Source organism: Phyllobates terribilis, unplaced genomic scaffold (genome assembly GCF_046119375.1).
Source record: "Phyllobates terribilis strain yellow unplaced genomic scaffold, ASM4611937v1 Scaffold_6__1_contigs__length_29720123, whole genome shotgun sequence".
Classification (NCBI taxonomy): domain Eukaryota; kingdom Metazoa; phylum Chordata; class Amphibia; order Anura; family Dendrobatidae; genus Phyllobates; species Phyllobates terribilis.
In genome coordinates, this window is record NW_027362766.1 from 282,551 (window position 1) to 570,908 (window position 288,358).

A 288,358-nucleotide genomic window follows, 5' to 3' on the forward strand; every position below is an offset into this window, starting at 1 on the left:
TGGTGCCACAGAACCCAGAAGGGTGCATGGATGGACTTCTCCATAAGAGGCCCTCACACATTCACACACCTCCACCCTACCACCTCAGACCACCAGAGGGAGCCCGTTAGGGACATATAAAGGGAGGGTGGAGCCAGGCAGCTCAGTTCAGTCAGTGAGAAGTTAGTTGTCAGCTCAGACAGAAGTGAGTCTGTGAGCAGAGAGCGTGCCGACGCTCAGAGAGCGGTGAAGACGCAACACGCCAGCTGCCGAGTAGTGAGGGCCCCGTGTGTGGTCGACGGCGAGGAGAAAAAGAGAGTGGAGCTAAGGGGGCAGAGGAGCCTAGTAAGCTCACCCTGTTATACAAACCGGACTCCGGGTCTGAGCCTACAGGGACCCTTTACACCCAGTAGGGATAACCGGAATTCCAGGAGGACTACAAGTCCCTGGCAAACCTGAAGCTAGACACCTACAGGACCAGGAACCACGAAGGCCCCGACGTCCAGGCAAAGTGGTTACCAACCAGAGGTCCTACTTCTGAGCAACAGGTGAAGTAAAAGCAGGACACATAAGCTAGGCTCAGTTGCAGGCTGGCCAGGAACATACACAGAGACAGACACGGATCAGGAGGCCCTATACACGCTCACTGGGGAGAGTCCAAAAGTGCGCCCTTCACCTGGAGTACCCAGGACCGTACCTAACAACGGCACCAGTAAAGGTAATGAAGCAAATCCCCTGTCTATGTCCGTTACTTCTGCTGCGCCATCGCTCCCCCTGCACCACAACGCCCAGCGCAACCTGCATAATTTTCACTGGCCTGAGGCCTGCTCCACCTGTGGGGAGCCATTCCATCTCAAGCTGCCCTAACACCTGCCTCAGAGGACTGTCGCAGCGCTGGTGATCCTCACCAGACACCAGAGGTGGCGTCACGACAAATCCCCTATAAATATCCCCTTTTTGCACTGACCGCCCTGGGTCATGAACCGGGCCAGCCACCGTGATCTCCCCCAAAAGCATCCATAAGGCCCGGCTGCCGAGTACTCCACGGCCCTGGAGGCGAGTCAGTTGAACCCTCCAATGTAATTTCGATGTTAGGTAGAGTTAGGTTAGTAGAGGGGAGAAACACAAGAAGTTCAGTTTTGGAGAAATTCAGTTTAAGATAGAGGGAGGACATGTTGTTAGAGACAGCAGACAAACAATCCTTGGTATTTTGCATTAGGGTAGGGGTGATGTCAGGGGAAGAAGTGTATAATTGGGTGTCGTCAGCATGGAGATGATACTGGAACCCAAATCTGCTGATTGTTTGTCCAATAGGGGCAGTGTATAGAGAGAAGAGGAGGGGGGTTTAGGACTGAGCCCTGTGGAACCCCGATAGTAAGGGAACGAGGAGAGGAAGAGGAGCCGGCAAAAGATACAGTGAAGGAGCGGTCAGAGAGGTAGGAGGAGAACCAGGAGAGAACGGTTTCCTTGAGGCCTATAGAGCGGAGCATAGTGAGGAGGAGTTTGGAAAAAAAAATAAAAAAATTCTCCTTTTTCTCCTTTCTCTCTTTCCTTTCAGGGCTTAATATTATGCTTTTAATAATGTAACATAATTTCTCGTCTGAGATTAAGCCCTGATGGAGCATATGTGTTCAGAGTAAGTATCCAGAAAGCTTCTTTGTTGCGGACCGCATCAGTATGACGACCGCCTCTAACATGTTTCGGTATTTGTTCTATCGCGTATACACGCAGACCAATTACTGCGATTATGACATTCCACAAGATGTTGTGAGATATTAGAGATGTTCCTATCTGTGGGCTTGTCAATGTCATACAGGTGCTCCCTGATTACGGATAGTGGAACCAACATATTTGAGGTCACAGATTCCACAACATAAACCACATAATCACTGTTGCAGTTTAAGAAGCTTTTTATACTGAATTTTTCACTCTGATCGTAATTGTAAAGATGATTGGTTTTGAACGACACTGTGCGGGTTTTGCATGGAGTTTGTCCACACTTAAAATAACCCTTTAATGACAACCATGTTTGAGATGTGGGTTTTTTGTGATGGTGAACATGCAAACTAGGTGATAATACATTTCCTAGCGTTTTTGCTTTCCTTGGCACTATTCTCACTCCATCTTGCAAAATGTGTAGATTGCGTCGCACTATCTGGGAAATGGACCTAAAATACGGACTATGATTAAGAACCAAAACTGGCAAGCAGTTTTTTTTATTTGATTTCATCCTAGTTTTATTAATTAACCCCTTACCAACCCAGGGCGTATTAGTACACCCCAGGCCATCACCCCCGGTTCAGTGAGGGCTCCGGCGCTGAGCCCGCACTGAACCGGGCACATGTCAGCTGATTATTACAGCTGACATGTGCCCGCAACAGCCACGTGTGTAATTGCGATCCACCCGCGGCTGTTAACATGTTAAATGCCGCTGTCAATCTCTGACAGCGGCATTTAACATCGCCTCGCCGGAAGCGCGGCCTTAGCCCCGCCCATCGGTGACCCTGTCACGTGATCGCGGGTCACCGATGGGTGGTCATGACAACCCTGGGTCTGCAGCAGACCCTAGTGGTTGTCATGTAAAGATTACTATGAGCGCCGCCTAGTGGTCGGCGCTCATAGTACAGGAGCACTTCTGCTGCATACAGGGGAACTACTGGTCCCCTGTCTGTAGCAGAGGATTGGACAATTGCTGCTTCTAGTCTCCTATGGAGACTATAGAAGCAAGCAAAAGGTTTAAAAAAAATGTTTTCAAAAATATCAAAAAAATTAAAATATAAAAGTTTAAATCACCCCCCTTTTGCCCCATTCAAAATAAAATAAAAAATAAACCCTAAATACACATATTTGGTATCGCCGCGTTCAGAATCGCCCGATCTATCAATATAAAAAAAAGAATTAATCCGATTCGTAAACGGCGTAATGAGAAAAAAATTCTAAACGCCAGAATTACGTTTTTTTTGGTCGCCGCAACATTGCAATAAAATGCAATAACGGGCGATCAAAACATCGGATCTACCCCAAAATAGTATCAATAAAAACGTCAGCTCGGCGCGCAAAAAATAAGGAATTCCGTTTCTTTTTTTGTCAGTATACCCAAAGAAAAACCTTCATTAATTACTTTTTTAGTTTTTTCTGCAAAAAATAAAGTAGGGTCACTAACAAGTGGTAAATAAATTTTATTATCCTGTAAGTGCGACTCTATAGCAGCCACATAATCATTGTCATTCATGACCACTACAGAGCCGCCCTTATCGGACACTCTTATAACCAGATTTTTATTTTTCATAAGGTTTTTCAATGCAGTACTTTCATCTTTAGTTAAATTAGGTCTTTTCTAACCCTAATGTCACAATCTAGTTTTCTTTTTTTGTAGGAAATGATCTGATTTTCAAAATCGGCAATTTTGCCCTCATTTTCCTTACTCAAAGATTCAAACCTTTTAACAGAAACGGCATTTTTTATTAAATCCTTCTGTATAAAAATGTCACTTTGAATTTTTTTAAGTTCAATGTCCTCATATCGAACAATAAACTGGATTAATTTAGTGGAAAACTCTGATAGAATTGTATTCATTCCTGTACAAATTCATTAGAATAAATTGTAGTTGGGATTTTTTTAATTCGTAATCCACGCGGGATCAGGTTTTTTTGCAGATAGTTCTCCAGGGTAATATCGTCCCACCAAATACAAGTCTCCCTCAAAGACAGTTTCTCCAGGACACAAATCAAATTCTGTAATCCTGTGCCAGTTTCAGTTATAATGGCACTATTGGTACAAAATAGTTTAGCAGCACGCACCTGCCTGGAATTGGTAGTACTATTATCCATGATGAAAATCCGGATAAAAAAAAACAAAAAACAATATACAACAACACACCCCAAAACAATAGAAAAGTGTGCAGACAACTTGGTCTGTCAAAAAGTCTGGTGCTAAGTCGAAAAGGGGAGCACGAAAAAGCAAGTACAGTAATATGAATAAAGAGAAAGTTTCAGCTCACCCCTGAGATGTAATCCCAGTCTGGCATGGAGCACGGAGTCCTCACTGCTGCACAGCTCCTGGGTCAATGAGGAAGTGAAGATGGATCCAGCTCAACACACCAGGCAAATGATTAAAATTCAACAATCTTTATTGGCAAATCCTTTTTAAAATTTGTAGAAAAGACAAAAAATGGACATCTCAGACAACAAAGCATATATTATGGGGTGGTGTGTAAAAAATGCCATACGCATTTTTATTTATTTATTTTTTAATCCATACGCTCCATTAGGGCTTAATCTCAGATGACAAATTATGTTATAGTATCAAAGACGTAATGTTGAGTCCAAAAGGAAAGAGAGAAAGGAGAAAAGGATATATATATATATTTTTTTCGTTTATTCATTTTTCTCTTAACATATATGCTCCACCAGGGCTTAATCTCAGATGAGAAATTATGTTATACTATCAAAAACGTAATACTGAGTCCAAAAGGAAAAAGACAAAGAGAGGATAAAACAAAAATTGAAAAAAAAAAATGTTTATATATATATATATATATATATATATAATTTTTTTTTAGTTTTCTGCAGTTAATCTTTATTGAAAATTTATTCATGCACATATTTATCGTCTGCAGGTTGTGTGACCCCCTTTTTTTTTTTTTCTCCTCCTTTTTTCTTTTGGGATATTTTCTACTCTTACTTGTACAGGTTTTCTCAGGACTTTCTCATATGTACATATGTATACACACATAGTTGTTCACATGTATTACATTACATAGCTCTCATTCAGTTTTTCCAGGGTACATTTTTGTTTTGTTTCCACCTTTTTCTTTTCATATATTCAGTCTAGTCTTCTCTGTGATTGGTATTTTCTTGATTGTTTTCATGTGTTTTTTGTATCCATGATTATTTGTTCGTATACTTAAGTCCGGTTCAGAATATTCTTTTTCATAGCCAGTGTTCAAGAGTTTTTTTTTACTCCAAACGTGTTTTTTTTTAATTTTTTTACACACCACCCCATAACATATGCTTTGTCGTCTGAGATGTCCATGTTTTGTTTTTTCTACAAATTTTTAAAAGGATTTGCCAATAAAGATTGTTGAATTTGAATCAATTGCCTGGTGTGTTGAGCTGGATCCATCTTCACTTCCTCATTGACCCAGGCGCTGTGCAGCAGCGAGGACGCCGTGCTCCATGCCAGACTGGGCATCTCAGGCGTGAGCTGAAACTTTATTCATATTATTGTAGTGTGACAATGCTAAGTCTGGACAGGAAAGGGAGGAGATGGGGGCTAAAGATACGTGGAGATTGTCCATAAGCTGCTGGGTACTAATGGTATGTGACGTCCTCATTCTCGAAAGAGCCCTTTTAGTTTTGAGTTTACCCTGGGTGATGGGGGACTCGGTGTCGGGTCCTGTGATGAAGAGATGGGATGTAGCCGTGGCCCAGACCCGACCCGTGCTCAGGGCCATCACATGAAAAGGAAGAGATGTTGTGGGCTCGTCCGGGTTGAGTGGCTTTATTTAACGACTACGCCACCTGGGGTGCCTGGTGAAGGGTCACCAGCGCCGCTGCAGTCCGCCGAGGCCTGGTGTCATGGCGGCCAAAGTTCTCACTGCTCCCCACAGGCGGAGCAAGGCCTCAGGGCAGGCAGACAGGATGGAGGGGGTAGCAGTGCGGGGAGTACAGGCACCGCGTCGCATGGTATGGCGCATAATGAACAGTCCGGAGGCCATAGGGGTGAACTTCCAAGGCTTTACTCACTTAGAGATGACGGCGGGAAGGCGACTCCCTGCTCCCCGCGGAGTCCTGCGGCCACCAGGGATGGGGGTCCGACTACCTCCGAGGAAGTCCAGTGTTTGGTAGCGCCCCTACACCAGAGTGTTCCTGAACTACAGACCGAATCCTTTCCCGTCTGTGCATGTGTGGATAGGCCGGGTCTCCCTCTGAGCTCCTCTCACAACTAGGGCACGGGTGGCAATTCCTCTCCATCCGATGCCCGGTGGGATCCTCAGGGCCTACCGGGCTTTCCCAACCAGGACTTGGAGTGCAAGGCCGGGTGTCGTGGGCCGGTACCCCTCTTGCAGCCGGAATCCCTCTGAATAGATCAGGTAGGCGTGGACAGGTGGCGTACTCCGCTCAGTCTGCATCCTCCCCGGGACCCATTTGCTGGGGAGCCACACTCTAGAGCTCCCGGGCCTTCTTGATCCTGGTCCTTGGCCGGGTTGAGACATTCCTTGTCTACAACCTACCTCTCGTCCCAAGGCCAGGGTACGAGGGCTATGTCCCTTGCCGGTGCAGGCCCACACAGGATCTGCACTCCCGGGCGGGAGGTCACATTACACACAGTATTTTGACAGCCGACAGACTAGCAACGGCTAGACAGAGGATGGAAGGACCAAGATCAAAAATGGCTTTTAATTAAAATATCAAATTTAAAGTGTAACTAACTTGTAAGTCCTCCACCCTCACCCACTAACTGGTTCCTACTACTTTGTGTTCCCCAGTCTCCCTGTAACCAGGGGAGCAGCACCTAGTGCATACTAGCTCCCTCTGGTGGAGAAATGTGGTGTTGGATACAAAAGGTTAGGTCACAACTATCACACTGGCCTTACCTCGGAGGAGGAACACCACACTCCATTAAAGAAGTGCAGCATCCCTGTGGCGGTCAAACCCTCAGGGGCGCCATAGGTACGTGTATTCCTAGAAGTGTAGTAAGTGGGGGTGTCCCGGGTGAGGAGACAATTCTTAACAGAGAAGGAAAGAAGGTTGTGGTCCGAGAGCGAGAGAGGGGAGTTGGTAAAGTCATCCAGCGAGCAGAGCCTGGAAAAAAACAGGTCCAGAGTATTCCCGTCTTCATGGGTAGGAGAATTGGTAAACTGTGAGAGACGGAATGAAGAGGTTAGAGAAAGTAGATGCGGCAGATTGGGAGAGGGGATCATCGATGGGGATGTTAAAGTCGCCCATGATGAGGGTGGGGATGTCACAGGATAGAAAGTGAGGAACCCAGGTGGCAAAGTGATCCAGGAACTGATGGGAGGAGCCTGGAGGGCGATACACAACCGCTACTCGCAGGAAGAAGGGTTTAAAGAGTCTGATGGTGTGGACTTCAAAGGGAGGAAACATAAGTGAGGGAATCGGGGAGATGACCTGGAAAGCGCATTGTGATGAAAGAAGCAAACCAACACCTCCACAGTGTAATATTTCATTGACTAGTAAAAGGGATTATGTATGTTACAAATATAACTTTCTTCCCACCAGGCCCTCACTAGGTTTGTGACTAATGGATAGCATTTTGTCCCCATTGAAAATCTGTTTTTTGTTTTTTTTATAAAAAAAAGTTCTATGGAACATACAATAATTGTGGGTTAATGATAAAGTAGATATAATGAAAGTTTGATGTTTTAAAAGAAACAATAAAACTTTATGGATTAAAGCTAGATCCTTATACCTGTCAAGTATAATTGACATCTGACAGAGATGCAATCCTGTGCTTATGAAAGAGGGTGGTGGGCTGATGAAGACGTTGTGGCAACAAGTGGGTGAAGTGTGTTATGTCTTAGTGTGATAAAGTTTACTGTTTTATCCCTATGGCCGGTCAAAGGCAAAAGGAGGGCACCATCGACAATGCAGGGTATTGCTCAACCCGTCACATACCCGAAACAAGACTAGTAACACATAACAAGGAAAGAAGGTATGTATGAAAAGACAGGGAGCACTAAATATATACCAACATGATTTTATCATTCATCAAGACCGGACAGACATGCAAAAATAAAAGCTTAAATCCAACAGTATACCACATTGAAATATAATACGACATATGACCGCCAGATAAGAAGAGATTCTGACAATGTAAGGATAAAATACAGACAATTTGATTTCAAATAATGAATAAAAAATATAATAAAATAGACAAGGGAATAAACCTCCAAAAAAAGGGGGGATGTGATGGGGGTTGCGGTCTTCTTGGCCTCTCGGGTGTACATGGGTACACTGTCGCCTTTAGCCTACAGGTCTTATTTAAGGAGCCTATAATGCTGGTATTGGGATAATCATCTCCCTCCTATCTCCTTTTGGTAAATTGTGCATTTTGTCTATGATGAATACCGATAGCACTTTTTCTATCAAAGAAAAAGAAAAAGCATCTGACTATATAGTGCTTGCACCAACTATCGGTGCCTTAAATAGGAGAGTGGCTCATTTATTTATTTATATGGACCTATGTAGGTTTACACACATACATTGGGTGTGTTTATTGGTGGTGCGCATGTTTTCTTGAGGTCTTGACCACTATTATATTTCAATGTGGTATACTGTTGGATTTAAGCTTTGTGCTTTTTAAATGCTTTTAATTTTTGCTTGTCTGTCCAGTCTTGATGAATGATAAAATCATGTTGGTATATATTTAGTGCTCCCTGTCTTTTCATACATACCTTCTTTCCTTGTTGTGTGTTATTTATCCCTATGGCCGTTATTGTATGCTGGTTCTCCTACAGGCTCTGCCTAAGGCCGTCCCTGGGAATGCGGGAGGTCTGTCCACTAGGGGAAACATACAATAGGTAGGGATATAGTCACATTACATTGCTTAGACATTAGACAGTTAACTCAGGGATTAGCTCATCAGTTGGGAGGGGTTAGAGTAGTTTTTATAGAAAAGAATATCTGGGTTGCAGGTAGTTAGTCAGGGTGTGAGTCCATGACATGGACACCTTTACTGGTACAGTGCCTGTATAAGAGAGAGTAGAGTGGAGAAGGAAGGCTGAACAGACAGGGAGACAAGTTCCAGCAAGCAGATACAGTGGTGAAGAGAGTGTTTTATCAGCGCACGTTTTCTGACAGAATGAGGATACATTTGATGCTCGATTTGGATGCCAGCACAGTCCTGGGCTTAAAGCCAGCAAGAGGTACTGGGAAGCAGGCCTCTGTATCCTTCATGGGGAGAATTTCAGTTGGGTCACTGAGGAAGTGAAAGATGGTGGATCTCAGGACAGGATGAGGACGAACACTGAAAAGGCACATAACCAAGGGTACTTCACTAACTAAAGACCATGTCTTTATCTGTATGCTGCAGCCGTGTGTAGAAGAATTGCACAGTAAAAGTGAGCCTGTTAATCCAGATCTAAAATCTCCTGTCCTGTTTGAAGCTGGTTCCGGACCCATGCACAATGTAACAGTGAGTAAAGAAAATCCTCCATCACACAATACACTGCACTCTCAATCCTTTATACAACCCCTGGCAAAAATTATGGAATCACCGGGCTCGGAGGATGTTCATTCAGTTGTTTAATGTTGTTGAAAAAAAGCAGATCACAGACATGGCACAAAACTAAAGTCATTTCAAATGGCAACTTTAGGGCTTTAAGAAACGCTAAAAGAAATCAAGATAAAAAATGTGGTACTCAGTAAGGGTAATTTTTTTCAGACCAAGCAGAGGGAAACAATTATGGAATCACTCAATTCTGAGGAAACAATTATGGAATCACCCTGTAAATTTTAATTTCCAAAGCTAACACCTGCATCAAATTAGATCTGCTCGTTAGTCTGCATCTATAAAGGAGTGATCACACCTTGGAGAGCTGTTGCACCAAGTGGACTGACATGAATCATGGCTCAACACGAGATATGTCAATTGAAACAAAGAAGAGGATTATCAAACTCTTAAAAGAAGTTAATCATCACGCAATGTTGCAAAAGATGTTGGTTGTTCACAGTCAGCTGTGTCTAAAATCGGGACTAAATACAAACAATATGGGAAGGTTGTTAAAGGCAAACATACTGGTAGATCAAGGAAGACATCAAAGCGTCAAGACCGGAAACTTAAAGCAATATGTCTCCAAAACAGGAAATGCACAACAAAACAAATGAGGAACGAATGGGAGGAAACTCGAGTCAATGTCTGTGACCGAACTGTAAGAAACCGCCTAAAGGAAATGGGATTTACATACAGAAAAGCTAAACAAAAGCCATCATTAACACCTAAACAGAAAAAAACAAGGTTACAGTGGGCTAAGGAAAAGCAATCGTGGACTGTGGATGACTGGATGAAAGTTATATTCAGTGATGAATCGCGAATCTGCATTGTGCAAGGTGATGATGCTGGAACTTTTGTTTGGTGCCGTTCCAATGAGATTTATAAAAATGACTGCATGAAGAGAACATGCAAATCTCCACAGTCATTGATGATATGGGGCTGCATGTCAGGTAAAGGCACTGGGGAGATGGCTGTCATTACATCTTCAATAAATGCCCAAGTTTACATTGATATTTTGGACAGTTTTCTTATCCCATCAATTGAAAGGATGTTTGGGGATGATGACATCATTTTTCAAGATGATAATGCATCCTGCCATAGAGCAAAAACTGTGAAAACATTCCTTGAAAAAAGACACATAAGGTCAATGTCATGGCCTGCAAATAGTCCGGATCTCAATCCAATTGAAAATCTTTGGTGGAAGTTGAAGAAAATGGTCCATGACAAGGCTCCAACCTGCAAAGCTGATCTGGCAACAGCAATCAGAGAAAGTTGCAGCCAGATTGATGAAGAGTACTGTTTGTCACTAATTAAGTCCATGCCTCAGAGACTGAAAGCTGTTATTAAAGGCAGAGGTGGTGCAACAAAATACTAGTGATGTATTGGAGTGTTCTTTTGTGTCTTTGTTTTCCATGATTCCATAATTTTTTCCTCAGAATTGAGTGATTCCATAATTTTTTCCCTCTGCTTGGTCTGAAAAAAAATATCCTTACTGAGTACCACATTTTTTATCTTGATTTCTTTTAGTGTTACTTAAAGCCCTAAAGTTGCCATTTGAAATGACTTTAGTTTTGTGCCATGTCTGTGATCTGCTTTTTTACAACAACATTAAACAACTGAATGAACATTCTCCGAGCCCGGTGATTCCATAATTTTTGCCAAGGGTTGTAGAAGAGGGGACTCAGGGCGAAGAGAACTCAGTTCCAGCCCACAGCGTGTTGATACCGGCCCTGTGCCTCCCCCCTTCACTTACAACACTGAAATTCATAGGGAGTTTCCACCAAAAGTGAGCTAATATTACTTTTTTTGTAAATTGTGAAATTTGAAAGTTGCTTCTGAGAGGGTACTCTGCCCCATGCGCAGTTGGTGAAATTTGTAATTACTGCCGGTAACAAGCCTCGCTGTGGACCGCCAGTTCGACCCAAGATCATACTAACAACTTTTCATCAGCAGCATTTGTAACATACACTACTGGAGCAGACATTTTTAAGCTGTTGGGGGCAGTGTGTCCCATTGTCTTGGTGTTAAATTGTTTATCAGCTTTCACAGTTAAAGATGAAAACTTGCTCTGTGGGTGAAATTTATTATCAGCTTCTGTGGGGGAAATGTGAAAACATGCTCTGTGGGTGAAAATTTTAACTGGACAAGAAGTAGCAAGCCTCATTCTCTGTGAGGGCACTGTTAATTTTTTTTGTTATTCATTTACTTCCTATTTTACCATGATTGCTATGGTGAAAGAACCCTTTTAAATCATTTTCCTATCCACATTTGTTTTCAAGGCAATTGTCCTGCTCTTACCCCCATTTATCTTCCTTTTGTAGCCCCCTAGGCCTAACTATGACCATTTTACAGCCATTCTAAAGCAACGAAGTTCAGGTCCCCTTTGACTTGTATTGGGTGCAGGTTCGGGTCCAGGGTCAAGATCGAGGTCAAGTTCGGACCCAAGCCGAACTTTTTCTGTATGTTTGTCTAACCCAGCGAACCCGAACATCCACGGGTTCGCTCATCTTTAGACAATACTCCTTCCACTTTGCAATTTGTGTAAACACATGTACCCTTTTTATTGTCCACCTCTCTGAAAAAACTTCTCCTGTCTCAGTTACCTGTCTATTTTATAACTATTTGTCTACGCACAAAAGACATCCAGCGTTGGTACTGCAGTGGTCTTTTGTCCTAAAAGGAGCTGCTGTGTATTAATTTCCTACTTCTTTATGCCCATTATACAAGTCTAACTTTAAGACTATGTTCACACATTGCGTTTTTTCAATGTTTTTTGATGCAAATTTTCTGCTGCGTTTTACAGTACCAGGAAAGCCTATGAAATTCCAGAAATCTCATGCACATACCTTGGTTTTTGTTTCATCAGTATTTTGTGCTTTGGATGTTTTTTGCAGAATAGAGCATGTCACTTCTTTCAGCGTTTTTTCAGCTTTTTCACCCATTGGAAGTAATGGGTGGTGAAAAACGCTGAAAAAACACACCAAAAAACACAGATGTCAGTTTTGTCAGCGTTTTTTGTGCCAAAACCTGATGAAATAGAATGAGATTTTTTTTTTCACTGAACTTTATGTACATGCATAAAAAGACAAAACTGCAGTGAAAAAAACGCAGTGAAAAATGCAGCAAAAACACACCAACAACGCAGCAACAAAATAGCAAAATCATGAACAAACTTTCCTGGCAAGAGATTAGTTTTTGCTGCAGAAAAAAATGCTGAAAAAATGCAATGTGTGAACATAGCCTAAGAGTGTCAGCTATAATGCCAGCTCTTGTCCTACTGCAAAAAAGAAAGGGGAAGAGGAAGGTGGGGTGAATGCCCCCTCCCTGGTGCTGCACAGATTTTAATATTTTCTATGATTCTCAGCAGACAGGTGAGGAATATGGTGGTTTATTACTTTTCATTTTATAGTAATAAATGGGAAAAATAGGGACAGGGAGCATTTATTTAAAATAAAGGATTCTGTGTCTTTCTTTCAATTAAAGGACTTTATTCTGGCTGTGTATTTTTTACAATATGACTATGGAGTTAGTAATGGGGGTGTCTTAGAGACACCTCTCCATAACTAACCCCTGGGCTTGATGTCAGCGGTCATAAAACATCTGACATCAATCCCACAAATATAATCCCACTTGCCAGCACACCAGGGTAAGTGGGAAGAGCCGGGCAAAGCGCCAAAATTGGTGCATCTAATAGATATGCCTTTTCTGGGGCGGCTGCGGGCTGCTACTTTTAGGCGGGGGAGGGACAATCTCCATGGCCCCTTCCCAGTCTGAGAATACCAGCCCCTAGCTGTCTGCTTTAGCTTAACTGATTGTCAAAAATGAGGGGGGACCCCACGCATTTTTTTTTAATTATTTATTTAAATAATTTAAAAAAAAATCTTGAGACCCCTCTATTTTTGATAACCAGCAAACATAAAGCTGACAGCTGGGGGCTGCAGCCCGCAACTGTCGGCTTTACTTGCGCTAGTTAGCAAAAATAGAGGGGACTGCACATAATTTTTTTTTTATTGATGAATACACTCATCAGCCTGCTGAACACAAACACTAACATATACTTCCTGGAGAAGTCCGTGTTTGGGGTCTGTGCACAGACACTAGGTGTTCGGTATGGATCCCGAACTTTACTGTAGCAGTGGTGGTCGGTCTCCAAGGCAACAAGTTGTCAACAAAAGTGATAATATCACAAGAATGGCTTGCAATTTACCTTTTAATAACATTTACAAAGGGATTACTTATTACAAGCACTATCCAATAATAGAAATAACTCTTTAACTGCTTCACTCTTCAGCCATAATGGTGTCTGCTCGTCCCGAGAAACCATTTACACGCTTGTTGCACAGATGTTTGTTGAAGCAGAAACGTTTCTGGAGTCTCCATCAGTCGTCCGCAGATGATCTGTGGTTTCATCTTGCATCCGGTTAAGACCTAAACCTTTCAGCATTTTCCAAAAATGCTTTCTAAACTTTGTACCAACAAAAAAGTACAGGACAGGGTTGAGACAAGCGTGGAAGTAAGCTATAGCTTCCATTACAACGCTCGTGATTTTAAAGGAATCTGATGTGAATCCCTTATTGAGGACTTTAGCCAGGACAAGGGCATTATGAGGCAACTGTGTAGCTATAAATACAACCACTATGACCACAATTATCTTCATTGACTTCCTCTTCTGAACGCCTCTGGCATTAACCAAGGTCCGGAGAATAAAGCTGTAACAAAACACCATTGAGGCCAAGGGAATTAGAAATCCCACTGTCATCTGGAATGAAACCACCACGATCTCCATGATGGGAGGGGAGTATTCTTCAAAACATCCCTTCCGGTCACGGCTGTTGCTGTATATGAATTGGGGAATGGAAAGGAGCAGAGCCAGGGTCCAGAGGAGGACGCACACCCCGTACCGCCACTTGTGTTTAGTCACCTGGTATTTAGCTGCCTTAGTGACTTTAGTGATAGAAATAAACCTGTCAAATGTGATTGAGGTGAGCGTGAGCATGGACGTAAATAAATTCACCCTGTATATGATCCTTATGATCTTACACAGGAAGTCTCCAAAAACCCAGGCATGTGCCGATTCATATGCCAAGAATGGGAGGGTGAGCAGAAACAAGATGTCTGCAATGGCCAAATTCACCAAAAAGGTGTCAGTCAGAGTCTTTATCTTCTCGTAGAATACAAACACGAGTATAATGAGCACATTTCCAATAAGTCCGAGAACACAAGTCACGGAATAGGCAATGGGTGAGAACAAGCTGTGGAGCCAAGGGTGGTCATCGACTGTATGATTATCATCATTCATGTTATTGTAGTCTTGTGGGTAGTCTTCAGCGCCCATCTGTATGTAATTTGAAAGAGGTGATTAGTTGTTAGTAAGATCTGCAGTTATTCTCTCTGTCAGGAGAGCAGACTCACAAAGTCAGGTAAGACAAGCCTTCTTAAATATTAAAATGCCAAATATGAAATGAAAAATATATATATATTCGTCTCCTCGACCGATGTGATGTCTCCCATTGTTCTGTCATAGCACTGACGCCCTGTAACAATGTCATGTGAGTGCTGGTAGACACAGCACCAACATTTATGGTATGGTGCCAGTCCAGGAGGTGAGCATACGTTTTTATTATCTTACATGAGGTGCTATAACATTTAAGAAGGGGTTGTGCAGTAGTAGACAACCCCTTTAACACTATTGGGTCCTGCTGGGTTGCAGTTACAAGGCTGGACAAATAATAACCATGTAAACAATTCTTATGGGTAGTTTTCATTGCCTGAGCCCTAAAATCTCATATTGAATCAGTAAGTTCATTGAACTGCTCCTAAAACCTAGAAAATCTGACTGTGGCTGCTTCCCTAACCTGTCACTGACCTACCTCACCATGGAGATGCCAACCCTATATTATACCTGGTCACAGACCTAACCCTGGGCATAAATATCAGATCTGCTACTAATTGGAGCACTTAAATGTTTGGCCATCATGATGCACTGAGCAGCTGTACTTGGCTCATTCAGAGGTCTGGGAAACTCTGTCTGAGCATGGACCACCATCCGCGGACTGGGTGCGAGTCTCTCAACCTTAGTGTGACAGCCTTATAGAAACATATGAAGCTGTTATGCTTGGTTCTGTTTGCGGTGTATGTGTGGACTGAGCTTCACGGACGTGTGAATGAACCCTTGATTTGCTGTGTTAAATTGATGGATAACATTTATGGCACCTCTCAAGTTAAAAAGAGCAGGGAGATCATGCACAGATCCCACCACTGGCACCAATTATTCAAGGAGAACACCCAGAGAGATGACGCAGATCCCACAACGATGAACAACACACCGCCACCTCCAATCGTCAGGAGAATTACGCAATTGACTGGCGAGTGATGGACGAGGCCGCAGCTGTTTTCACTACTAGGCCAGTTATTGGGGATCTCACAGTGAGCATATAGTATATACACATAAGATTTCAGCCCATGGAATATATCTATATATACACCCTGGTACAGTCACTGCCAAACTCCACAATAATAAAAGGAACTAGCTGCTGCCACCACCTATTGTTTATATAGGCCAATTGGACACCCGTTACAGATAGTGTGTTGCTTCAGGGGTGTGGTACACCCCTGAGGAACTGAGCTATTCAATTTTATATACTTAATCTGAAAAGTAGGCAGTGTTTATAAAAATATATAAAGATGATACAAAATGGACAAAACAATGCAGTATATATCACATAAAATAAAAAGGGATAAACAGAACAAATATACTAAACCTCATGTCGGAGGGTTGGCTCTCATGAGGGGGAGCTTTTCTTTTTTGGGGGGTATCGATACACAACCACAGCGCATTGTGTCTCCCAGGACTGACAAAGATCATAGTTCAGCATTTGCTTTTATTAACACAAGTAACAGAGAACACAGAAAAAAGGGTGCACAACCTCCATGTAAATAAGGGTGCGTCATCTTGTACCAATATCTAAGTAACATAAGAAAAGAGAAAAGTCGGTACATATAAAAGAGAAACACCAGCTGAGAGCATCCTCCAGGGCTTCCAGTCTGGACCTTTCATATACATCCGTCCATTCTGGTGCCGGAGTTCCTCCCTCAGTTGGAGTTCCTCCTCCAGCTGCAGACGTGGGTGAGTGAGATTTAAGGGAAAAGGGGAAAAGTGAAGCTTCCGAATTGGTTACTGCCCTCAAGGCACTATTAGAGCAATTATCCGCTCCAGTAATGACAAGTAATAAAGTGATACTGCCTTTAGTTAGTATGCATAAGGATGCATTTTTCTGTTGGATTAGCCCTCTGGGGTCTCATTTACATGATAAGACAAGACATAAAATTTTGGAATAATGACTACATTACATGATAAAGCTTTAACCCAGGGGTGGGGAACCTCAGGCCCACCGACCATTTACGGCCCTCGATGACCTTTTATCCGGCCCCCAGGCAGATTCCCGGGAACCGCAGATCTTGGGCCAGCAGCTGTATTTTAAGGGTCACCGGCCTATTAAATTGTTCTTGTTCTGTGATCATGAGCACGCAGTATTCATTACTGAACGTTGAAGCACGTGCAATGAAACATTATGTCCTGACACCAGTGCCAGCATCAGGATGTACTTTGTAGGTGGGGTTAGAGTGCATACAAAGCCATCCACAACCTGTCTCCTTCATACATCTGTGACCTAGTCTCCCGGTACATACCTACACGCAACCTCCGATCTTCACAAGATCTCCTGCTCTACTCCCCTCTTATCTTCTCTTCCCACAATCACATGCAAGATTTCTCCCGTGTATCCCACCTACTCTGGAACTCTACCCCAACATATCAGACTCTCGCCTACCACGGAAACCTTCAAAAGAAACCTGAAGACCCACCTCTTCCGACAATCCTACAACCTGCAGTAACCACCGCTCCACCATACCGCTGCACGACCAGCTCTACCCCCACCCACTGTATCCTCACCCATCCCCTGTAGACTGTGAGCCCTCGCGAGCAGGGTCCTCGCCCCACCATACCGCTGCACGACCAGCTCTCCCCTCACCCACTGTATCCTCACCCATCCCTTGTAGACTGTGAGACCTCGCGGGCAGGGTCCTCGCTCCACCATACCGCTGCACGACCAGCTCTACCCCCACCCACTGTATCCTCACCCATTCCTTGTAGACTGTGAGCCCTCACGGGCAAGGTCCTCGCTCCACCATACCGCTGCATGACCAGCCCTACCCTCACCCACTGTATCCTCACCCATTCCTTGTAGATTGTGAGACCTCGCGGGCAGGGTCCTCTCTCCTCCTGTACCAGTCACCGACTTGTATTGTTAAAATTATTGTAAGTGTTTTTGCTATGTATACCCCCTTTTTTCATAATAATAGTAATAATACATTGACATCTGATCATTAATGTCTGTGGATCAACACACAGTTGACAAAGAAAGGACACCAGTAGATAGGCCATTTGATAGGTATAGGCAAAAGGTTGCAAAAACTATGAATAATTGGTTGCAAGTAGAGGTGAGCGAATCTTTGAAGGTTCGATTCAATTCAGATTGACGAACTTCCCAATGTTTGTCGAACAGTTCATCAAACATATCCGAACCCCATTGGATTCAAAGGGAAGCAAAACTAAACGCATACAGAACACCTTCAAAGGGGCCCAATAGCTGCCAAAACAGCTCAAATTAGAGGCAGACACCATGAAAAGTGGCATCAATTTACCCACAGTACACATTTTCCAATTGCACAGCAGCAATCAGCCATGGGCAGTGCATGAGGTATCAGGGCCTGGGCCAGCATTTACAGCTTTGAATTTAACTTCAAATTAAGACAAGGTGGGTGAAGGATTGGTGTAGGTCTGCTGTACTGGGAGCCCTGATACCTCATGCAACAGCTCAAGCTACTTTTCAGATCAGCCACACTCAGGTGGCACAAATATCATTTTCATGGACTACCATTGGTACAAAAATTTAAGCATAGTAACACAGGTAGTTGACTGAAAGTAAGTGGAGGCCTGACGATCTACTGCTACAGGCAACAGACATGAAGGAGACCCAATCAGGAATCTCCACATTTCTGAAAATTAGTGGCAGACACCACCAAAGTGGCATCAATTTCACTAGAGTAGAAGTAGTATAATGGAGATCAAAACCTCTTCCACTACAGCCAACCCAGCAGATTGAGACCCAATCATGATTCTCCACATTTCCAAAAATTAGTGGCAAACACCACCAAAGTGGCATCAATTTCACCAGTGTAGAAATAGTATAACGGGGACTGACACCTCTTACACTACAGCCAACCTAGCAGATGAAGGCCCAATCAAGAGTCTTCACATCTCCAAAAATTAGTTGGATGTACCCTTCTCCTTTCTAAACCAGCTGTTTAATAAGCCTATGCCCAGACCTGTGAGTCACCTGTCAGTAATTTACCAATCAGTATTTCTTTGCTCAGATAGTGTGTCTGGAGCACGCTATTAGCAACCAAAAATTTGATTTTATATTGTGGAGCCCTGGAAACAGCAGAATCTCAGTGCAAAGTATCATGGTACTAACAGAAGAAATTAGATTTTTGTTACTGTGGATGAGGACTGTAAACAGCATAATATCTGTGCAAAAAAATACAAGCTGAGATGTGGCCTGCTGTTTGTATCACGGTAGTAGCAGAAGAAATTAGATTTTTTTTACTGTGGACATGCCCTGTATACAGCTGAATCTCAGCACCAAAAAATTACAAGCTGAGATGTGACTTGCTGTATACATCACGGTAGTAACAGAAGAAATTCAATTTTTTTTTACTGTGGACGAACCCTGTTTACAGCTGAATCTCTGCACAAAAAAAATACAAGCTGAGATGTGGCTTGCTGTATGTATCACATTAGTAAAAAAATAAATTATTAGTGAAGAGTGAGCACTAATATGCTCGGATGCTCGTTGCTCTGGTCGAGCAAATCGTAATGCTCAGGTGCTCGACCCGAGCAACGAGCCCAATGTAAGTCATTTTTCAGTTGGCCCCCCAGTGGAAGTCTGCAGGGGACCTAAAAATTGTCCAACTCGATGGGAACAGTGCTGAAATGACATGGGAACAGCATGAGGAGGACCCCTGGAAGCATCTCTGACTCCCAAGCCACTGCTGTGAACAATGTTGTCAGCGAATTACGCCACTTTTACGGATTCACAATAAAACATACAAAAACAAAGCCAAAATGGATTATCCTGGAAAAAACGTTAAGGGACATTCTTTCCAGGGTAATGACTTGTATATAAGGCAAAAAAAAATGCTCTTCCACGCCTTGGGCTAAGTTTACACATAGCGTTTTTCATGCATTTTTGCACTTTTGCATTGCTTTCAATGGTGAAAAATACATTCACCAGTAAATGTCATTTTAACATTTTACCACCTTATCTGCCCATGTGGTGTGTGAGACATGATCAGACACATCCTGTTCTATTTATGAAGGAGGGACTCTGAAAGTAACAAAGCCTATTTTTACAGGGTCATCAGTCGGCCCTTACCATTGTTAAAGGCCCAGCAGTCGGCCCTCACTATTGTTAGAGGGCCATCAGCTGACTTTGCTTTGCTGTTTCCATTATTAAGGAGCGGGTCTCCTATACTGTTATTGGGTAAGCAGTGACTACAATGGCTGCCAAAAATCTGGACGCACCCCACAACTTGGGCTATGTTCACACGTAGCACTTTTGCATTGCTTTCAACCAAGACAAATGCATTCACCAGGATTTTTAACATTTTACAACCTTATCTGGCAATGTGAGTGTGTGACACATCATCAGACACATCCTGTTTCATTTATGATGAAGGGACTCTGAAAGTCACAAAGACTATTTTTATAGGGCCATCAGGCGGCCCTTACTATTCTTAATGAGCCAGCAGTCGGCTATGTTTTGTTGATCCCGTTATTAATGAATGGGTCTCCTATACTGTTATTGCGTATACAGTGACTGCAAGGGCTGCCAAAAGTTTGGACGCAACCCAATGCCCCTTTGAAGAGACATAGAGGAGGGTCTCAGTAAAAAAAATGTTCCCATCATAAAGGAGCGGGTCTCCTATATTGTTATTGCGTATGCAGTGACTGCAAGGGCTGCCAAAAATTTGGATGCACTCCAATACCCCTTTGAAGAGATGTAGAGGAGGTCCTCTTTCAAAACATTGTTAACATTGTTATGGAGTGTGTCTCCTATACTGATAATGCCCATGCACTAAGTGCATGGGCTGAAAAAACATTTACCCCTGGGGGGTACACATGAACATACTGTATAACACAGAATGGTAGAGGTAGAACTCTAAAATCTTTCCTACCGGGATCATAAACACTAGTGATGAGCGAGCACTAAAATGCTTGGATACTCGTTGTTCAAGTCGAGAAAATTGGAATGCTGTAGTGCTCAGACCGAGTAACAAGTCCAATGTAAGTCTATGGGAAACTCGAGCATTTTTCCGGCAACACCCCATGGCGGTCTGCAGAGGGCCTAAAAATTGCCAAAATCGATGGGAACAGTGCTCAAATGACATGGGAACAGCATGGGGAAGACCCCTGGAAGCATTTCTGACTCCCAGGTCACTGCGGTCAACATAAATCAGAGGCATTACGCCACTTTTACGGACTCACAATAAAAAATACAAAAACAAAATGGATTTTCCTGGGAAATATGTTAAGGAACATCCTTTCCAAGTAATGACTTGTATATAAGACAAAATAAATAACTAAAAACAAAAATGCTCCTCCACAACTTGGGCTATGTTCACACGTAGCACTTTTGCATTGCTTTCAACCAAGACAAATGCATTCACCAGGATTTTTAACATTTTACAACCTTATCTGGCAATGTGGTGTGTGACACATCATCAGACACATCCTGTTTCATTTATGATGGAGGGACTCTGAAAGTCACAAAGACTATTTTTATAGGGCCATCAGGCGGCCCTTACTATTCTTAATGAGCCAGCAGTCGGCTATGTTTTGTTGATCCCGTTATTAATGAATGGGTCTCCTATACTGTTATTGCGTATACAGTGACTGCAAGGGCTGCCAAAAGTTTGGACGCAACCCAATGCCCCTTTGAAGAGACATAGAGGAGGGTCTCAGTAAAAAAAATGTTCCCATTATAAAGGAGCGGGTCTCCTATAGTGGTAATACCCATGCTGTGACTGCAAGGGCTGCCAAAATTTGGGAAAAACCCCACTAACAATTTAAAGACATACAGCTGGGCCACAGTAAAGAGTACGACATGTTCCCATTAGAAAGGAGAGGGTCTGCTATTCAGTTATAGGGTATGCAGTGAGTCCAACGGCTGCCAAAATTTAGAAAAAAAAAACACGAACAATTTAAAGACACATAGAGGTGGGCCTAAGTAATGACATATTCCCATTAGAAAGGAGAGGGTACTACTCCCATACGTTTGCCTATGCAGTGAAGCAACCGCTGACAAAAATTGGAGGAACTCCAATGCCCCTTGCAAGAGACGTAGAGGTTGGAGGGCCTCCTGCATAAAATGCTCCCATTATTAGGAAGTGGGTCTCCCATACTGTTTGCCTATGCAGTGAAGCAACAGCTGCCAAAAATTTGGAGGAACTCCAATGCCCCTTGCAAGAGACATAGAGGTCAGAGAGCCTCCTGAAAACAATGTTCCTATTATTAGGAAGTGGGTCTCCCATACTATTTGTCTATGCAGTGAAGCAACGGCTGCCAAAAATTTGGAGGAACTCCAATGCCCCTTGCAAGAGACGTAGATATGTTGATATGGTACATATAGTGGTGATATGGTGGTGGAGGATGAGGATGCGGAGAAGGAGGAGGACAAGAGCAAATAGACAAAATCAGGAAGCATATATGTGGCACCCCAGGGGTCTGGTTTCCACAGTAACAGCAATGTTATGTCTGAGAGCAGGTGGGAGGTCTCTTGGTCAGGGATCCTGTGCATGCCACACCTCCTGCCCAGTCCTGGGAGGGGAAGAACTTCCCCTATATAAACCTAGGGCTGAGGCAGGGTTAGAGAGTAGAGAAGAAGTAGAGACAGAGAAGAGAAGCAGATCTAGGAAAAGAACATCAGGAGCTCTGTGGGAGCAGTGCTATAAGGAGTCAGGGGCTGGCAGCTGCAGAGCTCGCCCTGACTGAGAAGCTATCACCGGACCCGGAGTCCGAGGCTGTGGGGACTAATCTTTACCCAGCAGCAGAAACCGCCCGGCAGGGGATTTCAGGTCCTCTGGCCAAGAAACCCGAAGGCACGGTCACACGCGTGGGACCAGCACCGCCGTCGTGGAGCGGACGCCACTAGAAGGCCCCGAGTCACCGGCCATACGGGTGAGCACCACACGGTACACTCAGGGACGTGGGCTACTTATACCCGCCTCTAGCAAGGTAGCCAGAAGAGTACAGTCAGTTTGGGAGGCCTACAACTCCGCCTGGCCAGGGGAGATCCCATCTGCTCAAGGACTGACCAGGCCCCGATCGCTAGCCAGTACTCCGGGAGGGTCTATCTTTATCACCAGTAAAGACCCTGAATTACACCGCATCGTCTCTGAGTGATTCCTGCTACCCCCATCATCCACGTCGGATGCCCTGAGGCCATACCCCTCCCGTTGGGGGTGATACTATCACGCTGCACAATCCTACCACCGGCCTCAGCGGTCTGCCCTGCAGCGGCAGCTCCTTCGCTGTATTCAACGGGTGGCGTAGTCGTCCAACATCTACCGCTAATACATCGCCGCTCAGTTTGACTCCCTGGGCACGGACCGGGTCACCGCCACGAGACTACAACCCTCAACAGATCCGGCTCCGGGTAAGCTCCCGTGCGCGCGATGCCGCGCGACGAAGGCCCAGGGGTGCGTCAACTTTTGGCGTAGTCGGCAGGATCTCGTGCCCGCAACCACCGGGTACTGCGTGCCTGAAAAAGACTGTTCAGACTTACCAGTGGTGAAGATTCCCGCCATCCGGCGCCATCTTCTGTCTTCTTCCCGCCATCCGCGAAGTTTTCCCGCCATCCGGCGCCATCTTCTGCCTTCTTCCCGCCATCCGTGGAGTTTTCCCGCCGTTGGACGCCATCTTGAAGACGCCGCGCGGGAAGAAGAGGGGCGTGGACTCCGAAAGCGCGCGAGAACTGAAGCCCCGCCTCACGTCCGGACGTTGCGTAAGGTCCTGGAAGGAGCCCAGCAGACGCCGACGTCACAGGAGCGCGACGGAAGGTCCTCAACCCTGACGATCCACTGCGGAGCCGCGGCCTACGGAAGAGGATCATCGCAAGGTAGGCCACGGTCCACTAGGGGGGAGGAAGATGTCGGATACGGAGGAGAGCTTCACTGCCTCAACCCCCGCCAGCGCCACCGCTGCTGCAGTCATGCCTTTCACCATGCCCTATATCCCGGGAGCGGCCTGGCTACCCCAGTACTCAGGGGAGTCACATACCCTGCATGACTTTAGAGAAAAGCTGGATAGCCTCTTCCAGGTGTATCCCCTCACAGAAGAGCAAAAAGTGAGCATCCTGGTGGCCCAATTAACCGGGGCAGCCCAAAGGGAGGTAAAGTCCTGGTCACCTGGGGGAAGGACTGTTGCAGGGATACTAACCCGGCTGAGGGACACCTTTGATACCCGCACCTCAGCCGAGATCAAGCTTGGATTCTACGGGTGCAAGCAGCGAGCACACGAGAGTATAAGGGACTATGCTCTGAACCTACAAGAGGCCCTGAGAGCCATTAAGCAGACCGACCCTGACGGCGTGGGAGACGAGGACAGGCTGTTGACTGAACAATTTATAGAGGGTTTATATTGCAATGCCCACCGAACCCAGTTGCGGGCAATGGCCTTACAGGACCCTCATCTGGGATTTGCACAGTTCAAGGACAGAGCCATCCGGGTGCTCCGAGAACCGGCACCAGGTGGCGTTGTGACCCACAGACGCCCCACTACCACTTACCACCAGGAGGCGGCACCCTTGTCGGCAGGGCCTGTGGGAGCTGATGCGCAGGCTTTGAACAATGACCCGGCTCCAGACCTGCACCATCAGGTCCAAGAGCTAGCTAAAAGCGTTGCCGCGCTAACCCGAACTGTGCAGTCTTTACAGGTTTCCACTCCAGGGAAGATCCAGCTGGCATCCGGACCGGAGGACATCCCGTGGCGTCGACCAAGGAGGACCCCACCGGCCAGAGGAAGACCCAGCGACCGATACAACGAGGACGGACAACCCATCTGCCGTCGCTGCAATCAACCCGGACATATGGCAAGGTACTGTCCTTTAAACTGGCACAACCTGGGGTAGAGGGCCAAACCCCAGGAAAAAGATCATCAGGCCCATCGAACTGGCGCGACAAATATGTGGGAGGATGTCCAGTCTTGCCCGTGGTACTGGATGGCATCCCCATGAGTGCCCTACTGGACACCGGGTCACAGGTTACCACTATCCCGTACGTGCTCTTCAAGCAGTACTGGAATGACTCGGATATCACCCGCTACCCTGACGACGACTTGAGTATCATTGCCAGCAATGGTCAGCCCGTGCCACAGATTGGATTTAAAGAGGTGACCATTAAAATCGGTAGAGTCGAATTGGCGGCACAGGGACTGATCATTGTAGACATTGACAAGCGCGAGAGTCACCCAAAGATAACTCTAGGAACTAATGTAATTGAAAATTGTCTTGCAGAGGTGATTTTCCTTTTACAGCAGGTTGCCAAGAACGCCAGCTCCGGCCAGCAGCGAGTGCTCCAGAAAGAGATCCGGGCACTGATGCGACAGCAACAGATAGAACTCTCCGGTGGTGAGATTGGTAGCGTAAGAATGTGTGACCCTTTTCCTATTGCCATGCCCCCAAAAAGTGAAATGATGATTTGGTGCCGGGCAGCTATTGGTCTGAGAGGTAGAGATTACCAGGCAATGGTAGAACCAGTTTACTCAGACAGTAGGCCCACCATTTTGACAGCACGGGGGGTGGTCAATGTACGCCATGGGAGGGTGCCCGTTCGCATAATAAATATCGGGAAGAGGGAAGTGTACCTGCCCCGGTATGCCACGCTAGCCAAATTGTATACCATCAATCAAAATTCCATACAGTCCGTAGAACCCTTGCCTCCATCTTCCCCGGAGGAAAGTAACGGCTCTAAGGAAACAATGGAGGACTGGTGTCAGCAACTACATTTGGGTACTGACTCCACTCCCTCACACCAGAGACAGGGAGTCTATCGGGTGGTTCAAGAGTACGAGAGAGTGTTTAGTAAACACCCGTTAGACTTCGGGCGAGTCAAGGGGGTAGAACACCACATCCCCACGGGAGACCATCTTCCCATAAAAGAGAGGTATCGACCCGTACCCCCTGCACACTACCAACACGCCAAGGGGATGCTTAGGGACATGAAGGAGGCTGGGGTAATCAGGGATAGCTGTAGCCCCTGGGCAGCTCCACTAGTCTTAGTCAAAAAGAAAGACAACACCATGAGGATGTGTGTAGATTACCGGAAAATCAACCGCATCACACACAAGGATGCGTACCCCTTACCAAGGATAGAGGAGTCTTTGGCTGCTTTAAGATCTGCTAACTTCTTCTCTACCTTGGATCTCACTAGCGGGTACTGGCAGGTTCCTGTAGCAGAGGCGGACCGGGAGAAGACCGCATTCACCACCCCGATGGGACTTAGCGAGTTTACCTGCATGTCGTTCGGACTCTGTAACGCACCAGGAACAATTCAACGATTAATGGAGTGCTGTCTGGGCCACAGAAACTTCGAAACGGTCCTGTTGTACCTGGACGATGTCATCATATATTCCAAGACTTATGAGGACCACCTGAAACACCTGGCGGAAGTGTTCGAAGCTCTGGCAAACTACGGCCTAAAGGTAAAACCCTCCAAGTGTCTCCTCCTAAAACCAAAGGTGCAGTACCTGGGACACGTGGTGAGCGCTGACGGAGTGGCTCCCGACCCTGATAAGATCACCGCAATTAAGGAATGGCCAAGTCCCTCCAGTGTAAAGGAAGTGCGGCAGTTCCTCGGGTTGGTAGGCTATTACCGCAGATTCATCCCCGGTTTCACCAAAAAGGCAGCTCCTATGCAGGACCTCCTGATAGGCCAGTCCCGGAAGGCCAAGAACCAGAAGCCGCCCTTCAAATGGGAGAAGTTAGAAGAAGAGTCCTTCCGCCAGCTGAAGATGGCCCTCACGGGGGATGAAATCCTGGCGTACCCTGATTACAGCCAGCCCTTTATCCTCTACACTGACGCAAGTAACATCGGGCTAGGAGCCGTACTGTCCCAGATCCAGCAGGGGAAAGAACGAGTAATCGCTTACGCCAGTCGAAAACTGCGACCCACCGAAAGAAACCCTGAGAATTACAGCTCATTTAAGCTAGAGTTCCTGGCAGTGGTGTGGGCAGTCACCGAACGCTTTAAGCACTACCTCGCTTCTTCCCGGTTCACCGTGTACACGGATAACAACCCGTTGACACAACTGGACACGGCAAGACTCGGTGCCCTAGAGCAGAGATGGATGGACCGTCTGTCCAACTACGAGTTCACAATCAAATACCGGGCAGGACGCTCCAATACCAACGCGGACGCCCTGTCCAGGATGCCAAACCTACCGGACGTAGGAGAAGATCCAGAGGGATTGGAAGAAGTCGAACTCCCCGCGTTCCACCGTCATGGGACTATCCAGTATTCCCATCGGGTAAGGAGTAAGCAAGCCGCTACGTTTAACCCCTTGCCTCACTACAACTGGGAGGAAACGCAAGACAGTGACCCTGCCGTCCGACTGGTGAAGGAGATGCTCACTCAGCCAGATGCCCGCCTTGACCCAGACGCTCCGGAGGAAGCCAAACAACTGTGGGCTGAGAAGAGTCGACTGTTCCTTTACAAGGGGAAGTTGTAGAATCATAGAATCATAGAATCATAGAATGGTAGAGTTGGAAGGGACCTCCTGGGTCATCTGGTCCAACCCCCTGCTCAAAGCAGGATTCACTAGATCATCTCAGACAGATGTCTGTCCAGCCTCTGTTTGAAGACGTCCATTGAAGGGGAACTCACCACCTCTCGTGGCAGCCTGTTCCACTCATTAATCACCCTAACTGTCAAAAAGTTTTTTCTAATATCTAATCTGTGTCTCCTCCCATTTAGTTTCATCCCATTGCTTCTAGTCTTTCCTTGTGCAAATGAGAATAAAGATGATCCTTCTACAATGTGACAGCCCTTGACATATTTGTAGACAGCTATTAAGTCTCCTCTCAGTCTTCTTTTTTGCAAGCTAAACATTCCCAAATCCTGCAACCGTTCCTCATAGGACATGGTTTGCAGACCAGTCACCATTCTGGTCGCTCTTCTCTGAACTTGCTCCAGTTTGTCTATGTCTTTTTTAAAATGTGGTGCCCAAAACTGTACACAGTATTCCAGATGAGGTCTGACCAAAGAGGAGTAAAGACCGATAATGACTTCACGTGATCTAGACTGTATGCTTCTGTTAATACATCCCAGAATTGTATTTGCCTTTTTTGCTGCTGCATCACACTGTTGACTCATGATCAGTCTATGATCTATTAGTATATCTAAGTCTTTTTCACATGTACTGTTGCTTAGCTCTATTCCTCCCATTCTGTATATGCTTTTTTCATTTTTATTGCCCAGATGTAGTACTTTGCATTTTTCCCTGTTAAAAACCATTCTGTTGGTTGCTGCCCACTGCTCCAGTTTATTTAGGTCTTTTTGAATCCTCTCTCTCTCTTCTCTAGTATTAGCTATCCCTCCTAGCTTTGTGTCATCAGCAAATTTAATCAGTTTACCCTCAATTCCTTCATCTAAATCATTGATAAAGATGTTGAACAATACAGGTCCCAGGACGGAGCCCTGTGGTACCCCACTTGAGACATTCATCCAGCTGGATGTGAAGCCATTTACAACCACCCTTTGAGTCCGATCACTAAGCCAGTTATGAATCCACCTAACAGTTGCCTGGTCCATTGCATACTTGGTCATTTTTTCAATAAGGATGGTGTGAGATACTTTGTCAAATGCTTTGCTGAAGTCAAGATATACTATATCTACAGCATTTCCCTGATCCACCCAGTCAGTGATTCTGTCATAGAAGGAAATTAAGTTAGTCTGACATGACTTGTTAGTTACAAACCCATGCTGACTCTGGTTAATCACTTCATTCTTATCCATGTACTTACATACATGTTGTTTAATAATTTGTTCAAAGATCTTTCCTAGTATAGAAGTCAGACTCACCGGCCTATAGTTCCCTGGGTCCACCTTCTTCCCCTTTTTGAAGATAGGAACAACATTTGCTCTTCTCCAGTCTTCTGGGACTTCTCCTGTTCTCCAAGAATTTTCAAAGATTATGGAGAGTGGTTCTAAAATTTCTTCTACGATCTCCTTCAGTACTCTGGGGTGTAATTCATCTGGACCTGGAGACTTGAACTCATTTATGTTAGCTAAATATTCCCTCACAATCTTTCTGTTTACAGATAACTTGGATTCCTCTATTCCTTTAAAAGGACAGTGAAGATCAGTTGATGTTACATTTTCTTTCTGAGAGAAAACAGATGCAAAATAGGAATTAAAAAGTTCGGCCTTCTCAACATCCTCTCTTACCATTTCTCCATTTTCATCCTGTAAAAATCCTATAGCATCTTTGACTTTTCTTTTACTTTTGACATACCCCCAAAATCCTTTTCTATTGCTTTTGACATCTCTTGCAAGCCTTAATTCATTGTCAGCTTTAGCTAACCTGATACGTGCCCTGCAGGATCTGCAGACTGCATTATAATCTTTTTTAGATATGCCTCCCTCTTTCCATTTAATAAACATTTCTTTCTTTCTTTTTAGCATGTGTTTAAGTTCTGTGTTCATCCATCCTGGTTTCCTTAAATGCTTCCCATTCTTTCTACTTTTCGGGATTGTTAACGATTGTGCTTTGAGAATCTCATTTTTAAAAATTTCCCATCCTTCCTGGACATTTTTGTCCTTAAGGACATCCAGCCATTGGATCCCTCCTATTCTCTTTCTGAGTCTCTTAAAATCTGCCTTTCTAAAATCTAACCTTGAAGTTTGAGTCTTCACATGTCTTCCTCCTCTAGTTATCCAAAATTCTATAATAGCATGGTCACTGCCTCCTAGGGTCCCAGCCACTTTTACCTCCTCAACCATTTCCTCCCTGTTTATAAGGATTAGATCCAAAGTAGCAGATCCCCTTGTTTTCTCCCCTACCTTTTGGAAGATAAAGTTGTCAGCAAGAGAGGATAAGAATTTGCTTGACCTGTTAGTTTTACTTGAGAGAGATTCCCAACAAATGTCTGGATAGTTGAAATCTCCCATGACCACTACGTCATATTTTTTGGAGAACTTGGTCATTTGATACATAAAGAGTTCATCCATATCTTCAGCTTGCCCAGGTGGCCTGTAGTAAATGCCTACAATGGTGTCCTTTCCGTTGTTCTCTCCTTGTATTCTTACCCAAACAGTTTCCACAGAACTCCCAGTCTCTGAAGCTTCAATCTCTGTGCAGATATACGCTTTTCTAACATACAATGCAACACCTCCTCCTCGTTTATCAAGTCTGTTTCTTGCAAATAAGTTGTATCCTTTTAGCCTTTTATTCCAATCATGTGTATCGTCCCACCAAGTTTCAGTGATTCCAATGACATCATATTCCTTTTCCTGCATTAGTAGTTCCAATTCTCCTTGTTTGTTGCCCATGCTTTGTGCATTTGTATAAAAACATTTTAGTTTGGTTTCTCTTCCTCCCATATTTTTATTATTTAAATTGTTTTGTCTTTGTTCTTCCTTTCCACTTCCAGTAGCAGAGATCTCAATAGTATTTGTCAGCTGTATGGCTTTTTCAGGCCTTTTGCTTCCCTTCCCACATTGTTCTAGTTTAAAGCTCTTCTGATGAGTGTAGCAAGGCGACTTCCAAATACATGTTTTCCAGTCTTCGTAAGGTGCACCCCATCTCTAGCAAGTAGTCCATCGTATAGGTAATTCATTCCGTGATCCAGAAATCCAAATCCTTGTTGACGGCACCATCGATGTAGCCAGTTGTTCACCTGTAGAATCTTATTCCACCTCATTGTTCCATGGCCATCCACTGGGAGGATGGATGAGAAGACCACCTGCGCTCCCAATTCTTTCACTTTCTTGCCTAAGTCTTCAAAGTCACTGCAGATGGTTTCCAGGTCCTTTCTTGCGGTGTCATTTGTTCCCACATGTATTAGCAGGAATGGGTAGTGATCTGTAGGTCTGAAGAGTCTTGATATCCTGTCAGACACATCTTTAATTTTTGCTCCTGGAAGACAGCACATTTCTCTTGAGGTTATGTCTGGTCTGCAGATAGCGGCCTCTGTTCCTCTTAACAGGGAATCCACCATGACCACCACTCTCCGTTTTTTCTTCACAACATTCTTCTTTCTCCATCCAGGAGGATTCTGAGGGCTTACAAGGTTATTCATTGCTGGCAAAGTCTTATTTTGCTGTATTTCTTCCTGGTTCTCCTGCGTGAGAGCCTGGTACTGGTTCCTGAGCAGTATGGGTGCTGACTGCCTCTCGATCCTCCTGCTTCTGTGGGTCACAGGCTTCCATTCCTCTGTTTCGTCAGGTGCAGTTCGAATTTCTTCTCTTTCTGAATCATGAAGAGATAATTCTGCTCTGTCTAAGAACTCTTCACCTTCCTTAATGATTTTCAAGGTAGTTAACCTCTCTTCTAGATTTCGCAACTTTTCCTCCAACAGGGACACAAGCTTGCATTTCTGGCATGTGAAGTTTGGCTTTTCCACTGGCAAGTCTGTGAACATGTAGCAGGATATGCAGCTCACCAAATGGCTCCTGGACTCTTCCATGTTCTTATTGTTAATGTTCTGAAAACAGTGAAAAAAGCTTTAAAAAAAGCTTCAAAATGCGCGCGCCGGCAGGCGCGCAGTTTACCGATGTCCTCTTTTCAGCTCCAACAGCCAAAATCCAGTGTTCTTTGAGCTCGCGGAGACTCTTCACTTACCCCAAAATGCAGTGGGAATATGCAAATGATCTCCTCAGGACTCCTCCCCTGGTTTACCGATGTCCTCTTTTCAGCTCCAACAGCCAAAATCCAGTGTTCTTTGAGCTCGCGGAGACTCTTCACTTACCCCAAAATGCAGTGGGAATATGCAAATGATCTCCTCAGGACTCCTCCCCTGGTTTACCGATGTCCTCTTTTCAGCTCCAACAGCCAAAATCCAGTGTTCTTTGAGCTCGCGGAGACTCTTCACTTACCCCAAAATGCAGTGGGAATATGCAAATGATCTCCTCAGGACTCCTCCCCTGGTTTACCGATGTCCTCTTTTCAGCTCCAACAGCCAAAATCCAGTGTTCTTTGAGCTCGCGGAGACTCTTCACTTACCCCAAAATGCAGTGGGAATATGCAAATGATCTCCTCAGGACTCCTCCCCTGGTTTACCGATGTCCTCTTTTCAGCTCCAACAGCCAAAATCCAGTGTTCTTTGAGCTCGCGGAGACTCTTCACTTACCCCAAAATGCAGTGGGAATATGCAAATGATCTCCTCAGGACTCCTCCCCTGGTTTACCGATGTCCTCTTTTCAGCTCCAACAGCCAAAATCCAGTGTTCTTTGAGCTCGCGGAGACTCTTCACTTACCCCAAAATGCAGTGGGAATATGCAAATGATCTCCTCAGGACTCCTCCCCTGGTTTACCGATGTCCTCTTTTCAGCTCCAACAGCCAAAATCCAGTGTTCTTTGAGCTCGCGGAGACTCTTCACTTACCCCAAAATGCAGTGGGAATATGCAAATGATCTCCTCAGGACTCCTCCCCTGGTTTACCGATGTCCTCTTTTCAGCTCCAACAGCCAAAATCCAGTGTTCTTTGAGCTCGCGGAGACTCTTCACTTACCCCAAAATGCAGTGGGAATATGCAAATGATCTCCTCAGGACTCCTCCCCTGGTTTACCGATGTCCTCTTTTCAGCTCCAACAGCCAAAATCCAGTGTTCTTTGAGCTCGCGGAGACTCTTCACTTACCCCAAAATGCAGTGGGAATATGCAAATGATCTCCTCAGGACTCCTCCCCTGGTTTACCGATGTCCTCTTTTCAGCTCCAACAGCCAAAATCCAGTGTTCTTTGAGCTCGCGGAGACTCTTCACTTACCCCAAAATGCAGTGGGAATATGCAAATGATCTCCTCAGGACTCCTCCCCTGGTTTACCGATGTCCTCTTTTCAGCTCCAACAGCCAAAATCCAGTGTTCTTTGAGCTCGCGGAGACTCTTCACTTACCCCAAAATGCAGTGGGAATATGCAAATGATCTCCTCAGGACTCCTCCCCTGGTTTACCGATGTCCTCTTTTCAGTTCCAACAGCCAAAATCCAGTGTTCTTCGAGCTCGCGGAGACTCTTCACTTACCCCAAAATGCAGTGGGAATATGCAAATGATCTCCTCAGGACTCCTCCCCTGGTTTACCGATGTCCTCTTTTCAGCTCCAACAGCCAAAATCCAGTGTTCTTTGAGCTCGCGGAGACTCTTCACTTACCCCAAAATGCAGTGGGAATATGCAAATGATCTCCTCAGGACTCCTCCCCTGGTTTGTGCCGCAGAATGGTTAACTCCCGGACGCTTGAACTAATCTGGAAAGTAGTGGTGCCACGAAGAGACGCAGCCATGGTGATGGAGGCATACCACGACGGGGCTGGACACTTCGGATGGAAGAAGCTGGAGTTCCTGCTGCGCGGGCGGTTCCACTGGGTAGGCATGAGGGGAACCATCGAGAGGTGGTGCAGAGACTGTGGCCCGTGCAACCTAAGAAGGAAGGACCGTGCCAGCCAGAAGACCCCCCTTCAGTCCATTGTCACCAAGCAGCCGTTGGAACTGGTAGCCTTGGATCATGTAAAACTGACCCCAAGCAGAAGTGGCTACGTCTACGCGTTAACCATTGTGGATCATTACTCCCGGTTCTTGGTTGTCGTCCCCGTTAAGGACTTAACAGCTCAAACAGCAGCTAGAGCCTTCCAGCAGCACTTCTGCCGTCCACACGGGTACCCGGACCAAGTGCTGACGGACCAGGGACCTGCCTTTGAAGCGGAGGTCTTCCAGGAATTCTGCAATCTGTATGGCTGCCGGAAGATAAGGACGACACCCTATCATCCGCAAACTAATGGACTTTGTGAGAAAATGAACCAGGTGGTAATGGATCTTCTGAAAACGTTGCCCCTGGAAGAACGCAGTCTGTGGCCTGAGAAGCTGCCCGACCTGGTGGACCTATATAACTACATCCCTGTAGGTTCCACCAACTGTACCCCGGCTTACCTAATGAGGGCAAGGCCTGGTAAGCTACCTGTTGACCTGGAGATGGGAGTCCTGACACCCGAGGACACTTCACCGGAAGTAGACTGGGACACAGAGAGGCAGCAGCAGTACCGGAAAGTACAGGAGAGCGTGGAGCGAAGTCTCTGTCTCGCTAGGGAAAGACAAGAGAAAAATTACAACCAGTATGCTCCCGCTGTTCCCCTGGTACCCGGAGAGCAGGTCTTGAAGAGGAAGAGACGGCTCCACAAGTTGGACGACCAGTGGGAGAAGGACCCGTACACCGTACTGCCCTCAAGCCACGACAACCCAAAGGTTTGTACCATCAGTAAAGACGGAGGGGAAACCACAGCCATTGTATCCCGGGATCACCTGAAGAAGTGTCCCAAACAGCTACGGAACCCAGAAGGAGAGCAAGAAGACCCTCGACCCGTAGAGGAAAGGGAAGATATGGTTAGTACTGTGCTCGGAGACTTCCCTCGATCCTGGACTCAAGTCAATGGTGCAGTTGTGGTACCCGTCCTCCAACCAGCATCCCAAGTGCCTACGGAGCAACAGGTAGAGCTGGAAGAGCAGCCGGTCCAGGAGGCAGCAGACTCCACACAAGCAGAACAGGAGGATCAACCCTCTGCTCATAGTGAGCCTGCCGTACCCCTAGTGAGGCAAAGAGCCCGTAGACAGCTGCCCAGTTTACCCTTGACAGCTCCTACACCCTGTAGTTCAGGGCCAGACAGTCAACTCCGTAGGTCCACTAGGGCCACTAGAGGCCAGTTACCCGCACGTTGGAGGATTTGAAGTGTTTAAATTGTTTTATTTGTGGTCACCTGTCTGTTACTTGTAAATAATTATGTGTTTCTAGTTATTTTTAGGAGTCCTTGGTGGATTTATCGGGAATCCTTGTACAATTGGTTGGAGCGTAACCCAGGAATGGACTAAAAGACTGTTAAGGACTCGGGGCAGGACAGACCCCTACCTGGTTACGTCTCCCTGTTTTGGTGAAATGGACACCTTTGTTTTCTTCAAAGACTGCACCCGGTTGCGGACACGCCGTAACCATCTTTATGTGTTTTTCTTATTGTATTATTATTGTTTATACCTTGTTATGTTTTTCTAAAAATATGTTTAGTCCCGGAGTACTAAATTTCACTAGGGGGGAATGTGGCACCCCAGGGGTCTGGTTTCCACAGTAACAGCAATGTTATGTCTGAGAGCAGGTGGGAGGTCTCTTGGTCAGGGATCCTGTGCATGCCACACCTCCTGCCCAGTCCTGGGAGGGGAAGAACTTCCCCTATATAAACCTAGGGCTGAGGCAGGGTTAGAGAGTAGAGAAGAAGTAGAGACAGAGAAGAGAAGCAGATCTAGGAAAAGAACATCAGGAGCTCTGTGGGAGCAGTGCTATAAGGAGTCAGGGGCTGGCAGCTGCAGAGCTCGCCCTGACTGAGAAGCTATCACCGGACCCGGAGTCCGAGGCTGTGGGGACTAATCTTTACCCAGCAGCAGAAACCGCCCGGCAGGGGATTTCAGGTCCTCTGGCCAAGAAACCCGAAGGCACGGTCACACGCGTGGGACCAGCACCGCCGTCGTGGAGCGGACGCCACTAGAAGGCCCCGAGTCACCGGCCATACGGGTGAGCACCACACGGTACACTCAGGGACGTGGGCTACTTATACCCGCCTCTAGCAAGGTAGCCAGAAGAGTACAGTCAGTTTGGGAGGCCTACAACTCCGCCTGGCCAGGGGAGATCCCATCTGCTCAAGGACTGACCAGGCCCCGATCGCTAGCCAGTACTCCGGGAGGGTCTATCTTTATCACCAGTAAAGACCCTGAATTACACCGCATCGTCTCTGAGTGATTCCTGCTACCCCCATCATCCACGTCGGCTGCCCTGAGGCCATACCCCTCCCATTGGGGGTGATACTATCACGCTGCACAATCCTACCACCGGCCTCAGCGGTCTGCCCTGCAGCGGCAGCTCCTTCGCTGCATTCAACAGGTGGCGTAGTCGTCCAACATCTACCGCTAATACATCGCCGCTCAGTTTGACTCCCTGGGCACGGACCGGGTCACCGCCACGAGACTACAACCCTCAACAGATCCGGCTCCGGGTAAGCTCCCGTGCGCGCGATGCCGCGCGACGAAGGCCCAGGGGTGCGTCATATACCTATGTCTGGGTGTAACGACAGAGGTGCATGGGAATAGAGTTAGACCTCCCCCCAAAAAAGACGCTGTATTTGAGTTTATGTCACGCTGCTATCATTTGGTGATGTTGAGAAGTCAGGCCCAATTCAGCCCTTGTTCATTTTCATAAGAGTCAGCCTGTCAGCATTTTCAGTTGACAGGCGGATGCGCTTATCAGTTATAATTCCACCAGCGGCACTAAAAACCCACTGTGACAAAACGCTAGCTGCAGGGCAACCCAGGACCTCCAAGGCATAGAGAGCCAGTTCATGCCACATGTCCAGCTTGGATACCCAATAATTATAAGGCACAGAGGAATCATGGAGGACGTTGGTATGGTCGGAAAGGTACTCCCTCACCATCTTCCAAAACTTTACCTTCCTTGGGAGAATACCCCGCGCCTCAGGGCTTGTGCGATGGGAGGGTCTAAGAAAACTGTCCCAGAACTTTGACATTGTTCCCCTGCCTCTGCTGGATTGCATTTGTGTCTCTCTTGCCTGTACTCCTTGGTTGTCCAACAACTGTGACCTCTGTCGCCAGCGTTTTCAGATGGGAATTTGTTAAATAATTCTGCAACAAGGGCCTTCTGATACTGCCCCATTTTATTAAGCCTGTCCTGCAAGGGAATAAGAGACAGAAAGTTCTCCTTGTAGCGTGGGTCTAGAAGTGTCACCAACCAGTAATAAAAAAATGCAAGAGCGCAATAGAGTCTTATTCGATTAATAATTGTTGCAGAAGTATTACAAGCTGCTCACCTAGTAGGGTTGTGTTGGACACAATACCTATAAAGCCTGGACCCAGATGCTGCAGCTTCCTATGAATATGTCAGAGATAGATGCTGGGAATAGGAGATGTTTCTGCGTTCTCTGGAGTCACGACAAACCATTAGTATAGATAAAAATGTAGGTTTATTGTCTACGCGTTTCAGAGTCCACCGACTCCTTCCTCAGGACAACCATACATAACGAATGACAGTCACCCAAAATTTGGACAACGCGAGGGTCACAGGAAAGGCAGTGTAACATAAACTCAGCCATGTGTGCAAGACTGCAAAGAGGCAAGACTTCTGTGTCGTCACCAAGAGGATGACTGAGCATACTCTCCTCCTAATCCTCCTCCTCCCTATCCTCAGGCCATCTTCACTGAACCGACGGTATGACAGTTGTGCAGGTAGTACCGTCTATAGCGCATGAAACTAGCTCCTGTTCTTCCTCCTCCTCATTGTCACCCAATCCACATTGGGATGGGATGAGGCTGGGCTGTGTGTAATCACCCTGTATGGTTCCTTGCTCCATCTCATCGTGCTCTGCCAGCAATGCATCCACTTTAATTGTGAGCAGAGAGGGTTTCAGAAGACAGAGAAGCAGGATGGTGAGCGGCGATGATGCCATAATTAGCATCACCATCCTGCTTCTGGAGTCCTCAAAGTTTTGGAGGATGGTACAAATGTCTGACATCCATGTCCACTCCTGAGGTTTTATGTGTGGAGTCTGACCTGAATATCTATGGCCTTGTCGATGCTGGTAGTCAACAGCAGCCCTCTGTTAGAACCCTCCTGTTTCTTTTTTCCATCTTGTGTTTTGCGGTCACGTGACCATCTGCTTTTATATTCCAGCTCCGCCCCTGTGGCTGTGCTGGACTTCAGTGTTTGACTGTTTCTCTAGCCTGGCTGCTGGTCACATTAGACCTTCTAAGTCGCCTGTGGCCGTTGGATTTTTCTTTGTTAAAAAAAAGGATGTCCAAGTCTGGATTTTCGTGAAATTAATAAAATTACCGTACGCAATTCCTACCCATTGCCGTTAATTCCTGACTTGTTTAACCAGTTAGTGGGGGCCAAGTGGTTCTCCAAAATTGATCTCCGGGGGCATACAATTTGTTACGAGTGAAGGAGGGTGATGAATGGAAAACTGCTTTTAACACTCCGGTAGGTCATTTTGAGAATCTGGTGATGCCTTTTGGTCTTACCAATGCATCTGCATTTTTTCAGAACCTTATTAATGACATCCTGAGACCTTTGATTGGTAAGAATGTGATTGTGTATTTGGATGACATTTTGATTTACTCACCGGATCTAGAGTCCCATTGGCAGAGTGTGCGTGAAGTTTTGCAGTTATTGAGTGATAATTCACTCTTTGCTAAGCTGAAGAAATGTGAGTTCGCTGTGCAGAAAATTAGTTTTTGGGCTATATTGTCTCCAGCGAGGGCTTTGAGATGGACCCTGTGAAGGTTCAGGCTGTGCAGGAATGGCCTAGGCCTATTGGTTTGAAATCTATACAGAGATTTTTGGGTTTTGCCAATTATTACAGGAAATTCATTAAGAATTTTTCTGTAATTGTTAAACCTCTAACTGATCTCACCAGGAAAGGTGCGAATACGGCCCAGTGGACTACTGAGGCCATTGAAGTGTTTGAGTATCTCAAAGAGAGGTTCTGTTCTGCCCCTATCCTTATGCACCCTGATGAGACCAAGCCTTTTTTGGTCGAGGTCGATGCTTCATCGGTGGTGGTCGGAGCAGTTTTGTCTCAGGAGAACTAGGGTGGAGTACATCCTTGTGCCTTCTTTTCGAAAAAAAATTTCGGAAACCGAACTGAATTATGATGTTGGAAATCGGGAGTTGCTGGCTATTAAACTTGCGTTTGAACATTGCCGTCATTTTTTGGAAGGCGCTAGATTTCCTATTCAGGTTTTCACAGATCATAAGAATTTGATCTATCTGGATGCTGCCAAGCGCTTGAATGCCCGTCAAGCTAGGTGGGCACTTTTTTTTTCTCGGTTTCATTTTTCTGTTACCTATATCCCTGGTACTAAGAATGTTATAGCCGATGCTTTATGTCGCAGCTTCTCTCCTACGGTCAGTGCCGAGGAGGAGGAGAACATTTTACAGAAAGGAGTTGTGGTGGTGGCATTGGACTCCGTTTTGGAGAATGGGATTCTGAAAGCTCAAGATGATGCTACATCTAATACTCCCCATGGGAGGTTGTTCGTGCCTAGAACCTTTAGAAGAGATTTGTTTGTGGAGTGTCATGAGTCTCGGTTGGCAGGTCATCCAGGAATTTCGGCGACTAAGAGACTTATCAGTCGCAGTTTTTTGTGGCCTGGATGGCAGAAGGAAGTCATCAAGTGGGTGCATCAATGTACTGTGTGTGCTAGGTCAAAGTTGCTTTGCCCTCTGGAGGTTCCTAGTGCGCCTTGGACGCATCTCACAATGGATTTTATTACTGATCTTCCTGTGTCCGAGGGTTTTACTGTCATCTGGGTGGTCGTGGACTGTTTTAGTAAGATGTGTAATTTGGTTCCATTCATTAAGTTGCCCTGCGCCAAGACACTCGCTAAGGCGTTTGTTAAGGAGATTGTCAAGCTCCATGGCGTTCCCACGGATATTGTTTCTGATAGAGGACCTCAGCTTGTGGCTTGCTTTTGGCGTGATTTTTGTGACAGGTTGGGAGTCCATTTGTCATTTTCGTCTGGTTATCATCCTGAGTCTAATGGACAGACTGAAAGAAAGAACCAGGATGTTGAACAGTTTTGTGTTGTTTTGTGGCGGACAATCAAGAGGTGTGGTCTGAGTTTCTGCCTCTCGCAGAATTTGCTCTTAATAATCATACATCCTCCTGTGCTGGGTGTTCTCCTTTTTTTTGTTGTACTGGGAGACATCCGTCTTTTTGTTCGTTCTCCAAATTGGGGTCGGGGGTGCCGGAGGAGGAGAATTTTTCCGCTGATTTGGAGAGAGTTTGCACTAATGTATGTTGCAACCTTCAAGAGGCTAACAAGAAGTATTTTGACAGGAAACGTAAGGAGGTTTTGTTTACTGTGGGTGACATGGTTTGGTTGTCCTCGAAGAACCTGCGATTGAGGATTCCTTCTAAAAAACTGGGTCCTAAGTTTGTGGGTCCATTTAAAGTGCTTCAGGTTGTTAACCCGTCTGCTGTTAGGTTGGATGTCCCTACTTCCTGGAAGATTAATCCTGTGTTTCATGTTTCCTTGTTGAAAAAGGCTGATGTATCTGATAGGGACGCCACTGTCACAGTTCCTCCTGTTGTGAAAGACGGCGAATATGACATTTCTCGTATCTTGAATTCTAGAGGGAGATTACAGTATCTTGTCTCCTGGAAGGGTTTCGGTCCCGAAGACAACTCCTGGGTAAGGACGGATGATGTCTCTGCTCTTAGGCTTGTTAAAGCTTTCCACAGGAGGTTTCCAGATAGGCCTGGGCCTGGAGGATCCGGAGGATCCTCATAAAAGAGGGGGTACTGTTAGAACCCTCCTGTTTGTTTTATCCATCTTGTGTTTTGCGGTCACGTGACCATCTGCCTTTATATTCCAGCTCCGCCCTTGTGGCTGTGCTGGACTTCAGTGTTTGACTGTTTCTCTAGCCTGGTGCTTCGGTGCCTTTCTCTGTCAAGTTCGCTTGGTCCTCTGGGACCTCTAGTACATTTTTGTCAGTTTGTCTTTTTGTGTTCTGCAACAAATTCTCAGTTTAGGAGGTGTCCCATTTTTGTCCCAGTCCTTAGTTCTTTTAGGGACCCCTCCCTTCATTCTATAGGTCTTCGTTCAGACTAGCCGAGGACTAAGGCGGGTCTATTCACTAGGAACAGGCAGCCCACTACATCGTAGGGATTCACCTTAGTCTTACTGTATGGACAGCTTTTCCCTATCTTTCCTTGGTACATGTTGCAGATCATAACACCCTCTTTTGTTCACAAATCCTTCCCAACATCTACAATGTAGAGTTCCAATGTGTGGGGACATCGCAGATCAGTTGGTGAGCTGGAAGCTGCAAACGCTGCTGAAGCACGGAAAGGGAGGCGGAAGCTGTAGCTGACTTTCTAAAGTGGGCACACAGGTGGTGTACTTTGACAAGCAGATCCGACAGATCCGGGTAGGTTTTGAGAAACCACTGAACCACAAGGTTAAGCACATGGGCCAGGCATGGTACGTGTGTGAGCTCGACTCGCCTCAGAGCCGCCACTAGGTTCCGGCCATTGTCACACATGACCATGCCTGGCTGTAGGTGCAGCGGTGTGAGCCACAGATCTGCCTGCTCTTTCAGAGCTGTCCACAACTCTTCAGCGTTGTGCGGTTTGTCACCTAAGCATATTAGCTTCAGCACAGCCTGTTGCCGCTTGGCTGAGGCAGTGCTGCAGTGCTTCCAGCTTGCTACTGATGTGGTCATTTTGGAGATGGAGGCTGAAGAGGTGGAGGTGCAGGAGCTGTATAATGTGGAGGCAACCCAGGGCCCACAATCCTCGGCGTCGGGAGGATGTGTTCCGTCCCAAGGTCCGATTGGGTCCCAGCTTCCACTATATTAACCCAGTGTGCCATCAGCGAGATGTACCGTCCCTCCCCACAAGCACTTGTCCACGTGTCTGTGGTTAGGTGAACGAAAGCTTTCCAGAACTTAGAAACAAACTGGGTTCCCCAATCTGACACCACATCGGAGGGAACGCCGTGAAGCTTCACGATCTCATTTTTAAATACCTGAGCAAGAGTCTTGGTATTCGGAAGTGCCGGTAATGCGATGAAGTGAACCATTTTATGAACCTATCTACAACCATTAGGACCACAGCCTTACCTGCAGATACCGGTAGGTCAGTAATAAAATCCATGGACAAGTGTTTCCATGGCCTGCTAGGAATAGGCAGCGGAAGAAGGGGACCAGACGGATGGATATGTGATACTTTAGAAGGTGCACAAACACTACAAGCAGACACATGTTCAACCACATCCTGATGCAATCCCGGCCTTCAAAAACGATGAGAAAGGAGGTCCGCAGTTGCCTTACCACCTGGATGTCCAGCAAGCACCGAGTTATGATGTTCCCTGATTATTTTACGACGCAGATTAGATGGTACAAATAACGTCCCCAAAGCGCAGGAGGCAGGGGCGTCCCCCTGAGTCTCCAACACCTCACCCTCCAGGTCAGGGTATAATATCGAAATGACTGCCCCTTCTGCAAAATTGGAGCAGGATTCTCATGGTCACCATCACCAGGGAAGCTCCGGGACAAAGCATCAGCCTTGATGTTTTTAATCCCTGGATGGAAAGTGACAACAAAATTGAACCTAGTAAAATACTGGGACCATCTAGTTTGCCTAGGATTAAGACGTTTAGCAGACTGAAGATATGACAGGTTATAGGATGGGCTGCCCCCTCCAACCCATGTTGCCACTCTTCAAACGCCAATTTAATCGCCAAAAGTTCCCTATTACCCACGTCATAATTTCTCTCAGCCGAAGATATTTTTTTGGAAAAGAAAGCGCATGGACGCCATTTACCAGGGGACGGACCCTGAGACAACACAGCCCCAACCTCCACCTCTGACGCATCAACTTCTACAATAAAAGATTGGGAAACATTGGGTTAACAATAGTAATCTTTTTATTTACATAGCGCCAACATATTCCGCAGCGCTTTACAATTCAAACAATTTACAGATATTATGGGCACTGTCCCCATTGGGGCTCACAATCTAGATTCTCTATCAGTCTTTGGCGTGTGGGAGGAAACTGGAGAACCAGGAGGAAACCCACGCAAACACGGGGAGAACATACAAACTCCTTGCAGATGTTGTCCTTGGTGGGATTTGAACCCAGGACCCCAGCGCTGCAAGGCTGCCGTGCTGTTGACTCAGTATAGGTGCTGTGGCAACACATCTCTTTAACCCTCCGTCAGGAACAACTGATCTGACAAGCGCAGCTCTTTTAGTTTAATTTCTCCCTCCTCGTCAGATTGTCATAAAATCCCCCACCCCCCAATACCTTCCTGACTCTTGATGCTTTGTGAAACCTGATATCACAGTTGTACTGCAGAGACTCAGGAGTAGTGTTGAGCCACCCCCGTAGTGTTCGAGTTCGGTTCGGTTCGTCGAACACCCGTGTGTTCGCCGAACTGTTCGTCGAACTGTTCGTCGAACACCTTCGAACACCGTTAAAACCAATGGCAGGCAAACAAAAACACATAGAAACACATAGAAAACACCTTCAAAGGTGTCCAAAAGCTGACAAACTGCTCAGAAGACATAACTAACACATGGAAAAGTGACAAGTACATATAGTCATGCGAAAATAAAAGAGGTGGAGGAGTAAAAGGAGGGGGAGACACAGATATAGGCATGTCATGCCCTTCTAAAATCCAAAAAGTGAGAAGCCGACACGGCCAGTCCGCTCCTGCCCGTGCCACCTCCGTGTTGCCGGGTTTGTGCCAGAGCCGTGGTGAACCCTGACGGCCAGCCCCCCTCTCCCAATACTGGTGCCTGTCCGCTGGTGGGTCGAGCGAACCCCCCTGTGGTGGAGGCAGCTCTAAGCTTTTTAATTTAAATTGTCTCTCTAATTTGAATGAATACACTTTAAATCCATTTACAAGGATCTATTGGAGGGCAAGTCTCATGCCAGCAGCCGCGGTAATTCCAGCTCCAGTAGCGTCCACTAAAGCTGCTGCAGTTAAAAAGCTTTTATAAGGATCGAGCTCGGCTGTCCACCGCAAGGCATCCTACTGCCAGTCCCAGCCCCTATGCCTTGGGGTGCCTCCTGATGCTCTTCACTAAGTATCCCATGGTCCCGAAGCATTTCCTTTGAAAAAATTAAGTGTCTAAACTACAGGTGGTGCAGCTTGCTTAACAGCCGGGATAATCCGCTCACTAGCAGACACTGCTACTAGGCACAAAGTATTTCCTGGGCTAGATGCAGTTAAAAATTTGTAATTAGATACTCTCGTTGGATGCTGAGAAAGCATTCCATAGAGTCTCCTGGCACGCCATATATGATTCTCTTAAAAAGCTTGGGGTAGGGGTCTAGGGGACCCTTTTATAGCCAAAATCACGGCCCTGTATCGCAATACGTCACCTAGGCTGAAGATAAATGGAACTGTAGCACCCTGAGGGCTCGGTTGCTACAGACGTATTGCACCTCACCCAGAGGTGTGATATCTCACTCTCAGGTAAGGATGGAGTGTGGATCAGGACCCGACACCTGCATGCATTACACCACATTGCCGTGGGGCAGGGCGACCAATATGCCCCTGAGATGGGCACGACAGTCCCTGTCCCTGGCTGGAGTGGGGGGAGGGAACACTGAGGAAGGGGAACCCTGTAGTGCAGGAGCAGGGAGGAAGCAGTTCCTGGGTGCATTGAGAAGGGAGTATAAAAGGTGGGCACCATCTTAGTTCAGTGCAGAGAAGTCTGAGCAGAAGTGGCAGGGAGCAGGGGCTCTGCATGAGCTCTGCTCCGGAGGCGGGCCTAGTAACAGAGGCCCAGGCCTGGAAGAGGGAGAAGGAAGGAAGAGGAGCGGAGAAGGCTCCAGGAACGAGGAATGAAGGGATCCCAGGAGTGCGGACGGGCGAGTCGCCACCGCACGCCCGAATCCACCTGCGTGGAGGGGTCAGGCCAAAGGGGGAGACCGGTCCCCGAACTAGTGGAGGCAGGAAACGACCCTCAGCTAGAAACCGGAGGCTCTGACATTTTATGTGGCGCAGCCCCTCGCTACACCCGCTAGGAAGGCACCACATAGGGTCAGGGAAACTGGCGCCAAGTTTACCAAGAGGAGGCCCGAGGCAGCCGGACAGAAGTGTTGGTAAGAAAGGCCAGACAAAGGACACACAAAGGGGGTCCTGTGAAGTGCTCCAAAGTTATCTGGGAGTTGTCTGAGCCCCTCACCTGGTGAGCACAGTACGACGTGGGCAGCCGTTACCTGCAGACGTGGTCTGGATAATAAGAACTGTGAGTAAAGGCCCTGAACTGCATCACTGACTCCGTGTCGTTACTGCTGCTGCCCTGCACCATCACCCCCATCCTCCGCATACACTGCCCTGAGGCTATACTCCTCCCGTGGGGAGTTATGCTACGCTCTGCTGCACCCACAACACCAGCCTCAGTGGTCTGCCCTGTAGCGGCGGTTCACTCTGACCGCAATCCACGGGTGGCGTAGTCGGACATTTAAACATGAAAACCACATAAATAGTTCCGCCACTGGTTTGACCGCCCTGAGCCACGGAACTGGGTCGCCGCCACGAAGACTACAACCACCAGCATCCACCAAAAAGGGTCCGGCTCCGGGTGTCCCAAGGCCCAGGGGGTGCGTCAGAACATTTTCATCACCTTTCACAATCACCAATGGGACAAGGCAGTGATGTCCTCTGTCCCCTCTCTTATACATCCTAGTGACGGAGCACCTGCTCTCATCAATTCGCCATAACCCCAATATTAGGTGGATTGAGGTGGGAGGCACCGAGTACAAGTGCTCTCTATTTGCTGATGATGTCCTAGTATATATCACTCAATCACATATATCCATCCATGCTGTTATGGCTGAAATAGATCACTTTGTTACATGGTAATATTTTAAAATCAATGCAGCGAAGTCTGAGGCCCTCGATGTCTCCCTCCCCAAATCCATATAGGATTCCATCCAGTCCAACTTTCCCTTTGCCTGGCCCTCACAGGGTATCAAATACTTAGGAATTCCTATTCATAGAGACCTCTCCCATCTATGTTATCTTAATTTTGGGCCCTTTATTGAACAACTCCATACAGACCACGGTTGGCAAGTTAGAACTGTAAGATTCACTACGTGAACCACTGGTGTTTTGTGGAAAAGCACATGTACACTGCGTTCCAAATTATTATACAAAAAGTGTTTAGGAGTGATAAGGGAAGAATTTGTTTGTTTGTCAGTTAAACTCATTGATGGTGATGTGTGTCAGGGCTCTTTATATCACTGTAAGCAATTGCAGACACCTGTGCTAATTAGTTTGGCAGGTGTGTCCAATGAAAGGCAAGACTACTTAAGAAGGCTCTCTCACATTATTAAGCAGCCTACATTTTCTGCCAAAATGGGAAAGAAAAATGATGTGTCGGCTGCTGAGAAGCAACAAATTGTGGAGTGTTTAGGTCAAGGCATGACTACAATCAACATTGTGCGATGATCAGGATGAAGTGTCTTGGCAATCAAGAAGTATGTAGCTGATTCACAGTACACACGTGTGCGTGCTGATAAGGGCAAATTGAGGACTCTTTCCTACAGGCAATTACGTCAGGTTGAAAGAGCAGCGGCAAAAAAGCCTTGTCATAGCAGCAGACAAGTTTTTGAAGCTGCTTGTGCCTCCAACGTCCCCCGAACAACAAGATGCAGGGTCCTTCAGAGGTTTGCAGCTGTGCATGCGCCATCCTGTCGACCTCCTCTATCCACTTCACACAAGCAGAAACGGCTCCAGTGGGCCAAACATTACATGAAGACTGATTTCAAAACTGTTTTGTTCACGGATGAGTGCCGTGCAGCGCTCGATGGTCCAGATGGATGGAGTGGAGGATGGCTGGTTGATGGACACCCCACGCAAACACGGCTACAGCGCCAACAAGGAGGAGGTGGAGTAATGTTTTGGGCTGGAATCATGGGGAGAGAGATTGTCGGCCCCTTTAGGATCCCTGAAGGCGCTAAAGATGAACTCCATAATGTATGTGGATTTTCTCAAACAGCACTTCCTGCCATGGTTCAAGAAGAAGAACCGTGTATTTCACAGCAAGATCATTTTTCTGCATGATAATGCACCATCTCATGCTGCACATAAAACATCTGCATCTCTGGCTGATATGGGCATAAAAGGGGACAAACTTATGGTGTGACCCCCATGCTCCCCTGACCTCTACCCCATTCAGAACCTTTGGAGCATCATTAAAAGGAGTGTCTATGATGGCGGGAGGCAGTTCACATCTAAGCAACAGCTCTGGGAGGGTATTCTGTCCTCATGCAAAACAATTGAAGCAGAAACCATCCAAAACCTGACAAATTCAATGGACGAGAGAGTTCAGAAGCTCCTTTCGAACAAGGGGTCCTATGTGAAAATGTAACATCACCTAGAATAAAGTTTTGAGTTGAAAACTGTTTGATTTCAGTTTCTAACAACCTGCTAATGCTTATAATTTCAAAAATGACCATTTTTTTGGTCTTTATTAAAATGAAAAGGTTGATCGAAAAGTTTGGGGGATCTAAGAGTGTGGCAACCCAGTAGTCATGATTACTTCGAATTCTGACAATATGAGGGTCATGCTGCAGGTAGTGCAGCAAGAAGGCACTTATGTGCCTTGCGCATCTCGGAGCCCCAAAATTATTTTCCAGGCTAGATGCAGCTAAAAATTATTTTTAATTTTAAATCTGGTGAAGCTTTAGTATAGATGGCCTAATAGGATCAGTGCTGCACACTGCTACAAAGCCCAAATTATTTTCCAGTCAAGATACAGATAAACATGATTAGTAATTTGAAAGCTTAAAACGGTTGGTAGGGTGATTTTAACCAATCATCAAGCTTTTACTCTCCCCAGGATGACACAGGGGTAGAAAAGTCGTTTCGGATCCATGATTTGTTCATCTTTATGAACGTGAGTCTGTCTACATTATCAGTGGAGAGCCGCGTGCGCTTATCTGTCAGCACACCACCATCAGCGCTGAACACACGTTCAGACAGAACGCTGGCTGCGGGTCATGACAAGATCTCCAAGGAGTAAGTGGCTAGCTCCGGCCATTTATCCAGATTGGAAGCCCAAAAAGAGCAAGGGTCCAGTGACACAGTCGTGGCTTCAATGTTTACTTGGAGATACTCCTGTACCATCGTCTCTAGGCGTTGACTATGTGTCAGACTTCTTGTCTCCTGTGGCCTTGCAAAGGATGGGCTAAAAAAGTGGTGAAATGATTCCGCAAAATTGATGTTACCAGCAGATACTGTGGTTCTGTTACGGTTTGAGTGCTGAACACTTGACGGTCCCACGGTTGGCAAGTTGGAACTGTGAGATTCACTACGTGCACCACTGGTATTTTGTGGAAAAGCACATGTAAGATTCTGCAACAGTCTCTGCTGATACTCCTGCATGCGTGCATCCCTTTCTATGGCAGGAATAATTTCTGCAAATTTACTTTTGTACCGGGGATCTAACAGTGTGGCAACCCAGTAGTCAGGATTATTTCTAATTCTCACAATTCGAGGGTCATGTTGCAGGTAGTGTAGCAAGAAGGCACTCATGTGTGTTGCGCATCCAGGAGCACCAAGTCCCTGTTGTGTTGGTGGCGAGGTAACAATCATGCTTCCTTCCTCTGTCCTCTCCCCCCAACCTCGCACAACAGAAATGTGATCAAGGTCTCCCTCATCTGATGAGTCTTCCATCAGTTCGTCCTCCACTTCTTCCTGGGCTCCTACACCTTCCTCACTAGTTTGGCTGCTACCATGCGCCCTGGTAAAACCATCTCCCCCACCCTCACATGCCTGCCGCCTTGGTGCTGCCGACCGTCTGGACCTTGCAGATGTTAGCCCTTCCGCATACAACTCCTCCTCCTCTACTTCCTCCACCTCCTCTTGTGCCACCACCTGACTCCGAATTCTGTTTAACATGTGCTCCATCATGTAAATCACCGGAATAGTCATGCTGATAATGGCATCGTCAGCACTAAACATCTTCGTCGCCATTTCAAAACTGTGCAGAAGGGTGCATAGGTCCCTGATCTGAGACCACTCCTCCAGCGTGATTTGCCCCACCTCTGAATCTCGTTGGCCCAGGCTATACGTCAGAACGTATTGCACCAGGGCTTGTCGGTGCTGCCACAGTCGCTGCAACATGTGCAGAGTTGAATTCCACCGGGTAGGCACATCGCATTTTAGCCGGTGAAGTGGCAGGCCCAACGACTTCTGTAGAGATGTAAGTCGCTGAGCTGCGGGATGCGAACGGCGGAAGTGAGCACACAGCGACCGTGCCCTCTGCAGAAGGCCATCTAGTCTGGGATAGTGGGCTAAAAATTGCTGGACAACCAGGTTCAACACATGAGCCATACAAGGCACGTGTGTGACATTGCCCCGGTGAAGGGCCGCACCCAGGTTTGCAGCATTGTCGCACACGGCCTTCCCTGGTTTCAGGTCCAGTGGAGACAACCATTCATGAAATTGGTTCTCCAGAGCTGACCACAACTCCTCAGCTGTGTGACTCACATTTCCCAGACATTTCAATGTAAAAACCGCCTGATGACTTTGAGCCCTACTGCCAGCATAGTAAGGAGGTGTGCAGGATCCCTTCTGCGCAGTTAGAAAGCTTGTGGCATGACCAGACAGGCTTTGGGTGCAGGTGGAAGACCGAGAGGAGGTTGAGGAGGCAGAAGCAGTGGAGGAACTTTGACATAAAGAGGATTGACGCACAACTCGTGGGGACGGCAAGACTTGGACAGCAGCCCCTTGTCCTGCTGTCACCATAGTTACCCAGTGCCCAGTCAGCGACATGTAACGCCCCTGTCCATGCCTACTCGTCCAAGTGTCTGTGGTGAAATGCACCCTGTCACACACAGAGTTTCTCAAAGAAGCGGTGATGTTGTGTGCGACATGCTGGTGGAGCGCAGGCACACCTTTCTTTGAGAAGTAGTGCCGACTGGGCATCTGGTACTGGGGCACTGCGACGGACATAAGGTCTCGAAAATCCTCTGTGTCCACCAGGCGGAAAGGCAGCATTTCTGTAGCCAAGAGCTTGCAGATGGTGAAATTCAACCTCTTAGCTTTCTCATGGCTAGGAGGAAATGGTCTTTTACTTGTCCACATCTGAGGGACCGAGGGCTGGCTATTGTGCTTAGACGGGGTTGATAAGGGTGTCCCCGGCAAACTGCCGGTCTGTGAGGAAGATGCAGGCGGACATGTTAGGTTGCCTTGATCCAAAGGTGGTGCTATCGATGTCGGACAGCGCTCAACACCAGCTGGTGTTACCACCTCCAAAGAAAATGATGACCTGCCAATCACGCTGGCTGTTGCGGGTAAAGAGGTGGCAGGTCTGCGCCCCAAAACAGGTGTGACTGCTGTCCCCCCAGTCACAGAGGATGAAGAGGCCGCGGATGCACAAGATATGGCAGACGGTGATTGGCCCGGCCGGCTAGGCCGCATTGTAGCACACTGAGCTTCCCACTGCAACTTATGCTTCATGTCCATGTGCCGGTTCATGCATGAAGTACTCAAACTATGTATTTTTTGGCCTCTACTTAGCTTTTGCTGACAAATGTTACAGATAACACGAGTTGGGTCATCTTTATCGATCTGAAAAAATGCCCAGGCTATGCAAGGCTTAGCACCCATGCGACCTGAAGAGCCACCACGACTTGTGGTGAGAGGCAGAGTTGTGTTTGAGGATGCAGTTGTTGACGTGCTTCCAGTACTACGTCTCTGTCCAGGAAGGCGCAACCTGACCTCGTCGTCACTAGCACCTTCCTCCACCTCCTCTGCTGACCTCATCTCTTGGCTGACTGTGGGTTGACAGTAAGTGGGATCTCCGACCTCATCATCATCACCCTGTGCGTTATCACACCCGTCGTCCTCAGAGCCAACCTGTTCCTGCCCTGACAAAAAACTAAAGTTGTCGCTCCAATCAGGTATTTGAGTCTTATCATCGTCTTCCTCATTGTCTCCACCAACAGGAGTTACAGTTTGGGAATGAGGGTCTACATTATGGTCAGAACCTTCTGCGTCTGGTCCTGGATCCGACTCATAAAGATTCTGGGCATCAGTGCAGATCATTTCCTCGTCTGGATTCACAGAAGCGCTGGAGTCGACCTCTGATTCCCAGGCTATAGTATGAGTAAACAGCTCTGCAGACTCAACCATCTGTTCTACCTCATACTCAGACGGGCAGCTGGAGATTTGGGAGCTGTGAGGAAGCAAGTGCGATTTGGGTGACACCTTTGAGGACTGGAGTATTTGTGATGTTGAAGTTGATGTGGAGGAGAGCCCACTTAAAGGAGCACTTGATATCCGTTGAAGCACCTGCTGTTTTTGTGCCTCATCTGGAATTTGTAGCGATTGGCGTGGCCGTAAGAAAGGGATCTTATCACATTGTCCGCTAAAAGAAGTAGACATTTTAGTTTGGCTGGAAGATGGTCTTTCTTCTGCAGATGTTACTGTTGCTTTAACACCTACCCCACGGACACAACCTTTTTTCCCCTTCCCAACACGCCTATTCCCCTTTCCACCAGCAGCAGGCCTTTTTCCACTCATTTTGGTGGTTAACTAATTCACAACTCTGGAGTTGTTTGCACAAAAAAACAATGGATGGTAACCGAGCAGAGCTGAGTGGCCAAACTGTGGTATTAGGCCAAAACTATTGGCTGGGTTAGATGCAGAAAAAAAATATTTTGAATTTGCAACCTGATGAAGGTCAGTATAGATGGACTAATACAAATAGTCCCACACACTGCTAGAAGCCCAAATATTTTTTCAGAGGTACTGTAGATGCAGATAAAAATTATTTTTAATTTGCAACCTGATGGAGGTCAGTATAGATGGACTAATAGACCAAGTCCCACACACTGCTAGAAGCCCAAATATTTTTTCAGAGCTAGATGCAGAAAAAAATTATTTTTAATTTGCAACCTGATGGAGGTCAGTATAGATGGACTAATAGACCAAGTCCCACACACCGCTAGAAGCCCAACTATTTTTTCAGAGCTAGATGCAGAAAAAAATTATATTCAATTTGCAACCTGCTGGAGGTCAGTATAGAAGGACTAATAGAACAAGTCCCACACACTGCTAGAAGCCCAAATATTTTTTCAGAGCTAAATGAAGAAAAAAATTATTTTTAATTTGCAACCTGATGGAGGTCAGTATAGATGGACTAATAGACCAAGTCCCACACACTGCTAGAAGCCCAAATATTTTTTTCAGAGCTAGATGCAGAAAAAAATTATTTTTAATTTGCAACCTGATGGAGGTCAGTATAGATGGACTAATAGACCAAGTCCCACACACCGCTAGAAGCCCAAATATTTTTTCAGAGCTAGATGCAGAAAAAAATTATTTTTAATTTGCAACCTGATGGAGGTCAGTATAGATGGACTAATAGACCAAGTCCCACACACTGCTAGAAGCCCAAATATTTTTTCAGAGCTAGATGCAGAAAAAAATTATTTTTAATCTGCAACCTGATGGAGGTCAGTATAGATGGACTAATAGACCAAGTCCCACACACCGCTAGAAGCCCAAATATTTTTTCAGAGCTAGATGCAGAAAAAAATTATTTTTAATTTGCAACCTGATGGAGGTCAGTATAGATGGACTAATAGACCAAGTCCCACACACTGCTAGAAGCCCAAATATTTTTTCAGAGCTAGATGCAGAAAAAATTATTTTTAATTTGCAACCTGATGGAGGTCAGTATAGATGGACTAATAGACCAAGTCCCACACACCGCTAGAAGCCCAACTATTTTTTCAGAGCTAGATGCAGAAAAAAATTATATTCAATTTGCAACCTGCTGGAGGTCAGTATAGAAGGACTAATAGAACAAGTCCCACACACTGCTAGAAGCCCAAATATTTTTTCAGAGCTAAATGAAGAAAAAAATTATTTTTAATTTGCAACCTGATGGAGGTCAGTATAGATGGACTAATAGACCAAGTCCCACACACTGCTAGAAGCCCAAATATTTTTTCAGAGCTAGATGCAGAAAAAAATTATTTTTAATTTGCAACCTGATGGAGGTCAGTATAGATGGACTAATAGACCAAGTCCCACACACTGCTAGAAGCCCAAATATTTTTTCAGAGCTAGATGCAGAAAAAATTATTTTTAATTTGCAACCTGATGGAGGTCAGTATAGATGGACTAATAGACCAAGTCCCACACACTGCTAGAAGCCCGAATATTTTTTCAGAGCTAGATGCAGAAAAAAATTATTTTTAATTTGCAACCTGATGGAGGTCAGTATAGATGGACTAATAGACCAAGTCCCACACACCGCTAGAAGCCCAACTATTTTTTCAGAGCTAGATGCAGAAAAAAATTATATTCAATTTGCAACCTGCTGGAGGTCAGTATAGAAGGACTAATAGAACAAGTCCCACACACTGCTAGAAGCCCAAATATTTTTTCAGAGCTAAATGAAGAAAAAAATTATTTTTAATTTGCAACCTGATGGAGGTCAGTATAGATGGACTAATAGACCAAGTCCCACACACTGCTAGAAGCCCAAATATTTTTTCAGAGCTAGATGCAGAAAAAAATTATATTCAGTTTGCAACCTGATGGAGGTCAGTATAGATGGACTAATAGAATGATGCTATGCCCAAAAGATTTTACTTCACTAGGTGCAGTAAAAAAATTGGTATTCTATACACAGGTGTTATATCTTGCAACACAGATAGGCTACTCCACTGACTAACACACTCTGCAATAGGCCAAAAAGGATTAGCTTTGCTAGATTCAGCCAAATGCTGTGAAAAAAACTTGCACAGCACTGGCACAGACCTGCCTGGCAAAAACTGATAGGAACTCATGTAACCTAGTCCTGAAAAGGACTCCAATTACAATTAGTCTTTACTCCCACAACCTATCTATTTAAGAGCACAGACCTCCCTGATAAAAGTCGTAGGAAATGCTGTAACCTAGTCCTTAAAAGGACTGCAATCACAACTATTCCCTACTCCCAAGCTATCTGTAGATTTGTGCGAAAATTGGCTTGAAATTAACAAGGTATAGCGCACACAGCAACAGCGGTGCCGTCTAACACGCAGCTGCAGCAGTGAGAAAATGGTGGCGACGGGGAAAATGGCTTGGTCTTATAGGGCAAGGACATGTGACATACACTGCCAATGACACATGCCCTTGCTTGTGTGAAAAAAAGCACTTCGCTCCGTGTGTGCGCTGCTGATAGGCTGACAGATTGCACCTCCCCACTGCAAATGCGGGAAAGAGAAAAAAAAATGGAGATCTTCATTGTTCCTGCAGAGATCCATCCCCTGCCCCTCCCCCCACCCCGCTGTACACTAAAACTGCGTATTAACATTAATTTTCATCATTACTGAGAAAAAATCCAGTTATGATTTTGGTGCACGAACAGTTATCGAACATAACCTCGAACAGCCGAATTTTTCTCAAATTGTTCGTGTTCGCCGAACGGCTCGAACACCGCCCAAAACAGCTCGAATTTGAGATTGGCGAACAGTTCGAGTAGAACAACGCTCATCTCTACTCAGGAGCAGTGGCGTACCAGAAATGGGGGCAGGCCACGCGACTGCAATGGGGCCCGTGAGCCAGGGGGCCTGCCGCCCCTGCATCAGGCCCCCCTCTGGCTCCTGCCCCCCCAGGTCTGCCGTCACTGCAGGCTGCAGCTAGATTGCCGGCACTTCCCAAGACTCCCAGACATAGCAGCACGCAGTGCAATGCTTTGCGGCAGTGTCTGGTAGTAATGACATGGCAGGGGCGACACTGCACCTTTAATTGTGCTTGTGTGTCGACCCTGTCATGTCATTACTACCAGACACAGCCGCAGAGCATTGCACTGCGCGCGGCCATGTCTGAAGAAGTGCCCTCAAACAAGAGTGAGTACTGACAGTTTTCATCACTTATGTCTGTCTCTGATGTGACCTTGTGACCTGGGAATGAGACTTTCTTTCTGGGACTCACCGGCTGTGCATTCCTATGCAGATGGAGCAGAGTGGAGTGTGTCTTTCAGCATTGTAGTGTCGGTGCACTGAGGATGATGTTCTGCATTGGACATTGGGGGACTCTTGGGCTCAGATTATGCAGTCCTATGTAAAGCCAGATTGTGGTATTGGCATATGTTGTGCTAAATGACAAACTCAGCTCAGCCATGTCTGCACCGAGAGCTGCAGCTGGAGAAAACCTCAGACTTTACATCTGATTTAGTGATGGCTGCTGGGTCTTGGAGTCTTGGAGCATCCAATAAGACAAAGAGTAAGCATTTTTCTGGACGGTTGTGCTGGAACTTAGTCAGTCCTTAGAGCTGCTGTACTGTGGGTTATCAAGTTGTGCAGTGCGCTGTGCGGCTGTGTCTGGTAGTAATGACACGGCAAGGGCGACACTGCACCTTTAATTGTGCTTGTGTGTCGCCCCTGCCACGTGATTACTACCAGACACAGCCGCACACTGTGCACTGCCATATCTGAAGAAGTGGCGGCAAACAAGCTGCAGCTCCGGAGTGAGGTTCTGGCTGTACTGATCCTGGGGGAGCAACCTGGGCTCCGACGGCGAGGGGGCCCCCCTGATGGTCCAGGGCCCCGACGAAGAGGGTGCCCCCCTGATGATCCAGTGCTAACCCATAAGACATGCCGGCGGCCCTGCACAGCTGGACGGTACACAGGCTGCGGGCAGGTGAGTGAGGCTTGTCGCCAGATTGCCCAATTCCCATATTAAATATATTTCTAATGTATGTGTGTATGACTGAGTATATATATTTATGTCTGTTTTATGTGTTTTTAAGAATGTGTTCAAATATGTAAACATGTGCACGTATCTATGTACAGTACAGACCAAAAGTTTGGACATACCTTCTCATTTAAAGATTTGTCTGTATTTTTATGACTATGAAAATTGTACATTCACTCTGAAGGCATCAAAACTATGAATTAACACATGTGGAATTATATACTTAACAAAAAAGTGTGAAACAACTGAAAATATGTCTTATATTCTAGGTTCTTCAAAGTAGCCACCTTTTGCTTTGATGACTGCTTTGCACACTCTTGGCATTCTCTTGATGAGCTTCAAGAGGTAGTCACCGGAAATGGTCTTCCAACAATCTTGAAGGAGTTCCCAGAGATGCTTAGCACTTGTTGGCCCTTTTGGCTTCACTCTGCGGTCCAGCTCACCCCAAACCATCTCGATTGGGTTCAGGTCTGGTGACTGTGGAGGCCAGGTCATCTGGCGTAGCAACCCATCACTCTCCTCCTTGGTCAAATAGCCCTTACACAGCCTGGAGTTGTGTTTGGGGTCATTGTCCTGTTGAAAAATAAATGATGGTCCAACTAAACGCCAACCGGATGGAATAGCATGCCGCTGCAAGATGCTGTGGTAGCCATGCTGGTTCAGTATGCCTTCAATTTTGAATAAATCCCCGACAGTGTCACCAGCAAAGCAGCCCCACACCATCACACCTCCTCCTCCATGCTTCACGGTGGGAACCAGGCATGTAGAGTCCATCCGTTCACCTTTTCTGTGTTGCACAAAGACACTGTGTTTGGAACCAAAGATCTCAAATTTGGACTCATCAGACCAAAGCACAGATTTCCACTGGTTTAATGTCCATTCCTTGTGTTCTTTAGCCCAAACAAGTCTCTTCTGTTTGTTGCCTGTCCTTAGCAGTGGTTTCCTAGCAGCTATTTTACCATGAAGGCCTGCTGCACAAAGTCTCCTCTTAACAGTTGTTGTAGAGATGTGTCTGCTGCTAGACCTCTGTGTGGCATTGACCTGGTCTCTAATCTGAGCTGCTGTTAACCTGTGATTTCTGAGGCTCTCAAAAGCAGAGGTGACTCTTCATCTTCCTTTCCAGGGGCTGTCCTCATGTGAGCCAGTTTCTTTGTAGCGCTTGATGGTTTTTGCAACTGCACTTGGGGACACTTTCAAAGTTTGCCCAATTTTTCGTACTGACTGACCTTCATTTCTTAAAGTAATGATAGCCACTCGTTTTTCTTTACTTAGCTGCTTTTTTCTTGCCATAATACAAATTCTAACAGTCTATTCAGTAGGGCTATCAGCTGTGTATCCACCAGACTTCTGCACAACACAACTGATGGTCCCAACCCCATTTATAAGACAAGAAATCCCACTTATTAAACCAGACAGGGCACACCTGTGAAGTGAAAACCATTTCCGGTGACTACCTCTTGAAGCTCATCAAGAGAATGCCAAGAGTGTGCAAAGCAGTCATCAAAGCAAAAGGTGGCTACTTTGAAGAACCTAGAATATAAGATATATTTTCAGTTGTTTCACACTTTTTTGTTAAGTATATAATTCTACATGTGTTAATTCATAGTTTTGATGCCTTCAGTGTGAATGTACAATTTTCAAAGTCATGAAAATACAGAAAAATCATTTAATGACAAGGTGTGACCAAACTTTTGGTCTGTACTGTATCTTAAATATTAATTACGGATATTTATTTTTGTATTCTGAATTCTGTATCATACATTGCATAAGATTGCATCCGCCATCGTGCTACGGTTTCTAGATGACATGCGCTATTTGTGTATTTTTAGTTCAGTGTAAGTTAGTGCCATATGCAGAAGAACAGGTGTTGTAATGGTCCTATATAACCCCATGTTAGAGACAGGGTGGGCTCTTGCACTACACATGACACCAGAAGGAGGATCTACGTGTGAAGGAAGGAGATGACATATAGGCCCTGACACACGTGCTGGACACAGACAGATGCAACCTATCATCCAGGATCCCAGGAAACGATGGGTGAATCTATGGACATATGGACAATCACTTTGTAACTATTTCATCTATTTTATGTAACTATTGCAATTATTCTTTTTAATGGACAATCCAAGAATAAATCGATAAATTTTTTAATAAGAATATTGTGATATATATTCTTTACTCAATCGCATCTGATAAGAAGTCCATTTGGTGAGCATCCAGTCCTGATTTTTCAAGTGGAATTTCCCTCTTGAACAAAGGGGGGAGAGAAGAGGCTTGCAGCTGTTGTTCAAGTGTCAGGAAATCCACTAACTTCAAGAATCAGAAAGAACCTATAGATGGAGGACTGATATATTCTCCAGATGGATTGACAGGCACCAGAGGTACTACAAAGATCAGACGAGCTGAGGATAAGACGTGCTGATCAAAGCCCAGCGTAAAAGCGAAGCTGAAAAATGTAAGCAAAATATGGATATAATTTCTTCTTTTGCTAAACAAAGTAAGCTTAAATTCAAGGCTACTGATGAAACTGACTTAGATGTTTTATGGCTTAGCTTATATAGAGAATGTGAATTGCATAATTTACAGCTTGAATCTAAGCTAATGTCCTTTCAAAAAGACAACGAAAAATTTTAAAATATTATACAGTTGGTTGACGTATTTTATAGTCTTGTGTCAGAAAAGTCTAAGAAGGTCAATTGTGTAGAAATAGTGTCAAATGGTGATACTGATTCTGACTGTAATGTGGAAATTGAGCAAGATGTGAGACACGTGTCCGTGACAACTACTGAAGGTGACCTTGTGTCTGCCGAAGATACCGATATACAAAAAACTGACATGAGAGGAGACATGATTGACGCACGAGAAGCTTGCATATTAGGTGATTTGGAAGGAGACGTGAGTGACGTAGGAGGAGCTGACGTAAAAGGCCTACTAAAAATAGCAGAAAATTTAGAAGCTACAGAGGCCCAACTCTAAATTAAAGTTAGGAAAAATTTGCTAAAATTTTACAAAATCATGCCAAAATATGATGTCAAAATCTATGTCTGTAGAAATTTAGAGATATTTGAGAGCTTTTCTGATAAGTTTGATTTAACCAATGAGGAGAGGAATCAATTATTTAAAATGTGGATTCCTGTAACATTTTCCAGATGCCTAAATTTAATGTCCTCTGAACATGACTCTCCTAATGAATGGCATGATACTGACAGATTAAAATATTTGATTTACTGTGCCATTAAGGATTTTCCAGACATAGATGACCTACAAAATGTAAAAATTGGTAGGAAAGAATGTATATATACATTCATGTCCATATTTGAATGGTTGTACAAAATTCTCATCAAAAATGGAAAATTACAACAAATGATAACAACTTTTGTACAAAAATTCAAATTTTTAAATCCGGTATCTCGAGTTATTGCGTCACAAAAACATCCTTTATTTTAAATGTGAACAGTTGCTTGATTTTGCTAGAAAACATGAAAATCGTGAAAAGAAAATAAATCAAGTGTAATGCACACGCCCGGGCTGAGCGGCGTGTGCGTGTGATTCCACTGGACCGTGCCGGAGAGTGAATGCCTGGAGGGGCGTAACTAGGTATTCACCCGATCTGACCAGGGTCGCACGACGGCATACGACGCCAGTGCACCAAGGAGGAACAGAGCAGAGGGACCAGGTGCTACTCCAGGACAGACCCCGGACACGGCTGTTGACCCACACAGGGGAATACAGGAACAGACTGGTTAGGCTGGCACACAGACTGGTGGGTATAGGCAGGCACGACTGGTATGCAGGCAGGCGGGTATGCAGGCAGGGGGTTACAGGCAAGCACGGCTAGTGTGCAGACAGGGAGGCACTAGCAGGTAGGAACACAGGCGGGATAGGACCCAGTACACACTGGGACTCAGGAACAGAACCACAGATGTGGCGGACAACCACAGCAGAGTGAGGCCGCCCAGAGAGGTGAGCGAGAGCAGGGCAGGACGAGACCGCCTGGAGCGGTGAGCAAGAGTAGAGCAGGATGAGGCCTCCTGGAGCGATGAGCAAGAGTAGAGCAGGACGAGGCCGCCTGGAGCGGTGAGCAAGAGTAGAGCAGGACAAGGCCGCCTGGAGTGGTGAGCAAGAGTAGAGCAGGACAAGGCCGCCTGGAGCGGTGAGCAAAGGTTCAGAGCTGAGCGAGACTGCCGGAGCAGTGAGCAAGGAGTCAGAGCAGAGTGAGACTGCTGGGGCAGTGAGCAAAGGAGTCAGAGCAGAGCGAGACTGCCGGAGCAGTGAGCAAAGGAGTCAGAGCAGAGCGAGACTGCCGGAGCAGTGAGCAAAGGAGTCAGAGCAGAGCGAGACTGCCGGAGCAGTGAGCAAAGGAGTCAGAGCAGAGCGAGACTGCCGGAGCGGTGAGCAAAGGCAGAGCAGGCTAGAACCGCCGGAGCGGTGAGCAAAGGCAGAGCAGGCTAGAACCGCCGGAGGAGTGAGCAAAGGCAGAGCAGGCTAGAACCGCCGGAGCGGTGAGCAAAGGCAGAGCAGGCTAGAACCGCCGGAGCGGTGAGTAAAGGCAGAGCAGGCTAGAACCGCCAGAGCGGTGAGCAAAGGCAGAGCAGGCTAGAACCGCCGGAGCGGTGAGCAAAGGCAGAGCAGGCTAGAAGCGCCGGAGCGGTGAGCAAAGGCAGAGCAGGCTAGAACTGCCGGAGCGGTGAGCAAAGGCAGAGCAGGCTAGAACCGCCGGAGCGGTGAGCAAGGCAGAGCAGGGGGGACAGGGCTCTGTTCACACAGAACAGACAGGAAGGGAAAGGCAGAACCAGATACCCACAGGGTACTTGCAGTGAAGTAGCGAGTGGACCACAAACTCACAAACGGGAGTACAGTGACAACGAGCAGGAGTTAGGTATGAGTTCAGACTCTGCAGAAAAAGGAAAGGTACGGACATAGAGAAACACGGGAAACAGGCTAGAAGAGTATACAGACAAGAACAGACACAGTAGCAAGATACAGGAGCAGGTCTAGGTAGCAGCCCCTAGAAGGCGGAAGGAACAGGCTAGGAGCGTGTTCAGACTGGACAGACAAGATACAGGAGCAGGTCTAGGTAATCGGCCCCTAGAAGGCGGGAGGAACAGGCTAGGAGCGTGTTCAGACAGGCCTGGAAATACAGCCTCCAGGATAGGCAGACAAGAGAACACAGAAGGGACCTGGCACATTCAGAGTGCAAGAGCACACTAAATGAAACACAATGCTCAGGCAGGGATTGATTGGAGCAGCTGGGTTAAATACCAGGTGACAGACAGCAATAGGCTGAGGACGCACAAGGGGTGTGCCTGCAGCAGGTACAAAAAGCAGGAAGTGATCGGGCACCGCCCTTAAGCAGTAGAAACAGACACAAACAGACAGCATGGAGGGAAGCCAGAGAGACACTCTGGACTGGAGATCAAGTGCGCGCTCTTGCACAGTGGGAGATGGACCACTATGCAAAGACGCCGCCAGGTATGTTACATCAAGCTAAATTTGTAAAACCAGAAAAGGTAAAATTATATCAAAAGCCAATGAGTCATCCTCGAAATGAAATCTATGAAATACGCAGAAGATTTCATATATATTATAAGCCATATCAGATGATTCAAAAGTCAATTTCTTCACAGAAAGAGTTAAAAATTCAAAGCTGTGACCTCTCCCTAAAAAGAAAATGGCCGGAATTGACGGACAGAGGCAGGTGGGACCAGCTCACAGTGACATAATGCAATGTAAACTGAAGGCTCAGTCATCTGATCTGTTTAAGGATGAGAAAATGTAATTTCTAAATAGACCGTTTCTGGAAATTTTTGAGAAAGAGAAAAGATTTGGTTTAGGGAATGGCTAAGAAAAAACTGTAATTAGATGTTGTATCAAAGTGTTACAATGTATCATTATTTATATATAGTAACATAGTAACATAGTTTTTAAGGTTGAAGGAAAGCTAAATCCATCTAGTTCACCCCATAGCCTAACATGTTGATCCAGAGGAAGGCAAAAAAAACATGTGGCAAACACTAAGCTCCACATTGGGGAAAAAATTCCATCCCGACTCCATACGACAATCAGACTAGTTCCCTGGATCAACGCCCTATCAAGGACTCTAGTATATATAACCTGTAATATTATACTTTTCAGGAAAGGCATCCAGGCCCTTCTTAAATGTTAGTAGTGAATCCCTCATTACAACATCATGCGGCAGAGAGCTCCACAGTCTCACTGCTCTTACAGTAAAGAATCCGCGTCTGTGATTATGATTAAACCTTCTTTCCTCCAGACTTACAAGATGCCCCCTTGTCCCCATCTCTGGCCTCAGAGTAAAAAGATCAGTAGAAAGGTCTTTGTACTATCCCCTCATATACTTGTACATAGTAATAAGATCACCCCTAAGCCTTCGTTTTTCCACAGTAAATAACCCCAAGTGTAATAACATGTCTTGGTATTGCAGACCCCCCAGTCCTCTAATAACCTTGGTCGCTCTTCTCTGCACCCGCTCTAGTTCAACTATGTCTTTCTTACACACTGGAGACCAGAACTGTACACAGTATTCTAAGTGTGGTCGCACTAGTGACTTGTATAGAGGTAAAATTATCTTCTCCTCATGAGCATCTATGCCTCTTTTAATGCAACCCATTATTTTATTTGTCTTTGCAGCAGCTGCCTGACACTGGCCACCAAACGTGAGCCTGTCGTCCACGAATACATCCAGGTCTTTTTCAGTGACACTTTTGCCCAGTGTTTTACAATTAAGCATATAATTATACATTTTATTTCCTCTGCCCTAATGTATTATCTTACATTTATCCCCATTAAAGTTCATTTGCCATTTATCATCCCAAGCTTGTAGTTTACATAGATCCTCCTGTAATATAAAATTGTCCCCCTCTGTATTGAGTACCCTGCAGAGTTTAGTGTCATCTGCAAATATTGAAATACTACTCTGTATTTATTTATTTTACTCACTTATATAGCGCCATTAATTCGACAGCGCTTTACAGACATTATGGGCGCTGTCCTCATTGGGGCTCACAATCTACATTCCCTATCAGTATGTCTTTGGAGTGTGGGAGGAAAACGGAGAACCCGGAGGAAACCCACGCAAACACGGGGAGAACATACAAACTCCTTGCAGAGGTTGTCCTTGGTGGGATTTGAACCCATCGCTAACCACTGAGCCACCGTGCTGCCTCTGTATGCCCCCTACAAGGTCATTAATAAATATGGTAAAAAGAAGAGGGCCCAATACTGACCCCTGTGGTACCCCACTGTTAACTGTGACTCAGTCTGAGTGTGTTCCATTAATAACCACCCTTTGTTTCCTATCACTGAGCCAGTTCTTAACCCACATACATATATTTTCCCCTATCCCCATTGTTCTCATTTTATGTGTAACATCCCTGGTGGCGTGCTGGTATGGCTTACCACCTCCCACCATGCAAGACCGCCATCTTACCTATCAATCCAGGCTGCACACTTTGCTCCAGTACCTGCTGTGTCTCGTCTGATTGCTTAGGGCGGCAGCGCGGCTACCGCCAGATTCTTATAGTTACTGTGTGCGCACTCCTAATGCCTTCCCAGCCTATTGCTGTGAGTCACTGGATACTTAAACCCCCTCCACCCAGTAGGGGGTGCCTGAGCAACACTTTCATTCAGTGTGTTCTGTGCAACTGAGTTGCCAGGTCCTGTCCTGTATCTTGTCTGTTTCCGCCCCTGGGGGCTGTATACCCAGGCCTGTTACCTGTATCTGTGACTTCTAGTCTGTCTCCGCCACCATGGGGGATGAGTTCACAGGCTCGTTCCTGTATCTTATTCCTGGTTCAGTTCCTGTCTGAACTGTGTCCTAGCCCGTTATCTGTTTCTCTCTATGTCCGAACCTTCCCTTTTCCTGCAGTGTCTGAACCTCCACCTAACTCCAACTTGTTGTCTCTGAACTTCTAATTGTGAGTTTTGTGTACACTCGCTACTTCATTGTAAGCACCTTGTGTGTATCTGGTTCTGCTTGTTCACCGCACCTGTGGTTTTGCTCTGCCCTGCTTGTTCACCGCACCGGCAGTTTCGCTCTGCTCTACTTGTTCACCGCACTTGCGGTTTTGCTCCGCTCTGCTTGTCCACCGCACCGGCGGTTTCACTCTGCTCCGCTCTGCTTGTTCACTGCACTGGCGGTTTCGCTCTGCTCAGCTTGTTCACCGCACCTGCGGGTTTTGCTCTGCTCTGTTCGTTTACCGCACCTGCAGGTTTTGCTATGCTCTGCTTGTCTAACGCACCTGTGGGTTTTGCTCTGCTTTGGTTGTCTACCACACCTGCGGGTTTTGCTCTGCTCTGCTTGTCTTCCGCACCTGCGGGTTTTGCTCTGCACTGCTTGTCTACCACACCTGCGGGTTTTGCTCTGCTCTGCTTGTCTACCGCATCTGCGGGTTTTGCTCTGCTTGTCTACCGCACCTGCGGCTCCGTTCCTGTGTCCCAGTCTGTACTGGTCCCTATCCTGCTTGTGTTCCTACCTGCCAGTACCCGCCTGTCTGCATGCCAGCCGTGTCTACTAGTGCCCACCTGTCTGTATGCCAGCCTAACCTGCCTGTTCCTGCATTCCCCGGTGTGGGTCAACAGCTGTGACCGGGGTCTGACCTGGAGTAGCACCTGGTCCCTCTGCTCGGTTCCTCCCTGGTTCATGGAGTTGACTGAGCCGCCGTGTGACCTTGGTTGGACCGAGTTGATACTTAGTTATGCCCCTCCAGGCACTCCTCGGTTCATGGTCCAGTGGGATCACTAATCATGCTCACGCCAGTCAGTCCGGGCTTGAAGAAGTGGGGGCGTAAAGGGGGGGGCACTGTAAAATCCCTGGCGGCGTGCTGGCATGGCTTACCACCTCCCACCATGCAAGACCGCCATCTTACCTATCAATCCAGGCTGCACACTTTGCTCCAGTACCTGCTGTGTCTCTTGTCTGATTGCTTAGGGTGGCGGCGCGGCTACAGCCTGATTCTTATATTTACTGTGTGCGCACTCCTAATGCCTCCCCAGACTATTCCTGTGAGTCACTGGATACTTAAACCCCCTCCACCCAGTAGGGGGTGCCTGAGCAACACTTTCATTCAGTGTGTTCTGTGCAACTGAGTTGCCAGGTCCTGTCCTGTATCTTGTCTGTTTCTGCCACTGGGGGCTGTATACCCAGGCCTGTTACCTGTATCTGTGACTTCTAGTCTGTCTCCGCCACCCTGGGGGCTGAGTTCCCAGGCTCGTTCCTGTATCTTATTCCTGGTTCAGTTCCTGTCTGAGCTGCGTCCTAGCCCGTTATCTGTTTCTCTCTATGTCCGAACCTTCCCTTTTCCTGCAGTGTCTGAACCTGCACCTAACTCCAACTCGTTGTCTCTGAACTTCTGTTTGTGAGTTTTGTGTACACTCGCTACTTCATTGTAAGTACCTTGTGTGTATCAGGTTCTGCTTGTTCATCGCACCTGCGGTTTCGCTCTGCTCTGCTTGTCCACCGCACCTGCGGTTTCGCTCCGCTCTGCTTGTTCACCGGACCTGCGGTTTTGCTCTGCTCTGCTTGTCCACTGCACCTGTGGTTTTGCTCCGCTCTGCTTGTCCACCGCACTGGCGGTTTTGCTCTGCTCCACTCTGCTTGCTCACCGCACTGGCGGTTTCGCTCTGCTCAGCTTGTTCACTGCACCAGAGGTTTCGCTCTGCTCAACTTGTTCACCGCACCTGGAGGTTTCGCTCTGCTCTATTCGCTTACCGCACCTGCGGGTTTTGCTCTGCTCTGCTTGTCTACCGCACCTGCGGGTTTTGCTCTGCTCTGCTTGTCTACCGCATCTGCGGGTTTTGCTCTGCTCTGCTTGTCTACCGCATCTGCGGGTTTTGCTCTGCTCTGCTTGTCTACCGCACCTGCGGGTTTTGCTCTGCTCTGCTTGTCTACCGAACCTGCGGGTTTTTGCTCTGCTTGTCTACCGCATCTGCGGGTTTTGCTCTGCTTGTCTACCGCACCTGCGGCTCCGTTCCTGTGTCTGTACTGGTCCCTATCCTGCTTTTGTTCCTACCTGCCAGTACCCGCCTGTCTGCATGCCAGCCGTGCCTGCCAGTGCCCACCTGTCTGCATGCCAGCCGTGCCTGCCAGTGTCCACCTGTCTGCATACCAGTCGTGCCTGCCAATACCCACCTGTCTGCATACCAGCCGTGCCTGCCAGTTCCCACCTGTCTGTATGCCAGCCTAACCTGCCTGTTCCTGCATTCCCCGGTGTGGGTCAACAGCTGTGACCGGGGTCTGACCTGGAGTAGCACCTGGTCCCTCTGCTCGGTTCCTCCCTGGTTCATGGAGTCGACTGAGCCGCCGTGTGACCTTGGTCGGACCGAGTTGATACTTAGTTACGCCCCTCCAGGCACTCCTCGGTTCATGGTCCAGTGGGATCACTAATCATGCTCACGCCAGTCAGTCCGGGCGTGTGCGTAACATTATGTATCAACCTTTTGTGTGGAACCATATCAAAAGCTTTTGAAAAGTCCATATACACAACATCCATTGCATTTCCTTGGTCCAGTCCGGAACTTGCCTCCTCATAAAAGCTGATCAGATTAGTTTGACAGGAACGGTCCCTCATAAACCCATGCTGATATTGGGTCATGAGGTTCTTCTTCTTCAGATACTCTAGTATAGCATCTCTTAGGAAACCCTCCAGGATTTTACCCATGATAGAGGTTAAGCTTAATGGCCTATAATTTCCAAGTTCGGTTTTTGTCCCCTTTTTGAATATTGGCACCACATTTGCTAAATGCCAGTCCTGTGGTACAGACCCTGTTATTATGGAATCTTTAAAGATTAAAAATAATGGTCTATCTATGACGTTACTTAATTCCTGCAGTACTCACGGGTGTATCCCATCCGGACCCGGGGATTTTTAGACGCTGCCGTACTTCCAGCTGGGTTAAGCAAGTGACATTTAATGGAGAATTTTTGTCATCACTGATCATGTTTTCTGTTATGCGATTTTCTTGTGTAAATACTGCTGAAAAAAAATCATTTAGCATATTGGCTTTTTCCTCATCCTCAGCCACCATTTCACCCAGACTATTTTTAAGGGGGCCAACACTAGTTCTCTAAATGCTTTCTTTTTGTCACTTATTGCGCCCCTTACATCTCTATTTAGCCATAGTGGTTTCCTTCTATTTCTAGAATGTTTATTCCCATAGGGGATATATTGTGCACAGGTCCTATTCAGGATGCTAATAAATGTCTCCCATTTGCTCCCATATAATCTTATACAGTAAAATTGTGTAGTTACATAGTTTCTGTAAATATATATACGGTATATATATATATATATATATATATATATATATATGAAAGACAGCACCATTTCATATTACTCACTAGTCGGTGCCAAGCCTCCAAACAGTCTGTCCAAACTGCTGCATGTCAATAGAAAAAATATAAAGAGGCAGCACTCCAAGAAATTTTTGAAAAAAAATGGACTTTAATGAGCCCAAAGGCGACGTTTCGGTTCACAGGTTATGGAACAGTCACAGGAGATAAGTATCTTGAAATTCTAATGAATCAAGTTGTTCCCCAGTTACAGCAACAGCCTAATTCAAATGACCTTTATTTCCAACAGGATGGGGCCCCTCTACATTATTCAAGAGTAGTCCGCGAGTATCTTGATGAAACATTTCCTAATAAATGAATTGGCCGAAGAGGCCCACTTGATTGGCCGGCACGTTCACCAGACTTGACCCCAATGGATTTTTTCTTTTGGGGAGTACTCAAGGACAAAGTTTATAGTCGAAAACCAAAAAGTGTCAGTGATTTGAAAAATTACATAAGAGATGCATTTCAAGAAATTAATACCCAAAGAGACTTGTGCAAAAAAGTTTGTCGAAGCGTAAGAGGCGACTTCAAAGCTGTGCAAATTGTAATGGAAAACAGTTTGAGCACCTGCGCTGATAAAATTGAAGGGCTTTTGTATTATTGTTCAGAATAAAATTTAATTGTCAATGTTATGCTTGTGTTAGTAAATATAATTTTATATATAAATCAAAATAAATGTTATTATTTTCTGGCCACCTACTTTTGGACCACCCTGTATATCTCTACAATATATACACTGCTCAAAAAAATAAAGGGAACACTCAATTTACACATCCTAGATCTGAATGAATGAAATATTCTCATTGAATACTTTGCTCTATACAAAGTTGAATGTGCTGACAACAAAATCACACAAAAATCATCACTGGAAATCAAATGTATTAACCAATGGAGGCCTGGATTTGGAGTCACCCCCAAAATTAAAGTGGAAAAACACACTACAGGCTAATCCTGTTAGAACCTTGTTCTTAGGTTTTTTCCTTTGCTGGTCACATGACCTTGTTGGCCTATTTAATCCTGCTCCGCCCTTCTGACTTTGCTGGACTTCATTGTTTAACTACTTTCTAGCTAGCCTGTGCTCTGTATCTAACTCTGTTAGTTTGCTTGGTCTACGGACCTCTATGTTCTATATATTTTGTTTGTTCGTCTGTCTGCTACTATTTCTGTTAGGAGGTGTCCCATTTTCCTCCCAGTCCTTAGTACTTGTAGGGATTCCTTCCCCACATCTATAGGTCTCCGTACAGACTAGCTTAGGACTTTAGCAGGTCTGATCGCAGGATCAGGTCCCCTGTTACATCGTAGGGATTAAGCTGAGTTCTATCGTAGGGACAGATCTCCTCTCTTTCCTTAGCTCTGGTAGCAGAACATAACAGTAAGTCCAGCCCAGCAAATGCTCTAAGGAAAGATTTTTTCTGTTCCATCATGGTGTCGGTTCTGGATTTGGCTAAACACCTGCAGGGACTCTCTTTGGAGGTGACTGAGCTCCGTCAACACGTGAGTAACTGTCCTGGAGCACATTTCTTGGAGCCTAAGGTACGTTTGCCGGATTTATTTTTTGGTGAACACCGAGAATTTTTTTCATTTAAAAATGCTTGCTTATTGTATTTTCATTTGAGACCCAAGTCCTCTGGGGATGATTCCCAGTGCATAGGGTTTATAATGTCACTTTTGCGCAAAGAGCCTCAGGAGTGGGCCTTTTCTTTGCAACCTAGTGATACATGCTTCAGTTCAGTGGATAGTTTTTTTTCTGCTTTGGGACTATTATATGATGATCCTGACCGTGTCTCATCAGCTGAGACTGAGTTAAGACGTTTGAGACAGGGATCAGGTAATGTGGAAAAATATTGTACTCATTTCCGTCGATGGTCTACTCAAACAGGGTGGAACGATTCTGCTCTGAAAAGTCTATTTCTTGCTGGGCTCAGTGAAAGGGTTAAAGACCTGCTAATTGCTTATCCTACACCTGAAGATTTGCAACAGGCTATGCAATTAGCTATACGGGTGGATAGGAGACTGCGTGCAAGGGTTAATGAGAGCAAATCCTCTGCTATGTCAGTTTCTGGTTATGAGAATGTGTGTACTAACAGTGGTGAATCGATGGAGATTGGAGCGATGGCACCTCGCTCTCAAGAAAAAGATCGCAGATTTTCTGAAGGCTTGTGTTTCTATTGCGGAAAATCTGGTCATTTAATTAAAGACTGTGAGCTTCGTATCAAGAAAGAAAAAAAAATGGTCAGTCATGCCCGTATTGCCTGTTTAAATTCCAAGGGTGTATTTTTAGCTGCTTCCACGATTGCTCAGGAAAAATTAATGGAATTTTGGGTGTTTGTTGATTGTGGGTCTACTCTGAATGTTATTGATGGGGGATTCTTGGAAAGACTCAATTTAAAACCCGAACCTTTATCATCCCCCATTGCTGTGGTTTCTGTGGATGGTTCCCCTTTGAAGAATATTACTCTCAAGGTCTGTGAATTTCCTCTCACTATTAATGGTGTTCACCATGAGAAATTGGATTTGGTAGTGTTGAATAACTTGCCTTCTCCAGTAATATTGGGATTGCCCTGGTTAAAATTTCACAATCCTGTACTGGATTGGTCTACCAGTGAAATTAAATCCTGGAGCCATAAATGTTATGACAAGTGTTGTAACGGGCGTATTGCAGCTTTGGATAGGTGAGAATTGCCTGTTCCTATTCAGGATTTTTGGAGAGTTTTTTCTGAGAAGGAATCGCAGGTTTTGCCTCCCCATAGAGACTATGATTGTTCTATTGAATTTGTCCCTGGAGCGACTCTTCCTAAAAGTCGTTTATTTAACCTTACTATTCCTGAGAGAAAGGCTTTGGAGGAATACATACAGACAAGTTTGGCCGCCGGTCACATTAGGCCCTCTAAGTCTCCTGTGGCGGTTGGATTTTTTTTTGTAAAAAAAAAGGACGGCGGTTTACGTCCTTGTCTGGATTTTCGTGAGATTAACAAAATTACTGTACGCAATCCTTACCCACTGATTGATTCCTGATCTGTTTAACTAGTTAATGGGGGCCAAGTGGTTCTCTAAAATCGACCTTAAGGGGGCATACAATCTGTTGCGCATGAAGGAGGGTGACGAATGGAAGACTGCTTTTAACACTCCTGTGGGTCATTTTGAGAATCTGGTTATGCCTTTTGGTCTTACTAATGCTCCTACATTTTTTCAGAATCTTATTAATGACATCCTTAGACCTTTGATCGGCAAAAATGTGGTTGTGTATTTGGATGACATTTTGATTTATTCGCCGGATCTGGAGTCTCATTGGCGGAGCGTACGTGAGGTATTACAGTTATTAATGGACAATTCGCTTTTTGCTAAGCTGGAGAAATGTGAGTTCGCTGTACAGAGAATTAGTTTTTTGGGCTACATTATCCCCAGCGAAGGTTTTGAGATGGACCCGGTTAAAGTTCAAGCTGTACAGGAATGGCCTAGGCCTATTGGTTTGAAATCGATACAGAGGTTTTTGGGTTTCGCCAATTATTACAGAAAATTCATAAAAAATTTTTCTAGTATTGTCAAACCTCTGACCGATCTCACCGGGAAAGGTGCTGATGCGGTTAAGTGGTCTTCTGACGCCATTGAAGCTTTTGTGTATCTCAAGGAGAGGTTCACCTCTGCTCCCATCCTTATGCAGCCTGATGTGACTAAGCCGTTTTTGGTTGAGGTTGATGCTTCCTCTGTGGGGGTTGGCGCAGTATTGTCTCAGGATAACGGGGATGGATTACATCCCTGTGCCTTTTTTTCAAAAAAATTTTCGGAGACTGAACTGAATTACGATATTGGTAATCGGGAATTATTGGCTATTAAACTCGCATTTGAACACTGGCGCCACTTCTTGGAAGGTGCGGAATTTCCTGTTCAGGTTCTTACGGATCATAAAAATCTGATATATCTTGATGCTGCCAAGCGCCTGAATGCCCGTCAGGCTAGGTGGGCACTGTTTTTCTCGCGGTTTAATTTCTCCGTTACTTACATCCCTGGTACTAAGAATGTTAAGGCGGATGCCTTGTCTCGCAGTTTTTCTCCCATAGTCGGTGCTGAGAAAGAGGAGAACATTTTACAAGAAGGTGTTGTGATAGCTGCTTTGGACTCCGTTTTGGAAGATGAGATTCTTAAAGCACAGGAGAATGCCCCATCTAACACTCCTCATGGGAGGTTGTTTGTGCCTGGGACCTTTAGGAGAGATTTGTTTGTTGAGTGTCACGAATCTCGGTTGGCAGGTCATCCCGGAATCTCTGAGACCAAGAGACTGGTGGGTCGCAGTTTTTGGTGGCCTGGATGGCAGAAGGAAGTCATTAAGTGGGTGCGCCAATGTACTATATGTGCTAGATCTAAGTCCTCACATACTCCTGCTGCGGGGTTGCTTTGTCCTTTGGAGGTTCCCAGTGCTCCTTGGACACATTTGGCTATGGACTTTATAACTGACCTTCCCCCCTCTGAGGGTTTTACTGTCATCTGGGTGGTCGTGGACCGTTTTAGCAAGATGTGTCACTTGGTTCCCTTCGTCAAACTGCCCTGCGCTAAAACTCTCGCTAAGGCCTTTGTCAAGGAAATTGTCAGACTTCATGGCGTTCCTACTGACATTGTTTCTGATAGAGGTCCTCAGTTCGTGGCTCGTTTTTGGCGTGCCTTTTGTGACAGGTTGGGAGTTCATTTGTCGTTCTCGTCAGGATATCATCCTGAATCTAATGGCCAGACAGAAAGGAAAAACCAGGATGTTGAGCAGTTCTTGCGTTGTTTTGTGGCAGACAATCAAGAGGGGTGGTCTGAGTTTCTGCCACTTGCTGAATTTGCTCTGAACAATCATACATCTTCTTCTGCTGGTTGTTCGCCTTTTTTTTGTTGTTCTGGGAGACATCCGTCGTTTGGGTCGTTCTCCAAGTTGGGATCTGCAGTGCCTGAGGAGGAGAATTTTTCCGGTGATTTGGAGAGAGTTTGGACGGATGTGCGTGGCAATCTTCAGGAGGCCAACAGAAAATCTAAAGACTACTTTGATAGGAAACGACAGGAGGTTTTGTTCGCTGTTGGTGACATGGTTTGGTTGTCCTCTAGGAATCTTCGGTTGAGGATTCCTTCTAAGAAATTGGGTCCCAAGTTTGTAGGGCCCTTTAAGGTGCTTCAGGTTGTCAACCAATCTGCTGTTAGGTTGGAGGTTCCTACCTCCTGGAGAATTAATCCGGTATTTCATGTCTCTCTGTTGAAAAAAGCTGTTATATCGGATTGTGACGCCTCTGCCTCTGTTCCTCCGGTGGTGGAGGACGGGGAATATGAAATTTCTCGCATCCTTAACTCTAGACAGTATAGAGGTAGTTTGCAGTATCTTGTGGCCTGGAAAGGTTTCGGACCCGAGGATAACTCTTGGGTGAGGTCGGATGATGTTTCCGCGTCCAGAATTATCAGAGCGTTTCACAGGAGATTTCCTGATAAGCCTGGTCCTAGGGGATCCGGAGGATCCTCTTAGAAGGGGGGGTAGTGTTAGAACCTTGTTCTTAGGTTTTTTCCTTTGCTGGTCACATGACCTTGTTGGCCTATTTAATCCTGCTCCGCCCTTCTGACTTTGCTGGACTTCATTGTTTAACTACTTTCTAGCTAGCCTGTGCTCTGTATCTAACTCTGTTAGTTTGCTTGGTCTACGGACCTCTATGTTCTATATATTTTGTTTGTTCGTCTGTCTGCTACTATTTCTGTTAGGAGGTGTCCCATTTTCCTCCCAGTCCTTAGTACTTGTAGGGATTCCTTCCCCACATCTATAGGTCTCCGTACAGACTAGCTTAGGACTTTAGCAGGTCTGATCGCAGGATCAGGTCCCCTGTTACATCGTAGGGATTAAGCTGAGTTCTATCGTAGGGACAGATCTCCTCTCTTTCCTTAGCTCTGGTAGCAGAACATAACAAATCCAACTTTTATGTAATGTCCTTAAAACAAGTCAAAATGAGGCTCAGTATTGTGTGTGGCCTCCACATGCCTGGATGACCTCCCTACAACGCCTGGGCATGCTCCTGATTAGGTTGCGGATGGTCTCCTGTGGGATCTCCTCCCAGACCTGGACTAAAGCATCCGTCAACTCCTGGACAGTCTGTGGTGCAACGTGACGTTGGTGGATGGTATGACATAATGTCCCAGATGTGCTCAATCGGATTCAGGTCTGGGGAACGGGCGGGCCAGTCCATAGCTTCAATGCCTTCATCTTGCAGGAACGGCTGACACTCTCCAGCCACATGAGGTCTGTCATTGTCCTGAATTAGAAGGAACCCAGGGCCAACCGCACCAGCATATGGTCTCACAAGGGGTCTGAGGATCTCATCTCGGTAACTAATGGCAGTCAGGCTACCTCTGGTGAGCACATGGAGGGCTGTGCGGCCCTCCAAAGAAATGCCACCCCACACCATTACTGACCCACTGCCAAACTGGTCATGCTGAAGGATGTTGCAGGCAGCAGATCGCTCTTCACGGCGTCTCCAGACTCTGTCACAGCTGACACATGCTCAGTGTGAACCTGCTTTCATCTGTGAAGAGCACAGGGCGCCAGTGGCGACTTTGCCAATCCTGGTGTTCTGTGACAAATGCAAAGCACCCTGCATGGTGTTGGGCTGTGAGCAGAACCCTCATCTGTGGACGTCGGGCCCTCATACCACCCTCATGGAGTCTGTTTCTAACCGTTTGTGCAGACACATGCACATTTGTGGCCTGCTGGAGGTCATTTTGCAGGGCTCTGGCAGTGCTCCTCCTGTTCCTCCTTTTACAAAGGTGGAGGTAGTGGTCCTGCTGCTGGGTTGTTGCCCTCCTACGGCCACCTCCACGTCTCCTGGTGTACGAGCCTTGTACCTACTGGTGTACGAGCCTGGTGTCTCCTTGTAGCGCCTCCAGCCTCTGGACACTACGCTGACAGACACAGCAAACCTTCTTGCCACAGCTCGCATTGATGTGCCATCCTGGATGAGCTGCACTACCTGAGCAACTTCTGTGGGTTGTAGAGACCGTTTCATGCTACCACAAGTGTGAAAGCACAACCAACATTCAAAAGTGACCAAAACATCAGCCAGAAAGCACTGGTACTGAGATGTGGTCTGTGGTCCCCACCTGCAGAACCACTCCTTTATTCAGGGTGTCCTGATAATTGCCAATAATTTCCATCTATTGTCTATTCCATTTGCACAACAGCATGTGAAATTGATTGTCGATCAGTGTTGCTTCCTAAGTGGACAGTTTGATTTCACAGAAGTTTGATTTACTTGGAGTTATATTCTGTTGTTTAAGTGTTCCCTTTATTTTTTTGAGCAGTGTATTTACATTTGTCTAAGTAGAGATTGTGTAAAATTTTATTTATACAAGTATAGTCATATAGTTAATTCATTAATTAAATTAGAACTTAATATATAAATTAAAGTAGCAATATTTCGGATTACATTAGAGCCAATATATGTATAAGATATTTAAATGATTTTCTGTATGAATTTGATATTTAATCTTATCTTTTATGTTTCCTTAGAATTTTCATTGCAAAGTAGGATTTGATCAAACAACTCTTACATGGATTTATTTCTTTATTCACACAGGAAGTTGAAAAAAACTGCATGATTTTATGTGTATAACATTTTAAAATAATAACAATATAACTAGTTGAACTATATTATGTGTAACAATTATTAATTAATTCTTTTGTGCTGCTAATATTTTCTGTGCATGAAGTGTTTGTGCTTTGTAACTAAAGTTACTTTACTGCATGACGTGTGACAGCTGCAGCATCTGAACTTTGAGCAAATAATATGGATTTCCATTCATCCTATCTTTAGTTTGTGTAATTTAAACCTGGTAGCCAGTAAAGAAAAATCTTATATGATATTATAGGGTTAGGTTAGTATTTGGGGAATATTCAAAGAAATATTAAGATATTAAATGTAATAGTTTACAATGCGCATTGATAATTAGGATACAGAAATTTTGGGTTAAATGTATATATATTCATACCTTTGTATGTGGAATGTATGGTTGAACAGATCTGTGAATGTCAGAGTAAAATGACAGATAAAATAAATGAGCAGCTGCTAAGTAAGATTTGTGTGCCTGAGACCTCATGTATGTTTGGAAAAAAACCTGTTTCTTTATGTGAAGTAACAAAAAATACATTTCATTCTGAGAAAATTATGATACATAATTGAGTATTATCTGCATAATATATATATAGATATATACATATATCTATATCTATATCTATATATATATATATACTAGATGGTGGCCCGATTCTAACGCATCGGGTATTCTAGAATATGTATGCGGACGACCGTTTAAATTTGGCACCCAAATCGCTGATTGGTCGCGGCCGGCGACCGCGACCAATCAGCGAGCCGTATTAGTGAGGAGAGCGTGTTTAAATTTGGCGGCAAAATCGCTGATTGGTCGCGGCCTGCGACCGCGACCAATCAGCAAAGCGGTGCTTAAATTTGGCGCCAATATCGCTGATTGGTCGCGGCTGGCGGTCGCGACCAATCAGCAGAGCGGTGTTTACATTTGGCGCCAATATTGCTGATTGGTCGCCGCCGGTGGCCGCGACCAATCAGAGAATCGTATTAGTGAGGACCGGGGAGCGGCGCTGCCTGTGCGGGTACTTCCGCTGCGAGCAGCCGGGAGATGATGTTAAATATAATGATATGAATTAATATAAGAAGAAAAATGTTTAAATTTTCTGAGTAAAAACAAGTGATTTTTACATTCATTCATTCATTCATACATTTATTCATATATTTATTCATTTTGGTTCATGAGTATACATTCTTTGGTATTACTGGTTTAATAAATATATATCTAGTTAATAAAGGTTGAGTAATAAGGGTATAAACACTTGTTACATCAAAATACACTGACATCTATAGGTTTGAAAAGGTAATTACACCTATGACATAAAAATATTCTTTCACATGAAGAACTTGATTAATAATGAATTATTATCTATTATTGCTTTATTATTCCAAACATAATTTATATTCATATTTTGATAATAATTAGATGGATATTACTGATTGCTATGGTACGCTTTGATATTATATGTTAAGAAATTGACAGATTTGGTATCAGATTAGGCAATGAAGACTTCAATCAAAATACCTCAATTATGAATTCTGTCTTAATAAAGACTTTTTATATTTCTAAATCAAAGAGATTCTCAAAAGTTACAAGAAGAAGCAACCGATATCCGGAAGTCTCAGAAGGTAAAGATGTTGTGAATGCTGAGTGTTATACTAGACCAGGGGTCCTCAAACTACGGCCAGCGGGCCACATGCGGCCCGAGGAGGATTTTTATCCGGCCCGCTGGGCTGTGGGCATAGGAGAGCGGTGTCAGCGCCCGCTCCCTCCCGCTCGCTCAGGGCCCCGGCAGCCGTATACTTACCTCTCCTCGTGCCTCCGCAGATCCGCTGTCTTCCTGGTGCGCGCTCCCTGTGACGTGTCAGGTCAGAGGGTGCGGTGACGTCTTTACACCGCGCCCTCCCCTGAGCCATCACAGGCAGCGCAGAGCGGGGTGACGCTGGAGTACAGACCTGAGCAGCGGCAGCTGGTGAGGAGGAGGGAGGTGAGTATTGCATTTTTTTTTAATGTATGGAGGCATGGGACATAATATTAGGGGTGACATGCTGCATGGGGCATTATATGGGGGGGGTGACATGCTGCATGGGGCATTATATGGGCAGGGGGTGACATCCCGAATGGGGCATTATAATGACTGGGGAGTGATATCCTGCATGGGGCATTATATGGGGGAGTGACATGCTGCATGGGGCATTATATGGGGGGGTGACATCCTGAAAGGGGCATTATAATGACAGGGGAGTGATATCCTGCATGGCGCATTATATGGGGGGGTGACATCCTGAAAGGGGCATTATAACGACAGGGGAGTGATATCCTGCATGGGGCATTATATTGAGGGGTGACATCCTGCATGGGGCATTATATGGGGGGGTGACATCCTGCATGGGGATTTATATGGGGGAGTGACATGCTGCATGGGGCATTATATGGGGGGTGACATCCTGAAAGGGGCATTATAACGACAGGGGAGTGATATCCTGCGTGGCGCATTATATGGGGGGGGGTGACATGCTGAATGGGGCATTATAACGACAGGGGAGTGATATCCTGCGTGGCGCATTATATGGGGGGGGGGGTGACATGCTGAATGGGGCATTATAACGACAGGGGAGTGACATCCTGCATGGGGCATTATATGGGGGGTGACATCCTGCATGTGGCATTATAAAGACATGGGAGTGATATCTTGCATGGGGCATTATATAGTGGGAGAAAGAGACATCCTGCATGGGGCATTATATGGGGGGTGACATCCTGCATGGGGCATTATAAGGGGGGAACAGCCTGCATGGGGCATTATAAGGGGGAAATAGCCTGCCTATTGAGGACCTATGCTGCCTATTGGGGACATTTACCTGCCCATTGAGGACCTATGCTGCCTATTGGGGACATTTACCTCCCCATTGAGGACCTATGCTGCCTATTGGGGACATTTACCTGCCTATTGGGGACCTATGCTGCCTATTGGGGACATTTACCTGCCTATTGGGTACCTATGCTGCCTATTGGGGATATTTACCTGCCTATTGGGGACATTTACCTGCCTATTGGGGACCTATGCTGCCTATTGGGGATATTTACCTGCCTATTGGGGACATTTACCTGCCTATTGGGGACCTATGCTGCCTATTGGGGATATTTACCTGCCTATTGGGGACCTATGCTGCCTATTGGGGACATTTACCTGCCTATTGAAATACCGGTTTATCTAACTTTACTTGTTCTTCATTTTAAATATTGTATTTGTTCCTGTATTGTTTTTTTTACGTCAAAATAAGATATGTGCAGTGTGATTAGGAATTTGTTCATAGTTTTTAAAAAAAAAACTATATTCCAGCCCTCCAATGGTCTGAGGGACAGTGAACTGGCCCCGTGTTTAAAAAGTTTGAGGACCCCTGTACTAGACTGTGTCAAATACAATTCTCACCACTGATAACCAGGACTGCAGAGGACGATGATCCTATATGAACTGTGTTGTGTTCAAATTTTCATGGTTTCTTATCACCTGAAAGCTGGTGAATAATGAAGGAGTGTCAGGATTCAGCCAGCCTGACATATGTCCTGTACATTAAGGACTAAGTACTGGTTATGGTGCTATATAAAGCAGGGAAGTGTTAAGTTAACCCTTGCTTTGCTGACCAAAGACATCACATCTGTTCCAAAAGTGACATGAACCAGTGCGGACAACATGGAGGATTCCAGAACTACCTAAAGACAATCCAACGTAAGTCCAAGTGACATTGCACAGATATTAAAGCTACATTTCATCAATGGACTTTGTTTTCTTATCATTTAATTGAAACATGATCTTTCTAATAAAGAGTACAGTTTATGGACTGGACAATAATGAATACAATTATGGACTGTTCAATATCTACACGCTATAATTTATTCCACAAAAGTTCCAAAAAGACTGTGTTTTAAAAGAACCAAAAAGAAGACGAGACGAAGACCCAATGACATGAGATGATGACGATTGGACCCGTGATTGCTTCAATTTAGATTTAGGGAAGTATATAATTATTAGTGATGAGCGAGCATGCTCGCTACTGCTCGGTGCTCGCCCGATCATCTCCCTGCTTGAGATGCTCGGCGCTCACTGAGTATTTCCGGGGTTGCTCGGCAGGAGCTCGGGTCCCCTCCCTGCATGTTTGGCGCTCTTTACAGAGCCAATGAACATGCAGGGATTGTCTGCCACTCACTGTAATGCCGCAGCCATGTTGGTCTATATCAGACATGGCACTGCCATGCTCGTCCCAGTCACTCCGGAATCAGACAGTAGGGAGAGCTGCTGAGCTAGGGAGAGATTCGCTTGTTTATTAGGTAGTGTAGGTAGAACAGAAATATATTACACATATCCATCTCAACAAACAGTCCTTCTGAGGACTAATCCATCTGCAGGGATATCAGGCAGGCAGTGTATATAGGCAGGGAGGGTATATAGCAGACTGCAGTGCATATAGCACAAGAGTCTCCATTCCAGTTTTGTCTGCTGCTGCTGCTGTTAGATATATCTAGACATAGGCTCAGGTCTCAGGGGCCAGGAATAATTTTTTGGGGGATCTTAATCCACATTATTTGCTTAAAAAGCAATCCAGAGTACACTATTTTTCTGCGCCATTTGCTTTTGGCACTGCAGAATACAGCCAGGTCCTTTCCATATTACAGCGCTAAAAATCCAGCTATTTAAAACTGTGGTTTGTCTGTCACACGGATCACATCTATTTGCGCTGAAAATATTGCCATTTCAGGCCTCCATTGAAATTTTGTTTTGTTAGTGTTTCAGTGTGTCAGTGAAGCTATTGACACCAGTTTGCTGTTAAAAATAGTTACCTACAGGCCAGCTATTTAAAACTGTGTTTTCTCCGTCACACGGATCACATATACGCTTTCAGAAAATACTGCCATTTCTGGCCTCCGTTAAAAATTTGTTTCAGTGTGTCAGTGAGGCTATTGACACTGGTTTGCTGTTCAAAATAGTTACCTACAGGCCAGCTATTTAAAACTGTGGTTTGTCCGTCACACGGATCACATATAAGTTCGCTCCAAATTCAGCCATTTGTAGTGAGCGTGGAAGATATTGTCCTCCATTTAAAATGGACAAAGCAGGTCGCAAGGGACGGGGAACTGGACGTGATGGTGATGGTGCATGCAGAGGCCAAGGCCATGGGCAAGCTGAAATTGTGCCACAAAAATCACCCACATCTTCTTTTTCGACCTTCCTGTCCCAATTAATAGGGGACCCCAGAACAACACTATTGAACACAGAGCAGTGTGAAAAGGTAATTGGTTGGATAGCAGATAATGCTTCCAGTCCCTTAGCCACCACCACCACCACCTTGTCTTCCACACGGTCAAGTCTCAGTAGCCGTGAGTCTGGACCGCATATTCCTCACCCTGAACCTCCTTCCTCCCACCATGCCGAGTGCCCAGAGACAACTGATCCCACACTTGGACACTCCGAAGAGATGTTCACTTTTCCATTTATAGATTCGGGCCTCTCGCCCAGTCCACTTGAAGCATGGCAAGAGGAGATCGCATGTAGCAATGCCCAAATATTTGAGCAATCACGGTCACACAAAGGTGACAGTGGGAAAATGTCACAAGAGGTGGACGATGATGAGACACAATTGCCAGAAAGTCAGGAGGAGGACCAGGGTGCGGAAGTGGAAGACGAGGTGGTGGATGATATAGTAACTGACCCAACCTGGCAGGAGGACATGCTGAGCAAGGACAGCAGCACACAGGGGGAGGGAGGCAGAGCACCCCAACAGGCAGGAAGAAGCAGTGTGGTGGCCGCAGACAGAAGGCAGGCAACCATTCCCCGTAACACCAACACGAAGGAAGTTGCCAGTACAACTGTTAGGTCTTCCTGAGTCTGGTTGTTTTTTAAAGACTCTGCTGATAACCCCAACAAGGCCATTTGCACCACCTGCCAGGCCAGCATCAGCAGGGGTGGCAAAACGACCAGCCTGACCACCACCAGCATGATCAGGCACATGGCAGCTAAGCACCCGACTTTGTGAGCCGAACCCCAGGGTCCAGGAACAGTGTCTGCGGGTGGCACCACTGTTTCTTCCGCTGTTGTACATGCAAGACAATCCCCTGTCCATGGTGCATGCGAAGATGCCTCCTGCCCTGCACCTGTCATTGCACACTCTCAAGTAGCAGCATCAGGATGCACGTCCATGTCCTTGTCCCAGCGCAGTGTTCAGTTGTCCATACCCCAGTCCTTGGAACGCAAGCGCAAATACGCAGCCAACGCCCCACAGGCCACACTACTAAATTCACACATTTTGCGACTGCTTGTGCTCGAAATGTTGCCTTTTAGGCTCGTGGAGTCGGAAGCATTCCGCAACCTCATGGCGGTGGTTGTCCCTCGGTACTCGGTCCCAAGCCGCCACTATTTCTCCCGGTCCCCGCATTACACAAGCACGTGTCCCAAAACATTAGCCATGCCCTCAACAACGCAGTTACCGGGAAAGTCCACCTAACCACGGACACGTGGACAAGTGCTTGTGGGCAAGGACGGTACATCTCGCTGAAGGCACACTGGGTTAACATAGTGGAAGCCGAGACCCAGTCGGACCTTGGGACGGAACACGTCCTCCCGACGCCAAAGATTGCTGGCCCTAGGTCAATCAGAGTTGTCCTCACAGTCTACAGCTCCTGCACCTCATCCTCCTCCTCTTCTTCAGCCTCCATCTCCGAAATGACCACATCAGTCACAAGCTCATATCCAATGACCAAATCAGCGACAAACTCAAATCCAGCACTGCAGCACTGCCTCAGCCAAGCGGCAACAGGCTGTTCTGAAGATAATATGCTTAGGTGACAAACCGCACAATGCTGAAGAGTTGTGGACAGCTCTGAAAGAGCAGGCAGATCTGTGGCTCACACCGCTGAACCTACAGCCAGGCATGGTAGTGTGTGACAATGGCCGGAACCTGGTGGCAGCTCTGAGGCAAGGCGAGCTCACACACGTACAATGCCTGGCCCATGTGCTTAACCTCGTGGTTCAAAGGTTTCTCAAATCCTACCCAGAGCTGCCGGATCTGCTTGTTAAAGTATGCCACCTGTGTGCCCATTTTAGAAAGTCACCTACAGCTTCCGCCGCCCTTTCCGTGTTTAGGCAGTGCTTGTAGCTTCCGGCTCACAGACTGGTGTGTGATGTCCCCATGCATTGGAACTCTACACTGCAGATGTTGGGAAGGATTTGGGAGCAGAAGAGGGCAGTTGTTGAGTACCAGCATCAACAAGGCCGTCGGTATTCAGTTCAGACTCCACACATAAGACCGCAGGAGTGGACATGGATGTCAGACATATGTACCATCCTCAAAAACTTTGAGGACTCCACCAAGATGGTGAGCGGCGATGACACCATAATTAGGGTCACCATCCTGCTTCTCTGTCTTCTGAAATGCTCTCTGCTCACAATCAAAGAGGATGCATTGCAGGCGGAGTACGATGAGATGGAGCAAGGAGCCATACAGGGTAATTACACGCAGCCCAGCCTCATCTCATCCCAACGTGGATTGGGTGACAATGAGGAAGAGGAGGAGGAGTGTAACATACCTGGCGGCGTCTTTGCATAGTGGTCCATCTCCCACTGTGCAAGAGCGCGCACTTGATCTCCAATCCAGAATGTCTCTCTGGCTTCCCTCCATGCTGTCTGTTTGCTTCTCTTTCTGCTGCTTAAGGGCAGCGCCCGATCACTTCCTGCTTTTTGTACCTACTGCAGGCACACCCCTTGTGCGTCCTCAGCCTATTGCTGTCTGTCACCTGGTACTTAAACCAGCTGCTCCAATTAACCCTTGCCTGAGCATTGTGTTTCATTCAGTGTGTTTTTTCACTCTGAATGTGCCAGGTCCTTTTCTGTGTTTGCTTGCCTTTTTTGTAGGCTGTATTTCCAGTCCTGTCTGAACACGCTCCTTGCCTGTTCGTTCTGCCTTCTAGGGGCCGCATACCTAGACCCGCTCCTGTATCTTGTCTGTCCTGTCTGAACACGCTCCTAGCCTGTTCCTCCCGCCTTCTAGGGGCTGCTACCTAGACCCGCTCCTGTATCTTGCTACTGTGTCTGTTCTTGTCTGTATATTCTTCTAGCCTGTTTCCTGTGTTTCTATGTCCGTACCTTTCCTTTTTCTGCAGAGTCTGAACTCGTACCTAACTCCTGCTCGTTGTCCCTGTACTTCCGTTTGTGAGTTTGTGGTCCACTCGCTACTTCACTGCAAGTACCCTGTGGGTATCTGGCTCTGCCTTTGCTCACCGCTCCGGCGGTTCTAGCCTGCTCTGCCTTTGCTCACCGCTCCGGCGGTTCTAGCCTGCTCTGCCTTTGCTCACCGCTCCGGCGGTTCTAGCCTGCTCTGCCTTTGCTCACCGCTCCGGCGGTTCTAGCCTGCTCTGCCTTTGCTCACCGCTCCGGCGGTTCTAGCCTGCTCTGCCTTTGCTCACCTCTCCAGGCGGTCTCGTCCTGCCCTACTCTTGCTCACCGCTCCAGGCGGTCTCGCCCTGCTCTACTCTTGCTCACCGCTCCAGGCGGTCTCGTCCTGCTCTACTCTTGCTCACCGCTCCAGGCGGTCTCGTCCTGCTGTACTCTTGCTCACCGCTCCAGGCGGTCTCGTCCTGCTGTACTCTTGCTCACTGCCCCAGGCGGTCTCGTCCTGCTCTACTCTTGCTCACCACTCCAGGCGGTCTCGTCCTGCTTTACTCTTGCTCACCGCTCCAGGCGGTCTCGTCCTGCTCTACTCTTGCTCACCGTTCCAGGCGGTCTCGTCCTGCTCTACTCTTGCTCACCGCTCCAGGCGGTCTCGTCCTGCTCTACTCTTGCTCACCGCTCCAGGCGGCCTCATCCTTCTCTACTCTTGCTCACCGCTCCAGGCGGTCTCGTCCTGCCCTGCTCTCGCTCACCTCTCTGGGCGGCCTCACTCTGCTGTGTTTGTCCACCACATCTGTGGTTCTGTTCCTGAGTCCCAGTGTGTACTGGGTCCTATCCCGCCTGTGTTCCTACCTGCTAGTGCCTCCCTGTCTGCACTCTAGCCATGCTTGCCTGTACCCGCCTGCCTGCATACCCGCCTGCCTGCATACCAGTCGTGCCTGCCTATACCCACCAGTCTGTGTGCCAGCCTAACCAGTCTGTTCCTGTATTCCCCTGTGTGGGTCAACAGCGTGTCCGGGGTCTGTCCTGGAGTAGCACCTGGTCCCTCTGCTCGGTTCCTCCTTGGTGCACTGGCGTCGTATGCCGTCGTGCAACCCTGGTTGGATCGGGTGAATACCTAGTTACGCCCCTCCAGGCATTCACTCTCCGGCACGGTCCAGTGGAATCACACGCACACGCCGCTCAGCCCGGGCGTGTGCATTATAAGGAGGAGGAAGAACAGGAGCTAGTTTCATGCGCTATAGACGGTACTACCTGCACAGCTGTCATACCGTTTGTTGGTCTGAGGACAGAGAGGAGGAGGAGAGCATGGTCACTCGTCCTCTTGGTGAGGACACAGAAGTCTTGCCTGTTAGCAGTCTGGCACGCATGGCTGAGTTTATGTTACGCTGCCTTTCCAATGACCCTCGCGTTCTTAAAATTTTGCGTGACAGTCATTACTGGTTGGTGACACTTCTAGACCCACGCTACAAGGAGAACTTTCTATCTCTTATTCCTGAGGTGGACAGGTCTACAAAAATGGGGCTGTATTAGAAGGCCCTTGTTGCAGAACTATTAAAAAAATTCCCATCTGAAAACGCTGACGGCAGAGAGCACAGTTTGTTGGATAACCAAGGACTACAGGTGAGAGACACAACTCCAATCAAGCAGAGGCAGGGGAACACTGTCAAAGTTCTGAGAGAATTTTCTCAGCCCCTCCCATCGCTCAGGCCCTGAGGCATGGGGTACTCTCACAAGAAGTGGAAAGTTTGGGAAGATGGTGAGGGAGTACCTTGCCGACTGTACCAACGTCCTCCGTGATTCCTCTGTGCCTTTAATTATTGGTATCCAAGCTGGATACGTGGAATGAACTCGTTCTTTACGCCTCGGAGGTCCTGGCCTGCCCTGCCACTAGCATTTTATCAGAGCGGGTTTTTAGTGCCGCTGGTGGAATTATAACTGATAAGCGCACCCGCCTGTCAACTGAAAATGCTGACAGGCTGACTCTTATAAAAATGAACAAGGGCTGGATTGGGCCAGACTTCTCAACACCACCGATTGAGTGTCTTTTTTTGGGAGGTGTATTCCCATGCACCTTTTCACACCCACACATACGCTTCCTGATTTTAGCTTTTTGCTCTTGTCCTCCTCCTTCTCCTCATCCTCATTCTCCACCACGATATCACGATGGGGGACCTTGGTCCGTGATGCAACATCCACATAATTTTTTTAAAGGGTGTTTATGTTGCCTGTAAAAAAAATTTTTATACAGTATGTTCATGTATACCCCCCAGGGGTAAATGTTTGTCAGCCCATACACTTAGTGCATGGGCATTACAAGTATAGAAGACCCGCTCCTTTCTAATGGGAACATTTTTTATGAGACCCTCCTCCACGTCTATTCCAAGGGGCATTGGAGTGCCTCCCAATTTTTGGCAGCCCTTGTATTCGCTGCATAGGCCAACACTCTTGGAGACTCACTTCTTAATAATGGGAATATTTTTTCATGAGGCCCTCTACGTCTCTTCGAAGGGGCATTGGAGTGCCTCCCAATTTTTGGCAACCCTTGCATTCACTGCATAGGCAAACACAATGGGAAACCCACTTCCTAATAATGGGAATATTGTTTTTAGGAGGCCCTCTGACCTCCACGTCTCTTCCAAGGGTCATTGGAGTGCCTCCAAATTTTTGACAACCCTTGCATTAACTGCATAGGCAAACACAATGGGAGACCCATTTCCTAATAATGGGAACATTGTTTTCAGGAGGCGCTCCTCTAAGTCTCTTCAAAGGGGTATTGGGGTGCGTCTAAATTTACAAAGGGGTATTGGGCTGCGTCCAAATTTGGGCAGCCCTACCACTCACTGCATACGCAATAACAGTATAGGAGACCCACTCTTTAGTAATGGGAAGAACAAAGCCTGGCCGGCTGATGGCTCTAAGAATAGTGAGGGCCCACTGCTGGCCCTTTAAGAATAGTAAAGGCCGCCTGATGGCCCTATTTCCCGGTGAATGCATTTGTCACAGTTGAAAGCAATGCAAAAGTGCAAAAACGCATCAAAAACGCTAAGTGTGAACATAGCCCAAGGTGTGGAGGAGTATTTTTGTTTTCGGTTATTTATTTTGCCTTATATACAAGTCATTACCCTGGAAAGAATGTTCCTTAACATATTCCCCAGGAAAATCCATTTTGGTTTCGTTTTAGTATGTTCTATTGTGAGTCCGTAAAAGTGGTGTAATACCTCTGACAACATTGTTGACAGCAGTGACCTGGGAGTCAGAAATGCTTCCAGGGGTCTTCCCCATGCTGTTCCCATGTCATTTGAGCACTGTTCCCATCGATTTGGGCAATTTTTAGGCCCCCTGCAGACCGCCGGGGGAGCCGCCTGAAAAATGCTCGAGTTTCCCATAGACTTACATTGGGCTCGTTGCTCGGGTCAGCACCCGAGTATTCCAATGTGCTCGACCCGAGCATCGAGCACCTGAGTATTTTAGTGCTCGCCCATCACTAATAATTATAAATTTTATATTGGTCATGGCTTACCATAACATGGATTCACATCATTATGCTATTGAATGTGTATAACAATAATCCGATATTGATATTATTATTATTATCATTAGTATGGATATTAAATTATATTGCCAAAGAAGAAGCAAAGAAGAAAGATGATCCTGTTATGAACCTATCTACTTTGAGGATTCCAGTTGATGTCTGTCACCCTCAAAAGGGGGAATTGTGAAATATTAATTATGGATATTCATTTTAGTATTCTGAATTCTGTATCATACATTGCATAAGATTGCATCCGCCATCGTGATAGGGTTTCTAGATGACATGCGCTATTTGTGTATTTTTAGTTCAGTGTAAGTTAGTGCCATATGCAGAAGAACAGGTGTTGTGAGGGGGCTATATAACCCCATGTTAGAGACAGGGTGGGCTCTTGCACTACACATGACACCAGAAGGAGGATCTACGTGTGAAGGAAGGAGATGACATATAGGCCCTTACACACGTGCGGGACACAGACAGACGCAACCTATCATCCAGGTTCCCAGGAAAAGATGGGTGAATCTATGGACAAATGGACAATCACTTTGTAACTATTTCACCTATTTTATGTAACTACTGCAATTGTTCTTTTTAATGGACAATTCAAGAATAAATCAATACAGTTTTTAATAAGAATATTGTGATATATATTCTTTAATCAATCACATCTGATAAGAAGTCCTCTATAAAAATATACGTAAATAAGTATTTTTAACAGTGTATGTGCGTGTCTGCGTGTTGTATGTGTGCATATCTGTGTACCATGTGCGTGTATGTCTGCTTACTGTATGCGTGTATGTCTGCGTACTGTGTGTGTGTGTGTGTGTGTGCATGTTTACACATGTGAAGGATGAGGGGGCAGGCTGGGCCCGGTGTTGTATACCTATATTTCTCCACTGTATCTGTGCATCATGAATCGTGGTATGTGTAAGTGGCCACTGAGACTCTTTCTCCCAAGGTCCACGAAAACCAGGAGCTGGCCCTGGTTGAAAGCAATGATGGAGGAGGGAGGGTCATGTGACACTCCCTCTGCCATCATTCCTCCTCTGCGTCTGACTCAGTGGCGTGATGACAGGCCACGCTGTGTCAGACAGTGGAGCTGGCAGCTGCTGAGGTGATGAGAGATACGCGCTGCAGAGACTGAAGCAGCAGGGAACGAGGAGCAGTGAGTATGTATTTATTTATTTTTAAATCAGTGTAGACGGATAATACTGGAGGACTGGGGCTGCATTTTACCCTATGGGGGGCTGCATTATACTGCATACTGGAGCATGGGGTGCATTATACTGTGTGGAGGACCATGGGGAGTGCATTATACTACGTGGAGGACCATGGCAAGTGCATTATACTACATGGAGGACCATGGCGAGTGCATTATACTGTGTGGAGGACCATGGGGGGATGCATTATACTGTGTGGAGGACCATGGGGAGTGCATTATACAGCGTGGAGGATCATGGGGAGTGCATTATACTGCATGGAGGACCATAGGGAGTTCATTATACTGCATAGAGGACCATGGGGAGTGTATTATACTGCGTTCAGGACCATGGGGAGTGCATTATACTGCTTGGAGGACCATGGCGAGTGCATTATACTGCGTGGAGGACCATGGCGAGTGCATTATACTGTGTGGAGGACCATGGCGAGTGCATTATACTGTGTAGAGGACCATGGGGGGTGCATTATACTGTTTGGAGGACCATAGGGAGTTCATTATACTGTGTGCAGGACCATAGGGAGTTCATTATACTGCGTGGAGGACCATAGGGAGTTCATTATACTGCATGGAGGACAATAGGGAGTGCATTATACTGTGTGGAGGACCATGGTGAGTGTCTTATACTGTGAGGAGGACCATGGCGGGTGTCTTATACTGTGTGGAGGACCATGGCGAGTGCATTACACTGTGTGGAGGACCATGTCAAGTGTCCTATACTGTCTGGAGGACCATGGCGAGTGTCTTATACTGTCTGGAGGACCATGGCGAGTGTCTTATACTGTGTGGAGGACCATGGCGAGTGCATTATACTGTGTGGAGTTTGGAGAGGTGTGGGGCCATTATACTATATGTAGGCCCATTATACTGTATGCAGGGCTGTGTGGGGGTCACAGTTGGAGGAGCATACTGTGTTGGGGTCACCATACTTTGCCTTGGTAGTTGAGGCGGGGTACAATAGGGTTATTATACTGCACATGTGGAGGAATTCACCATGGGGGTATCATACTGTGTTTGGGGGACACTTTTGTTGTCATCATATTTTATGGGGCAATGAAAATGGAATCTAGGACTTCAGCAGGAGGAAAATTACTATGTAAAAGATGGAAGGTTGTGAGATATGATCTTCTGTGACCCCGACAACTATTTACATTTGTTTTGGGTGGGGAGGGGGGGGACAAATTAGAACTTCTGCTATGGGGCCCCATGATTCCTATGTACTCCCCTGTTCAGGAGAGCAGATATAACTGTGCTGGCACATTGTTCCCGAACATGTCACACTATAAAAGGTTGGTATTTTATGTTTTTAGTCATCACAATTGTTAATTTAGCTTGTTTTATGAATGGATAGATCAACGTTTGTGGATATTTCATAGAAATAAGTAAGGTTTTCTTATAAATTAAAGTGTGCTTCTCAGGCACATTGTTCCCAAACACATATTCTCTCTCTTGCTTCAGAATATCTGCTGAAATGGAGAGGAAAATGTATGATTTGTCAAAACTCCTTCATGTTGATGAAGTGAAGATGCTGTTAGATGATGATGATGATGATGATGATGATGCAGACCCCACACTGCATGAGGATTTAGGAGAAGAAAGTGAGATTGATTCTCATGATGAGGTGGAAGTATGTGAAATTGATTCTAAAACAGAGCAAGATGGTGACAGTGATGAGGATGAAGAAGATATAGAAACATATTATATGGGAAGAGATAAAAAAAACCCTTCCTTGTCATGTCAGTGAGGGGTTTCACAATTACCGAATAATTTTGGACACAATTCCGGTAAAAATTAGTAAAGCCCAGAAAGCTTTGCCTTCAATGCCTTCAGGTTCTCGGGACAGTCCCAATCAAGAACTGCACGGATCTTCTCTGGATACATCCGAAAACCCGAAGATGACAACAGGTACCCCAAAAACTGCACCTCCTGAAATGCGAAAACACATTTCTCTAGTTTGGCATATAGTTTGGTATCCCTTAATATCTGAAGCACCTGTTTAACATGTCCCTGATGTGTCTCAAAATCAGGTGAGTAAACCAAAATATCATTCAGATAGACCACCACAAACCTGCCTAACTAAATGATGGAAAATATAATTTATGAAATGCCGGAACATCACGGGTGCATTGTCAGACCGGAAGGCATAACCAGACTCTCGAAATGCCCCTCAGGAGTATTGAATGCGGTTTTCCTTTAATCCCCTTCTCTGATTCTAACCAGATTGTAGGCTCCCGTTAAATCCAACTTGGAGAACACCTTGGCACTCACAACCTGGCTGAACAAATCTGGAAACAGAGGAAGAGGGTATGGATCTAGGATGGTAATTTGATTAAATTCCTAGAAATCTAAACAGGGACAGAGACTGCCATCTTTCTTCTTCACGAAAAGAACCCTGCCGCCATTGGCGAAGATGAGGGTCTGATATGTCCCTTCTCCAGACTCTCAGCAATGAAATCCTGAAATCCTTCATGGCTTGTCTCTCAGGGCCAGAAAGATTATACTGTCTGGATTTTGGTAGTTTACCTTCGGGGGTCAGATTAATAGGACAGTCATATGCATGATGAGAAGGCAAATCCTGACACCCCTTCTCAGAAAATACATCCTCAAAACCAGACAAAAGCTCAGATAAGGTCTCCGTAGAGGCTGCAGAAATGGAAATGTTTAGGCTATGTGCCCACGATGCAGAAATGCTCCGGATTTTTTCCTGAGCGTTTCTGCATCTCCCTGGCAGAAAAAAACGCATGCGGATTGTCCATGCGGATTGTACATGCAGATTGTACATGCGGATTGTGCATGCGTTTTCCTGCCAGGGACATGCGGAAGTGAAGCGTTCTTCACTTGCAGTTCGGCATGCGGGTTGACAAGCGATTTTAGCATCACTTGGAAAGTGCTTGTCAACTTGGTCACACTATATAAATCCATGCAAACTGCATGGATTTATATACTGTGACCCGAGAGAATGTCAAAAAATAAAAAAATAAATATATACTTACCCTCCGATGGCCCCCGGAAGTCTTGATTTCCTCCGTCCCGGCTGCCGGCAGCGGTAGAGTGAAGGACCTGCCGACGTCAGCGTCGTGTGACCCGTCACATGATTCTGACGTCAGCGCAGGTCCTCCATTCCATCGCGAACTGCTGCCAAGCAAGGAGGAGCACACCGCGGGCCGCCAGAAGGTAAGTATATATTTATTTTTTATTTTATTCTTTTTTTTTACAGTTTTCTATGGTACCCGGGTCTGGAGGAGAGTCTCCTCTTCTCTAGACCTGGATACCATCCGCACATTAGAACGCATAGAATGCGCATCTACTTATGCAGTGATGCGTAATCTATGCGGTCTAATGCAAGTCAATGGCGGCAAAAACGCAGCACTTCCGCAAAATAATTGGTAGTGCTGCGTTTTTTTCCGCAATGATAATCCGCAGCGGAAGTTTCCGCAGCATGTGCGCAGCTCATGTGGATTATCATTGGGGAACATGGCAGGCCTTCTACCATGCATTTTTTAAGCGTTTCTGCAGCGTTTTTGCCGCTGCGGAAATGCTTAAAAAACGCATCGTGGGCACACAGCCTTAAACAGTTTTCATGACAGTAATCTCTCCAATTTCACAATTGGCTATGTTCACAAGTAGCATTTTTTATGCGTTTTTGCACTTTTGTATTGCTTTCAACTATGACAAATGCATTCACTGGGAAATGTCATTTTAACATTTTACAACCTTATCTGGCCATGTGCTATGTGACACATGCATAAAGTGCTGAAAAGACATGGGAACAGCATGGGGAAGACCCCTGGAAGCATCTCTGACTCCCAGGTCACTGTCTAAAAGTGTGCCCATCATAAGTGATCCTTGCCGCATCAGAAGATGCAGACTTGCAACTATCCCCATGCAAGTTCTAGTCCCAGGGCAGTGTTCAATTGTACCTTCCCCATTCCTTGCAATACAAGCGCAAGTATGCAGCCTGCCACCCACCCACGCCCAGGCTGCAATACCATACTGCTTGCTTGCTTGAACTTGAAATTGGGCCTTTTAGGCATGTGGAGGCGGAATCTGGCCACCACGTCATGGCTGTGTTGGCGGCCTGGAATCCATACTCAGTCCCCAGCCGCCCGGCGGCCAGGTGTCCATACTCGGTCCCCAGCCGCCCCGCGGCCGGGTGTCCACACACGGTCCCCAGCCGCCCTGCGGCCGGGTGTCCACACACGGTCCCCAGCCGCCTGGGGGCAGCCGGGTGTCCATAAACAGTCCCCAGCCGCCCCTATTTCTCCTTGGAACATCCCCCCACACACTTTTCTTATCCCGGCCTTCTTTAGGCAGCATTGGACGAGCCCACCAGAGAACCAGACTCCGCCGGAGGGCCCTGACTTCTCCATCGGTGGAGTTGAGAGTGCCAAGGTGAGGAGCATGATGATGATGACAGAAGTTAGCATCTGCTATGTTTTCTTTTAATGCAAGTGTAAGTGTGCAGCCTGCCACCCACCCACCCCCAGACTGCAATTCCATACTGCTAGCTTGCACTTGAAATGGGGCCTTTTAGTTTGGAGGAGGCCGAAGCTGGCCACTACTTCATGGCTGCTTCGGCAGCGAGGTATCCATACTCAGTCCCCAGCCGCCCCTATTTGTCCTGGTGTGCCTTATACATAAGATTAAGCGCGTATACCAAAACATTACCTGTGCCCTCCCCAGTGCATTTAGTGGGAAGGAGAGCCTATTCCGCTGTAGTGTGTGCATGCCAAACCCCTGTTCATGGTACATGCGAAGATGCCTCCCACCTTGCACCTGTCGTTGCAGACTTGCAACTATCCCCATTCAAGTCCTTGTCCCAGGGCAGTGTTCAATTGTACCTCTCCCATTCCTTGCAATGCAAGCGCAAGTATGCTGCCTGCCACCCACCCACCCCCAGGCTGCAATACCATACTGCTTGCTTGCTTGCACTTTAAATTGGGCCTTTTAGGCATGTGGAGGCGGAATCTGGCTACCACGCCATGGCTGTGTCGGCGGCCTGGTATCCATACTCAGTCCCCAGCCGCCTGGTGGCCGGGTGTCCCCGCTTGCTTCCCAGCCTCCAGGGGGTGTCCGGGTGTCCATACTCGGTCCCCAGCCACCTCTGTTTGTCCCGGTAACCTTTCCCACACTTTTCTTAGCCTGGCCTGCTTTAGGGCAGCATTGGCCGAGCCCACCGGACTATCAGACTCCTCCGGTGGGCCCTGGCTTCTCCATCAGGGGAGTTGAGAGTGCCAAGGTGAGGAGCATGATGAGGATGATAGAAGTTAGCATCTGCTTTGTTTTGTTGTAATGCAAGCGCATGTATGTAGTAGTGGCTAGGCCTGAGGTGGTCAGTGTTTTGGCGCATATCCTACCTCCTCCGAGGATTGCTGGATGTTTTCCTGCTACTATCCAAGTTCTATGACTCCCGTTAAAACAAAGCTTCAGGTGATAAATGATGGATGAGGTAGTGGCAAAGGAGAAAGAGCAGGAGGAACAGGGACCATTCACATCAATATCAGGCCAGTCAACCAGATATGTCTTGTAGGATATGTTTCTGTAACAAAAGGAGCGGTTCGGCTACACAGTTATAGGGCATACAGTGAGTGCAATGCCTACCAAAAATTTCGAGGCACTCCAATGCCCCTTGGAAATGACATGGAGGTCAGAGGGCGTTAACTAAACCTTTTTTTCCATTTATAGCAACTGGGTCTCCTGTGCACTGTTGGCCTAAGCAGTGAATGGAAGGCTTTCCAAAAATTATGAGGAACTGCAATGCCCCTTAAAAGAGCCATGTGTGGCACCCCAGGGGTCTGGTCACCACAGTAATAGAGATATTACGTCGGAGAGCAAGTGGGAGGTTTCCTGGTCAGGATCCCTTAAACATGCAACATCCTCCTGCCCCAGTCCTGGGAGGGGAGAATTCTGCCCTTATAAACTGGATCTGGGGCGGGGTTGAGTGAGTCAGAGAACAGAGAATAGTCAGAGTCAGAGTGAGAGCAAGGGAAAGTAACAGCAAGGAGCTCTGTAGGAGCTAGGAGCTAAAGACCAGGGGCTGGAAGCTGAGCAGAGCTCGCCCTGGCAGAAGACAATAGGAACCGGACACAGGAGTCCAAGGCTGTGAGGACTTATATATCCAGCAGCAGAAACCAGCCGGCAGGGGATTTCAGGTCCTCTGGCCATAGAAGCCCGGAGGCTCAGTCACAAGCAAGGGACCAGCACCGCCGTCGTGGAGCAGAGGCTAACAGAAGGCCCCAAGTCACCAGCCATACGGGTGAGCACTACACGGTACACTCAGGGACGTGGGCTACTTCTACCCGCTTACAGCAAGGTAGCCAGGAAGAGTGCAGACAGACGGGGAGGCCTACAACTCCACCTGGCCAGGGGAACTCCTGCTTGCTCACAGACTGACCAGGCCTCTTATGCTAGCCAGTACTCCCGGGAGGGTCTACCTTATAATCATCAGTAAAGACCCTGAACTGCACTGCAAAGACTCTGAGTCGTTCCTGCTGCGCTCGTGCACCATCACCCCCATCATCCACACTCACTGCCCTGAGGCTATACTCCTCCCGTGGGGAGTTATCCCATTCTCTGCTGCGCACACAACACCAGCCTCAGTGGTCTGCCTCGCAGCGGTGGTACTCCCTGACCGCAATCCACGGGTGGCGCAGTCGGACAATTAACCCAAAACCTAAGAAAGACTGCCACTGGTTTGACCAGCCTGAGCCACGGGACCGGGTCCCCGCCACGGAGACTACAGACCCCAGAGACCCGGCACTGGGTATCCCACACACGTGTACACACGGCCCAGGGGGCGCGTCACATGCAGTACAGCATATTACAAACATAAGTACCATTATTGGGGAGTGGGTGTCCCATAGTATTTGCTTATGCTTTCCAAGCAAAAGCTGCCAAAAATTAGGACGGAGCAACTTGCAATGCCCCTTACAAGAGCCATGCAGTACAGCATATTACAAACATAAGTCCCATTATTGGGGAGTGGGTGTCCCATAGTATTTGCTTATGCCTTGCAAGCAAAAGCTGCCAAAAATTAGGACGGAGCAACTTGCAATGCCCCTTACAAGAGCCATGCAGTACAGCATATTACAAACATAAGTCCCATTATTGGGGAGTGGGTCTCCCATAGTATTTGCTTATGCCTTGTAAGCAAAAGCTGCCAAAAATTAGAACGGAGCAACTTGCAATGCCCCTTACAAGAGCCATGCAGTACAGCATATTACAAACATAAGTCCCATTATTGGGGAGTGGGTCTCCCATAGTATTTGCTTATGCCTTGCAAGCAAAAGTTGCCAAAAATTAGCACGGAGCAACTTGCAATGCCCCTTACAAGAGCCATGCAGTACAGCATATTACAAACATAAGTCCCATTATTGGGGAGTGGGTGTCCCATAGTATTTGCTTATGCCTTGCAAGCAAAAGCTGCCAAAAATTAGGACGGAGCAACATGTAATGCCCCTTACAAGAGCCATGCAGTACAGCATATTACAAACATAAGTCCCATTATTGGGGAGTGGGTCTCCCATAGTATTTGCTTATGCTTTCCAAGCAAAAGCTACCAAAAATTAGGACGGAGCAACATGCAATGCCCCTTACAAGAGCCATGCAGTACAGCATATTACAAACATAAGTCCCATTATTGGGGAGTGGGTCTCCCATAGTATTTGCTTATGCTTTCCAAGCAAAAGCTGCCAAAAATTAGGACGGAGCAACTTGCATTGCCCCTTACAAGAGCCATGCAGTACAGCATATTACAAACATAAGTCCCATTATTGGGGAGTGGGTGTCCCATAGTATTTGCTTATGCCTTGCAAGCAAAAGCTGCCAAGAATTAGGACGGAGCAACTTGCAATGCCCCTTACAAGAGCCATGCAGTACAGCATATTACAAACATAAGTCCCATTATTAGGGAGTGGGTCTCCCATAGTATTTGCTTATGCTTTCCAAGCAAAAGCTGCCAAAAATAAGGACGGAGGAACTTGCAATGCTGGCACCCTGGTTGTATAGTAGTGGTGGAGGCTGAGGATAAGGAGAAGAAGATAAAACAGCCGAAACGAGGAAGAGTATACCCATGTGTGGGTGTGAAGCGGTGCATGTGAATACACCTCCCGAAATAACACAGTGGATTTGACTTTATGTTACTCTGCTGTCATTTGGTGGTGATGAGAAGTCTGGCCCAATCCAGCCCTTGTTCATTTTGATAAGGGTCAGCTTGTCAGCATTGTCAATTGACAGGCGAGTGTGCTTATCAGTTATAATTCCCCCAGCGGCACTAAAAACACGCTCCGATAACACGCTAGCGGCAGGGCAGGCCAGGACCTCCATGGCGTACAGAGCGAGTTCATTCCAAGTGTCCAGCTTGGATACCCAATAATTAAAAGGCACAGAGGAATCACGGAGGACGCTGGTACGGTCGGCAAGGTACTCCCTCACCATCTTTTGAAACTTTCCACTCCTTGTGAGAGTACCCCGCGCCTCAGGGCCTGTAAGCTGGGCGGGTGTCAGAAAACTGTCCCAGAACGTTGACAGTGTTCTACTGCCTCTGCTGGATTGGAGTTGCATCTCTCTCGCCTGTACGCCTTGGTTGGGCAACGAACTGTGACCTCTGCCGCTAGCGTGTTCAGATGGGAATTTTTTTAAGAGTTCTGCAGCAAGGGCCTTCTGGTACTGCCCCATTTTTGTAGACCTCTCCACCTCAGGAATAAGAGAGTGAAAGTTCTCCTTGTAGCGGGGGTCTACAAGTGTCACCAACCAGTAATGACTGTCACCCAACATTTTGAGAACGTGAGGGTCACGGTTAAGGCAGCGTAACATAAAGTCAGCCATGCGTGCCAGACTGGTAACGGGCAAGATTTCCGTGTCCTCACCAAGATGACGACTGACCATGCTCTCCTCCTCTTCCTCCTCCCCCCTGTCCTCAGGCCACCCACGCTTAACCGACGGTATGACACTTGTACAGGTACTACTGTCTACAACGCATGATAGCAGCTCCTGTTCTTCCTCCTCCTCCTCCTCTCCCTCATTGTCCCCCAATGCTCGTTGGGATGAGATGAGGCTGGGCTGTGTGTAATCGCCCGCTACGGCTTCTTGATCCATCTCATCATACTCTGGCTGCAATGCCTCCTCTTTAATTCTCTGCAGAGAGCGTTGCAAAAGACAGACAAGTGGGATGCTGACACTAATGATGGCGTCATCGCCACTCACCATCTTGGTGGCCTCCTCAAAGTTTGTCAGGATGGTACATATGTCAGACATCCAGGTCCACTCCTGAGGTCTTATGTGTGGAGTCTGACCTGAATATCAACGGCCTTGTTGCAGCTGGTGCTCCACAACTGCTCTCTTCTGCTCACAAATCCTTTGCAACATGTGGAGGGTAGAGTTCCAATGTGTGGGGACATCACACACCAGTCGGTGTGCCGGAAGCTGCAAACGCTGCTGCAACACAGCAAGGGCGGCGGAAGCTGTAGCCGACTTGCGAAAATGAGCTGACAGGCGGCGTACTTTCACGAGCAGATCTGGCAACTTGGGGTACGATTTAAGAAACCACTGAACCACGAGGTTAAGCACATGAGCCAGGCATGGTACGTGTGTGATCTCACCTCGCCTCAGAGCCGCCACCAGGTTACGGCCATTGTCACACACGACCATGCCGGGATGTAGGTTCAGCGGTCTCAGCCACAGATCTGCCTGCTCTTTCACAGCTGTCCACAACTCACAAGCAGTGTGAGGTTTATCACCTAAGCTTATGAGTTTCAGCACAGCCTGTTGCCGCTTGGCGGAGGCAGTACTGCAATGCTTCCAGCTTGTAACTGATGTGGTGATATCTGAAATGGAGGCTGAACATGAGGAGGAGGAGGAGGAGGATGCGCAGGAGCTGTACACTGTGGGGGCAACTCTGACTGACATAGGGCCCGCAATCCTCGGTGTGGGGAGGATGTGTCCCGTCCCAAGGTCCGACTGGGTCCCGGCTTCCACTATGTTTACCCAGTGTGCCGTCAGAGAGATGTACCGTCCCTGGCCACAAGCACTTGTCCACGTGTCCGTTGTCAGGTGGAATCTCCCAGTAACTGCATTGTTGAGGGCACGGCAGATGCTTTGGGACACGTGCTTGTGTAGTGCGGGGATGGCACACGGGGCAAAATAGTGTCGGCTGGGGACCGAGTACCGAGGGACGGCCACCGCCATAAGATTGCGTAAGGATTCCGTCTCCACCAGCCTAAAAGGCAGCATTTCCAACGCAAGCAGTCGTGAAATGTGCGAATTTAGGACTGTGGCCTGTGGGGCGTTAGCTGCGAATTTCCGCTTTCGTTCAAAGGTCTGGGATATGGACAATTGAACGCTGCGGTGGGACGTGGACGTGGACGTTGATGCTGTTTCTTGAGAAACTGCCATAACAAGTGAAGACTGAGAGGAGGGCGCATCTTTACATGCAGTATGGACAGGGGATTGCCTTGCACACACAACAGGGGGTTCTATTGCACGCACAACAGTGGAAGAAGCAGTGGTGACACCCGCTGACACTGGTCGTGGACCCTGGGTTTCGCCCCACAAAGTCGGGTGCTTTGCTGCCATGTGCCTGATCATGCTGGTGGTGGTCAGGCTGGTAGTTTTGTCACCCCTGCTGATGCCGGCATGGCAGGTGGAACATATGGCCTTTTTGGGGTTATCAGCAGAGTCTTTAAAAAAATTCCAGACTCTGGAAGACCTACCGCTTGTACTGGCAACGTCCTTCGTGTTGGTGTTACGGGGAACAGTTGCCTGCCTTCTGTCTGCGGCCACCACACTGCTTCTTCCTGCCTGTTGGGGTACTCTGCCTCCCTCCCCCTGTGTGCTGCTGGCCTGACTCTGCATGTCCTCCTTCCACGTTGGGTCAGTTACTAGATCATCCACCACCTCCTCCTCTTCCACTTGCGCACCACGATCCTCCTCCTCACTTCCTGGCAATTGTGTCTCGTCATCGTCCACCTCTTGTGACAGATTGCCAACGTCGACTTCCTGTGGCCGTGGCTGTTCAAATATTTGGGCATCGCAACATGGGATCTCCTCTTCCACCACTTCAAGCGTATCAGGCGAGGGGCCCAAATCTGGAAATGGACCAGTGAACAGCTCTTCAGAGTGTCCAAGTGTGGGATCACTTGCTGTCTGACGACACTCGGCATGGTGGGAGGAAGGAGCATCAGGGTGAGGAGGAGTATGCGGTCGAGACTCACGGCTACTAAGAGTTGACCGTGTGGAAGACAAACCGGAGGTGGTGGTGCCCAGGTAACTGGAAGTATTATCTGCTATCCAATTAATAACCTGTTCACACTGATCAGTTCTCAATACTGGTGTTGTTCTGTGCTTCCCTAGTAATTCGGTCAAGAAGTGGGAGCGAGAAGATGTGGCTGTTGGTTGTGGCACATTTTCACCTTGGCCACGGCCCCGTCCTCTGCACGAACCATCACCAGAACGTCCACTTCCAAGTCCCTTGCCACGCGCCTTGCCCATTGTAAATGAAGTAAAATAGCTTACACTTGCACTATCAATGGAAAAAGGGTATTAAAGAGTAGATTAGTACCGTGGAAGAGGAAAACCACAGTTATTGTTTACTGGGGTATACCACACTTTTTTAAATAGAGATATTTGCGGCTGAACAGTGAGCGACACACTCAAACTGCTTTTTTTTTAGATACCTAAGGCCCAAAACTGGATAGTACAGCGATTTGACCCGTGGAACTGCGAAACCACACTGGGATATCGGGCCTACACAAGACTATTTTCAACAGACATATTTTTGTGTCACAACAGTCAGGAGACACTACTGTTTTTCTTTACGGAAAAAACTATCAAAAGCTGAATAATAGAGATTTTTTACCGTGGGATGGCAAAACCACAGTTATTGTTTACTGGGGTATACCACACTTTTTTAAATAGAAATATTTGTGGCTGAACAGTGAGCAACACACTCAAACTGCTTTTTTTTAGATACAAAAGGCCCAAAACTGGATAGTACAGCGATTTGACCCGTGGAACTGCGAAACCACACTGGGATGTCGGGCCTACACAAGACTATTTTCAACAGATATATTTTTGTGTCACAACAGTCAGGAGACACTACTGTTTTTCTTTACGGAAAAAGCTACCAAAAGCTGAATAATAGAGATTTTTTACCGTGGGATGGCAAAACCACAGTTATTGTTTACGGGGTATACCACACTTTTTTAAATAGAGATATTTGCGGCTGAATAGTGAGCGACACACTCAAACTGCTTTTTTTTTAGATACCAAAGGCCCAAAACTGGATAGTACAGCGATTTGACCCGTGGAACTGCGAAACCACACTGGGATGTCAGGCCTACACAAGACTATTTTCAACAGATATATTTTTGTGTCACAACAGTCAGGAGACACTACTGTTTTTCTTTACGGAAAAAACTACTGTGACACCCCAGGGGTCTGGTTGCCACAGTGATAGAGATATTATGTCTGAGAGCAGGTGGGAGGTCCTTTGGTCAGGGATCCTGTGCATGCCACACCTCCTGCCCAGTCTTGGGAGGGGAAGAACTTCCCCTGTAAAAACCCTGGGCTGAGGCAGGGTTAGTCAGTCAAGGAGAGTAGAGACAAGAAACAGTCACAGGAAGAAACAGCAGAAGCTCAGTGGGAGCAATACTACTACAAGTCAGGGGCTGGCAGCTGCAGAGCTCGCCCTGACTGAGAAGATTTCTTACCGGACCCGGAGTCCGAGGCTGTGGGGACTAACTCCTACCCAGCAGCAGAATCCGTCAGGCAGGGGATTTCAGGTCCTCTGGCCAAGAAGCCCGAAGGCACGGTCACACGCGTGGGACCAGCACCGCCATCGTGGAGCGGAAGCCATTAGAAGGCCCCGAGTCACCGGCCATACGGGTGAGCACCACACAGTGCACTCAGGGACGTGGGCTACTTATACCCGCTTCTAGCAAGGTAGCCAGAAGAGTACAGTCAGTTTGGGAGGCCTACAACTCCACCTGGCCAGGGGAGATCCCATCTGCTCAAGGACTGACCAGGCCCCAATCGCTAGCCAGTACTCCGGGAGGGTCTATCATTGTCACCAGTAAAGACCCTGAACTACACAGTACAGTCTCCGAGTGGTTCCTGCTACCCCCATCGTCCACATCTGCTGCCCTGAGGCCATACCCCTCCCGTTGGGGGTTATACCATCTACGCTGCACCATCCATCCACCGGCCTCAGCGGACTGTCCTGCAGCGGCAGCTCCATAGCTGCATTCAACGGGTGGCGTAGTCGTACAACATCTACCGCCGATACATCGCCGCTCAGTTTGACTCCCTGGGCACGGACCGGGTCGCCGCCACGAGACTACAACCCTCAAGAGATCCAGCTCCGGGTAAGCTCCCGCGTGCGCAACGCAGCGCGACACAGGCCCAGGGGCGCGTCAACTTTGGCGTAGTCGGCAGGATTTCGTGCCCGCAACCACCGGGTACTGCGTGCCTGAAAAAGAGACTTTTCAAACTTACCTGTGGTGAAGATTCCCGCCATCCGGCGCCATCTTCAGCCTTCTTCCCGCCATCGGTGAAGTTTCCCGCCATCCGGCGCCATCTTCTGCCTTCTTCCCGCCATCCGTGGAGTTTTCCCGCCATTGGACGCCATCTTGAGGACGCCGCGCGGGAAGAAGAGGGGCGTGGACTCCGAAAGCGCGCGAGAACTGAAGCCCCGCCTCACGTCCGGACGTTGCGTAAGGTCCTGGAAGGAGCCCAGCAGACACCGACGTCACAGGAGCGCGACGGAAGGTCCTCAACCCTGACGATCCACTGCGGAGCCGCGGCCTATGGAAGAGGATCATCGCAAGGTAGGCCACGGTCCACTAGGGGGGAGGAAGATGTCGGATACGGAGGAGAGCTTCACTGCCTCAACCCCCGCCAGCGCTACCGCTGCTGCAGTTATGCCCTTCACCATGCCCTATATCCCGGGAGCAGCTTGGCTACCCCAGTACTCAGGGGAGTCACATACCCTGCATGACTTTAGAGAAAAGCTGGATAGCCTCTTCCAGGTGTACCCCCTCACAGAAGAGCAAAAAGTGAGCATCCTGGTGGCCCAACTAACCGGGGCAGCCAAAAGGGAAGTAAAATCCTGGCCACCTGGGAGGAAGACTGTCGCAGGGATACTAACCCGGCTGAAGGACACCTTTGATACCCGCACCTCAGCCGAGATTAAGCTTAGATTCTACGGGTGCAAGCAGCGAGCGCATGAGAGTATAAGGGACTATGCACTAAACCTACAAGAGGCCCTGAGGGCCATTAAGCAGACCGACCCTGATGGAGTGGGAAACGAGGACAGGCTGTTGACCGAACAGTTTATAGAGGGACTGTATTGTAATACCCACCGAACCCAGTTGCGGGCAATGGCCTTACAGGATCCCCATCTGGGCTTTGCACAGTTCAAGGACAGAGCCATCCGGGTGCTCCGAGAACCGGCACCGGGTGGCGTTGTGACCCACAAGCACCCTGCTATCACTTACCACCAGGAGGCGGCGCCCTTGTTGGCAGGGCCTGTGGGAGCTGATGCGCAGGCTTTGGACAATGACCCGGCTCCAGACCTACACCATCAGGTCCAAGAGCTAGCTAAGAGCGTTGCTGCGCTAACCCGAACTGTGCAGTCTTTACAGGCTTCCACCCCAGGGAAGATCCAGCTGGCATCCGGACCGGAGGACATCCCGTGGCGTCGACCAAGGAGGACCCCACCGGCCAGAGGAAGACCCAGTGACCGATACAGCGAGGACGGACGACCCATCTGCCGCCGCTGCAATCAACCTGGACATATGGCAAGGTACTGTTCTTTAAACGGGCACAACCTGGGGTAGAGGGCCAACCCCCAGGAAAAAGATCACCAGGCCCATCGAACTGGCGCGACAGATATGTGGGAGGACGTCCAGTCTTGCCTGTGGTACTGGATGGCATTCCCATGAGTGCCCTACTGGACACCGGGTCACAGGTCACCACCATCCCGTACGTGCTCTTTAAGCAGTACTGGAATGACTCGGATATTACCCGCTACCCTGACGACGACTTGAGTATCATCGCCAGCAATGGCCAGCCCGTGCCACAGATCGGATTTAAAGAGGTGACCATCAAAATCGGTAGAGTCGAACTGGCAGCACAGGGACTGATCATTGTAGATATTGACAAACATGAGAGTCACCCAAAAATAACTCTAGGAACTAATGTAATTGAAAATTGTCTTGCAGAGGTGATTTTCCTTTTACAGCAGGTTGCCAAGAACGCCAGCTCCGGCGATCAGCGGGTGCTCCAGAAAGAGATCCGGGCACTGATGCGACGGCAACAGGTGGAACTCTCCGGCGGTGAGATTGGTAGCGTAAGAATGTGTGACCCTTTTCCTATTGCCATGCCCCCAAAAAGTGAAATGATGATTTGGTGCCGGGCAGCTATTGGTCTGAGAGGTAGAGATTACCAGGCAATGGTAGAACCAGTTTACTCAGACAGTAGGCCCACCATTTTGACAGCACGGGGGGTGGTCAATGTACGCCATGGGAGGGTGCCCGTTCGCATAATCAATATCGGGGAGAAGGAAGTGTACCTGCCCCGGTATGCCACGCTAGCCAAATTATATACCATTAACCAAAATGCTATACAATCTGTGGAACCCTTGCCTCCATCTCACCCGGAGGAAGGTAACGGCTCTAAGAAAACAAAGGAGGACTGGTGTCAGCAACTACATTTGGGTACTGACTCCACTCCCTCACATCAGAAACAGGGAGTCTATCGGGTGGTTCAAGAGTACGAGAGAGTGTTTAGTAAACACCCGTTAGACTTCGGGCGAGTCAAGGGGGTAGAACACCACATCCCCACGGGAGACCATCCTCCCATAAAAGAGAGGTATCGACCCGTACCCCCTGCACACTACCAACACGCCAAGGGGATGCTTAGAGACATGAAGGAGGCTGGGGTGATCAGGGATAGCTGTAGCCCCTGGGCAGCTCCACTAGTCTTAGTCCGAAAGAAAGACAACACCATGAGGATGTGTGTAGATTACCGGAAAATCAATCGTATCACACACAAGGATGCGTACCCCTTACCAAGGATAGAGGAGTCATTGGCTGCTTTAAGATCTGCTAACTTCTTCTCTACCTTGGATCTCACTAGCGGGTACTGGCAGGTTCCTGTAGCAGAGGCGGACCGGGAGAAGACCGCATTCACCACCCCGATGGGACTTAGCGAGTTCACCTGCATGCCGTTCGGACTCTGCAACGCACCGGGAACCTTCCAACGACTAATGGAGTGTTGTCTGGGCCACAGAAACTTCGAGACGGTCCTGTTGTACCTGGACGATGTCATCGTATATTCCAAGACGTATGAGGACCACCTGAAACACCTGGCGGAAGTGTTCGAAGCTCTGGCAAGTTACGGCCTAAAGGTGAAACCCTCCAAGTGTCACCTCCTGAAACCAAAGGTGCAGTACCTGGGACACGTGGTGAGCGCTGATGGAGTGGCTCCCGACCCTGATAAGATCACCGCAATTAAGGAATGGCCAAGCCCCTCCAGCGTAAAAGAAGTGCGGCAGTTCCTCGGGTTGGTAGGCTACTACCAAAGGTTTATTCCCGGTTTCACCAAAAAGGCAGCACCTATGCAGGACCTCCTGATAGGCCAGTCCCGGAAGGCCAAGAACCAGAAGCCGCCCTTCAAATGGGAGGAGCTGGAAGAAGAGTCCTTCCGCCAGCTGAAGATGGCCCTCACGGGGGACGAAATCCTGGCGTACCCGGATTATAGCCAGCCCTTCATCCTCTACACCGACGCCAGTAACATCGGGCTAGGAGCCGTACTGTCCCAGATCTAGCAGGGGAAGGAACGAGTAATCGCCTACGCCAGCCGAAAACTGCGACCCACCGAAAGGAACCCCGAGAATTACAGCTCATTTAAGCTAGAGTTCCTGGCCGTAGTATGGGCAGTCACCGAGCGCTTTAAGCATTACCTCGCTTCTTCCCGGTTCACCGTGTACACGGATAACAACCCGTTGACACACCTGGACACGGCAAGACTCGGTGCCCTGGAGCAGAGGTGGATGGCCCGTCTGTCCAACTACGAGTTCACAATCAAATACCGGGCAGGACGCTCCAATACCAACGCGGACGCCCTGTCCAGGATGCCCAACCTGCCGGACGGAGGAGAAGATCCGGAGGGACTGGAAGAAGTTGAACTCCCTGCGTTCCACCGTCATGGGACTATTCAGTATTCCCACCAGGTAAGGAGTAAGCAGACTGCTACGTTGAACCCCTTACCCCACTACAACTGGGCGGAAACGCAAGACAGCGACCCTGCCGTCCGACTGGTGAAGGAGATGCTGACTCGGCCGGAGGCTCGCCTTGAACCAGACGCTCCGGAGGAAGCCAAACAACTATGGGCAGAGAAGAGTCGACTGTTCCTTTACAAAGCGAAGTTGTGCCGCAGAATGGTTAACTCCCGGACGCATGAATTACTCTGGCAAGTAGTGGTGCCACGAAGGGACGCAGCCATGGTGATGGAGGCATACCACGACGGAGCTGGGCACTTCGGGTGGAAGAAGCTGGAGTTCCTGCTGCGCGAGCGGTTCCACTGGGTAGGCATGAGGGGAACCATTGAGAAGTGGTGCAGAGACTGTGGCCCGTGCAACCTGAGAAGGAAGGACCGTGCCAGCCAGAAGACTCCCCTGCAGTCCATCGTCACCCGGCAACCGTTGGAACTGGTAGCCTTGGATCATGTAAAACTGACCCCAAGCAGAAGTGGCTACGTCTACGCGTTAACCATCGTGGATCATTACTCCCGGTTTCTGGTTGTCGTCCCCGTCAAGGACTTAACGGCTCAAACAGCAGCTAGAGCCTTCCAGCAGCACTTTTGCCGTCCACACGGGTACCCGGACCAAGTGCTGACGGACCAGGGACCTGCCTTTGAAGCGGAGGTCTTCCAGGAATTCTGCAATCTGTATGGCTGCCGGAAGATAAGGACGACACCCTACCATCCGCAAACTAATGGACTTTGTGAGAAAATGAACCAGGTGGTAATGGATCTTCTAAAAACATTGCCCCTGGAAGAACGCAGTCTGTGGCCTGAGAAGTTGCCCGATCTGGTGGACCTATACAACCACATCCCGGTAGGTTCCACCAACTGTACCCCGGCTTACCTAATGAGGGCAAGACCTGGTAAGTTACCTGTTGACCTGGAAATGGGAGTCCTGACACCCGAGGACACTTCACCAGAAACAGACTGGGACACAGAGAGGCAGCAGCAGTACCGGAGAGTACAGGAGAGCGTGGAGCGAAGTCTCTGTCAGGCTAGGGAAAGACAAGAGAAAACTTACAACCAGTATGCTCCCGCTGTTCCCCTGGTACCCGGAGAGCAGGTCTTGAAGAGGAAGAGACGGCTCCACAAGTTGGATGACCAGTGGGAGAAGGACCCGTACACCGTACTGCCCTCAAGCCACGAGAACCCGAAGGTTTGTACCATCAGTAAAGACGGAGGGGAAACTACAGCCATTGTATCCCGGGACCACCTGAAGAAGTGTCCCGAACAACTGAGGAACCCTGAAGAGGAACAAGAAGACCATCGACCCGTAGAGGAAAGGGAAGATATGGTTAGTACTGTGCTCGGGGACTTCCCTCGGTCTTGGACTCAAGTCAATGGTGCAGTTGTGGTACCCGTACTCACCTTCCTCCAACCAGCATCCCAAGCACCTACGGAGCAACAGGTAGAGCTGGAAGAGCAGCCGGTCCAGGAGGCAGAAGACTCCACACAAGCAGAACAGGAGGATCAACCCTCTGCTTATAGTGAGCCTGCCGTACCCCTAGTGAGACAAAGAGCCGGTAGACAGCTGCCCAGTTTACCCTTGACAGCTCCTACACCCTGTAGTTCAGGGCCAGACAGTCAGCTCCGTAGGTCCACTAGGGCCACTAGGGGCCAGTTACCCGCACGCTGGAGGATTTGAAGTGTATAAATTGTTTTATTTATGTTTATCTGTGTATTGTTGCTTGTGTATAATTTTGTGTTTCCAGTTATTTTTAGGAATCCTTGGTGGATTTACCGGGAATCCTTGTACATAGTTGGAGCGTAACCCAGGATGGACTAGAGACTGTTAAGGACTCGGGGTAGGACAGACCCCTACCTGGTTACGTCTCCCTGTTTTGGTGAAATGGACACCTTGCTTTCTTCAAAGACTGCACCCGGTTACGGACATGCCGTGACCACCTTTATCTGTTTCTTTATTGTATTGTTATTGTTATATCTTGTTATGTTTTTCTAAAATATGTTTAGTCCCGGAGTACTAAATTTCACTAGGGGGGAATGTGACACCCCAGGGGTCTGGTTGCCACAGTGATAGAGATATTATGTCTGAGAGCAGGTGGGAGGTCCTTTGGTCAGGGATCCTGTGCATGCCACACCTCCTGCCCAGTCTTGGGAGGGGAAGAACTTCCCCTGTAAAAACCCTGGGCTGAGGCAGGGTTAGTCAGTCAAGGAGAGTAGAGACAAGAAACAGTCACAGGAAGAAACAGCAGAAGCTCAGTGGGAGCAATACTACTACAAGTCAGGGGCTGGCAGCTGCAGAGCTCGCCCTGACTGAGAAGATTTCTTACCGGACCCGGAGTCCGAGGCTGTGGGGACTAACTCCTACCCAGCAGCAGAATCCGTCAGGCAGGGGATTTCAGGTCCTCTGGCCAAGAAGCCCGAAGGCACGGTCACACGCGTGGGACCAGCACCGCCATCGTGGAGCGGAAGCCATTAGAAGGCCCCGAGTCACCGGCCATACGGGTGAGCACCACACAGTACACTCAGGGACGTGGGCTACTTATACCCGCTTCTAGCAAGGTAGCCAGAAGAGTACAGTCAGTTTGGGAGGCCTACAACTCCACCTGGCCAGGGGACATCCCATCTGCTCAAGGACTGACCAGGCCCCAATCGCTAGCCAGTACTCCGGGAGGGTCTATCATTGTCACCAGTAAAGACCCTGAACTACACAGTACCATCTCCGAGTGGTTCCTGCTACCCCCATCGTCCACATCTGCTGCCCTGAGGCCATACCCCTCCCGTTGGGGGTTATACCATCTACGCTGCACCATCCATCCACCGGCCTCAGCGGACTGTCCTGCAGCGGCAGCTCCATAGCTGCATTCAACGGGTGGCGTAGTCGTACAACATCTACCGCCGATACATCGCCGCTCAGTTTGACTCCCTGGGCACGGACCAGGTCGCCGCCACGAGACTACAACCCTCAAGAGATCCGGCTCCGGGTAAGCTCCCGCGTGCGCAACGCAGCGCGACACAGGCCCAGGGGCGCGTCACTACCAAAAGCTGAATAATAGAGATTTTTTACCGTGGGATGGCAAAACCACAGTTATTGTTTACTGGGGTATACCACACTTTTTTAAATAGAGATATTTGTGGCTGAACAGTGAGCGACACACTCAAACTGCTTTTTTTTTAGTTACCAAAGGCCCAAAACTGGATAGTACAGCGATTTGACCCGTGGAACTGCGAAACCACACTGGGATGTCGGGCCTACACAAGACTATTTTCAACAGATATATTTTTGTGTCACAACAGTCAGGAGACACTACTGTTTTTCTTTACGGAAAAAGCTACCAAAAGCTGAATAATAGAGATTTTTTACCGTGGGATGGCAAAACCACAGTTATTGTTTACTGGGGTATACCACACTTTTTTAAATAGAGATATTTGCGGCTGAACAGGGAGCGACACACTCAAACTGCTTTTTTTTTAGATACCAAAGGCCCAAAACTGGATAGTACAGCGATTTGACCCGTGGAACTGCGAAACCACACTGGGATGTCGGGCCTACACAAGACTATTTTCAACAGATATATTTTTGTGTCACAACAGTCAGGAGACACTACTGTTTTTCTTTACGGAAAAAACTACCAAAAGCTGAATAATAGAGATTTTTTACCGTGGGATGGCAAAACCACAGTTATTGTTAACTGGGGTATACCACACTTTTTTAAATAGAGATATTTGCGGCTGAACAGTGAGCGACACACTCAAACTGCTTTTTTTTTTTAGATACCAAAGGCCCAAAACTGGATAGTACAGTGATTTGACCCGTGGAACTGCGAAACCACACTGGGATGTCGGGCCTACACAAGACTATTTTCAACAGATATATTTTTGTGTCACAACAGTCAGGAGACACTACTGTTTTTCTTTACGGAAAAAACTACCAAAAGCTGAATAATAGAGATTTTTTACCGTGGAATGGCAAAACCACAGTTATTGTTTACTGGGGTATACCACACTTTTTTAAATAGAGATATTTGCGGCTGAATAGTGAGCGACACACTCAAACTGCTTTTTTTTTAGATACCAAAGGCCCAAAACTGGATAGTACAGCGGTTTGACCCGTGGAACTGCGAAACCACACTGGGATGTCGGGCCTACACAAGACTATTTTCAACAGATATATTTTTGTGTCACAACAGTCAGGAGACACTACTGTTTTTCTTTACGGAAAAAACTACCAAAAGCTGAATAATAGAGATTTTTTACCGTGGGATGGCAAAACCACAGTTATTGTTTACTGTGGTATACCACACTTTTTTAAATAGAGATATTTGCGGCTGAACAGGGAGCGACACAGTCAAACTGCTTTTTTTAGATACCAAAGGCCCAAAACTGGATATTACAGCGATTTGACCCGTGGAACTGCGAAACCACACTGGGATGTCGGGCCTACACAAGACTATTTTCAACAGATATATTTTTGTGTCACAACAGTCAGGAGACACTACTGTTTTTCTTTACGGAAAAAACTACCAAAAGCTGAATAATAGAGATTTTTTACCGTGGGATGGCAAAACCACAGTTATTGTTTACTGGGGTATACCACACTTTTTTAAATAGAGATATTTGCGGCTGAACAGTGAGCGACACACTCAAACTGCTATTTTTTTTAGATACCAAAGGCCCAAAACTGGATAGTACAGCGATTTGACCCGTGGAACTGCGAAACCACACTGGGATGTCGGGCCTACACAAGACTATTTTCAACAGATATATTTTTGTGTCACAACAGTCAGGAGACACTACTGTTTTTCTTTATGGAAAAAACTACCAAAAGCTGAATAATAGAGATTTTTTACCGTGGGATGGCAAAACCACAGTTATTGTTAACTGGGGTATACCACACTTTTTTAAATAGAGATATTTGCGGCTGAACAGTGAGCGACACACTCAAACTGCTTTTTTTTTTAGATACCAAAGGCCCAAAACTGGATAGTACAGTGATTTGACCCGTGGAACTGCGAAACCACACTGGGATGTCGGGCCTACACAAGACTATTTTCAACAGATATATTTTTGTGTCACAACAGTCAGGAGACACTACTGTTTTTCTTTACGGAAAAAACTACCAAAAGCTGAATAATAGAGATTTTTTACCGTGGAATGGCAAAACCACAGTTATTGTTTACTGGGGTATACCACACTTTTTTAAATAGAGATATTTGCGGCTGAACAGTGAGCGACACACTCAAACTGCTTTTTTTTTAGATACCAAAGGCCCAAAACTGGATAGTACAGCGATTTGACCCATGGAACTGCAAAACCACACCGGGATGTCGGGCCTACACAAGACTATTTTCAACAGATATATTTTTGTGTCACAACAGTCAGGAGACAATACTGTTTTTCTTTACGGAAAAAACTACCAAAAGCTGAATAATAGAGATTTTTTACCGTGGGATGGCAAAACCACAGTTATTGTTTACTGGGGTATACCACACTTTTTTAAATAGAGATATTTGCGGCTGAACAGTGAGCGACACACTCAAACTGCTTTTTTTTTAGATACCAAAGGCCCAAAACTGGATAGTACAGTGATTTGACCCGTGGAACTGCGAAACCACACTGGGATGTTGGACCTACACAAGACTATTTTCAACAGATATATTTTTGTGTCACAACAGTCAGGAGACAATACTGTTTTTCTTTACGGAAAAAACTACCAAAAGCTGAATAATAGAGATTTTTTACAGTGGGATGGCAAAACCACAGTTATTGTTTACTGGGGTATACCACACTTTTTTAAATAGAGATATTTGCGGCTGAACAGTGAGCGACACACTCAATCTGCTTTTTTTTAGATACCAAAGGCCCAAAACTGGATAGTACAGCGATTTGACCCGTGGAACTGCGAAACCACACTGGGATGTCGGGCCTACACAAGACTATTTTCAACAGATATATTTTTGTGTCACAACAGTCAGGAGACACTACTGTTTTTCTTTACGGAAAAAACTACCAAAAGCTGAATAATAGAGATTTTTTACCGTGGGATGGCAAAACCACAGTTATTGTTTACTGGGGTATACCACACTTTTTTAAATAGAGATATTTGCGGCTGAACAGTGAGCGACACACTCAAACTGCTTTTTTTTTAGATACCAAAGGCCCAAAACTGGATAGTAGAGCGATTTGACCCGTGGAACTGCGAAACCACACTGGGATGTCGGGCCCACACAAGACTATTTTCAACAGATATATTTTTGTGTCACAACAGTCAGGAGACACTACTGTTTTTCTTTACGGAAAAAACTACCAAAAGCTGAATAATAGAGATTTTTTACCGTGGGATGGCAAAACCACAGTTATTGTTTACTGGGGTATACCACACTTTTTTAAATAGAGATATTTGCGGCTGAACAGTGAGCGACACACTCAAACTGCTTTTTTTTTAGATACCAAAGGCCCAAAACTGGATAGTACAGCGATTTGACCCGTTTAACTGCGAAACCACACTGGGATGTCGGGCCTACACAAGACTATTTTCAACAGATATATTTTTGTGTCACAACAGTCAGGAGACACTACTGTTTTTCTTTACGGAAAAAACTACCAAAAGCTGAATAATAGAGATTTTTTACCGTGGGATGGCAAAACCACAGTTATTGTTTACTGGGGTATACCACACTTTTTTAAATAGAGATATTTGTGGCTGAACAGTGAGCGACACACTCAAACTGCTTTTTTTTTAGATACCAAAGGCCCAAAACTGGATAGTACAGCGATTTGACCCGTGGAACTGCGAAACCACACTGGGATATCGGGCCTACACAAGACTATTTTCAACAGATATATTTTTGTGTCACAACAGTCAGGAGACACTACTGTTTTTCTTTACGGAAAAAACTACCAAAAGCTGAATAATAGAGATTTTTTACCGTGGGATGGCAAAACCACAGTTATTGTTTACTGGGGTATACCACACTTTTTTAAATAGAGATATTTGCGGCTGAACAGTGAGCGACACAGTCAAACTGCTTTTTTTAGATACCAAAGGCCCAAAACTGGATATTACAGCGATTTGACCCGTGGAACTGCGAAACCACACTGGGATGTCGGTCCTACACAAGACTATTTTCAACAGATATATTTTTGTGTCACTACCGTCAGGAGACACTACTGTTTTTCTTTACGGAAAAAACTACCAAAAGCTGAATAATAGAGATTTTTTACCGTGGGATGGCAAAACCACAGTTATTGTTTACTGGGGTATACCACACTTTTTTAAATAGAGATATTTGCGGCTGAACAGTGAGCTACACACTCAAACTGCTTTTTTTTTAGATACCAAAGGCCCAAAACTGGATAGTACAGCGATTTGACCCGTGGAACTGCGAAACCACACTGGGATGTCGGGCCTACACAAGACTATTTTCAACAGATATATTTTTGTGTCACAACAGTCAGGAGACACTACTGTTTTTCTTTACGGAAAAAACTACCAAAAGCTGAATAATAGAGATTTTTTACCGTGGGATGGCAAAACCACAGTTATTGTTTACTGGGGTATACCACACTTTTTTAAATAGAGATATTTGCGGCTGAACAGTGAGCTACACACTCAAACTGCTTTTTTTTTAGATACCAAAGGCCCAAAACTGGATAGTACAGCGATTTGACCCGTGGAACTGCGAAACCACACTGGGATGTCTGGCCTACACAAGACTATTTTCAACAGATATATTTTTGTGTCACAACAGTCAGGAGACACTACTGTTTTTCTTTACGGAAAAAAACTACCAAAAGCTGAATAATAGAGATTTTTTACCGTGGGATGGCAAAACCACAGTTATTGTTTACTGGGGTATACCACACTTTTTTAAATAGAGATATTTGCGGCTGAACAGTGAGCGACACACTCAAACTGCTTTTTTTTTAGATACCAAAGGCCCAAAACTGGATAGTACAGCGATTTGACCCGTGGAACTGCGAAACCACACTGGGATGTCGGGCCTACACAAGACTATTTTCAACAGATATATTTTTGTGTCACAACAGTCAGTAGACACTACGGTTTTTCTTTACAGAAAAAACTACCAAAAGCTGAATAATAGAGATTTTTTACCGTGGGATGGCAAAACCACAGTTATTGTTTACTGGGGTATACCACACTTTTTTAAATAGAGATATTTGCGGCTGAACAGTGAGCGACTCACTCAAACTGCTTTTTTTTTAGATACCAAAGGCCCAAAACTGGATAGTAGAGCGATTTGACCCATGGAACTGCAAAACCACACTGGGATGTCGGGCCTACACAAGACTATTTTCAACAGATATATTTTTGTGTCACAACAGTCAGGAGACAATACTGTTTTTCTTTACGGAAAAAACTACCAAAAGCTGAATAATAGAGATTTTTTACCGTGCGATGGCAAAACCACAGTTATTGTTTACTGGGGTATACCACACTTTTTTAAATAGAGATATTTGCGGCTGAACAGTGAGCGACACACTCAAACTGCTTTTTTTTTAGATACCAAAGGCCCAAAACTGGATAGTACAGCGATTTGACCCGTGGAACTGCGAAACCACACTGGGATGTCGGACCTACACAAGACTATTTTCAACAGATATATTTTTGTGTCACAACAGTCAGGTGACAATACTGTTTTTCTTTACGGAAAAAACTACCAAAAGCTGAATAATAGAGATTTTTTACAGTGGGATGGCAAAACCACAGTTATTGTTTACTGGGGTATACCACACTTTTTTAAATAGAGATATTTGCGGCTGAACAGTGAGCGACACACTCAAACTGCTTTTTTTTAGATACCAAAGGCCCAAAACTGGATAGTACAGCGATTTGACCCGTGGAACTGCGAAACCACACTGGGATGTCGGGCCTACACAAGACTATTTTCAACAGATATATTTTTGTGTCACAACAGTCAGGAGACACTACTGTTTTTCTTTACGGAAAAAGCTACCAAAAGCTGAATAATAGAGATTTTTTACCGTGGGATGGCAAAACCACAGTTATTGTTTACTGGGGTATACCACACTTTTTTAAATAGAGATATTTGCGGCTGAACAGTGAGCGACACACTCAAACTGCTTTTTTTTTAGATACCAAAGGCCCAAAACTGGATAGTACAGCGATTTGACCCGTGGAACTGCGAAACCACACTGGGATGTCGGGCCCACACAAGACTATTTTCAACAGATATATTTTTGTGTCACAACAGTCAGGAGACACTACTGTTTTTCTTTACGGAAAAAACTACCAAAAGCTGAATAATAGAGATTTTTTACCGTGGGATGGCAAAACCACAGTTATTGTTTACTGGGGTATACCACACTTTTTTAAATAGAGATATTTGCGGCTGAACAGTGAGCGACACACTCAAACTGCTTTTTTTTTAGATACCAAAGGCCCAAAACTGGATAGTACAGCGATTTGACCCGTGGAACTGCGAAACCACACTGGGATATCGGGCCTACACAAGACTATTTTCAACAGATATATTTTTGTGTCACAACAGTCAGGAGACACTACTGTTTTTCTTTACGGAAAAAACTACCAAAAGCTGAATAATAGAGATTTTTTACCGTGGGATGGCAAAACCACAGTTATTGTTTACTGGGGTATACCACACTTTTTTAAATAGAGATATTTGCGGCTGAACAGTGAGCGACACAGTCAAACTGCTTTTTTTAGATACCAAAGGCCCAAAACTGGATATTACAGCGATTTGACCCATGGAACTGCGAAACCACACTGGGATGTCGGTCCTACACAAGACTATTTTCAACAGATATATTTTTGTGTCACTACCGTCAGGAGACACTACTGTTTTTCTTTACGGAAAAAACTACCAAAAGCTGAATAATAGAGATTTTTTACCGTGGGATGGCAAAACCACAGTTATTGTTTACTGGGGTATACCACACTTTTTTAAATAGAGATATTTGCGGCTGAACAGTGAGCTACACACTCAAACTGCTTTTTTTTTAGATACCAAAGGCCCAAAACTGGATAGTACAGCGATTTGACCCGTGGAACTGCGAAACCACACTGGGATGTCGGGCCTACACAAGACTATTTTCAACAGATATATTTTTGTGTCACAACAGTCAGGAGACACTACTGTTTTTCTTTACGGAAAAAACTACCAAAAGCTGAATAATAGAGATTTTTTACCGTGGGATGGCAAAACCACAGTTATTGTTTACTGGGGTATACCACACTTTTTTAAATAGAGATATTTGCGGCTGAACAGTGAGCTACACACTCAAACTGCTTTTTTTTTAGATACCAAAGGCCCAAAACTGGATAGTACAGCGATTTGACCCGTGGAACTGCGAAACCACACTGGGATGTCTGGCCTACACAAGACTATTTTCAACAGATATATTTTTGTGTCACAACAGTCAGGAGACACTACTGTTTTTCTTTACGGAAAAAAACTACCAAAAGCTGAATAATAGAGATTTTTTACCGTGGGATGGCAAAACCACAGTTATTGTTTACTGGGGTATACCACACTTTTTTAAATAGAGATATTTGCGGCTGAACAGTGAGCGACTCACTCAAACTGCTTTTTTTTTAGATACCAAAGGCCCAAAACTGGATAGTACAGCGATTTGACCCGTGGAACTGCGAAACCACACTGGGATGTCGGGCCTACACAAGACTATTTTCAACAGATATATTTTTGTGTCACAACAGTCAGGAGACACTACTGTTTTTCTTTACGGAAAAAACTACCAAAAGCTGAATAATAGAGATTTTTTACCGTGCGATGGCAAAACCACAGTTATTGTTTACTGGGGTATACCACACTTTTTTAAATAGAGATATTTGCGGCTGAACAGTGAGCGACACACTCAAACTGCTTTTTTTTTAGATACCAAAGGCCCAAAACTGGATAGTACAGCGATTTGACCCGTGGAACTGCGAAACCACACTGGGATGTCGGACCTACACAAGACTATTTTCAACAGATATATTTTTGTGTCACAACAGTCAGGTGACAATACTGTTTTTCTTTACGGAAAAAACTACCAAAAGCTGAATAATAGAGATTTTTTACAGTGGGATGGCAAAACCACAGTTATTGTTTACTGGGGTATACCACACTTTTTTAAATAGAGATATTTGCGGCTGAACAGTGAGCGACACACTCAAACTGCTTTTTTTTAGATACCAAAGGCCCAAAACTGGATAGTACAGCGATTTGACCCGTGAAACTGCGAAACCACACTGGGATGTCGGGCCTACACAAGACTATTTTCAACAGATATATTTTTGTGTCACAACAGTCAGGAGACACTACTGTTTTTCTTTACGGAAAAAGCTACCAAAAGCTGAATAATAGAGATTTTTTACCGTGGGATGGCAAAACCACAGTTATTGTTTACTGGGGTATACCACACTTTTTTAAATAGAGATATTTGCGGCTGAACAGTGAGCGACACACTCAAACTGCTTTTTTTTTAGATACCAAAGGCCCAAAACTGGATAGTACAGCGATTTGACCCGTGGAACTGCGAAACCACACTGGGATGTCGGGCCCACACAAGACTATTTTCAACAGATATATTTTTGTGTCACAACAGTCAGGAGACACTACTGTTTTTCTTTACGGAAAAAACTACCAAAAGCTGAATAATAGAGATTTTTTACCGTGGGATGGCAAAACCACAGTTATTGTTTACTGGGGTATACCACACTTTTTTAAATAGAGATATTTGCGGCTGAACAGTGAGCGACACACTCAAACTGCTTTTTTTTTAGATACCAAAGGCCCAAAACTGGATAGTACAGCGATTTGACCCGTGGAACTGCGAAACCACACTGGGATATCGGGCCTACACAAGACTATTTTCAACAGATATATTTTTGTGTCACAACAGTCAGGAGACACTACTGTTTTTCTTTACGGAAAAAACTACCAAAAGCTGAATAATAGAGATTTTTTACCGTGGGATGGCAAAACCACAGTTATTGTTTACTGGGGTATACCACACTTTTTTAAATAGAGATATTTGCGGCTGAACAGTGAGCGACACAGTCAAACTGCTTTTTTTAGATACCAAAGGCCCAAAACTGGATATTACAGCGATTTGACCCGTGGAACTGCGAAACCACACTGGGATGTCGGTCCTACACAAGACTATTTTCAACAGATATATTTTTGTGTCACTACCGTCAGGAGACACTACTGTTTTTCTTTACGGAAAAAACTACCAAAAGCTGAATAATAGAGATTTTTTACCGTGGGATGGCAAAACCACAGTTATTGTTTACTGGGGTATACCACACTTTTTTAAATAGAGATATTTGCGGCTGAACAGTGAGCTACACACTCAAACTGCTTTTTTTTTAGATACCAAAGGCCCAAAACTGGATAGTACAGCGATTTGACCCGTGGAACTGCGAAACCACACTGGGATGTCGGGCCTACACAAGACTATTTTCAACAGATATATTTTTGTGTCACAACAGTCAGGAGACACTACTGTTTTTCTTTACGGAAAAAACTACCAAAAGCTGAATAATAGAGATTTTTTACCGTGGGATGGCAAAACCACAGTTATTGTTTACTGGGGTATACCACACTTTTTTAAATAGAGATATTTGCGGCTGAACAGTGATCTACACACTCAAACTGCTTTTTTTTTAGATACCAAAGGCCCAAAACTGGATAGTACAGCGATTTGACCCGTGGAACTGCGAAACCACACTGGGATGTCTGGCCTACACAAGACTATTTTCAACAGATATATTTTTGTGTCACAACAGTCAGGAGACACTACTGTTTTTCTTTACGGAAAAAAACTACCAAAAGCTGAATAATAGAGATTTTTTACCGTGGGATGGCAAAACCACAGTTATTGTTTACTGGGGTATACCACACTTTTTTAAATAGAGATATTTGCGGCTGAACAGTGAGCGACACACTCAAACTGCTTTTTTTTTAGATACCAAAGGCCCAAAACTGGATAGTACAGCGATTTGACCCGTGGAACTGCGAAACCACACTGGGATGTCGGGCCTACACAAGACTATTTTCAACAGATATATTTTTGTGTCACAACAGTCAGTAGACACTACGGTTTTTCTTTACGGAAAAAACTACCAAAAGCTGAATAATAGAGATTTTTTACCGTGGGATGGCAAAACCACAGTTATTGTTTACTGGGGTATACCACACTTTTTTAAATAGAGATATTTGCGGCTGAACAGTGAGCGACTCACTCAAACTGCTTTTTTTTTAGATACCAAAGGCCCAAAACTGGATAGTACAGCGATTTGACCCATGGAACTGCAAAACCACACTGGGATGTCGGGCCTACACAAGACTATTTTCAACAGATATATTTTTGTGTCACAACAGTCAGGAGACAATACTGTTTTTCTTTACGGAAAAAACTACCAAAAGCTGAATAATAGAGATTTTTTACCGTGCGATGGCAAAACCACAGTTATTGTTTACTGGGGTATACCACACTTTTTTAAATAGAGATATTTGCGGCTGAACAGTGAGTGACACACTCAAACTGCTTTTTTTTTAGATACCAAAGGCCCAAAACTGGATAGTACAGCGATTTGACCCGTGGAACTGCGAAACCACACTGGGATGTCGGACCTACACAAGACTATTTTCAACAGATATATTTTTGTGTCACAACAGTCAGGTGACAATACTGTTTTTCTTTACGGAAAAAACTACCAAAAGCTGAATAAGAGAGATTTTTTACAGTGGGATGGCAAAACCACAGTTATTGTTTACTGGGGTATACCACACTTTTTTAAATAGAGATATTTGCGGCTGAACAGTGAGCGACACACTCAAACTGCTTTTTTTTAGATACCAAAGGCCCAAAACTGGATAGTACAGCGATTTGACCCGTGGAACTGCGAAACCACACTGGGATGTCGGGCCTACACAAGACTATTTTCAACAGATATATTTTTGTGTCACAACAGTCAGGAGACACTACTGTTTTTCTTTACGGAAAAAACTACCAAAAGCTGAATAATAGAGATTTTTTACCGTGGGATGGCAAAACCACAGTTATTGTTTACTGGGGTATACCACACTTTTTTAAATAGAGATATTTGCGGCTGAACAGTGAGCGACACACTCAAACTGCTTTTTTTTTAGATACCAAAGGCCCAAAACTGGATAGTACAGCGATTTGACCCGTGGAACTGCGAAACCACACTGGGATGTCGGGCCTACACAAGACTATTTTCAACAGATATATTTTTGTGTCACAACAGTCAGTAGACACTACGGTTTTTCTTTACGGAAAAAACTACCAAAAGCTGAATAATAGAGATTTTTTACCGTGGGATGGCAAAACCACAGTTATTGTTTACTGGGGTATACCACACTTTTTTAAATAGAGATATTTGCGGCTGAACAGTGAGCGACACACTCAAACAGCTTTTTTTTTAGATACCAAAGGCCCAAAACTGGATAGTACAGCGATTTGACCCATGGAACTGCAAAACCACACTGGGATGTCGGGCCTACACAAGACTATTTTCAACAGATAAATTTTTGTGTCACAACAGTCAGGAGACACTACTGTTTTTCTTTACGGAAAAAACTACCAAAAGCTGAATAATAGAGATTTTTTACTGTGGGGTGGCAAAACCACAGTTATTGTTTACTGGGGTATACCACACTTTTTTAAATAGAGATATTTGTGGCTGAACAGTGAGCGACACACTCAAACTGCTTTTTTTTAGATACCAAAGGCCCAAAACTGGATAGTACAGCTATTTGACCCGTGGAACTGCGAAACCACACTGGGATGTCGGGCCTACACAAGACTATTTTCAACAGATATATTTTTGTGTCACAACAGTCAGGAGACACTACTGTTTTTCTTTACGGAAAAAACTACCAAAAGCTGAATAATAGAGATTTTTTACCGTGGGATGGCAAAACCACAGTTATTGTTTACTGGGGTATACCACACTTTTTTAAATAGAGATATTTGCGGCTGAACAGTGAGCGACACACTCAAACTGCTTTTTTTTAGATACCAAAGGCCCAAAACTGGATAGTACAGCGATTTGACCCGTGGAACTGCGAAACCACACTGGGATGTCGGGCCCACACAAGACTATTTTCAACAGATATATTTTTGTGTCACAACAGTCAGGAGACACTACTGTTTTTCTTTACGGAAAAAACTACCAAAAGCTGAATAATAGAGATTTTTTACCGTGGGATGGCAAAACCACAGTTATTGTTTACTGGGGTATACCACACTTTTTAAATAGAGATATTTGCGGCTGAACCGTGAGCTACACACTCAAACTGCTTTTTTTTTAGATACCAAAGGCCCAAAACTGGATAGTACAGCGATTTAACCAGTGGAACTGCGAAACCACACTGGGATGTCGGGCCCACGCAAGACTATTTTCAACAGATATATTTTTGTGTCACAACAGTCAGGAGACACTAATGTTTTTCTTTACGGAAAAAACTACCAAAAGCTGAATAATAGAGATTTTTTACTGTGGGATGGCAAAACCACAGTTATTGTTTACTGGGGTATACCACACTTTTTTAAATAGAGATATTTGCGGCTGAACAGTGAGCGACACACTCAAACTGCTTTTTTTTTAGATACCAAAGGCCCAAAACTGGATAGTACAGCGATTTGACCCGTGGAACTGCGAAACCACACTGGGATGTCGGGCCTACACAAGACTATTTTCAACAGATATATTTTTGTGTCACAACAGTCAGGAGACAATACTGTTTTTCTTTACGGAAAAAACTACCAAAAGCTGAATAATAGAGATTTTTTATCGTGGGATGGCAAAACCACAGTTATTGTTTACTGGGGTATACCACACTTTTTTAAATAGAGATATTTGCGGCTGAACAGTGAGTGACACACTCAAACTGCTTTTTTTTTTAGATACCAAAGGCCCAAAACTGGATAGTTCAGCGATTTGACCCGTGGAACTGCGAAACAACACTGGGATGTCGGGCCTACACAAGACTATTTTCAACAGATATATTTTTGTGTCACAACAGTCAGGAGACACTACTGTTTTTCTTTACGGAAAAAACTACCAAAAGCTGAATAATAGAGATTTTTTACCGTGGGATGGCAAAACCACAGTTATTGTTTACTGGGGTATACCACACTTTTTTAAATAGAGATATTTGCGGCTGAACAGTGAGGGACACACTCAAACTGCTTTTTTTTTAGATACCAAAGGCCCAAAACTGCATAGTACAGCGATTTGACCTGTGGAACTGCGAAACCACACTGGGATGTCGGGACTACACAAGACTATTTTCAACAGATATATTTTTGTGTCACAACAGTCAGGAGACACTACTGTTTTTCTTTACGGAAAAAACTACCAAAAGCTGAATAATAGAGATTTTTTACCGTGGGATGGCAAAACCACAGTTATTGTTTACTGGGGTATACCACACTTTTTTAAATAGAGATATTTGCGACTGAACAGTGAGCGACACACTGAAACTGCTTTTTTTTTAGATACCAAAGGCCCAAAACTGGATAGTACTGCGATTTGACCCGTGGAACTGCGAAACCACACTGGGATGTCGGGCCTACACAAGACTATTTTCAACAGATATATTTTTGTGTCACAACAGTCAGGAGGCACTACTGTTTTTCTTTACGGAAAAAACTACCAAAAGCTGAATAATAGAGATTTTTTACCGTGGGATGGCAAAACCACAGTTATTGTTTACTGGGGTATACCACACTTTTTTAAATAGAGATATTTGCGGCTGAATAGTGAGCGACACACTAAAACTGCTTTTTTTTTTTTTTAGATACCAAAGGCCCAAAACTGGATAGTACAGCGATTTGACCCGTGGAACTGCGAAACCACACTGGGATGTCGGGCCTACACAAGACTATTTTCAACAGATATATTTTTGTGTCACAACAGTCAGGAGACACTACTGTTTTTCTTTACGGAAAAAACTACCAAAAGCTGAATAATAGAGATTTTTTACCGTGGGATGGCAAAACCACAGTTATTGTTTACTGGGGTATACCACCCTTTTTTAAATAGAGATATTTGCGGCTGAACAGTGAGCGACACACTCAAACTGCTTTTTTTTAGATACCAAAGGCCCAAAACTGGATAGTACAGCGATTTGACCCGTGGAACTGCGAAACCACACTGGGATGTCGGGCCCACACAAGACTATTTTCAACAGATATATTTTTGTGTCACAACAGTCAGGAGACACTACTGTTTTTCTTTACGGAAAAAACTACCAAAAGCTGAATAATAGAGATTTTTTACCGTGGGATGGCAAAACCACAGTTATTGTTTACTGGGGTATACCACACTTTTTTAAATAGAGATATTTGCGGCTGAACAGTGAGCGACACACTCAAACTGCTTTTTTTTTAGATACCAAAGGCCCAAAACTGGATAGTACAGCGATTTGACCCGTTTAACTGCGAAACCACACTTGGATGTCGGGCCTACACAAGACTATTTTCAACAGATATATTTTTGTGTCACAACAGTCAGGAGACACTACTGTTTTTCTTTACGGAAAAAGCTACCAAAAGCTGAATAATAGAGATTTTTTACCGTGGGATGGCAAAACCACAGTAATTGTTTACTGGGGTATACCACACTTTTTTAAATAGAGATATTTGCGGCTGAACAGTGAGCGACACACTCAAACTGCTTTTTTTTTAGATACCAAAGGCCCAAAACTGGATAGTACAGCGATTTGACCCGTGGAACTGCGAAACCACACTGGGATGTCGGGCCCACACAAGACTATTTTCAACAGATATATTTTTGTGTCACAACAGTCAGGAGACACTACTGTTTTTCTTTACGGAAAAAACTACCAAAAGCTGAATAATAGAGATTTTTTACCGTGGGATGGCAAAACCACAGTTATTGTTTACTGGGGTATACCACACTTTTTTAAATAGAGATATTTGCGGCTGAACAGTGAGCGACACACTCAAACTGCTTTTTTTTTAGATACCAAAGGCCCAAAACTGGATACTACAGCGATTTGACCCGTTTAACTGCGAAACCACACTGGGATGTCGGGCCTACACAAGACTATTTTCGACAGATATATTTTTGTGTCACAACAGTCAGGAGACACTACTGTTTTTCTTTACGGAAAAAACTACCAAAAGCTGAATAATAGAGATTTTTTACCGTGGGATGGCAAAACCACAGTTATTGTTTACTGGGGTATACCACACTTTTTAAATAGAGATATTTGCGGCTGAACAGTGAGCTACACACTCAAACTGCTTTTTTTTTAGATACCAAAGGCCCAAAACTGGATAGTACAGCGATTTAACCAGTGGAACTGCGAAACCACACTGGGATGTCGGGCCCACGCAAGACTATTTTCAACAGATATATTTTTGTGTCACAACAGTCAGGAGACACTAATGTTTTTCTTTACGGAAAAAACTACCAAAAGCTGAATAATAGAGATTTTTTACTGTGGGATGGCAAAACCACAGTTATTGTTTACTGGGGTATACCACACTTTTTTAAATAGAGATATTTGCGGCTGAACAGTGAGCGACACACTCAAACTGCTTTTTTTTTAGATACCAAAGGCCCAAAACTGGATAGTACAGCGATTTGACCCGTGGAACTGCGAAACCACACTGGGATGTCGGGCCTACACAAGACTATTTTCAACAGATATATTTTTGTGTCACAACAGTCAGGAGACAATACTGTTTTTCTTTACGGAAAAAACTACCAAAAGCTGAATAATAGAGATTTTTTATCGTGGGATGGCAAAACCACAGTTATTGTTTACTGGGGTATACCACACTTTTTTAAATAGAGATATTTGCGGCTGAACAGTGAGTGACACACTCAAACTGCTTTTTTTTTTAGATACCAAAGGCCCAAAACTGGATAGTTCAGCGATTTGACCCGTGGAACTGCGAAACAACACTGGGATGTCGGGCCTACACAAGACTATTTTCAACAGATATATTTTTGTGTCACAACAGTCAGGAGACACTACTGTTTTTCTTTACGGAAAAAACTACCAAAAGCTGAATAATAGAGATTTTTTACCGTGGGATGGCAAAACCACAGTTATTGTTTACTGGGGTATACCACACTTTTTTAAATAGAGATATTTGCGGCTGAACAGTGAGGGACACACTCAAACTGCTTTTTTTTTAGATACCAAAGGCCCAAAACTGCATAGTACAGCGATTTGACCTGTGGAACTGCGAAACCACACTGGGATGTCGGGACTACACAAGACTATTTTCAACAGATATATTTTTGTGTCACAACAGTCAGGAGGCACTACTGTTTTTCTTTACGGAAAAAACTACCAAAAGCTGAATAATAGAGATTTTTTACCGTGGGATGGCAAAACCACAGTTATTGTTTACTGGGGTATACCACACTTTTTTAAATAGAGATATTTGCGGCTGAATAGTGAGCGACACACTCAAACTGCTTTTTTTTTTTTTTTAGATACCAAAGGCCCAAAACTGGATAGTACAGCGATTTGACCCGTGGAACTGCGAAACCACACTGGGATGTCGGGCCTACACAAGACTATTTTCAACAGATATATTTTTGTGTCACAACAGTCAGGAGACACTACTGTTTTTCTTTACGGAAAAAACTACCAAAAGCTGAATAATAGAGATTTTTTACCGTGGGATGGCAAAACCACAGTTATTGTTTACTGGGGTATACCACCCTTTTTTAAATAGAGATATTTGCGGCTGAACAGTGAGCGACACACTCAAACTGCTTTTTTTTAGATACCAAAGGCCCAAAACTGGATAGTACAGCGATTTGACCCGTGGAACTGCGAAACCACACTGGGATGTCGGGCCCACACAAGACTATTTTCAACAGATATATTTTTGTGTCACAACAGTCAGGAGACACTACTGTTTTTCTTTACGGAAAAAACTACCAAAAGCTGAATAATAGAGATTTTTTACCGTGGGATGGCAAAACCACAGTTATTGTTTACTGGGGTATACCACACTTTTTTAAATAGAGATATTTGCGGCTGAACAGTGAGCGACACACTCAAACTGCTTTTTTTTTAGATACCAAAGGCCCAAAACTGGATAGTACAGCGATTTGACCCGTTTAACTGCGAAACCACACTTGGATGTCGGGCCTACACAAGACTATTTTCAACAGATATATTTTTGTGTCACAACAGTCAGGAGACACTACTGTTTTTCTTTACGGAAAAAGCTACCAAAAGCTGAATAATAGAGATTTTTTACCGTGGGATGGCAAAACCACAGTAATTGTTTACTGGGGTATACCACACTTTTTTAAATAGAGATATTTGCGGCTGAACAGTGAGCGACACACTCAAACTGCTTTTTTTTTAGATACCAAAGGCCCAAAACTGGATAGTACAGCGATTTGACCCGTGGAACTGCGAAACCACACTGGGATGTCGGTCCTACACAAGACTATTTTCAACAGATATATTTTTGTGTCACTACCGTCAGGAGACACTACTGTTTTTCTTTACGGAAAAAACTACCAAAAGCTGAATAATAGAGATTTTTTACCGTGGGATGGCAAAACCACAGTTATTGTTTACTGGGGTATACCACACTTTTTTAAATAGAGATATTTGCGGCTGAACAGTGAGCTACACACTCAAACTGCTTTTTTTTTAGATACCAAAGGCCCAAAACTGGATAGTACAGCGATTTGACCCGTGGAACTGCGAAACCACACTGGGATGTCGGGCCTACACAAGACTATTTTCAACAGATATATTTTTGTGTCACAACAGTCAGGAGACACTACTGTTTTTCTTTACGGAAAAAACTACCAAAAGCTGAATAATAGAGATTTTTTACCGTGGGATGGCAAAACCACAGTTATTGTTTACTGGGGTATACCACACTTTTTTAAATAGAGATATTTGCGGCTGAACAGTGAGCTACACACTCAAACTGCTTTTTTTTTAGATACCAAAGGCCCAAAACTGGATAGTACAGCGATTTGACCCGTGGAACTGCGAAACCACACTGGGATGTCTGGCCTACACAAGACTATTTTCAACAGGTATATTTTTGTGTCACAACAGTCAGGAGACACTACTGTTTTTCTTTACGGAAAAAAACTACCAAAAGCTGAATAATAGAGATTTTTTACCGTGGGATGGCAAAACCACAGTTATTGTTTACTGGGGTATACCACACTTTTTTAAATAGAGATATTTGCGGCTGAACAGTGAGCGACACACTCAAACTGCTTTTTTTTTAGATACCAAAGGCCCAAAACTGGATAGTACAGCGATTTGACCCGTGGAACTGCGAAACCACACTGGGATGTCGGGCCTACACAAGACTATTTTCAACAGATATATTTTTGTGTCACAACAGTCAGTAGACACTACGGTTTTTCTTTACAGAAAAAACTACCAAAAGCTGAATAATAGAGATTTTTTACCGTGGGATGGCAAAACCACAGTTATTGTTTACTGGGGTATACCACACTTTTTTAAATAGAGATATTTGCGGCTGAACAGTGAGCGACTCACTCAAACTGCTTTTTTTTTAGATACCAAAGGCCCAAAACTGGATAGTAGAGCGATTTGACCCATGGAACTGCAAAACCACACTGGGATGTCGGGCCTACACAAGACTATTTTCAACAGATATATTTTTGTGTCACAACAGTCAGGAGACAATACTGTTTTTCTTTACGGAAAAAACTACCAAAAGCTGAATAATAGAGATTTTTTACCGTGCGATGGCAAAACCACAGTTATTGTTTACTGGGGTATACCACACTTTTTTAAATAGAGATATTTGCGGCTGAACAGTGAGCGACACACTCAAACTGCTTTTTTTTTAGATACCAAAGGCCCAAAACTGGATAGTACAGCGATTTGACCCGTGGAACTGCGAAACCACACTGGGATGTCGGACCTACACAAGACTATTTTCAACAGATATATTTTTGTGTCACAACAGTCAGGTGACAATACTGTTTTTCTTTACGGAAAAAACTACCAAAAGCTGAATAATAGAGATTTTTTACAGTGGGATGGCAAAACCACAGTTATTGTTTACTGGGGTATACCACACTTTTTTAAATAGAGATATTTGCGGCTGAACAGTGAGCGACACACTCAAACTGCTTTTTTTTAGATACCAAAGGCCCAAAACTGGATAGTACAGCGATTTGACCCGTGGAACTGCGAAACCACACTGGGATGTCGGGCCTACACAAGACTATTTTCAACAGATATATTTTTGTGTCACAACAGTCAGGAGACACTACTGTTTTTCTTTACGGAAAAAGCTACCAAAAGCTGAATAATAGAGATTTTTTACCGTGGGATGGCAAAACCACAGTTATTGTTTACTGGGGTATACCACACTTTTTTAAATAGAGATATTTGCGGCTGAACAGTGAGCGACACACTCAAACTGCTTTTTTTTTAGATACCAAAGGCCCAAAACTGGATAGTACAGCGATTTGACCCGTGGAACTGCGAAACCACACTGGGATGTCGGGCCCACACAAGACTATTTTCAACAGATATATTTTTGTGTCACAACAGTCAGGAGACACTACTGTTTTTCTTTACGGAAAAAACTACCAAAAGCTGAATAATAGAGATTTTTTACCGTGGGATGGCAAAACCACAGTTATTGTTTACTGGGGTATACCACACTTTTTTAAATAGAGATATTTGCGGCTGAACAGTGAGCGACACACTCAAACTGCTTTTTTTTTAGATACCAAAGGCCCAAAACTGGATAGTACAGCGATTTGACCCGTGGAACTGCGAAACCACACTGGGATATCGGGCCTACACAAGACTATTTTCAACAGATATATTTTTGTGTCACAACAGTCAGGAGACACTACTGTTTTTCTTTACGGAAAAAACTACCAAAAGCTGAATAATAGAGATTTTTTACCGTGGGATGGCAAAACCACAGTTATTGTTTACTGGGGTATACCACACTTTTTTAAATAGAGATATTTGCGGCTGAACAGTGAGCGACACAGTCAAACTGCTTTTTTTAGATACCAAAGGCCCAAAACTGGATATTACAGCGATTTGACCCATGGAACTGCGAAACCACACTGGGATGTCGGTCCTACACAAGACTATTTTCAACAGATATATTTTTGTGTCACTACCGTCAGGAGACACTACTGTTTTTCTTTACGGAAAAAACTACCAAAAGCTGAATAATAGAGATTTTTTACCGTGGGATGGCAAAACCACAGTTATTGTTTACTGGGGTATACCACACTTTTTTAAATAGAGATATTTGCGGCTGAACAGTGAGCTACACACTCAAACTGCTTTTTTTTTAGATACCAAAGGCCCAAAACTGGATAGTACAGCGATTTGACCCGTGGAACTGCGAAACCACACTGGGATGTCGGGCCTACACAAGACTATTTTCAACAGATATATTTTTGTGTCACAACAGTCAGGAGACACTACTGTTTTTCTTTACGGAAAAAACTACCAAAAGCTGAATAATAGAGATTTTTTACCGTGGGATGGCAAAACCACAGTTATTGTTTACTGGGGTATACCACACTTTTTTAAATAGAGATATTTGCGGCTGAACAGTGAGCTACACACTCAAACTGCTTTTTTTTTAGATACCAAAGGCCCAAAACTGGATAGTACAGCGATTTGACCCGTGGAACTGCGAAACCACACTGGGATGTCTGGCCTACACAAGACTATTTTCAACAGATATATTTTTGTGTCACAACAGTCAGGAGACACTACTGTTTTTCTTTACGGAAAAAAACTACCAAAAGCTGAATAATAGAGATTTTTTACCGTGGGATGGCAAAACCACAGTTATTGTTTACTGGGGTATACCACACTTTTTTAAATAGAGATATTTGCGGCTGAACAGTGAGCGACTCACTCAAACTGCTTTTTTTTTAGATACCAAAGGCCCAAAACTGGATAGTACAGCGATTTGACCCGTGGAACTGCGAAACCACACTGGGATGTCGGGCCTACACAAGACTATTTTCAACAGATATATTTTTGTGTCACAACAGTCAGGAGACACTACTGTTTTTCTTTACGGAAAAAACTACCAAAAGCTGAATAATAGAGATTTTTTACCGTGCGATGGCAAAACCACAGTTATTGTTTACTGGGGTATACCACACTTTTTTAAATAGAGATATTTGCGGCTGAACAGTGAGCGACACACTCAAACTGCTTTTTTTTTAGATACCAAAGGCCCAAAACTGGATAGTACAGCGATTTGACCCGTGGAACTGCGAAACCACACTGGGATGTCGGACCTACACAAGACTATTTTCAACAGATATATTTTTGTGTCACAACAGTCAGGTGACAATACTGTTTTTCTTTACGGAAAAAACTACCAAAAGCTGAATAATAGAGATTTTTTACAGTGGGATGGCAAAACCACAGTTATTGTTTACTGGGGTATACCACACTTTTTTAAATAGAGATATTTGCGGCTGAACAGTGAGCGACACACTCAAACTGCTTTTTTTTAGATACCAAAGGCCCAAAACTGGATAGTACAGCGATTTGACCCGTGAAACTGCGAAACCACACTGGGATGTCGGGCCTACACAAGACTATTTTCAACAGATATATTTTTGTGTCACAACAGTCAGGAGACACTACTGTTTTTCTTTACGGAAAAAGCTACCAAAAGCTGAATAATAGAGATTTTTTACCGTGGGATGGCAAAACCACAGTTATTGTTTACTGGGGTATACCACACTTTTTTAAATAGAGATATTTGCGGCTGAACAGTGAGCGACACACTCAAACTGCTTTTTTTTTAGATACCAAAGGCCCAAAACTGGATAGTACAGCGATTTGACCCGTGGAACTGCGAAACCACACTGGGATGTCGGGCCCACACAAGACTATTTTCAACAGATATATTTTTGTGTCACAACAGTCAGGAGACACTACTGTTTTTCTTTACGGAAAAAACTACCAAAAGCTGAATAATAGAGATTTTTTACCGTGGGATGGCAAAACCACAGTTATTGTTTACTGGGGTATACCACACTTTTTTAAATAGAGATATTTGCGGCTGAACAGTGAGCGACACACTCAAACTGCTTTTTTTTTAGATACCAAAGGCCCAAAACTGGATAGTACAGCGATTTGACCCGTGGAACTGCGAAACCACACTGGGATATCGGGCCTACACAAGACTATTTTCAACAGATATATTTTTGTGTCACAACAGTCAGGAGACACTACTGTTTTTCTTTACGGAAAAAACTACCAAAAGCTGAATAATAGAGATTTTTTACCGTGGGATGGCAAAACCACAGTTATTGTTTACTGGGGTATACCACACTTTTTTAAATAGAGATATTTGCGGCTGAACAGTGAGCGACACAGTCAAACTGCTTTTTTTAGATACCAAAGGCCCAAAACTGGATATTACAGCGATTTGACCCGTGGAACTGCGAAACCACACTGGGATGTCGGTCCTACACAAGACTATTTTCAACAGATATATTTTTGTGTCACTACCGTCAGGAGACACTACTGTTTTTCTTTACGGAAAAAACTACCAAAAGCTGAATAATAGAGATTTTTTACCGTGGGATGGCAAAACCACAGTTATTGTTTACTGGGGTATACCACACTTTTTTAAATAGAGATATTTGCGGCTGAACAGTGAGCTACACACTCAAACTGCTTTTTTTTTAGATACCAAAGGCCCAAAACTGGATAGTACAGCGATTTGACCCGTGGAACTGCGAAACCACACTGGGATGTCGGGCCTACACAAGACTATTTTCAACAGATATATTTTTGTGTCACAACAGTCAGGAGACACTACTGTTTTTCTTTACGGAAAAAACTACCAAAAGCTGAATAATAGAGATTTTTTACCGTGGGATGGCAAAACCACAGTTATTGTTTACTGGGGTATACCACACTTTTTTAAATAGAGATATTTGCGGCTGAACAGTGAGCTACACACTCAAACTGCTTTTTTTTTAGATACCAAAGGCCCAAAACTGGATAGTACAGCGATTTGACCCGTGGAACTGCGAAACCACACTGGGATGTCTGGCCTACACAAGACTATTTTCAACAGATATATTTTTGTGTCACAACAGTCAGGAGACACTACTGTTTTTCTTTACGGAAAAAAACTACCAAAAGCTGAATAATAGAGATTTTTTACCGTGGGATGGCAAAACCACAGTTATTGTTTACTGGGGTATACCACACTTTTTTAAATAGAGATATTTGCGGCTGAACAGTGAGCGACACACTCAAACTGCTTTTTTTTTAGATACCAAAGGCCCAAAACTGGATAGTACAGCGATTTGACCCGTGGAACTGCGAAACCACACTGGGATGTCGGGCCTACACAAGACTATTTTCAACAGATATATTTTTGTGTCACAACAGTCAGTAGACACTACGGTTTTTCTTTACGGAAAAAACTACCAAAAGCTGAATAATAGAGATTTTTTACCGTGGGATGGCAAAACCACAGTTATTGTTTACTGGGGTATACCACACTTTTTTAAATAGAGATATTTGCGGCTGAACAGTGAGCGACTCACTCAAACTGCTTTTTTTTTAGATACCAAAGGCCCAAAACTGGATAGTACAGCGATTTGACCCATGGAACTGCAAAACCACACTGGGATGTCGGGCCTACACAAGACTATTTTCAACAGATATATTTTTGTGTCACAACAGTCAGGAGACAATACTGTTTTTCTTTACGGAAAAAACTACCAAAAGCTGAATAATAGAGATTTTTTACCGTGCGATGGCAAAACCACAGTTATTGTTTACTGGGGTATACCACACTTTTTTAAATAGAGATATTTGCGGCTGAACAGTGAGCGACACACTCAAACTGCTTTTTTTTTAGATACCAAAGGCCCAAAACTGGATAGTACAGCGATTTGACCCGTGGAACTGCGAAACCACACTGGGATGTCGGACCTACACAAGACTATTTTCAACAGATATATTTTTGTGTCACAACAGTCAGGTGACAATACTGTTTTTCTTTACGGAAAAAACTACCAAAAGCTGAATAAGAGAGATTTTTTACAGTGGGATGGCAAAACCACAGTTATTGTTTACTGGGGTATACCACACTTTTTTAAATAGAGATATTTGCGGCTGAACAGTGAGCGACACACTCAAACTGCTTTTTTTTAGATACCAAAGGCCCAAAACTGGATAGTACAGCGATTTGACCCGTGGAACTGCGAAACCACACTGGGATGTCGGGCCTACACAAGACTATTTTCAACAGATATATTTTTGTGTCACAACAGTCAGGAGACACTACTGTTTTTCTTTACGGAAAAAACTACCAAAAGCTGAATAATAGAGATTTTTTACCGTGGGATGGCAAAACCACAGTTATTGTTTACTGGGGTATACCACACTTTTTTAAATAGAGATATTTGCGGCTGAACAGTGAGCGACACACTCAAACTGCTTTTTTTTTAGATACCAAAGGCCCAAAACTGGATAGTACAGCGATTTGACCCGTGGAACTGCGAAACCACACTGGGATGTCGGGCCTACACAAGACTATTTTCAACAGATATATTTTTGTGTCACAACAGTCAGTAGACACTACGGTTTTTCTTTACGGAAAAAACTACCAAAAGCTGAATAATAGAGATTTTTTACCGTGGGATGGCAAAACCACAGTTATTGTTTACTGGGGTATACCACACTTTTTTAAATAGAGATATTTGCGGCTGAACAGTGAGCGACACACTCAAACAGCTTTTTTTTTAGATACCAAAGGCCCAAAACTGGATAGTACAGCGATTTGACCCATGGAACTGCAAAACCACACTGGGATGTCGGGCCTACACAAGACTATTTTCAACAGATAAATTTTTGTGTCACAACAGTCAGGAGACACTACTGTTTTTCTTTACGGAAAAAACTACCAAAAGCTGAATAATAGAGATTTTTTACTGTGGGGTGGCAAAACCACAGTTATTGTTTACTGGGGTATACCACACTTTTTTAAATAGAGATATTTGTGGCTGAACAGTGAGCGACACACTCAAACTGCTTTTTTTTAGATACCAAAGGCCCAAAACTGGATAGTACAGCTATTTGACCCGTGGAACTGCGAAACCACACTGGGATGTCGGGCCTACACAAGACTATTTTCAACAGATATATTTTTGTGTCACAACAGTCAGGAGACACTACTGTTTTTCTTTACGGAAAAAACTACCAAAAGCTGAATAATAGAGATTTTTTACCGTGGGATGGCAAAACCACAGTTATTGTTTACTGGGGTATACCACACTTTTTTAAATAGAGATATTTGCGGCTGAACAGTGAGCGACACACTCAAACTGCTTTTTTTTAGATACCAAAGGCCCAAAACTGGATAGTACAGCGATTTGACCCGTGGAACTGCGAAACCACACTGGGATGTCGGGCCCACACAAGACTATTTTCAACAGATATATTTTTGTGTCACAACAGTCAGGAGACACTACTGTTTTTCTTTACGGAAAAAACTACCAAAAGCTGAATAATAGAGATTTTTTACCGTGGGATGGCAAAACCACAGTTATTGTTTACTGGGGTATACCACACTTTTTAAATAGAGATATTTGCGGCTGAACAGTGAGCTACACACTCAAACTGCTTTTTTTTTAGATACCAAAGGCCCAAAACTGGATAGTACAGCGATTTAACCAGTGGAACTGCGAAACCACACTGGGATGTCGGGCCCACGCAAGACTATTTTCAACAGATATATTTTTGTGTCACAACAGTCAGGAGACACTAATGTTTTTCTTTACGGAAAAAACTACCAAAAGCTGAATAATAGAGATTTTTTACTGTGGGATGGCAAAACCACAGTTATTGTTTACTGGGGTATACCACACTTTTTTAAATAGAGATATTTGCGGCTGAACAGTGAGCGACACACTCAAACTGCTTTTTTTTTAGATACCAAAGGCCCAAAACTGGATAGTACAGCGATTTGACCCGTGGAACTGCGAAACCACACTGGGATGTCGGGCCTACACAAGACTATTTTCAACAGATATATTTTTGTGTCACAACAGTCAGGAGACAATACTGTTTTTCTTTACGGAAAAAACTACCAAAAGCTGAATAATAGAGATTTTTTATCGTGGGATGGCAAAACCACAGTTATTGTTTACTGGGGTATACCACACTTTTTTAAATAGAGATATTTGCGGCTGAACAGTGAGTGACACACTCAAACTGCTTTTTTTTTTAGATACCAAAGGCCCAAAACTGGATAGTTCAGCGATTTGACCCGTGGAACTGCGAAACAACACTGGGATGTCGGGCCTACACAAGACTATTTTCAACAGATATATTTTTGTGTCACAACAGTCAGGAGACACTACTGTTTTTCTTTACGGAAAAAACTACCAAAAGCTGAATAATAGAGATTTTTTACCGTGGGATGGCAAAACCACAGTTATTGTTTACTGGGGTATACCACACTTTTTTAAATAGAGATATTTGCGGCTGAACAGTGAGGGACACACTCAAACTGCTTTTTTTTTAGATACCAAAGGCCCAAAACTGCATAGTACAGCGATTTGACCTGTGGAACTGCGAAACCACACTGGGATGTCGGGACTACACAAGACTATTTTCAACAGATATATTTTTGTGTCACAACAGTCAGGAGACACTACTGTTTTTCTTTACGGAAAAAACTACCAAAAGCTGAATAATAGAGATTTTTTACCGTGGGATGGCAAAACCACAGTTATTGTTTACTGGGGTATACCACACTTTTTTAAATAGAGATATTTGCGACTGAACAGTGAGCGACACACTGAAACTGCTTTTTTTTTAGATACCAAAGGCCCAAAACTGGATAGTACTGCGATTTGACCCGTGGAACTGCGAAACCACACTGGGATGTCGGGCCTACACAAGACTATTTTCAACAGATATATTTTTGTGTCACAACAGTCAGGAGGCACTACTGTTTTTCTTTACGGAAAAAACTACCAAAAGCTGAATAATAGAGATTTTTTACCGTGGGATGGCAAAACCACAGTTATTGTTTACTGGGGTATACCACACTTTTTTAAATAGAGATATTTGCGGCTGAATAGTGAGCGACACACTAAAACTGCTTTTTTTTTTTTTTAGATACCAAAGGCCCAAAACTGGATAGTACAGCGATTTGACCCGTGGAACTGCGAAACCACACTGGGATGTCGGGCCTACACAAGACTATTTTCAACAGATATATTTTTGTGTCACAACAGTCAGGAGACACTACTGTTTTTCTTTACGGAAAAAACTACCAAAAGCTGAATAATAGAGATTTTTTACCGTGGGATGGCAAAACCACAGTTATTGTTTACTGGGGTATACCACCCTTTTTTAAATAGAGATATTTGCGGCTGAACAGTGAGCGACACACTCAAACTGCTTTTTTTTAGATACCAAAGGCCCAAAACTGGATAGTACAGCGATTTGACCCGTGGAACTGCGAAACCACACTGGGATGTCGGGCCCACACAAGACTATTTTCAACAGATATATTTTTGTGTCACAACAGTCAGGAGACACTACTGTTTTTCTTTACGGAAAAAACTACCAAAAGCTGAATAATAGAGATTTTTTACCGTGGGATGGCAAAACCACAGTTATTGTTTACTGGGGTATACCACACTTTTTTAAATAGAGATATTTGCGGCTGAACAGTGAGCGACACACTCAAACTGCTTTTTTTTTAGATACCAAAGGCCCAAAACTGGATAGTACAGCGATTTGACCCGTTTAACTGCGAAACCACACTTGGATGTCGGGCCTACACAAGACTATTTTCAACAGATATATTTTTGTGTCACAACAGTCAGGAGACACTACTGTTTTTCTTTACGGAAAAAGCTACCAAAAGCTGAATAATAGAGATTTTTTACCGTGGGATGGCAAAACCACAGTAATTGTTTACTGGGGTATACCACACTTTTTTAAATAGAGATATTTGCGGCTGAACAGTGAGCGACACACTCAAACTGCTTTTTTTTTAGATACCAAAGGCCCAAAACTGGATAGTACAGCGATTTGACCCGTGGAACTGCGAAACCACACTGGGATGTCGGGCCCACACAAGACTATTTTCAACAGATATATTTTTGTGTCACAACAGTCAGGAGACACTACTGTTTTTCTTTACGGAAAAAACTACCAAAAGCTGAATAATAGAGATTTTTTACCGTGGGATGGCAAAACCACAGTTATTGTTTACTGGGGTATACCACACTTTTTTAAATAGAGATATTTGCGGCTGAACAGTGAGCGACACACTCAAACTGCTTTTTTTTTAGATACCAAAGGCCCAAAACTGGATACTACAGCGATTTGACCCGTTTAACTGCGAAACCACACTGGGATGTCGGGCCTACACAAGACTATTTTCGACAGATATATTTTTGTGTCACAACAGTCAGGAGACACTACTGTTTTTCTTTACGGAAAAAACTACCAAAAGCTGAATAATAGAGATTTTTTACCGTGGGATGGCAAAACCACAGTTATTGTTTACTGGGGTATACCACACTTTTTAAATAGAGATATTTGCGGCTGAACAGTGAGCTACACACTCAAACTGCTTTTTTTTTAGATACCAAAGGCCCAAAACTGGATAGTACAGCGATTTAACCAGTGGAACTGCGAAACCACACTGGGATGTCGGGCCCACGCAAGACTATTTTCAACAGATATATTTTTGTGTCACAACAGTCAGGAGACACTAATGTTTTTCTTTACGGAAAAAACTACCAAAAGCTGAATAATAGAGATTTTTTACTGTGGGATGGCAAAACCACAGTTATTGTTTACTGGGGTATACCACACTTTTTTAAATAGAGATATTTGCGGCTGAACAGTGAGCGACACACTCAAACTGCTTTTTTTTTAGATACCAAAGGCCCAAAACTGGATAGTACAGCGATTTGACCCGTGGAACTGCGAAACCACACTGGGATGTCGGGCCTACACAAGACTATTTTCAACAGATATATTTTTGTGTCACAACAGTCAGGAGACAATACTGTTTTTCTTTACGGAAAAAACTACCAAAAGCTGAATAATAGAGATTTTTTATCGTGGGATGGCAAAACCACAGTTATTGTTTACTGGGGTATACCACACTTTTTTAAATAGAGATATTTGCGGCTGAACAGTGAGTGACACACTCAAACTGCTTTTTTTTTTAGATACCAAAGGCCCAAAACTGGATAGTTCAGCGATTTGACCCGTGGAACTGCGAAACAACACTGGGATGTCGGGCCTACACAAGACTATTTTCAACAGATATATTTTTGTGTCACAACAGTCAGGAGACACTACTGTTTTTCTTTACGGAAAAAACTACCAAAAGCTGAATAATAGAGATTTTTTACCGTGGGATGGCAAAACCACAGTTATTGTTTACTGGGGTATACCACACTTTTTTAAATAGAGATATTTGCGGCTGAACAGTGAGGGACACACTCAAACTGCTTTTTTTTTAGATACCAAAGGCCCAAAACTGCATAGTACAGCGATTTGACCTGTGGAACTGCGAAACCACACTGGGATGTCGGGACTACACAAGACTATTTTCAACAGATATATTTTTGTGTCACAACAGTCAGGAGGCACTACTGTTTTTCTTTACGGAAAAAACTACCAAAAGCTGAATAATAGAGATTTTTTACCGTGGGATGGCAAAACCACAGTTATTGTTTACTGGGGTATACCACACTTTTTTAAATAGAGATATTTGCGGCTGAATAGTGAGCGACACACTCAAACTGCTTTTTTTTTTTTTTTAGATACCAAAGGCCCAAAACTGGATAGTACAGCGATTTGACCCGTGGAACTGCGAAACCACACTGGGATGTCGGGCCTACACAAGACTATTTTCAACAGATATATTTTTGTGTCACAACAGTCAGGAGACACTACTGTTTTTCTTTACGGAAAAAACTACCAAAAGCTGAATAATAGAGATTTTTTACCGTGGGATGGCAAAACCACAGTTATTGTTTACTGGGGTATACCACCCTTTTTTAAATAGAGATATTTGCGGCTGAACAGTGAGCGACACACTCAAACTGCTTTTTTTTAGATACCAAAGGCCCAAAACTGGATAGTACAGCGATTTGACCCGTGGAACTGCGAAACCACACTGGGATGTCGGGCCCACACAAGACTATTTTCAACAGATATATTTTTGTGTCACAACAGTCAGGAGACACTACTGTTTTTCTTTACGGAAAAAACTACCAAAAGCTGAATAATAGAGATTTTTTACCGTGGGATGGCAAAACCACAGTTATTGTTTACTGGGGTATACCACACTTTTTTAAATAGAGATATTTGCGGCTGAACAGTGAGCGACACACTCAAACTGCTTTTTTTTTAGATACCAAAGGCCCAAAACTGGATAGTACAGCGATTTGACCCGTTTAACTGCGAAACCACACTTGGATGTCGGGCCTACACAAGACTATTTTCAACAGATATATTTTTGTGTCACAACAGTCAGGAGACACTACTGTTTTTCTTTACGGAAAAAGCTACCAAAAGCTGAATAATAGAGATTTTTTACCGTGGGATGGCAAAACCACAGTAATTGTTTACTGGGGTATACCACACTTTTTTAAATAGAGATATTTGCGGCTGAACAGTGAGCGACACACTCAAACTGCTTTTTTTTTAGATACCAAAGGCCCAAAACTGGATAGTACAGCGATTTGACCCGTGGAACTGCGAAACCACACTGGGATGTCGGGCCCACACAAGACTATTTTCAACAGATATATTTTTGTGTCACAACAGTCAGGAGACACTACTGTTTTTCTTTACGGAAAAAACTACCAAAAGCTGAATAATAGAGATTTTTTACCGTGGGATGGCAAAACCACAGTTATTGTTTACTGGGGTATACCACACTTTTTTAAATAGAGATATTTGCGGCTGAACAGTGAGCGACACACTCAAACTGCTTTTTTTTTAGATACCAAAGGCCCAAAACTGGATACTACAGCGATTTGACCCGTTTAACTGCGAAACCACACTGGGATGTCGGGCCTACACAAGACTATTTTCGGCAGATATATTTTTGTGTCACAACAGTCAGGAGACACTAAAGTTTTTCTTTACGGAAAAAACTACCAAAAGCTGAATAATAGAGATTTTTTACCGTGGGATGGCAAAACCACAGTTATTGTTTACTGGGGTATACCACACTTTTTTAAATAGAGATATTTGCGGCTGAACAGTGAGCGACACACTCAAACAGCTTTTTTTTTAGATACCAAAGGCCCAAAACTGGATAGTACAGCGATTTGACCCGTGGAACTGCGAAACCACACTGGGATGTCGGGCCTACACAAGACTATTTTCAACAGATATATTTTTGTGTCACAACAGTCAGTAGACACTACGGTTTTTCTTTACGGAAAAAACTACCAAAAGCTGAATAATAGAGATTTTTTACCGTGGGATGGCAAAACCACAGTTATTGTTTACTGGGGTATACCACACTTTTTTAAATAGAGATATTTGCGGCTGAACAGTGAGCGACACACTCAAACAGCTTTTTTTTTAGATACCAAAGGCCCAAAACTGGATAGTACAGCGATTTGACCCATGGAACTGCAAAACCACACTGGGATGTCGGGCCTACACAAGACTATTTTCAACAGATAAATTTTTGTGTCACAACAGTCAGGAGACACTACTGTTTTTCTTTACGGAAAAAACTACCAAAAGCTGAATAATAGAGATTTTTTACTGTGGGGTGGCAAAACCACAGTTATTGTTTACTGGGGTATACCACACTTTTTTAAATAGAGATATTTGTGGCTGAACAGTGAGCGACACACTCAAACTGCTTTTTTTTAGATACCAAAGGCCCAAAACTGGATAGTACAGCGATTTGACCCGTGGAACTGCGAAACCACACTGGGATGTCGGGCCTACACAAGACTATTTTCAACAGATATATTTTTGTGTCACAACAGTCAGGAGACACTACTGTTTTTCTTTACGGAAAAAACTACCAAAAGCTGAATAATAGAGATTTTTTACCGTGGGATGGCAAAACCACAGTTATTGTTTACTGGGGTATACCACACTTTTTTAAATAGAGATATTTGCGGCTGAACAGTGAGCGACACACTCAAACTGCTTTTTTTTTTAGATACCATAGGCCCAAAACTGGATAGTTCAGCGATTTGACCCGTGGAACTGCGAAACAACACTGGGATGTCGGGCCTACACAAGACTATTTTCAACAGATATATTTTTGTGTCACAACAGTCAGGAGACACTACTGTTTTTCTTTACGGAAAAAACTACCAAAAGCTGAATAATAGAGATTTTTTACCGTGGGATGGCAAAACCACAGTTATTGTTTACTGGGGTATACCACACTTTTTTAAATAGAGATATTTGCGGCTGAACAGTGAGGGACACACTCAAACTGCTTTTTTTTTAGATACCAAAGGCCCAAAACTGGATAGTACAGCGATTTGACCTGTGGAACTGCGAAACCACACTGGGATGTCGGGACTACACAAGACTATTTTCAACAGATATATTTTTGTGTCACAACAGTCAGGAGACACTACTGTTTTTCTTTACGGAAAAAACTACCAAAAGCTGAATAATAGAGATTTTTTACCGTGGGATGGCAAAACCACAGTTATTGTTTACTGGGGTATACCACACTTTTTTAAATAGAGATATTTGCGACTGAACAGTGAGCGACACACTGAAACTGCTTTTTTTTTAGATACCAAAGGCCCAAAACTGGATAGTACTGCGATTTGACCCGTGGAACTGCGAAACCACACTGGGATGTCGGGCCTACACAAGACTATTTTCGACAGATATATTTTTGTGTCACAACAGTCAGGAGACACTAATGTTTTTCTTTACGGAAAAAACTACCAAAAGCTGAATAATAGAGATTTTTTACCGTGGGATGGCAAAACCACAGTTATTGTTTACTGGGGTATACCACACTTTTTTAAATAGAGATATTTGCGGCTGAACAGTGAGCGACACACTCAAACTGCTTTTTTTTTAGATACCAAAGGCCCAAAACTGGATAGTACAGCGATTTGACCCGTGGAACTGCGAAACCACACTGGGATGTCGGGCCTACACAAGACTATTTTCAACAGATATATTTTTGTGTCACAACAGTCAGTAGACACTACGGTTTTTCTTTACGGAAAAAACTACCAAAAGCTGAATAATAGAGATTTTTTACCGTGGGATGGCAAAACCACAGTTATTGTTTACTGGGGTATACCACACTTTTTTAAATAGAGATATTTGCGGCTGAACAGTGAGCGACACACTCAAACAGCTTTTTTTTTAGATACCAAAGGCCCAAAACTGGATAGTACAGCGATTTGACCCATGGAACTGCAAAACCACACTGGGATGTCGGGCCTACACAAGACTATTTTCAACAGATAAATTTTTGTGTCACAACAGTCAGGAGACACTACTGTTTTTCTTTACGGAAAAAACTACCAAAAGCTGAATAATAGAGATTTTTTACCTTGGGATGGCAAAACCACAGTTATTGTTTACTGGGGTATACCACACTTTTTTAAATAGAGATATTTACGGCTGAACAGTGAGGGACACACTCAAACTGCTTTTTTTTTAGATACCAAAGGCCCAAAACTGGATAGTACAGCGATTTGACCTGTGGAACTGCGAAACCACACTGGGATGTCGGGCCTACACAAGACTATTTTCAACAGATATATTTTTGTGTCACAACAGTCAGGAGACACTACTGTTTTTCTTTACGGAAAAAACTACCAAAAGCTGAATAATAGAGATTTTTTACCGTGGGATGGCAAAACCACAGTTATTGTTTACTGGGGTATACCACACTTTTTTAAATAGAGATATTTGCGACTGAACAGTGAGCGACACACTGAAACTGCTTTTTTTTTAGATACCAAAGGCCCAAAACTGGATAGTACTGCGATTTGACCCGTGGAACTGCGAAACCACACTGGGATGTCGGGCCTACACAAGACTATTTTCAACAGATATATTTTTGTGTCACAACAGTCAGGAGGCACTACTGTTTTTCTTTACGGAAAAAACTACCAAAAGCTGAATAATAGAGATTTTTTACCGTGGGATGGCAAAACCACAGTTATTGTTTACTGGGGTATACCACACTTTTTTAAATAGAGATATTTGCGGCTGAATAGTGAGCGACACACTCAAACTGCTTTTTTTTTTTTTTAGATACCAAAGGCCCAAAACTGGATAGTACAGCGATTTGACCTGTGGAACTGCGAAACCACACTGGGATGTCGGGCCTACACAAGACTATTTTCAACAGATATATTTTTGTGTCACAACAGTCAGGAGACACTACTGTTTTTCTTTACGGAAAAAACTACCAAAAGCTGAATAATAGAGATTTTTTACCGTGGGATGGCAAAACCACAGTTATTGTTTACTGGGGTATACCACCCTTTTTTAAATAGAGATATTTGCGGCTGAACAGTGAGCGACACACTCAAACTGCTTTTTTTTAGATACCAAAGGCCCAAAACTGGATAGTACAGCGATTTGACCCGTGGAACTGCGAAACCACACTGGGATGTCGGGCCCACACAAGACTATTTTCAACAGATATATTTTTGTGTCACAACAGTCAGGAGACACTACTGTTTCTCTTTACGGAAAAAACTACCAAAAGCTGAATAATAGAGATTTTTTACCGTGGGATGGCAAAACCACAGTTATTGTTTACTGGGGTATACCACACTTTTTTAAATAGAGATATTTGCGGCTGAACAGTGAGCGACACACTCAAACTGCTTTTTTTTTAGATACCAAAGGCCCAAAACTGGATAGTACAGCGATTTGACCCGTTTAACTGCGAAACCACACTTGGATGTCGGGCCTACACAAGACTATTTTCAACAGATATATTTTTGTGTCACAACAGTCAGGAGACACTACTGTTTTTCTTTACGGAAAAAGCTACCAAAAGCTGAATAATAGAGATTTTTTACCGTGGGATGGCAAAACCACAGTAATTGTTTACTGGGGTATACCACACTTTTTTAAATAGAGATATTTGCGGCTGAACAGTGAGCGACACACTCAAACTGCTTTTTTTTTTAGATACCAAAGGCCCAAAACTGGATAGTACAGCGATTTGACCCGTTTAACTGCGAAACCACACTGGGATGTCGGGCCTACACAAGACTATTTTCGACAGATATATTTTTGTGTCACAACAGTCAGGAGACACTAATGTTTTTCTTTACGGAAAAAACTACCAAAAGCTGAATAATAGAGATTTTTTACCGTGGGATGGCAAAACCACAGTTATTGTTTACTGGGGTATACCACACTTTTTTAAATAGAGATATTTGCGGCTGAACAGTGAGCGACACACTCAAACTGCTTTTTTTTTAGATACCAAAGGCCCAAAACTGGATAGTACAGCGATTTGACCCGTGGAACTGCGAAACCACACTGGGATGTCGGGCCTACACAAGACTATTTTCAACAGATATATTTTTGTGTCACAACAGTCAGTAGACACTACGGTTTTTCTTTACGGAAAAAACTACCAAAAGCTGAATAATAGAGATTTTTTACCGTGGGATGGCAAAACCACAGTTATTGTTTACTGGGGTATACCACACTTTTTTAAATAGAGATATTTGCGGCTGAACAGTGAGCGACACACTCAAACAGCTTTTTTTTTAGATACCAAAGGCCCAAAACTGGATAGTACAGCGATTTGACCCATGGAACTGCAAAACCACACTGGGATGTCGGGCCTACACAAGACTATTTTCAACAGATAAATTTTTGTGTCACAACAGTCAGGAGACACTACTGTTTTTCTTTACGGAAAAAACTACCAAAAGCTGAATAATAGAGATTTTTTACTGTGGGGTGGCAAAACCACAGTTATTGTTTACTGGGGTATACCACACTTTTTTAAATAGAGATATTTGTGGCTGAACAGTGAGCGACACACTCAAACTGCTTTTTTTTAGATACCAAAGGCCCAAAACTGGATAGTACAGCGATTTGACCCGTGGAACTGCGAAACCACACTGGGATGTCGGGCCTACACAAGACTATTTTCAACAGATATATTTTTGTGTCACAACAGTCAGGAGACACTACTGTTTTTCTTTACGGAAAAAACTACCAAAAGCTGAATAATAGAGATTTTTTACCGTGGGATGGCAAAACCACAGTTATTGTTTACTGGGGTATACCACACTTTTTTAAATAGAGATATTTGCGGCTGAACAGTGAGCGACACACTCAAACTGCTTTTTTTTTTAGATACCAAAGGCCCAAAACTGGATAGTTCAGCGATTTGACCCGTGGAACTGCGAAACAACACTGGGATGTCGGGCCTACACAAGACTATTTTCAACAGATATATTTTTGTGTCACAACAGTCAGGAGACACTACTGTTTTTCTTTACGGAAAAAACTACCAAAAGCTGAATAATAGAGATTTTTTACCGTGGGATGGCAAAACCACAGTTATTGTTTACTGGGGTATACCACACTTTTTTAAATAGAGATATTTGCGGCTGAACAGTGAGGGACACACTCAAACTGCTTTTTTTTTAGATACCAAAGGCCCAAAACTGGATAGTACAGCGATTTGACCTGTGGAACTGCGAAACCACACTGGGATGTCGGGACTACACAAGACTATTTTCAACAGATATATTTTTGTGTCACAACAGTCAGGAGACACTACTGTTTTTCTTTACGGAAAAAACTACCAAAAGCTGAATAATAGAGATTTTTTACCGTGGGATGGCAAAACCACAGTTATTGTTTACTGGGGTATACCACACTTTTTTAAATAGAGATATTTGCGACTGAACAGTGAGCGACACACTGAAACTGCTTTTTTTTTAGATACCAAAGGCCCAAAACTGGATAGTACTGCGATTTGACCCGTGGAACTGCGAAACCACACTGGGATGTCGGGCCTACACAAGACTATTTTCAACAGATATATTTTTGTGTCACAACAGTCAGGAGGCACTACTGTTTTTCTTTACGGAAAAAACTACCAAAAGCTGAATAATAGAGATTTTTTACCGTGGGATGGCAAAACCACAGTTATTGTTTACTGGGGTATACCACACTTTTTTAAATAGAGATATTTGCGGCTGAATAGTGAGCGACACACTCAAACTGCTTTTTTTTTTTTTTAGATACCAAAGGCCCAAAACTGGATAGTACAGCGATTTGACCCGTGGAACTGCGAAACCACACTGGGATGTCGGGCCTACACAAGACTATTTTCAACAGATATATTTTTGTGTCACAACAGTCAGGAGACACTACTGTTTTTCTTTACGGAAAAAACTACCAAAAGCTGAATAATAGAGATTTTTTACCGTGGGATGGCAAAACCACAGTTATTGTTTACTGGGGTATACCACCCTTTTTTAAATAGAGATATTTGCGGCTGAACAGTGAGCGACACACTCAAACTGCTTTTTTTTAGATACCAAAGGCCCAAAACTGGATAGTACAGCGATTTGACCCGTGGAACTGCGAAACCACACTGGGATGTCGGGCCCACACAAGACTATTTTCAACAGATATATTTTTGTGTCACAACAGTCAGGAGACACCACGGTTTTTCTTTACGGAAAAAACTACCAAAAGCTGAATAATAGAGATTTTTACCGTGGGATGGCAAAACCACAGTTATTGTTTACTGGGGTATACCACACTTTTTTAAATAGAGATATTTGCGGCTGAACAGTGAGCGACACACTCAAACTGCTTTTTTTTTAGATACAAAAGGCCCAAAACTGGATAGTACAGCGATTTGACCCGTGGAACTGCAAAACCACACTGGGATGTCGGGCCTACACAAGACTATTTTCAACAGATATATTTTTGTGTCACAACAGTCAGGAGACACTACTGTTTTTCTTTACGGAAAAAACTACCAAAAGCTGAATAATAGAGATTTTTACTTTGGGGTGGCAAAACCACAGTTATTGTTTACTGGGGTATACCACACTTTTTTAAATAGAGATATTTGTGGCTGAACAGTGAGCGACACACTCAAACTGCTTTTTTTTAGATACCAAAGGCCCAAAAAAGGATAGTACAGCGATTTGACCCGTGGAACTGCGAAACCACACTGGGATGTCAGGCCTACACAAGACTATTTTCAACAGATATATTTTTGTGTCACAACAGTCAGGAGACACTACTGTTTTTCTTTACGGAAAAGACTACCAAAAGCTGAATAATAGAGATTTTTTACCGTGGGATGGCAAAACCACAGTTATTGTTTACTGGGGTAAACCACACTTTTTTAAATAGAGATATTTGCGGCTGAACAGTGAGCGACACACTCAAACTGCTTTTTTTTTAGATACCAAAGGCCCAAAACTGGATAGTACAGCGATTTAACCAGTGGAACTGCGAAACCACACTGGGATGTCGGGCCCACACAAGACTATTTTCAACAGATATATTTTTGTGTCACAACAGTCAGGAGACACTAATGTTTTTCTTTACGGAAAAAACTACCAAAAGCTGAATAATAGAGATTTTTTACCGTGGGATGGCAAAACCACAGTTATTGTTTACTGGGGTATACCACACTTTTTTAAATAGAGATATTTGCGGCTGAACAGTGAGCGACACACTCAAACTGCTTTTTTTTTAGATACCAAAGGCCCAAAACTGGATAGTACAGCGATTTGACCCGTGGAACTGCGAAACCACACTGGGATGTCGGGCCTACACAAGACTATTTTCAACAGATATATTTTTGTGTCACAACAGTCAGTAGACACTACGGTTTTTCTTTACGGAAAAAACTACCAAAAGCTGAATAATAGAGATTTTTTACCGTGGGATGGCAAAACCACAGTTATTGTTTACTGGGGTATACCACACTTTTTTAAATAGAGATATTTGCGGCTGAACAGTGAGCGACACACTCAAACTGCTTTTTTTTTAGATACCAAAGGCCCAAAACTGGATAGTACAGCGATTTGACCCATGGAACTGCAAAACCACACTGGGATGTCGGGCCTACACAAGACTATTTTCAACAGATATATTTTTGTGTCACAACAGTCAGGAGACACTACTGTTTTTCTTTACGGATAAAACTACCAAAAGCTGAATAATAGAGATTTTTTACTGTGGGGTGGCAAAACCACAGTTATTGTTTACTGGGGTATACCACACTTTTTTAAATAGAGATATTTGTGGCTGAACAGTGAGCGACACACTCAAACTGCTTTTTTTTTAGATACCAAAGGCCCAAAACTGGATAGTACAGCAATTTGACCCGTGGAACTGCGAAACCACACTGGGATGTCAGGCCTACACAAGACTGTTTTCAACAGATATATTTTTGTGTCACAACAGTCAGGAGACACTACTGTTTTTCTTTACGGAAAAAACTACCAAAAGCTGAATAATAGAGATTTTTTACCGTGGGATGGCAAAACCACAGTTATTGTTTACTGGGGTATACCACACTTTTTAAATAGAGATATTTGCGGCTGAACAGTGAGCGACACACTCAAACTGCTTTTTTTTTAGATACCAAAGGCCCAAAACTGGATAGTACAGCGATTTAACCAGTGGAACTGCGAAACCACACTGGGATGTCGGGCCCACACAAGACTATTTTCAACAGATATATTTTTGTGTCACAACAGTCAGGAGACACTAATGTTTTTCTTTACGGAAAAAACTACCAAAAGCTGAATAATAGAGATTTTTTACCGTGGGATGGCAAAACCACAGTTATTGTTTACTGGGGTATACCACACTTTTTTAAATAGAGATATTTGCGGCTGAACAGTGATCGACACACTCAAACTGCTTTTTTTTTAGATACCAAAGGCCCAAAACTGGATAGTACAGCGATTTGACCCGTGGAACTGCGAAACCACACTGGGATGTCGGGCCTACACAAGACTATTTTCAACAGATATATTTTTGTGTCACAACAGTCAGGAGACAACACTGTTTTTCTTTACGGAAAAAACTACCAAAAGCTGAATAATAGAGATTTTTTACCGTGGGATGGCAAAACCACAGTTATTGTTTACTGGGGTATACCACACTTTTTTAAATAGAGATATTTGCGGCTGAACAGTGAGCGACACACTCAAACTGCTTTTTTTTTAGATACCAAAGGCCCAAAACTGGATAGTACAGCGATTTGACCCGTGGAACTGCGAAACCACACTGGGATGTCGGGCCTACACAAGACTATTTTCAACAGATATATTTTTGTGTCACAACAGTCAGGAGACACTACTGTTTTTCTTTACGGAAAAAACTACCAAAAGCTGAATAATAGAGATTTTTTACCGTGGGATGGCATATCAACAGTTATTGTTTACTGGGGTATACCACACCTTTTTAAATAGAGATATTTGCGGCTGAACAGTGAGCGACACACTCAAACTGCTTTTTTTTTAGATACCAAAGGCCCAAAACTGGATAGTACAGCGATTTGACCCGTGGAACTGCGAAACCACACTGGGATGTCGGGCCTACACAAGACTATTTTCAACAGATATATTTTTGTGTCACAACAGTCAGGAGACACTACTGTTTTCCTTTACGGAAAAAACTACCAAAAGCTGAATAATAGAGATTTTTTACCGTGGGATGGCAAAACCACAGTTATTGTTTACTGGGGTATACCACACTTTTTTAAATAGAGATATTTGCGGCTGAACAGTGAGCGACACACTCAAACTGCTTTTTTTTTAGATACCAAAGGCCCAAAACTGGATAGTACAGCGATTTGACCCGTGGAACTGCGAAACCACACTGGGATGTCGGGCCCACACAAGACTATTTTCAACAGATATATTTTTGTGTCACAACAGTCAGGAGACACTACTGTTTTTCTTTACGGAAAAAACTACCAAAAGCTGAATAATAGAGATTTTTTACCGTGGGATGGCAAAACCACAGTTATTGTTTACTGTGGTATACCACACTTTTTTAAATAGAGATATTTGCGGCTGAACAGTGAGCGACACACTCAAACTGCTTTTTTTTTAGATACCAAAGGCCCAAAACTGGATAGTACAGCGATTTGACCCGTTTAACTGCGAAACCACACTGGGATGTCGGGCCTACACAAGACTATTTTCAACAGATATATTTTTGTGTCACAACAGTCAGGAGACACTACTGTTTTTCTTTACGGAAAAAACTACCAAAAGCTGAATAATAGAGATTTTTTACCGTGGGATGGCAAAACCACAGTTATTGTTTACTGAGGTATACCACACTTTTTTAAATAGAGATATTTGCGGCTGAACAGTGAGCGACACACTCAAACTGCTTTTTTTTAGATACCAAAGGCCCAAAACTGGATAGTACAGCGATTTGACCCATGGAACTGCGAAACCACACTTGGATGTCAGGCCTACACAAGACTATTTTCAACAGATATATTTTTGTGTCACAACAGTCAGGAGACACTACTGTTTTTCTTTACGGAAAAAACTACCAAAAGCTGAATAATAGAGATTTTTTACCGTGGGATGGCAAAACCACAGTTATTGTTTACTGGGGTATACCACACTTTTTTAAATAGAGATATTTGCGACTGAACAGTGAGCGACACACTGAAACTGCTTTTTTTTTTAGATACCAAAGGCCCAAAACTGGATAGTACTGCGATTCGACCCGTGGAACTGCGAAACCACACTGGGATGTCGGGCCTACACAAGACTATTTTCAACAGATATATTTCTGTGTCACAACAGTCAGGAGGCACTACTGTTTTTCTTTACGGAAAAAACTACCAAAAGCTGAATAATAGAGATTTTTTACTGTGGGATGGCAAAACCACAGTTATTGTTTACTGGGGTATACCACACTTTTTTAAATAGAGATATTTGCGGCTGAACAGTGAGCGACACACTCAAACTGCTTTTTTTTAGATACCAAAGGCCCAAAACTGGATAGTACAGCGATTTGACCCGTGGAACTGCGAAACCACACTGGGATGTCGGGCCTACACAAGACTATTTTCAACAGATATATTTTTGTGTCACAACAGTCAGGAGACACTACTGTTTTTCTTTACGGAAAAAACTACCAAAAGCTGAATAATAGAGATTTTTTACCGTGGGATGGCAAAACCACAGTTATTGTTTACTGGGGTATACCACACTTTTTTAAATAGAGATATTTGCGGCTGAACAGTGAGCGACACACTCAAACTGTTTTTTTTTTAGATACAAATGGCCCAAAATAGATAATACAGAGGTTTGAACCGTGGAAGTGCAAAACAACACTTCTGTTTCTCTAGCCTACACCAGATTATTTTCAACAGTTATATTTGTGTCTGAAAAATCAGGGACACGCTTTTTTTTGGGGGGGACGACACACACCAAAATGTTAATAAGACGGGTATTTGTTCAGTGTGAAGGAGGAAAAAAAAAGGAGGATTTAGATGAAAAAAAAAGGATTTTTCCTGGCCACCGACACCTGGTGCTAAGTCCAGCAATTTCAGCAACAGGAGCACACAGGACTGTAATGCAGCGTTTGCTGGTATAACCACTGTGTCTCCTATACAGCCCGCCTGCCTGGTATCTGGGATGGATATTAGTCCTGAAAAGGACTGTTTGTTTGTTCTGGCAGCCTTTACAGACCCTACACTAACTATTTCGCAGTTTATATCTCTCCCTAAATCAGCAGCGCTGTCCCTACACTGTCTAATCCAGAGCGACTGTGTCCAAGATGGCGGCGCCCGGTTTTAAGTACTCGAGGTGACGCTGTGCGGCCAGCCAATCACTGTAATGCCCACAACCAACATGGCTTCAGCATTACAGTGACTGGCTGGCAATCCCTGCATGTTCATTGGCTCTGTAAAGAGCGCCAAACATGCAGGGCGGAGACCCGAGCTCCCGTCCGAGTAACCCGGAAATGCTCGGTGCTCGCCGAACATCCCGAGTAGCGTGATGCTCGGGCGAGTACCGAGCAGTGTCGAGCATGCGCGCTCAACACTAATTATAATTATTACAGGATACTCTAGCGCTCTCCGCACGCGACCAATCAGCGAATCATATTGGTGAGTAGCGGGGAGAGGAATCGTATTAGTGAGGACCGGGGAGCGCCGCTGCCTGTGCGGGTACTTCCGCTGCGAGAACCCGGGACATGAGCGGGCGCTCGGAGCAGAAGTATCCCGACCCGCAGCGTCGCTCCCCGGTCCTCCCTTCACACCCTAGCCGCTGATGTCCCCACAGTATCTGCATGGTGTTACAAAGGTCCGGACATTTGTGTTAAAAATCGCTGATTGGTCGCTGGCGCTGCCCGCGACCAATCACCGATTTGGCCGCCAAATTTAAATATCGGCTGCGACCAATCACCGATCTTGGCTCCACATTTAAACACCGCTGTGCTGATTGGTCGCCGACGCTGGGCGCGACCAATCACCGATTTTGGCGCCACATTTAAATAGCGTCCGCGACCAATCAGCACAGCGTTGTTTAAATGTGGAGCCAAGATCCTTGATTGGTCGCAGCCGATATTTGAGTGTGGCGCCCAAATCGGTGATTGGTCGCGGGCATCACTGATCTTGGCTCCACATTTAAACACCGCTGTGCTGATTGGTCGCGGCCGATATTTAAATTTGGCGCCCAAATCGGTGATTGGTCGCGGGCAGCACCAGCGACCAATCAGCGATTTTTAACACAAATGTCCGGACCTTTGTAACACCATGCGGATACTGTGGGGAGATCAGCGGCTAGGGTGTGAAGGGAGGACCGGGGAGCGGCACTGCGTGTCGGGATACTTCTGCTCCGAGCGTCCGCTCATGTCCCGGGTTCTCGGAGCGGAAGTATCCGCACAGGCAGCGCCGCTGACATCCATGCGGCTAGGGTGTGAAGGGAGGACCGGGGAGCTGTGCTGACATCCAATTGGTCGCGGCCGCTATTTAAATCTGCCGCACAAATCGGTGATTGGTCGCTGTCTTGGCCCGCGACCAATCACTGATCTTGGCGCCAAAGTTAAACACTATTGTGCTGATTGGTCGCGGACGCTGACCGCGACCAATCACCAATTTGGGCGCCAAATTTAAATATCGGCCGCGACCAATCACCGGTCTTGGCTCCACATTTAAACACCGCTGTGCTGATTGGTAGCGGCCGATATTTAAATTTGGCGCCCAAATCGGTGATTGGTTGCGGGCAGCGCCAGCGACCAATCAGCGATTTTTAACACAAATGTCCGGACCTTTGTAACACCATGCAGATACTGTGAGGACATCAGAGGCTAGGGTGTGAAGGGAGGACCGGGGAGCGTCGCTGCGGGTCAATACTGCTGCTCCGAGCGCCCGCTCATGTCCCGGGTTCTCGCAGCGGAAGTACCCGCACAGGCAGCGGCGCTACCCGGTCCTCACTAATACGATTCCTCTCCCCGCTACTCACCAATATGATTCGCTGATTGGTCGCGAGCGCCGCTGACATCCATGCGGCAAGGGTGTGAAGGGAGGACCGGGGAGCAACGCTGACATCCAATTGGTCGCGGCCGGTATTTAAATCTGCCGCACAAATCGTTGATTTTGTTCGCGTAGACATTCGCCTTACTGAGCGTAAGCAGGAGAAATTGGCTGTATTTAATGGTATGTCTAACTTTTCCCTTCCTCACAAAGAGCCTGCAGGTAAATCATCTCGGGAGGTAGAGAAGGCGCCCATGCAAATTGAGTCTGTGCAGAGGCGTGAGAGTAATGAGCGCCGGGAGCTCCGCCTGCGAGAGAGGCTATGTTTCTACTGCAGCCAATCTGACCACTTTCTAATCAACTGTCCCATGCAGCCTAACAAGGTGCTAGCAGCGGTAGGAGAGTATGATAACTGTGATGATGAATCTGACATCTCTGAATGTAGCCTGCCATTAAATGCTGTATTCCATTCTCTCTCTATGACTACACCTCCCAGGGAGATGAAGGAAAATAACTCTCACTGTTCACTCCCTATTAAGATCCTGTGTTCAGGACAGTGGATTTCCAGTGCAGCTATGATTGACTCTGGCGCAGGGGGCAATTTTATGGATATTACATTTGCCAAAGAACATGGTATTGAGATACAGCGAAGAGCCTCTCCGATTTCCATGGAAACAGTGGATGGGTCACCTTTAATCTCCGGGCCTGTGGATCAGGGGACTGTACCTCTTGAGATTTTGTCCATACCCCAGTCCTTGTAACGCAAGCGCAAATATGCAGCCAATGCCCCACAGGCCACACTACTAAATTCACACATTTCACAACTGCTTGCTCTGGAAATGTTGCCTTTTAGGCTCGTGGAGACGGAAGCATTCCGCTACCTGATGGCGGCAGCCGTCCCTCGGTACTCGGTCCCCAGCCGCCACTATTTCTCCCGGTGTGCTGTCCCTGCATTACACAAGCACGTGTCCCAAAACATTAGTCGTGCCCTCAACAACGCAGTTACTGGGAAAGTCCACCTAACCACGGACACGTGGACAAGTGCTTGTGGGCAGGGACGGTACATCTCGCTGATGGCACACTGGGTTAACAAAGTGGAAGCCAGGACTCAGTCGAACCTTGGGACGAAACACGTCGTCCCGATGCCAAGGATTGCGGGCCCTAGGTCAATCAGGGTTGCCCCCACAGTCTACAGCTCCTGCACCACATCCTCCTCAGCCTCCTCCTCCTCTTTAGCCTACATCTCCGAAAAGACCACATCAGTCACAAGCTGGAAGCACTGCAGCACTGCCTCGGCCAAACGGCAACAGGCTGTGCTGAAGCTAATATACTTAGGTGACAAACCGCACAATGCTGAAGAGTTGTGGACAGCTCTGAAAGAGCAGGCAGATCTGTGGCTCACACCGCTGAACCTACAGCCAGGCATGGTCGTGTGTAACAATGGCCGGAACCTGGTGGTGGCTCTGAGGCGAGGCAAGCTCACACACGTACCATGCCTGACCCATGTGCTTAACCCCATGATTCAGCAGCGGTTTCTCAAATCCTACCCAGAGCTGCCGGATCTGCTTGTTAAAGTACACCGCCTGTGTGCCCATTTTAGAAAGTCCGCTACAACTTACGCCGCCCTTGCCGTGTTTCAGCAGCATTTGCAGCTTCCGACTCACAGACTGGTGTATGATGTCCCCACGCATTGGAACTCTACACTGCAGATGTTGGGAAGGATTTGTGAGCAGAAGATGGCAGTTGTTGAGTACCAGCATCAACAAGGCCGTCGGTATTCAGTTCAGACTCCACACATAAAGCCTCAGGAGTGGACATGGATGTCAGACATATGTACCATCCTCCAAAACTTTGAGGACTACACCAAGATGGTGAGCGTCAATGACGCCATAATTAGCGTCACCATCCCGCTTCTCTGTCTTCTGAAATGCTCTCTGCTCACAATCAAAGAGGATGTATTGCAGCCGGAGCACAATGAGATGGAGCAAGGGTGATTACACACAGCCCAGCCTCATCCCAACGTGGATTGGGGGACAATGAGGAAGAGGAGGAGGAAGAACAGGAGCTAGTTTCATGCGCTATAGACGGTACTACCTGCACAGCTGTGATGCCGTCTGTTCAGCTTGGATGGCCAGAGGACAAAGAGGAGGAGGAGGAGAGCATGGTCAGTCATCCTCTTGGTGAGGACACGGAAGTCTTGCCTGTTAGCAGTCTGGCACGCATGGCTGAGTTTGTTACGCTGCCTTTCCCATGACCCTCACGTTCTCAAAATTTTGGGTGACAGTCATTACTGGTTGGTGACACTTCTAGACCCACGCTACAAGGAGAATTTTATATCTCTTATTCCTGAGGCGGACAGGTCTGCAAAAATGGGGCTGTATCAGAAAGCCCTTGTTGCGGAACTATTAAAAAAATTCCCATCTGAAAATGCTGGCAAGAAGACTCCTGAGTTATACATTATAATTATTACAGGATACTCTAGCCAGTAAAGGAGTCTGCTGGAACAATGTCTACAGAAAGCAAACTAGAGCAGGTGTATTCCGTAATTAGATCTTTGCAGAAAGATGTGGAAGGTCTGAAAAAACCCCACAATGAACAAGTGTTTGGACAAACTTTACAGGACCAAAGTACCCGAATGGCGGCCCAGGAAAACAAACTTGCGGGCTTGGAGTCCCAATATGGACGGGCTTTCCAGGACATTAGTACTCAAATAGCGGCACAAGTGACTTTACCCTCTGGGCTACCGCCACCAGCTAGCCCACCTAAGTTGCCTCCATTCAGATTTAATGGTGATTGCGACAAATTTCACGGTTTTGTGAATCAGTGTATGCTATATTTTGATGTTCATGCTGACCGCTTCCTTACTGATAGATCCAAAGTATTATGCTGCTGACCTCACGAGCGCTCGCCTGGGCGAATCCGATGATCGAGTCTCATGATCCATGGTTAAATAATTTGGATGATTTCTTAGCCGCTATGGCATTAATGTTTTATGACCCTAACCGCCGCGCAACCGCTGAGTCTGCTTTACTATCTTTATGCCAAGGTAAACGTTCTGTTATTGGTAATACTACTGAATTTAGGAGATTAGCGGTAGATACGAATTGGGACAGTTATGCGCAATTGCCTATTTTTAAGAGAGGTCTGTCTAGCATTGTAACAGATGATTAGCCCGCTTTTATACAGCATTGTGTACGCGTAGACTGAACGTAGGCAGGAGAAATTGGCTGTATTTAACGGTATGTCTAACTTTTCCCTTCCTCCCAAAGAGGCTGCAGGTAAAACATCTCGGGAGGTAGAGGAGGCGCCCATGCAAATTGAGTCTGTGCAGTGGCGTGAGAGTAATGAGCGCCCGGAGCACCGCCTTCAGGAAAGTCTATGTTTCTACTGCAGCCAATCTGACCACTTTCTAATCAACTGTCCCAAGCGGCCTAACAAGGTGCTAGCAGCAATAGGAGAGTATGATAACTGTGATGATGAATCTGACATCTCTGAATGTAGCCTGCCATTAAATGCTGTATTCCATTCTCTCTCTATGACTACACCTCCCAGGGAGCAGAAGGAGAAGAACTCTCACTGTTCACTCCCTATTAAGATCCTGTGTTCAGGACAGTGGATTTCCAGTGCAGCTATGATTTATGCAAATTTATGGATATTACATTTGCAAAAAATACATGTTATTGAGATACAGCGAAGAGCCTCTCCGATTTCATTGGAAACAGTGGATGGGTCACCTTTAATCTCCGGGCCTGTGGATCAGGAGACTGTACCTCTTGAGATTTTGTTGGAGCCTAATCATTAGGAGCAACTTTCTTTCTAGTTAATTTCTTCTCCTCATTTCCCTGTGATTTTAGGCTTCACTTTGCGTTCTCAGAACCCGACTATCAACTGGGAGACCAAGGAGATTATCTTTCCGACTAGGAGCAACTGAGCGATAACTGAAGCTGTCCCTGAGTCCACGGATACGGAATCTCTTGTACAGGTATTCACTTTACCTTCAGCGTATAAAGAATTCTCTGACATCTGTGACAAGAAGAAAGCGGATCAGCTTCCTCCACATAGGCATTATGACTGTCCCATTCAGCTGCTTCCTGGGGTGGCTATTACTTTTAGAAACGTATATCCTTTGGAGGCACCTGAGCTTTAAGCCTTGAAGGAGTATATTGATGAAAATCTGGCCAAAGGCTTTATACGTCCTTCTTCCTCATCAGCAGAGGCGCCTATATTTTTTGTAAAAAAGAAGGATGGGACCCTAAGACCTTGTATTGACTATCGGGAACTCAATAAGGTAACCATACGGAATCATTATCCTTTGCCTTTGATTCCCGGATTATTGGAAAGAGTCCTCCATGCCAAGGTGTTCTCTAAACTAGATCTTCGTGGGGCTTATAATCTGGTGCGTATTCGTTCCGGTGATGAATGGAAGACAGAATTCAGATGTCAGTATGGACACTTTGAATATCTTGTGATGCCCTTTGGGCTTTGTAATGCCCCTGCGCCATTTCAACATCTGACTAATGACATTTTTAGAGATTTATTGGATCAGTTTGTGGTGATTTCTTTGGACGATATTCTAATTTTTTCTGACTCTCTACAGGAACATGAAAAACATGTGGAGTGCAGTTCACCTCAAGATTCTGGAAGTGGTTTTGCTCTGCACTCAATATTAATGTCTGTCTTTCTTCTGCTTATCACCCCCAGACGAATGGTCAGACCGAGCGTACCAACCAGACTTTGGAACAATATCTATTATGCTATGTCAGTAGTGATGAGCGAGTGTATTCTTTACTATTAGCTATTCGCACGAATAGTATGCTATTCGCGTTAATCGTTATTTGTGTACTCGCCTCGCTATATTCGGATGTCTCGCCCTGCAGTTTTGGTGCCTGCTTTGCAGCCACTAAACATGCTGGGCTTCTTAACCAATCACGGTAATGCCGCAGACATCTTGATTGTGGCATTACTGTGATTGGCTGGCCGTCCAGTGTCATAGGGTCTATTTAAGCCCTGCCACCACCATTTTGTGCATATTGCGTCTGGAGCCTGCGTTCTATAGGCATAGGGAGAGATCGCTGAGCTGCTAGGGAGAGTGTTTAGGCCTCTTGATCAAACAAAAGCCCCTGTAAGGGCTACCTGCAGTGTATACTAGTTCTGTGTTTAAAGGAGCAGCTCACTAGCTCCATAATACCACCAAAAAATAGCTCTTTTCAGAGCTGAAGACTCACAACAAAGTCAGAGTACAGGGGAGAGCTTGTGTATTAGCTAGGGAGAGGATAAAGTGTTCTTCCAGTGTCCATCTTAAAACAGCTCTTGTCAGAGGCAAAGCAATATTTTTCCTGCACACCCAGAATTAACATTGTGTGCTGCCTTAGTCTGTATTAGTCTACGTAAAAAATCTTTGATTGCCCTGCACAAAGCAGTAGTCCAAACATTTCCTACTGCCTGCTACAAAGCTCGCACCCGGACATTTCAATCACTATTTTGGCTATGACAGCTAGCTTGGCTTGTGCCATCAACATCTGAAAATCTGTCAGCAAAACTCAAAATGCCAAAAAAGCCTGTTGTTAAGGGACAAGAACGTGGTGTTGTCCGTGGTGCACAAGAAGGCATTCAGTCTGTGTCAGGTCAGAAGAAGCTTGATGCATCCAATATGTTCCTGGAAAAAATTCCCGGTCTGGAACGTAAACGTGTGTGGAAGCCAGAAGAGCGAGAGCAGATTCTGTCTTAGATATCAGACAAGGCCTCTACGCATTTGCCAAGCAGCAAGAAATCTTCTACGACCACACAGTCTACTGTGGATACACAGAAAGCTGGCCCATCCAATCCTGAAGCTGGTTCTCCTTCCTACCGCCATTATCAGTCACAGAGACATATGACCCCAAGCTTGGCCTCTCAGTACATATCCTTTGGTTGGCTCTGGCCTATCATAGTACAGCATTGAAGAGGGACAAGAGGAGGTGGCGTGCGTTGATGCTCAAGTATTTGAGGACCTAAGTCCAGAATAAACCAACTTCTTTTGAAGTCCACTCTGTCCGCATTTACTCTCCCTCCAACCTCCAAGTGGCTGTCATATACTGACCTCCGGGCCCGATCACTGCCTTTATTGACCAAGTCTCCTCCTGGCTTCTTTACTTTCTCTCTGCTGACATTCACACAATCATTATGGGTGATTTCAACATCCCCACCGACACACGCCAGTAAGCAGCATCCAAACTCTTGTCACTTACTTCATCCTTTGGACTTACTCAGTGGTCCTCCTCAGCCACCCACACAGATGGACACACACTAGACCTGATCTTCACCCGACTCTGCTCACTATTTAACCTCACAACCTCCCCCCTACCCATATCTGACCACCATCTACTCACATTCTCCTTCGCATTCAAATCAGCACTCACCTCTACTAAACAGGCCTACTTCACAACCCTCATATCCTCCCTATCCTACAACCCCAAACAGCTATTCAACACTTTTAACTCTCCTCCGCCCTTCACTGCCCCCTCCAACCTCCATCATCTCTGCTGAGGAGTTTGCCACACACTTCAAAAACAAGATTGACCAAACAAGGCAAGTCTTTACTGTCCGACCACCACAACCCCTTTGTTTTCCACACCATTTCCCTACCCCCATAACCTCCCTTCCCAACATCACAGAAAGAGACCTTACTTGTCTGCTCTCCAAATCACACCTCACCACATGTGCATTCAACCCAATCCCATCTCACCTCCTCCCCAACCTCACCCCCACACTCATCCCATCCCTAACCCATGTCTTCAACCTATCACTATCTTCTGGTACTTTCCCCGCTGCCTTCAAACATGCCACAATCATGCCCATCCTCAAAAAGCCATCCCTCGACCAAACCGCCTTGTCCAGCTATCGCCCCGTATCGATGCTCCCATTTGCCTCCAAACTCCTTGAGCAACACGTTCACGCTGAAGTTTCCTCCCACTTTTCATCTAACTCTCTCTTCGACAACCGACAATCCGGCTTCCGCCCCCACCATTCCACCGAAACTGCCCTTACCAAAATCACCAATGACTTACTTACAGCCAAAGCTAACAGACAATTCTCTGTACTCCTTCTTGACCTGTCCACCTGTCCACTGCTTTCGATACAGTTAACCATTGCCTCCTAGTACAGATCCTCTCTTCCTTTGGCGTCAAAGACCTTGCCGTATCTTGGATCTGCTCATACCTTTCTAACCACACATTTAGCGTCTCGTAATCCCACACTACCTCCTCACCACGCCCCCTCTCTGTTGGAGTCCCTCAAGGCTCTGTCCTAGGACCCCTACTCTTCTCAATCTATACCCTTGGCCTGGGACAGCTCATAAAATCCCATGGCTTCCAGTACCATCTGTACGCTGATGACACCCAGATCTACCTCTCTGGCCCAGATGTCACCTCTCTGCTGTCCAGAATCCTAGCATGTCTAGCAGCCATATCCTCCTTCTTTTCCTCCCGCTACCTCAAGCTCAATGTGGACAAAACTGAACTCATTATTTTTCCCCCATCTCGCATATCTTTCCCAACTGATCTTTCTATCACAATAAATTACATCACTCTTTCCGCTGTACCGACAATCCGCTGCCTCGGAGTAACCCTTGACTCTGCCCTGTCCTTCAAACCCCACATCCAAGCTCTCGCCACCTCCTGTCGCCTCCAGCTCAAAAATATTTCCAGAATGCGTCCTTTCCTCACCCCTCAATTTACTAAACTGCTTGTGCATGCCCTCATCATCTCCCGCCTCGACTACTGAAACATCCTCCTCTGTGGCCTACCTGCTAACACTCTCGCACCCCTCCTGTCCATCCTCAACTCTGCTGCACGACTTGTTCATCTCTCGACTCGCTACTCCTCTGCTACCCCCCTTTGCAAATCCCTTCACTGGCTTCCATTTCCCCAGCGTATCCAGTACAACCTACTAACACTGACCTACAAAGCCATCCATAACCTCTCTCCTCTGTATATCTCTGAACTAATCTTCCGATATATTCCCTCACGTAACCTCTGGTCCTCAAAAGACCTCCTTTTCTCCTTCACACTTATTCGTTCCTCACGCAATCGCCTCCAAGATTTCTCCCGAATATCCCCCGTCCTATGGAATTCTGTGCCTCAACACGTCCGATTATCCACCACACCTGGATCCTTCAGATGGAACCTGAAAATCCATCTCTTCAAACAAGCTTACAGACTGCCATGACCCCGCTGCCATGGAGCTACTGCAACCCCTAAACCTACTGTCTCCTCCCCCATTCCTGTAGAATGTAAGCCCGCAAGGGCAGGGACCTCTTCCCTTCGTACTGTTCTATCATTGTTAGTTTGTTTACTGTAAGTGATATCTGTAATTGGTATGTAACCCCTTCTTATGTACAGCGCCATGGAATCAATGGCGCTATATAAATTAATAATAATAATAACTTGGTGGAACGTCATTTACTGTCTCCAGAGGTTGAGGCTGATGTTGATGAGACACAGTTGCCATGAGGTCAGCCTACAATGTCAACAGGGAATGACGATGAGTTGGAAGATGAGGTGGTCGATGATGAGTCCACTGATCCGACCTGAGCCATTGGCATGCATAGCCATGACAGCAACACAGAGGAAGATGGATATGTAGCACCAAAACATGCACCAAGGGGTTGAGGTTTGTCCACAGTGAGAACTGGGTCAACTGTTCCCAAGAACACCCCCGCTGTGCGCCAAGTCAGGGCAAGGGTCCGTTCAGCTGCTGTGTGGAATTTTTTTCTGAAAGTCCTTCAGAGAAAAACATTGTAGTCTGTAGCATCTGCCATACCAAGTTGAGCAGAGGCCAGGGCAAAGACAACTTAAGCACCACTAGTATGCGAAGCCACATGGCAGCCAAGCACCCCAGTAGGTGGGCAGAACACCAGGGTACCAAATATGCGTCTGCGGGTCAAACCAATGCCGTGTCGCCTGGGCTATGTCCTTCAGAATCTGCTGTTCAGGAAGCAGGCGCTCATACCTTCTGACCACAAGCTGCGGTTGCTCACACACAACAAACATCAACCACATCCACTTCCTTGTCCCAGCAAAGCGTCCAATTGTTCATGCCTGAGAGCTTGGAAAGAAAGCGTAAATACCCAGCCACGCACCCACAGGCACAAATACTAAACTCGCAGATTGACAAATTGCTAGCTGTGGAGCTGTTGCCGTTTAGGTTTGAGGGAACACAGTCTTTCCGTGATCTCTTGGCGGTGGCTGCCCCACGATACAGTGTTCCCAGGTGCCACTATTTTGCCCGGTGTGCAGTCCCTGCGTTACACAAGTGTGTCACCCCAGAGGGCCTGGTTGCCACAGTGGTATTGCTTCCCTCAAAAGAGGTAATACCATGTCTGGAAGCAAGCGGGGGCCCTTTTGGTCAGGTACATAATACATGCAACACTTTCCTGGCTCCAGCTCCTCCCCTTGGCAACTGGATCTGGAGGCGGGGTTAGTTTAGTTTAGTGCAGGAGTTGGGATTAGGACACTGAAGAGAGAGGAGCTAGGGACTGGAGCTGGAGATAGCTCATCCTAGCTGGAGCTACACAGGAACCGGACACCGGAGTCTGAGGCTGTGGGACCCTTCAGGCCCAGCAGCAGATACCGCAGGGCAGGAGATTGCAGGTCTCTTGGCCCCATCAGACGCCCGGAGGCTCAGCAGCACCGAGGGACCAGTACCGCTACGGAGGAGCGAGGCATCCACAAGGCCCGAGCTGCCAGCCATACGGGTGAGCACCGCACGTTACACTCAGGGACGTGGGCTACTACACAGCTGCAAGCAGAATAGCCAAAGAAAATAGTGAGAACGGCAGGCCTACAACTCCACCTGCCCAAAAGGACTCTATGCTTGCTCCCAGACTGACCAGACTCTTATCTCTAGCCAGTACTCCAGTCCAGGCCTGTCTAATTGCTCCCTGTAAAGACCCTGTGACTGCACTGCACGGACTCTGTGGTTATTTCTGCACCGCGGCACCCTGCACAACCACCATCATCCACACACCCTGCCCTGAAGCTAACTCTTCCTGTGAGGAGTTATACCACCTTTGCTGCTATACCACCGGCTTCAGAGGACTGTTCCGCAGCGGCGGTCTCTATTAACCGCACTCCACAGGTGGCATAGTCGGACATTATATAAACCTATACATAAACTACCCTTAGATTGACCACCTGGGTCATGGACCAGGTCACCGCCACGGTGACTACAACCCCCAGCATCTACAGGCCCAGCTCCGGGTACCCCACGGCCCAGGGGGTGCGTCACAAGCACGTGCTAAACAATCTGAACCATGCTCTCACCAACGCTGTAACCGGGAAGGTCCACCTAACAACAGACACCTGGACAAGTTGTTGTGGACAGGGACGATAATTTTCTGTCACGGCACACTGGGTGAACCTGGTGGAGGATGGGACAAAGGCGCAGATGGGAACAACACACATCCTACCCACGCCAAGAATAACGGGCCCAACTTCTGTCAGGGTTTTCGTCTCTTATTCCGCTTCCACTGTCCCCTCCTCCTGCTCCTCATCCTCTGCTGAATTACCCTCCCCATCACTGCCAATCTAGGACCTGTGCAGCAGCGCATCGGCAAAGCGGCAACACGCTCTGCTGAAGCTGATTTCTTTAGGTCAGAAAGCACACACTACAGCAGATCTGTGGCAAGCTTTTAAAACAACAGACCGATCAGTGGTTCTCCCTGCTGCACATCCAACCTGCTCTGGTTGTCTGCGATAATGGGCGTAACCTGGGGGCGGTTTTAAAGGTCGGCAAGCTGGTACACGTGCCATGCATGGCTCACGTGCTGAACCTAGTTGATCAGAAATTTCTGAAAACTTACCGTGACTTGCCGTACCTACTTGAGAAGGTGTGTCGTATTAGCGCCCATTTCTGCCATTCCTCTACCACGTTTGCTGATCTTACAGCACTGCAAAAGTGCTTGAATTTGCCAAGTCACCGACTCATTTGCGACCTGCCCATGGAACTCCACCTATCATATGTTGGCAAGGATTAGTGAACAGCAGAGGGCAGTAGCTGAATACTAGCTTCAGCATGCCCGTCAGACTGAAAGTCAGCCACCACTAGTGTTGAGCCACCCCCGTAGTGTTCGAGTTCGGTTCGGTTCGTTGAACACCCGTGTGTTCGCCGAACTGTTCGTCGAACTGTTCGTCGAACACCTTCGAACACCTTTAAAACCAATGGCAGGCAAACAAAAACACATAGAAACACATAGAAAACACCTTCAAAGGTGTCCAAAAGCTGACAAACTGCTCAGAAGACACAACTAACACATGGAAAAGTGACAAGTACATATAGTCATGCGAAAAGAAAAGAGGTGGAGGAGTAAAAGGAGGGGGAGACACAGATATAGGCATGTCATGCCCTTCTAAAATCCAAAAAGTGAGAAGCCGACACGTTCAGTCCGCTCCTGCCCGTGCCACCTCCGTGTCGCCGGGTTTGTGCCAGAGCCGCGGTGAACCCTGACGGCCAGCCCCCCTCTCCCAATACTGGTGCCTGTCTGCTGGTGGGTCGAGCGAGCCCCCCTGTGGTGGAGGCAGCTCTAAGCTTTTTAATTTAAATTGTCTCTCTAATTTGAATAAATACACTTTAAATCCATTTACAAGGATCTATTGGAGGGCAAGTCTCATGCCAGCAGCCGCGTAATTCCAGCTCCAGTAGCGTCCACTAAAGCTGCTGCAGTTAAAAAGCTTTTATAAGGATCGAGCTCGGCTGTCCACCGCAAGGCATCCTACTGCCAGTCCCAGCCCCTATGCCTTGGGGTGCCTCCTGATGCTCTTCACTGAGTATCCCGTGGTCCCGAAGCATTTCCTTTGAAAAAATGAAGTGTCCAAACTACAGGTGGTGTAGCTTGCTTAACAGCCGGGATAATCCGCTGACTAGCAGACCCTGCTACTAGGCACAAAGTATTTCCTGGGCTAGATGCAGTTAAAAATTTGTAATTAGATACTCTCGTTGGATGCTGAGAAAGCATTCCATAGAGTCTCCTGGCACGCCATATATGATTCTCTTAAAAAGCTTGGGGTAGGGGTCTAGGGGACCCTTTTATAGCCAAAATCACGGCCCTGTATCGCAATACGTCACCTAGGCTGAAGATAAATGGAACTGTAGCACCCTGAGGGCTCGGTTGCTACAGAGGTATTGCACCTCACCCAGAGGTGTGATATCTCACTCTCAGGTAAGGATGTAGTGTGGATCAGGACCCGACACCTGCATGCATTACACCACATTGCCGTGGGGCAGGGCGACCAATATGCCCCTGAGATGGGCACGACAGTCCCTGTCCCTGGCTGGAGTGGGGGGAGGGAACACTGAGGAAGGGGAACCCTGTAGTGCAGGAGCAGGGAGGAAGCAGTTCCTGGGTGCATTGAGAAGGGAGTGTGGCACCCCAGGAGTCTGGTTTCCACAGTAACAGCAATGTTATGTCTGAGAGCAGGTGGGAGGTCTCTTGGTCAGGAATCCTATGCATGCCACACCTCCTGCCCAGTCCTGGGAGGGGAAGTACTTCCCCTATATAAACCTAGGGCTGAGGCAGGGTTAGTGAGTAGAGAAGAAGTAGAGACAGAGAAGAGAAGCAGCATGGGAAGAAACAACAGGAGCTCTGTGGGAGCAGTACTACAAAGAGTCAGGGGCTGGCAGCTGCAGAGCTCGCCCTGACTGAGAAGCTATCACCGGACCCGGAGTCCGAGGCTGTGGGGACTAACTCCTATCCAGCAGCAGAAACCGACCGGCAGGGGAATTCAGGTCCTCTGGCCAAGAAACCCAAAGGCACGGTCACACGCGTGGGACCAGCACCGCCGTCGTGGAGCGGAAGCTACTAGAAGGCCCCGAGTCACCGGCCATACGGGTGAGCACCACACGGTACACTCAGGGACGTGGGCTACTTATACCCGCCTCTAGCAAGGTAGCCAGAAGAGTACAGTTAGTTTGGGAGGCCTACAACTCCGCCTGGCCAGGGGAGATCCCATCTGCTCAAGGACTGACCAGGCCCCAATCGCTAGCCAGTACTCCGGGAGGGTCTATCTTTGTCACCAGTAAAGACCCTGAACTACACCGTACCATCTCCGAGTGGTTCCTGCTACCCCCATCATCCACGTCGGCTGCCCTGAGGCCACACCCCTCCCGTTGGGGGTGATACTATCACGCTGCACAATCCTACCACCGGCCTCAGCGGTCTGCCCTGCAGCGGCAGCTCCATCGCTGCATTCAACGGGTGGCGTAGTCGTACAACATCTACCACTAATACAGCGCCACTTAGTCTGACTCCCTGGGCACGGACCGGGTCACCGCCACGAGACTACAACCCTCAACAGATCCGGCTCCGGGTAAGCTCCCGCGTGCGCAACGCTGCGCGACACAGGCCCAGGGGTGCGTCAGGAGTATAAAAGGTGGGCACCATCTTAGTTCAGTGCAGAGAAGTCTGAGCAGAAGTGGCAGGGAGCAGGGGCTCTGCATGAGCTCTGCTCCGGAGGCGGGCCTAGTAACAGAGGCCCAGGCCTGGAAGAGGGAGAATTAAGGAAGAGGAGCGGAGAAGGCTCCAGGAACGAGGAACGAAGGGATCTCAGGGGTGCGGACGGGCGAGTCGCCACCGCACGCCCGAATCCACCTGCGTGGAGGGGTCAGGCCAAAGGGGGAGACTGGTCCCCGAAACTAGTGGAGGCAGGAAACGACCCTCAGCTAGAAACAAGAGGCTGTGACATTTTATGTGGCGCAGCCCCTCGCTACACCCGCTAGGAAGGCACCACATAGGGTCAGGGAAACTGGCGCCAAGTTTACCAAGAGGAGGCCCGAGGCAGCAGGACAGAAGGGTTGGTAAGAAAGGCCAGACAAAGGACACACAAAGGGGGTCCTGTGAAGCACTCCAAAGTTATCTGTGAGTTGTCTGAGCCCCTCACCTGGTGAGCACAGTACGACGTGGGCAGCCGTTACCTGCAGACGTGGTCTGGATAATAAGAACTGTGAGTAAAGGCCCTGGACTGCATCACTGACTCCGTGTCATTACTGCTGCTGCCCTGCACCATCACCCCCATCCTCCGCATACACTGCCCTGAGGCTATACTCCTCCCGTGGAGAGTTATGCTACGCTCTGCTGCACCCACAACACCAGCCTCAGCGGTCTGCCCTGGAGCGGCGGTTCACTCTGACCGCAATCCACGGGTGGCGTAGTCGGACATTTAAACATCAAAACCACATAAATAGTTCCGCCACTGGTTTGACCGCCCTGAGCCACGGAACCGGGTTGCCGCCACGGAGACTACAACCACCAGCATCCACCAAAAAGGGTCCGGCTCCGGGTGTCCCAAGGCCCAGGGGGCGCGTCAGAACATTTTCATCACCTTTCACAATCACCAATGGGACAAGGCAGGGATGTTCTCTGTCCCCTCTCTTATACATCCTAGTGACGGAGCACCTGCTCTCATCAATTCGCCATAAGCCCAATATTAGGTGGATTGAGGTGGGAGGCACCGAGTACAAGTGCTCTCTATTTGCTGATGATGTCCTAGTATATATCACTCAATCACATATATCCATCCATGCTGTTATGGCTGAAATAGATCACTTTGTTACATGGTCAAATTTTAAAATCAATGCAGCGAAGTCTGAGGCCCTCGATGTCTCCCTCCCCAAATCCATATAGGATTCCATCCAGTCCAACTTTCCCTTTGCCTGGCCCTCACAGGGTATCAAATACTTAGGAATTCCTATTCATAGAGACCTCTCCCATCTATGTTATCTTAATTTTGGGCCCTTTATTGAACAACTCCATACAGACCACCACGGTTGGCAAGTTAGAACTGTAAGATTCACTACGTGAACCACTGGTGTTTTGTGGAAAAGCACATGTACACTGTGTTGCAAATTATTATGCAAAAAGTGTTTAGGAGTGATAAGGGAAGAATTTGTTTGTTTGTCAGTTAAACTCATTGATGGTGATGTGTGTCAGGGCTCTTTATATCACTGTAAGCAATTGCAGACACCTGTGCTAATTAGTTTGGCAGGTGTGTCCAATGAAAGGCAAGACTACTTAAGAAGGCTGTCTCACATTATTAAGCAGCCTATATTTTCTGCCAAAATGGGAAAGAAAAAGGATGTGTCGGCTGCTGAGAAGCAACAAATTGTGGAGTGTTTAGGTCAAGGCATGACTACAATCAACATTGTGCGATGATCAGGATGAAGTGTCTTGGCAATCAAGAAGTATGTAGCTGATTCACAGTACACACGTGTGCGTGCTGATAAGGGCAAATTGAGGACTCTTTCCTACAGGCAATTACGTCAGGTTGAAAGAGCAGCGGCAAAAAAGCCTTGTCATAGCAGCAGACAAGTTTTTGAAGCTGCTTGTGCGTCCAACGTCCCCCGAACAACAAGATGCAGGGTCCTTCAGAGGTTTGCAGCTGTGCATACGCCATCCTGTCGACCTCCTCTATCCACTTCACACAAGCAGAAACGGCTCCAGTGGGCCAAACATTACATGAAGACTGATTTCAAAACTGTTTTGTTCATGGATGAGTGCCGTGCAGCGCTCGATGGTCCAGATGGATGGAGTGGAGGATGGCTGGTTGATGGACACCCCACGCAAACACGGCTACAGCGCCAACAAGGAGGAGGTGGAGTAATGTTTTGGGCTGGAATCATGGGGAGAGAGATTGTCGGCCCCTTTAGGATCCCTGAAGGCTCTAAAGATGAATTCCATAATGTATGTGGATTTTCTCAAACAGCACTTCCTGCCATGGTTCAAGAAGAAGAACCGTGTATTTCACAGCAAGATCATTTTTCTGCATGATAATGCACCATCTCATGCTGCACATAAAACATCTGCATCTCTGGCTGATATGGGCATAAAAGGGGACAAACTTATGGTGTGACCACCATGCTCCCCTGACCTCTACCCCATTCAGAACCTTTGGAGCATCATTAAAAGGAGTGTCTATGATGGCGGGAGGCAGTTCACATCTAAGCAACAGCTCTGGGAGGGTATTCTGTCCTCATGCAAAACAAATGAAGCAGAAACCATCCAAAACCTGACAAATTCAATGGACGAGAGAGTTCAGAAGCTCCTTTCGAACAAGGGGTCCTATGTGAAAATGTAACATCACCTAGAATAAAGTTTTGAGTTGAAAACTGTTTGATTTCAGTTTCTAACAACCTGCTAATGCTTATAATTTCAAAAATGACCATTTTTTTGGTCTTTATTAAAATGAAAAGGTTGATCGAAAAGTTTGGGGGATCTAAGAGTGTGGCAACCCAGTAGTCATGATTACTTTGAATTCTGACAATATGAGGGTCATGCTGCAGGTAGTGCAGCAAGAAGGCACTTATGTGTCTTGCGCATCTCGGAGCCCCAAAATTATTTTCCGGGCTAGATGCAGCTAAAAATTATTATTAATTTTAAATCTGGTGAAGCTTTAGTATAGATGGCCTAATAGGATCAGTGCTGCACACTGCTACAAAGCCCAAATTATTTTCCAGTCAAGATACAGATAAACATGATTAGTAATTTTAAATCTGGTGGAGCTTATTATAGATGGCCTAATAGAATCAGTGCTGCACACTGCTACAAAGCCCAAATTATTTTCCAGCCAAGATACAGATAAACATGATTAGTAATTTGAAAGCTTAAAACGGTTGGTAGGGTGATTTTAACCAATCATCAAGCTTTTACTCTCCCCAGGATGACACAGGGGTAGAAAAGTCGTTTCGGATCCATGATTTGTTCATCTTTATGAACGTGAGTCTGTCTACATTATCAGTGGAGAGCCGCGTGCGCTTATCTGTCAGCACACCACCAGCAGCGCTGAACACACGTTCAGACAGAACGCTGGCTGCGGGGCATGACAAGATCTCCAAGGCGTAAGTGGCTAGCTCCGGCCATTTATCCAGAATGGAAGCCCAAAAAGAGCAAGGGTCCAGTGACACAGTCGTGGCTTCAATGTTTACTTGGAGATACTCCTGTACCATCGTCTCTAGGCGTTGACTATGTGTCAGACTTCTTGTCTCCTGTGGCCTTGCAAAGGATGGGCTAAAAAAGTGGTGAAATGATTCCGCAAAATTGATGTTACCAGCAGATACTGTGGTTCTGTTACGGTTTGAGTGCTGAACACTTGACGGTCCCACGGTTGGCAAGTTGGAACTGTGAGATTCACTACGTGCACCACTGGTATTTTGTGGAAAAGCACATGTAAGATTCTGCAACAGTCTCTGCTGATACTCCTGCATGCGTGCATCCCTTTCTATGGCAGGAATAATTTCTGCAAATTTACTTTTGTACCGGGGATCTAACAGTGTGGCAACCCAGCAGTCAGGATTATTTCTAATTCTCACAATTCGAGGGTCATGTTGCAGGTAGTGCAGCAAGAAGGCACTCATGTGTGTTGCGCATCCAGGAGCACCAAGTCCCTGTTGTGTTGGTGGCGAGGTAACAATCATGCTTCCTTCCTCTGTCCTCTCCCCCCAACCTCGCACAACAGAAATGTGATCAAGGTCTCCCTCATCTGATGAGTCTTCCATCAGTTCGTCCTCCACTTCTTCCTGGGCTCCTGCACCTTCCTCACTAGTTTGGCTGCTACCATGCGCCCTGGTAAAACCATCTCCCCCACCCTCACATGCCTGCCGCCTTGGTGCTGCCGACCGTCTGGACCTTGCAGATGTTAGCCCTTCCGCATACAACTCCTCCTCCTCTACTTCCTCCACCTCCTCTTGTGCCACCACCTGACTCCGAATTCTGTTTAACATGTGCTCCAGCATGTAAATCACCGGAATAGTCATGCTGATAATGGCATCGTCAGCACTAAACATCTTCGTCGCCATTTCAAAACTGTGCAGAAGGGTGCATAGGTCCCTGATCTGAGACCACTCCTCCAGCGTGATTTGCCCCACCTCTGGATCTCGTTGGCCCAGGCTATACATCAGAACGTATTGCACCAGGGCTTGTCGGTGCTGTCACAGTCGCTGCAACATGTGCAGAGTTGAATTCCACCGGGTAGGCACATCGCATTTTAGCCGGTGAAGTGGCAGGCCCAACGACTTCTGTAGAGATGTAAGTCGCTGAGCTGCGGGATGCGAATGGCGAAAGTGAGCACACAGCGACCGTGCCCTCTGCAGAAGGCCATCTAGTCTGGGATAGTGGGCTAAAAATTGCTGGACAACCAGGTTCAACACGTGAGCCATGCAAGGCACGTGTGTGACATTGCCCCGGCGAAGGGCCGAACCCAGGTTTGCAGCATTGTCGCACACGGCCTTCCCTGGTTTCAGGTCCAGTGGAGACAAGCATTCATGAAATTGGTTCTCCAGAGCTGACCACAACTCCTCAGCTGTGTGACTCACATTTCCCAGACATTTCAATGTAAAAACCGCCTGATGACGTTGAGCCCTACTGCCAGCATAGTAAGGAGGTGTGCAGGATCCCTTCTGCGCAGTTAGAAAGCTTGTGGCATGACCAGACAGGCTTTGGGTGCAGGTGGAAGACCGAGAGGAGGTTGAGGAGGCAGAAGCAGTGGAGGAACTTTGACATAAAGAGGATTGACGCACAACTCGTGGGGACGGCAAGACTTGGACAGCAGCCCCTTGTCCTGCTGTCACCATAGTTTACCCAGTGCCCAGTCAGCGACATGTAACGCCCCTGTCCATGCCTACTCGTCCAAGTGTCTGTGGTGAAATGCACCCTGTCACACACAGAGTTTCTCAAAGAAGCGGTGATGTTGTGTGCGACATGCTGGTGGAGCGCAGGCACACCTTTCTTTGAGAAGTAGTGCCGACTGGGCATCTGGTACTGGGGCACTGCGACGGACATAAGGTCTCAAAAATCCTCTGTGTCCACCAGGCGGAAAGGCAGCATTTCTGTAGCCAAGAACTTGCAGATGGTGAAATTCAACCTCTTAGCTTTCTCATGGCTAGGAGAAAATGGTCTTTTACTTGTCCACATCTGAGGGACCGAGGGCTGGCTATTGTGCTTAGACGGGGTTGATAAGGGTGTCCCCGGCAAACTGCCGGTCTGTGAGGAAGATGCAGGCGGACATGTTAGGTTGCCTTGATCCAAAGGTGGTGCTATCGATGTCGGACAGCACTCAACACCAGCTGGTGTTACCACCTCCAAAGAAAATGATGACCTGCCAATCACGCTGGCTGTTGCGGGTAAAGAGGTGGCAGGTCTGCGCCCCAAAACAGGTGTGACTGCTGTCCCCCCAGTCACAGAGGATGAAGAGGCCGCGGATGCACAAGATATGGCAGACGGCGGTTGGCCCCGCCGGCTAGGCCGCATTGTAGCACACTGAGCTTCCCACTGCAACTTATGCTTCATGTCCATGTGCCGGTTCATGCATGAAGTACTCAAACTATGTATTTTTTGGCCTCTACTTAGCTTTTGCTGACAAATGTTACAGATAACACGAGTTGGGTCATCTTTATCGATCTGAAAAAATGCCCAGGCTATGCAAGGCTTAGCACCCATGCGACCTGAAGAGCCACCACGACTTGTGGTGAGAGGCAGAGTTGTGTTTGAGGATGCAGTTGTTGACGTGCTTCCAGTACTACGTCTCTGTCCAGGAAGGCGCAACCTGACCTCGTCGTCACTAGCATCTTCCTCCACCTCCTCTGCTGACCTCATCTCTTGGCTGACTGTGGGTTGACAGTAAGTGGGATCTCCAACCTCATCATCATCACCCTGTGCGTTATCACACCCGTCGTCCTCAGAGCCAACCTGTTCCTGCCCTGACAAAAAACTAAAGTTGTCGCTCCAATCAGGTATTTGAGTCTTATCATCGTCTTCCTCATTGTCTCCACCAACAGGAGTTACAGTTTGGGAATGAGGGTGTACATTATGGTCAGAACCTTCTGCGTCTGGTCCTGGATCCGACTCATAAAGATTCTGGGCATCAGTGCAGATCATTTCCTCGTCTGGATTCACAGAAGCGCTGGAGTCGACCTCTGATTCCCAGGCTATAGTATGAGTAAACAGCTCTGCAGACTCAACCATCTGTTCTACCTCATACTCAGACGGGCAGCTGGAGATTTGGGAGCTGTGAGGAAGCAAGTGCGATTGGGGTGACACCTTTGAGGACTGGAGTATTTGTGATGTTGAAGTTGATGTGGAGGAGAGCCCACTTAAAGGAGCACTTGATATCCGTTGAAGCACCTGCTGTTTTTGTGCCTCATCTGGAATTTGTAGCGATTGGCGTGGCCGTAAGAAAGGGATCTTATCACATTGTCCGCTAAATGAAGTAGACATTTTAGTTTGGCTGGAAGATGGTCTTTCTTCTGCAGATGTTACTGTTGCTTTTACACCTACCCCACGGACACAACCTTTTTTCCTCTTCCCAACACGCCTATTCCCCTTTCCACCAGCAGCAGGCCTTTTTCCACTCATTTTGGTGGTTAACTAATTAACAACTCTGGAGTTGTTTGCACAAAAAAACAATGGATGGGAACCGAGCAGAGCTGAGTGGCCAAACTGTGGTATTAGGCCAAAACTATTGGCTGGGTTAGATGCAGAAAAAAATTATATTCAATTTGCAACCTGATGGAGGTCAGTATAGATGGACTAATAGAGAAAGTCCCACACACTGCTAGAAGTCCAAAATATTTTTTCAGAGCTAGATGCAGATAAAAATTATTTTTAATTTGCAACCTGATGGAGGTCAGTATAGATGGACTAATAGAGAAAGTCCCACACACTGCTAGAAGGCCAAATATTTTTTCAGAGCTAGATGCAGATAAAAATTATTTTTAATTTGCAACCTGATGGAGGTCAGTATAGATGGACTAATAGAGAAAGTCCCACACACTGCTAGAAGGCCAAATATTTTTTCAGAGGTAGATGCAGAAAAAAATATATTCAGTTTGCAACCTGATGGAGGTCTGTATAGATGGATTAATAGAACAAGTCCCACACACAGCTAGAAGCCCAATATTTTTTCAGAGGTAGATGCAGAAAAAAATATATTCAGTTTGCAACCTGATGGAGGTCAGTATAGATGGACTAATACAACAAGTCCCACACACAGCTAGAAGCCCAATATTTTTTCAGAGGTAGATGCAGAAAAAAATATATTCAGTTTGCAACCTGATGGAGGTCTGTATAGATGGATTAATAGAACAAGTCCCACACACAGCTAGAAGCCCAATATTTTTTCAGAGGTAGATGCAGAAAAAAATATATTCAGTTTGCAACCTGATGGAGGTCAGTATAGATGGACTAATACAACAAGTCCCACACACAGCTAGAAGCCCAATATTTTTTCAGAGGTAGATGCAGAAAAAAATATATTCAGTTTGCAACCTGATGGAGGTCTGTATAGATGGATTAATAGAACAAGTCCCACACACAGCTAGAAGCCCAATATTTTTTCAGAGGTAGATGCAGAAAAAAATATATTCAGTTTGCAACCTGATGGAGGTCAGTATAGATGGACTAATACAACAAGTCCCACACACAGCTAGAAGCCCAATATTTTTTCAGAGGTAGATGCAGAAAAAAATATATTCAGTTTGCAACCTGATGGAGGTCTGTATAGATGGACTAATACAACAAGTCCCACACACAGCTAGAAGCCCAATATTTTTTCAGAGGTAGATGCAGAAAAAAATATATTCAGTTTGCAACCTGATGGAGGTCAGTATAGATGGACTAATACAACAAGTCCCACACACAGCTAGAAGCCCAATATTTTTTCAGAGGTAGATGCAGAAAAAAATTTATTCAGTTTGCAACCTGATGGAGGTCTGTATAGATGGATTAATAGAACAAGTCCCACACACAGCTAGAAGCCCAATATTTTTTCAGAGGTAGATGAAGAAAAAAATATATGCAGTTTGCAACCTGATGGAGGTCAGTATAGATGGACTAATACAACAAGTCCCACACACAGCTAGAAGCCCAATATTTTTTCAGAGCTAGATGCAGAAAAAAATTATATTCAATTTGCAACCTGATGGAGGTCAGTATAGATGGACTAATAGAATGATGCTATGCCCAAAAGATTTTACTTCACTAGGTGCAGTAAAAAAATTGGTATTCTATACACAGGTGGTATATCTTGCAACACAGATAGGCTACTCCACTGACTAACACACTCTGCAATAGGCCAAAAAGGATTAGCTTTGCTAGATTCAGCCAAATGCTGTGAAAAAAACTTGCACAGCACTGGCACAGACCTGCCTGGCAAAAACTGATAGGAACTGATGTAACCTAGTCCTGAAAAGGACTGCAATTACAATTAGTCTTTACTCCCACAACCTATCTATTTAAGAGCACAGACCTGCCTGATAAAAGTCGTAGGAAATGCTGTAACCTAGTCCTTAAAAGGACTGCAATCACAACTATTCCCTACTCCCAAGCTATCTGTAGATTTGTGCGAAAATTGGCTTGAAATTAACAAGGTATAGCGCACACAGCAACAGCGGTGCCGTCTAACACGCAGCTGCAGCAGTGAGAAAATGGTGGCGACGGGGAAAATGGCTTGGTCTTATAGGGCAAGGACATGTGACATACACTGCCAATGACACATGCCCTTGCTTGTGTGAAAAAAAGCACTTCGCTCCGTGTGTGCGCTGCTGATAGGCTGACAGATTGCACCTCCCCACTGTAAATGCGGGAAAGAGAAAAAAAAAATGGAGATCTTCATTGTTCCTGCAGAGATCCATCCCCTGCCCCTCCCCCCACCCCGCTGTACACTCAAACTGCGTATTAACATTAATTTTCATAATTACTGAGAAAAAATCCAGTTATGATTTTGGTGCACGAACAGTTATCGAACATAACCTCGAACAGCCGAATTTTTCTCAAACTGTTCGTGTTCGCCGAACGGCTCGAACACCGCCCAAAACAGCTCGAATTTGAGATTGGCAGTGTATGTCACATGTCCTTGCCCTATAAGACCAAGCCATTTTCCCCGTCGCCACCATTTTCTCACTGCTGCAGCTGCGTGTTAGACGGCACCGCTGTTGCTGTGTGCGCTATACCTTGTTAATTTCAAGCCAATTTTCGCACAAATCTACAGATAGCTTGGGAGTAGGGAATAGTTGTGATTGCAGTCCTTTTAAGGACTAGGTTACAGCATTTCCTACGACTTTTATCAGGCAGGTCTGTGCTCTTAAATAGATAGGTTGTGGGAGTAAAGACTAATTGTAATTGGAGTCCTTTTCAGGACTAGGTTACATCAGTTCCTATCAGTTTTTGCCAGGCAGGTCTGTGCCAGTGCTGTGCAAGTTTTTTTCACAGCATTTGGCTGAATCTAGCAAAGCTAATCCTTTTTGGCCTATTGCAGAGTGTGTTAGTCAGTGGAGTAGCCTATCTGTGTTGCAAGATATACCACCTGTGTATAGAATACCAATTTTTTTACTGCACCTAGTGAAGTAAAATCTTTTGGGCATAGCATCATTCTATTAGTCCATCTATACTGACCTCCATCAGGTTGCAAATTGAATATAATTTTTTTCTGCATCTAGCTCTGAAAAAATATTGGGCTTCTAGCTGTGTGTGGGACTTGTTGTATTAGTCCATCTATACTGACCTCCATCAGGTTGCAAACTGCATATATTTTTTTCTTCATCTACCTCTGAAAAAATATTGGGCTTCTAGCTGTGTGTGGGACTTGTTCTATTAATCCATCTATACAGACCTCCATCAGGTTGCAAACTGAATATATTTTTTTCTGCATCTACCTCTGAAAAAATATTGGGCTTCTAGCTGTGTGTGGGACTTGTTGTATTAGTCCATCTATACTGACCTCCATCAGGTTGCAAACTGAATATATTTTTTTCTGCATCTACCTCTGAAAAAATATTGGGCTTCTAGCTGTGTGTGGGACTTGTTGTATTAGTCCATCTATACAGACCTCCATCAGGTTGCAAACTGAATATATTTTTTTCTGCATCTACCTCTGAAAAAATATTGGGCTTCTAGCTGTGTGTGGGACTTGTTGTATTAGTCCATCTATACTGACCTCCATCAGGTTGCAAACTGAATATATTTTTTTCTGCATCTACCTCTGAAAAAATATTGGGCTTCTAGCTGTGTGTGGGACTTGTTGTATTAGTCCATCTATACAGACCTCCATCAGGTTGCAAACTGAATATATTTTTTTCTGCATCTACCTCTGAAAAAATATTGGGCTTCTAGCTGTGTGTGGGACTTGTTGTATTAGTCCATCTATACTGACCTCCATCAGGTTGCAAACTGAATATATTTTTTTCTGCATCTACCTCTGAAAAAATATTGGGCTTCTAGCTGTGTGTGGGACTTGTTCTATTAATCCAGCTATACAGACCTCCATCAGGTTGCAAACTGAATATATTTTTTTCTGCATCTACCTCTGAAAAAATATTGGGCTTCTAGCTGTGTGTGGGACTTGTTGTATTAGTCCATCTATACTGACCTCCATCAGGTTGCAAACTGAATATATTTTTTTCTGCATCTACCTCTGAAAAAATATTGGGCTTCTAGCTGTGTGTGGGACTTGTTCTATTAATCCATCTATACAGACCTCCATCAGGTTGCAAACTGAATATATTTTTTTCTGCATCTACCTCTGAAAAAATATTGGGCTTCTAGCTGTGTGTGGGACTTGTTGTATTAGTCCATCTATACAGACCTCCATCAGGTTGCAAACTGAATATATTTTTTTCTGCATCTACCTCTGAAAAAAATATTGGGCTTCTAGCTGTGTGTGGGACTTGTTCTATTAATCCATCTATACAGACCTCCATCAGGTTGCAAACTGAATATATTTTTTTCTGCATCTACCTCTGAAAAAATATTTGGCCTTCTAGCAGTGTGTGGGACTTTCTCTATTAGTCCATCTATACTGACCTCCATCAGGTTGCAAATTAAAAATAATTTTTATCTGCATCTAGCTCTGAAAAAATATTTGGCCTTCTAGCAGTGTGTGGGACTTTCTCTATTAGTCCATCTATACTGACCTCCATCAGGTTGCAAATTAAAAATAATTTTTATCTGCATCTAGCTCTGAAAAAATATTTGGCCTTCTAGCAGTGTGTGGGACTTTCTCTATTAGTCCATCTATACTGACCTCCATCAGGTTGCAAATTGAATATAATTTTTTTCTGCATCTAACCCAGCCAATAGTTTTGGCCTAATACCACAGTTTGGCCACTCAGCTCTGCTCGGTTCCCATCCATTGTTTTTTTGTGCAAACAACTCCAGAGTTGTTAATTAGTTAACCACCAAAATGAGTGGAAAAAGGCCTGCTGCTGGTGGAAAGGGGAATAGGCGTGTTGGGAAGGGGAAAAAAGGTTGTGTCCGTGGGGTAGGTGTTAAAGCAACAGTAACATCTGCAGAAGAAAGACCATCTTCCAGCCAAACTAAAATGTCTACTTCTTTTAGCGGACAATGTGATAAGATCCCTTTCTTACGGCCACGCCAATCGCTACAAATTCCAGATGAGGCACAAAAACAGCAGGTGCTTCAACGGATATCAAGTGCTCCTTTAAGTGGGCTCTCCTCCACATCAACTTCAACATCACAAATACTCCAGTCCTCAAAGGTGTCACCACAATCGCACTTGCTTCCTCACAGCTCCCAAATCTCCAGCTGCCCGTCTGAGTATGAGGTAGAACAGATGGTTGAGTCTGCAGAGCTGTTTACTCATACTATAGCCTGGGAATCAGAGGTCGACTCCAGCGCTTCTGTGAATCCAGACGAGGAAATGATCTGCACTGATGCCCAGAATCTTTATGAGTCGGATCCAGGACCAGACGCAGAAGGTTCTGACCATAATGTACACCCTCATTCCCAAACTGTAACTCCTGTTGGTGGAGACAATGAGGAAGACGATGATAAGACTCAAATACCTGATTGGAGCGACAACTTTAGTTTTTTGTCAGGGCAGGAACAGGTTGGCTCTGAGGACGATGGGTGTGATAACGCACAGGGTGATGATGATGAGGTTGGAGATCCCACTTACTGTCAACCCACAGTCAGCCAAGAGATGAGGTCAGCAGAGGAGGTGGAGGAAGATGCTAGTGACGACGAGGTCAGGTTGCGCCTTCCTGGACAGAGACGTAGTACTGGAAGCACGTCAACAACTGCATCCTCAAACACAACTCTGCCTCTCACCACAAGTCGTGGTGGCTCTTCAGGTCGCATGGGTGCTAAGCCTTGCATAGCCTGGGCACTTTTTCAGATCGATAAAGATGACCCAACTCGTGTTATCTGTAACATTTGTCAGCAAAAGCTAAGTAGAGGCCAAAAAATACATAGTTTGAGTACTTCATGCATGAACCGGCACATGGACATGAAGCATAAGTTGCAGTGGGAAGCTCAGTGTGCTACAATGCGGCCTAGCCGGCCGGGCCAACCACCGTCTGCCATATCTTGTGCATCCGCGGCCTCTTCATCCTCTGTGACTGGGGGGACAGCAGTCACACCTGTTTTGGGGCGCAGACCTGCCACCTCTTTACCCGCAACAGCCAGCGTGATTGGAAGGTCATCATTTTCTTTGGAGGTGGTAACACCAGCAGGTGTTGAGCGCTGTCCGACATCGATAGCACCACCTTTGGATCAAGGCAACCTAACATGTCCGCCTGCATCTTCCTCACAGACCGGCAGTTTGCCGGGGACACCCTTATCAACCCCGTCTAAGCACAATAGCCAGCCCTCGATCCCTCAGATGTGGACAAGTAAAAGACAATTTCCTCCTAGCCATGAGAAAGCTAAGAGGTTGAATTTCACCATCTGCAAGTTCTTGGCTACAGAAATGCTGCCTTTCCGCCTGGTGGACACAGAGGATTTTCGAGACCTTATGTCCGTCGCAGTGCCCCAGTACCAGATGCCCAGTCGGCACTACTTCTCAAAGAAAGGTGTGCCTGCGCTCCACCAGCATGTCGCACACAACATCACCGCTTCTTTGAGAAACTCTGTGTGTGACAGGGTGCATTTCACCACAGACACTTGGACGAGTAGGCATGGACAGGGGCGTTACATGTCGCTGACTGGGCACTGGGTAACTATGGTGACAGCAGGACAAGGGGCTGCTGTCCAAGTCTTGCCGTCCCCACGAGTTGTGCGTCAATCCTCTTTATGTCAAAGTTCCTCCACTGCTTCTGCCTCCTCAACCTCCTCTCGGTCTTCCACCTGCACCCAAAGCCTGTCTGGTCATGCCACAAGCTTTCTAACTGCGCAGAAGGGATCCTGCACACCTCCTTACTATGCTGGCAGTAGGGCTCAACGTCATCAGGCGGTTTTTACATTGAAATGTCTGGGAAATGTGAGTCACACAGCTGAGGAGTTGTGGTCAGCTCTGGAGAACCAATTTCATGAATGGTTGTCTCCACTGGACCTGAAACCAGGGAAGGCCGTGTGCGACAATGCTGCAAACCTGGGTGCGGCCCTTCGCCGGGGCAATGTCACACACGTGCCTTGTATGGCTCACGTGTTGAACCTGGTTGTCCAGCAATTTTTAGCCCACTATCCCAGACTAGATGGCCTTCTGCAGAGGGCACGGTCGCTGTGTGCTCACTTTCGCCGTTCGCATCCCGCAGCTCAGCGACTTACATCTCTACAGAAGTCGTTGGGCCTGCCACTTCACCGGCTAAAATGCGATGTGCCTACCCGGTGGAATTCAACTCTGCACATGTTGCAGCGACTGTGGCAGCACCGACAAGCCCTGGTGCAATACGTTCTGACGTATAGCCTGGGCCAACGAGATCCAGAGGTGGGGCAAATCACGCTGGAGGAGTGGTCTCAGATCAGGGACCTATGCATCCTTCTGCACAGTTTTGAAATGGCGACGAAGATGTTTAGTGCTGACGATGCCATTATCAGCATGACTATTCCGGTGATTTACATGCTGGAGCACATGTTAAACAGAATTCGGAGTCAGGTGGTGGCACAAGAGGAGGTGGAGGAAGTAGAGGAGGAGGAGTTGTATGCGGAAGGGCTAACATCTGCAAGGTCCAGACGGTCGGCAGCACCAAGGCGGCAGGCATGTGAGGGTGGGGGAGATGGTTTTACCAGGGCGCATGGTAGCAGCCAAACTAGTGAGGAAGGTGCAGGAGCCCAGGAAGAAGTGGAGGACGAACTGATGGAAGACTCATCAGATGAGGGAGACCTTGATCACATTTCTGTTGTGCGAGGTTGGGGGGAGAGGACAGAGGAAGGAAGCATGATTGTTACCTCGCCACCAACACAACAGGGACTTGGTGCTCCTGGATGCGCAACACACATGAGTACCTTCTTGCTGCACTACCTGCAACATGACCCTCGAATTGTGAGAATTAGAAATAATCCTGACTACTGGGTTGCCACACTGTTAGATCCCCGGTACAAAAGTAAATTTGCAGAAATTATTCCTGCCATAGAAAGGGATGCACGCATGCAGGAGTATCAGCAGAGACTGTTGCAGAATCTTACATGTGCTTTTCCACAAAATACCAGTGGTGCACGTAGTGAATCTCACAGTTCCAACTTGCCAACCGTGGGACCGTCAAGTGTTCAGCACTCAAACCGTAACAGAACCACAGTATCTGCTGGTAACATCAATTTTGCGGAATCATTTCACCACTTTTTTAGCCCATCCTTTGCAAGGCCACAGGAGACAAGAAGTCTGACACATAGTCAACGCCTAGAGACGATGGTACAGGAGTTTCTCCAAGTAAACATTGAAGCCACGACTGTGTCACTGGACCCTTGCTCTTTTTGGGCTTCCAATCTGGATAAATGGCCGGAGCTAGCCACTTACACCTTGGAGATCTTGTCATGCCCCGCAGCCAGCGTTCTGTCTGAACGTGTGTTCAGCGCTGCTGGTGGTGTAGTGACAGATAAGCGCACGCGGCTCTCCACTGATAATGTAGACAGACTCACGTTCATAAAGATGAACAAATCATGGATCCGAAACGACTTTTCTACCCCTGTGTCATCCTGGGGAGAGTAAAAGCTTGATGATTGGTTAAAATCACCCTACCAACCGTTTTAAGCTTTCAAATTACTAATCATGTTTATCTGTATCTTGGCTGGAAAATAATTTGGGCTTTGTAGCAGTGTGCAGCACTGATTCTATTAGGCCATCTATAATAAGCTCCACCATATTTAAAATTAAAAATAATTTTTAGCTGCATCTAGCCCGGAAAATAATTTTGGGGCTCCGAGATGCGCAAGACACATAAGTGCCTTCTTGCTGCACTACCTGCAGCATGACCCTCATATTGTCAGAATTCGAAGTAATCATGACTACTGGGTTGCCACACTCTTAGATCCCCCAAACTTTTCGATCAACCTTTTCATTTTAATAAAGACCAAAAAAATGGTCATTTTTGAAATTATAAGCATTAGCAGGTTGTTAGAAACTGAAATCAAACAGTTTTCAACTCAAAACTTTATTCTAGGTGATGTTACATTTTCACATAGGACCCCTTGTTCGAAAGGAGCTTCTGAACTCTCTCGTCCATTGAATTTGTCAGGTTTTGGATGGTTTCTGCTTCAATTGTTTTGCATGAGGACAGAATACCCTCCCAGAGCTGTTGCTTAGATGTGAACTGCCTCCCGCCATCATAGACACTCCTTTTAATGATGCTCCAAAGGTTCTGAATGGGGTAGAGGTCAGGGGAGCATGGGGGTCACACCATAAGTTTGTCCCCTTTTATGCCCATATCAGCCAGAGATGCAGATGTTTTATGTGCAGCATGAGATGGTGCATTATCATGCAGAAAAATGATCTTGCTGTGAAATACACGGTTCTTCTTCTTGAACCATGGCAGGAAGTGCTGTTTGAGAAAATCCACATACATTATGGAGTTCATCTTTAGCGCCTTCAGGGATCCTAAAGGGGCCGACAATCTCTCTCCCCATGATTCCAGCCCAAAACATTACTCCACCTCCTCCTTGTTGGCGCTGTAGCCGTGTTTGCGTGGGGTGTCCATCAACCAGCCATCCTCCACTCCATCCATCTGGACCATCGAGCGCTGCACGGCACTCATCCGTGAACAAAACAGTTTTGAAATCAGTCTTCATGTAATGTTTGGCCCACTGGAGCCGTTTCTGCTTGTGTGAAGTGGATAGAGGAGGTCGACAGGATGGCGTATGCACAGCTGCAAACCTCTGAAGGACCCTGCATCTTGTTATTCGGGGGACGTTGGACTCACAAGCAGCTTCAAAAACTTGTCTGCTGCTATGACAAGGCTTTTTTGCCGCTGCTCTTTCAACCTGACGTAATTGCCTGTAGGAAAGAGTCCTCAATGTACTGTGAATCAGCTACATACTTCTTGATTGCCAAGACACTTCATCCTGATCATCGCACAATGTTGATTGTAGTCATGCCTTGACCTAAACACTCCACAATTTGTTGCTTCTCAGCAGCCGACACATCCTTTTTCTTTCCCATTTTGGCAGAAAATGTAGGCTGCTTAATAATGTGAGACAGCCTTCTTAAGTAGTCTTGCCTTTCATTGGACACACCTGCCAAATTAGAACAGGTGTCTGTAATTGCTTACAGTGATATAAAGAGCCCTGACACACATCACCATCAATGAGTTTAACTGACAAACAAACAAATTCTTCCCTTATCACTCCTAAACACTTTTTGCATAATAATTTGGAACACAGTGTACATGTGCTTTTCCACAAAACACCATTGGTGATTGTGAAAGGTGATGAAAATGTTCTGACGCGCCCCCTGGGCCTTGGGACACCCGGAGCCGGACCCTTTTTGGTGGATGCTGGTGGTTGTAGTCTCCGTGGCGGCAACCCGGTTCCGTGGCTCAGGGCGGTCAAACCAGTGGCGGAACTATTTATGTGGTTTTGATGTTTAAATGTCCGACTACGCCACCCGTGGATTGCGGTCAGAGTGAACCGCCGCTCCAGGGCAGACCGCTGAGGCTGGTGTTGTGGGTGCAGCAGAGTGTAGCATAACTCCCCACGGGAGGAGTATAGCCTCAGGGCAGTGTATGCGGAGGATGGGGGTGATGGTGCAGGGCAGCAGCAGTAATGACACGGAGTCAGTGATGCAGTCCAGGGCCTTTACTCACAGTTCTTATTATCCAGACCACGTCTGCAGGTAACGGCTGCCCACGTCGTACTGTGCTCACCAGGTGAGGGGCTCAGACAACTCCCAGATAACTTTGGAGTGCTTCACAGGACCCCCTTTGTGTGTCCTTTGTCTGGCCTTTCTTACCAACCCTTCTGTCCGGCTGCCTCGGGCCTCCTCTTGGTAAACTTGGCGCCAGTTTCCCTGACCCTATGTGGTGCCTTCCTAGCGGGTGTAGCGAGGGGCTGCGCCACATAAAATGTCACAGCCTCCTGTTTCTAGCTGAGGGTCGTTTCCTGCCTCCACTAGTTTCGGGGACCGGTCTCCCCCTTTGGCCTGACCCCTCCACGCAGGTGGATTCGGGCGTGCGGTGGCGACTCACCCGTCCGCACCCCTGAGATCCCTTCGTTCCTCGTTCCTGGAGCCTTCTCCGCTCCTCTTCCTTCCTTCTCCCTCTTCCAGGCCTGGGCCTCTGTTACTAGGCCCGCCTCCGGAGCAGAGCTCATGCAGAGCCCCTGCTCCCTGCCACTTCTGCTCAGACTTCTCTGCACTGAACTAAGATGGTGCCCACCTTTTATACTCCCTTCTCAATGCACCCAGGAACTGCTTCCTCCCTGCTCCTGCACTACAGGGTTCCCCTTCATCAGTGTTCCCTCCCCCCACTCCAGCCAGGGACAGGGACTGTCGTGCCCATCTCAGGGGCATATTGGTCGCCCTGCCCCACGGCAATGTGGTGTAATGCATGCAGGTGTCGGGTCCTGATCCACACTACATCCTTACCTGAGAGTGAGATATCACACCTCTGGGTGAGGTGCAATACCTCTGTAGCAACCGAGCCCTCAGGGTGCTACAGTTCCATTTATCTTCAGCCTAGGTGACGTATTGCGATACAGGGCCGTGATTTTGGCTATAAAAGGGTCCCCTAGACCCCTACCCCAAGCTTTTTAAGAGAATCATATATGGCGTGCCAGGAGACTCTATGGAATGCTTTCTCAGCATCCAACGAGAGTATCTAATTACAAATTTTTAACTGCATCTAGCCCAGGAAATACTTTGTGTCTAGTAGCAGGGTCTGCTAGTCAGCGGATTATCCCGGCTGTTAAGCAAGCTACACCACCTGTAGTTTGGACACTTCATTTTTTCAAAGGAAATGCTTCGGGACCACGGGATACTCAGTGAAGAGCATCAGGAGGCACCCCAAGGCATAGGGGCTCGGACTGGCAGTAGGATGCCTTGCGGTGGACAGCCGAGCTCGATCCTTATAAAAGCTTTTTAACTGCAGCAGCTTTAGTGGACGCTACTGGAGCTGGAATTACGCGGCTGCTGGCATGAGACTTGCCCTCCAATAGATCCTTGTAAATGGATTTAAAGTGTATTTATTCAAATTAGAGAGACAATTTAAATTAAAAAGCTTAGAGCTGCCTCCACCACAGGGGGGCTCGCTCGACCCACCAGCGGACAGGCACCAGTATTGGGAGAGGGGGGCTGGCCGTCAGGGTTCACCGCGGCTCTGGCACAAACCCGGCGACACGGAGGTGGCACGGGCAGGAGCGGACTGAACGTGTCGGCTTCTCACTTTTTGGATTTTAGAAGGGCATGACATGCCTATATCTGTGTCTCCCCCTCCTTTTACTCCTCCACCTCTTTTCTTTTCGCATGACTATATGTACTTGTCACTTTTCCATGTGTTAGTTGTGTCTTCTGAGCAGTTTGTCAGCTTTTGGACACCTTTGAAGGTGTTTTCTATGTGTTTCTATGTGTTTTTGTTTGCCTGCCATTGGTTTTAACGGTGTTCGAAGGTGTTCGACGAACAGTTCGACGAACAGTTCGGCGAACACACGGGTGTTCGACGAACCGAACCGAACTCGAACACTACGGGGGTGGCTCAACACTACTCCTTATATGCCTTGTAGGTGCTGGCCTGCCCTGCTGCTAGTGTGGTGTCTGAGCGTGTTCATCATCACTGATAGGTGCACATGCCTCTCCACGTAAAATGCAGACAGACTTACTCTAATTAAATTCAACAAGGACTGGATATCTCCACAGTTTGTAATCTCTACAGATGACAGCCAGCCAACCTAAGTTCACCAAAAATTCAGATTCATGCTACTGCTGTTAACAGCACCCCATTCTCATAAAAAAAAACGTTTCCTTCCTTCGTCAACCATTACTCAACCCAGAGGGCTAATTTTTAGAAATCGTATGTGACGCGCCCCCTGGGCCGTGGGGTACCCAGTGCCGGGCCGGTCGATGCTGGGGTATGTCACAGTGGCGGTGACCCGGTCCGTGACCCAGGGCGGTCAATAAAAGGAGTTATGGATAGGGGATTTATAGTGTTTTTATAGAGTTCGTGACGCCACCTGTGGAACGCGGCTAAAGGGAGCCGCCGCTGCGGAGCAGTCCTCTGAAGCTGATGTTACTGCAGCAGGGATGGTGTGGCTCTCCACAGGAAGAGCTAGCTCCAGGGCAGTGTGGATATTGCAGGTTGTGCTGGGCGTTGTAGTGCAGGGGTTGATGGCGCAGCAAGAAACACAGAGACAATGAAGGGCAGTCTCAGGGTCTTTACTTACAGTTATTGCAGTCCAGATTACAGGCGCCAAAGGCATCTCCCTCGTCATGCTGTGCTTAATCAGTGAGGGGTTCAGTCCACCCCCAGATAGCTCCGGAGTATTTAGCAGGACCCCCTTCTGTGTCCTCTCCCTGGCCTTTTCCCTGCACCTCATACCTAGTATCTCCAATCCGGTACCCGTGGACCTTAGCGGGCGACGTCTGTTCCGTCCCCTGGGTCCTATGTGGCTACCTTCTCGGTGAGACTGGCATGGACTTGTGGCTACAGGACATAAAGTCCTGCAGCCTCCGGTTTCTAGCTGAGACTTGCAATCTTCTACTAGTTGAGGGACCGGTTCCCCTTAGATGGCCTGACCCCTCCACCACCGGGCAGATGCGGGCATACGGGTGGCCTTCTGCACGGCCCGTACCCCTAAGGTCCTTTCTTCTGTTCCTGGAGCCTCTCTGCTCCCTCTCCTCTCTTCTCTCCTTCCTCTCAGACTTGGGCCTCACTGGCTAGGCCCGCCTCTGGAGCAGAGCTCCTGCAGAGCCTCTGCTCCTTTCACTTCTTCCCTCAGACTAGCCTCTCTTTCCAAGATGGCTTCCCAATTTATAACTCCTCTCATGTGCTCCCCCCTAAGCTACTTCCTCCACCCACACCCACTACATGGTTCCCCCCCTCTCTGGGTTCCCCCCACTCCAGCCAGGAAAGGGGCTCAGCAAGTACGTGGGAGGCATCTTGCCCCTCCTGCTGGCTTGGAGTGCTGTGTTGGATGCAGGTTTTAGGGTCCTGAGCTGTACTCCTTCCTTACCTGAGAGTGAGATACCACATCTCTGGCTGAGATGCAAGACCTCTGTGGCGACCGAACCCTCAGGGGCGGCACATATGCACATTGTGCAGTGGACAAACCAGGACAGTATTCCTACTCCAGCCTAACTACTATTTGTGATTGGAGGCCCTTGCGATGATGGTTTCCTGCTTCAACCATGACTCAGCCCAGAGGGCTAATTTTTAGAAACCCTATGCACATTGTGCAGTGGACAAACCAGTCCAGGACAGTATTCCTACTCCAGCCTAACTACTATTTGTCTTTTTTTTAACCATTATTCACATTTTATTAATAGCCAGATAAAATCATTTGCGTATATTAGTCTAAGTCCCGGGAACCATGGAAAGGTAAGGATGATGTTGGTTTATTATTTTACTTTTATTGCAGAAGACATTGGCTTCAGCTGGAATGGGTGTGACGGTAAGTATGGTTTAATTTAGAACAATAAAGAATTGTGTGCTTATTTCAATTAAAGGACTTTATTCTGGGTGTTTGTGTTTTTTTTTTTAACTTTGACTATGGGGTTGGTAATGAGGGTGTCTTATAGACGCCTCTCCATTACTAACCTGGGCTTGATGTCAGCTGGCATTATAAGCTGACATCAACCCCAGCCCTATTACCCCACTGCCACCGCTACAGTTCTGGGGAAATGCGCCATTTCTGGGGCGGCTGACAGCTGGTGTTTCTAGCCTTGGAGGGGACCAATATTCATGGCACCCTTCCTGGGCTATTAATATCAGCCCCCAGCTGTCTGCCTAGCCTTTGCTAGCTATTAAAATAGGGAGGACCCCACGTCATTTTTTTGGGGGGTCCCTCATTTTAATAGCTAGTAAAGGCTAGGTATTCAGCTGGGGGCTGATATTAGTAGCCTGGGAAGCTCCGTGGGTATTATCCCCTTCCCAGGCTTCAAACATCTGCCCCAGCCGTCTGCTTAACCTCCGCTAAAGACTAAAATTACGGGGAACCCCACGCCAATTTTTTTTTTAATAAATCCTTTATTTTAACACTAAATGACAAGTGCAGTAATCAACACTATCACTGTACTTCTTATATATGTGACTGACATGTTTCTATCTATCTAATCTATGTGTGATGCTCTATTCTTTCTGTTCTAAATTGTCGGGTACTGATGCTGAATTGCTGGCCGGCTTTTTTAAAGAGAGTGTCTTCTGAGCAGTTTGTCAGCTTTTTGACACCTTTGAAGGTGTTTTCTATGTGTTTTTATTTGCCTACCATTGGTTTTAATGGTGTTCGACGGTGTTCTAAGGTGTTCGATGAACAGTTCCACGAACATCCCGGTGTTCGACGAACCGAACCGAACCCGAACACTACGAGGGTAGCTCAACACTAGTAGTAAAGTGTCAAGAAGTCTACTCTTCCTATATAATCGGTGGAATATTGACAATCAAAATCTCTGAACTATTTGGAGAAGCTTTTCCAACCCATCCTGGAGGGAGGCATCATATATCCTTTGTCCTTTGACTTGCACAAGTGATATATTTGATATTGCATTTTTGGCCTGTTACATGTAATTTAGGTTAGGTTTGGTAGTTGTTCTTGTGTGTCTGTAAAAGTGTCTTAACACTGCAACAAACTTATTCCCAGAAACCATATGTGAGTCAGAAATGCATGCAGGCATATTCTCCAGGCTCTTCCCATTCTGTTTCATCACTTTCCCATCCATTTCAGCCTTTTCCTCAGGCCCCCAGACCTCTTTGCAGAAAATTACTCTAATTTCCCATTGACTAACATTGTACTCGCTATTCGGAATGAATACGCGATTATTACAAAGTACTCGTTAGTCGTTACGAGTATAGCAATTACGAATATTACGTTACTCGCTCATCACTATACGTCAGCCATCTTCATGATGATTGGTTGGAGTTACTTCCGGTAGCTGAATTCTCATATAACAATTATCAGAGTGCCTCCACTAAGTTCACACCTTTCTTTGCCAATCTGGGTTACCATCCGAGTATCTTACCTAGGTCTCCGATTAATGCTCCGGTTCCGGCTGTAGAGGACAGGCTGACTGCGATGAGGCAAAATCTGGAGGTTCTGAAGGAGTCTCTGACCGCAGCTCAAAAAAGTTACAAGAGATCGGCTGATAGATTCCGTGAACCGGCACCCATGTTCAAGGTAGGAGATTCCATGTGGTTATCCACTAAAAATATAAACTTCACGGAAACGTGGACAGAAATTCATCAGCCCTCTCAAGATCAATGGTATTGTGAGTTCTGTGGCCTGCTGTCTGAAGTTGCCTAGGACTATGAAGGTACACCCAGTTTTCCATGTTTCCTTACTAAAGTTTGTATCTCCTAATACCTTTCAGGGACGTGTTGTGCCACCTTCACAGCGCAGCCTGTGGTGATTGATGGGCAAGAACAATTTGTCGTGGAAGAAATTATTGATTCTAGGATTCGCAGGAATCAGCTCCAATATCTGATAAGAAGGCTGGAGTATTTCCCTGAAGAAGACTCTTGGGAACCTGTGGAAAACATCAATCCCTAACAGAAAATTTCTCATTTCCATCAGAGATTCCCTGAGAAACTGGATCCAGGACCATCCTGAGCCCGCTTCTAAGGAGGGAGTAATGTCAGGACATTGAATATTTTTGATTACATTTTGGGCATTTTTGCCCTCTTTCAAGATGGCGTCTTTTGTCTCATGTGCCCCTTTTCTTCCTGCCTTATAACTCCACCCCAGCCTTTAGTCAGTGCTAGAGTATTCTGCCTGTGTCCTATTCCTGGTGTAGAGCCCAGGGGGGGAATGGGGAGAACTCGGCGCCCGGGCCTTGTTATGGCCTGACCCTGGGGGGTGTCGTGGTGGTCGGCTCCCGGGGCCATACCCTGGGCTTCTCCTTTAAAAGGGTGTATGATTATATTATTAAGTTTGTGACGCCACCTGTGGTGTCTGGTGAGGATCACCAGCGCTGCGGCAACCCACTGAGGCCGGTGTTAAGGCAGCTTGCGTGGTATAGCTCCCCACAGGTGGAGCTAGGCCTCAGGGCAGCGGGGATTTAAGGATGCTGGACAGATGGGACCCAGCCGGGTCAGACCAAGAACAGGGACAGACACAATAGTCACTTCAGTACCTTTTACTGATGGAAATTCAGGCACGTCCTGGAGCACTGTAGGATGAAGGGTGCATATCAGGATCCTCCCCAGTGAGCGAGTGTAGGGCCTCCTGTTTCTTGCCTTCGTGTGGTAAGTTTCTGACCTGCCTGGAGCTAGGCCTAACCTGGTTTCTGTACTACACCGGCTGACTTTGCGGTAGGGCCTTCTCTTGGAGCACGCGCTCCCAGCTTGCGGGGCCTCTGTGACTCATGGCTCTGTTACTTATCAGCTCTTGAAGTCTTCCAGAGATTCCGGTTATGTCCTACTGGGTCATAGAGATCCCGGTAAGCTCGGACCTGGTGTCTGGTATATGCTTTCTGGGGTGAGCTTGTACAGCTCCTCTGCCCCCAATGCTACTCACTTTCCACTCGCCTTCGGCCACGCTCGGGCCCTCACTAGGCTATACACACTAGCGGCAGCTTGCCGCGCTTCACCGATCTTATGGTGCCGGCACACCTTGAGCGCTAACTGAGCTACAACTGCATCTGGACAGGGTTCCACTGCAGGCTGACCTCACTCAGACTTGACTCTCTGTAGACTCCAGACTAGACTGAGCTCGACTCTGTATTCAGGTCTGTACTTGCTGAACTCTCCAGAGGAACTGACTGCCTAGCTCCACCTTCCCTATTTATATCCCTAACGGGCTCCCTCTGGTGGTCTGAGGTGGAAGGTGGAGGTGTGTGTATGCTGTGAGGGCCTCTTGTGGAGGAATCCGTTAATGCACCCCTCTAGGATCTGTGGCTCCAAGCACAGCTGGGTGCCACACTGTTCCTGGTGGCTTCCTGGCTTCTTGCTTTCCCCTGCAAACCTGTGTGAATCTCCTGTTACCAGCTCCCTGAGATTCTGCTGCATACACTTGTTACCAGCATTCCTTCTTCTTCTGGCTGCTCGTGCTGCTTCCTCTGAGCCTCAGTCCCCACCTGCATTTGCTAACACGTAAGCTGGTTTCTGCTCTGACTCTCCTTCGTTAATTAGTTGCAGAGCACGGTACTGTGCTGCACTATCTGAGACTTCCTACCCAGGCCTCCCTGGATGATCTAATATATTGTATGGACTTACTTATGTAGCACCCTGAGGATTCGGCTGCTACAGGGGTATTGCACCTCAACCCAGAGGTGTGATATTCCACTCCCGGGTAAGGAAGGAGTGTGGAACTGAGCTCAGATAGACTGCATGCACTACATACATCCCATTCCAGAGGAGCAGGCCGACGGTACTCCCACTTAGAAATGTGCAGGTACAACCGAGCCTGTTCCTGGCTGGAGTGGGAGGGGGGTGGTACATCCCATGTAGTGTAGGGGCAGATAGGGGGAGCAGTCTGGGTAGTGATAGGAGCTCATTGGGTGCTGGTCACCTGAGCTCACACATAGAGGGATATATAAGGAGGGCACCAACTTAGATCAGGGTCAGACGCTGAGAACAAGTCAGTAGGAGAGGAGAGAGAAGGAAACAGCAGCCCTGGAGAGAGAGAGAGTGGAGCAGAGAAAGACCCAGAGGGGGAAGACTGAAGGGACCCAAGAACCCAAATTAGAGCACCGGGTGAGGAGTCAGCAAGAGGGTACCGGAACCCAAGCTGGTGGGGGCAAAGACATTCCCCAGCCAGAGACCGGAGACCGTGGGCAGTGTCTGTCACGGTCACCCACCACATTCACCCCGAAGGCACACCACATGAAGGGTCAGGGAACCCAGGGCCAAGGGTGTCCCAAAAGAAGGCCCGAGGGAGCTGGACCTAGGTGAATCACTGGTGGGGACGGCTGAAGAAAGGACAGAGGGAGAGCTCAGGGCCACGCTCTGGACTTGTTTGGGGGTTGGCCGGATCCAGGACCTGGTGGACGCAGCACGGCTCGGGTGGTCACTAGCAGCTGGAGTGACCAGTACAACATCAGCAGTAAGTAAACACCCTTAAGTGCACAACCCGAGTCTGTCTTCATTGCCGGCTGCATCGCACCACCACAACCCCCATCCTCTGCGCCTGTCCCCTCTGAGGCTATACCCCTCCCGTTGGGGGTTATCTCACCAAGCTGCGCACCCACCATCAGCCTCAGCGGACCCTGCAGCAGCGGCGGCCACAGTGACCGCATCACAACGGGTGGCGTAGTCGACACAAAAGAACTTTAGTAACATCTGTAAAGCTGCCACATAACACTTAGCTTGACGCCCTGGGCACGGGACCGGGTCACAGCCGCTCGGAGACTACAACCCCCCATCTGATCCGGTGCCGGGTATTCCCCTCAAAAAGGAATATGTCCCAGGGGGCGCGTCAACTTTGGCGTAGTCGGCAGGATTACGTGCCCGCAACACCCGGGTACTGCGTGCCTGAAGAAAAGTGCAAGTTTACCTCAGAAAGAAGACTCCTGCCGGTTCCGGAGGGTCCACGCCATCGGACTCCATCACCAGTCGTTTCCCGCCGATTGTCCGCCATTTCCAGCTTGTTCCCGCCATCTGCAGAGTTTCCCGCCACTGGGCGACGCTTCCCGCCAAAACCGCAGATTTCCCGCCTTGGAAGAGCAGCGGACGCCATTATGGGCGTGCCAAAGGAGGGCAAGAGGCCACCTCCCATCGTGGGCCAGGACAGAAAATGGCGCCAAAAGTGGAAACCGCCCCCACCAACAGAGACTGTGATGCTGGAGGTGTCTGTCAGCGTGAAAGAACTCCCCCTGGAGCTGACAGTCACCGAGTTGCCCCGGGACCGCCCTCTAAGTGGGAGGAGACGAAAGAGAAGAGAAAAGATGGGTGCCGCCTGGAGCAGTCTGGAGCGAGCGCACCCGGAGGCAAGAGGTCTAACGAGGAGTAGCGGAGGAGCTTACCCGGAGATGGAGAGAAAGCAGAACAGCACCGGCCCGCTGGCCAGGAGTCTGCTAGAGACCGAGGAAGGAGGGCAGAGCAGCACCGGCCCGCTGGCCAGGAGCCTGCCGGAAGCAGAGCAGAGCAGCACCGACCCGATGGTCAGGAGCCTGCTAGAGTCCACAACCCCGCTAGGTCTAGCGGAGATCTTAGCGCAGCTCCCCCGAGACCGGGAGTGTGCACAGACTGCCCTGGAGGGCCTCGCACGGAGGATGGCCCGGGTGCAGCGCGAGATACTGGCGGAGTGGAGCCGGGAGATGACCCAGCAAGCTGAGACCAGTCAACGGAGCACGCTACCCTGGAAGAGGAAGCAGACCGCCTCTGAGGATGGCGCGGGAGGACCCAAGGCCGGAGACGGCGCCGAGGAGGGAGCCGAACGCATGGAGGCAGGTAAAGGGGACGCCTATACCCCAAGCCGTGACACCGCCCACCTGCCCCGGTTCCCCGTCGCAGAGCCCGAAAGTCCCCCGTCCGTGCCAGTAACCGCCATGTCACCGCTAATGACTAGGCCCCAACCGGAAGCCGCCGCCGCGACCCCTGTGACGTCACACGCCTCGACCCCGAGCGTGACCAAGCAGGAAGTACCACCAGCCTGGTCGCAGGGCCTAGAATTCCCGGGCGTCGCATCACCAACAGCGCCCCCTACCTCCGCGGAGCCTCCGGCCTGGCCGCAAGGCCAGGTAGCCCAGGGCGCCGCTGTCCTAACGGTGCCCTTCACCTTCCAGGTGCCCCAGGCCTGGCCGCAAGGCCTGGGCAACCCGAGCGCCACCACCACCGCGCCCGCACCCGTAAAACCAAGAGTGCCGCATCTGGGAGAGGACCTGTTCGCCCAGCATACGTGCCTGGACGGGTCTGAAGTAACAACCAGCTATAAGCAAAGAGCAGGAGGAAGATGCCGTTGAGTGCGGCAGAGCAGGAGCTGTAAATAGTTACCCAATCGGGGTATATAGAAACTGAAACTGTTGCTGCTAAAATAGTCTCCGTTGGGACCAGGGAACTGTTTACCCGTTAACCCCTTCATCCTACAGGCTGAGGACTGTGAGCAGCCATTCCCTACCCTCTACCTGGCCGAGGACTGAGAGCGGCCAACTTCCCCTGTATATAGTTGCGCGTCCTAAAGCGCCCCCTACCGGTTTTATAAGAAAACCAGATTTTTCTAAGAGACTGTCGCACTTTTCCCGGACACACGTTGCACAGTGTCCGGAGGAGGAACCAGAGACAAGAGAAGTCTACGAGAATGTTTATATAAAAAGTTTTATATATATATAATGTTTATATGTTTTATATGTTCATATAAAAATTTTGTATGTTTTGGTGTTTTATGTCTTACAGCCCGAGGACGTGCTGTGATTTACCAGGGGGGAATGTAGCACCCTGAGGATTCGGCTGCTACAGGGGTATTGCACCTCAACCCAGAGGTGTGATATTCCACTCCCGGGTAAGGAAGGAGTGTGGAACTGAGCTCAGATAGACTGCATGCACTACATACATCCCATTCCAGAGGAGCAGGCCGACGGTACTCCCACTTAGAAATGTGCAGGTACAACCGAGCCTGTTCCTGGCTGGAGTGGGAGGGGGGTGGTACATCCCATGTAGTGTAGGGGCAGATAGGGGGAGCAGTCTGGGTAGTGATAGGAGCTCATTGGGTGCTGGTCACCTGAGCTCACACATAGAGGGATATATAAGGAGGGCACCAACTTAGATCAGGGTCAGACGCTGAGAACAAGTCAGTAGGAGAGGAGAGAGAAGGAAACAGCAGCCCTGGAGAGAGAGAGAGTGGAGCAGAGAAAGACCCAGAGGGGGAAGACTGAAGGGACCCAAGAACCCAAATTAGAGCACCGGGTGAGGAGTCAGCAAGAGGGTACCGGAACCCAAGCTGGTGGGGGCAAAGACATTCCCCAGCCAGAGACCGGAGACCGTGGGCAGTGTCTGTCACGGTCACCCACCACATTCACCCCGAAGGCACACCACATGAAGGGTCAGGGAACCCAGGGCCAAGGGTGTCCCAAAAGAAGGCCCGAGGGAGCTGGACCTAGGTGAATCACTGGTGGGGACGGCTGAAGAAAGGACAGAGGGAGAGCTCAGGGCCACGCTCTGGACTTGTTTGGGGGTTGGCCGGATCCAGGACCTGGTGGACGCAGCACGGCTCGGGTGGTCACTAGCAGCTGGAGTGACCAGTACAACATCAGCAGTAAGTAAACACCCTTAACTGCACAACCCGAGTCTGTCTTCATTGCCGGCTGCATCGCACCACCACAACCCCCATCCTCTGCGCCTGTCCCCTCTGAGGCTATACCCCTCCCGTTGGGGGTTATCTCACCAAGCTGCGCACCCACCATCAGCCTCAGCGGACCCTGCAGCAGCGGCGGCCACAGTGACCGCATCACAACGGGTGGCGTAGTCGACACAAAAGAACTTTAGTAACATCTGTAAAGCTGCCACATAACACTTAGCTTGACGCCCTGGGCACGGGACCGGGTCACAGCCGCTCGGAGACTACAACCCCCCATCTGATCCGGTGCCGGGTATTCCCCTCAAAAAGGAATATGTCCCAGGGGGCGCGTCACTTACAAATATATATATATATATATATATATATATATATATATATATATCCGTGTATGGACTTGATAAAGACTTACTTGTTTTCAAGCATCCTCAAGTGTGAACTGCGCTTTACAGACTGCTCTGCTGATTGCATTTCCCCTGAGTGTTTATGGACTTTGAGTTTTCGTCTGCACTTGTTTGAAACACCGTGTATTTATAATATAGTCTTTGCCTCCTATAAACTGTGTTCTGTAGTATCTTTGTTCCACGCAAGAAGACTCCTGAGTTATACATTATAATTATTGCAGGATACTCTAGCCAGTAAAGGAGTCTGCTGGAACAATGTCTGCAGAAAGCAAATTAGAGCAGGTGTATTCCGTAATTAGATCTTTGCAGAAAGATGTGGAAGGTCTGCAAAAAAAACCACAATGAACAAGTGTTTGGACAAACTTTACAAGTGACTTTATCCTCTGGGCTACCGCCACCAGCTAGGCCACCTAAGTTGCCTCCATTCAGATTTAATGGTGATTGTGACAAACTTCGTGGCTTTGTGAATCAGTGTATGCTATATTTTGATGTACATGCTGACTGCTTCCTTACTGATAGATCCAAAGTATTGTGTGTAATTATGCTGCTGACCTCACGAGCGCTCGCCTGTGCAAATCCAATGATCGAGTCTCGTGATACACGGTTAAATAATTTGGATGATTTCTTAGCCGCTATGGCATTAATGTTTGATGACCCTAACCGCCGTGCTACCGCTGAGTCAGCTTTACTATCTTTACGCCAAGGTAAACGTTCTGTTATTGAGAATGCTACTGAATTTAGGAGATTAGCGGTAGATACGAATTGGGACAGTTATGTGACGCGCCCCCTGGGCTTGTGCTGCTTCTGCTGCGCAGGGGGATACCCGGAGCCGGATCTGCTGGGGATAGTAGTCCTCGTGGCGGTGACCCGGTCCGTGCCCAGGGTGTCAAACTAAGCGGCGGAGTTTAGTATAAGATGTTATAGTGTTCGACTACGCCACCCGTTGAATGCGGTTACGAAACCGCCGCTGCAGGGCAGACCGCTGAGGCCGGTGGTACAGTTGTGCAGCGTGGGTAGTATAACCCCCAACGGGAGGGGTATGGCCTCAGGGCAGCGGACGTGGATGATGGGGATAGTAGAATTGCTCGCAGGCACCAGGAACCACTCAGAGACGGTGCGGTGTAGTTCAGGGTCTTTACTGGTGGCAAAGGTAGACCCTCCCGGGAGTACTGGCTAGCGATCGGGGCCTGGTCAGTCCGTGAGCAGATAGGATCCCCCTGGCCAGGCGGAGTTGTAGGCCTCCCCACTAATTGTACTCTTCCTGGCTACCTTGCTAGAAGCGGGTAAAAGTAGCCCACGTCCCTGAGTGTACCGTGTGGTGCTCACCCGTATGGCCGGTGACTCGGGGCCTTCTGGTAGCCTCCGCTCCACGACAGCGGTGCTGGTCCCTTGCGTGTGACCGTGCCTTCGGGTTTCTTGGCCAGAGGACCTGAAATCCCCTGCCGGTCGGTTTCTGCTGCTGGGTATGGAACAGTCCCCACAGCCTCGGACTCCGTGTCCGGTGAGATCTCTTCAGCCAAGGCGAGCTATCTAGCTTCCAGCCTCTGGCACTCACTCCTGCTCCTACAGAGCTCCTGTTGTCACTTTCCCTGCAACTGCTCCACACCAGACCAGACTGTGTCTCTGTCTGGGACTCCTCTTTTTCTCTTCTCTACTCTCTACTCTCTACTCACTAACCCTACCTCAGCCCCAGTTTATATAGGGGAAGTTCTTCCCCTCCCAGGACTGGGCAGGATGTGTGGCATGCTTAGGATTCCTGACCAGGAGACCTCCCACCTGCTCACAGACGTAATATTGCTATTACTGTGGTAACCAGACCCCTGGGGTTCCACATTCCCCCCTAGTAAAATTTAGTACTCCGGGACTAAACATATTTTTGAAAACATAACAGGGTATAAACAGGAACAATACAATAAGGAAAAACACATTTCACCAAAGAACAGGGAGCCGTAACCAGGTAGGGGTCTGTTCTGCCCCGAGTCTTTAACAGTCTTTAGTCCGTTCCTGGGTTACGCTCCAAACATATATACAACAGAGTTCCGGTTAATCCACAAAAGACACCTATAAAATAACTAGAAAAAACATAATTATTTACAAGCAACAGTAAACAGGTAAATACCAATAAAACAGTCTGAACACTTTAGATCCTCCAACGTACGGGCAACTGGCCTCTAGTGGTTCTAGTAGACCTACGGAGCTGACTGGCTGGTCCTGCACTACAGGGTGTAGGAGGTGTTAAAGGTAAGCTGGGCAGCTGTCTACGGACTCTTTGGCTCACTAGGGGCACGGCAGGCTCACTATAAGCAGAGGGTCGATTCTCCTGGTCTGCTTGTGTGGGGTCTTCTGCCTCCTGGACTGGCTGCTCTTCCAGCTCTACCTGTTTTTCCGTAGGCACTTGGGATGCTGGCTGGAGGAAGGTGAGGACGGGTACCACAACAGCGCCATTTACCTGTGTCCAAGACCGAGGGAAGTCTCCGAGTACAGTACTGACCATCTCTTCCCTTTCCTCTGCGGGTCGAGGGTTTTATTGATCTTCTTCAGGGTTTCGTAGTTGCTCGGGACACTTCTTCAGGTGATCTCGGGAGACAATGGCTGTGGTTTCTCCTCCATCCTTACTGATTGTGCAGACTTTCGGGTTTTCATGGCTTGAGGGCAGTACGGTGTACGGGTCCTTTTCCCACTGGTCGTCCAACTTGTGGAGCCGTCTTTTCCTCTTCAAGACCTGCTCTCCAGGCACCAGGGGAACAGCGGGAGCATACTGGTTGTAAGTCTTCTCCTGTCTTTCTCTTGCTTGACGGAGACTTCGCTCAACGCTCTCCTGTACTTTCCGGTACTGCTGCTGCCTCTCTGTGTCCCAGTCTGCTTCTGGTGAAGTGTCCTCGGGTGTCAGGACTCCCATATCCAGATCAACAGGCAGCTTACCAGGTCTTGCTCTCATTAGGTAAGCCGGGGTACAGTTGGTAGAAACTACAGGGATGTGGTTGTATAGGTCCACCAGATCAGGCAGTTTCTCAGGCCACAGACTGCGTTCTTCCAGGGGCAATGTTTTCAGAAGGTCTATCACCACCTGGTTCATCTTCTCGCAGAGTCCATTGATTTGCGGATGATAGGGTGTTGTTCTTATCTTCCGGCAGCCATACAGAGTGCAGAACTCCTGGAAGACTTCCGCTTCAAAGGCAGGTCCTTGGTCCGTCAGTACCTGCTCTGGGTATCCGTGTGGACGGCAGAAGTGCTGCTGGAAGGCTCTAGCTGCTGTTTGAGCCGTTAAGTCCTTGACGGGGACTACAACCAAGAACCGGGAGTAGTGATCCACGATGGTTAACGCATAGACGTAGCCACTTCTGCTAGGGGCCAGTTTTACATGGTCCAAGGCTACCAGTTCCAATGGCTGCCTGGTGACGATGGACTGCAGGGGGGTCTTCTGGCTGGCACGGTCCTTCCTTCTTAGGTTGCATGGACCACAGTCTCTGCACCACCTCTCGATGGTTCCTCTCATGCCTACCCAGTGGAATCGCCCGCGCAGCAGGAACTCCAGCTTCTTCCATCCGAAGTGCCCAGCTCCGTCGTGGTATGCCTCCAGTACCATAGCCGCGTCTCTTCTTGGCACCACTACTTGCCAGATCAGTTCATGCGTCCGGGAGTTAACCATTCTGCGGCACAGTCGACTCTTCTCAGCCCACAGTTGCTTGGTCTCCTCCGGAGCGTCTGGGTCAAGGCGGGCATCTGGCTGAGTCAGCATCTCCTTCACCAGTCGGACGGCGGGGTCACTGTCTTGCGTTTCTGCCCAGTTGTAATGAGGTAAGGGGTTGAACGTAGCGGATTGCTTACCCCTTACACGGTGGGAATACTGGGTAGTCCCATGACGGTGAAACGGTTCAACTTCTTCCAGTTCCCCTGGATCTTCCCCTACGTCCGGTAGGTTTGGCATTCTGGACAAGGCATCCGCGTTGGTATTGGAGCGTCCTGCCCGGTATTTGATCGTGAACTCATAGTTGGACAGGCGGGCCATCCATCTCTGCTCCAGGGCACCGAGTCTTGCAGTGTCCAGGTGTGTCAACGGGTTGTTATCCGTGTACACGGTGAACCGGGAAGAGGCGAGGTAGTGCTTAAAGCGTTCGGTGACTGCCCACACAACTGCCAGGAACTCTAGCTTGAATGAGCTGTAATTCTCAGGGTTTCTTTCGGTGGGTCGCAGTTTTCGGCTGGCGTAAGCAATTACCCGTTCTCTCCCCTGCTGGATCTGGGACAGTACGGCTCCTAGCCCGATGTTACTTGCGTCGGTGTAGAGGATAAAGGGCTGGCTGTAATCCGGGTACGCCAGGATTTCATCCCCCGTGAGGGCCATCTTCAGCTGGCGGAAGGACTCTTCTTCCAACTTCTCCCATCTGAAGGGCGGCTTCTGGTTCTTGGCCTTCCTGGACTGGCCTATCAGGAGGTCCTGCATAGGAGCTGCCTTTTTGGTGAAACCGGGAATGAACCTTCGGTAGTAGCCTACCAACCCGAGGAACTGCCGCACTTCCTTTACGCTGGAGGGTCTTGGCCATTCCTTAATCGCGGTGATCTTATCAGGGTCGGGAGCCACTCCGTCAGCACTCACCACGTGTCCCAGGTACTGCACTTTTGGTTTTAGCAGGTGACACTTCGACGGTTTCACCTTCAGACCGTAGTTTGCCAGGGCTTCGAACACTTCCGCCAGGTGTTTCAGGTGGTCCTCGTAGGTTTTGGAATAAACTATAACATTGTCCAGGTACAGTAGGACCGTCTCAAAGTTCCGGTGTCCCAGACAGCATTCCATCAATCGTTGGAAGGTTCCTGGTGCGTTGCAGAGTCCGAACGGCATGCAGGTAAACTCGCTAAGTCCCATCGGGGTGGTGAATGCGGTCTTCTCCCGGTCCGCCTCTGCTACAGGAACCTGCCAGTACCCGCTAGTGAGATCCAAAGTGGAGAAGAAGTTAGCAGATTTTAAAGCAGCCAAAGACTCCTCTATCCTTTGTAAGGGGTACGCATCTTTGTGTGTGATACGGTTGATTTTCCAGTAATCTACACACATTCTCATAGTGTTGTCTTTCTTTTTAACCAAGACTAGTGGAGCTGCCCAGGGGCTACAGCTATCCCTGATTACCCCAGCCTCCTTCATGTCTCTAAGCATCCCCTTGGCGTGTTGGTAGTGTGCAGGGGGTACGGGTCGGTATCTCTCCTTTATGGGAGGATGGTCTCCCGTGGGGATGTGGTGTTCTACCCCCTTTACTCGCCCGAAGTCTAGCGGGTGTTTACTAAACACTCTCTCGTACTCTCGAACCACCCGATAGATTCCCTGTTTCTGGTGTGAGGGAGTGGAGTCAGTACCCAAATGCAGTTGCTGACACCAGTCCTCCATTTGTTGCTTAGAGCCGTTACCTTCCTCTGGATGAGATGGAGGCAAGGGTTCCACGGACTGTACAGAATTTTGGTTGATGGTATACAATTTGGCTAGCGTAGCATACCGGGGCAGGTACACTTCCCTCTTCCCGATATTTATTATGCGAACGGGCACCCTCCCATGGCGTACATCAACCACCCCCCGTGCCGTCAAAATGGTGGGCCTACTGTCTGAGTAGACGGGTTCTACCATTGCTTGGTAGTCTCTACCTCTGAGACCAATAGCTGCCCGGCACCAAATCATCATCTCACTTTTTGGGGGCATGGCAATAGGGAACGGGTCACACATTCTCACGCTACCTATCTCACCACCGGAGAGTTCCACTTGTTGCCGTCGCATCAGTGCCCGGATCTCTTTTTGGAGCACTCGCTGCTGACCGGAGCTGGCGTTCTTGGCAACCTGCTGTAAAATGAGAATCACCTCTGCAAGACAATTTTCAATCACATTAGTTCCCAGAGTTATCTTTGGGTGACTCTCGCGCTTGTCAATGTCTACAATGATCAGTCCCTGTGCTGCCAGATCGACTTTACCGATTTTAATGATCATCTCTTTAAATCCGATCTGTGGCACGGGCTGACCATTGCTGGCGATGATACTCAAGTCGTCGTCTGGGTAGCGGGTTATATCCGAGTCATTCCAGTACTGCTTGAAGAGCACGTACGGGATGGTGGTGACCTGTGACCCGGTGTCAAGTAGGGCACTCATAGGAATGCCATCCAGTACCACAGGCAAGACTGGACGTCCTCCCACGTATTTGTCACGCCAGTTCGATGGGCCTGGTGATCTTATTCCTAGGGGTTGGCCCTCTACCCCAGGTTGTGCCAGTTTAAAGGACAGTACCTTGCCATATGTCCGGGTTGATTGCAGCGGCGGCAGATGGGTTGTCCGTCCTCGTTGTATCGGTCGCTGGGTCTTCCTCTGGCCGGTGGGGTCCTCCTTGATCGGCGCCACGGGATATCCTCCCGTCCGGATGCCAGCTGGATCTCCCCTGGAGTAGAAACCTGTAAAGACTGCACAGTTCGGGTTAGCGCGACAACGCTTTTAGTTAGCTCTTGGACCTGATGGTGCAGGTCTGTAGCCGGGTCATTGTTTAAAGCCTGCGCATCAGCTCCCACAGGCCCTGCCGACAAGGGCGCCGTCTCCTGGTGGTAAGTGGTAGCAGGGCGTTTGTGGGTTACAGCGTCACCTGGTGCCGGTTCTCGGAGCACCCGGATGGCTCTGTCCTTGAACTGTGCAAAGTCCAGATAAGGGTCCTGTAAGGCCATGGCCCGCAACTGGGTTCGGTGGGCATTACAATGTAGACCCTCTATAAATTGTTCAGTCAACAGTTTGTCTTCGTTTCCCACGCCGTCAGGGTCGGCCTGCTTAATGGCTCTCAGGGCCTCTTGTAGGTTTAGCGCATAGTCCCTTATATTCTCATGTGCTCGCTGCTTGCACCCGTAGAATCTAAGCTTGATCTCGGCTGAGGTACGGGTATCAAAGGTGTCCTTCAGCCGGGCTAGTATCTCTGCGACAGTCCTCCTCCTCCCAAGTGGCCAGGACTTTACCTCCCTTTGGGCTGCCCCTGTTAATTGAGCCACCAGGATGCTCACTTTTTGCTCTTCTGTGAGGGGGTACACCTGGAAGAGGCTATCCAGCCTTTCTCTGAAGTCATTTAGGGTATGTGACTCCCCTGAGTACTGGGGTAGCCAGGCTGCCCCCGGGATGTAGGGCATGGTGAAAGGCATGACCGCAGCAGCGGTGGTGCTGGCGGTGGCTGTGGCAGTGAAGCTCTCCTCCGTATCCGACATCCTCCTCCCCCCTAGTGGACCGTGGCCTACCTTGCGATGATCCTCTTCCGTAGGCCGCGGCTCCGCAGTGGATCGCCAGGGTTGAGGACCTTCCGTCGCGCTCCTGTGACGTCGGCGTCTGCTGGGTTCCTTCCAGGACCTTACGCAACGTCCGGACGTGAGGCGGGGCTTCAGTTCTCGCGCGCTTTCGGAGTCCACGCCCCTCTTCTTCCCGCGCGGCGTCCTCGAGATGGCGTCCAACGGCGGGAAAACTCCACGGATGGCGGGAAGAAGGCAAAAGATGGCGTCGGATGGCGGGAATCTTCACCACAGGTAAGTTTAACAGTCTTTTTCAGGCACGCAGTACCCGGTGGTTGCGGGCACGAAATCCTGCCGACTACGCCAAAAGTTGACGCGCCCACTGGGCCTGTGCTGCTTCTGCTGCGCAGGGGGATACCCGGAGCCAGATCTGCTGGGGATAGTAGTCCTCGTGGCGGTGACCCGGTCCGTGCCCAGGGTGTCAAACTAAGCGGCGGAGTTTAGTATAAGATGTTATAGTGTTCGACTACGCCACCCGTTGAATGCGGTTACGAAACCGCCGCTGCAGGGCAGACTGCTGAGGCCGGTGGTACAGTTGTGCAGCGTGGGTAGTATAACCCCCAACGGGAGGGGTATGGCCTCAGGGCAGCGGACGTGGATGATGGGGATAGTAGAATTGCTCGCAGGCACCAGGAACCACTCAGAGACGGTGCAGTGTAGTTCAGGGTCTTTACTGGTGGCAAAGGTAGACCCTCCCGGGAGTACTGGCTAGCGATCGGGGCCTGGTCAGTCCGTGAGCAGATAGGATCCCCCTGGCCAGGCGGAGTTGTAGGCCTCCCCACTAATTGTACTCTTCCTGGCTACCTTGCTAGAAGCGGGTAAAAGTAGCCCACGTCCCTGAGTGTACCGTGTGGTGCTCACCCGTATGGCTGGTGACTCGGGGCCTTCTGGTAACCTCTGCTCCACGACAGCGGTGCTGGTCCCTTGCGTGTGACCGTGCCTTCGGGTTTCTTGACCAGAGGACCTGAAATCCCCTGCCGGTCGGTTTCTGCTGCTGGGTATGGAACAGTCCCCACAGCCTCGGACTCCGTGTCCGGTGAGATCTCTTCAGCCAAGGCGAGCTATCTAGCTTCCAGCCTCTGGCACTCACTCCTGCTCCTACAGAGCTCCTGTTGTCACTTTCCCTGCAACTGCTCCACACCAGACCAGACTGTGTCTCTGTCTGGGACTCCTCTTCTTCTCTTCTCTACTCTCTACTCTCTACTCACTAACCCTACCTCAGCCCCAGTTTATATAGGGGAAGTTCTTCCCCTCCCAGGACTGGGCAGGAGGTGTGGCATGCTTAGGATTCCTGACCAGGAGACCTCCCACCTGCTCACAGACGTAATATTGCTATTACTGTGGTAACCAGACCCCTGGGGTTCCACATTTGCACAATTACCTATTTTTAAGAGAGGTCTGTCTAGCATTGTAAAAGATGAATTAGCCCGTTCAGAGTCACCACAAGAACTAGAAGCGTTTATACAGCATTGTGTACACATAGACATGCGCCTTACTGAACGTAGGCAGGAGAAATTCGCTGTATTTAACGGTATGTCTAACTTTTCCCTTCCTCCCAAAGAGCCTGCAGTAAAACATCTCGGGAGGTAGAGGAGGCGCCCATGCAAATGGATTCTGTGCAGAGGCGTGAGAGTAATGAGCGCCGGGAGCTCCGCCTGCGAGAGAGGCTATGTTTCTACTGCCGCCAATCTGACCACTTTCTAATCAACTGTCCAAAGCGGCCTAACAAGGTGCTAGCAGCGGTAGGAGAGCATGATAACACTGATGATGAATCTGACATCTCTGAATGTAGCCTGCCATTAAATGCTGTATTCCGTTCTCTCTCTATGACTACACCTCCTGGGGAGATGAAGGAAAAGAACTCTCACTGTTCACTCCCTATTAAGATCCTATGTTCAGGACAGTGGATTTCTAGTGCAGCTATGATTGACTCTGGCGCAGGGAGCAATTTTATGGATATTACATTTGCCAAAGAACATGGCATTGAGATACAGCGAAGAGCCTCTCCGATTTCCATGGAAACAGTGGATGGGTCACCTTTAATCTCCGGGCCTGAGGATCAGGGGACTGTACCTCTTGAGATTTTGTCCATACCCCAGTCCTTGTAACGCAAGCGCAAATATGCAGCCAATGCCCCACAGGCCACACTACTAAATTCACACATTTCACAACTGCTTGCTCTCGAAATGTTGCCTTTTAGGCTCGTGGAGACGGAAGCTTTCCGCAACCTGATGGCGGCAGCCATCCCTCGGTACTCGGTCCCCAGACGCCACTATTTCTCCCGGTGTGCTGTCCCTGCATTACACAAGCACGTGTCCCAAAACATTAGTTGTGCCCTCAACAACGCAGTTACTGGGAAAGTCTACCTAACCACGGACACGTGGACAAGTGCTTGTGGGCAGGGATGGTACATCTCGCTGATGGCACACTGGGTTAACAAAGTGGAAGCCGGGACTCAGTCGAACCTTGGGACGGAACACGTCGTCCCGATGCCAAGGATTGCGGGCCCTAGGTCAATCAGGGTTGCCCCCACAGTCTACAGCTCCTGCACCACATCCTCCTCAGCCTCCTCCTCCTCTTTAGCCTACATCTCCGAAAAGACCACATCAGTCACAAGCTGGAAGCACTGCAGCACTGCCTCGGCCAAACGGCAACAGGCTGTGCTGAAGCTAATATACTTAGGTGACAAACCGCACAATGCTGAAGAGTTGTGGACAGCTCTGAAAGAGCAGGCAGATCTGTGGCTCACACCGCTGAACCTACAGCCAGGCATGGTCGTGTGAAACAATGGCCGGAACCTGGTGGCGGCTCTGAGGCGAGGCGAGCTCACACACGTACCATGCCTGGCCCATGTGCTTAACCTCGTGATTCAGCGGTTTCTCAAATCCTACCCGGAGCTGCCGGATCTGCTTGCTAAAGTACGCCGCCTGTGTGCCCATTTTAGAAAATCAGCTATAGCTTATGCCGCCCTTGCCATGCTTCAGCAGCGTTTGCTGCTTCCGGCACACAGACTGGTGTGTGATGTCCTCACACATTGGAACTCTACACTGCAGATGTTGGGAAGGATTTGTGAGCAGAAGAGGACAGTTGTTGAGTACCAGCATCAACAAGGCCATCGGTATTCAGTTCAGACTCCACACATAAGACCTCAGGAGTGGACATGGATGTCAGACATATGTACCATCCTCCAAAACTTTGAGAACTGCACCAAGATGGTGAGCGGCGATGACGCCATAATTAGCGTCACCATCCTGCTTCTCTGTCTTCTGAAATGCTCTCTGCTCACAATCAAAGAGGATGCATTGCAGTCGGAGCACGATGAGATGGAGCAAGTGTGATTACACACAGCCCAGCCTCATCCCAAGGTGGATTGGGGGACAATGAGGAAGAGAAGGTGGAGGAAGAACAAGAGCTAGTTTCATGCGCTATAGACGGTACTACCTGCACAGCTGTCATGCCGTCTGTTCAGCTTGGATGGCCAGAGGACAGAGAGGAGGAGGAGGAGGAGAGCATGGTCAGTCATCCTCTTGGTGAGGACACGGAAGTCTTGCCTGTTAGCAGTCTGGCACGCATGGCTGAGTTTGTTACGCTGCCTTTCCCATGACCCTCACGTACTCAAAATTTTGGGTGACAGTCATTACTGGTTGGTGACACTTCTAGACCCACGCTACAAGGAGAACTTTATATCTCTTATTCCTGAGGCGGACAGGTCTGCAAAAATAGGGCTGTATCAGAAAGCCCTTGTTGCGGAACTATTAAAAAAATTCCTATCTGAAAATGCTGGCGGCAGAGGTCACAATTCATTGGACAACCAAGGAGTACAGACGAGAGAGACACAACTTCAATCCAGGAGAGGCAGGGGAACACTGTCAAGGTTCTGGGAAAATTTTCTCAGCCCCTCCCATCGCACAAGCCCTGAGGCGCGGGGTACTCTCACAAGTAGTACAAAGTTTGGGAAGATGCTGAGGGAGTACCTTGCCGACTGTACCAACGTCCTCCGTGATTCCTCTGTGCCTTATAATTATTGGGTATCCAAGCTGGATACGTGGAATGAACTGGCTCTCTATGCCTTGGAGGTCCTGGCCTGCCCTGCCGCCAATATTTTATCAGAGCAGGTTTTTAGTGCCGCTGCTGGAATTATCATAGAATCATAGAATGGTAGAGTTGGAAGGGACCTCCTGGGTCATCTGGTACAACCCCCTGCTCAAAGCAGGATTCACTAGAGCAGATATCTGTCCAGCCTCTGTTTGAAGACGTCCATTGAAGGGGAACTCACCACCTCTCGTGGCCGCCTGTTCCACTCATTGATCACCCTAACTGTCAAAAAGTTTTTTCTAATATCTAATCTGTGTCTCCTCCCATTCAGTTTCATCCCATTGCTTCTAGTCTTTCCTTGTGCAAATGAAAATAAAGACGATCCTTCTACCTGATCCTTCTATTATAACTGATAAGCACATCCGCCTGTCAACTGAAAATGCTGACAGGCTGACTCTTATAAAAATGAACAAGGACTGGATTGGGCCAGACTTCTCAACACCACCGAATGATAGCAGTGTAACATAAACTCAAATCCAGTGCCTTTTCTTGGGAGGTGTATTCCCATGCACCTTTTCACACCCAGACATGGGTATACGCTTCCTGATTTTGGCTATTTGCTCTTGTCCTCCTCCTTCTCCTCATCCTCCACCACCATATCACCAGGGTGACCATGGTCCGTGATGCAACACCCACATACTTTTTTTAAAGGGTGCTTATGATGCCCGTAAAACTTTTTTTACAGTATGTTCATGTATACCCCCTAGGGGTAAATGTTTGTCAGCCCATACACTTAGTGCATGGGCATTACAAGTATAGGAGGCCTGCTCCTTTCTAATGGGAACATTTTTTCCAAGGGGCATTGAAGTGCCTCCCAATTTTTGGCAGCCCCTTCATTCACTGCATAGGTCAACACTATGGGAGACCCACTTCCTAATAATGGGAACATTTTTATATGAGGCCCTCTACGTCTCTTCCAAGGGGCATTGGAGTGCCTCCAAATTTTTGGCAACTCTTGCATAAACTGCATAGGCAAACACAATGGGAGACCAACTTCCTAATAATGGGTACATTGTTTTCAGGAGGCCCTCCTCTAAGTCTCTTCAAAGGGGTATTGGGGTACATCCAAATTGTGGGCAGCCCTGCCACTCACTGCATAAGCAATAACAGTATAAGAGACCCACTCTTTAGTAATGGGAACAACAAAGCATAGCCAGCTGATGGCTCTTTAACAATAGTGAGGGCTGATTGCTGGCCCTTTAAGAATAGCAAAGGTCGCATGATGGCCCTATAAAAATAAGCTTTGTGACTTTCAGAGTCCCTCCTTCATAAATGAAACACGATGTGTCTGATGATGTGTCACACACCACATGGCCAGATAAGGTTGTAAAATGTTAAAATTACATTTCCTGGTGAATTCATTTGTCACCGTTGAAAGCAATGCAAAAGTGTAAAAACGCATCAAAAATGCTACGTGTGAACATAGCCCAAAGTGGAGGAGCATTTTTGTTTTTGGTTATTTATTTTGCTTTATATACAAGTCATTACCCTGGAAAGGATGTTCCTTAACATATTTCCCAGGAAAATCCATTTTGGTTTTGTTTTTGCATGTTTTATTGTGAGTCCGTAAAAGTGGCGTAATACTCTGACAACATTGTTGACAGCAGTGACCTAGGATTCAGAGATGCTTCCAGGGGTCTTCCCCATGCTGTTCCCATATCATTTGAGCACTGTTCCCATCAATTTGGGCAACTTTTAGGCCCCCTGCAGACCTCAGGAGGAGGGCACTGGAAAAATGCTCGAGTTTCCCATAGACTTACATAGTATTGCAATGTGCTCGACCCGAGCATCAAGCGTCTGAGCATTTTAGTGCTCGCTCATCACTAGTGAGGAGGTATCTGGAGATTATGTGTGAGGAGGTATCAGGAGATTAGGGCAGAGATGTATGGAGAGCACAGGTTATATACTGGAGATTATGTGTGAGGAGGTATCAGGAGATTAGGGCATAGATGTATGGAGAGGATAGGTTATATACTGGAGATTATGTGTGTGGAAGTATCAGGAGATTAGGACAGAGATGTATGGAGAGGACAGGTTATATACTGGAGATTATGTGTGAGGAGATATCAGGAGATTAGGGCAGAGATGTATGGAGAGGACAGGTTATATACCGGCGATTATGTGTGAGGAGGTATCAGGAGATTAGGACAGAGATGTATGGAGAGGACAGGTTATATACCGGAGATTATGTGTGGGGAGCTATCAGGAGATTAGGACAGAGATGTATGGAGAGGACAGGTTATATACCGGAGATTATGTGTGGGGAGCTATCAGGAGATTAGGACAGAGATGTATGGAGAGGATAGGTTATATACTGGAGATTATGTGTGGGGAGGTATCAGGAGATTAGGGCATAGATGTATGGAGAGGACAGGTTATATACTGGGGATTACGTGTGTGGAAGTATCAGGAGATTAGGACAGAGATGTATGGAGAGGACAAGTTGTATACTGGAGATTATGTGTGGGGAGGTATCAGGAGATTAGGACAGAGATGTAAGGAGAGGACAGGTTAAATACTGGAGATTATGTGTGAGGAGGTATCAGGAGATTAGGGCAGAGATGTATGGAGAGGACAGGTTATATACTGGAGATTATGTGTGAAGAGGTATCAGGAGATTAGGGCATAGATGTATGGAGAGGACAGGTTATATACTGGAGATTATGTGTGTGGAAGTATCAGGAGATTAGGACAGAGATGTATGGAGAGGACAGGTTATATACTGGAGATTATGGGTGAAGAGGTATCAGGAGATTAGGGCAGAGATGTATGGAGAGGACAGGTTATATACTGGAGATTATGTGTGAGGAGGTATCAGGAGATTAGGGCAGAGATGTATGGAGAGGACAGGATATATACTGGAGATTATGTGTGAGGAGGTATCAGGAAATTAGGACAGAGATGTATGGAGAGGACAGGTTATATACCGGAGATTATGTGTGGGGAGCTATCAGGAGATTAGGGCCGAGATGTATGGAGAGGACAGGTTATATACTGGAGATTATGTGTGGGGAGGTATCAGGAGATTAGGGCATAGATGTATGGAGAGGACAGGTTATATACTGGAGATTATGTGTGGGGAGGTATCAGGAGATTAGCACAGAGATGTAAGGAGAGGACAGGTTATATACTGGAGATTATGTGTGAGGAGGTATCAGGAGATTAGGGCAGAGATGTATGGAGAGGACAGGTTATATACCGGAGATTATGTGTGAGGAGGTATCAGGAGATTAGGGCATATATGTATGGAGAGGACAGGTTATATACTGGAGATTATATGTGTGGAAGTATCAGGAGATTAGGACAGAGATGTATGGAGAAGACAGGTTATATACTGGAGATTATGTGTGGGGAGGTATCAGGAGATTAGGACAGAGATGTATGGAGAGGACAGGTTATATACTGGAGATTATGTGTGAGGAGGTATCAGGAGATTAGGGCAGAGATGTATGGAGAGGACAGGTTATATACTGGAGATTATGTGTGAGGAGGTATCAGGAGATTAGGGCAGAGATGTATGGAGAAGACAGGTTATATACTGGAGATTATGTGTGAGGAGGTATCAGGAAATTAGGACAGAGATGTATGGAGAGGACAGGTTATATACCGGAAATTATGTGTGGGGAGATATCAGGAGATTAGAACAGAGATGTATGGAGAGGACAGGATATACACAGGAGATTAAGTGTGAGGAGGTTTCAGGAGATTAGGGCAGAGATGTATGGAGAGGATAGGATATATACCGGAGATTATGTTTGAGGAGATATCAGGGGATTAGGACAGAGATGTATGGAGAGGACAGGATATATACTGGAGATTATGTGTGAGGAGGTTTCAGGAGATTAGGGCAGAGATGTATAGAGAGGACAGGTTATATACTGGAGATTATGTGTGAGGAGGTATCAGGAGATTAGGACAGAGATGTATGGAGAGGACAGGTTATATGCCGGAGATTATGTGTGGGGAGCTATTAGGAGATTAGGACAGAGATGTATGGAGAGGACAGGATATACACTGGAGATTATGTGTGGAGAGGTATCAGGAGATTAGGACAGAGATGCATGGAGAGGACAGGTTATACTCTGGAGATAATGTGTGAGGAGGTATCAGGAGATTAGGACAGAGATGTATGGAGAGGACAGGTTATATGCTGGAGATTATGTGTGAGGAGGAATCAGGAGATTAGGACAGAGATGTATGGAGAGGACAGGTTATATACCGGAGATTATGTGTGAGGAGCTATCAGGAGATTAGGACAGAGATGTATGGAGAGGACAGATTATATACTGGAGATTATGTCTGAGGAGGTATCAGGAGATTAGGAAAGAGATGTATGGAGAGGACATGTTATGTACTGGAGATTATGTCTGAGGAGGTATCAGGAGATTAGGACAGAGATGTATGGAGAGGACAGGTTATATACTGGAGATTATGTGTGGCGACGTGTTAGGCGATTAGGGCAGAGATGTATGGAGAGGACAGGTTATACACTGGAGATTATGTGTGGGGAGGTATCAGGCGATTAGGGCAGAGATGTATGAAGAGGACAAGTTATATACTGGAGATTATGTGTGAGGAGGTATCAGGAGATGAGGGCAGAGATGTATGGAGAGGACAGGTTATATACTGGAGAATATGTGTCAGGAGTTATCAGGAGATTAGGACAGAGATGATTGGAGGGGACAGGTTATATACTGGAGATTATGTGTGAGGAGGTATCACGAGATTAGGGCAGAGATGTATGGAGAGGACAGGTTATATACTGGAGATTATGTGTAAGGAGGTATCAGGAGATTAGGACAGAGATGTATGGAGAGGACAGGTTATATACTGGAGATTATGTGTGGGGAGCTATCATGAGATTAGGATAGAGATGTATGGAGAGGACAGGTTATATACTGGAGATTATGTGTGGGGAGGTATCAGGAGATTAGGGCAGAGATGTATGGAGAGGACAGGTTATATACTGGAGATTATGTGTGTGGAAGTATCAGGAGATTAGGACAGAGATGTATGGAGAGGACAGGTTATATACTGGAGATTATATGTGGGGAGGTATCAGGAGATTAGGACAGAGATGTATGTAGAGGACAGGTTATATACTGGAGATTATGTGTGAGGAGGCATCAGGACATTAGGGCTGAGATGTATGGAGAGGACAGGTTATATACTGAAGATTATGTGTGGGAGGTATCAGGAGATTAGGGCAGAGATGTATGGAGAGGACAGGATATATACTGGCGATTATGTGTGAGGAGGTTTCAGGAGATTAGGGCAGAGATATATGGAGAGGACAGGTTATATACCGGAGATTATGTGCGAGGAGATATCAGGGGATTAGGACAGAGATGTATGGAGAGGACATGTTATATACCGGAGATTATGTGTGAGGAGATATCTGGGGATTAGGACAGAGATGTATGGAGAGGACAGGATATATACTGGAGATTATGTGTGAGGAGGTTTCAGTAGATTAGGGCAGAGATGTATGGAGAGGACAGGTTATATACTAGAGATTATGTGTGAGGAGGTATCAGGAGATTAGGGCCGAGATGTACGGAGAGGACAGGTTATATAATGGAGATTATGTGTGGGAGGTATCAGGAGATTAGGGCAAAAATGTATGGAGAGGACAGGTTATATACTGGAGATTATGTGTGAGGAGGTATCAGGAGTTTAGGGCAGAGATGTATGGAGAGGACAGGTTATATACTGGAGATTATGAGTGAGGCGTTTATCAGGAGATTAGGGCAGAGATGTATGGAGAGGACAGGTTATACACTGGAGATTATGTGTGAGGGGTTTATCAGAAGATTAGGGCAGAGATGTATGGAGAGGACAGGTTATATACTGGAGATTATGTGTGAGGAGTTATCAGGAGATTAGGGCAGAGATGTATGGAAAGGACAGGTTATATGCTGGAGATTATGCGTGAGGAGGTATCAGGAGATTATGGCAGAGATGTATGGAGAGGACAGGTTATATACTGGAGATTATGTGTGAGGAGGTATCAGGAGATTAGGGCAGAGATGTATGGAGAGGACAGGTTATATACTGGAGATTATGTGTGGGGAGATATCAGGGAATTAGGGCAGAGATGTAAGGAGAGGACAGGTTGTATAATGGAGATTATGTGTGAGGAGGTATCAGGAGATTAGAGCAGAGATGTATGGAGAGGACAGGTTATATACTGGAGATTATGTGTGAGGAAATATCAGGAGATTAGGACAGAGATGTATGGAGAGGACAGGTTATATGCTGGAGATTATGTGTGAGGAGGTATCAGGAGATTAGAGCACAGATGTATGGAGAGGACAGGTTATATACTGGAGATTATGTGTGAGGAAATATCAGGAGATTAGGACAGAGATGTAGTGAGAGGACAGGTTATATACTGGAGATTATGTGTGGGAGGTATCAGGAGATTAGGGCAGAGATGTATGGAGAGGACAGGTTATGTACCGGAGATTATGTGTGAGGAGATATCAGGGGATCAGGACAGAGATGTATGGAGAGAACATGTTATATACCGGAGATTATGTGTGAGGAGATATCTGGGGATTAGGACAGAGATGTATGGAGAGGACAGGATATATACTGGAGATTATGTGTGAGGAGGTTTCAGTAGATTAGGGCAGAGATGTATGGAGAGGACAGGTTATATACTGGAGATTATGTGTGAGGAGGTATCAGGAGATTAGGGCCGAGATGTACGGAGAGGACACGATATATAATGGAGATTATGTGTGGGAGGTATCAGGAGATTAGGGCAAGAATGTATGGAGAGGACAAGTTATATACTGGAGATTATGTGTGAGGAGGAATCAGGAGATTAGGACAGAGATGTATGGAGAGGACAGGTTATATACCGGAGATTATGTGTGAGGAGCTATCAGGAGATTAGGACAGAGATGTATGGAGAGGACAGATTATATACTGGAGATTATGTCTGAGGAGGTATCAAGAGATTAGGAAAGAGATGTATGGAGAGGACATGTTATGTACTGGAGATTATGTCTGAGGAGGTATCAGGAGATTAGGACAGAGATGTATGGAGAGGACAGGTTATATACTGGAGATTATGTGTGGCGACGTATCAGGCGATTAGGGCAGAGATGTATGGAGAGGACAGGTTATACAATGGAGATTATGTGTGAGGAGGTATCAGGCGATTAGGGCAGAGATGTATGAAGAGGACAAGTTGTATACTGGAGATTATGTGTGAGGAGGTATCAGGAGATTAGGGCCGAGATGTATGGAGAGGAGAGGTTATATACTGGAGATTATGTGTGAGGAGTTATCAGGAGATTAGGACAGAGATGACTGGAGGGGACAGGTTATATACTGGAGATTATGTGTGAGGAGGTATCACGAGATTAGGGCAGAGATGTATGGAGAGGACACGTTATATACTGGAGATTATGTGTGAGGAGGTATCAGGAGATAAGGACAGAGATGTATGGAGAGGACAGGTTATATACCGGAGATTATGTATGGGGAGCTATCAGGAGATTAGGATAGAGATGTATGGAGAGGACAGGTTATATAGTGGAGATTATGTGTGGGTAGGTATCAGGAGATTAGGGCAGGGATGTATGGAGAGGACAGGTTATATACTGGAGATTATGTGTGTGGAAGTATCAGGAGATTAGGACAGAGATGTATGGAGAGGACAGGTTATATACTGGAGATTATTTGTGGGGAGGTATCAGGAGATTGGGACAGAGATGTATGGAGAGGACAGGTTATATACTGGAGATTATGTGTGAGGAGGCACCAGGAGATTAGGGCTGAGATGTATGGAGAGGACAGTTTATATACTGGAGATTATGTGTGGGTGGTATCAGGAGATTAGGGCAGAGATGTATGGAGAGGACAGGATATATACTGGCGATTATGTGTGAGGAGGTTTCAGGAGATTAGGGCAGAGATATATGGAGAGAACAGGTTATATACCGGAGATTATGTGCGAGGAGATATCAGGGGATTAGGACAGAGATTTATGGAGAGGACATGTTATATACCGGAGATTATGTTTGAGGAGATATCTGGGGATTAGGACAGAGATGTATGGAGAGGACAGGATATATACTGGAGATTATGTGTGAGGAGGTTTCAGTAGATTAGGGCAGAGATGTATGGAGAGGACAGGTTATATACTAGAGATTATGTGTGAGGAGGTATCAGGAGATTAGGGCTGAGATGTACGGAGAGGACAGGTTATATACTGGAGATTATGTGTGGGAGGTATCTGGAGATTAGGGCAAAAATGTATGGAGAGGACAGGTTATATACTGGAGATTATGTGTGAGGCGTTTATCAGGAGATTAGGGCAGAGATGTATGGAGAGGACAGGTTATACACTGGAGATTATGTGTGAGGGGTTTATCAGAAGATTAGGACAGAGATGTATGGAGAGGACAGCTTATATACTGGAGATTATGTGTGAGGAGGTATCAAGATATTAGGGCAGAGATGTATGGAGAGGACAGGTTATATGATGGAGATTATGTGTGAGGAGGTATCAGGAGATTATGGCAGAGATGTATGGAGAGGACAGGTTATATACTGGAGATTATGTGTGGGAGGTATCAGGAGCTTAGGGCAGAGATGTATGGAGAGGACAGGTTATATACTGGAGATTACGTGTGAGGAGTTATCAGGGAATTAGGGCAGAGATGTATGGAGAGGACAGGTTGTATACTGGAGATTATGTGTGAGGAGGTATCAGGAGATTAGAGCAGAGATGTATGGAGAGGACAGGTTATATACTGGAGATTATGTGTGAGGAAATATCAGTAGATTAGGGCAGAGATGTATGGAGAGGACAGGTTATATACTGGAGATTATGTGTGGGTAGGTATCAGGAGATTAGGGCAGGGATGTATGGAAAGGACAGGTTATATACTGGAGGTTATGTGTGTGGAAGTATCAGGAGATTAGGACAGAGATGTATGGAGAGGACAGGTTATATACTGGAGATTATATGTGGGGAGGTATCAGGAGATTGGGACAGAGATGTATGGAGAGGACAGGTTATATACTGGAGATTATGTGTGAGGAGGCACCAGGAGATTAGGGCTGAGATGTATGGAGAGGACAGGTTATATACTGGAGATTATGTGTGGGAGGTATCAGGAGATTAGGGCAGAGATGTATGGAGAGGACAGGATATATACTGGCGATTATGTGTGAGGAGGTTTCAGGAGATTAGGGCAGAGATATATGGAGAGAACAGGTTATATACCGGAGATTATGTGCGAGGAGATATCAGGGGATTAGGACAGAGATGTATGGAGAGGACATGTTATATACCGGAGATTATGTTTGAGGAGATATCTGGGGATTAGGACAGAGATGTATGGAGAGGACAGGATATATACTGGAGATTATGTGTGAGGAGGTTTCAGTAGATTAGGGCAGAGATGTATGGAGAGGACATGTTATATACTAGAGATTATGTGTGAGGAGGTATCAGGAGATTAGGGCTGAGATGTACGGAGAGGACAGGTTATATAATGGAGATTATGTGTGGGAGGTATCAGGAGATTAGGGCAAAAATGTATGGAGAGGACAGGTTATATACTGGAGATTATGTGTGAGGCGTTTATCAGGAGATTAGGGCAGAGATGTATGGAGAGGACAGGTTATACACTGGAGATTATGTGTGAGGGGTTTATCAGAAGATTAGGGCAGAGATGTATGGAGAGGACAGGTTATATACTGGAGATTATGTGTGAGGAGGTATCAGGATATTAGGGCAGAGATGTATGGAGAGGACAGGTTATATGCTGGAGATTATGTGTGAGGAGGTATCAGGAGATTATGGCAGAGATGTATGGAGAGGACAGGTTATATACTGGAGATTATGTGTGGGTGGTATCAGGAGATTAGGGCAGAGATGTATGGAGAAGACAGGTTATATACTGGAGATTATGTGTGAGGAGTTATCAGGGAATTAGGGCAGAGATGTATGGAGAGGACAGGTTGTATACTGGAGATTATGTGTGAGGAGGTATCAGGAGATTAGAGCAGAGATGTATGGAGAGGACAGGTTATATACTGGAGATTATGTGTGAGGAAATATCAGGAGATTAGGACAGAGATGTATGGAGAGGACAGGTTATATACTGGAGATTATGTGTGAGGAGGTATCAGGAGATTAGGACAGAGATGTATGGAGAGGACAGGTTATATACTGGAGATTATGTGTGGGAGGTATCAGGAGATTAGGGCAGAGATGTATGGAGATGACAGGTTATATACTGGAGATTATGTGTGAGGAGTTATCAGGGAATTAGGGCAGAGATGTATGGAGAGGACAGGTTGTATACTGGAGATTATGTGTGAGGAGGTATCAGGAGATTAGAGCAGAGATGTATGGAGAGAACATGTTATATACCGGAGATTATGTGTGAGGAGATATCTGGGGATTAGGACAGAGATGTATGGAGAGGACAGGATATATACTGGAGATTATGTGTGATGAGGTTTCAGTAGATTAGGGCAGAGATGTATGGAGAGGACAGGTTGTATACTGGAGATTATGTGTGAGGAGGTATCAGGAGATTAGGGCCGAGATGTACGGAGAGGACACGATATATAACGGAGATTATATGTGGGAGGTATCAGGAGATTAGGACAAAAATGTATGGAGAGGACAGGTTATATACTGGAGATTATGTGTGAGGAGGTATCAGGAGTTTAGGACAGAGATGTATGGAGAGGACAGGTTATATACTGGAGATTATGTGTGAGGCGTTTATCAGGAGATTAGGGCAGAGATGTATGGAGAGGACAGGTTATACACTGGAGATTATGTGTGAGGGGTTTATCAGAAGATTAGGACAGAGATGTATGGAGAGGACAGCTTATATACTGGAGATTATGTGTGAGGAGGTATCAAGATATTAGGGCAGAGATGTATGGAGAGGACAGGTTATATGCTGGAGATTATGTGTGAGGAGGTATCAGGAGATTATGGCAGAGATGTATGGAGAGGACAGGTTATATACTGGAGATTATGTGTGGGAGGTATCAGGAGATTAGGGCAGAGATGTATGGAGAGGACAGGTTATATACTGGAGATTACGTGTGAGGAGTTATCAGGGAATTAGGGCAGAGATGTATGGAGAGGACAGGTTGTATACTGGAGATTATGTGTGAGGAGGTATCAGGAGATTAGAGCAGAGATGTATGGAGAGGACAGGTTATATACTGGAGATTATGTGTGAGGAAATATCAGTAGATTAGGGCAGAGATGTATGGAGAGGACAGGTTATATACTGGAGATTATGTGTGGATAGGTATCAGGAGATTAGGGCAGGGATGTATGGAGAGGACAGGTTATATACTGGAGATTATGTGTGTGGAAGTATCAGGAGATTAGGACAGAGATGTATGGAGAGGACAGGTTATATACTGGAGATTATATGTGGGGAGGTATCAGGAGATTGGGACAGAGATGTATGGAGAGGACAGGTTATATACTGGAGATTATGTGTGAGGAGGCACCAGGAGATTAGGGCTGAGATGTATGGACAGGACAGGTTATATACTGGAGATTATGTGTGGGAGGTATCAGGAGATTAGGGCAGAGATGTATGGAGAGGACAGGATATATACTGGCGATTATGTGTGAGGAGGTTTCAGGAGATTAGGGCAGAGATATATGGAGAGAACAGGTTATATACCGGAGATTATGTGCGAGGAGATATCAGGGGATTAGGACAGAGATGTATGGAGAGGACATGTTATATACCGGAGATTATGTTTGAGGAGATATCTGGGGATTAGGACAGAGATGTATGGAGAGGACAGGATATATACTGGAGATTATGTGTGAGGAGGTTTCAGTAGATTAGGGCAGAGATGTATGGAGAGGACATGTTATATACTAGAGATTATGTGTGAGGAGGTATCAGGAGATTAGGGCTGAGATGTACGGAGAGGACAGGTTATATAATGGAGATTATGTGTGGGAGGTATCAGGAGATTAGGGCAAAAATGTATGGAGAGGACAGGTTATATACTGGAGATTATGTGTGAGGCGTTTATCAGGAGATTAGGGCAGAGATGTATGGAGAGGACAGGTTATACACTGGAGATTATGTGTGAGGGGTTTATCAGAAGATTAGGGCAGAGATGTATGGAGAGGACAGGTTATATACTGGAGATTATGTGTGAGGAGGTATCAGGATATTAGGGCAGAGATGTATGGAGAGGACAGGTTATATGCTGGAGATTATGTGTGAGGAGGTATCAGGAGATTATGGCAGAGATGTATGGAGAGGACAGGTTATATACTGGAGATTATGTGTGGGTGGTATCAGGAGATTAGGGCAGAGATGTATGGAGAAGACAGGTTATATACTGGAGATTATGTGTGAGGAGTTATCAGGGAATTAGGGCAGAGATGTATGGAGAGGACAGGTTGTATACTGGAGATTATGTGTGACGAGGTATCAGGAGATTAGAGCAGAGATGTATGGAGAGGACAGGTTATATACTGGAGATTATGTGTGAGGAAATATCAGGAGATTAGGACAGAGATGTATGGAGAGGACAGGTTATATACTGGAGATTATGTGTGAGGAGGTATCAGGAGATTAGGACAGAGATGTATGGAGAGGACAGGTTATATACTGGAGATTATGTGTGGGAGGTATCAGGAGATTAGGGCAGAGATGTATGGAGAGGACAGGTTATATACTGGAGATTATGTGTGAGGAGTTATCAGGGAATTAGGGCAGAGATGTATGGAGAGGACAGGTTGTATACTGGAGATTATGTGTGAGGAGGTATCAGGAGATTAGAGCAGAGATGTATGGAGAGAACATGTTATATACCGGAGATTATGTGTGAGGAGATATCTGGGGATTAGGACAGAGATGTATGGAGAGGACAGGATATATACTGGAGATTATGTGTGAGGAGGTTTCAGTAGATTAGGGCAGAGATGTATGGAGAGGACAGGTTGTATACTGGAGATTATGTGTGAGGACGTATCAGGAGATTAGGGCCGAGATGTACGGAGAGGACACGATATATAATGGAGATTATGTGTGGGAGGTATCAGGAGATTAGGACAAAAATGTATGGAGAGGACAGGTTATATACTGGAGATTATGTGTGAGGAGGTATCAGGAGTTTAGGACAGAGATGTATGGAGAGGACAGGTTATATACTGGAGATTATGTGTGAGGCGTTTATCAGGAGATTAGGGCAGAGATGTATGGAGAGGACAGGTTATACACTGGAGATTATGTGTGAGGGGTTTATCAGAAGATTAGGGCAGAGATGTATGGAGAGGACAGGTTATATACTGGAGATTATGTGTGAGGAGGTATCAGGAGATTAGGGCAGAGATGTATGGAGAGGACAGGTTATATGCTGGAGATTATGTGTGAGGAGGTATGAGGAGATTAGGGAAGATATGTTTGGAGAGGACAGGTTATTTACTGGAGATTATGTGTGGGTAGATATCAGGGAATTAGGGCAGAGATGTATGGAGAGGACAGGTTGTATACTGGAGATTATGTGTGAGGAGGTATCAGGAGATAAAAGCAGAGATGTATGGAGAGGACAGGTTATATACTGGAGATTATGTGTGAGGAGGTATCAGGAGATTAGGGCAGCGATGTATGGAGAGGACAGGTTATATACTGGAGATTATGTTTGAGGAGGTATCAGGAGATTAGGGCAGAGATGTATGTAGGGGACAGGTTATATACTGGAGATTATGTGTGGGAAGGTATCAGGAGATTAGGACAGAGATGTATGGAGGGCACAGGTTATATACTGGAGATTATGTGTGGTGAGATATCAGGACATTAGGGCAGAGATGTATGGAGAGGACAGGTAATATACTGGAGATTATGTGTGAGGAGGTATCAGGAGATTAGGACAGAGATGTATGGAGAGGACAGGTTATATACTGGAGATTATGTGTGGGGAGTTATCAGGAGATTAGGACAGAGATGTATGGAGAGGATAGGTTATATACCAGAGATTATGTGTTGGGAGCTATCAGGAGATTAGGACAGAGATGTATGGAGAGGACAGGTTATATACTGGAGATTATGTGTGAGGAGTTATCAGGGAATTAGGGCAGAGATGTATGGAGAGGACAGGTTGTATACTGGAGATTATGTGTGAGGAGGTATCAGGAGATTAGAGCAGAGATGTATGGAGAGAACATGTTATATACCGGAGATTATGTGTGAGGAGATATCTGGGGATTAGGACAGAGATGTATGGAGAGGACAGGATATATACTGGAGATTATGTGTGAGGAGGTTTCAGTAGATTAGGGCAGAGATGTATGGAGAGGACAGGTTATATACTGGAGATTATGTGTGAGGAGGTATCAGGAGATTAGGGCCGAGATGTACGGAGAGGACACGATATATAATGGAGATTATGTGTGGGAGGTATCAGGAGATTAGGACAAAACTGTATGGAGAGGACAGGTTATATACTGGAGATTATGTGTGAGGAGGTATCAGGAGTTTAGGACAGAGATGTATGGAGAGGACAGGTTATATACTGGAGATTATGTGTGAGGCGTTTATCAGGAGATTAGGGCAGAGATGTATGGAGAGGACAGGTTATACACTGGAGATTATGTGTGAGGGGTTTATCAGAAGATTAGGGCAGAGATGTATGGAGAGGACAGGTTATATACTGGAGATTATGTGTGAGGAGGTATCAGGAGATTAGGGCAGAGATGTATGGAGAGGACAGGTTATATGCTGGAGATTATGTGTGAGGAGGTATCAGGAGATTAGGGAAGATATGTATGGAGAGGACAGGTTATTTACTGGAGATTATGTGTGGGTAGATATCAGGGAATTAGGGCAGAGATGTATGGAGAGGACAGGTTGTATACTGGAGATTATGTGTGAGGAGGTATCAGGAGATAAAAACAGAGATGTATGGAGAGGACAGGTTATATACTGGAGATTATGTGTGAGGAGGTATCAGGAGATTAGGGCAGCGATGTATGGAGAGGACAGGTTATATACTGGAGATTATGTTTGAGGAGGTATCAGGAGATTAGGGCAGAGATGTATGTAGGGGACAGGTTATATACTGGAGATTATGTGTGGGAAGGTATCAGGAGATTAGGACAGAGATGTATGGAGAGGACAGGTAATATACTGGAGATTATGTGTGAGGAGGTATCAGGAGATTAGGACAGAGATGTATGGAGAGGACAGGTTATATACTGGAGATTATGTGTGGGGAGTTATCAGGAGATTAGGACAGAGATGTATGGAGAGGATAGGTTATATACCAGAGATTATGTGTTGGGAGCTATCAGGAGATTAGGACAGAGATGTATGGAGAGGACAGGTTATATGCTGGAGATTATGTGTGAGGAGGTATCAGGAGATTAGGGTAGAGATGTATGGAGAGGACAGGTTATATACTGAAGATTATATATGAGGAGGTATCAGCAGATTAGGGCAGAGATGTATGGAGAGGACAGATTATATACTGGAGATTATGTGTGAGGAAATATCAGGAGATTAGGACAGAGATGTATGGAGGGGACAGGTTATATACTGGAGATTATGTGTGGGGAGCTATCAGGAGATTAGGGCAGAGACGTATGGAGAGGACAGGTTATATACTGGAGATTATGTATGAGGAGGTATCAGGAGATTAGGGCAGAGATGTATGGAGGGGACAGGTTATATACTGGATATTATGTATGAGGAGGTATCAGGAGATTAGGGCAGAGATGTATGGAGAGGACAGGTTATATACTGGAGATTATGTGTGGGGAGTTATCAGGAGATTAGGACAGAGATGTATGGAGAGGATAGGTTATATACCAGAGATTATGTGTTGGGAGCTATCAGGAGATTAGGACAGAGATGTATGGAGAGGACAGGTTATATACTGGAGATTATGTGTGAGGAGGTATCAGGAGATTAGGACAGAGATGTATGGAGAGGACAGGTTATATACTGGAGATTATGTGTGAGGAGGTATCAGGGGATTAGGACAGAGATGTATGGAGAGGACAGGATATATACTGGAGATTATATGTAAGGAGGTATCAGGAGATTAGGACAGAGATGTATGGAGAGGACAGGATATATACTGGAGATTATATGTAAGGAGGTATCAGGAGATTAGGACAGAGATGTATGGAGAGGACAGGATATATACTGGAGATTATATGTAAGGAGGTATCAGGAGATTAGGACAGAGATGTATGGAGAGGACAAGTTGTGTATGTGACGCGCCCCCTGGGCCATATTCTTTAAGGGAATACCCGGAGCCGGATCAGATGGGGGTTGTAGTCTCCGAGTGGCTGTGACCCGGTCCGTGCCCAGGGTGTCAAGCTCAGTGTGTGGCAGTCCTTACTGATGTTACTAAAGTTCTTTTATGTCGACTACGCCACCCGTTGAATTGCGGTCACTACGGCCGCCGCTGCAGCAGGGTCCGCTGAGGCTGATGGTGTTGGTGCAGCTTAGGTAGTATAACCCCCAACGGGAGGGGTATAGCCTCAGGGGGGTCAGGTGCAGAGGATGGTGGTTGTGGAGGTGCAGGGATGATGGTAATGAGAGTCAGAGTCGGGTTGTGCAGTTCAGGGTTCTTTACTTACTGCAGATGTTCCGGTCACTCCGGCCTTGAGTGACCACCCGAGCCGTGCTGCGTCCACCAGGTCCTGGACTCGGCCAACCCCCAAGTAGTTCTGGAGCGTGGTTCTGAGCTCCCGTTCTGTCCTGTCCTCGTCTCTGGCCTTCCCCACCAGGGATCCACCTATGTCCGGCTCCCTCGGGCCTCTTGTTGGCGAACCCTTTTGCCTCTGGGTTCCCTGACCCTATGCGTGGTCTGCCTTCCGGGTGGATATGGTGGGTGGCCGTGGCAGATGCTGCCCACGGCCTCCGGTCTCTGGCTGAGGTATGCTGTAGCCCCCACCAGTTTGGGATCCGGTACCCTGTTGCCAACTCTTCACCCTGTGGTTGTATTTGGGGTCTCAGAGTTCCTTCCTTCTCCCCCTCTGGGTCTTTCTTTCTCCTCTCTCTCTCTCTTGGGCTGGGGCTGCTCTGCTCTTCTGCTCTCTTCCTCTGCAAAGACTCACAGACTGACTGACTGTGGCTGACTGACTGACCCTGATCTTAGATGGTTCTGTAGCACCCTGAGGATTCGGCTGCTACAGGGGTATTGCACCTCAACCCAGAGGTGTGGTATTCCACTCCCGGGTAGGAATGGAGTGTGGAACTGAGCTCGGTTAGCTGCATGCACTACATACATCCCATTTCCGAGGAGCAGACCGACGGTACTCCCACTTAGAAATGTGCAGGTACGACCGAGTCTGTTCCTGGCTGGAGTGGGAGGGGGGTGGAACATCCCATGTAGTGTAGGGGCAGATAGGGGGAGCAGCCTGGGTAAAGTTAGGAGCTCATTGGGTGCTGGTCACCTGAGCTCACACATAGAGGGATATATAAGGTGGGCACCAACTAGAATCAGGGTCAGACGCAGAGAGTCAGAGGCAGAGAACAAGTCAGCTGCAGAGGAGCAGACAGCAAGCAGAGAGAGGAAGTCAGCCTGCAGCAAGAGAGAGACCCTGAGTGAGAGAGGAGCAAAGAAGGAGTACCCAGAGGGGGAAGACTGAAGGGACCCAAGAACCCAAATTAGAGCACCGGGTGAGGAGTCAGCATCAGGGTACCGGAACCCAAGCTGGTGGGGGTAAAAACACTCCCCAGCCAGAGACCGGAGACCGTGGGCAGCGTCTGCCACGGTCACCCATCACATCCACCCCGAAGGCACACCACATGAAGGGTCAGGGAACCCAGGGCCAAGGGTGTCCCAACAGAAGGCCCGAGGGAGCTGGACCTAGGTGGATCACTGGTGGGGACGGCTGAAGAAAGGACAAAGGGAGAGCTCAGGGCCACGCTCCGGACTTGTTTGGGGGTTGGCTGGATCCAGGACCTGGTGGACGCAGCACGGCTCGGGTGGTCACTAGCAGCTGGAGTGACCAGTACAACATCTGCAGTAGGTAAACACCCTTAACTGCACAACCCGACTCTGTCTTCACTGCCGTCTGCACTACACCACCACAACCCCCATCCTCTGCGCCTGTCCCCTCTGAGGCTATACCCCTCCCGTTGGGGGTTATCTCACCAAGCTGCGCACCCACCATCAGCCTCAGTGGACCCTGCTGCAGCGGCGGCCACAGTGACCGCATCACAACGGGTGGCGTAGTCGACACAAGGGAACTTTAGTAGCATCTGTAGGACTGCCACATAACACTGAGCTTGACGCCCTGGGCACGGGACCGGGTCACAGCCGCTCGGAGACTACAACCCCCCCCCCCATCTGATCCGGTGCCGGGTATTCCCCTCAAAAAGGAATATGTCCCAGGGGGCGCGTCAACTTTGGCGTAGTCGGCAGGATTACGTGCCCGCAACACCCGGGTACTGCGTGCCTGAAGAAAAGTGCAAGTTTACCTTAGAAAGAAGTCTCCCGCCGGTTCCGGAGGGTCCACGCCATCGGACTCCATCACCAGTCGTTTCCCGCCGATTGTCCGCCATTTCCAACTTGTTCCCGCCATCTGCAGAGTTTCCCGCCACTGGGCGACGCTTCCCGCCAAAACCGCAGATTTCCCGCCTTGGAAGAGCAGCGGACGCCATTATGGGCGTGCCAAAGGAGGGCAGGAGGCCACCTCCCATCGTGGGCCAGGACAGAAAATGGCGCCAAAAGTGGAAACCGCCCCCACCAACAGAGACTGTGATGTTGGAGGTGTCTGTCAGCGTGAAAGAACTACCCCTGGAGCTGACAGTCACCGAGTTGCCCCGGGACCGCCCTCGAAGTGGGAGGAGACGAAAGAAAAGAACGAAGATGGGTGCCGCCTGGAGCAGTCTGGAGCGAGCGCACCCGGAGGCAAGAGGTTTAACGAAGAATATCGGAGGAGCTCACCCGGAGATGGAGAGAAAGCAGAACAGCACCGGCCCGCTGGCCAGGAGTCTGCTAGAGACCGAGGAAGGAGGGCAGAGCAGCACCGGCCCGCTGGCCAGGAGCCTGCCGGAAGCAGAGCAGAGCAGCACCGACCCGATGGTCAGGAGCCTGCTAGAGTCCACAACCCCGCTAGGTCTAGCGGAGATCTTAGCGCAGCTCCCCCGAGACCGGGAGTGTGCACAAACTGCCCTGGAGGGCCTCGCAAGGAGGATGGCCCGGGTACAGCGTGAGATACTGGCGGAGTGGAGCCGGGAGATGGCCCAGCAAGCAGAGACCAGTCAACGGAGCACGCTACCCTGGAAGAGGAAGCAGACCGCCTCTGAGGATGGCGCGGGAGGACCCAAGGCCGGAGACGGCGCCGAGGAGGGAGCCGAACGCAGGGAGGCAGGTAAAGGGGACGCCTATACCCCAAGCCGTGACACCGCTTACCTGCCCCAGCTCCCCGTCGCAGAGCCCGAAAGTCCCCCTGCTGTGCCCGTAGCCGCCATGTCACCGCTATGGACTAGGCCCCGACCGGAAGCCGCCGCAGCGACCCCTGTGACGTCACGCGCCTCGATCCGGAGCGTGACAAAGCAGGAATTACCACCAGCCTGGTCGCAAGGCCTAGTACCCCCGGGCGCCGAATCACCAACAGCGCCCCCTACCTCCGCGGAGCCTCCGGCCTGGCCGCAAGGCCAGGTAGCCCAGGGCGCCGCCGTCCTAACGGTGCCCTTCACCTTCCAGGTGCCCCAGGCCTGGCCGCAAGGCCTGGGCAACCCGGGCGCCACCACCACCGCGCCCGCACCCGTAAAACCAAGGGTGCCACACCTGGGGGAGGACTTGTTCAGCCAGCTCACATGGCCGGACGGGTCTGAAGTAACACCATATCACCAAGAAAAAGCAGGAGGGAGCCGTCGTTGAGGACGGGAATAGAGACTGTATATAGTTGCCCGTCGGGGCACAGTGAACCGTTGCTGCTAAAATAGTCCCCGTTGGGACCAGTGAACTGTTAACCCGTTAACCCCTTCATCCTACAGGCTGAGGACTGTGAGCAGCCATTCCCTTCCCTCTACCTGGCCGAGGACTGAGAGCGGCCAACTTCCCCTGTATATAGTTGCGCGTCCTAAAGCGCCCCCTACCGGTTTTATAGAAAAACCAGATTTTCTAAGAGACTGTCGCACTTTTCCCGGACACACGTTGCACAGTGTCCGGAGGAGGAACCTGAAACAAGAAACGACGAGAAAGTTTTATCTACTAAGATATGTTATTTATATAATGTTTTTTATATGTTTTATATGTTTATATGAAAATTTTGTATGTTTTTGGTGTTATTTATGTCTTACAGCCCGAGGACGTGCTGTGATTTACCAGGGGGGAATGTAGCACCCTGAGGATTCGGCTGCTACAGGGGTATTGCACCTCAACCCAGAGGTGTGGTATTCCACTCCCGGGTAGGAATGGAGTGTGGAACTGAGCTCGGTTAGCTGCATGCACTACATACATCCCATTTCCGAGGAGCAGACCGACGGTACTCCCACTTAGAAATGTGCAGGTACGACCGAGTCTGTTCCTGGCTGGAGTGGGAGGGGGGTGGAACATCCCATGTAGTGTAGGGGCAGATAGGGGGAGCAGCCTGGGTAAAGTTAGGAGCTCATTGGGTGCTGGTCACCTGAGCTCACACATAGAGGGATATATAAGGTGGGCACCAACTAGAATCAGGGTCAGACGCAGAGAGTCAGAGGCAGAGAACAAGTCAGCTGCAGAGGAGCAGACAGCAAGCAGAGAGAGGAAGTCAGCCTGCAGCAAGAGAGAGACCCTGAGTGAGAGAGGAGCAAAGAAGGAGTACCCAGAGGGGGAAGACTGAAGGGACCCAAGAACCCAAATTAGAGCACCGGGTGAGGAGTCAGCATCAGGGTACCGGAACCCAAGCTGGTGGGGGTAAAAACACTCCCCAGCCAGAGACCGGAGACCGTGGGCAGCGTCTGCCACGGTCACCCATCACATCCACCCCGAAGGCACACCACATGAAGGGTCAGGGAACCCAGGGCCAAGGGTGTCCCAACAGAAGGCCCGAGGGAGCTGGACCTAGGTGGATCACTGGTGGGGACGGCTGAAGAAAGGACAAAGGGAGAGCTCAGGGCCACGCTCCGGACTTGTTTGGGGGTTGGCTGGATCCAGGACCTGGTGGACGCAGCACGGCTCGGGTGGTCACTAGCAGCTGGAGTGACCAGTACAACATCTGCAGTAGGTAAACACCCTTAACTGCACAACCCGACTCTGTCTTCACTGCCGTCTGCACTACACCACCACAACCCCCATCCTCTGCGCCTGTCCCCTCTGAGGCTATACCCCTCCCGTTGGGGGTTATCTCACCAAGCTGCGCACCCACCATCAGCCTCAGTGGACCCTGCTGCAGCGGCGGCCACAGTGACCGCATCACAACGGGTGGCGTAGTCGACACAAGGGAACTTTAGTAGCATCTGTAGGACTGCCACATAACACTGAGCTTGACGCCCTGGGCACGGGACCGGGTCACAGCCGCTCGGAGACTACAACCCCCCCCCCCATCTGATCCGGTGCCGGGTATTCCCCTCAAAAAGGAATATGTCCCAGGGGGCGCGTCAACTTTGGCGTAGTCGGCAGGATTACGTGCCCGCAACACCCGGGTACTGCGTGCCTGAAGAAAAGTGCAAGTTTACCTTAGAAAGAAGTCTCCCGCCGGTTCCGGAGGGTCCACGCCATCGGACTCCATCACCAGTCGTTTCCCGCCGATTGTCCGCCATTTCCAACTTGTTCCCGCCATCTGCAGAGTTTCCCGCCACTGGGCGACGCTTCCCGCCAAAACCGCAGATTTCCCGCCTTGGAAGAGCAGCGGACGCCATTATGGGCGTGCCAAAGGAGGGCAGGAGGCCACCTCCCATCGTGGGCCAGGACAGAAAATGGCGCCAAAAGTGGAAACCGCCCCCACCAACAGAGACTGTGATGTTGGAGGTGTCTGTCAGCGTGAAAGAACTACCCCTGGAGCTGACAGTCACCGAGTTGCCCCGGGACCGCCCTCGAAGTGGGAGGAGACGAAAGAAAAGAACGAAGATGGGTGCCGCCTGGAGCAGTCTGGAGCGAGCGCACCCGGAGGCAAGAGGTTTAACGAAGAATATCGGAGGAGCTCACCCGGAGATGGAGAGAAAGCAGAACAGCACCGGCCCGCTGGCCAGGAGTCTGCTAGAGACCGAGGAAGGAGGGCAGAGCAGCACCGGCCCGCTGGCCAGGAGCCTGCCGGAAGCAGAGCAGAGCAGCACCGACCCGATGGTCAGGAGCCTGCTAGAGTCCACAACCCCGCTAGGTCTAGCGGAGATCTTAGCGCAGCTCCCCCGAGACCGGGAGTGTGCACAAACTGCCCTGGAGGGCCTCGCAAGGAGGATGGCCCGGGTACAGCGTGAGATACTGGCGGAGTGGAGCCGGGAGATGGCCCAGCAAGCAGAGACCAGTCAACGGAGCACGCTACCCTGGAAGAGGAAGCAGACCGCCTCTGAGGATGGCGCGGGAGGACCCAAGGCCGGAGACGGCGCCGAGGAGGGAGCCGAACGCAGGGAGGCAGGTAAAGGGGACGCCTATACCCCAAGCCGTGACACCGCTTACCTGCCCCAGCTCCCCGTCGCAGAGCCCGAAAGTCCCCCTGCTGTGCCCGTAGCCGCCATGTCACCGCTATGGACTAGGCCCCGACCGGAAGCCGCCGCAGCGACCCCTGTGACGTCACGCGCCTCGATCCGGAGCGTGACAAAGCAGGAATTACCACCAGCCTGGTCGCAAGGCCTAGTACCCCCGGGCGCCGAATCACCAACAGCGCCCCCTACCTCCGCGGAGCCTCCGGCCTGGCCGCAAGGCCAGGTAGCCCAGGGCGCCGCCGTCCTAACGGTGCCCTTCACCTTCCAGGTGCCCCAGGCCTGGCCGCAAGGCCTGGGCAACCCGGGCGCCACCACCACCGCGCCCGCACCCGTAAAACCAAGGGTGCCACACCTGGGGGAGGACTTGTTCAGCCAGCTCACATGGCCGGACGGGTCTGAAGTAACACCATATCACCAAGAAAAAGCAGGAGGGAGCCGTCGTTGAGGACGGGAATAGAGACTGTATATAGTTGCCCGTCGGGGCACAGTGAACCGTTGCTGCTAAAATAGTCCCCGTTGGGACCAGTGAACTGTTAACCCGTTAACCCCTTCATCCTACAGGCTGAGGACTGTGAGCAGCCATTCCCTTCCCTCTACCTGGCCGAGGACTGAGAGCGGCCAACTTCCCCTGTATATAGTTGCGCGTCCTAAAGCGCCCCCTACCGGTTTTATAGAAAAACCAGATTTTCTAAGAGACTGTCGCACTTTTCCCGGACACACGTTGCACAGTGTCCGGAGGAGGAACCTGAAACAAGAAACGACGAGAAAGTTTTATCTACTAAGATATGTTATTTATATAATGTTTTTTATATGTTTTATATGTTTATATGAAAATTTTGTATGTTTTTGGTGTTATTTATGTCTTACAGCCCGAGGACGTGCTGTGATTTACCAGGGGGGAATGTAGCACCCTGAGGATTCGGCTGCTACAGGGGTATTGCACCTCAACCCAGAGGTGTGGTATTCCACTCCCGGGTAGGAATGGAGTGTGGAACTGAGCTCGGTTAGCTGCATGCACTACATACATCCCATTTCCGAGGAGCAGACCGACGGTACTCCCACTTAGAAATGTGCAGGTACGACCGAGTCTGTTCCTGGCTGGAGTGGGAGGGGGGTGGAACATCCCATGTAGTGTAGGGGCAGATAGGGGGAGCAGCCTGGGTAAAGTTAGGAGCTCATTGGGTGCTGGTCACCTGAGCTCACACATAGAGGGATATATAAGGTGGGCACCAACTAGAATCAGGGTCAGACGCAGAGAGTCAGAGGCAGAGAACAAGTCAGCTGCAGAGGAGCAGACAGCAAGCAGAGAGAGGAAGTCAGCCTGCAGCAAGAGAGAGACCCTGAGTGAGAGAGGAGCAAAGAAGGAGTACCCAGAGGGGGAAGACTGAAGGGACCCAAGAACCCAAATTAGAGCACCGGGTGAGGAGTCAGCATCAGGGTACCGGAACCCAAGCTGGTGGGGGTAAAAACACTCCCCAGCCAGAGACCGGAGACCGTGGGCAGCGTCTGCCACGGTCACCCATCACATCCACCCCGAAGGCACACCACATGAAGGGTCAGGGAACCCAGGGCCAAGGGTGTCCCAACAGAAGGCCCGAGGGAGCTGGACCTAGGTGGATCACTGGTGGGGACGGCTGAAGAAAGGACAAAGGGAGAGCTCAGGGCCACGCTCCGGACTTGTTTGGGGGTTGGCTGGATCCAGGACCTGGTGGACGCAGCACGGCTCGGGTGGTCACTAGCAGCTGGAGTGACCAGTACAACATCTGCAGTAGGTAAACACCCTTAACTGCACAACCCGACTCTGTCTTCACTGCCGTCTGCACTACACCACCACAACCCCCATCCTCTGCGCCTGTCCCCTCTGAGGCTATACCCCTCCCGTTGGGGGTTATCTCACCAAGCTGCGCACCCACCATCAGCCTCAGTGGACCCTGCTGCAGCGGCGGCCACAGTGACCGCATCACAACGGGTGGCGTAGTCGACACAAGGGAACTTTAGTAGCATCTGTAGGACTGCCACATAACACTGAGCTTGACGCCCTGGGCACGGGACCGGGTCACAGCCGCTCGGAGACTACAACCCCCCCCCCATCTGATCCGGTGCCGGGTATTCCCCTCAAAAAGGAATATGTCCCAGGGGGCGCGTCAGTTCCCACCTTTTATACTCCCTCTATGTGTGAGCTCAGGTGACCAGCACCCAATGAGCTCCTATCTTTACCCAGGCTGCTCCCCCTATCTGCCCCTACACTACTGGGATGTACCACCCCCCTCCCACTCCAGCCAGGAACAGACACTGTTGTACCTGCACATTTCTAAGTGGGAGTACCGTTGGTCTGCTCCTCGGAAATGGGATGTGTGTAGTGCATGCAGCTAACTGAGCTCAGTTCCACACTCCATCCTTACCCGGGAGTGGAATACCACACCTCTGGGTTGAGGTGCAATACCCCTGTAGCAGCCGAATCCTCAGGGTGCTACATATGTTTCATACATTTTTTATTTGCACAAAGGGTCCATTCTGTAGTATTGCTTTATTATTACGACAGGACTCAGAAGTGACAGTGCTATTTTCCTTCCACAGATTATGTGCTACAGATTGGATACGGCAGCTGAGACCGTCTTCTATTCAAAAAACATTCAAGTTTTCATGAACTGTGAATGTGATTCTTTTTCTTCTATCTATTCCCTGAAGGCTCAGATGTGGTGGAATTAGGCAGGTCGAGGGTTAAAAGTGAACTGTTTATATTCATGGTAAAAAATCAGAATACACTGATGATAAACAGATACATTTTCATGATAATTTGGATACATTTTAATATTGCATCAAATTAGGGCAGTAAATGGTCCTGGTTGTTCCTCTCTGGCAATACCTAGTTTACTGCTTACTCCTCTACCCGGCTTGTGAGCCATGAGTTGCACTGATTGGGTCATTGTCTCTAGTGGGCTTCGCCTTTTGGTTTGCCTGCATTTCTGCCGCCACGTCGCTGGCTATTGAGGTCATCTCTAGTGGTAAAATGAATGGATAAGAGCCGTCTAGGGAAAAGTATAGATCCACAGACTATTGTGAACAGTGTCACACACGAGGTGCTTGGATACTCCTGCTCAGCAGTACCCCATCCATGTAGATTAATTGTGATACAGACTTTTAAGGACCAAGAATTGCCACTTACCGCAGCTGGAGACGGTCGATGAGCAGAGTCAGACGCTTCAGCTGTATTTCTGCTTATCTGCTGTCTCGATGAGTTTTACCTTTCTCAGCACCTATTTATGTGAACCCATGATGAGCAACTTCCTGCAGTGTTTCGCCACTCGCAAAGAAAAGTAATCGAAAAGAAAAAAAAACATGATGTGTTCTTCACTACAACATACAATGCTGTAGCCTTAAACGATGCCACCGTACAGTGCTGCCATAGTGTGCACCTCAACACTGCGTCCATACTGGGCAGCTAAATAATGCTTCCATACTGGGCAGCTAAATAATGCTTCCATACTGTGCAGCTAAATAATGCTTCCACTCTGGACACCTAAATAATGCTACCATACTAGAAACCTAAATAATGCATCCATACTGGGCACCTAAATAGTGCTTCCATACTGGGCAGTTAAATAATGCTTCCATACTGGGCACCTAAATAGTGCTTCCATACTAGAAACCTAAATAATGCTTCCATACTAGAAACCTAAATAATGCTTCCATACTAGAAACCTAAATAATGCTTCCATACTGGGCAGCTAAATAATGCGTCCATACTGGGCAGCTAAATAATCCTTCCACTCTGGACACCTAAATAATGCTACCATACTAGAAACCTAAATAATGCATCCATACTGGGCACCTAAATAATGCTTCCATACTAGAAACCTAAATAATGCTTCCATACTGGGCACCTAAATAGTGCTTCCATACTGGGCACCTAAATAGTGCTTCCATACTGGGCACCTAAATAGTGCTTCCATACTGGGCACCTAAATAGTGCTTCCATACTGGGAAGCTAAATATTGCGTCCATACTGGGCAGCTAAATAATGCTTCCATACTGGGCAGCTAAATAATCCTTCCACTTTGGACACCTAAATAATGCTACCATTCTAGAAACCTAAATAATGCATCCATACTAGGCACCTAAATAGTGCTTCCATACTGGGCAGCTAAATAATGCTTCCATACTGGGCACCTAAATAGTGCTTCCATACTGGGCAGCTAAATAATGCTTCCATACTTGACAGCTAAATAATGCTTCCACTCTGGACACCTAAATAATGCTACCATGCTAGAAACCTAAATAATGCTTCCATACTGGACACCTAAATAATACTTCCATACTGGGCAGCTAAATAATGCTTCCATACTTGACAGCTAAATAATGCTTCCACTCTGGACACCTAAATAATGCTACCATACTAGAAACCTAAATAATGCTTCCATACTGGACACCTAAATAATACTTCCATACTGGGCAGCTAAATAATGCTACCATACTAGAAACCTAAATAATGCTTTCATACTGGGCACCTAAATAGTGCTTCCATACTGGGCAGCTAAATAATGGTTCCATTCTGGACACCTAAATAATGCTTCCATGCTGGGCAGCTAAATAATGCTTCCATACTGGGCAGCTAAATAATGCTTCCGTTCTGGACACCTAAATAATGCTTCCATACTGGCCAGCTAAATAATGCTTCTGTTACGGATCCGAGTGGTGGAACCTCTGTGCTGCCGTGCAAGGAGGGACCCATAGGGGCGTAACTAAGTATCAACTCGGACCGACCCATGTCGTACGGCGGCTAACGACTCCATGACCAGGGAGGGACCGAGCAGAGGGACCAGGTGCTACTCTGGGGACGACCTTGTAAGAGAGCAGGTGACTCCCACGGGTCAGATGGCTGAGACTGACCGATACTGCAGATGGGCACAGCAGGCAGGCTGACGAGAAGTCCGGGTAGATGAACTGGCAGAGACAGCAGGCAACAGGCGGAAGTCTCTAGGTAGGCTGTCAGGTGGTCACGGCAAGTAACGGGAAGAAGCCTCCAGGTAGGCAGACTGGTGGTCACGGCAAGTGACAGGCAGGAGCCTCTAGGTAGGCTGTCAGGTGGTCACGGCAAGTGACGGGCAGGAGCCTCCAGGTAGGCAGACAGGTGGTCATGGCAAGTGACAGGCGGGAGCCTCCAGGTAGGCTGACAGGTAACAGGCAGGTGCTCCCAGGTAAGCAGGCGGGCGAGGCCCATAGACAGACTGGTGAACTGAACGGAAGACAGACTGTCGGGCTGGATTGATAGTCAGGCTGGCGGGCAGGACTAGTAGTCAGGCTAGCAGCGGGACCTGAGGGCTGAAGCAGAGGTAAGTACACTGTGCATCAACTATTGCTCGGGCACCTCCATTTTGGAGGAGGTGCCTTATATATGGGAGGACCTCCGGCAATTGGCCGGGGACTCCTTAGGGCAGCGCGCGCGGCCCCTTTAAGAGGAAGGGAGTGCGCGCGCGCCCTAAGCACAGTGCCCGGGAAGCTGCGCGCGCCGGCAGCAGAAGCAGGAAGAGGAGCGCTGAAGGACGCCGGGCAGGGAGCGCGGTGGTGAGAGGGACGGCGTCTCTGCCTGGCAGAGGGCAGAGACGTCAATGCTACAGCTTCCATACTGGGCAGCTAAATAATGCTTCCATACTGGGCAGCTAAATAATGCTTCCATACTGGGCAGCTAAATAATGCTACCATACTAGAAACCTAAATAATGCATCCATACTGGGCACCTAAATAGTGCTTCCATACTGGACACCTAAATAGTGCTTCCATACTTGACAGCTAAATGATGCTTCCATACTGGAAACAAACAGTGCTGCTATAATGTGCACCTCAACACTGCATCCATACTGGGCACCTAGTCACAGGTCAGGGACCCTCGGAGTGCCCAGGCCCTGATGAGCGGGGTACTCTGACAAGGAGGGAAAAGTTTCGGAAGATGCTGAGGGAGTACCTTACTGACCATACCAACGTCCTCCGTGATTCCTCTGTGTCTTATAATTATTGGGTATCCAAGCTGGACCCATGGCATGAATTGTCTCTCTATTCCTTGGAGGTCCTGGCCTGCCCTGCCACTAACGTTTTGTCAGGGCGGGTTTTAGTGCTGTTTGGGGTATTATAACTGATGGGCACATCCGCCTGTCAACTGAAAATGCTGACAGGTTCACGCTTATCAAAATGAACAAGGCCTGGATTGGGCTAGACTTCTCGACACCACCAGATGATACCAGCAGAACATAAACTCAAATCCAGTGTTTTTTTTTGGAGGGTCTATTCCCATGCACCCATTCACACCCAGACATGGGTATACGCTTCAGGATTTCATCTATTTCATGTTGTGTTCTTTCTTATCCTTGTCCTCATCCTCCACCACCATATCACCAGTGTGAACATCATGCAACGCCCATATAATTTTTTAAGGGTGTTTATGACGCCCATAGGAATTATTTTTAGAGGCCTACCTCTAACTTTATATATAGTATATACGTATACCACCCAGGGGTAAAAGTTTTTCAGCCCATGCACTTAGTGCATGGGCATTACCAGTATAGGAGACCTACTCGATAATAATGGAGAATAATTTTTTTACTGAGGTGTTACACGCAAACCGCTAGGTTCAGATAGGGTGAGACGGGTTTCATGAATTTTTGGAATCCTGGGGGAACCGTTACTCAGGGCGACCATAGGCTGCAGCTTCTCTCAGGCACACAATAGATTCAATTGCTGACCAGACACATCTGACAAGAGTCTTTTTCAACAGTTTAACAGTGGAATTTAATCTGAAGCATGACCAGTGCAATGCAGGAATATTACAGCAACAATCTTTATTACAGTACAGTCTGAGTTTCTTGAGCAACCGGCTCCAGTAACAATACAGTAGTTTCTTCACAAGGCACAGTATTACAGTTTCTTCAGTAGCATAATTCAGCATAGATTAGATCTCTTAGCAGCACACTTCTATGCATACACAACCACAGGCTTTTCCTTCACAAGGACACAATAGTTCACAGCATTCTTTATCCTGCATGGAGATGGAGGGGTGAGGGTTTGATGAGGGAGATGATCCCTGTGACACAATTCCTTCCAGTCCTTATCTTCCTGCCCAATAATACTCTGCACTGTTAGTTCAGGAAGTCTATCTGACCTGTGTTTAGTTTCTCTCCTGATCTGAATCCTGTTCAGTTGCCTTCTGTCAGATCCAGATAACACACCACCTTTCTCTTGGTCTTCAGTCAGGCTGCAATAAGAAGTTCCCCTCAATACCCCTGGGGCTCTGCTAAAACCCTCCCTGTCTCCTGTGACTGTGTTAACCCCTCTAGTTCCTGGATGCTTCTGAAGCACAACACTTCCAGTCTCCTGTGCTTTTGTTATTTGTAACAGTTTCTGGATGCTTTGGAAGCAACAGCACTACTTCTGCATGTCACACTCTTCCCTCCTTTTTGAATGTTGTCCTCGACATTCGTCTTAATTGCTTAATCTGACCAATTCTGAAACAGTTGTGAAAGCTTAGTAACTATATATATAAATTTGTCATTGTCAAATTGTTATAACATTTATAAACATTGATAACAACCCATTCTTACAACCTTTTTCTTGTAGGACTCCTGTAAGAAATAAACAATTAACATAATTAAAACAATCAGCATCTCTTCCGCTGGAGCTTTTTGTACGTCTTCAACCAGCTCTCTCTTTCACTAGGCCAAAACAAGTCTTTCCACCAGGTAACATTGTCCATACTGTCTCTCAGTTGTAAATACCACTCAAGTGGGCTTACCTAGTCCGCAAGCAGAGATACCTGTTTCCAGTCGACAGTACTTGGCATTTGACTCGGTTCTCTAAGTGTCTCATACAAATAGGTGTGTTCTGGTTAAAGTACTGCGGTTCTTCCAGATAAAATTATACCTGAGGAAGACTCTGCAATGAGTCGAAACGTGTTGTATCTCGCTATTCTGTATTTTATATTCTTTTGAAAAATAAATTCTGGATGAAAAAACCTACTGGATCTTATCTGGAAGCGCCGCAATACTTTAACCAGAACACACCTATTTGATTAACTGCCTTAACAGGATCCTCCTGTATGGAAGCCTGATTCTTCTGGTAAAGGGTGCTGCATGCCAAATAAAGACTCCATAAGCCTCAAAAGTTCTATTGTTATGTGAATTTCAAGACTTCTGCAAGGATATTCCTATATGGAGGCCTGATTTTCCAGGCAAAGTGTGCTGCAAGCCAAATGAAGACTCTGTAAGTCACAGGAGTCATATCACTATTAAATGCTGAATTTCAAGACTTCTACAAGGTGAGCAGTATTCAGTTACCCCACCTTTTACTACTTTTTTGAGTAATATTGCACTTAGATCTGCGCCGTTCCTTTTTCCATTTTCTCTTTCTAGAAGCTGAGACACAGCTATATTCACATAAGTGTCTCATACATCAGCATTACGGGCCTCCTCACTTCTGGAGTCGACATCCTCCTGATGGGTTGATCCTCAGATTACACGGGTTCTTCGGTCACAGGAGTTTCTTCTGCCGCACTCATTTCTCGTACTTCCTCAGATGATCTTGGAACTGCCTCCGTAAGTTCTTGTACTTCTTTTGAATCGTCCGTTTCCACCTGGTCTGGTAATTCTGCTACTCCTAAGTGTCGATCGGTCTTTTCAGTGACCGGTGTTCGATCATCAGATCTGAATTGGACTTTATCTGTACTCCTTGGTACAAACTCTGGAGCCTCGGGACTTGGTTCCCTCTTTTGAGGATGGTACTTCCCTCTCCTTGCCGGTCCGAGAAATACAACTGTGTGCTCTTCCTCATCGGAACTTTCAAAGTCACTATCCACCTCCGGAGCTTCAGTCTGTGGTGGTCCCTTAGTCGATCTCGGTCGATATCGGTCTGCTTCTGGGAAGTCTTGTTGTGGTGGAAGATAATCACAGGGTAGTAATAAATTCTGGTGGACTATTCTGGTTTTCTTATCCCCCATCCCAATCGAATTTCATACACTGGACTGGCATCGGCTTTCCTCTTTAGGACCACATACACCTTGTCTTCCCAGTACAAACAAAGTTTTCCTGGACCACCTGTCTTACATACGTTCTTGACTAGCACCCGGCTTCCCGGTGCCAATTTTACTCTATAACATTTTCGATCATAGTACTCCTTACTCTTGCTCTGTCCTTGCATAACCACTTTGGACGCTATGTTGTATGCCTCTCTGGGATCTCTGAATTCTACAGTACTTTCCTAGCTTGGCAAAGAGCTGGTTCTCAAATTCTCTTCCTTGGTCATGGTGTAACCTCATAGGGAACCCAAACCTCAAAGCAAAATTATTGAAGATCTTCTCTGCCGCTGTTTGACCAGCTTTATTGGTGGTGGCATATGCTTGGGCAAATCGAGTAAAATGGTCCATCACCACCAATATGTATTCGTAACCACCCTTGCACGTCTCGAGATGTAGAAAGTCTATTGAGACTGTGGTGCCCTGCTGCGCATGGTGCCACAGAACCCAGAAAGGTGCATGGATGGATTTCTCCACAAGAGGCCCTCACTACATACAAACACCTCCACCTTCCACCTCATACCAGCAGAGGGAGCCCTGCTAGGGATATATAAAGGGAAGGTGGAGCCAGGCAGCTCAGTTTTAATTTGAGTTAGTCTTGAGTTGAGTTTGAGATTAGTCTAGTGTTTAGTTAGTGCTCAGAGTGAGAGCAGCACTCAGGCTGCTGTGTGAGGCAAGCTAGGCCTCCAGCAGCCCTGAAGCCTAGTGAGGGCCCCGGAGTGTGGCCGATGGCGAGGAGAAAAGGAGAGTGAAACCAAGGGGGCAGAGGAGCATAATAGGCTCACCCCGTTATATTTACCGGACACAGGGTCCGCGCCTATAGGGATCCATTATACCCAGTAGGAACAACCGGAATCCTAGGAGGACTACAAGCCCCTGGCAAACCTGAAGCTAGACTCACAGGACCAGGAACCATGAAGGCCCGACGTCCAGGGAAGGTGGTTACCAAACGGAGGTCCTACCTCAGAGCAACAGGTTAAGTAAAAGCAGGACACATAAGCTAGGCCCAGCTGCAGGCTGGCCAGGAGCATACACAGAGACAGACATGGAACAGGAGGCCTTATACCCGCTCCCTGGGGAGAAGTCCTAAAGTGCGCCCTTCACCTGGAGTACCCTGGACCGTACCTAACAGCTGTACCAGTAAAGGTAACGAAGCAAACCCCCCTGTCTCTGTCCGTTACTGCTGCTGCGCCATCGTTCTCTCCCTGCACCACAACGCCCAGCACAGCCTGCATCGTTTCCACTGCCCTGAGGCCCGCTCCGCCTGTGGGGAGCTGTACCATCTTTAGCTGCCTTGTCACCTGCCTCAGAGGATTGCTGCAGCGCTGGTGACCTTCACCAGACACCACAGGTGGAGTCACGAATTCTCTGAACTCTTTTTACTAATAATTGTTACCCCCCCTTTTGTGCACTGACCGCCCTGGGCCAGCCACCGTGATATACCCCCCAAACAGCAGGGCCCCGGGGGCGAGTCAAGACCATCTCAGATGCCCGGGTTGATGTATTGGGGCGTTTATCTTTCAGACACCCACACTACCTGGTCACGTGCCTCTCAATATCTCTCTGCATGTACGGCCAGAAGAAATGTTCACGGATCAAGTTGATTGTCCTTTCCACTCCCAGGTGTCCCATGTTTTCATGAAGTTCTTTGAAGACCAACCTACGGAATACTCTGGGTAGTACCAACTGCGGGTTTCATCCTCTTTTATGATACAGGATACCGTCTTCACTGAGGTAGAGCTTTGTCCATTCTTTAACTAAAATAGATGCTGCTGGTGACTCATTATCTATCTCCCATTTACTTGGAAACCGATTTTGGTCCACATAAAGTAGTATTCTACCAATTATCTGATCTTCCCGTTGTGCTCTATGGATTTTTCCTTTTGGTAGTTGTTGAATGGACAGGGGGTGATCTTGTTCTCTCGCTTTTATGGTGGTTTCCACTGTCAACGGACATCACAATGGTGTGTCTTTCTCTTGATAAGCTTGCACTGCTTGGGTAGTGCTCTCAATTGCTTCCAGACTGACTTCCTTCGAGCATTCTTGCATGAACTCCTCAGGCTCTAGTGGCAATCTCGACAATCCGTCAGCATCCGTATTGCATTTTCCTGGCCTTTACTTGATGTTGAAATTGAAGTCAGCTATCTCTGACCCGTTGCATTCAGTTTAGCTGTAGTGAGGACATAGGTCAAAGGGTTGTTGTCAGTGTATACCTCAAACTCTTTGCTGTAGTAGAGATAATCTCTAAATTGTTCACAGATAGCCAATTTCAATGCCAGGAACTCCAATTTTCTGTAATGTACAGTAATTCTTCTCGGCGTCGGTCAAGGTTCTAGAACCGTAACCGATGACTCTCAATTTTCCATCTTGATGATGATACAGGGCAGCTCCCAGTCTAACTTGAGAAGCGTCACAATGAAGAACAAATGGTAAATTGAACTCAGGATATCCCAAGATGGGTGGTTTTACCAGATAGTCTACTAGTTCTTCCAATGCCTCCTGGTGGTCTGCTGTCCAGAGAATGGGCTTTTGGGACAAAACGGCATTGTTTCTTTTAAGCCCGGTCCTACTGTAATACCCGCGTTCTTCTTTTTCTCCGTGGGTGTTGTTGACTCTGTCGCCCCCCCCCCCAAGAGGAGGTGTAGTGGGGTGGCAATGCTGGAGAAGTTCCGAGCGTACAATAGTAGGAGAGGAGTCCTAATATCTGCCTCAACTCCCCGACGGTAGAAGGCCGCTTGTCTTTTAAGGCCAGTACCGGAGCGATTTCTGCTGGGTCCATGGTATATTCTTCTCCAGACACAATTTTACCTAGAAATCAGACTTGTCTTTTGAACAGTTCACACTTCTTTGGGGTCAACTTAACTCTGTGTTGTTGATGCTGTTGTAATAAGGTCCTCACGTGTTCAACATCCTCCCGGAAGGTTTTGCTGTGTACCACATTGTCATCCAAGTACGGCTGGCAGATATCGTCTCTCAATCCTTCTAAACATGTCTCCATGCTCCTGAAATTCTGCTGGAGCTGAACTGACCCCAAACGATATGCTGATCCACTCATATAACCCCCACGGTGTGATGAATGCTGACAAGGGTCTACTGGACTCTTCAACAAACCCCTGATGGTATGCTTTACCCTGATCGAGGACAGAGAACCAGGTACTTCCTGATAGGCTATTCAGCGTATCTTGAAGCTTTGGTTGCCGGTAATCACAGCAGAGTTTCAACGTACCGTCCTTCCTAAAACAAACAATAGGAGTGGAATAAGACGACTTAAACTTGTGGACCCAACCTCTGTTGATTAGATCTTGTAAATACTCTTTAACTTCACGGTGTAATGGTTTCGGGTAACTTCTGGTTACTGGTGTCGTGTCTTTCAAATTGATTTTCAACTGCAACGACAGGAAACAGCCTATATCAGAGTCATCTTTGGAGAACGCATGACACTCTACTCTCAGCATCTGTTTTGGTATCGCTAAATCTTCAGCACACAAGTGTTCCAGGGATACTGGGGGATCTCAGGACCCTGAGGTGGGTCATGCAATTTCCTCCGCTGGGCAACTCCTGTTCCTTGGTGGGGAGACTGAATTCAAGGTAGACCCCTGAGCGGGTCTCATACTGGCTAGATATACCGTTTTTAACGGTTTCAATGTGACCTAACACAGTCTTTGGATCCGGTCTAATTTCGTGTTTCGTAGTATTCATCACCGCTACTGTCACTCGAGCAAACCCACCAGTAGGTATCGTAAGCACAGTCTCACCTTGAACTAGGCCTTCCAGAAGTTCTGAGGAGTCTTTTGGCACGAACAGTCTTTTCTGGACTTTTCTTCCCGGTTCTACTCGGACTCCACACCTCACCCCCACCATTTGGTTTGCAGGGATGATGGTTGGGCGCCAGCCTACCTTTACTTCTTTTAGGTCCATTGTATTCTGTGCTTTCTTTACTCTATGAATCACATTTTACGCCACAGCATTGGGCATGGCAAGTGATGTGGCAATTGCATCCACCACCAGCGTCCCTGACTTGTGTTTCGTGATGACCTCACTGATTACATTATAACCCAGGATAGGATCCTCTTCCACGTTCTGATCATTGGTCACGAGAAAAGGAACCAAAAACTCTATGGTGTTGCTGTTCTTCGTGTCCCTGAGTTGGAAAGTCACTTCCACCCAGCCTATGAAAGGGATTTCGGTCTGGTTGACAGCTTTGCCGTGGAGTTCCACTGGTCCCAAGAGTCCTTTTAGTGACCGAAGGCAAGTGTCTGGCAGGTAGCTCCTTCTCCATTCTTCATTTAAAAGGCTCACTTGGTCTCCTATGTCCCACAGTGCTTTTAATAGGAGTCCATCTCGCTGGCACTGTAGAAAGCAACTTTCACTGATTAGGCTGATGAGGCTATCTTTACTGATGGAGGAATCCTCCTACCAGGAGTACATCATTTGACCTCTGCACTGGGCATTAAGTAGCTGATGCCCCTGTCTCTCTTGCAGCTGTAGTACGGGAACACACTTGGGGATAGTACTGACACAGTCTTTTTACCTCATGGGCCGTTCTGAGGTTTGGTGAGATTTGGATTTGCTTCTTGGGCCTCCTCCATGTCACGGTTACCAGTCGCCCCACACTGTTAACGACCGTTACCATTGGCATTCCTTGGCATAATGTCCTTCCTCACCACATCTTAGATAGTGGACACATACTGTACTCTGATTTCATGAACGGCATGCTTCATAAGCCGGCTATCTTCTGTTTTGGAACGAATCAACTTTTTCACCTCAATCAACTCGGCTCGCAGTTCTCCTATTACTTCCTCCCAGTCAGCGCTGGCGGCTCTCTCTTTTGTTGGTGATTTAAGGTTCCCTCTCGGAGGTGGCACTGGAGGGTCTCTATGATGATCTTTAGACTGGCCACCAGGGGTCTCCAACTTCAGCTGACTCATTTTGGTGATTTTAGGAGCAGAGTCTTTCTTTAACTTCTGTTCGCTCTCTGACTCCAAACTAGCGGCCTAATTCATTTTTCAATTAGGACTTTGTCAAAAATGCCAGGATCTTCTAGGTACTGTTACAGCTGCAACTTGATATCTTTGCTGATTAATCCCAATCCTAATGATCTAAAGAACTGCTTCTGGACTAGTCCAGCATCAAACTTCTCTTCCGCTTCTACATCTCTGGACGCAAGCAACAGTCTATTCTTCAGTTCAATTGCTCTGAACAAGAAATTTGGGGGTGATTCATTATTTTTTCTGTGAGAGGCTAATGAGTCGGTGGAACAATTCTGAAGTACTCTCTTCTTTATAGTGCCCTTTTAAAATCATCTTCAGCTGTTGCAAGGTCAATTGACTTTTCATTTCTAGCATACTACGGAGGTTCAGTCCTGGACTGATCGCTCTCACCACCACCTCAAAGATCACATCTGGCTGGTAGCCTTTCTGTAAGCCTGCATCAATCTGGTGCAACAAGTTCCTATAAGACAGTCTCTCTTTCTGTTCACACTCTCCAACCTGTCCCAGGATTTTGAATTCTTTCCTTATGGTGATTTGTGGTGTTAGAGAGTACTGTCTCCCTGATTTTATCTAACCCTAGCACATTAAAGGTCCAGTCTGAGTCTATCACCCGTTCAGAGGCTTTGGTCAATTCCTGCAGGGCTGTTGTTGGGGCTTTGAATTGTTCTTTCAATTCCTGTAGCTCAGTCTGTGGATGGAGATTTCCTCTTTTGGTAATTGGTGCCGCCCCTCCATCCTCCAACTTCAACCTGGTTAGAAACTGTGTTAGTTCCTGGAGGAACGTCCCCATGATGTCTTCAGCTTCTTTCTCCCCCAACTCATCCATTTTTGCATTAATGGCAGCTAACAGTTGTGTGCTTTAGAAATCTGTTCTACTGACATCTTTAAATGTTCTGCTACTGTTCTCAATTCTTCACAGGTTAACTGAAGAAACAGCTCACTAATTCTGTCCACTTGTATTTCCACATCCATTGCTGCTAGTGAGTTTTTCTTTAGAGCTGGTCCCCTTTAACTTGTGTAGCAGAGTTGAGTTGAGGTGCTGTGCTGCTGTGTTTTTCCAGACACTTTTCCTCTTCTCCGCTCAGGATTCCCCGTATGGGCCACCAATGTTGCACGCACACCGCTAGGGGTGAGACAGGTTACATAAATTTTTTGGAATCCTGGAGGAACCGTTACTCAGGGCGACCATAGACCATGTGCTGCAGCTTCTCTCAGGCACACAGGGGTATTGACCCTCAGGCACAGACAAGTAGGTTGTTTCACTTGCTGACCAGACACACTTGACAAGAGTCCTCATAAACCGTAGAACAGTAGCATTTAATAAGGAGCTGCACAGCCAGTGCAAGTTAAGTCTTATGATCAACAGGCTCCAGTGACAAACAGTACAGTCTCCTTAGCAGCACAGCAGTTCACAGTCTTCCCAGTAGTACAGGACAACACAGTTCTAATGCAAAGGCACATTAATGAACACAGCATTCTTAACAGCACAGTGAGATGGAGGAGGGGGGAGAGTTTGCTGAGGGAGATGATCCCTGTGACACCATTTCTTGCAGTCCTTATCTTTCTGCCTGAAAATACTTCACACTGTTAGTTCAGGAACTCTACCTGACCTGTGCTTAGCTTTACTCCTGACTTGAATCCTTTTCACTTGCAGGGGCACTTCTGTGAGATACAGAACACACACACCACCTTTCTCTTCGGCTCCTTCCAGACAGTAAACAACTTCCCCACAATCCCCCTGGGGCTCTGCTAAAACACTCCCCTTCTCCTGTGACTGTGTTAACCCCTCTAGTTGCTGGATGCTTCTGGAGCACAACACTTCCTGTCTCATGTGCTTGTGTTACTTCTAATAGTTGCTGAATGCTTTTAAAGCAACAGCACTACTTCTGCATGCCCCACTCTGCAACAGCACTACTTCTGCATGTCACATGGTATTACAAAAAGGGGTAGTCATTTTGGCTCTATATCCTATACTGGAGGATGAGGTGTTGGAAGCTCAGGGGGACGCCCCTGCCTCCTGTCCTTCAGGAAAGTTATTTGTACCATCTGATCTGCGTAGCAAAGTAATCAAGGAACATCATAACTCTGTGCTTGCTGGGCATCCAGGTGGTAAGGCAACCGCGGACCTCCTCTCTCATTGTTTTTAGTGGCCGGGATTGCATCAGGATGTAATTGAACATATAGAAGCTTGTAGTATTTGCACGCGTTCTAAGGTTTCGTATACCCATCCGTCTGGTACTCTTCTTCCGCTACCTATCCCTAGTAGGCCATGGACACACTTGTCCATGGATTTTATTACTGACCTACTGGTTTCTGCAGGCAAAACAGTGGTTTTGGTCGTAGTAGATAGGTTCAGTAAAATGGTTCACTTAGTCGCATTACCTGCACTTCCCAATGCCAAGACACTTGCTCAGGTGTTCATAAATGAGATTGTGAAGCTTCACGAGGTTCCCTCCAACGTGGTGTCTGATCGGGGGGACCCAGTTTGTTTCCAAGTTCTGGAAGGCATTCTATTCTTGACTGGGTGTGCAGCTGTCCTTTTGCTCTGCCTTCCGCCCTCAGTCGAATGGTCAGACCGGGCATGTCAATCCGAACTTGGAGACATACCTCAGGTGTTTCGTCTCCGAAAATCAGGAGGATTGGGCATCCTACTTACCTTGGCAGAATTTGCCATCAATAATCATCGTGAAGAATCCACTGGCAGGTTACCGTTCTTCGGTGCATACGGTTATCATCCACAGTTTGGTACCTTCAGTGAGGGAGGAGCTTCAGGAGTTCCTGAGTAGGAACGGTTTGCTTCGTCCCTCTTCTCGGTATGGCAGGGTGTTCTGTGTAATTTAAAGACCGGTATAAACGTATGGCTGATAGGCCCGGACCTGAATGTGAATGATTTTGTGTGGTTGTCTACCAGGAATATAAGATGGAAAGTTCCTTCTTGAAGCTATGAACTAGGTTTATTGGTCCCTATAAAATAACCGCCCTCATTAACCCAGCTATGTTTTGTCCTGAACTTCCTCAAGCCTTTAAGGTTCACATTGTGCTTCACAGGTCTTTACTTAAAAGATATGTGGAACCTCTTGAGCCCTCACCTCTACCACCACCCCCAGTAATGGTTGATGGTAATCTGGAGTTCCAGATTTCGAGGATTGTAGATTCTCGTCTCCAACGTTGTTCTCTACAATACTTGCTGCACTGTAAAGGCTATGGTCCAGAGGAGAGGATGTGGGTTTCAGCGTCAGAGGTGTGGTCACTGCCTTCTGGTTCTTCTATCCTTTAGTATACAGGCCCGGAGAGAATAAGACACAAGACAGGTAGTATGTGTCAACAGACTCTAACTTTATTACAAAGCATAGGGTTTATATACACCCTGGAGGCAGAAACGGATTTACCATATATGGTCCGATCATACAATTTAGCTGTGCAAACAAAAGCTGGTTTCTGTTCTTGTGACACCTAGGTTTGTAGTTGAAACATTTAATCAGACACATTTAATCAGACACTTCTGATGACTAGCAAGGACACGTTAGTTTCTATTGATACAAGGAAGGAACATTTAGTTGTTGTTGTTGTTTTTGACCTAAGGTAACCGTCAGACTTATATAGCATAGATGGGGTCTTTGACTTGAGGGACCTTATCTTCTGCTATAACAGAGGTGAACACTCCCAGATTAGTTCAATCATTCCACACCTCTTTTCCTGAGAAACCTGGTCCTGAGTGTCCGGAGGCCACTCGTAGAGAGGGAGGTACTGTCACGGGTGTGTCAGAGGTGACAGACAGTCACCCTGCAGTGGGTTGCAGGAGATCTCTACGTTTGGCATTGCAGACAGCTCTTTAGATAAGAGGCTGTCTTTAGGACTGAGCGGCTACCTCTCTCTTGCTAATTAGCTCTCTGGCCTGGGTGTATATACCTGGTGTGTCTGAGCGGGAGCCGCCGGTTACACTCATTTCTACTTGTGAAGCTTAGCAGGAGCAGTACTTCGTCCTCTCTGGAGCTGGAGGCCGTGTGCTTATTTGGAGTCATCTAAACTAAGCCATTTTCCGCCTGTTTTGTCTCCCCTTGTTGTCTATAGAGTTTAGCGGAGGTTGACTAGTGCTCATCTCCTCCCATCCCTAGCCATATGTTGCATGCATGCCGCTAGGTTCAGATAGGGGCGAGACAGGTTACATGAATTCTTTGGAATCTTGGGGGACCATACATCATATGTGTTAGAACTCTCCTGTTAGGTTTTTTCTAGTTTGCTGGTCGCATGACCTTTTTTGCCTATTTAATCCTGCTCCACCCTTCTGGCCTTGCTGGACTTCATTGTAATTCCAACTCTTAAGCTAGCCAGGTGCTTTGTTACCTTACTCCGTCAGTTTAGCTAGGTCTCTTGACCTCTATTTTCTATGTTGTTTGTTTGTCCTTTTCTGCTACAATTTCTGCTAGGAGGTGTCCATCTTACTCCCAGTCCCTAGTTCTTGTAGGGATCCCTCCCTCACATCTATAGGTCTTCGTACAGACTAGCTGAGGACTTTAGCGGGTCTGATCGCAGGATCAGGTTCCCCGTTACATCGTAGCGATCAAGCTTAGTTCTATTGTAGGGACAGATCTCCTGTCTTTCCTTAGTGGTTATAGCAGATCATAACAGTAAATGCAGCCCAAAAATTTCTCTAAGGAAAGACCTCCAGTTTCCATCATGGTGTCGGTTCAGGATTTGGCTCAACGCTTGCAGGGACTCTCTCTGGAGGTGGCCGAGCTCCAACAACACTTGAGTAGCTGTTCTGGAGCGCATTTTGTAGAGCCAAAGGTACATTTGCCTGATTTATTTTTTGGTGAACAACAAGATTTTTTTTCCTTTAAATATGCTTGTTTATTGTATTTTCGTTTAAGACCCAGATCCTCTGGTGATGAATCACAGCGCATAGGGTTCATAATGTCACTTTTGCGCAAGGAACCTCAGGGATGGGCCTTTTTTCTCCAACCTAGTGATCCGTGCTTTAGATCAGTGGATAGTTTTTTTTCTGCTTTGGGGTTGTTGTATGATGATCCTGATCGTGTCTCATCAGCTGAGACGGAATTGAGACATTTGAGGCAGGCATCAGGTAATGTGGAAAATTATTGTACTCACTTCCGTCGGTGGTCTGCTCAGGTGGGGTGGAACGATTCTGCTCTGAAAAGTTTGTTTCTTGCAGGGCTAGGTGAAAGGGTTAAGGATCTGCTGATTGCTTATCCTACACCTGGAAACTTGCAGGAGGCAATGCAATTAGCTATACGGGTGGACAGGAGACTGCGTGCAAGGGTTAATGAGAGTAAATCCTCTGCCATGTCAGCTCCGAGTTCTGAGAGGGTCTGTACTGACATTGGAGAGCCGATGGAGATTGGGGTGATGTCACCCCGCTCTCAGGAAAAAGACCGCAGGTTTTCTGAAGGTTTGTGCTTTTATTGCGGAAAATCTGACCATTTCATTAAGAACTGTGTGCTTCGTATGAACAAAGAAAAAAAAAAGGTCAGTTACACCCGTATAGCCTGTTTAAATACTAAGGGGGTATTTCTTTCTGCTACTACCGCTGCTCAGGAAGAATTAATTGAATTTTGGGTATTTGTGGATTGTGGTTCTACTCTGAATGTGATTGATGGGGGGTTCTTGGAAAAGCTTAAATTAAAACCCAAACCTTTGTCATCCCCTATTGCCGTGGTTTCTGTCGATGGTTCTCCCTTGAAATGTGTTACTCACAAGGTTTATGAATTTCCCCTCACTATTAATGGTATTCACCAAGAAAATTTGGATTTGGTGGTATTAAATAATTTGCCTTCTCCAGTAGTTTTGGGTTTGCCCTGGTTAAAATTGCACAATCCTGTACTGGATTGGTCTACCAATGAAATTAAGTCCTGGAGCCCTAAGTGTTATGACAAGTGTTGTAACGGGTGCATTGCTGCTGTGGATAAAGGGGAATTACCTGTACCTATTCAGGATTTTTGGAAAGTTTTTTCTGAGGAGGAGTCGCAAATTTTGCCTCCTCATAGAGACTATGATTGTACCATTGAATTTGTCCCTGGAGCGACTCTCCCTAAAAGTCGTTTATTTAATCTTACTATTCCTGAGAGAAAGGCTTTGGAGGAATACATACAGACGAGCTTGGCCGCCGGTCATATCAGACCCTCTAAGTCACCTGTGGCTGTTGGATTTTTTTTTGTTAAAAAAAAGGACGGCGGTTTACGTCCTTGTCTGGACTTTCGCGAGATTAATAAAATCACTGTACGCAATCCCTACCCACTGCCATTGATTCCTGATTTGTTTAACCAGTTAGTGGGGGCCAAATGGTTCTCTAAAATTGATCTCCGGGGGGCATACAATTTGTTGCGCATGAAGGAGGGTGATGAATGGAAGACTGCTTTTAACACTCCTGTGGGTCATTTTGAGAATCTGGTGATGCCTTTTGGTCTTACCAATGCACCAGCATTTTTTTCAGAATCTTATTAATGACATCTTTAGACCTTTGATCGGCAAAAATGTGGTTGTGTATTTGGATGACATTTTGATTTATTCACCTGATCTGGAGTCTCATTGGCGGAGCGTACGTGAGGTATTGCAGTTATTGATTAACAATTCGCTTTTTGCTAAGCTGGAGAAATGTGAGTTTGCTGTACAGAGAATTAGTTTTTTGGGCTACATTATCTCCAGCGAGGGTTTTGAGATGGACCCGTTGAAAGTTCAAGCTGTGCAGGAATGGCCTAGGCCTATTGGTATGAAATCGATACAGAGGTTTTTGGGTTTCGCCAATTACTACAGAAAATTCATTAAAAATTTTTCTATTATTGTTAAACCACTGACCGATCTCACCAGGAAAGGTGCTAATACGGTTCAGTGGACTACTGAGGCCATTGAAGCTTTTGTGTTTCAAAAGGAGAGGTTCAGCTCTGCCCCCATCCTTATGCAGCCTGATGTGACTAAGCCGTTTTTGGTTGAGGTTGATGCTTCTTCTGTGGGGGTCGGTGCGGTGTTGTCTCAGGAAATCAAGGATGGAGTACATCCCTGTGCCTTTTTTTCAAAAAAAATTTCTGAGACGGAACTTAATTACGATATTGGTAATCGGGAATTGCTGGCTATTAAACTCGCATTTGAACACTGGCGTCATCTCTTGGAAGGTGCTGAATTTCCCATTCAGGTTTTCACTGATCATAAAAATCTGATCTATCTTGATGCTGGCTTGAATGCCCGTCAGGCTAGGTGGGCACTTTTTTTTTTCGCGGTTCAATTTTTCCGTTACTTACATCCCGGGTACCAAGAATGTTAAAGCTGATGCTTTGTCTCGCAGCTTTTCTCCCGGTCGGTGCTGAGGAGGAGGAGAGCATTTTACAAGAAGGTGTTGTGATTGGACTCCGCTTTGGAAGATGAGATTCTTAAAGCACAGGAGAATGCCCCATCTAACACTCCCCATGGGAGGTTGTTTGTGCCTAGGACCTTTAGGAGAGATTTGTTTGTTGAGTGTCATGAGTCTCGGTTGGCAGGTCATCCAGGAATTTCTGAGACCAAGAGACTTGTGGGTCACAGCTTTTGGTGGCCTGGATGGCAGAAGGAAGTCATTAAGTGGGTGCGTCAATGTACTGTTTGTGCTAGATCTAAGTCTTCGCATGCTCCTGCTGGGGGGTTGCTTTGCCCTCTGGAGGTTCCTAGTGCACCTTGGACACATCTGGCTATGGACTTTATTACTGACCTTCCCCCCTCTGAGGGTTTCACCGTCATCTGGGTGGTCGTGGACCGTTTTAGCAAGATGTGTCACTTGGTTCCCTTCATCAAACTGCCCTGCGCTAAGACACTCACTAAGGCCTTTGTCAAGGAGATTGTCAGACTCCATGGTCTTCCTACTGACATTGTTTCTGATAGGGGACCTCAGTTTGTGGCTCGTTTTTGGCGTGCCTTTTGTGACAGGTTGGGAGTTCATTTGTCATTTTCATCTGGATATCATCCTGAGTCTAATGGCCAGACAGAAAGGAAGAACCAGGATGTTGAGCAGTTCTTGCGTTGTTTTGTGGCAGAAAATCAAGAAGGGTGGTCTGAGTTTCTGCCGCTTGCTGAATTTGCTCTTAACAACCATACATCCTCTTCTGCTGGGTGTTCGCCTTTTTTTTGTTGTTCTGGGAGACATCCGTCTTTTGGGTCATTCTCCAAATTGGTATCGGCTTTGCCTGAGGAGGAGAGTTTTTCCGGTGATTTGGAAACAGTTTGGACAGATGTGCATGTTAATCTGCAGGAGGCTAACAAAAAATCTAAGAGGTACTTTGACAGGAAACGTCAAGAGGTTTTGTTTACGGCTGGTGACATGGTTTGGTTGTCCTCTAAGAATCTGCGGTTGAGGATTCCTTCTAAAAAATTGGGTCCCAAGTTTGTAGGGTCCTTTAAGGTGCTTCAGGTAGTTAACCAATCTGCTGTTAGGTTAGAGATTCCCACCTCCTGGAAGATTAATTCGGTGTTCCATCTTTCTCTATTGAAAAAAGCTGATGTATCTGATAGAGACGCCACTGCCACTGTTCCTCCGGTGGTGGAGGACGGGGAATATGAAATTTCCCGCATCCTTAATTCTAGACGGTATAGAGGGAGTTTGCAGTATCTCGTCGCTTGGAAGGATTTAGGTCCCGAGGATAACTCATGGGTGAGGGCGGATGATGTTTCTGCTTCCAGACTTGTCAGAGCGTTTCACAGGAGGTTTCCTGATAAGCCTGGGCCTAGGGGATCCGGAGGATCCTCATAGAAGAGGGGGTACTGTTAGAACTCTCCTGTTAGGTTTTTTCTAGTTTGCTGGTCACATGACCTTTTTTGCCTATTTAATCCTGCTCCGCCCTTCTGGCCTTGCTGGACTTCATTGTAATTTCAACTCTTAAGCTAGCCAGGTGCTTTGTTACCTTACTCCGTCAGTTTAGCTAGGTCTCTTGACCTCTATTTTCTATGTTGTTTGTTTGTCCTTTTCTGCTACAATTTCTGCTAGAAGGTGTCCCTAATTCTTGTAGGGATCCCTCCCTCACATCTATAGGTCTTCGTACAGACTAGCTGAGGACTTTAGCGGGTCTGATCGCAGGATCAGGTTCCCCGTTACATTGTAGGGATCAAGCTTAGTTCTATTGTAGGGACAGATCTCCTGTCTTTCCTTAGTGCTTGTAGCAGATCATAACAATATGCTGCAACTTCTCTCAGGCACACAGGTGTATTGACCCTCAGGCACAGACACGTAGGTTGTTTCACTTGCTGACCAGACACACTTGACAAGAGTCCTAATAAACGGTAGAACAGTAGCATTTAATAAGAAGCTGCACAGCCAGTGCAAGTTCAGTCTTATGAGCAACAGGCTCCAGTGACAAACAGTACAGTTTCCTTAGCAGCACAGCAATTCACAGTCTTCAAAGTAGTACAGGACAGCACAGTTCTAATGCAAAGGCACATTAATGAACACAGCATTCTTTACAGCAAGTGAGATGGAGGAGGGGGGGAGGTAGATGATCCCTGTGACACCATTTCTTACAGTCCTTATCTTTCTGCCTGACAATACTCTGCACTGCTAGTTCAGGATTAGTGATGAGCGAGCATGCTCGCTACTGCTCGGTGCTCACCCGAGAATCTCACTGCTCGAGATGCTCGGCGCTCGCCGAGTATTTCCGGGGTTGCTCAGCGGGAGCTCAGGTCCTTAGAGCGCCAATCAACATGCAGGGATTGCCTGCCACTCATTGTAATGCTGCAACCATGGAGGTTGTGGCATTACAGTGATTGGATGGCTGCACAGCGTCATCAAGTCTATATCAGACCTGGCACCGCCATGCTCGTCACAGTCACTCCGGAATCAGGCAGAGTAGGGAGAGGTTCTGCTGCATCAGGGAGAGATTTGCTTGTGTATTAGGTAGTGTAGAGAGAAAAAACATACATTACACATATCCATCTTAACAAACAGTCCTTTTGAGGGCATATAGGCAGGCAGTGTATATAGCAGACTGCAGTGTAAATAAATAGCTGGATTTCTAGCGCTGTAATATGGAAAGGACCTGGCTGTATTCTGCAGTGCCTACAAGCAAATGGCGCAGAAAAACGGTGTTCTCTGGATTGCTTTTTAAGTAAATAATGAGGATTAAGATCCAAAAAAAGTATTCCTGGCCCCTGAGACCTGGGCCTTTGTCTAGAAATAGCTAACAGCAGCAGAAGGCAGAACTGGAATGGAGCCTCTTGTGCTATATACACTGCCTGCCTGCCTATATACACTGCCTGCCTGATACCTCTGCAGATGGATTAGTCCTCAGAAGGACTGTTTGTTGAGATGGATATGTGTAATATGCTTCTGTTCTACCTACACTACCTAATAAACAAGCGAATCTCTCCCTAGCTCAGCAGCTTTCTCTACACTGTCTGATTCCGGAGTGACTGTGACGAGCACAGCGCCGCCAGGTCTGATATAGACCTGATGATGTTGTGCGGCCAGCCAATCACTGTAATGCCACAACCAACATACCTGCGGCATTACAATAAGTGGCAGGCAATCCCTGCTGTTACGCACACGCCCGGGCAGACTAGCGTGAGCGTGATTAGTGATCCCACTGTACCATGAACCGAGGAGTGCCTGGAGGGGCGTGACTAAGTATCAATCCGATCCGACCAAGGTCACACGGCGGCTCAGTCGACTCTGTGAACCAGGGAGGAACCGAGCAGAGGGACCAGGTGCTACTCCAGGTCAGACCCCGGTCACAGCTGTTGATTCACACCAGGGAATGCATGAACAGGCAGGTTAAACTGGCTTATTGACTGATGGGTACTGGCAAGCACGGATGGTATGCAGACAGGTGGATATTGACAGGCACAGCTGGTATGCAGACAGGTGGGCACTGGCAGTCACGGCTGGCATGCAGGCAGGTGGACACAGGAAGGCAAGGCTGACATGCAGACAGGCGGGTACTGGCAAGTAGGAACGTGGGCAGGATAGGGACCAGTACAGACTGGGATACTGGAACAGAGACGCAGGTGCGGTAGTCAAGCAGAGCGGAGCAAAACCCGCAGATGCGGTGAACAAGCAAAGCAGAGCAAAACCCGCAGATGCGGTGAACAAGCAAAGCAGAGCAAAACCCGCAGATGCGATGAACAAGCAAAGCAGAGCAAAACCTGCAGATGCGCTGAACAAGCAAAGCAGAGCAAAACCACAGATGCGGTGAACTAGCGAAGCAGAGCAAAACCCGCAGATGCGGTGAACAAGCAAAGCAGAGCAAAACCGCAGGTGCGGTGAGCAAGCAGAGCAAAGCAAAACCCGCAGATGCGGTAGACAGGACAGGGCTCTGTTCACATGGAACAGACTGGAAAACACAAGAAGATAGCTGGAACACAGGAGTTAGATACAGAGGCAGGGAAACAGAACGAGCAGAACCAGATACACACAAGGTACTAGCAATGAAGTAGCGAGTGGACACAAAACTCACAAACAGAAGTACAGAGACAACAAGTTGGAGTTAGGTGCAGGTTCAGATACTGCAGGAAAAAGGGAAGATACAGACATAGAGACAAACAAGTAACGGACTAGGACACTGTTCAGACAGGATCTGAACCAGGAACAAGATACAGGAACGAGCCTGGGAACTCAGCCCCCAGGGTGGCAGAAACTGACTAGAAGTCACAGGTACAGGTAGTGGCCATGGGTACTCAGCCCTCAGGGTGGCGGAAACAGACTAGAGTCAGGACAGGACCTGGCAACTCACAGTTGCAAAGAACACACTGTAAGAAAGTGTTGCTCAGGCACCTCCTTCTAGGTGGAAGGGGTTTAAGTATCCAGTGACTCACAGCAATAGGCTGGGGACGCATTAGGACTGCGCACACTGTAGGTTTAAGAATCAGAAAGCAACAGCGCCGATGCCCTAAGCCAGCAGACAAGAGACATACAAACAGCAGGTACTGGAGCAAAGTGTGCAGCCTGGCCTGAAAGGCAAGATTGCGGTCTTGCATGGTGGGAGATGGTAAGCCATGCAAGCACGCCGCCAGGGATGTTACACCTGCATGTTCATTGCCTCTGTAAAGAGCGCCAAACATGCAGGGTGGAGACCCAAGCATCCACCCGAGCATCTCGCAAGTACTCGGCGAGCTCCGAGCATCTCGAGTCCTGAGGTGCTCGGGTGAGTACCGAGTACTTGCGAGTATGCTCACTCATCACTAGTTGTATCTCTTTTATTTTAACTTACTAAATAAAAAATGTAAAAAATTCAAAATACCATCTTTGGATGTACAGTGGTGGCCAAAAGTATTGGCACCCCTGCAATTCTGTCAGATAATACTCAGTTTCTTCCTGAAAATGATTGTAATCACAAATTCTTTGGTATTATTATCTTCATTTAATTTGTCTTCAATGAAAAAACACAAAAACACCAAACCTAAAAAAGGGGGTGGACAAAAGTATTGGTGACGCGCCCCCTGGGCCACGTGGGGAACCCGGAACCGGGCCTTTTTGTAGATGCTGGGGGTTGTAGTCACCGTGGCGGTGACCCGGTCCCGTGGCTCAGGGTGGTCAAACTAAATGGCAGTCTATATGCTGAATGTCCGACTACGCCACCCGTGGATTGCGGTCAGAGTGAACCGCCGCTGCAGGGCAGACCACTGAGGCTGGTGTTGTGGGTGCAGCAGAGGATAGTACAACTCCCCACGGGAGTATAGCCTCAGGGCAGTAAATAGGGATGTTGGTGGTGATGGTGCGCAGGAGCAGCAGTAACCACACGGAGTCTGTCATGCAAGTCAGGGTCTTTACTGTTGGTGGTATTAAGGGACCCGTCCGGAATACAGGTTAACAATGGAGGCCTGGTCAGTCTGAGAGCAACTGGGAAATCCCGCTGGTCAGAGGGAGTTTGTAGGCCTACCGTGCTGACTTCACTCTTTCTTGGCTATACCGCTGTAGTGTGTTGGTAGCCCACGTCCCTGAGTGTACCGTGTAGTTCTCACCCGTATGACTGGTGACTCGGGCCTTCCGTACCTCTCACCCCTCCTGGGCAATAGTGGTCCCTCTCGTGTGGCTGAGCCTCCGGGCTTCTTTGGGCCAGAGGACTTGAAGTCCCCTGCGTGGTGGTTTTCTGCTGCTGGGCTTATAACCCTCACAGCCTCGGACTCCAGTGTCCGGCTTTGTAAGTCTCTGGCCAGGACGAACTCTGCTAGTTCCCCTCCTGGCCTCGTGTTCCTCCTCTGCCTACAGGGACTCCTCAGCCTGCTGCTGACCTATCCCTGCCTTGTCTCTGGCTTGTCTCTGGCTGGTCTCTTGGAACTCCTCTCCCTAACCCCGCCCCAGATCCAGTTTATAAAGGGCAGATTTCTCCCCACCCTGGACTGAGGCAGGAGGTGCTGCATGCTAATTGTCCCCAACCAGGGAACCTCCCACCTGCTCTCAGACATGACATTGCTGCCACTGTGGCAACCAGACCTCGGGGTGCCACATTCCCCCCTAGTGAAATTTAGTACTCCGGGACTAAACACAGTTTTGAAACATAACATAACAGGGTATAAGCAATAACATAAACATATGTACAAGAAGTTTAGTCTTTTGAGGTCACAGCGCTTCCGTGACCGGGTGTCCATGTCACCCAACGAGGTGAAGTCTTGAATGGTGCGGGGACCTGTCCCCACAAACCCCAAGTTCCTGGCCTTGGGCGTGGCGGCAAGGCTGAAGCTATCTACTTTGGACCACAAGGGGGCCACGCCGGACAGGTTTTTCTTCTGTGGCCATCTTCGCAAGAGGGCACCAGGTGCAACTATCTACAAGGTAGTTCCGGCTATTCAGCGTCCATAACCTGTCAGTCCATGAACTAGAAAAACTAGAAAAACATAATTACTGTCCAGGTAACAAAAACATTAAACATTTTCAACATTTGCAATATACAGGTAAATATATACTTCACATTTAAATTCTCCAGCGAGCGGGCATTTGACCTTTAGTGCTCCTGGTGGACCTACGTAACCCACTGTCTGGTGGTACTCTACTCGGGTCCCCTGTTTCCACCCCCTGTGTACTGGGTGTGCTCGTGTCTGCACTAGAGGTGTTTGCAGATGTTACGGGTAGGTTGGGCAGCTTTCTGCGTATTCTTTGGCTCACCACGGGCATGGCAGGTTCACTACTATCAGAGGGTTGATTCTCCTGAGCTGCTGGTACGGAATCTTCTGCCTCCGGGGCCGGTTGCTCTCCCAACTCTACTTGCTCTTCTGCAGGCCCTTGAGGGGCTGGCTGGAGAAAGGTAAGGACGGGTACAATTATAGCGTTGTTGATTTGTGTCCAGGACCGGGGAAATTCTCCGAGCACTGTACTGACCATTTCTTCCCTTTCCTCTGCGGGTTGAGGGCTATCTTGGTCTTCTTCAGCACTTTGCAGCTGCTCGGGGCACTTCTTCAGGTGGTCTCTGGAGACAGTGGCTGTGGTCTCAACTCCATCCATACTGATGACACATACCTTTGGGTTTTCATGGCTTGAGGGCAGTACGGTGTACGGGTCTTCCTCCCACTGGTTGTCCTACTTGTGGAGTCATCTCGTCCTCTTCAAGACCTGCTCTCCAGGTGCCAGGGGAGCAGCAGGAGCATGTTGGTTGTAGTTTCTCTCTTACCTCTCCCTTGCCTGAGACAGACTTCGCTCCACACTCTCCTGTACTTTCCGGTACTGCTGCTGTCATTCTGTGTCCCAGTCTGCTTCTGGTGAGGTATCCTCGGGTGTCAGGACTCCCATCTCCAGGTCAATTGGCAGCTTACCAGGTCTTGCTCTCATTAGGTAAGCCAGGGTGCAGTTGGTAGAACCCACTGGGATATGATTATACAAGTCTACCAGATCCGGCAGTTTCTCAGGCCACAGGCTGCGTTCCTCCAGGGGCAACGTCTTGAGCAGGTCTATTACTACCTGATTCATTTTCTCACACATCCCGTTGGTTTGGGGATGGTAAGGCGTTGTCCTTATCTTCTTGCAGCCATACAGGTTGCAGAATTCCTGGAAGACTTCAGCCTCGAACGCTGGACCTTGATCAGTCAACACTTGCTCTGGATACCCGTGTGGACGGCGGAAATGCTGCTGAAAGGCTCTGGCGGCCGTCTGAGCTGTTAAGTCTTTGACAGGGACCACCACTAGGAACTGGGAGTAGTGATCTACGATTGTGAGGGCATAGACGTATCCCGATCTGCTTGGAGCCAGCTTTACATGGTCCAGGGCCACCAGCTCAAGGGGCTGCTTTGTGATGATGGGCTGCAGGGGAGTCTTCTGGCTGGCACGGTCCTTCCTTCTTAGGTTGCACGGGCCACAGTCTCTGCACCATTTCTCTTTGGCCCCTCTCATGCCTACCCAGAAGAACCGCTCCCGCAACAGGAACTCCAGCTTCTTCCATCCAAAGTGCCCTGCTCCGTCATGGTATGCTTCTAGGACCATAGCCGCATCCCGCCTTGGTACCACCTACCTGCCAGATCAGCTCTTGTGTTCGAGAGTTGACGGTCCTGCGGCACAGCCTCCCCTCGTAGAGAAACAGCTTGCTCCTCTCCTTCCACAGCTGTTTGGTCTTTTCTGGAGCATCCGGATCAAGGTGGGCATCAGCCTGGGTCAGCATTTCTTTCACCAGGTTGACTGTGGGGTCACTATCTTGTGTCTCTGCCCAGCCGTGGTGGGGTAAGGGATTGAACGTAGCGGTGGCAGAGTACTTCTCCTTTATGCAGTGGGAACACTGGGTGCCCCCATGACGGTGGAATGCAGGGAGTTCAATTTCTTCCAGTTCTTCTGGATCCTCGCCCCCGTCCTGCAAGTGAGGCATTCTGGACAATGCATCTGCGTTGGCATTTGCGCACCCTGTCCGGTATTTGATGGTAAATTCAAAATTGGACAGCCGGGTCATCCATCTCTGTTCTAGGGCACCAAGTCTTGCAGTGTCCAGGTGTGTCAACGGGTTGTTGTCCGTGTACACAGTGAACTTAGAAGAAGCCAGGTAATGCTTGAAGCGTTCGGTGACTGCCCACACCACTGCCAGGAACTCTAGCTTGAAGGAGCTATAATTCTCAGGGTTTCTCTCTGTGGGTCTCAGCTTTCAGCTAGCATAAGCAATTACCCGTTCTCTGCCCTGCTGGATCTGGGACAGTACGGCTCCTAGCCCCACATTACTGGCGTCGGTGTGGAGGATAAAAGGCTGGCCGTAATCAGGGTAGGCCAGGATCTCATCCCCCGTGAGGGCCATCTTCAGCTGGCGGAAAGACTCCTCCAGCTTGTCCCACTTAAAGGGCGGCTTCTGACTTTTAGTCTTTGACTGACCTAACAGGAGGTCCTGCATAGGGGCTGCCATTTTGGTGAACCCGGAGATGAATCTTCGGTAGTAGCCTACCAACCCGAGGAACTGCCGCACTTCCTTTATGCTGAAGGGTCTTGGCCAGTCCTTAATAACCGTGATCTTGTCAGGGTCTGGGGCTACTCCGTCAGCACTCACCACGTGTCCCAGGTACTGTACTTTTGGCTTCAGTAGATGACACTTGGAGGGTTTTACCTTTAGGCCGAAGCCTGCCAGGGCATCGAACACCTCTGCCAGGTGCTTTAGATGGTCCTCATAGGTCTTGGAATACATGATGACATCGTCCAGGTAGAGTAGGACCGTCTCGAAATTTTTGTGCCCCAGACAACACTCCACCAGCCTCTGGAAGGTCCCTGGTGCATTGCAGAGTCCGAACGGCATACAGTTGAATTCACTGAGGCCCATCGGGGTGGTGAAGGCGGTCTTCTCCTTCTCCGACTCTGCTACAGGAACCTGCCAGTACCCGCTAGTGAGATCCAAAGTAGAGAAGAAGTTAGCAGATTTTAATGCAGCCAAAGACTCCTCTATCCTAGGTAACGGGTACGCATCTTTGTGTGTTATTCTGTTGACCTTTCTATAATCTACACACATCCTCATCGTGCCATCTTTCTTTTTTACAAGAACTAGAGGAGCTGCCCAGGGGCTACAGCTATCCCTGATCACCCCAGCCTCCTTCATTTCTCGTAACATACCCTTGGCATTCTGATAATGTGCAGGGGGTACAGGCCGGTATCTCTCTTTTATGGGTGGATGATCTCCTGTGGGGATTTGGTGTTCTACCCCCTTTACTTGCCCAAAGTCTAGTGGGTGTTTACTAAAGACTCTTTCGTACTCCTGAACCACCCGGTAGACTCCCTATTTTTGGTGTGAGGGAGTGGAGTCAGTGCCCACATGCAGTTTCTGACACCAGTCCTCCATTTGTTTCTTGGAGCCGTTACCCTCCTCTGATTGAGATGGAGGCAAGGGTTCCACGGCCCTTACAGAGTTCTGGTTAATGGTGAACAATTTGGCTAGAGTGGCATACCGGGGCAAGTGTACTTCTCTTTCCCCAATATTTAGGATGCGGACTGGTACCCTCCCATGGCTGACATCAACCACCCTCCGTGCTGTCAAAATGGTGGGCCTACTGTCTGAGTAAACTGGTTCTACCATAGCTTGGTAGTCTCTACCTTTTAACCCGATTGCAGTCCGGCACCAGATCATCATTTCGCTTTTTGGGGGCATGGTGATAGGGAACGGGTCACTCATCCTAATGCTACCAATCTCACCACCAGACAGTTCTACCTGTTGCCGCTTCATCAGGGCTCTGATCTCTTTTTGTAAGACCCCCTGCTGGCTGGAGCTGGCATTCATTGCGACCTGTTGTAGGATAACAATTATCTCTGAAAGACAATTTTCGATAACGTTAGTACTCAAGGTTATTTTAGGGTGACTTTCACGACGGTCAATGTCCACAATGATCAGTCCTTGCGCCGGCAGTTCGACTTTACCAATTTTGATGGTCACCTCCTTGAACCCCACCTGCGGCACGGGCTGACCATTGCTGGCGATGATGCTCAAGTCATTATCTGGGTAGCAGGTAATATCCGTGTCATCCCAGTACCACTTGAAAAGTACATAGGGGATGGTAGTTACCTGTGACCCGGTGTCCAACAGTGCACTCATGGGAATGCCATCCAGCACCACAGGCAAGACCGGTCGTCCCCCCACATACTTGTCACGTCAGTTTGACATGTGGCACCCCAGGGGTCTGGTTTCCACAGTAATAGCAATATTACGTCTGTGAGCAGGTGGGAGGTCTCCTGGGCAGGAATCCTAAGCATGCCACACCTCCTGCCCAGTCCTGGGAGGGGAAGAACTTCCCCTACATAAACTGGGGCTGAGGCAGGGTTAGGAGAGAGGAGTTCCAGACAGAGACGGAGTCTGGTCTGGACACGCAGAAACAGGGACAGATAGACATCAGGAGCTCTGTAGGAGCCAAGGAGAAGCGCCAGGGGCTGGAGCTGTGCAGAGCTCGCCCTGGGAGAAGGTACTAAAACCGGACACAGGAGTCCGAGGCTGTGGGGACTAAGATATACCCAGCAGCAGAATCCATCCGGCAGGGGATTCCAGGTCCTCTGGCCATAAAAGCCCGGAGGCTCAGTCACAACGAAGGGACCAGCACCGCCATCCCGGAGCGGAGGCTAACAGGAGGCCCCAGGTCACCAGCCATACGGGTGAGCACCACACGGTATACCCAGGGACGTGGGCTACTTGTAACCGCCGAAAGCAGGGTAGCCAGGAAGGGTACAGACTAACGGGAAGGCCTACAACTCCACCTGGCCAGGGGAACTCCGGCTTACTCGCAGACTAACCAGGCCCCAAATACTAGCCAGTACTCCCGGGGGAATTTGCCTTGTACCATCAGTAAAGACCCTGAACTGTACCCTCGCGTCTCCGTGCTTCCTTGTCGCACCATTAGTGCTGGGACATCCACACCATCACTCCCAGCATCAACCTCATCCTCTGCCCTGAGGCCATACCCCTCCCGTTGGGGGTTATACCATCCACGCTGCACATCCGTACCACTGGCCTCAGCGGACTGCCCTGCAGAGGCGGCTTCATAGCCGCATTCAACGGGTGGCGTAGTCGGACACTAATACCATCATACCAATAACTGCCACTTAGTTTGACCACCCTGGGCACGGACCGGGTCACCGCCACACGAAGACTACTACCCCCATTGGATCCGGCTCCGGGTATTCCCCGCGCGCACGCGCGCCGCACTACAGCACTGGCCCAGGGGGCGCGTCAGACAGGCCTGATGATCTTATGACTGGGGGTTGGCCCTCTGCCCCCAGGTTTTGCCCATTTAAATTACAGTACCTCGCAATATGTCCTGGCTGGCTGCAGCGGTGGCAGATGGGTTGTCCATCCTGGTCGTAGCGGTCCGTTGGCTTCCCTCTGAATGGTGGGATCCTTTTCTGTCGGCGCCACGGGACGTCCTCCGGACTGGTAGCCAGCTGGATCTTTCCTGGAGAGGATACCTGTAATGACTGCATAGTTCTGGTTAGTGCGGCAACACTTTTGGTCAGTTCTTGGACCTGATGGTGCAGGTCTGTAGGGGGGGTACCATTCATGGCCTGTGCAACAGCTCCCACAGGCTCTGCAGACAAGGGCGCCGCCTCCTGGTGGTAGGTGATAACAGGGCGCCTGTGGGTTACAGCGCCACCTGGTGCCGATTCTCGGAGCACCCGGATGGCTCTGTCCTTAAACTGTGCAAAGTCTAACTGAGGGTTCTGCAGGGCCATCAGGCGTAACTGGGTTCGGTGGGCGTTGGACAGCAGACCCTCAATGAATTGTTCAGTCAGCAGTTCATCTGCATTCCGCACACTGTCAGGGTCTGCCTGCTTAACGGCTCTCAGGGCCTCTTGCAAATTCAAAGCATAGTCTCTTATACTGTCTTGGGCCCGCTGCTTAGACTCATAAAATCTCATTTTGATCTCTGCGGAGGAGCGGGTATCAAAAGTGTCCTTTAGACGGGCTAAAATATCCTTCACGGTCCCCTTGTCCCTGACTGACCAGGACTTTACTTCTCGTTGGGCCGCGCCGGTTAACTGGCCTATCAGTATGGTCACTTTTTGCTCCTCCATCAGAGGGTATACCTTGAATAGGCTGTACAGTCTCTCTTTAAAGTCGCTCAGGGTATGCGACTCCCCTGAGTACTGGGGTAACCATGCCACTCTGGGGATATAAGGCATTACTGCGGCAGCAGCCACGCTGGCGGTGACAGTTCCCTCTGCTTCCGACATCCTCTTCCCCACTAGTCAACCGTGGCCTACCTTCCGTTGCTTTTCTTCTGTAGGCCACGGCTCCGCAGACGATCGTCGGGGTTGAGGACCTTGCGTCGCATCCTGGTGGCGGGAAAATGGCTGCGGATGGCGGGAAACGTCTGCGGATGGAGGGAAACGGCTGCGGATGGCGGGAAACTCCACCAAGGTAATTATTACAGTCTTTATTCAGGCACGCAGTACCCGATGGTGGCGGGCACGAAATCCTGCCGACTACGCCAAAGTTGACACGCCCCCTGGGCCGCGTGGGGAACCCGGAACTGGGCCTTTTTGTAGATGCTGGGGGTTGTAGTCACCGTGGCGGTGACCCGGTCCCGTGGCTCAGGGTGGTCAAACTAAATGGCAGTCTATATGCTGAATGTCCGACTACATCACCCGTGGATTGCGGTCAGAGTGAACCGCCGCTGCAGGGCAGACCGCTGAGGCTGGTGTTGTGGGTGCAGCAGAGGATAGTACAACTCCCCACGGGAGGAGTATAGCCTCAGGGCAGTAAATAGGGATGTTGGTGGTGATGGTGCGTAGGAGCAGCAGTAACCACACGGAGTCTGTCATGCAAGTCAGGGTCTTTACTGTTGGTGGTATTAAGGGACCCGTCCGGAATACAGGTTAACAATGGAGGCCTGGTCAGTCTGAGAGCAACTGGGAAATCCCGCTGGTCAGGGGGAGTTTGTAGGCCTACCGTGCTGACTTCACTCTTTCTTGGCTATCCCGCTGTAGTGTGTTGGTAGCCCACGTCCCTGAGTGTACCGTGTAGTTCTCACCCGTATGACTGGTGACTCGGGCCTTCCGTACCTCTCACCCCTCCTGGGCAACAGTGGTCCCTCTCATGTGGCTGAGCCTCCGGGCTTCCTTGGGCCAGAGGACTTGAAGTACCCTGCGTGGTGATTTTCTGCTGCTGGGCTTATAACCCTCACAGCTTCGGACTCCAGTGTCCGGCTTTGTAAGTCTCTGGCCAGGACGAACTCTGCTAGTTCCCCTCCTGGCCTCGTGTTCCTCCTCTGCCTACAGGGACTCCTCAGCCTGCTGCTGACCTGTCCCTGCCTTGTCTCTGGCTTGTCTCTGGCTGGTCTCTTGGAACTCCTCTCCCTAACCCCGCCCCAGATCCAGTTTATAAAGGGCAGATTTCTCCCCTCCCTGGACTGAGGCAGGAGGTACTGCATGCTAATTGTCCCCAACCAGGGAACCTCCCACCTGCTCTCAGACATGACATTGCTGCCACTGTGGCAACCAGACCTCGGGGTGCCACATTGGCACTGTTTGAAAAATCATGTGATGCTTCTCTAATTCGTGTAATTAACAGCACCTTTAACTTACCTGTGGCACCTAACAGGTGTTGGCAATAACTAAATCACACTTGCAGCCAGTTAACATGGATTAAAGTTGACTCAACCTCTGTCCTGTGTCCTTGTGTGTACCACATTGAGCATGGAGAAAAGAAAGAAGACCAAAGAACTGTCTGAGGACTTGAGAAACCAAATTGTGAGGAAGCATGAGCAATCTCAAGGCTACAAGTCCATCTCCAAAGACCTGAATGCTCCTGTGTCTTCCATGCTCAGTGTCATCAAGAAGTTTAAAGCCCATGGCACTGTGGCTAACCTCCCTAGATGTGGACGGAAAAGAAAAATTGACGAGAGATTTCAACGCAAGATTGTGCGGATGGTGGATAAAGAACCTCGACTAACATCCAAACAAGTTCAAGCTGCCCTGCAGTCCGAGGGTACAACAGTGTCAACCCGTACTATCCGTCGGAGTCTGAATGAAAAGGGACTGTATGGTAGGATACCCAGGAAGACCCCATTTCTTACCCCGAGACATAAAAAAGCCAGGCTGGAGTTTGCCAAAACTTACCTGAGAAAGCCTAAAACATTTTGGAAGAATGTTCTCTGGTCAGAGGAGACAAAAATAGAGCTTTTTGGGAAAAAGCATCAACATAGAGTGTACAGGAAAAAAAAAGAGGCATTCAAAGAAAAGAACACGGTCCCTACAGTCAAACATGGCGGAGGTTCCCTGATGTTTTGGGGTTGCTTTGCTGCCTCTGGCACTGGATTGCTTGACCGTGTACATGGCATTATGAAGTCTGAAGACTACCAACAAATTTTGCAGCATAATGTAGGGCCCAGTGTCAGAAAGCTAGGTCTCCCTCAGAGGTCATGGGTCTTCCAGCAGGACAATGACCCAAAACACACTTCCGAAAGCACTATAAAATGGTTTGAGAGAAAGCACTGGAGACTTGTAAGGTGGCCAGCAATGAATCCCATAGAACACCTGTGGAGAGATCTCAAAATGGCAGTTTGGAGAAGGCACCCTTCAAATATCAGGGACCTGGAGCAGTTTGCCAAAGAAGAATAGTCTACAATTCCAGCAGAGCATTGTAAGAAACTCATTGATGGTTACCGGAAGCGGTTGTTCGCAGTTATTTTGGCTAAAGGTTGTGCAACCAAGTATTAGGCTGAGGGTGCCAATACTTTTGTCTGGCCCATTTTTGGAGTTTTGTGTGAAATGATCAATGATTTGATTTTTGCTTCATTCTCTTTCGTGTTTTTTCCTTACAAGTAAATTAAATGAAGAGAATAATAGCAAAGAATTTGTGATTGCAATCATTGTCAGGAAGAAACTGAGTATTATCTGACAGAATTGCAGGGGTGCCAATACTTTTGGCCACCACTGTAAGTAATGATGAACGAGTACCATAATATTCCTAATCGCTATACTTGTAACGAGTACTTTGTAATAATCGCGTTTTTGTTCCGAATAGCGAGTACAATGTAAGTCAATGGGAAATGCGAGTAATTTTCTGCTGGACCCTACAAATAGGTCTGGGGGCCTGAGGAAAAGGCTGAAATGGATGGGAAAGTGATGAAACAGAATGGGAAGAGCCTGGAGAATGTGCCTGCATGCATTTCTGACTCACATATGGTTTCTGGGAATAAGTTTGTTGCAGTGTTAAGACACTTTTACAGACACACAAGAACAACTACCAAACCTAACCTAAATTACATGTAACAGGCCAAAAAGATTAACATAGTAACATAGTTTTTTAAGGTTGAAGGAAGACTAAGTCCATCTAGATCACCCCATAGCCTAACATGGTGATCCAGAGGAAGGCAAAAAAAAACCATGTGGCAAACACTAAGCTCCACATTGGGGAAAAAAATTCCTTCCTGACTCCATACGGCAATCAGACTAGTTCCCTGGATCAACGCCCTATCAAGGAATCTAGTATATATAACCTGTAATATTATACTTTTCAGGAAAGGCATCCATGCTCTTCTTAGATGTTAGTAGTGAATCCCTCATTACAACATCATGCGGCAGAGAGTTCCATAGTCTCACTGCTCTTACAGTAAAGAATCTGCGTCTGTGATTATGATTAAACCTTCTTTCCTCCAGACGTAGAAGATGCCTCCTTGTCCCCGTCTCTGGCCTCAGAGTATAAAGATCAGTAGAAAGGTCTTTGTACTGTCCCCTCATATACTTGTACATAGTAATAAGATCACCCCTAAGCCTTCGTTTTTCCACAGTAAATAACCCCAAGTGTAATAAACTGTCTTGGTATTGCAGACCCCCCAGTCCTCTAATAACCTGTCTTGGTATTGCAGACCCCCAGTCCTCTAATAACCTGTCTTGGTATTGCAGACCCCCCAGTCCTCTAATAACCTTGGTCGCTCTTCTCTGCACCCGCTCTAGTTCAGCAATGTCTTTCTTATACACCGGAGACCAGAACTGTACACAGTATTCTAAGTGTGGTCGCACTAGTGACTTGTATAGAGGTAAAATTATCTTCTCCTCATCAGCATCTATGCCTCTTTTAATGCATCCCATTATTTTATTTGCCTTTGCAGCAGCTGCCTGACCCTGGCCACCAAACGTAAACTTGTCATCCACCAATACACCAGGTCTTTTTCAGTGACAGTTTTGCCCAGTGTTTTACAATTAAGCATATAATTATACATTTCATTTCCTCTGCCCAAGTGCATTACCTTACATTTATCCCCATTAAAGCTCACTTGCCATTTATCAGCCCAAGCTTCTAGTTTACATAGGTCCTCCTGTAATATAAGATTGTCCTCCTCTGTATTGATTACCCTGCAGAGTTTAGTGTCATCTGCAAATATTGAAATATTACTCTGTATGCCCCCTACAAGGTCATTAATAAATATGTTAAAAAGAAGGGGGCCCAATACTGACCCTTGTGGTACCCCACTGTTAACTGAGACCCAGTCTGAGTGTGTTCCATTAATAACCACCCTTTGTTTCCTATCACTGAGCCAGTTCTTAACCCACATACATATATTTTCCCCTATCCCCATTGTTCTCATTTTATGTATCAACCTTTTGTGTGGAACCGTATCCAAAGCTTTTGAAAAGTCCATATACACAACATCCACTGCATTTCCTTGGTCCAGTCCGGAACTTGCCTCCTCATAAAAGCTGATCAGATTAGTCTGACAGGAACGGTCCCTCGTAAACCCATGTTGATATTGGGTCATGAGGTTATTCTTCTTCAGATACTCTAGTATAGCATCTCTTAGGAAACCCTCCAGGATTTTACCCACAGTAGAGGTTAAGCTTACTGGCCTAGAATTTCCAAGTTCGGTTTTTGTCCCCTTTTTGAGTATTGGCACCACATTTGCTATACACCAGTTGTGTGGTACAGACCCTGTTATTATGGAATCTTTAAAGATTAAAAACAATGGTCTATCTATGACGTTACTTAATTCCTGCAGTACTCGCGAGTGTATCCCATCCGGGCCCGTGGATTTGTCAACTTTAGTGACTTTTAGACGCCGCCGTACTTCCTGCTGGGTTAAGCAAGTGACATTTAATGGAGAATTTTTGTCATCACTGATCATGTTTTCTGTCATGCGATTTTCTTGTGTAAATACAGTTGAAAAAAAATCATTTAGCATATTGGCTTTTTCCTCATCCTCATCCACCATTTCACCCAGACTAATTTTAAGGGGGCCGACACTATCATTTTTTAGTTTTTTATTATTTATGTAGTTAAAGAATATTTTGGGATTATTTTTACTTTCTCTGGCAATGAGTCTCTCTGTCTCAATCTTTGCTGCCTTCATTTGGTTTTTACAGAATTTATGTAATTTTCTGTATTTATTTAATGCCTCATCACTACCTACTTGCTTTAGTTCTCTAAATGCTTTCTTTTTGTCACTTATTGCGCCCATTACAGCTCTATTTAGCCATAGTAGTTTCCTCCTATTTCTAGCATGTTTATTCCCATAGGGTATATATTGTGCACAGGTCCTATTCAGGATGCTAATAATTGTCTCCCATTTGCTTTGTGTCGTTTTATGTCTCAGGATATTGTCGCAGTTTATTGCACGAAGATCATCTCTCAACAGTTGGAAATTTGCCTTCATGAAGTTTAGTGTCCTTGTAACCCCTCTACTACACATCTTATTAACCCCTTTACCCCCGAGGGTGGTTTGCACGTTAGTGACCAGGCCAATTTTTACAATTCTGACCACTGTCACTTTATGAGGTAATTACTCTGGAACGCTTCTACGGATCCCCCTGATTCTGAGATTGTTTTTTCGTGACATATTGTACTTCATGATTGGGGGTTCCAAGTGCTCACTATGTATCTAGATAGGTGTCTTGGGGGGTCTAGTTTCCAAAATGGGGTCAATTGTGGGGGAGCCCCAACGTTTAGGCACACAGGGGCTCTCCAAACGCGACATGGTGTCCGCTAACAAATTGGAACCATGTTGCGTTTGGAGGGTCCCTGTGTGCCCAAATATTGGAGCTCCCCCACAAGTGACCCCATTTTGGAAACTATACCCCCCAAGGCACCTATCTAGATGCATAGTGAGCACTTGGAACCCCCAGGTGCTTCACAAATTGATTCGTAACAATGAAAAAGTGGAAAAAAACACACTTTTTCATTTTTACCGATTAATTTGTGAAGCACCTGGGGGTTCCAAGTGCTCACTATGTATCTAGATAGGTGCCTTGGGGGGTCTAGTTTCCAAAATGGGGTCAATTGTGGGGGAGCCCCAACGTTTAGGCACACAGGGGCTCTCCAAACGCGACATGGTGTCCGCTAACAAATTGGAACCATGTTGCGTTTGAAGAGTCCCTGTGTGCCCAAACATTGGAGCTCCCCCACAAGTGCCCCCTTTTTGGAACGGATTCCTGATTTGTCAATTTTATTATGTAGTGTTATATGCCAGTTGTGTATTACAACCTGACAAACACTACACAACTGAAGTATGACAACCTGACCAACACTACGTCAGCTGTGTAGTGTTCGTCGGGTTCTCATACATCAGAAATTAATTCAATAGTCCATGGAGGTATGGTATCTTCTGAAGCAGTCTTTCATGCAGAGGCCAGGTTTGTCGGGGCAGGTGTCACATTGGTAAATGGTGTCCTTGCGTATTCCTCTTCGGTAGCACACTCGGCACTTCTTTTGTGACTTACCCTTTTTTCCGCTGTGAGGGATCTGCCCCGGGAAAAGCTGGCCCGGTACAATTCGAGGTCCTTCAGTTCCAGAAGTAGTGGGACCCGCTCCGCCACCACTGCCAAATATCAGGGCCTTGATAACTGTTTCCTGAAAGTGAATATACGACGCCGAAGTCTGGCCTGCACATTGAGACAGAAGGAAAGCGTTGTGCATTGCCATCTGAACAATGTGCACGGCCAGCTTCTTATACCATACCTTGGCCTTTCTCAAAGCACTGTATGGCTGGAGGACTTGATCGGAGAGATCAACTCCCCCCATGTACTTGTTGTACCCCACTACACAGTCTGGTTTGGCGACCTGAGTAGTGGAACCTCTTACAGTGCTGAGGGAGCTGCCATCACCATGTATGGTGGTCAAGAGAAGGACATCCCTCTTGTCCTTGTACTTGACCACCAACAGGTGGTCGCTACATTGGGCTCTGCTCTCACCCCTTCTGAGCAGCTGCCCAATTAGCGTCTTTGGGAGGCCTTTCTGATTTTTGTGGACAGTACCGCAAGCTGCGGTATGTTGCGCAGAGAGGGACTTGAAGAGTGGGATACTTGTATAAAAGTTATCCACGTACAGGTGATAACCTTTATCCAGCAGTGGGTGCACCAAGTCCCACACAATTTTCCCACTCACTCCCAGAACAGGGGGGCATTCAGGGGGTTCAGTCCAGGAGTCCTTCCCTTCATAAACTCTAAACTTGTGAGTGTACCCTGAGGTACTCTCACAAAGTTTATACAGCTTGATCCAATACCTGGACCTTTTACTGGGCAGGTACTGCGGGAATCCAAGCCGCCCCTTGAAAGCAATTAAGGACTCATCCACACAGATGTCCCTTTTCAACTTGTTGTTGAAGTGCTCGATGACCCGCCGAACTTTGAAAAGACGATCAAAGTTCGGGTCATCGCGTGCAGGACACCTTGCATTATCGTTGTAATGCAAGAACTTGTGGATGGCCTCAAAATGTTTCCGGATCATTACCATTCGGAACACTGGAGTGTTATACAAAACGTCAACACTCCAGTATTGCCGAATCTCTGTTTTTTTCAGGATCCCCATATGAAGGACCAGGCCCCAAAACTTCATCATTTCTTCTGCGTCTACAGGAGACCAGTCAGAAAATGATGAAGAGGGGTTTTGTTCCAAAAATTTATGAGCGTACACATTAGTTTGGCCCACCATGAGGTCTATAAAATCCTCAGAGAAAAAGACTTTGAAAAAGTCTATTTCTGTGAGGCTGGTGGTGTCAAACTTGATTCCTGATTCCGCCACGAAATCAGGAATCAATGGCTCAAAATTTTCGGGGGGCGAGGTCCATATGGGGTCAGTATTGGGGGGCGCTGGAACATCTTCTCTCCTGCGACGACTGCGGGGCGGTCCAAGAGAACCTGAGGAAGAAGAGGAGGAAGAAGAGTAGGAAGAGGAGGACGATGAGGTGTCAGAAAAGCAAAGAAATGTGGGATCCTCGCCCTTGCTGTCAGTCTCAGTGTCGGAGGCAACAAAAGAGTATGCCTCCTCCGCTGAATAGCGAGTTTGGGATGAGCCATCCATTTTTTTTTTCCGTGTATGTGGTGCGTGTGTGTCAGTAATTTATTTAGAGTGTGTGTGTGTCAGTGTGCTTGGTGTGAACTTTTTTTTCCTGAAAAAAAAAGAGAAAAAAAAGAACTACCGTGGGTGGTTCAAACAGCGAGCACAAGTGCGGATCGGTGAACTATGTCACCAATCAACTCTCGGCAGCTGCTGGATATGTGCGCGGATGTGGTGCAAAGGTGGGGGGGGAGAATTGACAGGGACAAGAAAAAGAAGAGAAAGAAGAGAAAGAAAAAAAGAAAAGTCGTGAAAACAGCGAACACAGAAAAGAAAAAAAGAAAAGTCGTGAAAACAGCGAACACAGAAAAGAAAAAAAGAAAAGTCGTGAAAACAGCGAACATGGAAAAGAAAAAAAGAAAAGTCGTGAGAACAGAGAACGCAGAAAAGAAAAAAAGAAAAGTCGTGAAAACAGCGAACACGGAAAAGAAAAAAAGAAAAGTCGTGAGAACAGCGAACACGGAAAAGAAAAAAAGAAAAGTCGTGAAAACAGCGAACATGGAAAAGAAAAAAAGAAAAGTCGTGAAAACAGCGAACACGGAAAAGAAAAAAAGAAAAGTCATGAAAAGAAAAAAAGAAAAGTCGTGAAAACAGCGAACACGGAAAAGAAAAAAAGAAAAGTCGTGAGAACAGCGAACACGGAAAAGAAAAAAAGAAAAGTCGTGAAAACAGCGAACATGGAAAAGAAAAAAAGAAAAGTCGTGAAAACAGCGAACACGGAAAAGAAAAAAAGAAAAGTCATGAAAAGAAAAAAAGAAAAGTCGTGAAAACAGCGAACACGGAAAAGAAAAAAAGAAAAGTCGTGAGAACAGCGAACACGGAAAAGAAAAAAAGAAAAGTCGTGAAAACAGCGAACATGGAAAAGAAAAAAAGAAAAGTCGTGAAAACAGCGAACACGGAAAAGAAAAAAAGAAAAGTCATGAAAAGAAAAAAAGAAAAGTCGTGAAAAGAAGCGAGCACAGACGTTGATCAGTGACGTAGACACTGCTCAGCGCTCGGCCGCTGCAGGACGCGCGAAAAAAAAAAATTGGTAAAAAGGAGGGGGGGGGGAGGAGGTGGGGGGGTGGATGAGGGGAGAACAGAGATACACTTACCAAAGTCTTCTCTGTTCTTCTTTCAGCAGGCTCAGGAGCAGGATCCGCAGGATAAGGAGCTGGAGACCGACGACCCAGGAGACAGGAGCAGGAGATCCAGGACCCTGGATAGCAGCCAGACGCCGAAGCTCAGCCAGCAGCCTGAAGAGTTCAGCAGGATGCTGGAGCAAGAGATCCAGGACCCTGGAGAGCGCAGAGGGATGCCAGAGCAGAAGCAGCGACTGGAGCAGGTAGGAGAGAGGTCTTGTAGTGTCACAAAAGGTTGTGGAACTACAAGGCCCAGCACAGAGTGATCAGACATGACCGCTCTGTAGAAATCCTCACCAAGTGTGAGGATCTGCAGGGCGGTCACAGGGGGGTGACAGGGTGGTGACAGGCAGGTCACAGGCCGGTCACCACCCGGTCAGGTACTCTGATTGGTGTGATTGATGATGACATCGATCGCACCAATCAGAGATGGCTGGGGCCTGGGCACGCACCACAGGGGGTTACAGGGAGGTGACAGGCAGGTCACAAGCCGGTCACCGCCCTGTGACCGCCGTGTCACCTGTGTTCATGTACTCTGATTGGAGCGATCGATGTCATCATCGATCGCTCCAATCAGAGCTGGCTGGGGGCTTGTATGACTTCACAGTGGGTCATGGGGAGGAGACAGGCAGGTCACAAGCCGGTCACCGCCCCGTGACCACCCTGTTACTGCGCGGTCCCGTTGTGATCGGTGCGATCGATTTGATCGGCGATTGCACCGATCCTAGCAGTTTGGGGAGAGGGCTGGGGTTACCAGGCAACAGCCTAGGATCGGTGCTCTTAGGAGCACCGATCCTAGGCTGCACATCACTGTTTTCCGGCCATCTCTGATTGAACAGCCAATCACAGCGATCGTGGGTGCGGGGGGGCGGCGCCACCCCCCGAGATGACGGCGCCGTCTACCCTGAGGTAAGATGGCACCGGAATTTTAATTTTAGCACCGCGACTTCGGTCGCGGTGCCGCTTTAAAGATAGGGCGTACTAATACGTATCTGGTCCATAAGTCCCAGGGCACAGATACGTATTAGTACGCCTTGGGTCGGAAAGGGGTTAAAGGATAAATGAAAACTTATTATTTTGTGATCACTATTACCCAAGTGACCCCCAACTCGTATATTTGATATGCGGTCTGGCCTGTTGATTAATATTAGGTCTAGCAGTGCCCCCCTTCTTGTTGGGTCCTGAACCAGTTGTGAAAGGTAATTGTCTCTCAGAGTTGTCAGTAACCTATTACCTTTACTTGAACTACAAGTTTCTATTCCCCAATGTATTTCAGGGTAGTTGAAATCCCCCATAATAATTACTTCTCTCTCGCTGCTTCATCTATTTGCTTTATGAGGATAATCACCGCTGCTTCCATTATTTTTGGAGACTTATAACAAACCCCTATCAGTAATTTATTATTTTTTCCCCCTCCCCTTATCGCCACCCGCAGGGACTCTACATTTTCATTAGATTCACATATATCCTCACGCAAGATGGGTTTTAAGGATGATTTTACATATAAACACACACCCCCCCTCGCTTGTTTGTACGGTCATTTCTGAACAGACTATAGCCATGTAAATTAACTGCCCAGTCATGGCTCTTGTCCAGCCATGTCTCAGATATCCCCACCATGTCATAATTATTTTCCAACAAAATTAATTCTAATTCCTCCATTTTGTTGGTGGGGCTTCTGGCATTAGTGTACATGCATTTTATGTATCTCTCTGTACTTCTATTCCTTCTTACTATATTGACTCTTCTAACCCCACCCCTAATTTCTTTATTTGTGACCAGGTCACTATCTGCACTATCTTCCCCACCTATAAAATGAATACCCTCTCCCCCAATCCCTAGTTTAAACACTCCTCCAACCTTCTAGCCATTTTCTCCCCCAGCACAGCTGCACCCTCCCCATTCAGGTGCAGCCCATCCCTAGCGTAGAATCTGTAGCCAACTGAGAAGTCGGCCCAGTTCTCCAGGAACCCAAACCCCTCCTTCCTACACCAGTTCCTGAGCCACTTATTTATCTCCCTAATCTCCCGCTGTCTCTCTGGCGTGGCACGTAGTATTTCAGAGAATACCACATTGGAGGTCCTTGCTTTAAGCTTACAGCCTAATTCCCTGAAATTATCTTTAAGGACCTTCCACCTACCTCTAACTTTGTCATTTGTGCCAATGTGTACCATGACCGCTGGGTCCTCACCAGCCCCTCCCAGTAATCTGTTAACCCGATCAGCGATGTGCCAGACTCAAGCGCCAGGTAGGCAGCACACTGTTCAATGATCCCTGTCTTTGTGACAGATTTCCCTATCTGTTCCCCTAATAATTGAGTCCCCCACTACCAGCACCTGCCTGGCCTGCCCTGCTCTCCTATTTCCCCCCTTACTGGAGCTGACACTCCTCCGGCTTTCAGAGGACATGCCTTGCTGCAGCAGTGCTACCCCTGTACCGACACCCCCTCATCTGCCAACTTTGCAAACTTATTGGGGTGTGCCAGATTAGGACTAGCCTCTCTGGCACTCTTCCCTCTACCCCCCTTCTAACTGTCACCCAGCTACAGTAGCTGCCTCACTGTCCTGCAGCTCCCTACTACCACCCTCCCCCACATCTACCCCTGTGAGCAGCTGCTCAGTGAGCAACAGATTCCTTTCCATATTGTCAATGGATCTAAGTGTTGCCAGATGCTCATTTAGATCCAGTACCTGGGCTTCCAAAAGCACAACGTGCACACTTCAGGTATTTCTATCACAATGTTTTTTTCTTCCATATCTTGTTTTGAGAGAATCTCTTGTTCTTCTTTCATTTCTGCCTTTTCTTCAAAATCACTTTCCTCGCTTTTTATTTCCTCATCCGTTCCTTCCTCGCTGTCCTCTGATGAACTGCTCAGTGAATGATCATCATTGTCCTTCTTCTCATTAGTCGGAAGACTTTTAAAACAGAGTCGACCCCAGGCAAGTGTGATGCTTGCAGCCCTGCCCTGGGAAGATGGGGGGTACTCGGAGCCGGGTCAGATGTTGAGGGGATGCAGCCGTGGTCTGGACCCGTCCCGTGCCCAGGGCCGTCACATTAAAAAGGATGTAAGGGCTTTCAGGGTTGAGTGGTATTTATCGACTACGCCACCTGCGGTGTCTGGTGATGAGCCACCAGCGCTGCTAGCAGTCCTCTGGAGCTGGATGTTACGGCAGCTCGAGGTGTTATAACTCCCCACAGGCGGAGCTGGGCCTCAGGGCAGATGTGACAGGAGGATGGGGAGAGTAGTCCAGAGTCACTCAGGTACTGTGTGGTGCAGCGTGGAAAATAAAGAGTCCAGAGGCCATAGGGATAGTCTTCCAGGTCTTTTACTCACAGTTTTTAAGCAGAGGCAAGGCTTCTCCCTGCTCCTCACGGATGACTGCGGCCACCAGGGCTGAGGGCTCAGCGCACCCAAGTGCTTCAGGTGTCTAGATAAGGACCCTCAGAGTGTTCCTAACTCTCCCCTTTTTAGACCTCTCCTGTCCGTGTGTAGAGTAAGGCTGGGTATCCCTCTGGACTATACACAGATTTGGGGCACGGCGGCAATTGCTGCTGCGTCCGTCCCGCGACGGGATCCACTGTAGCCCACCGGGCTTCTCTGACAGAGACTTAAAGTGGCAACATAAGATATCGGGGGCCGGTACCCCTATTGCAGCAGGAGTCCCTCTGGATGGCCAGAATAAAGAGTACAGGTGGCGTACGCCGCTCCGTCCGTGCTCACTGGGATCCTTTTGCTGGTGGAGCTGTCACTATAGCTCCCGACCTTCTTAAGCAAGGGAACTTGACCGGGGTAGAGACTCTGTTAACTCGTCCCCGCTCCTCGTGTTGAGGTCAGAGCACGAGGACCGTGCATCTTCAGCACCCTGCAGGCTCCTACACAAGGCCACTGTCAGCTGTGAAGACCACAATCAAAGAACATTGTTCTAAGATGGCAGACTAATATATATGAAACTATGTGTGCAAACTAAAAGTGTGTTCTACACCCTCCACCCACTACATGGTCCCCCTAACTTTTGGTTCCCCCCACTCGTGAACCTGCTGAGGCAGCACTATGGTGCATACTTGCCCCCCATAGGTCAGGAGTGTGTAGTGTTGAATGTAGATTCAGGGTCCTGACCAGTACACCTTCCTTACCTGGGTGAGGAGACACTACACCTGCTGACAGGCTGCAGTACCCCCCCTTGTGGCGACCGAACCCTCAGGGGCGCCACATTCCCCCCTGGTAAAACACAGCACGTCCGCGGGCTGCAAAGAGAGTAAAGCCTGGTAAAGACATTTTTATAACAACGTTTTAACCATCTTCCCCTTATGGGAGGTACTTTTCTTAAACGTTTCAAACAGTAAATATAAAGTGCAAAAGTACAAAAGTATAAAAATACAAAAGTATAAAATTAAGATAAGAGACATTTGGCAGTGGCAGCAGACTGTTTAAAGTGAGGTAGCAAGAGGCAGTTCAGTAGCAAGAGGGACCTGTCCTAAACCCTCAACGTAGGCCCTGGGGTGGCTGCAGGGCATAAAGATCCTGCGCTGGACCTCCAAGTGAGCCACTCCAGACAGGTTTTGCTTCTGAGGTCTGAGGTAGAAGATAAGGTATGGTTTTGCATAAAACCAATAGGAAGCACCTAAATAGATGCATAACTTATTTACAAGAAAGTTTGCCTGCTGCCAGTGTCCGCAGTCTCTGGAAAACGGTAGAAAAAGAACACAGAATATAAAACAAGTCAACTTTAACTATAACAGCAGCCGGGGGCTGCTTAGTCCATGGGTTCCCGCCGGGGAAAGGGCTCATTCCTCCCGACAGAGGCTAGCCGGTCCTCCACAGATGAGTGCGCGGGGGCCTCACTCCTGGACACTTTGTGGATATCCAGGGCGTACCACCCTCGCACTCCATTGTGGCAGGTGAACGTTACAATGTCACCCAGGGCGAGGTTCCGGCCAGGCTGTCCCTTTTTGAGCTGAGGCTCGACGTCACGTCGATTAAGGAAGACGTCCTGCTCCAGCTCGGAACTCCGGATGAAGCTCCATCCCGCCTCACGGTGGAAGCGGACCACCTGCCCTTCTTCACGAGGGCTTGGATGGGACGCCTCCCTCTGGCGGGCTTTGGACTTGGCAGCCTTGGCCCGAACTTGGAGCTGCTCACGGCGGATCTCCCGTTCTCGCTGCTCCCGACCCAGTTGGAGGATCTGTTGGAGGCACTGATCCCTTCTCCTTTCTTCAGCTTGGGTCTCCCGGGGGAAGCCGATTAGGTTGCCCCCCTGGTTGTCCCAGGCCCACTCTTCTGCTGCCGGGCAGGTAACCGTGGGGGCCGGAAGCGGCGTTAGGGGGTGCTGCAGCAGGCCCGAGTGCGCGGACCATTCCGGGTTGGGGCCCGTGGATGCCCATGCAGATCCGGGTTCCTCTGGAACGGGAGGTGGGAGACCACGAAGGTCTCGGGACATGGCGGCGGGTTGGAGCTCTGCAGAGAAGGCTTCCTCCCAGGATACCGCGCCTGGGAGCTGGCACTCGGACCACAGGTCCAGGAGGGGCCCCGTTTGCTCCACGACCGGGGTAAGGGCGTTGGACTCACCCGGTCCTAGGCCGCAGCCGCCCTCCAGGGACTCTTCCTCCTGGTCTGCTGCTCCTTGTCGGCGGGCCTGGATTCCGCGTCGCTGCTCCTCCTGCTGCTGCGCAGCCGCCTCCATAAACCTCCGGGCCAGATTTCCCGGTCCGGAGCTGGGAATCAGGGTAACTCCCGAGTGTGGGTGCAAACTGGCTCTGTCTCCACCGGTGCTGGCAGCCGGGCCAGCCGCAGAAGGTCTTTGCTGGATTCCCCCCACGGCGTCCATGACTGCTTCCAGTGGTGGCGATGCTGGGACTGTAATGGCTGCACCTCTTCGTCTCCACCTCTTTTTGGGGCGGCTCCAGGGCTGTAGGCCGACTGGCACTCCCTCGGACGTCCCCTCCGGGGTGATGGACACTACCCCGCGGACAGTTTCTAATGGAAGAGGCGGTCTGCACTTTTGGCGCCGTTGGGGAGCCAGGCCCACAATGGGAGGTGCTAAGACGCTGTCCTTTCTGCACATTATGGCGTCTGTTCTTCTTGGGTGGGCGCCATTTTAAGTGAAAAACGACAGTCTGTGGAAAAAGGCGCGCTGTACCTGGTAGCAATGGGCACTCTTCTCCGTTGCTGTGGGCACGCAATCCTGCCGACTACGCCAGAGATGTGACGCTCGCAGCCCTGCCCTGGGAAGATGGGGGGTACTCGGAGCCGGGTCAGATGTTGAGGGGATGCAGCCGTGGCCTGGACCCGTCCCATTCCCAGGGCCATCACATTAAAAAGGATGTAAGGGCTTTCAGGGTTGAGTGGTATTTATCGACTATGCCACCTACGGTGTCTGGTGATGAGCCACCAGCACTGCTAGCAGTCCTCTGAGGCTGGATGTTACGGCAGCTCGAGGTGTTATAACTCCCCACAGGCAGAGCTGGGCCTCAGGGCAGATGTGACAGGAGGATGGGGAGAGTAGTCCAGAGTCACTCAGGTACTGTGGGGTGCAGCGTGGAAAATAAAGAGTCCGGAGGCCATAGGGATAGTCTTCCAGGTCTTTTACTCACAGTTTTTAAGCAGCGGCAAGGCTTCTCCCTGCTCCTCACAGATGACTGCGGCCACCAGGGCTGAGGGCTCAGCGCACCCAAGTGCTTCAGGTGTCTAGATCAGGACCCTCAGAGTGTTCCTAACTCTCCCCTTTTTAGACCTCTCCTGTCCGTGTGTAGAGTAAAGAGTAAGGCTGGGTATCCCTCTGGACTATACACAGATTTGGGGCACGGCGGCAATTGCTGCTGCGTCCGTCCCGCGACGGGATCCACTGTAGCCCACCGGGCTTCTCTGACAGAGACTTAAAGTGGCAAAGTCAGATATCGGGGGCCGGTACCCCTATTGCAGCAGGAGTCCCTCTGGATGGCCAGAATAAAGAGTACAGGTGGCGTACGCCGCTCCGTCCGTGCTCCCTGGGATCCTTTTGCTGGTGGAGCTGTCACTATAGCTCCCGACCTTCTTAAGCAAGGGAACTTGACCGGGGTAGAGACTCTGTTAACTCGTCCCCGCTCCTCGTGTTGCGGTCAGAGCACGAGGACCGTGCATCTTCAGCACCCTGCAGGCTCCTACACAAGGCCACTGTCAGCTGTGAAGACCACAATCAAAGAACATTGTTCTAAGATGGCAGACTAATATATATGAAACTATGTGTGCAAACTAAAAGTGTGTTCTACACCCTCCACCCGCTACATGGTTCCCCTAACTTTTGGTTCCCACCACTCGTGATCCTGCTGAGGCAGCACTATGGTGCATACTTGCCCCCCATAGGTCAGGAGTGTGTAGTGTTGAATGTAGATTCAGGGTCCTGACCAGTGCACCTTCCTTACCTGGGTGAGGAGACACTACACCTGCTGACAGGCTGTAGTATCCCCCCTTGTGGCGACCGAACCCTCAGGGGCGCCACACAAGCGACACCGTCTCTTCTTTTCCTCCTCCTAGAGAGGTTCCTTACATGCAAGCCACAGCTTTCCTTGCCAGTTTTCTTTGCAATCGCCTGTTTTCATCAGTATCAGAACATGGTCTTCTGCTGCCCATCTATCCCAGCATCTATTCCAACCATTAAAATGGATCAGATACTCGGGATTTTTTCTACCTTTGTCATCTTTACTGACAAGAACATCAATAACTCTTAGTAGTCAAATTACTGGACTTTGGCCTCCATTTATTTTCCTTCCATATCCAACGTTCGCAGTACTGTAGTATCCCAGATGCCCTATACCCCAAGCCCCTCTACCACACCCCCTATCTAATGCAGTTTTTCCTGCATAATCACTTGTATATGAGGCTAAATAAACCAGAGAAACCAAAAAAATATCCCTTTTAGCGTTTGTTCACACATACTGTTGTGGCTTTTTTTCGCCTTTTACAATTGGGAGGGCCCTGACTTATACATTTTGTAGGTCCCTCTGTCATACATCATTTTTAGTTCGCTATTCCCCAGCACTTTACAAGCACAGCTAGAACGCACCAGTAGGTATGTTGATCTTTGACCTGGGAGGCCTCAGGTGGCTGTGTAACATGCGTTTTGGAGGGACAGCTGTTACTTAGACATTTGGGTGGTCCCCCCATCATTGACACTCAGATAGTGGAATACATATTCCATAGCAGTTTGCAATGTGCCCATTGTAGCGTTGGGCTTGAACCTCCTCCTCCTCCCCCTCCTCCTCCACCACCATGTGATACTGCGGCCCTAAATTCAAATGTTCAGAGGCCTGCAGTAGGCAGGAAAGCTGAGTATTGCGAGACCCCTCGTGTGGTCATGTAACATACATTTTGAAGTGCCCTCCTCTAGAGAGTTTGGAGGTCCCTCTTGTGTACATTTGAGAGTGCCCTCACTTATTCATATTGTAGGACCCTCACTCTATTATTTAACTCATTTAAGGGCAGAGACTACAGAGAAAAAGGCCAAGAGACATGGAGAACTAGAAGGTAGCAGTGAGTGCGGCCTGCGATCCTCAGGTATGGCTGAATTCTGTGACCCGGAACAATAAAGCTGCACTAGTCAACTGGATGACGAGCTCAAATATATCACTTGTGCAAGTCAATGGACAACGGATATATGGTGCCCCCCCTCCAGGATGGGTTGGAGAAGCTTCTCCAAATGGCTCAGAGATTTTGATTGTCAATATTCACAAGATTATATAGGAAGAGAAGACTTCTTGATACTGTACTACTTGGTCCAGTGCAGAATGTGCATCATATTTCCAAAAATTACTCCTGGGGGCTGTGTCATAGGTGCAGGGAGATTCCATGACAAAGGCCTCCCTTGACAAACATTATCTACGATGGAGTAGTGTAGTAATTGTGGCCCTCAATTCAAGTTTTCAGGGGGCCATCAGTCGGTCATCAACAGTCAGTGTAAATTTCTATTGAATATGTATCCCCTAGCTCAGTCACAATGTGGCACAACCTGTGACATGGGCCTCCAATGACAAATATTCGTTTGGTAGGACCACTGTACATTCCAGATTTGTCCACTGCACAATGTGCATAGGGTTTGTAAAAATTAGCACTATATAGTCTGAGTCTTGGTTGACGTAAGTAAGCCACCATCCCAAGGGCCTCCAATCACAAATAGTAGTTAGACTGGAGTAGGAATACTGTCCTGGTTTGTCCACTGCACAATGTGCATAGGGTTTGTCAAATTAGCCCTATGGGCTGGGTCATGGTTGACAACGAAAGGAAACGGGTTTTTATGGGAAGGGGGTGACGTTAACAGCAGTAGAATGAATCTGCATTTTTGGTGAATTTAGGTTGGCTGTCTGTCATCTGGACGGATTACAAACGGTGGAGATATCCAGTCCTTGTTGAATTTAATCAGAGTAAGTCTTTCTGCATTTTCCGTGGAGAGGAGTGTGCCCCTATCAGTGCTGATGAATACGGTCAGACACCATACTAGCAGCCTCAAAGGCATATAAGGAGAAGTAGGGCCAAGTGTTCAGCTTAGACACCCAATAATTAGAGGGAACTGAAGCATCAGAAAGGACACACGTATGGTCACTTAAGTAACCCTTGACCATGTTCTGCAACTTATCCCTCCTTGGCATTGTTAAAGGCACAGATAGCCCTTGCTGCTGTGCTGGTTTATTGAAAATTGCCCATTTTGTGCACATTTTCCCCCCACCTCTGTTGGAGCTGGTGTTTGTGTCTCTCCCCATTATCCCTTGGTGTTGAAAAGAGCCGGTACCTCCGCCACCAGCATTGTCTGAGGGTGATGTTTTCAGCAACTGATCTACAACGGCCCTCTTGAACGATTCCATTGTAAATCTCTTTGGTGACTCCAAAAGGAGAGAAGGAAATTTCTCCTTGTACCGTGGATCGAGAAAGGTGGCCAACCAGTATAGGTTGTTGGATAAAATGTGTATCACGCGAGGGTCTTGCCACAGACACTTACATATGAACTGTGCCATGTGGGCCAAGCTGCAAAAAGGCAAATGTTCTGTGTCCCCAACAGTAGAAAAAGTACCCGTCCTCTCCTCACGCTGCTTCATCTCCTCCTCCTCCTTCACCTCCTCGTCCTCCTCTCCAGCCCATCCAGGCTGGACAGACATGAAGCTTGGGTTGGGAGTCCCCTCTGTAGCATTGACAAATGTCAGCGATCCACCCCACTCGACAGTTGTTATGTGTGGAGGCTGACTCTCAGTCTGACGGGTATGCTGAAGCTGGTATTCAGCTACTGCCCTCTGCTGTTCACTAATCCTCGCCAACATATGATAGGTGGAGTTCCACAGCGTGGGCAGGTCGCAAATTAATCGGTGCCTTGGCAAATTCAAGTGCTTTTGCAGCTCTGTAACAGCAGCAAAAGTGGTTGAGGAGTGGCAGAAATGGGCGCTAATACGGCGCACCTTCTTAAGTAGGTACGGCAAGTCACGGTAAGTTTTCAGAAATTTCTGAACAACTAGGTTCAGCACGTGAGCCATGAAGGGCACGTGTACCAGCTTGCCGACCTTAAAGCTGCCACCAGGTTACGCCCATTATTGCAGACGACCAGACCGGGTTGGAGGTGCAGAGGGGAGAGCCACTGATCAGTCTATTGTTTTAAAGTTTGCCACAGCTCAACTGCACTGTGTGCTTTCTGGCCTAAACAGATCAGCTTAAGCAGAGCGTGTTGCCGCTTTGCCTATGCGCTGCTGCACAGGTCCCAGCTTGGCAGTGATGGGGAGGGTAATTCCGCAGAGGATGAGGAGCAGGAGGAGGGGAGAGAGGAAGTGGAATATGAAGAAGCGGAAAACCTGACAGAAGTTGGGCCCGCTATTCTTGGCGTGGGTGGGATGTGTGATGTTCACGTTTGCGCCTTTGTCCCACCCTCTACCAGGTTCACCCAATGTGCCGTGACAGAAATGTATCATCCCTGTCCACAACAACTTGTCCAGGTGTCTGTTGTTAGGTGAACCTTCCCAGTCACGGCGTTGGTGAGAGCACGGTTCAGATTGTTTAACACATGCTTGTGTAACGCAGGGACGGCACACGGGGCAAAATAGTGGCGGCTGAGAACAAGAGATCACTGTGACTGTGTTCCCACATGCCTAAACGGCAACATCTTCACAGCTAGCGATTTGGCTATGTGCAAGTTTAGTATTTGTGCCTGTGGGTGCGTATGTGGCCCCCCAGGAGTCCGGTTGCCACATTGGCATTGCCTCCCTCACAGGGGGTGATGCCATGCCTGGAAGCAAGGAGGGGTCCCCTTATCAAGTAACACCAGCATCCAATATATTTCCTGGTTCCAGACCAGAAGGGGGAGCTCTAACCCGGCTTCAGGGGAGCTGCCTCTTTAAATTGGAGCCCGGAGGCGGGAGTTAGAAAAGTCAGTTGGAGTGAGAAAAGTCAGTTGGAGACAGGAGAGACACGAGGGAGAACCTAGGGAGGGGAGCTGTGACCAAGCTCGCCCCAGAGCAAAGCGCCAGAACTCGGACACCGGAGTCCGTGGTTGTTCGGGTACTGAAGTCCCGGCAGCTAAATCCGGAGGGCAGGAGACTGCAGGTCTCCTGGCCCCACCAAACACCTGGCGGCTCAGCAGCATACTAGAGCCCGGAGCCGCCACGAAGGAGCGACGCCTGAAAAAAGACTCGAGCTGCCTGCCATACGGGTGAGACTTTAATGATTGCTCAGGAAAGAGGGCCGCAGGATAGCTTTAGGCAGCAGGGTCAAAGAGGACAGCGCAGAAGGAAGGCCTACAACTCCACCTGGCGAGGTGGATCCCCAAATTGCTTCTAGGCCGCCCAGATCTCCATTACCTTCTGTGAACAGTGCCCTGGTCTGCTCCAGCAAGTAAAGGTAGAGGAAACCGCCATTCTTGTGTCGTCTGGTCATTATCTGCACCCTCAGTCATGCACCCCAACATCCATCCAATATACTGCCCTGGGGCCTAGCTCTGCCCATGGAGAGCTGCACTATCTCAGCTGCGTCACCATCAGCCCCAGTGAACCTGAATAGCAGCGGCGGCCCCCTACAGCCGCACACCACGGGTGGCATCAAGAACATTATCCCAAATCTTTATTCCCCTTTTTCTTTAATTATTTGACCGCCCAGGGCAGGGCTGGCTCCAGGTTTTTGTGGGCTCCGGGCAAAAGAGTCTCAGTGGCCCCTTTAGCTCATACCACGATTCATGATACACAGATACGACAGAGAAATATAGGTATACAACACAGGGCCCAGGCTGTCCCCTCATCCTTCACATATGCAGACATGCACACACACACAGTACGCAGACATGCACGTGTGTCACCCTACCTGGATGCCACAAGTGTAATTAAAGCTGTGTCTGAGAGCAAGGGGGAGGTTCTCTAGTCAGGGGAACATTAGCATGCAATGCCTCCTGTCTCAGGCCAGTAGGGGGAGCAGGCTGCCCCTATAAAAGCTGGTACTGAGGACAGGGTTAGGGAGAACTGGACGACCTATCTGAGGATTCAGGTCCCAGAGCAGAGAGGGACAGTTGCATTGTAACCTAAGAGGAAGTGTGGCAGGAGAAGAGCCACAAGCCAGAGACAAGAGGCGAAGAGAGCCTGTCTTGGCAGAGAAAGACTTAGCTTTACCAGACTTTGGTGTCTGAGGCTGGAAGGATTCCACATCCCCCAGCAGAGAACCAGTCCGCAAGGGACTGTACATTCCTTGGCCTAAGAAGCCTGGAGGCCCTGCCACAACCGAAGGGACCAGTAAAGCCGTACAAGGCTGGGAGCAGAAAGGAACCCACGTCGCAGGCCATACAGGCGAGAAAGCACGGAAAGCTCGGAAACGTGGGCTGTTATCCTATGAGGAGGAGATAGCCAGAAGGAGCGCAGAAAGCACGGTAGGCCTACACCCTCACCCTGACCAGGGCCAATTTCCCCGTTGCTCTCAGACATCCAGGTCCCCTCCTAGCCGGGACTGTTTATGGGTCAGTTTACCTGTTTCAGTAAAGACCCTGGACTACAACCTATTGTCTGTGTGCTCCTTGCTCCTCCAGCACTATCATCACTGGGACTCTCACTATCATCACTCCCACCATCCACTATACTGCCCTGGGGCCGCACTCTTCCCGTGGGGAGTCACATTACCCTAGCTGCACACCTCATCAGCCCCAGCGGTCTGCATGCAGCGGCGGTTCCTAATAACCGCAAATCCACGGGTGGCGTAGTCGGACATAATCAATATAACGGACTACCACTGGCCTGACCACCCTGAGCCACGGAACCGGGTTGCCACTACTACTCCCATCGCTCCCTATTGCCCGGATCCGAGTGCCCCACGGCCCAGGGGGCGAGTCAGCTTTGGCGTAGTAGGCAGGATTTCGTGCCCGCAACCACCGGGTACTGCGTGCCTGAAAAAGACTGTTGTAAACTTACCTGTGGAGAAGTTTCCCGCCGTCCGGAGTCGTTTCCCGCCATCCGGAGCCGATTCCCGCCATCAGACGCCATCTTGGACCTTTTCCCGCCGTCTTCTGCCGTCTTCCCGCAATCTGCAGCTGTTTCCCGCCATCGGACGCCATCTCCAGGACGCCGCGCGGGAAGAAGAGGGGCGTGGACGTCAAAACCGCGCGAGATCCGAAGCTCCGCCCCACGCACCGACGCTGCGCAAGGTCCTGGAAGGGAGAGAGAGCGACGCTGACGTCATCAGGACGCGACGCCAGGTCCTCGTCCATAGCAGCAGCAGCGGAGCCGCGGCCTACGGAAGAGGATCGTCGGAAGGTAGGCCACGCTTAACTAGGGGGGAGGAAGATGTCGGACACAGAGGCGCCCACTACCACCAACGCAGCTGCAGCAGCGGTGATGCCCTTTTCTCTGCCCTACATCCCTGGAGCGGCCTGGCTGCCCAAATACTCAGGGGAGCCCCATGCCCTAACTGACTTTAAAGAAAGGCTGTACAGTTTGTTCCAGGTTTACCCCCTGACAGAGGAACAGAAGGTCAGCACATTGACAGGGCAGTTAACTGGCGCAGCCCAAAGGGAGGTAAAATCATGGCCCATTGAGGAGAAAGGGACTGTGAAGGGTATTCTGGCCCGGCTGCGGGGTACCTTTGATACACGTACCTCCGCTGAAATTAAAATGAGGTTCTATGGATGTAAGCAGCGGGCACAGGACAGCATCAGAGACTATGCCTTAAATTTACAGGAAGCCTTGAGGGCTATTCAACAAACTGACCCTGGCAGTGTGCAGGAAACCGATAAGCTGCTAACAGAGCAATTCATAGAGGGTCTGCTGTCCAGCGCCCACAGGGCCCAGCTGCGCCTCATGTTCTTCCAGAACCCCGACCTGACCTTTGCCCAATTTAAGGACAGGGCCATAAGGGTGCTCCGTGAATCTGCAACCAGTGGCGCTATAAACCCCCGGCGCCCTGCTCTCACCCACCACCAGGAGGCGGCGCCCTCCTCTATGGACTCCGTGGAGGCTGATGCACAGGCCCTGAACCAAGCCCCGTCGAAAGGCCTGCACCACCAAGTCCAGGAGCTGACCAGGAGCGTCGCGGCGTTGACCAGGACCGTCCAGGCGTTGCAAGTGGACCCGTCAAGACCCATCGAGCTGGCTTCAAGTCCGGAGGATGTCCCGTGGCGTCGACAGAGGAGGATCCCGTCGTTCCGAGGGAGGCCCACAGACCGCTACGCAGAGGATGGACAGCCCATTTGCCGTCGATGCAACCAGCCCGGACACATTTCCAGGTACTGTAATTTAAACGGGTCCAACCTGGGGCAGAGGGCCGACCCCCAGGCATAAGATCACCAGGCCCTTATAATTGGCTCAATAAATACGTTGGGGGGCGCCCGGTTTTACCCGTGGTGCTGGACGGTATCCCCATGAGCGCCTTGCTGGATACTGGGTCGCAAGTAACCACAATCCCTTATGTACTTTTTAAGCAGTATTGGACTGATGCTGATATCACACGGTATCCAGACAGTAACTTGAGCATCATCGCCAGTAATGGCTTACCCGTGCCGCAGATGGGGTTCAAGGAGATGACCATTAAAATTGGTAAAGTTGAACTGCCGGCACAGGGAGTGATTATTGTGGACATTGACCGTCATGAAAGTCACCCTAAAATAACTGTGGGTACTAACATAATTGAAAATTGTCTTTCAGAGGTAATTGTAATTCTACAACAGGTGGCGGTGAATGCTAGTTCCAGCCAAAAGAGAGTCCTCAACAAGGAGATAAAAGCCCTGATGAGACGGCAGCAGGTAGAACTGTCTGGTGGTGAGATCGGTAGCGTAAGACTCAGTGATCCATTCCCCATTTCCATGCCTCCCAAAAGTGAAATGATGATCTGGTGTCGGACTGCAATCGGGTTGAGAGGTAGAGACTACCAAGCCATGGTAGAACCCGTGTACTCAGACAGCAGGCCCACCATTTTGACAGCCCGGGGGGTGGTTGATGTCCGACATGGGAGGGTGCCCGTCCGCATCCTCAACATTGGGGAGAGGGAGGTACACTTACCCAGGTACGCTACACTCGCCAAACTGTTTGTTGTCGAACACAAAGCTATCAGGGCCGTGGAACCCTTGCCTCCATCTCCACAGGCGGAGGGTAATGGCTCCCAGAAACAAAAGGAGGACTGGTGCCAGAAACTCCATGTGGGTGCTGACTCCACTCCCCTGCACCAAAAACAAGGAGTCTACCGGGTGGTACAGGAGTACGAGAGAGTCTTTAGTAAGCACCCGCTAGACTTCGGCAGAGTAAAAGGGATAGAACACCACATCCCCACAGGGAGCCACCCACCGATAAAGGAAAGACACAGACCTGTACCCCCTGCACATTATCAGAACGCCAAGGGTATGCTAAGGGAGATGAAAGAAGCTGGGGTCATTAGAGACAGCTGTAGCCCCTGGGCAGCCCCCTTGGTTCTGGTCAAAAAGAAAGACGGCACCATGAGAATGTGCGTGGACTATAGACAAATCAACCGTATCACCCACAAAGACGCATATCCGCTGCCTAGAATAGAAGAGTCTTTAGCCGCACTAAAATCTGCTAACTTCTTTTCTACTTTGGACCTTACTAGCGGGTACTGGCAGGTTCCTGTGGCAGAGGCTGACAAGGAGAAGACCGCCTTCACCACCCCGATGGGACTGAGCGAATTCAACTGTATGCCTTTCGGGCTCTGCAACGCACCAGGGACCTTCCAGCGGCTGATGGAATGCTGTCTAGGGCACCGAAACTTCGAGACGGTCCTCCTTTACCTGGACGACGTGATCGTCTATTCGAAGACCTACGAGGATCATCTCAAGCACCTGGCTGAGGTGTTCGAAGCCCTGGCAGGCTATGGCCTGAAGGTGAAACCATCGAAGTGCCACCTGCTGAAACCAAAGGTCCAGTACCTAGGGCACGTGGTAAGCGCGGAAGGAGTGGCCCCCGACCCTGACAAGGTCACGGCAATCAAGAGCTGGCCAAGCCCCTCGAACATCAAAGAGGTGAGACAGTTTCTCGGGTTGGTAGGCTACTACCGAAGGTTCATCCCTGGGTTCACTAAGATGGCAGCTCCTATGCAGGACCTCCTGATCGGAC

The 288,358-nt window shown here is 47.1% G+C and overlaps 1 protein-coding gene across 1 annotated transcript; it reads right to left on the reverse strand.

Moving 5' to 3' along the window:
- Window positions 1-13,474: 13,474 nt before the first annotated feature.
- Window positions 13,475-231,721, reverse strand: LOC141152618 (C-X-C chemokine receptor type 6-like). Its single transcript, XM_073637169.1, has 2 exons — window positions 231,647-231,721; window positions 13,475-14,551 (listed from the first exon to the last, which is right to left on the reverse strand). Exon 2 carries the CDS (start codon window positions 14,549-14,551, stop codon window positions 13,541-13,543), a length of 1,011 nt encoding a protein of 336 aa, XP_073493270.1. The 5' UTR covers window positions 231,647-231,721; the 3' UTR covers window positions 13,475-13,540.
- Between the last annotated feature and the right edge of the window lie 56,637 nt (window positions 231,722-288,358).

Coding starts and splice junctions, on each gene's coding strand:
- LOC141152618 (XM_073637169.1), bottom strand. CDS start 14,551: ATGGGCGCTGAAGACTACCCACAAGACTACAATAACATGAATGATGAT.